Source organism: Monodelphis domestica, chromosome 3, assembly GCF_027887165.1.
Source record: "Monodelphis domestica isolate mMonDom1 chromosome 3, mMonDom1.pri, whole genome shotgun sequence".
NCBI lineage: Eukaryota > Metazoa > Chordata > Mammalia > Didelphimorphia > Didelphidae > Monodelphis > Monodelphis domestica.
In genome coordinates, this window is record NC_077229.1 from 483,659,147 (window position 1) to 483,902,939 (window position 243,793).

General features: G+C 38.6%; 1 protein-coding gene across 3 annotated transcripts; it reads left to right on the top strand.

Annotated features, from left to right (window-relative positions):
* Window positions 1-103,920: 103,920 nt before the first annotated feature.
* Window positions 103,921-232,442, top strand: MAP1B (microtubule associated protein 1B). 3 transcript variants are annotated; one of them, XM_001362922.4, is made up of 7 exons: window positions 103,921-104,501; window positions 114,243-114,344; window positions 198,556-198,638; window positions 200,527-200,667; window positions 215,308-221,836; window positions 226,509-226,747; window positions 227,888-232,442. In XM_001362922.4, exons 1-7 carry the CDS (start codon window positions 104,324-104,326, stop codon window positions 228,041-228,043), a joined length of 7,428 nt encoding a protein of 2,475 aa, XP_001362959.1. In that variant the 5' UTR covers window positions 103,921-104,323; the 3' UTR covers window positions 228,044-232,442. The 3 variants fall into 3 exon arrangements, with proteins under 3 accessions (XP_001362959.1, XP_056680712.1, XP_056680711.1); XM_056824734.1 differs by lacking the exons at window positions 103,921-104,501; window positions 114,243-114,344 and adding an exon at window positions 195,524-195,747; XM_056824733.1 differs by lacking the exons at window positions 103,921-104,501; window positions 114,243-114,344 and adding an exon at window positions 195,801-195,888.
* The last annotated feature ends 11,351 nt before the right edge of the window (window positions 232,443-243,793 follow it).

The window sequence follows — 243,793 nt, forward strand, 5'->3', positions numbered from 1 at the left end:
TGTTGTCATTTGGGGATTAAGTACAGGAGGTGATCTGTGGATTCTTTCAATCTCCACTTTTCCTTCTTGTTCTAGGATATCAGGGCAGTTTTCTTGAATAATTTCCTGTATTATGATGTCCAGGCTTTTTCTTTTGTCATAGTCTTCTGGTAGACCAATGATTCTCAAATTGTCTCTCCTTGAACGATTTTCTAAATCATCTGTTTTGTGAATGAGATGCTTCATATTTCCCTAAATTTTTTCATTCTTTTGGTTTTGTTTTATATTATCCTGCTGCCTTCTGAGGTCACTTAATTCTAGTTGTTGCATTCTGGTTCTTAAAGACTGGATTTCATCCCTGGCTTTTTGGTCATCCTTTTCATTCTGGTCTGATTTTCTTTGGAGGTCATCTTTCATCCTCTTTACCTCGTCTTTCATCTCCTTTTTCTCATCTTTCATCTTCTTCACCTCATCTTTCATCTCCTTTTTCTCATCTTTCATCTTCTTCACCTCATCTTTCATCTCCTTTGCCTCATTTTCCAGCTGGTTGATTTTGGCTTTCAAGACACTATTTTCTGTTTCTAGATGACTTATCGTGCTGTTAAAGTTGTCTTCAGCCTCTCTTAATTGTGTTCTGAATTGCATTTTGAGTTCTTCCAAAGCCTGTATCCAATTCGCTGGGATTTCTGATTTTTCCTTTGCTGATCCCTCCCCCTCTGTTTCATTTGCTTTTTGCTCGTTACCTGAACAGAAGCTGTCTATTGTAATTTATTTCTTCTTTTTCTGTTGTTTGCTCATATTTACCCCTTCTTTGCTCCCCATATTTGTCTGTGCTCTTGCTCCTCTCATTTTTTTTTTTGTTTTGGGGATTTCTGTCAGTCTCCCCTCTTGGAGCTTTGTCAGATCTCTCAGTACAGTCTCTGGGGGGAGGAATATTGGCTTCCCTGTCCTCTGGAGGCTTTTGATTGGATTAAGTTCAGCTAGGCTGGGCTGTATGTGCTCTGAGGTAAAAAACTCCTGGAAGGCTGGCGCCAAATGGAAGGTCTCAGCTGCCCAGGCTCTCTCCAGTTCTCTCCAGCTTCCTCCCTGCTGCCTGCATTCCATGCTCTAAGCCTGGCACAGCCCTGTCCACAAGGTACACCCTTTAGACCAGTGCCTTTGCCCACTCAGAGGTTCCTGTCCTTGAGGGAAGCCCTGAACTATAGGGGGGGGAGGGGCCCTGGCCTCCCTGAGCTCTGAGGACTCCTGATGGGATTAGGTTCAATGGGTTTGGTCTGGATGTGCCCTGAGGCAAAAACCTTTGGTGAGACTGGAGCCAAATGGAAGGACCCAGCCACCGGGGCTGCCAGCTCTTTGATCTCTCTCTGGCTGCTTCCCTGCTACCTGTATTGAATGTTCTGAGCCTGGCACAGCCCTGCTCACAAGGTACACCCTCAAGACCAGCACCTTTGCCCACCCAGAGGTTCCCGCTGCTGCTGGGGGTTCAGCCCTCTGGGTTTGGGGGAAGGGGCCCTGGGACCTTCCTTCTGCCTTCCCCTTAGACCCGAGTATTCTCGGATTCCAGCTTTTGGGGGGCATACCTTTTGAATTGAGTCCAGAAGGAGGGTTCCCTGGCTCTATCCTGTTGTTAAGTTTGAATTTCATTCCCTTAGGAGCATTCAGTTTGTGATCTGTAAGGAAGGGTTTTCAGAGGTCTGAACTTTTGCTGCTTCTAAGCCGCCTTCTTGACTTCACCCCCATTACATTGGATTGTACCACAGTATATCAGTCTCTGTGTACAATGTTCTCCTGGTTCTGTTCCTTTCACTCTGCATCACTTCCTGGATGTTGTTCCAGTTCCCATGGAATTCCTCCACTTTATTATTCCTCATCACCAACATATACCACAATTTGTTCATCCAATCCTCAATCAGAGGACATCTCCTCATTTTCCAATTTTTTACCACCACAAAGAGCGCAGCTATGACTATTCTTGTACAAGTCTTTTTCCTTATTATCTTTTTGGGGTACAAACCCATCTGCTTCAGTTTCTTCCACTGTAATGTGGAGATAAGTTCATAACCTTTTTCCTGTGTTATAAATTCCTTTGGCATTCTAAAGTAGCCCAAGAACCTCAGGGTGATGCTTCTAAATGCATAGAATAAAATACATAGGATTGCAAAGGGAAATAATTATATTGAAATACACTTAACAAAATATTTTTTAAAAAACAAGTTCATGTTGGAGAGCAATTTGGAATTATTCAGAAAGAGTTATAAACCATTTGACCCAGCAATACTGCTAGCCCAAGGTGATGGGGGAGGGGAGAACTTATAAGTTCTAAAATATTTATAGCAGCTCTCTTGTAGGTGGCAAGAATTGGAAAGTGAGGAGATGCCAATCAATTGGGGAATGGCTAAATTAATTGTAGTGTATGATTGTGATGGAATACTACTGTGCTATAAGAAATGATGAGCGGGTTGATTTTAGAAAACCATGGAAAGGCTTGCATAGAATAACAAAGAGTGAAACAAGCAGAACCAAAAGAATGTTGTCTATAGTAACAGCAATATTGTTCAAAGAGTAACTGTGAATGAGTAAGCTATGCTGAATTAGGTGATCATTCAAATCAAGTACAAAGGACTTATGAAAGAAAGTGCTATTCATCTCCAGAGAAAGAACTGATATACAGTTATATGTATTGTATGATTCCACATACATGTCTATATCAAATGTTGGCCTTCTCTATTATGGTGCTGAGAGAGAGGGAGAAAGACAAATCAAAACTCAAAATGTAAGTATGAAAAAAAACCCTAACTAAATAAATGAAAACAAGTTCATGGACCCCCACGTTAAGAAATCCTGGTTTAGAGTTATCCTAAGATTTCTGTTTGGGGCAAGACAATTTCTACCTCTCTTTTAGATTTTTCTGACTTCTAGCCAAGGAGCCAGAAGGCTTTGGTTTGAATCTGGTTTAAATTGCAGCACTGCCACTTCCCACCTGTGAGTTTGCATCAGTCACTCAAGCCTCTCTGAGCTTCAGATTCTTAACTGTCATACGAAGGTACTTAACTACATGGCTTCTAAATCCCTTCCACTTCTAAAACTCTGATTCTATAGCCTGTTGACCTAGCTATGCCACTCCTGGGATTATACTTCAAGGGGATCAAAGACAGAGGGAAAAGTCACTTATGTGTCCAAATAATATAGGAGCACTTTTTGTAGTAGCAAAAAACCTGTAAAGAAAGTGGGTTCTCATGGATTGGTGAACGGATGAAAAAATTATGGCACACATATCAAGGAATGATAAACATAAGGAATTCAGTTTAACTTAGGAAGGTTCTTATGAATTGATAAAAAGTGAAATAATTGGACCAAGAGAACAATATACAAATGCCAATTATAATGTAAAGAAAACCATTAAAATATGTCTAATAGACTTGGGATGAAACACGCTTTGTTAGGGGGTGGTGGATGATAGGCAGGAAAAGGGGCATACCTAGTTAGACATGGCTTATGTACCAGTATGATTTCATCAGCTGTGCTTCTTTGTTATTAGGGTTTTCTATTAGAATCACATTGGGAAATAACTTTGTTTTAAAAGCATTAATAAGACCTTTTTTAGAGCTATGGTATGCCCCATACAGTTATAAATACTAAGATTATCCCTGAAGAAGAGATAAGAAAATATACTTCTTTCCCTTCTATGTAGAGGTAAAATACTATGGCTATGGAACACATCATATATACTATCAGATGTCATGGACATGTGGCTCATCTTTGCTGAGCTTCCACACACACACACCACACACACACACACACACACACACACACACACACACACACACACACACACTTTTTCATTTACTCTTTATTATAAGGAATGATTCCTTGGGTAGGGTAGGTGGGATGGATCTATTAAAAAATTAAGACATTAAAGCAAAAATTATCAATAAAATGTTTTAAAAGACCTATTCTGATACAAGTTGGATGTTTGTAGTTAGAGTCCAGGTTGTAACTAGTCCTGTGAGCTAGAGCTGGTTGCTATAAAGTAATATTGCACATTATTTCATTTCTCCCTGCCAAGGGAATGGCAGGGAATTAGCTAGTAAAAGGCTTGAGAAATGTATCATCCCTTCTTGGGAAAAAAGAAACATGGGGTTTTATCCAGAACAGTGGAATACCACATCAGTATAACAAATTATTCTATCATTTGCTTGAATGGAAAGGTAGGGAATTCTAGGAGCAGTAGATTTGAAGAGATATACTCTTCATTTTCTCTTATAATATTTTATTTCTCTTGTTAGCTTAATAGTGGGGCTACAGTATCTGGCGAAGAAGGCTGTTCCTGCCTTTAAGTAATTGTGATTATATGCTAGGTCTGTTCCTAGAGAGTTCAAAGGTAAGGGTTTTTAATGCCAAACTGACCTGAAGTCTCAAAGCAATAAAATCATTGACATGCCATCAGAACCTTTTGGCTATAAGTTAAGAGACTCAGAGAGTAGAAATAAATATCTTAACTAAAGTACTATAAGAAATGTTGAGCAAGACCGTTTCAGAAAAAGCTAGGAAAATTTACATGAACAGATGCAAAGTGAAGTGAGTAGAACCAAGACACCAACATTGTACACAGTAACAGCAATATTGTAATGATGATCAACCATGAAAGACTTTACTATTTTCAAGAAAACCATCCAAGGCAATTCTAAAGGCTTCATGAAGAAAAATGCTATTCATCTTCAGAGGGAAAACTGATAAAGTCTGAAGGCAGATTGAAGTATAAGTTTTTCACTTTATTTTTCTTGTTTTTCAACATTGCTAATATGGAAATATATTTTGCATGATTTCATATTTTTAATTTATATCATATTGTTTGCCTTTTCGACAGGTGGGGTGTGGGAGGACTGGAGAGAGGGAAAGAATTTGGAACCCATCATTATTAAAAATAAATATTAAAAAGAAAAGAATGTGCTTGATCAGGGGGAAAAGATTAAAGTAAATAATGACTAAAAAAGAGTTTAGGACTAGTGAGAAAGGCCACCAAAAATGTACCTCAATTTCTGTTTTCTTTTTTAAAAAGTTTAGTTTATTATATATTTACAGAATTTCCTTGTATTTAGGATTTTGCTGTTTTACAGCAACAAAATGCACTTGTATTTTTGTTACATATAGCAATATACGCATATGTACATAAATATAGATAAAACATAAAAGTTGGAAACCATTCTTATTTCTCAATCATTCATTCCCATGGTAGCATGGCTGAGTGCACTACTACTGTTCACCTGGTATCTGGAAGGAAATAACTTTTTGAGGGCTAGACTTCGAAAATGATAGTAGTAAATAGTACAACGTAATTTTCATTTTGCATAGATTAAATGAGTCCAAAGTATGTCCAAGGACTGGGCCAATGAGAGTATTCTCAAGAAGAGAGACATTTTCTAGAAACAAAGTTCTATTGGAGCCAAAGTAGGGAATTCATAGCCCCTCCTCCAGGTTACCAGACAGAGCACTGGTTGTTTAGGTAATTTATTTTAAAGCCTTAGTTCCTATCTCTAGAAATTTCCTAACACAGACTTGGACTTAGTAATTAGTAATCACCAAATTTCAAAGGCACTTATTTTTTTTCCTATCAAAGAAAGAAAAACAAAATGGGAGACATGGGGGGGGGATCTTTATATTATTTCTATAGTATTTTCCTTATCCCTACCCTCCACTCAATTTCCACTTCATTTACTTCCAGCCATGTATATCAATCTGGAGGCTTTTCTACTGGAGCTGAGAAATATGAAAAGGATGCTAATGGTTGCTTGCCCACTCCTTCTGACTAGATCTTCTCAGCACAGCTAATGTCTCCTTTTTCAATTCAAGCAGAAGGAACAAAATGTCTCCTGTAGGTTGGGATACAATTGTGCCAAAAAATACTGGGCTCTTGATGACATTTCTGGGCACCATGGCAACCCAGTGCTTAGGAATTATGGAATGCTGTCTCACCTTCCTTGGCTCCCATGATCTCCCTTGGCCTCACAACATCTATCTCTCAAAGGCATATACAAGAAAGAGGATGTCAGTCAGTGGCATAAACATAAATTCTGGGCTCACAAGCAAACCCTTCCCCCTCTCCCATCCGTCAGTCCACTGCTCTTCAGAGGAATCTCTCTGGGGTGTCCTTCCATTTTCAGTGTTCGTTTCCAAGCCTGGCAGAGGGATTATTGTGGGTGTTCATTTAGTTCATGGTGATGGTATTTCCAAGGGGTTAATGAAAATAATCACAGTGTTTCCTTTATTGCACAAAGGAAAGGTAAGCAAGAAAGAAGGATGGCTAAAGATGACACTAATTATAGTGAGGTTTGTATTGAGAAAATGAGGGGGAAGATAGAGGAAAGATAGATAGTACAGTGGAAAGAGTGCTCAATTTGGAATCAAAAGGATGTGGGTTCAGTTCTTGATTCTGCCACTTATTACTCAAAAAACCTTATGCAAGTCCCTTCAGTCCTCTGGGCCTCAATTTCCTCATCCATAAAATTGATTAGAATAGATGATCTCCACAATCCCTTCTGACTGAGACACCAGATTCTGGTGGGCTGAGATGGCAGGGGCTACTAATGGTTATGCTACCTCCTGTCTCTACTTTAATTTCCTCATTCTGTAGGTCTGACCCCAGTAACCAAGTTCCATTTTGTTTTCTGTTCTCTGATGAAGACATAATCTGGATGGCCTGGACCTGAACTTCATTTTCTGACTCTATTACCTTGAGTGACAGAATGTAACTTTTATAAGCTTTAACTGAATGTTGAACTTAAAGAAAACTAGAAAGGCTGAGGTTTGCTTTTGGGTTTTGTCAATACTGAGAACTCAAAATTTCTGTTATTTATAGTGTTTCCTTTTCCAAAGTCCAACTGTGTTGCTTCAGCATAATACAAAGGTGACCTTGGAATCTTGACATCTATGCCAGTGGAGTACAAGTCCTGATAGGACTTACAAAGTTGGAAAGTCTTTCAATAAGGACGAAGATGAGGAGTATGTTATCTAAGGACCAGCTGGGCACAGAGAAGTTTCTTATTAAAAAGATGGTTCTAAGATGCTGGTACATCAGCCCCTTTTAGTCATGAAAACTGACTTCTAGACATGGAAAAGGTTGATGAATGAATAAATCAGTTCATCAGTGAAATGGCATTTAGAGCATTTACTCTAGAGATACTCTTCCAACTCCCATTCAAACTGAAGTTATATCTCCAGAATGTGACTACTATATCCCCTCGGGGCTCGAGGGGGCAACTAAGGAGGGAGGTATCTTCATAAAACTATAATTCATGAGCCCCCACTGGTAGGCTTCCCATTGTGATTATGAATTGATTATCTTCTTAAGTAGCTTTTAATAAGGAATATTTTAATGTTATTTTAATATTGCTTTTTGGTACATTCATTGAAAATTAATGAAATTATGAAATAGGATCAAGCCCAACTACTTCTTTGGATAATCATTGGGAAAGACTGCTATTGGCAGCTGGAAATGAGTGAAGAATCATACTTTAATTAAACATAGAGGGTATGGAGGCAAAAAGCTCAGAAAGGCAGACAGGGGACAAGAGGTGAAAAGTGGGACAGAGAGAGATATAGGTTCATGGGACAGGGAATGGGATGGTGAAGTTAGGTAGCATGGGAAAGAAAGAGAGGGAGAGACTATCATTCACATCACCATGAATTAGAGTTGGGACAAATAAGCAACATGAACCCTTAGGAGATGGAAGCTTTGTTGCAGGGGGGAAGAGCAGGTTTGAGGTCGTATTTTTATGGAGTTTTGTGGGGAAACAGACCAAATTCTATCTCTGCCACCTTGGGTTTATTAACAAATCTAAAATCATCTCAAAGTTATCAGCACCTTTTTGATGTTCTGCTGATCTGGAACTGTAGAGGTCTAGAATTTATATATTGTAGGACAGGAACCTTGACAAGCAGCACCTAGGGGATTTTCCCTTGGTTTGGTACATATTATCAGAATCTGAAGTTTAATTAATGTATGATACAATTTGTAAGTTATTCTCCTTTGATCTTGGGAGGGACTGAAGTCCGGGGCTCTGCTCTTTCTCCCAGTCAATTCCTTCTAGAGTTTTGCTAGAACATTCTCACCTATCAGCTTGCTTGAATCAAGTCAAACTAGTTTGATATTTCATAAATGATCTACAGGACATGACCAAATTCCTTTAGCCAATTCAAATCCATTTTCTGTGATCATTCCAGTTGATCAAGGACTTTTTAAAAAATACTTTTCTTTATGTCTTTAATTGATTCAGAAAAGAAATAGTCTCACCTAGGTAAGGTATCAATACAAGATAAATATAAGATAGTATTGGAGGAAGGCTCTGTCTCTCTGTTTCTGTCTCTCTGTCGCTCTCCTTCTTCTTTTTCTCCATCCCTGTCTCTGACAGTATCTGTTTGTCTGTCAGTCTCTCTTCTTCTTTTCTCTCTCTCTCTCTCTCTCTCTCTCTCTCTCTCTCTCTCTCTCTCTCTCTCTCTCTCTCTCTCTCTCTCTCTCTCTCTCTCTCCATATAGTCTCTTTACAATAACTTGACTCTTTTCCCTTGATACTTTTTTTTTTCTTAAACACCAGAGGCCTAGAGGAAGAAACCGCAGACTCTGGTGCTGACATCATCTGGCCTCAGGGACAGCCTCAGTGAGCAGGTGTTAGTCACACTCTCATCTCTGCAGGGGGTGGGAGGAGTCACAGTTAAACTAAGATTAAAAACAAAAGCAGGGAAAGGAGAAAGGAAAGAGAGTTTCCTTTTTTTGCTTCATTGCTCAGGAGAGTTGGAGGCTACCAGAAAGGGCGAACTCCTTGCATTAATACCCCAGGCTGGTTCATGGAGGGGAAATGTCTCATCCTCCACAGAGGTCTTTCTGAGCTGCCAGATTATCACTCTCACCAGATGTTGCATGTAGCAGAGCCCTCCTCTAACTCTAAATGAGTCTTATCAGTCCATTTACCAAACCCCACACGTTATCCTATCAGAACCCCCTCAGCTGCACCCACATTTTTGGAAGTGATCAGGTTCCCAGTGCAATTGAGCCAGAAGTTGAAAGTAACTGAGTCACATTAAGGAGATGCCCCCTCCCCCTCTAAGGTGTCTTAATCCTGTGCTCCTCCTAAGGGGCATGAGATGCTACTTAAAAGTAGCATCTCTTCTGTCTTCAGTTTCCTCAGCTAGCTTTCTTAAGCTAATACATCTTCCATACTGAAGGGCCTCCATTTCTTTGCTCGCCCCTGGATTAGTTAGCTCACGTCCTAGTTTTAAAAATACCATTCTAAAATATATATATTTTTTCTTTTTAGCAATTAGAAAAACAATTGCTCCTTTTGAAAGAGACCTTTCACTTTCATGGTTTAAAACCAAACTGAATTTCTGTAGTCCTGTGCCAAGATTGAGATCGGACTGAACCCCTCCTTCCCTTGGGTCGCGGACCTATCCAAAACAGTGGGAGGGGGGATGTTTACAAGAATGGCATTTTCGTCTTCCTAGAGCCAAAATGTTGCGGAGCTGGGCTCCAAAGGATCGAAGCTATGTTCCTTTAAAGGTCCTCAGGAGGCTAGAGCTTGTGCCTGACCCCAGAGAACCAGCAGATTGACAGTAATTAGAGCAGGATCTATGGTTTCTGGGCATGCCTGGTGGGGGATGGGTTTCCTAGTGCAGGGAGGGATTCTGGTCTGAATGAGCAGCCAGAAACCAAGCTGTATTGCACCACAGAGACTGCAGTATGTACTAGCACCAGGCAGTAGAGCCGGCTTCGGGGTGGGGTGGAGCCAGGCTCAGCAGAGCTTCTCTCCTTCTCCAAATGTTATTTGGAATCTGAAAGGGAATGAATAAAAAAAAGTCTGGATTAAAAAAAAAGCTGGAAATGGGATGGAGGAAGGAAGGAGCCATGATGCCGAGCTATGCATGTCACAGAACCTAAAGGATCAAGTGTCAGAATTGAAAGGTCTTCTCTTACAAGTCTACCTGAACCCAGAATTCCTTCCCCAGTGTCAATCATAAGTGTCATCCAGCCTTTGCCAGAATTGAGAGGAAGTCCACTAATGCCAGACCTGGCCCATTTGGCTTTGGAAGAGTTTTAATTATTTGAAAGTTTGTCCTCTCCTCTAACCTAAATGTGCCTATTTACACCCAGTGAGTAGCTAGGTGGCACAGTGGATAGAGCACCAGACTTGGAGATGAGAGGTCCTGGCTTCAAATCTGACCTCAGATACTTCCTAGCTGGGTGGCAAGTCACCTAACCAACCATTTACCTAGCCCTTGCCTTCCTGTCTTAGAATTGTTACTAGGACAGAAAGTGAGGATTTAAAATGAAACAAACTAAAACAAAATTCATTGGTTGTTCTTGGGTCTGCCCTGTGAGACTAAACAGAACAAGTTCTTTTCTTCCTTCAGATTGACTTTCAAATATATCTAGTATTTCCACTGTGAAATCTCCTATTTGAAATGAGAATACCTTATAGGGTCTTTATGATAATAGATTTGAAAGCACTTTAATGAGTTCAAAGGGCACTATGAAACTTGTAGGCACTATTTATTTTCTCTTCTCTTTCCCTGAAATAACCTGAAAATCCAGTAGCTCCCAAAAGTATTCACACAGCTACTGTACGCTTTGCTAGTGTTGGGTATTTTAAAACAAAAGTGAATTAAAATGAGTTTCTTTTTAGAAGTTTGATGCCTTCTTGAGATGAGTAGAAGCACTCTGAGGTATCTCAAAAGCAGGGCCAGGGATATTTCTAGGTAATGTGCTTGTTGTTTAGTTGTTCAGTTGTGTCTGACTCTTTGTGACCCCATATGGAGTTTCCTTGGCAAAGATACTGGAGTGATTTGAGTTTTCCTTCTTCAGTTGATTAAGGCAAACAGAGGTTAAGTCACTTGCCCAGGATCACATAGCTAGTAAGTATCTGAGGCAGCATTTGAACTCATATCTTCCTGACTCTAGGCCAGTGCTTTATCCACTGAGCCATCCAATTGCTTCCAAGATGTGTTATTATTATACTAAATATCTTTGGCAGCTTTAATTGTTAAGAAGTTTTTCTTTATACCTAGCCTAAATTTGTCTCTCTACAACTTCCATTTTCCCACTGGACCTAGTTCTGTCCTCTGGGGATAAGGAGAATAAGTCTAATCCTTCCAAAGAACAGCCCTCCTATTAGTGTATCCTTTTTAAATCTTGAGTCTTTTTTCCCAACAGTTATAAATACTATCTATAGATATATACTGGCCATACCTCATATGTGATCATACCCTAAAAAGTAGAATGTTCCTTGTCTAACTTGAAAGGTGGCTATTTTTTAAAAAACCAAACTATTGATGCTCTTTATCTTTCCATCATCATCTACCTCCTTGTCAAAATCTCCTTGTGGCCAAAAAAAATAATTAAGCAAAAGGAAGGTTTACGATATAATTTTCTAGTAGTGCCCTTCATCTCTACCATGAGGTGGGATGGGAATCTATTCTCTTGGACCTTCATCAATTTTTCAGCTTCTCAGAATTCAGCTTTCTTTTCGTGATCTTTTCATTTACAATGTTATACTCATACTACTGTATTATTCTTTTGGTAATATTTATTTCACTTGCAGCAGTTCATAGAGATCTTCCTAGGTTACTTTGATTCATGTTCATCATTCCTTACTGCCCATAATACACTGGTCCTCATTCTGTGGATCCCATTTTACTTTTACTCATTTGCTACCATGAAGAGTGTTTTGACTTCTTTGGAATAAATATCCATTAGTAGGACATGCAAGTTAAAAGGTATGGTGAGTTTAGTCAGGTTTCTTGTACAGTTTTCAAATGAAAATATAGAAAAGTTGGACCACTTCACAATTCCAGCAACAGAGCACTGGCATGCCTTTCTTCCCATAACTCCTCTAACATTGACTGTTCCCTTCTTTGGCTGTCTTTAGAATCTGTGTGAAACCAACAGGTGAGTCGTTTTCAAGCATCAGGTAAGTGGGGAAGAGATCTGATCTGCTTCCCTTAATAGGGTTATGCTGGAATATTCTTGTCCATAGGTGGGGAGGGATGGGAGAGATACACAGGAAATATCAAGAAGGCTTACTGTCTGTGACAAGAAACCTTCTTTGTCTGCTTTTAAGAGATTACTTTTCGTATAGCTTAGCTGTAAGCTTTGCCTTATCATCACTGCCTCTGCTTCCAGCTGGAAGAAATCCGAAAGCTAAAAGCCTGAAGCTCCCAGAGAAGGAGGGCATTTGGCAGCAGTGTTATTAATGCTGTGGAGACTTGCTGCCTGGCCAGTGGGCTTCTGGGTAATCAGATGGGAAATTTCTTGAGTCTAGGGTTTCCTGCTGTATCTGTCTTCAGACACCTGCAATGGTCAGATTCATATTTGTTGCTGTGGATACAGTTCTCCTTATAAGGCTGTGGAGCAATGGGAAAAGGAAAAATATCCGACCTAACAATTTGTTACTGCCATCTTCTTTAAACCAGAAGAGTCGAGCTCCCTCCATCAGTAGTGTGGTTCATAGAAATTTAGAGTAACCTAACGTTCATATTGTGAGGCATTTGTGAGTACAGGCTATTATTATATCAATACATACAGAAGAAGCTTTTGATAAAATATACCACCTATTTCTACTAAAAACACTAGAAAGCACCAAAATAAATGGACCCTTCCTTAATGTGGCAAATCATACCCATCTAACCAAAAAAAACACCATTATATGTAGTAGAGATACACTAGAACTCTTTAAAAATAAGATCAGGGATAAAACAAGGTTTTTCATTATTGTCATTACTTTTTATCCTATTACTAGAAATGTAACTATAGCAACAAGACAAGAAAATCGAAAGAATAAGCAAAAGTAAAGGGAAAATAAAATGATTGCTTTTTGCAAATGACATGATGTTTTACAGAGAGAACCCTAGGGTCAACTAAAAACTCATTAAAATAATTTCAGCAAAACAGTGGGATATTAAATAAAGCTACCCAAGTCATCACACTGTCTACATATTACTAATAAAATCCAGAAGGAAGAGATTTGGAAAGGAAATTCTATTTTAATGAACTATACATAATTTATATTTACATATACATTTATATATTGAATATATAAAATATTTAGGAGTTCAAGTTCTAAGACTTACACAGGAGCCCATTGAATACAACTATAAAATGCTTTTTGGGGGAAATTAAGACAGACTTAAATAAATGGAGATAGAGCAGTTGCTCAAAGTTATATCTCAATATAATAAAAATGACAATATTCCCTTTTTTAAAAATTTTATAATATTTTATTTGATCATTTTCAAGTATTATTCATTAAAGACAAAGATCATTTTCTTTTCCTCCCTCCCATCCCCCGTAGCCGACGCGTGATTCCACTGGGTGTCACATGTGTTCTTGATTTGAACCCATTGCTATGTTGTTAATATTTGCATTAGGGTTTCCTTTAGAGTCTCTCCTCTGTCATGTCCCCTCAACCTCTGTAGTCAGGCAGTTGCTTTTCCTTGGTGTTTCTACTCCCACAGTTTATCCTCTGCTTATGAATGGTGTTTTTTCTGCTGGATCCCTGCAGATTGTTCAGGGACATTACACCGCCACTAATGGAGACGTCCATTACGTTCGATTATACCACAGTGTATTAGTTTCTGTGTACAATGTTCTCCTGGTTCTGCTCCTCTCACTCTGCATCACTTCCTGGAAGTTGTTCCAGTCTCCATGGAATTCCTCCACTTTATTATTCCTTTGAGCACAATAGTATTCCATCACCAACATAGACCACAATTTGTTCAGCCATTCCCCAATTGATGGGCATCCCCTCGTTTTCCAGTTTTTGGCCACCACAAAGAGGGCAGCTATGAATATTTTTGTACAAGTCTTTTTCTCCATTATCTCTTTGGGGTACAGACCCAGCAGTGCTATGGCTGGATCAAAGGGTAGATATTCTTTTGTCGCCCTTTGGGCATAGTTCCAAATTGCCCTCCAGAATGGTTGGATCAGTTCACAACTCCACCAGCAATGAATTAATGTCCCTACTTTGCCACATCCCCTCCAGTATTCATTACTTTCCTTTACTGTCATGTTAGCCAATCTGCTTGGTGTGAGGTGATACCTCAGAGTTGTTTTGATTTGCATCTCTCTGATTACAAGAGATTTAGAACACTTTTTCATGTGCTTATTAATAGTTTTGATTTCTTTGGCTGAGAACTGCCTATCCATGTCCCTTGCCCATTTATCAATTGGAGAATGGCTTGATTTTTTGTACAATTGATTTAGCTCTTTATAAATTTGAGTAATTAAACGTTTGTCAGAGGTTTCTATGAAGATTTTTTCCCAGTTTGTTGTTTTCCTTCTGATTTTAGTTACATTGGTTTTGTTTGTACTAAAGCTTTTTAATTTGATGTAGTTAAAATTATTTATTTTACATTTTGTGATTCTTTCTATGTCTTGCTTGGTTTTAAAGTCTTTGCCCTCCCAAAGGTCTGACATGTATACTATTCTGTGTTTACCCAATTTACTTATGGTTTCCTTCTTTATGTTTAAGTCACTCACCCATTTTGAATTTATCTTGGTGTAGGGTGTGAGGTGTAATCTATTCCGAGTCTCTCCCACACTGTCTTCCAATTTTCCCAGCAGTTTTTGTCGAATAGTGGATTTTTGTCCCAAAAGCTGGGATCTTTGGGTTTATCGTATACTGTCTTGCTGAGGTCTCTTTCCCCCAGTCTATTCCACTGATCTTCCTTTCTGTTTCTTAGCCAGTACCAAATTGTTTTGATGACTGCTGCTTTGTAATATAGTTTAAGGTCTGGGACTGCAAGGCCCCCATCATATGTGTTTTTTTTTTATTTCCCTGGATATCCTTGATCTTTTGTTATTCCAGATGAATTTTGTTATGGTTTTTTCTAAATCAGTAAAGAAATATTTTGGGAGTTCAATGGGTATGGCACTAAATAGATAAATAAGTTTGGGTAGGATGGTCATTTTTATTATATTGGCTCGTCCTATCCACGCGCAGTTAATGTTTTTGCAATTGCTCAAGTCTAGTTTTAGTTGTGTGGAGAGTGTTTTGTAGTTGTGTTCATATAGTTCCTGTGTTTGTCTCGGGAAATAGATTCCTAGGTATTTTATTTTGTCTAAGGTGATTTTGAATGGGATTTCTCTTTCTAGTTTTTGCTGCTGAGCTGTGTTGGAGATATATAGAAAAGCTGATGACTTATGTGGCTTTATTTTGTATCCTGCATCTTTGCTAAAGTTGTTGATTATTTTATTCAATTAGCTTTTTGGTTGAATCTCTAGGATTCTTTAAGTAGACCATCATGTCATCTGCAAAGAGTGATAACTTGGTCTCCTCCTTGCCTATTTTGATGCCTTCAATTTCTTTTTCTTCTCTATTTGCTACTGCTAGTGTTTCTAGTACAATGTCAAATAGTAGAGGTGATAATGGGCATCCTTGTTTCACTCCTGATCTTATTGGGAATGCATCTAGTTTATCCCCATTGCAGATGATATTAGCTGATGGTTTTAGATATATACTGTTTATTATTTTTAGGAATGACCCTTCTATTCCTATGCTTTCTGGTGTTTTTAATAGGAATGGGTGTTGTATTTTATCAAAGGCTTTTTCTGCGTCTATTGAGATAATCATGTGGTTCTTGTTGGTTTGCTTGTTAATGTGGTCAATTATGTGGATGGTTTTCCTAATATTGAACCAGCCCTGCATCCCTGGTATAAATCCTACTTGATCATGGTGGATGACCCTTCTAATCACTTGCTGGAGTCTTTTTGCTAGTATCCTATTTAAGATTTTTGCATCTATATTCATTAGGGAGATTGGTCTATAGTTTTCTTTCTCTGTTTTTGACCTGCCTGGTTTTGGAATCAGTACCATATTTGTGTCATAAAAGGAGTTTGGTAGAACTCCCTCTTTGCTTATTATGTCAAATAGTTTGTATAGTATTGGGATTAACTGTTCTCTGAATTCACTGGTGAATCCATCAGGCCCTGGGGATTTTTTCTTAGGAAGTTCTTTGATGGCTTGTTGGATTTCATTTTCTGATATGGGATTATTTAAGAATTCTATTTCTTCTTCTGTTAGTCTAGGCAGTTTGTATTTTTGTATATATTCATCCATATCACCTAAATTGGTGTATTTATTGCCATATAATTGGGCAAAGTAATTTCTAATGATTGCCTTAATTTCATCTTCATCGGAGGTGATGTCCCACTTTTCATCTTTGATGCTGTTAATTTGCTTTTCTTCCTTCCTTTTTTTAATTAGATTGACCAGTACTTTGTCTATTTTGTTTGTTTTTTCAAAGTACCAGCTTCTTGTCTTATTTATTAAATCAATAGTTCTATCATTTTCAATTTTATTAATTTCTCCCTTAATTTTTAGGATTTCTAGTTTGGTTTTCTGCTGGGGGTTTTTAATTTGATCTTTTTTGAGTTTTTTTATTTGCATTTCCAATTGATTGATCTCTGCTCTCCCAAGTTTGTTGATATATGCACTCAGGGACATGAATTTACCTCTGATTACCGCTTTGGCTGCACCCCAAAAGGTTTGAAAGGATGTCTCACCATTGTCATTTTCCTCAAAGAAATTGTTAATTGTTTCTATGATTTCTTCTCTAACTAAACGATTTTGGAGTATCATATTGTTTAATTTCCAATTATTTTTTGATTTGGTTTTCCATGTACCATTACTGAACATTATGTTTATTGCCTTGTGATCTGAAAAGGCTCCATTTATTATTTCTGCTTTTCTGCATTTGTGTGCCATATTTCTGTGACCTAATGTATGGTCAATCTTTGTGAATGTGCCATGTGGTACTGAGAAGAAGGTGTATTCCTTTTTATCCCTATTTATTTTTCTCCATATGTCTATTAATTCTATTTTTTCTAAGATTTCATTCACTTCTTTTACCTCTTTCTTATTTATTTTTTATTTGATTTATCTAAATTTGATAGTGGTTGATTCAGATCTCCCACTAATATGTTTTTACTGTCTATTTCCTCCTTCAATTCTCCTAGTTTCTCCATTAGAAATTTGGGTGCTATATTATTTGGTGTATACATGTTGATTAGTGATATTTCCTCATTATCTAAAGTCCCTTTTAACAAAATATAATTACCTTCCCTATCCCTTTTGATCAGGTCTATTTTTGCTTTGGCTTTATCAGATATCATGATTACCACTCCTGCCTTCTTTCTGTCAGTTGAGGCCCAGAACATCTTACTCCATCCTTTAATTCTGACCTTGTGGGTGTCAACCCGCCTCATGTGTGTTTCTTGAAGACAACATATGGTAGGGTTTTGGATTCTAATCCATTCTGCTATTCATCTACATTTTATGGGTGAGTTCATCCCATTCACGTTCAAAGTTATGATTGTCATTTGTGGACTCCTGGCATTTTGATAGCCTTCCCTAATTCTAACCTTTTCTTCTTTGGCTCTACCTTTTAGTCCAGTGATTTACTTTGAATCGGTCCCCCTTGTCCCCTCCCTTGATGTTTCCCTTTTTAGTCCCTCCCTTTTTGTTCCCTCCGCCTCCCCCCTCTCTTTCCCTCCCTTTTTGTTTTCCCTCTCCCCCTCCCCCCCTTGATTTTCCCTTCTCCCTACCCTTGTTGGGAAAGATAGAATTCAAGATCCCAATGGATCTGGGTGTTTTTCCCTCTCAGAGTTGATTTCCCTGAGATTAAGGTTTAAGTAAAAATTCTCTTCCTCTCCTTCTTATAGGAGTTTTCTTCCCCTCCCCTTCCCATGTGAATCTTTGTGTGAGAAAGATTATTCTATTTGGTCTTTCTTTTCCCCCTATTTACACATTACATTTTCCCCACATGTTAGTATACATAGATTGATATAAATGTAGTCCTTATAGAAGAGAGTTTGAGTAAAAGAAGAAGATAACATTTTTCTCCTTTTCCCTTTCCTTCATATTTACCTTTTCAGGTATTCCATGTTCTTTGTTTTTTGGTGCCGAACTTTCCACAGAGCTCTGGTCTTTTCTTTGCAAAAACTTGGAAATCTTCTATTTTGTTTAATGCCCATACTTTCCCTTGGAAGTATATAGTCAGTTTTGCTGGATAGCTGATTCTTGGTTGAAGACCCAGCTCTCTTGCCTTTCTGAAGATCATGCTCCATGCCTTACGATCATTCAGAGTAGAAATTTCAAGGTCTTGTGTGACCCTGATTGGCATTCCTTTATATCTAAATTGTCTTTTTCTGGCTTCTTGTAGGATTTTTTCTTTTGTTTGAGAGCTTTGGAATTTGTCAATTACATTCCTGGGAGTTGTCTTTTGGGGGTTTAGTGTAGAGGGTGTTCTAGAATCTCTGGGCAATTTTCTTTGATTATATCTTGTATTACGATGTTGAGTTTGCTGTTTATTTCTGGCTTTTCTGGAAGTCCAATTATTCTTAAATTATCTCTTCTTCCTCTATTTTCCAAATCTGTCACCTTGTCAGTGAGATATTTTATGTTCTCTTCTAATTTCTTGGTCTTTTGGCTTTGCTTTATTAGTTCTTGCTTCAAAGCCTGGTTTTCCTTTTCAGTTTGGTCAAACTGGTTTTGTAGATGCGTGAATTTCTTTTGCATTATTTCCCATTTTTCCTCCCAGAAAGCTTCCATCTTTTTGATTTCCATTTCCTTTGGAAGGTTTCGGAGCATTTGCTTGTGTTTCCTCTTCTATCTCCTCTGTGTTTTGTATTTTTGCTCCATAAAATGTGTCCAAAGTCACCCCCTTCTTTTTGTTTTTTTTTTTTTTTTTGGAATTTTGGATTTTTTGTGATTCTGTGGAGTTTGCCATCTCTATCTGAGTGGGGAGGATTAGCTTTTCTTATCTCTGTCTGGCCTTCAGAGGTTTTAGCCCTAGGCAGATTGTCCGTTCTATGGCTTTGCCCTTGTTTTTGTGCCTCAGCCAGCCAGAAGAGCCAGCACTCTGAGGGGGGAGGGGCTGTGGCTTCCTGGAGCTCTGAGGGCTGGTGATAGGATTAACCTCAGACTGAGTATGCCCTCAGGCAAGGACCTTCAGTGAGACCCAGATGGAAGGTTCTGGTCAGGGGGCTACAGGCTCCCCCCCCCATCTCTCTCTTCCTCCCTGCTGTCTGGGTGCCCCGGTGACTGGTTCAGGTCGTTTTCAGGGGGCAGCCCTCAGAACAGCTGGCTCCCAAGCCCCCCCTGCCTGCTTTGAGGTTTCTGCTGCTGCCTCGGACTCAGCACTCTGGGTTGGGGGGATGGGTCCTTGGACCTTCCCTTTGCCTTCCCCTTAGATCTGAGTGATCTCGGGCTCCGACGCTTGGGGGGCCGTACCTTTTGATCCAGGTCTAGGAGGAATGATCCAGGTCCAGGAGGAGTGTTTCCGGGGTCTATTCTGCTGTTTGTTTTGAATTTCGATGCCCTAGGAGCATTCCGTTTGAGATCGGTAAGGAAGGGTTTCTGGAGCTCTGAACTTTAGCTTTCTCTAAGCTGCCATCTTGACCGGAAGTCCAATATTCCCTTTTTAAAAAAATTTAGAATATTTTTCCATGGTTACATGATTCATAATTGCCTATCCCTTCCTTCCCCCTGCCTGGAGCTGATAGGCAATTCCACTGGGTTATACATGTGTTATTGTTCAAAACCTATTTCCATGTTATTCATTTTTGCAGTAGAGTGATCTTTTCACATCAAAACCCTAATCATATCCCTATCAAACTACGTGATTGTATATGTTTTTCTTCTGCATTTCTGTTCCCACAGTTCTTTCTCTGGATGTAGATAGTGTTCTTTCTCCCAAGTTCCTCAGAATTGTCCTGGATCATTGCATTGCTGCTAGTAGAGAAGTCCATTACATTCAATTGTACCACAGTGTATCAGTCTCTGTGTACAATGTTCTCCTGCTTCTGCTCCTTTCACTCTGCATCAATTCCTGGAGGTCAATCCAGTTCACATAGGATTCCTCCAGTTCATTATTCCTTTTAGCACAATAGTATTCCATCACCAATAGATACCACAATTTATCCAGCCATTCCTTTATCAATGGACATCCCCTCATTTTCCAATTTTTTTGCCACCACAAAGAGTGTGGCTATAAATATTTGTGTACAAGTCTTTTTCCTTATTATCTCTTTGGGTAACAAACCCAGCAGTGGTATGGCTGGGTCAAAGAGTAGGCAGTCTTTTAAAGCCATTTTGGCATAGTTGCAAATTGCCCACCAAAATGGCTGGATCAATTCACAACTCCACTAGCAATGCATTAGTGTCTCAATTTTGCCACAACCACTTCAAGATTTGTTAATGTCCTTTGCTGCCATATTTGCCAGTCTGCTAGATATAAGGTGATACCTCATAGTTGTTTTAATTTGCATTTCCCTAATCAGGAGGGATTTAGAACACTTTTTAAATGTACTTATTGATAGTTTTGATTTCATTGTGTAAAAACTGCCTATTCACATCCTTTGACCATTTGTGGCCTGGAGAATGACTAATAAAAATGACAATATCCTTTAAAATAACTTACCTTGTTAGTACTATGCCAATAAAGCTACCAAATCAAACATATACTTTTGAAAAATGATAGCAGACAGACATATGAACTCCCTAGCAGAAAAAACAAAAACACAAAATTCATGCATTCAATGGACTTGGAATCATAGATTCAAAGCTAGAATAAACTATAGAGATCTTCTTCCTTCATTTTATGGATAAGGAAATTAAAGTCCAGAGATGTTAAATAATTGGCCCAAGGTTTATCCAGGTTGTGGACAGCAGAACTAATACTCAAATTGTAAGAGACAGTATGTCCAACCAGCAAGATCACTGACTCTGGAGTCAGAGGACCAGGTTTCAAATCCTACATCTAATGCTTAGTACCTATGAGACCCTGGATAAGTCATTTAAATTTCCTTGGTCCTCAATTTCCTAATTTTTAAAGTGTCGGAGTTGAACCTTTGAGGTCCCTTTTAGCTTTAGACCAATTATTTCAAATCAAATGCTCTTTCCACTACAACATACTTCCCTCTTTTTATAGCTATGCAGCAAAGTCTAAAAATCTCCTTTATAGTTATAAAAATCTCTTACGAAGTTAGAAAAGGGGAAATTTGACTTTGGCTCATCAGGGTTGAGGTCTCTCCAATGAGCATGTAAAGCTATTGACCTTGGGGACATTTATACTAAAAGACACCTAGTCTGTATCCCAAAGATTTTTAAGAAGGCAAATGGACTTGCTTGTACAAAAAGTATCTATAGCTGTGCTCTTTGTGGTGGTAAAAAATTGGAAAATGAGGGGATGCCCTTCATTTGGGAAATGGCTGAACATATTATGCTATATGATGGTGATGGAATACTATTGTGCTCTAAGGAATGATGAAATGGTTGATTTCTGTAAGAATTGAAAGGACCTACATGAACTGATGTGGGGTGAAATAAGTAGAACCAGGAGAACATTGTACATAGAAACTGAAGTATTGTGGGATGATCAAATGTAATAGATCTTGCTACTAACAGCTATGTAATGAGCCAGGACAATTCTGAGGGACTTATGAAAAAGAATGCTATCCACATTGAGAAAAGAACTGTGGGAGTAGAAATGCAGAAGAAAACATATGATTTATCGCTTGTTTATTTGGGTATGTGATTTGGGGCTTGGGTTTTAAAAGATTATTCAATTACATAAATAAATAAATATGGAAATAGGTTGTGAGTGAAAATGCATGTAAAACCCAGTGAAATTGCTTATCCTCTACAGGAGAGGGGAGGGAAGAGGGGAGGGAGACAACATGAATCATGTTAACTTGGGAAACCTATGTGTAGCTTTGTTACTGGAATAAAATAAAGAAAAAAAATTAAAGGCACCAGATTTCTCTAAAGGACTATGGGAAGACTGATACTTAGGGGTCAATCTCCTTGGGACAGAGATGGGATTATTGTAAGAAAACTGAGAGATTAGGACAGCAAGTAGTTAATTGTGGAAATTGAATGAATTACACTGACTCTATCTTGTGACTCAATTCTGGAGCTAGCTTAGTTCTTTTTCTATTCAATTATAGGCCTAGTCCAAATTCTGTCTTGTGAGAAAAGTTTATTCAATTGTGGAGAAAATCTTACTGCGTTTATTTGAACTTAACCCTGTGTGGCTAGGAAAGTGGACCATCTATGTGCACCTGCTGTTTAGAGGCCCTTAATCAAGGACGTAGGTGTTGCTGACCAGAAACCCAGTCAAATCTAAAGATTGATACAAGGAGTTTTCTTACAATCATGCATTTCAAGCAACCCATATCTTATCTGAAAACTGCCCACACACCAGTCATTTTTTGTTTCCATGTTCCTTTGATTATTTACAGATACTTGGGGAAGAGTAGGACACCTCTTTCTAACTTCAGTGAATTGCACCTCTTCACTCTCTTTTTCCCTAATCTTTCCTACAATTAGAAATCATATTGTCTAATGTTGTATTGTTTCCTTTCAATTAATTGGTTTTATTGGATTCATTGTTTTAAATGGATAAAAGTCTGCCTCCCCCCTGTATTTGGGGTCCAGCCTTAAGCTGAGGAAGGGGAGGGTCCTGATCCTGATGTGTTAGGCAATTGGCATGCATTATTTAATAAATCAATATGCTCAGAAGTCAAACCTTTGGTTCCTTGGCCATTTCATCTTTTGCCCATTATAGTTTCATGTTTGAGACTAGCTGTTCCAGACAAAGCAGGGATGTTGGCTGGAGCTACAGGATGGAGGATACATCTCCACCCAATCCATATTCCCTTGTGAAGTTGGTTCATATACAAGGAAACGGAATAAAATGCTATAGAGTTATGCTATACCCAAAGGATGATTGTCTCAGTCAGCATACCCTGAAGATAACAACTTGCTTAGGGCTGCCAGCCCAGGTATTGTTCATGGGGGTGGTAACATTGGACCAGAATAAATTGTGAGCCACAGAGGATGGTAATTTCATCAAAGACAACAGACTGGGTAGGGGAAGTAGGTTCTGCCAAATGTCTTGAAGTGAAAATGTCAGCCCTGCCAGGGTGCTTCATAGGATCAAATTTATTGAAGCTTAACTTTAGCATTTGACTTTGTTACTGTGGGATTGTATCTTCTACTCATCCATAATCATGTTGTTGATGATGGAGACAACAATGAATCTCTGGATCAGGATAAAAACACAGAACTAAACCAAGGCCAGATTTGGGGAGAGATGAACTCTAAATAAATTTCATGAAATAAACAGTGCAGGGACACTTTAGCATGTTTTCTTCTGTATGTCATATATTTACCAATATAACTTCAGTATTTTGCTGGAACTGTGATGTCAATAGGCATGCATCCTCTGACCATGTCACCCATTTAAACCTTCTTAGCCTGTCTGATTCTTGGATACAATTCTCCCACAAATACAGCCCAGGAATCCAATCAATATTCTGGGCTCCTTCTTCTAGACTTCTGGACATTACTGAGGTAGCAGTGGAATGTATAGATCATTGTTATCTCTTACTACTTTTAGCCATCTCCCATAAACAAATCTTCATTAGAAATATTGCCTGGTTTATTTAAGCCCATCATGCATTCCCTGTTGGTCTTTGAGTGACCTATAATTTTAAATAATTAGAGATATAGCATTACATGACTTAGCAGTCACATTCTGTTATTAGAAGAATAGGAAAGAGGGGGCAGCTGGGTGGTTTAATGGATTGAGAGTCAAGCTGAGAGATGGGAGGTCCTGGGTTTGAATCTAACCTCAGACACTTCCTAGCAGTATGATCCTGGGCAAGTCATTTAACACCCCCCCTCCCATTGCCTAGCCTTTGCCACTTCTACCTTGGAATCAATACCTAGTATTGATTCTAAAATGGAAGGTAAGGGTTTAAAAAAGAAAAATAAGAATGAGACTGGGCCTGTGATTTCATTGATATAGGGAACTTCTAATAAGGAAATTCCCCATATAAATCCCTCACAAGCACAAAGTAAAATCATATAAGAGTTACTGAAAGGTTGGACAACTAAGATAATTTTGTTAAGCAAGGGAGCTATATGCTCACCACAAGGGTTATCATAGATGTGGTCCAGTGTAGAATCAAAATGGAAAAAGTATTATCCATAGGATGCTGATGAGTTCCTCCAGATACTTTCATTTACAGATGAGATTGTCTTGGTTGCATCAAATCCCAGATCATTTTAGAACCTTCTTAGCAAGAGATAAAATCTCTCAAAAGGGCTCAACCTAATTTCACCCTGGGGAAAGCAACTGGACAAAGATGAACAACCTAATTGTATGGGCAGTACATAGAGTTGGTTCATGAGTACATAAATCTTGGACAGTTTCTAGAAATGGATACTAGAAGGGCCCAGAACTGAATAGGAGGGATAGAGTAGGCTAGATTTCAGCTGGATTGTTCAGTACTTTAGTGACACCAACCTTCTCCATTAAACAATGGTCTATCTCTTTTAATGCCAGTATTCTTTTGGTAAATTGTCTGACATTCTGACTAGGATTTACCACTCTACTGTTAGCATGGATTGAATGCCCATCTCAAAGCCAAGAATACCTGGTTTCAAGTTCTGTCTCTGAGAGAGATTGGCTGGGTATTCCTAGGTAAGTTTCTTTACCCTTCAGTGCCCCCAAGCAACCCTCTAAGATTCTAAGTTGTCCATTTGGACAGCCTCTATGACTGTGGTAAGTATATGTCACCTTTGTTTCTGCTTTGTTTAATATTTCTAACTGGGGTCATCAAACAAAATTATCTCAGTTGTTAAACCTTTGAATGAATCTTATATGATTTTATTTTGTGCTTATGGGGCATCTTGCTGTATATTTATTTACTTTTTTATAACTCCAAGAACTGTCATTTTCTTCTCCAGCTTATTTGACATATGAGACAACTGAGACAAACAGGATAAAGTGACTTGCCCAGGATCACATAGATAATAAGTGTCTAAGTCAGTATTTGAATTCAGGAAGATGAGTCTTCTTGACTGCAAGCCCATCAATCTATCCACTGTACCACCTAGCTGCACATTGTAGGTATATGGTACTTAAGTCAATGTTCTTCTTGTTGGGTCTGTTCTCTCTTGCTCTTAAGCAAAAGAGAATTGGAGGCAGAATGACCCTCTGAGATGTAAAAGGTTGGAGGACCTGAGGTTCAGTAACAGGAATGCATATAATAGTTTTCCTGTGCATAAAGACTGGACTTTCATTAGCCAGCCTCTTGTTATCTAGCAACCCTTGGGCAAGATTCTAGGATGAAAGGGATATACACTCAATGGCTTCATAACGTTTCTTATATAGTTGTCTAGTGTTGTTATGAAAATTTCCATATGTGGAAGGATGCCTTATCAAGAATTTTCTAAATCCCTTGAAGACAGAGGCTGGACATGTTACTTATTTGTATTACCCAGTCCCCAGCACAGTGCCTTGCATACAGTAAACACACTCAATAATGATTTATTGGCTGTTTCATTGATTGCAATAGTCTTAGGCATCATTCTCAGTTCTGAACTGGCAGTTCCCAAATGCCCCATCCCTGACTGAGCTGGGATTTTTCTTCAACCAGCTTTCTTCTATGCTTCCTTTCCTCTTCATTCTTTAGCCTTCAGCACAGCCTAGGCAATCAGTGTCTGTTGGCAAGAGGAAAGCAAAGAGCAGAGTGGCTTTTCTATCCAAAGGAAAGGACACCCAGCTTGTGAGGGACTGATCAGAGATTAGACTAGAGGTCATGGATGGTCCCTTGGGCCCAAGTCTGTCACTACATTGGAGGACCTTGCTGTTTATCTTTCCTGAGATCATTTTCTTCCTTAGAAAAATGAGTTGAAAAGGGTTCAAGGAAAATGTATTTCTTCACTAATCCTTATTTTAAGCCCATGAAGAAAAAATTACACTCATATTTAAAGAGAAAAAGGAAAAAGTAAGGCATTAGAAAGAAAACCTTTGGCAAACCCTTACTTTCCTGAGATATTTACCTCTAGCTCCTCTCAGAAGCAGGGGAAAGAAGACTTGTATTCATTCAAAATAAACAGGCTATAATAAATACTCCCTCAGAGAGTCCGGTCTATTAAAAATACTGTATAATATATTTATTTCATGACTATGACTCATTGCTTCTCTAAATTCTATTTTAAGGTTTTGCTTCTCCGTTGTATTTTTCTCCATATCAGATGCACAACAATCTCTCTGAGGAACAGTGATCACCTTGATGCTGAAATGTCACTTCTTATTTAGAAAGGAATAAAGCTTAATACTAGCACAATGTTATGGTAAAAACAACAGCCCTTCCATTCCCTTCCAAAATCAAAAGAAAACCCTCACAAAGTGGTTAGAATTCTCCCACTCCTCTTCTCCACCTCCTGACTTCCCCAGCTTTCTTTAAGTCTCTGCTAAAATCCTCCCTTCTACAAGAAAAGTTTCCCAGATCTCCTTAATATTAGTCTTGCTTTTGAGATGATCTCCAATTTATCTTGCAGATAACTCATTTGTACCTAATCATTTGTGCCTTCTCTACCTCATTAGATGGTAAGCTTCTTGAGAATGGGGACTGTTTTTGCCTTTTTGTGTATCCCCAGCATTTAATTAAGTGCCTGGAACATTTGTTCTTGTTGTTGAGTTATTCAGTTGTTTTTAACTCTTTATGATCCCCTCCCCCCAAAGGAGTTTTCTTAGCAGATATTGAAGTAGTTTCCATTTTCTTCTTCACTAGATTAAGGCAGACAGAAATTAAATTATTTGCCCAAGATCACAGAATTAGTGAGGGTCTGAGGCCACATTTGAACTCAGTTCTTCCTGATTTCAGGCCCAAGACAGCTGCCCAGCACACATTAGGAGCTGAATAAATGCTAATTGAATTTCTGTGATAAGCAAGACCCTTAGTCCAGGAATCCAAGAATCTCAGAAAGAATGATCGAACCAAAAGAGCCTCAATAGATTCATACATGCTTTTTCAGTGCGTACTTTGTGTGAGAAATTAGACATACAAATTTTGTCACTAGAAGAATTTATGAGAGTATGCATTGGTAGCATAATCGTATAGTTATGGTGGCTTTGTTTTGCCTACTTTGTGTTGAAACCTTCCAGCTTTGGGTACTGTGCTTTCCATACTCAATCTCTTCTCTCCTTTAAAAGGAAAACTTGAGAGGCAGAGTCAAGATGGCAGCCTAGAAGGAGCAGAAGTTCAGACCTCTGAATACCCTTCCTAACCGATCACAAACTGAATGCTCCCAGGGGACTGAAAATCAAACTTAACAACAAGACAGAGCCAAGGAACCCTCCTGCTGGACTTAATTCCTAAGGTACACCCCCCAAAAAGCTGGAATCTGAGAACACTCAGATTTAAGGGGAAAACAGAAGGAAGATCTCAGGACCCATCCCCCCCTCCCACCCACAGTGCTGAGATTCCAGTGGCAGCGGGAACTTCTGGGCGGGCAAAGGTGCTGGTCTGAAGGGCATACATTGCGAGCAGGGTTGGTCAAGTTCAGAGCGTCCAACACAGACAGTGGGGAAGGGGCTAGAGAGGGAGCATAGACCTGGCAGCCTGGCCAGAGCTGTGAAGATCCTCCATATTTGCTCCAGCTTTCCAGGAAGTTTTGGACTCAGAGCACACCCAGCCCAACTAAACTGAATTTAATCCCATCAGAAGTCTCCAGAACTCAGGGAAGCCCAGGCTCCACACCCATCCTCATTGACTGCTGGACTTTAATCCAATCAAAAGCCTCCAGAGGACAGGGAAGCTCAAACCCCAACAACCCCCCCCCCCACCAGAGACTACACCAAGAGATCTCCTGTTAAAGCTCCAAGGGGGGAGACTGACAGAAGCCCCCAAAACCAAAAAAATGAGAGGAGCAAGAGCACAGACAAATGCGGGGAGTAAAGAAGGCGAATTTGAACATACAACAGAAAAAGAAGAAACTATAATAGACAGCTTCTACTCAGCAAATGGAGCAGAGGGGGAGAGCTCAGCAAACAATAAATTAGAAATCCCAGCAAATTGGATATAGGCTGTGGAAGAATTCAAATCACAATCAAGAGAGGCTGAAGACAATTGGGAAAAGAACTTAAAAATTAAGATAAATCATCTGGAAACAGAGGCACTTGAACTAAAATGAGAAAATAGTGTCTGGAAAGCCAAAATCAACCAGCTGGAAAATGAGGCAAAGAAGATGAAATATGAGGCAAAGGAGATGAAAGAAGAGGTAAAGAGGATGAAAGACAACCTTCAAAGAAAATAATACCAGAAGGAAAAGGATGACCAAAAAGCCAGGGATGAAATCCAGTCTTTAAGAACCAGAATACAACAACTGGAATTAAGTGACCTCACAAGGCAGCAGGACACTATAAAACAAAATGAAAAGAATGAAAAAATTGAGGAAAACATGAAGCATCTCATTCACAAAACAGATGATTTAGAAAATCATTCAAGAAGAGACAATTTAAGAATCATTGGTCTATGATTCTTAAATTGGTCTATGAAGACCATGACAAAAGAAAAAGCCTGGGCATAATACTACAGGAAATTATTCAGGAAAACTGCCCCAATATCCTAGAACAAGAGGGGAAAGTGGAGATTGAAAGAATCCAAAGATCACCTCCTGTACTTAATCCCCAACTGACAACACCCAGGAATGTTATAGCCAAATTCAAAAACTATCAGACCAAAGAAAAGATATTACAAGCTGCCAAGAAGAAGCCATTCAAATACCTTGGAAACACAGTGAGGATAACACAGGATCCGGCTGCATCCATACTGAAGGACCGAAAGGCATGGAATATGATATTCTGGAAAGCAAGGGAACTAGGTCTACAATCAAAAATCAAATACCCATCAAAACGGACTATATTCTTATAGGGAAAAATATGGTCATTCAACACAATAGAAGAATTCCAAGCATTCTTAAAGAAAAGACCAGACTTGAACAGAAAATTTTGATGTCCAAGCACAGAACTCAAGAGAATCATCAAAAGGTAATTAAAAAAGAGGGGGAAAAGAAAAGAAAAACAAAACAAAACAACAACAAAAAAAATTTTTAAGAGACTCAATAAGTTAAAATGATATGTACACTATAAGAAAAGAGGTCATTGGTAACTCTTAAAAACTGTTGCTATCACCTGGGCAGCTAGAAGAATTACACTTAGAGGGAACAGTGACAAACTATATAGGATGAAAGGACAAGACATAAATAGGTATATAGATATATGCATGCAAAAATACATACACGTGTGTGTGTGTGTGTGTGTGTGTGTGTGTGTGTGTGTACAACCAGAGCAAAAAAAAAGAGGGTAATACTAAAAGAAATGGGAAAAGAAACAAATGGGGGTAAATTTATATGTCACAAAGAAGCTCATGGTGGGAGGGGGGGAGAACATCGATACACTGGAAGGGTAAAGAGGTTGGAGATAGGAAATACTCAACTCTTATGTGGTTTGAAACTGACACAAAGAGGGGGAAGAACAATCCAATCCATTGGGGCAGAGAATTGATTTGCACCCTATAGGGGAGTAGAAGGGTAAAAAACAGACTGGTGGGGAGGGAAGTAGTACAAGGGAGGGAGAGGGTGGGGGGCAATTTTAAAAAGACTACAGGGAAAAATAAGGGGGGGACAAGAAGGGAAGGGGTCAGAAAGGGAAGTAAAATAAGGGTGGGAACTAGGGGGACTGATTAAAAACAAACATTGGTGTAGAAGGAAATAGTGAAAGAAGTAAAGGCAGGACCAGGAGTAGAAATCAAAATGCTGGGAAATACATAGCTAGTAATCATAACTGAATGTGAATGGAATGAACTCACCCATCAAAGTGGGGACTCTAATTCATTGCTGGTGGAGTTGTGAATTGATCCAACCATTCTGGAGGGCAATTTGGAAGTATGCCCAAAGGGCATAATAAAAGACTGTCTGCCCTTTGATCCAGCCATAGCACTGCTGGGCTTATACCCCAAAGAGATAATAATGTTTGTTTAATATTTCTAACTGGGGTCATCAAACAAAATTATCTCAGTTGTTAAACCTTTGAATGAATCTTATATGATTTTATTTTGTGCTTATGGGGCATCTTGCTGTATATTTATTTACTTTTTTATAACTCCAAGAACTGTCATTTTCTTCTCCAGCTTATTTGACATATGAGACAACTGAGACAAACAGGATAAAGTGACTTGCCCAGGATCACATAGATAATAAGTGTCTAAGTCAGTATTTGAATTCAGGAAGATGAGTCTTCTTGACTGCAAGCCCATCAATCTATCCACTGTACCACCTAGCTGTACATTGTAGGTATATGGACATGAATAGGCAATTTTCAGTTAAAGAAATCAAAACGATTAATAAGCACATGAAAAAGTGTTCTAAATCTCTTATAATCAGAGATGCAAATCAAAACAACCCTTGAGTTATCACCTCACACCCAGCAGATTGGCTAACATGACAGAAAAGGAAAGTAATGAATGATGGAGGGGATGTGGCAAAGTTGAGACATTAGTGCATGGCTGGTGGAGTTGTGAATTGATCCAACCATTCTGGAGGGCAATTTGGAACTATTCCCAAAGGGCGATAAAAGACTGTCTGCCCTTTGATCCAGCCATAGCACTGCTGGGTCTGTACCCCAAAGAGATAATAAGGAAAAAGACTTGTACAAGAATATTCATAGCTGCGCTCTTTGTGGTGGCCAAAAATTGGAAAATGAGGGGATGCCCTTCAATTGGGGAATGGCTGAACAAATTGTGGTATATGTTGGTGATGGAATACTATTGTGCTCAAAGGAATAATAAACTGGAGGAATTCCATGGAGACTGGAACAACTTCCAGGAAGTGATGGAGTGAAAGTGAAAGGAGCAGAATCAGGAGAACATTGCACACAGAGACTGAGACACTGTGGTAAAATCGAACGTAATGGACTTCTCCATTAATGGCAATGCAATGCCCCTGAACAATCTGCAGGGATCTATGAGAAAAACCATTATCCTTAAGCAGAGGAAAACTGTGGGAGCAAAAATACCGAGGAAAGGCAACTGCTTGACTACAGGGGTTGAGGGGATATGACTAAGGAGAAACACTAAATGAGCACCCCAATGCAAATACCAACAACAAGGAAATGGGTTCGGAGCAAGGACACATGTGATACCCAGTGAAATCGTGCATCCGCTAGGGGAGGGGTGGCAGGAGGGGAGGAGGAAAAGGAAATGATCTCTGTTCCCAATGAATAATGTATGAAAATGACCAAATAAAATAATGTTTAAAAACTAAAAAGTAATAAGTAAATAAATAAACAAATAAATAAATAGATTCTCTTCCGGTCTTTTACCTTTAAAAAAAAAAGGAAAACTTCCCTTGAAATTATACACAAGCTACCCACCCAAATGCTCTCAGGTTAAGCAGATATGGCTTTTTCTCCCTAGGCCTGCTTTTAGGTTGGTATATTTAAAAAGGAATGAATCCAGTGATATCTGGGGCATATTCCATCTCAATTTTTTTGCAATGCTATGAATGCCATGCACCATTTCTCCCTCACCTTCAGAATAAAACATTTCTGAGTACATACTACGCACACACACACACACCAACACACACACACACCACAACTTTGCTCCTCTTGGGTCAGTCCCCAGTTTAGTTCTGCTGAACAATATGTCTTTTGGTTCTAAATGATAAATTCTGATTCTCCTCTTTCCTTTTTGTACCTTATATAAAATACATTAAACAGCTTGGATTTTTGTTGTTGTTGGATGACATGTTTATCACATTTGAAATGCTTGAAAATTAAATTTAACTTAGAGAAAGAAACTGAACCTTCCAGAACCCCGGCTGCCTGTCATACAATTTAGAAACCTCATGAGGATAGATGGAATGTTGAGGGAATGGACTAGGAGGAAATGAATTGATAGCACATAGGACATTCGACAGACCTGGAAAGAGGAAAAGGAAGAGGGAAAAAGTTGCAATTTCTCCTCAATTCACACTTGATCACCAGTGTAGAGTTCAGTCTATGATCCACTATCAAATCATTCACATACTCTGAATTGCCTTTAATGTTGCCATGATGGATTCTCTATTCTTTACCTATTACGAAATAGCCATTATTCTTTCTTTTTTGCTTATCTTTTTTTTATTTAAAAATTTTTTCCCATGTTTGCATATTTTATTCCCCTCCCCCCCTTCCCTCCCTGCTCCTGGATCCAATAAGCACTTCTATGAGGTTATACAAATTTTATCATTTATACCTATTTCCATATTATTCATTTTTGCAATAGACCAATCTTTCAAAACCCAAACTCTAAATCATATATCCAAATAAATGATGTCATTTGGTTGTTTTTGTTTTTTTGTTTCTACTCCCACAGTTCTTTCGATGTGGATAGCATTCTTTCTCATAAGTCCCTTATATTAAGTCTTGTATTAGCAAAGTCCATTATATTGTATTATTCTACAATGTTTCACTTTCTGTGTATAATGTTCTCTTGGTTATGCGCAAGGAAATAATCATTGTTCTTATAAATTTGTCTCATTTTAAAAGTTATATCTTAGATACTAAACTTTTATCAGAGAAATTTGTTATGAAAATTATTTTTACCAGTTAATTATTTGTTTTCTAGTTCTATCTGCAAATATTTCATTAGTACAAAAGCTTTTCGATTTTATATAATTAAAATTATCTACTTTATCTTTTGTCTAGGTAGCAATTCTCCCTCAAGCTTTAGTTGTGAAAGCTATCTTATTCCTTTATCATCTAATATTGTTAGGAAATGACCCTTTATTATAATTATAGTTCAGTTATCAGTTTGGAGTTTATTGTGGTATATGATATAAGGTAATGGTATGAAACTAATTTCTGCCAGATTTATTTGCATTTTTCCACAATTTCTCCTCACCGAAGTTCTACACACACACACACACACACACACACACACACACACACACACATGCATATGCACACACATAATTGGTGAAGATGACAAAAGGAGGAAATAGGGATTGTAGGAGAACATGCATACAAATAAACTATTGGTAGAACTGTTCATTGTACTTCAACCATCCTGGAAAATTATTTGAAATTATACCACCAAAGTGCCTATACTGTATACTTTGATGCAGGGATAATAGTATTAGATGTATATATCCCCAAGCAAGTCAAGGACAGAGGGGAAAGACCCATACATACAAAAATGCTTTTAGTAGCATTTTTTGTAGTAGCAAAGAACTGGGGGAAAAGTGCCCATCATTTGGGAAATGGCTAAATAGACTTTGACAAATGAATATAATGGAAATATTAGTAATTATTCAGAGATAAATGGGAGAATTTGTAGAAACTAGTGCTGAGTGAAATAAATAGAATAGGGAGAACAATTTATGTAATGACAACACAATAACATGAAGGAAAACATCTTTGAAAGACTTCAGAATTATGTTCAAAACAGCAAACAACAGACAAAAGACTAGCAATGAAACATACTTCACACGTCTTAAAAGAAAGCAATTAGACCAGAGATACAAAATAATATATGTATCCTTGGACATTGTCTATGTGTTGGTTTATAGCTAATAGTTGCTTTATAGTTTATATACTTGCCTCTACACTTTTTGTTATAGGGGAAAGTTTCTAATAGAAAGGGCAGTTTGTATTTGAGTACATAACAACAGACTTATCCAAAAAAAAGCTCCCAACAATAAAACATTTTTAAATGCACAGAATAAAACAAGAAAGTGAGTGACACATTATTAAAAGGGAATAAGTTTCTGGTTTTCCAAATGTAATATGTTATAAATATAGCCCTTACCTTCTAGCTTAGACTCAGTACTAAGTGTGTATCAATTCCAAGGCAGAGGAGCAGTAAAGGTTATGTAAATGGGGTTAAGTGACTTGCCCATGGTGACACAGCTAGGAAGGCTGAGGTCAGATTTGAACCTGGACTTCCTGTCTCCAAACCAGACTCTCTACCCATTGAGCCACCCGACTGTTGCTGATTTTTCTTAAAAATAAAATCACAAGAGCAAGTAGGAACCTCAGTGGAAAAAGAGCCAGGTCTAGAGATAGGAGGTCCTTGGTTCAAATCTTAACCTCCATTTCCTAACCCTGACTGCTTTTTCTGCCTTAGAACAGATACTTAGTATTGCTTCTAAGACAGAAGGTAAGGTTTTTGAGGGGTGGGGTTTGTTTTAAATTATTTCTTACAAGGAATGGCTCTGTGTAGAAAAGGATAGGAACATATTTGAAAATAAAGAAGGTGTTCAAAAGAAATGAAAAGACATCACAGTTTTTTTTTTTAAAGTCTATACGCTTTTGTAGGTGGGTAGAAGATCACTAATACTTAAAGTTAATGAGTATTACTTACAGGAGTGTGCTCACTTAGCTTATCATGTAAATATGTTGCAACTTGAAGTGCATCATAAAAGAGGATTTAAAATCTCTTTCACTGCAAGATTCCCCAAATTTTATCACATCATAGAGAAAATTTTCAGTTTCATAAGAAATGGCAATTTATTGATAATGCATTAAACTCCTTATTAATTTATAATAGCCTGTAACATATATTAACTCATTTAGAGCCAGGAAGGGGCCACATTAAAATGGCTCCCAAGATACACATGGTTCCTTCTTCAGATTTAAAGACTTTAAACAAAAAGCTATGAGTTTAGCTCTGAGCCCCCAATTAGGAAAATTCCCAATATTTAGGCAGAGGTTGATTTCTTTGCCTCATTTAATATTTATATCTATTTTTAATTAATTCCTGACCCTTTTCTTGTTTAGGCAATTTGCTTTTCTGAAAACATTTGAATAATGAAACATTATATTTTAGTGTCTGTGGACAGGCAGAAAGCAAGATGGAAATTTGAGGAATGAACCATCTTTTCTTGTGACTTTACTCAGTCTAAATCTTCTGCTAATAAATGCTAATGAGGTTAATGATTCTTTTCAATATCTCCATTTTTTTTTTGCCACAGCTCTATCATACCTTTGTTTCTTAAATATATACTGGAAAGCCACACATTCTGCTTTCTGAAATTCCTCTCCCTTCTCAAATCATTAATCATTTAAAGAGGATCTCCAGAGACACAACCAAATTTTCCAGCTTATTAGAACAGATTTCCTATCTGGAAATATTTTGCTTTCTCCACTGGCTTTCAAAGACTTTTCAAACTTAGTCTAAGAATTCTTGATTGATTGAGTAATGCTCTCACCTAGTTACAGCAGCAGTGCTAAAATTGGGTAAGGTGGATTCAACCCACTCTGAGAATATTCTTAGATATATTACCAGCTTTGTTTTGGTTAGTGAATATGTTAGCTATAGGAATATAAGTCAAGGAGTCAATCTCTAGTTTTAGATAGGTGAATATATTGTACTTTTGTTTCTATTTATATTCAAAAACCCAAGATCATTGCCTGAAAATATATTGTTTATTCATTTTTTAAAACAGTGCTCAGTATGATGCCATCCAGTGAATACATCCACACTTGAAAAAATGCTTTAGCTTCACATCCCATCCAGCCACATGCCCAGGACATCTCATTATCTGCCTGCCACCAGTCATCTTCTCTTCCCTACCTAGACAACACTTTCCACATTAGAACTGAGACTTAGATATTTATATTTAAATTATCTTGGATCTATAGTCCAGGCCCTAGGGAAATTAATTCACTCTTCTTTGGAGTTCTTGCCCCAACTCTGATCCCATTTCAGTGATGACTGAGTTCAAACTAGTAGCCCATTCATACAGCTAAATCTGCTGGTTGACTCCATGTCATGTTTCAGCTTCACAACCAATCTAGCCATCCAGTCATCCAACCAGGCCATCTGTACAACTCTCTGCTACTGTCCATTAATCCACACATCTCATTTTTTTTACCTTCACCAAACAAAATAATCTTCCCTTCTTGAGATCAGGTACTTTCTCTTTGTCAATATTTATATTTCTTGTTCCTAATACAGTATCTGAAGCAGTAGTACTTAATAAATTTCTTCTATCTTTGTATTTCTTCTATTTCCTTCCTTCCTTTCTTTTTCTTTCTTCCTCCCTCCCTTCCTTCCTTCCTTCCTTCCTTCCTTCCTTCCTTCCTTCCTTCCTTCCTTCCTTCCTTCCTTTCTTTCTTTCTTTCTTTCTTTCTTTCTTTCTTTCTTTCTTTCTTTCTTTCTTTCTTTCTTTCTTTCTTTCTTTCTTTCTTTCTTTCTTTCTTTCTTTCTTTCTTTCTTTCTTTCTTTCTTTTCCCCCTTTCCACTCTCCCCCCACCTCTTCCTTTCATCAAGGTTAAAAAAATGGCGGCAAATCATCTGTGCTTCTATAGCTCATGTGTCAAAGAAGCTTTTGTCATGCCTTGTTCTTTGATAAGTATGCTGCCTAACTAGTCCTTGGGAGAGTTATCATAGTTTGGATGCAAAGAACAAGGATTTGGAGTCAGAGGACATCAGTTCAAATGCAAAGTCTCATACTCACTTCTTGTGGTGTTTGGAACAAGTCATTACCTTTCTTGTACAGTTGGATAGTTGGTACAGTGGATAGAGTGTTAGACCTAAAGGGAGTAAGGGTGGAGTTCACCTCTATGCTCAGACACTTAATAGCTGTTTGACCCTGGATATGTCACTCTGTTTGGGGTTAATGGGGATAATAATACCTCTTGCCCAGGGCTGTGATGAGGATCAAATGAGCTAATGTTTGCAAAGTATTTGGCACCTGAAATGCACTATATAAATGGTAGCTATTATTATTTCAAGGTCTTATATTCCTTATTTTTAAGAATGATGGGGAACAAAAGAATAATGGGGTTTGACTAAATGACCTGGAAGATGCTTTCTAGCTCTAACTCTATGGTCTTATAATTAGATGATATCTAAGATCTTTCAATTTTAAATCCTCACTCCAAAAGCAAAAGCAGATTCTTAATGTAGGATGTACACAGATATCAAAGAAGGAAGAATAGGATCAGAGCAAAAGTAATATCCTTGCTTTGGTTATATCATTATCATAATAGCTAGAATTTATATAGTGCCTACTGTGTGCCAGGTGCTTTACATTTTATCTTAATTGATCTTCCTAGAAACCATATGAGGTAGGTGCTATTGTCATTCTGATTTTACAGTTGAGAAAGGTAAGATTAAGAGACTTGCCAAAGGGCATACAGCTAAGAAGTGTCTGTTGGAGCAGCTAGCAGGTTCAGTGGATAGAAAGTCAGGCTTAGAGATGAGAGGTCCTGGGTTCAGATCTAGCCTCAGACACTTCTTAGCTGTGTGACCCTGGACAAGTCAGGTAACTCTCATTGCCTAGCCCTTACCACTTTTCTGTCCTGGAACACAGGATTGATTTTAAGATGGAAGGTAAGGGTTTAAAAAAGAAAAAAAAAGTGTCTGCAGTGAGATTTGAACTCAGTTAGGCCTTCCTACCTCTGGGTCCAACACTCTATATACTGTACTACCTAGCTGCCTCATAGATACCATCCTAGATATGGGCACAAGAAAAGGGGACAGGAACAAACCCAGTATCCTAGGTTTAGTTCTGAGTATTATTTAGCAAGAGAGGGCTGTATCCACTATTGGCTTCAGAGGAAGAACGGCTTTTATTTGTGAGTCATGGAAATGCCACTGAGCATACTGAAAAGAATTGGTCCACTGGGTACCATCTAGTTTGGCCAACCTTCCCCTTGCTTATTCAGCATATTCTCCCTTGATCACTGAGAGCAGCTGTGTTTAGTGAGCTGGAACCTAAGGAGATCAATAAAATGTGAGCTAACTATGCTGTTAGAGAGGTACTGATTGTGGCAAGGGAAGCAGGATGGGGAGGTTGGGGAGGAGAATTACCATGTATGCCTTCAGTCGTCATGAGCAGAGAAGAGGTTATATAAATTCTGCCAAATATGGAGGACATGCTTGATTGTGATCAAGAGGCTCTGCTGTTTCAGTAACCAAATATCCCACCACGGCTAGGTTAAGTTCCTTGTTCAAGGCTCATAATAATATGCAATATGGCTATGTTCAAAATGTTATAAAGATAAGGCATATTTTACTTTTGAGAAAATGATTTCCCTGAAACTGGAGGTGCAAGTCAACTTTTCACAAATCAAATCTTGACTTCGACAAACTGGGGCATCTTCCTCTACAAAAGAAGTCTACTCTGAATCCCTTTGTAGAGTGAAAAAGTAAAAAATAAACCCTTTGATGATGGAATTTAATACCCTGTAATTTCTGGTTTTTAAGTCCATATTTTTGGATACTTGGTATTATTGACATGAAAACTATGAATTTGTGAATAAGATGCTATTGGCAAAGACTTACTTCTCTCTTTAATACAATGAATCTGAATTTCCTTTCCTCTTCCAGTTCTTTCAGCCACCTTTAGTTAAGACATTTAAGAGGCAGCCAGGTGCCTCAATAGATAGAGAGCCAGATCTGGAAATGGAAGATCCTGGGTTCAAATCTGGCCTCAGATACTTTAAAGCTATGTGACCCTAGGCAAATCACTTAACCCCACTTGCCTAACCTTTGCCACTCTGTGGATAATGACCACTTTTCTGCTTCGGAATTGATACTTAGTATTGATCCTAAGACAGAAGGTAAGGGTTTAAAAAAAAAAAGAGGACATTTCAGAGATGGCCTTGAGGAATAGAGAAGTCTAAGCCACATATCAATATGAAAAATCAATGAATACCTAATAAATGAATAATTTCTCAAATACTAATTTGATTTTTTATTGAATGATTTTACATAATTATTAAGGAATTTATTGTTGTTAAACACCAATTCTGAGTTCAGCTTTGAATTTGGGTCTTCCTGACTCTAGGACCAGAGCTCTATCCACTGTGCTACCTTGCTGCCTTTATAGGACCTTCAAATCAGATGGACATATCCAAGATACCATGTCCTTGAAAAGATTACAGAGTGAAATGAGCAGATGCAAGAGAAGATCATATACAATGGAATATTGTTTGAAGAATGACTTGTGTATGTCCACCTCCATAGGAAGAGCTGAAGAATAGAAAGAAATTAATAGTAGAAATTATTATATTATTATATATAATAATAGAAATTAAAATAGAAAGAAAAGAGTTTTTATATGTACATATATCTTTTTTGTCAAATGATGCCTCTCTAGAATGGGAAGGAGAGGGAGTGAACTAAGTATTTGAATGTAACAAACAAATGAAAGAATGAATTAATTTTTAAAAGAGAAGAAAAGTTTACTTCTCATTTGAGCTTCTCATCAAGCCTTGAGTGGGGTGGGGGGTAAAATGTTCTGTGCAAATCCAAAATACTATGAAACACATTTGTAATGTTGGTGTCAGAAGGTCAGGGCTAACAACTGGAATGGGCTGTTGTGCTATGTCATTTTTACAATTACAGCTACCCCAGAGTAGAATGGGCTGCTACCAGAGGGAGTGAGGTACCCTTTGCTAGAGGTATTCAAGCAGAGATTCAGTGGCTTTTTGTTAGTGATATTCTGGAGGGGATTCCTATTCAGGGATAAGTTGGACTAAAAGATCTCTTCTAGTTTTGAGATTCTGTGCTTCTATTGTATGCAGCTCTGTTTCAGAGATCTGATTAGACCTGTGATCCACCTGGATCTATTTAATAATGAGCCACATGAAAATGCCTTCTCCTATATTACTCTAAATCAAACCTTGAGAAACAATGGAAAGAGAACTTGTTCTAGAATCAGAGGACCTAGAAGTGATACTCAGCTCTTCTGCTTACTTTCTGAGTGACTCTAGGAAAGTCTCAACTTCTTTGGATCTCTTTTTCTTCCTCTATATAAGTGGGAGATTGCATTACTAAGGTGTCAAACTTGCTGCCACAGGCCACATGCAGCTCATTACATATCTAAGTTTAGCAAAACTAGATTAAAATGTAACTGGGAAATATGCAGCAAAACACATAAAAATATAATAGAGCGACTTCCGGTTAAGATGGCGGCTTAGAGAAAGCTGAAGTTCAGATCTCCGGAAAACCCTTCCCGACCAATCTCAAACTAGAAGCTCCTAAGGCGCCGAAATTCAAAACGATCAACAGCACAGACCCTGGGAACCCTCCTCCTGGACCTGGACCCGGTTCAAAAGGTACGGCTCCCCTTAAAAGCCAGAACCCGAGATCCCTCGGACCTCAGGGGTAGGAGCGCAGAGTCCAAGGCTCCCGGAAGCGGCAGCCGTGCGGGGCTCAGAGAGCAGGGTCTGAGGAACAACAACCCTCAGGGTCTTCTACCCAAGTCCCAGTCCGGGTGAAAGTTACTGCCTGGGGCTTCCGCTGCAAAGAGCCGCTGGGTCAAAGAGCCTGTCGGTCCGGGTGAAAGTTACTGCCTGGGGCCTCCGCTGAAGAGAGCTGGTCAAAACAACAGCAACCCTCAGGGCGGGCAAGACAGCCTCACGGGCTGGATCCTGCTATCCAAGTCTCAGTGAAAGTCTGTGCTCTCGGAGCTTGGGGAAGCGGCAGCCCATCCCCCCGCAGGCCGACGAAACAGCCTCACGGCCAGGGATTCTGAAGGCAACTTCCGGAAATCGAGCCAGGGGGAGAGTGTGGCCTCGTGGTCCGACCCTTCCATTCCAGTTCCAGTGAGGCATATTCAGTTTAACCCAGGGAACGCTCATAGAACCAACATCTGCCCAGGACTAAAGCCTCTGATCACCAGACAAAGACAAGAAAAGCCAATCCTCCACGTTCAGAGATGACAAATTCCACAGAAGCACAGAAGCCCCAAAATACCAAGAAAAATAAGAAGAAAGGGGCGACTCTGGACACATTCTATGGAGCCAAAATACAAAATACAGAGCAGATAGAAGAAGATATACAAGAAAATTCTCCAAAATCTTCCAAAGGAAATAGAAACTCTCCACAAACCCATGAAGAATTTGAATCAGAAAGGACCAAAAAGATGGAAGCCTTCTGGGAGGAAAAGTGGGAAATGATGCAAAAGAAATTCACGCATCTACAAAACCAGTTTGACCAAACTGTAAAAGAAAACCAGGCTTTAAAGCAAGAACTAATAAAGCAAAGCCAAAACACCAAGAAATTAGAAGAGAACATAAAATATCTCACCGACAAGGTGATAGATCTGGAAAACAGGGGGAGAAGAGAAAATTTAAGAATAATTGGACTCCCAGAAAAGCCAGAAATAAACACCAAACTGGACATGGTGATACAAGATATAATCAAAGAAAATTGCCCAGAGATTCTAGAACAAGGGGGCAATACAGCCACTGACAGAGCTCACAGAACACCTTCTACACTAAACCCCCAAAAGACAACTCCCAGGAATGTAATTGCCAAATTCCAAAGCTATCAAACAAAAGAAAAAATCCTACAGGAAGCCAGAAAAAGACAATTTAGATATAAAGGAATGCCAATCAGGGTCACACAAGACCTTGCAAGTTCTACGCTGAATGATCGTAAGGCATGGAACATGATCTTCAGAAAGGCAAGAGAGCTGGGTCTCCAACCAAGAATCAGCTACCCAGCAAAACTGACTATATACTTCCAAGGGAAAGTATGGGCATTCAACAAAATAGAAGACTTCCAACTTTTTGCAAAGAAAAGACCAGAGCTCTGTGGAAAGTTTGATACCGAAAATCAAAGAGCAAGGAATACCTGAAAAGGTAAATATTAAGGAAAGGGGAAAAATGTTATCTTCTTTTACTCAAACTCTCTTCTATAAGGACTACATTTATATCAACCTATGTATACTAATATGTGGGGAAAATGTAATGTATAAATAGGGGGTAAAGAAAGACCAAATAGAATAATGGTTCTCACACAAAGATTCACAGGGGAAGGGGAGGGGAAGAAAACTCCTATAAGAAGGAGAGGAAGAGAGGGGGGGAGGGTTTACTTAAACCTCAATCTCAGGGAAATCAACTCTGAGAGGGAAAAACATCCAGATCCATTGGGATCTTGAATTCTATCTTACCCAACAAGGGTAAGGAGAAGGGAAAACCAAGGGGGGGAGGGGGAGAGGGAGAACAAAAAGGGAGGGAAAGAGAGGGGGGAGGGGGAGGGAACAAAAAGGGAGGGACAAAAAAGGGAAACATCAAGGGAGGGGACAAGGGGGACTGATTCAAAGTAAATCACTGGACTAAAAGGTAGAGCCGAAGAAGAAAAGGTTAGAATTAGGGAAGGCAATCAAAATGCCAGGGAGTCCACAAATGACAATCATAACTTTGAACGTGAATGGTATGAACTCACCCATAAAACGTAGACGAATAGCTGAATGGATTAGAATCCAAAACCCTACCATATGTTGTCTTCAAGAAACACACATGAGGCGGGTTGACACCCACAAGGTCAGAATTAAAGGATGGAGTAAGACCTTCTGGGCCTCAACTGATAGAAAGAAGGCAGGAGTGGTAATCATGATATCTGATAAAGCCAATGCAAAAATAGACCTGATCAAAAGGGATAGGGAAGGTAATTATATTTTGTTAAAAGGGACTCTAGACAATGAGGAAATATCATTAATCAACATGTATGCACCAAATAATATAGCACCCAAATTTCTAATGGAGAAACTAGGAGAATTGAAGGAAGAAATAGACAATAAAACCATACTAGTGGGAGACTTAAACCAACCATTATCAAATTTAGATAAATCAAATCAAAAAATAAATAAGAAAGAGGTAAAAGAAGTGAATGAAATCTTAGAAAAATTAGAATTAATAGACATATGGAGAAAAATAAATAGGGATAAAAAGGAATACACCTTCTTCTCAGCACCACATGGCACATTCACAAAAATTGACCATACATTAGGTCACAGAAACATAGCACACAAATGCAAAAAAGCAGAAATAATGAATGCAGCCTTCTCAGATCACAAGGCAATAAAAATAATGATTAGTAATGGTACATGGAAAACCAAATCTAAAACCAATTGGAAATTAAACAATATGATACTCCAAAACCGTTTAGCTAAAGAAGAAATCATAGAAACAATTAATAATTTCATCAAGGAAAATGACAATGGCGAAACATCCTTTCAAACCTTTTGGGATGCAGCCAAAGCGGTAATCAGAGGCAAATTCATATCCCTGAAAGCTCATATTAACAAACAAGGGAGAGCAGAGATCAATCAATTGGAAATGCAATTGAAAAAACTCGAAAGCGATCAAATTAAAAACCCCCAGCAGAAAACCAAATTAGAAATCCTAAAAATTAAGGGAGAAATTAATAAAATCGAAAGTGATAGAACTATTGATTTAATAAATAAGACAAGAAGCTGGTACTTTGAAAAAACAAACAAAATAGACAAAGTACTGGTCAATCTAATTAAAAAAAGGAAGGAAGAAAAGCAAATTCACAGCATTAAAGATGAAAAGGGGGACAGCACCTCCAATGAGGAGGAAATTAAGGCAATCATTAGAAATTACTTTGCCCAATTATATGGCAATAAATACACCAATTTAGGAGAAATGGATGAATATATACAAAAATACAAACTGCCTAGACTAACAGAAGAGGAAATAGAATTCTTAAATAATCCCATATCAGAAATTGAAATCCATCAAGCCATCAAAGAACTTCCTAAGAAAAAATCCCCAGGGCCTGATGGATTCACCTGTGAATTCTATCAAACATTCAGAGAACAATTAACCCCAATACTATACAAACTATTTGACATAATAAGCAAAGAGGGAGTTCTACCAAACTCCTTTTACGACACAAACATGGTACTGATTCCAAAACCAGGCAGGTCAAAAACAGAGAAAGAAAACTATAGACCAATCTCCCTAATGAATATAGATGCAAAAATTTTAAATAGGATACTAGCAAAAAGACTCCAGCAAGTGATCAGAAGGATCATTCACCATGATCAAGTAGGATTCATACCAGGGATGCAGGGCTGGTTCAACATTAGGAAAACCATCCACATAATTGACCACATCAACAAGCAAACTAGCAAGAACCACATGATTATCTCAATAGATGCAGAAAAAGCCTTTGATAAAATACAACACCCATTCCTATTAAAAACACTAGAAAGCATAGGAATAGAAGGGTCATTCCTAAAAATAATAAACAGTATATATCTAAAACCAACAGCTAATATCATCTGCAATGGGGATAAACTAGATGCATTCCCAATAAGATCAGGAGTGAAACAAGGATGCCCATTATCACCTCTACTATTTGACATTGTACTAGAAACACTAGCAGTAGCAATTAGGGAAGATAAAGAAATTGAAGGCATCAGAATAGGCAAGGAGGAGACCAAGTTATCACTCTTTGCGGATGACATGATGGTCTACTTAAAGAATCCTAGAGATTCAACGAAAAAGCTAATTGAAATAATCAACAACTTTAGCAAAGTTGCAGGATACAAAATAAACCCACATAAATCATCAGCTTTTCTATATATCTCCAACACAGCTCAGCAGCAAGAACTAGAAAGAGAAATCCCATTCAAAATCACCTTAGACAAAATAAAATACCTAGGAATCTATCTCCCAAGACAAACACAGGAACTATATGAACACAACTACAAAACACTCGCCACACAACTAAAACTAGACTTGAACAATTGGAAAAACATTAACTGCTCATGGATAGGACGAGCCAATATAATAAAAATGACCATCCTACCCAAACTTATTTATCTATTTAGTGCCATACCCATTGAACTACCAAAATACTTCTTCACTGATTTAGAAAAAACCATAACAAAGTTCATTTGGAAGAACAAAAGATCAAGGATATCCAGGGAAATAATGAAAAAAAACACATATGATGGGGGCCTTGCAGTCCCAGACCTCAAACTATATTACAAAGCAGCAGTCATCAAAACAATTTGGTACTGGCTAAGAAACAGAAAGGAAGATCAGTGGAATAGACTGGGGGAAAACGACCTCAGCAAGACAGTATACGATAAACCCAAAGATCCCAGCTTTTGGGACAAAAATCCACTATTCGATAAAAACTGCTGGGAAAATTGGAAGACAGTGTGGGAGAGACTAGGAATAGATCAACACCTCACACCCTACACCAAGATAAATTCAAAATGGGTGAGTGACTTAAACATAAAGAAGGAAACCATAAGTAAATTGGGTAAACACAGAATAGTATACATGTCAGACCTTTGGGAGGGGAAAGGCTTTAAAACCAAGCAAGATATAGAAAGAATCACAAAATGTAAAATAAATAATTTTGACTACATCAAACTAAAAAGCTTTTGTACAAACAAAACCAATATAACTAAAATCAGAAGGGAAACAACAAATTGGGAAAAAATCTTCATAGAAACCTCTGACAAAGGTTTAATTACTCATATTTATAATGAGCTAAATCAATTGTACAAAAAATCAAGCCATTCTCCAATTGATAAATGGGCAAGGGAAATGGATAGGCAGTTCTCAGATAAAGAAATCAAAACTATTAACAAGCACATGAAGAAGTGTTCTACATCTCTTATAATCAGAGAGATGCAAATCAAAACAACTCTGAGGTATCACCTCACACCTAGCAGATTGGCTAACATAACAGCAAAGGAAAGTAATGAATGCTGGAGGGGATGTGGCAAAGTAGGGACATTAATTCATTGCTGGTGGAGTTGTGAACTGATCCAACCATTCTGGAGGGCAATTTGGAACTATGCCCAAAGGGCGACAAAAGAATATCTACCCTTTGACCCAGCCATAGCACTGCTGGGTCTGTATCCCAAAGAGATAATGGACACAAAGACTTGTACAAAAATATTCATAGCTGCGCTCTTTGTGGTGGCCCAAAACTGGAAAACGAGGGGATGCCCATCAATTGGGGAATGGCTGAACAAACTGTGGTATATGTTGGTGATGGAATACTATTGTGCTCAAAGGAATAATAAAGTGGAGAAGTTCCATGGAGACTGGAACAACCTCCAGGAAGTGATGCAGAGCGAGAGGAGCAGAACCAGGAGAACATTGTACACAGAGACTAATACACTGTGGTATAATCGAACGTAATGGACTTCTCCATTAGGGGCGGTGTAATGTCCCTGAACAACTTTCAGGGATCCAGGAGAAAAAAAACACCATTCATAAGCAAAGGATAAACTATGGGAGTGGAAACACCGAGAAAAAGCAACTGCCTGAATACAGAGGTTGAGGGGACATGACAGAGGATAGACTTTAAATGAACACTCTAATGCAAATACTATCAACAAAGCAATGGGTTCAAATCAAGAAAACATCTAATGCCCAGTGGACTTACGCGTCGGCTATGGGGGGTGGGGGGGAGGAAAAGAAAATGATCTATGTCTTTAACGAATAATGCTTGGAAATGATCAAATAAAATATATTTAAAAAAATTAAAAAAAAAAGAAAAAAAAGAAAAAATAACAGCTACAAAAAAAATATAATAGAGCATAGATAATGATAATATATGGCTATCTAAGTCAATCTGCTGCTTTTGAGGATCCTTAGGTACTGTTTAATGGCCCCTGGTTCCAGATTCTGGGTTCTCGGTTCTATTTCTGCTTCTAGAATTGGATTAAATGACTTTGAAGGGCCCCTCCAGCTTCAAATCTCTAATCCTATCATCATTGGTTGGTTTTGTTTTCTGTTTAGTTTTTTTTTTAATTTTTTTATGAAGGATGTGGGTGCCTACCAAACATGGTTGGGCAGGAAAATATCTGAGTCTGATAAAATGTACAGATTTCAAGTCTCAGAGGTTGAGGTTCTTCCATATTCCTGATATTCACATAAATGTTTAGGTCATAGAGCGGCATTAGGCCCATTATTGGTAAATATAGGCTAGCATAAGGCCAACAAAGCTATGTTTATATGGCACCATGCAATGAGGAGTTTTATTCATTTGATCAATGTAGGAAGTTGATCTGGGCAATTCAGGGCCAACTTGGCTAATCTTGAATAATTCCACTGAGGTAGAAAAAATTCTCAAACTGGATTTTTAAGTCTGAATTATTTATTTTGTCTGTCTTCATAATGTAAGTTAACAAGATAATTATATATATTTGTAACATCAAAGCAATGATAATATAGCCTTTACTTACTGTATCCAATTCCAGGATCTTTTATTTGGAAATAAAACTAGCTCTTAGAGAAAAAGGAAGCTATTGAAACTAAACAATGTCAGTGAACTAGGAAATGCCTAAAAATATCTGCCGATGTGGTCCACTACTTTGGTTATATGTGGACAGGAACAAGAAACCCATCCCCTTTCACATGCAGTGTCTCAAGGGAAACTGGAAGGGAAGAACCTGGTCATAAAACTTATGGCTTCCACGTCTTCCTCTGATCCGCTTCCTAAGAGACATTATGTGGCTAACTGCACACAGGTCAATGATCTCATCAGGTATTTTATCATATCATTTCAAAAGTGCTTCCTCTTTGCAGGTTTTCCTCTAGTGTATTTGCAGGGAAAGACCCAAAGAACCATTTTATCCCTCAGATGAGTGAAGGTAAAACCACCTAAACAAATAGAAGCCAGTCATAAAAGCTCTGAATTTGATACTTGCCTGGGTTTAATGTCTTTTCCTATAGCCATTTTTATCAAGATGATTTATTCATGTTATTTTCATTGAGCATAAGAGATTCTTTAGCCTATCCTCACCTTCACGTGACCTTGAGTTTTATGATAAAATAACAGCATCCATTCCAGTGACACTGGTCACAAATCAGCTCTAGAATAACTTAGGTAACAATGCAGGAGACTGCTGTGCATGGAGGAAGGACTTTCAGCCTTGGTTATTAGATGGAGAATTTCATACGTGAGTTACGGTTGGACCAGGAGACCTGGGGGATGGTGTCTTGGCTCTGCAGCTGTAAAGAGAAGGGTCTTTATGAGCAGAGCAATCGTAGCACTATGGTTTGCACTGCTTTTCCCATCAACTCGTTGAAAAATGGGCAAAAAAAAAAGAAAAAGAAAAAAACATGGGCACTACCTCTGTTCAATCCAGATCTTTCCCAAAGTACAGATGCCCTTCAGTGCTCTCCAACTCCACCTGCTTAGTGAAGACTCCTATTAGGAAAGGAGAAAGTGAGCGAGAGAGGGACAGAAAGGGACAGAGACAGAGAGAACCCTTTCACCTAGTCTTCTCTCTGAGGACCTTTTCATATTCTATAGCTCCCTTAGGCATCAATGAAAGGGAATTTATTTCTTCCTCCTCTCCCATAGCCTTTCCAGAAGAGTTCCATGTCAAATGCTTAGTTTATAGAGTTCTGAATTACCCCCGAAAAGAATGTCCCATCATTTCAGAGGAAATAGTATTGAATCTGGAGTAAAAAGACCTGGGTTCAACTCGTAGCTCTACCTTTTAATAACTATGTAACTGAGCAAACAACTTCCCTTCTTGGCACCTTGCTTTCCTCACCTGTAAAATGAGGGAGTTCCATTAAATGGCCCTCAAGGACCCTTCCATCTCTAAGCTTGTGAGTCTTAACTAGCTTAGAACTAAACCTCTCCAATTGAGTCAAACGTAGATGTCTTTGTTAAATACTTACTGAACAGGGCATATAAAGGGCATCTGACTGTTTGGGGCATTGTACAATCAAGGGGAGTTTTTTAATCTTCAAGAAAGAAATGTGACCAATGGGAATAGTAGGTGTGTGTAACCTTAAAAAAAAAAACTACCTCTAAGGAGTCGTCAGACATGAGCCAAAGCACTCATTTCCTCCCACAGGCTCAGAACATTGCAGGACTATCTGATGCTGTGGTATCTTTGTACCTATTTTTATCAGCGTCCAGTTATTGATGAACAGAAAATCTTTTTTTTTCTCTTTGCACTGACGCCTTCTCCTCTCTTTATTTTATTTTTGGTATCTAAGACACTTTGAAATCTAAAGAGGCACCACTGGGGACGCTCCTTGACTTTATCCACAAGAACAATGTCCTCTTAGCTTATGAGCAGGGATTAAATCCTGTTTTTATTTAAGTGCCAAAGCTCTCAATTTCTCCTCTTCTCTTTAATTATACCTCAACCCCACCTCATCCCCAGAAGGTAATTTTCCTAATGTATCTTCTTATCAGCAAAGATAAGCATATATCATGTATATATGCCCTCCCAATCAAATGCCATATGTATACAGAAAAATAATGTTATATTTTTATGAGTAGATACATAGATATTTATATTAGCTAGGTAGTATAGTACATCAAATACAAGCCTTGGAATCAGGAAGACCGGAGTTCAAATTAGTCCCAAGTCATTTACTATCTGTGTGACCCTGGACAAGTTACTTAATGCCTGTGCCTCAGTTTCCTCACCTGTTAAGCTGTTAAACTTCCCAGGGTTGTTAGGAAGATACAATGAGATCATGTGTAAAGCACTTAAAGTTCTATGTAAATGATATTATTATTATTATTATTCATATATGAGCAACATCTATAAGCTCTGTGGGTCCTTATCCTATCTTCCATTAACAATGGCAAACCAAATCCCAAGAGGATGGCTATTCATTATTCTAGGGGGGTAACTCTAAGGAATTATGGGCTTTTCTTTGATGCTTTCAGCTTAAGCCCCCATTCTGGTATGTTCTTCCTCAATATCAATCACCTTGTGCCAGTAAGGGTCTTTGGGTGTCAATATCACCATACCAATTAACATACATTTTACAAAGAGATTTTTACTGGGCAGAAAGAGCAAGGGCAGAAGTATAAAATCATCTCCTGGACCTGGATGTATTCTCTCCATTCTTCCATTGCTGCTGCTAGGGAGACTGGAGCCACATTTAAACTGGCTGCTATGACAGAACAGATTTATTTCTGAATATGGCATTGCCAAATGGACTGTCCTCCTTGCTTGCAGGACACAGCATCGAGGCATTGATCTGCTGCTTGGCTGAGACAAAACTCTTCTGGGTTTTGAGAGCATATTGGGTTCAGCTGTTGGCAAACTCTGGTAGGGATTCCAGGTCCTACTTCTCTGGAAGCTTGATTTTCTGATCTTTTGAAGTTCATGAGATCATAGCCATCTCCGATAATCCTTCATCTAAAACCAGGGGAGAACTGATACAAGAGTGTGGAAGACCAGACCAGCCATGTGCTTATGGTTTCCTGGTACCCAAGTCTTCTCTTTCATCTAGAAGCCCAGAGCAGTTCCTGCTCCTTCCTTAAATATAGCCAAGGAGAGAGATCATTCTGGCCATTTAGTGCTTTTTGTAGGCACACTCAGTTCTGGCTTAGGAACCTATCAAAAGGCTTTAAACAATTATAAACAATTGTAAACAATTATAGAACACTTGTATTTGCTTTTTTCTTTTTCTTAAAAAAAAAACACAAACAACCAAAATTGCACCTTCTATCTTAGAATCAACACTATTTTTTGGGCTAGGCAATGAGGGTTAAGTGACTTGCCCAGGGTCACATAGCTAGGAAGTGTCTGAGGTTAGATTTGAAGACATTCTTGGGTCCTCCCATCTCCAAGCCTCACTGCCCCTCTTATATATACTCTTTAAGCTGAGAGCCTGCCCCCAGGCAGTTCCAGAAGCAAGCTCACCCAATGTGTAGGTTTCTAGAACTGGGCCTTCATTGGTCAGTTCTATTACATAATACAGACACAAATGAATGCATATATGAATATAAATTATTGCAGTTAGGTGGCACAATAGAGAAAGTGCTTGGAGTTAGGAGGACCTGAATTCAAATTCAGCCACAGACATTTAATAGCTGTGTACTCCTAGACAAATCATTTAACCCTGTTGGTCTCAGTTTTCTTATCTGCAAAATGATAGAGAGAAGGAAATGGCAAACCACTCCAATATTTTTTGTTAAGAAATCCCCATATGGGGTCACAACTAAACAACCAAACAGCAACACATATATATTAAAAAGTATATATGTCCACACACATGTTTTCATGTATATAACACAATGTTTATGTGCATCCACATGTGCTTGCATATGTATATAGAAATCCATTTGCATTTATGTATGCATATATAGAGAGAATTTGGCCTATTTTTTTTCTCCCACAACTCCAAATGTGTCAAATAAACTTAATCCAAGAAGCCTGGTACTTTTTAAAAAATATTTTTTATTTTTTATTGTTATTAATTATTAAATAATTAAGATAATATTATTAATTGTATTAAATATTATTCTGTTTATTTATTTTATTATTTATATTTACATATTTTATTATATAAAATATATATTTTATATTTGCTCCTTGCTTTCTCCCAATGTATGGGGATTTTCTAAAACAGAAGGGCTGTTCAGCCAAAAGCAGCTGAAGACAGCTCCTAGCATCCTGGGGGCTTAGATTTAGAACTAAAAGAGACCTGAAATGTTGTCTAATCCAAGCCCTTCCTTTTACAGAAAGCTGAAGAGGCGGTCCTAAAGTCACACAGGAGGTCAGGGAGAACTGAATTTCAGTCCTTGCATGAGCACAGACCTTCTCTGCCCTGGCTGGACCTCTGCCACTCATGCCGGGAGCCTGGGGGATCAGTGCTTTCTCCATGAGGCTGATGGTCCTTCCGTGTCACTCAGCCCTAATTTGGTCCTCTGGAGCTTCCCTCCTCCCCTGTCCTAGAAAACAGAGTCAATAACCCAGGAGAAATCTCAGTCTTGAGCAAACCCCTAAAATGTCCTCTCTTGTCCATTGGCTTCCAGGATAAAAACCTGCAAGGGTTGACTTTGTAGGCAAAATCAAAGGAGGAGAGCTGGTCCAGAGGCCAGGAGGAAAGCCTCGACATTTCTTAATGGTACAGAACAGAAGGTACAGATAGAATATGTGGTCCATTAGACCTAGATAGCTACTGAGCCCAGGATTCCGGATGAAACAAAGAACAATTGAATTTTCACTAAAGGAAGAAATTCCAGCAAGGCTCAGGATTGAAGGGCTATGAAGAGAGACAGTCAAATCCCTTCAGACATGGGACTATTTTCCATGTGTCTGCCTGAAGGTGGCTGCTTGGCAGCTCACCTGGGGATAATGACAGGTTCAGGGCTTTTCAGACACTTTAGAGGAAATCAATATTTGTTGCTCAAATTCAGAATTGTTGTCTCAGAATTCAGGTACCTCTGTCTCAAAGGGCACAGGCACAGGCACTCAGAGTTTCCAGGAGCATTTTCTTTTTTGTCTCAGGAGTACGTCATAAATAAGGTTTGGTAAAGCTTGATGGAGGCTTGATAAAGGAATGACCGAGTTCAAATCTGACTCTAGACACATACTAGCTGTATGACCCTGGGCAAGTCACTTAACTCTCTTTGCCTCAGTTTCCTGATCTGTTAAATGGAGATACTAATAGCAGCTACCTTCCAGGATTATTGTAAGAATCAAATAATATTTTAAAGTGCTTAGCACAGTGCATGGTATATAGTAAGTATTATTTGTATGTATAATATTTATACTGTATAAATGTGCTATATATTAATATATACTATATAAATGTGATGTTTTCATCATATATTATATAAATGTTACATACAGTATATAATTTATAAATATGTTATATGTAATACATACTATATAAAAGTTACATATAATATGTACTATATACCTGTATTATATTAATATATTATATAAATGCTATACATAATTGTAATATTTACTGGGAAAGGAAATGGGGGATATGAAAAAATCAGGGAATAAATGAGAGATTTGTATGGGGTATGGAGGAGTTTAAGGGGAGAGTTGGAATATCGCTTGGTGAAGCAAAGGAGAGAGATGCCCCCTGCTGAGAGGGAGCAGCAGGGGTCCAATAAGGACTGTTTGTCCTGGAATGACTGAACTGAAGTTCAGCTCCCTCTATGACCAGAAAAGATAAATCAACTTATCTGACTGCGAGTTCAAATAATATAAATTTTAATAACCAGTTGGGATTGGAGTTCTTTCCTCAGCTTCAGAGTTTTGGCCAGACCCCAGAGGCTGGCGGAGGGTTTCTCCCACTCCCGTCTACTCTATATCAGTCCTGCTTTGTCTAATTCAGAATCTTAGCAGTAGACAGAAAGCAAACAAGAACAGTTCTAACTTTCAGAAGCCTGTGTCTTCCAGCTGAACCAAGAAGAGCATGCCACTCCAGACTGGGCTGAATAAGCTCCTCTCTCTTCCAACACCAGGAAACAAGAAGAACCCCCACAGGAAGGAAGTACTAGTCACAAGACCCAACTGCCACTCCCAGTTGCCCCTTCTCCCACCAACTGTTAGTCTTGTTTCCATTCCACATTAAGAATTCCTAGATAGAAAGCACGTGGTCAAGAGTGGCACTATGAAAGATAAAGAGAGACAGCAGGGAGAACTCCAAGGTTACAGGAATCAAGAGGAAGAGCAGCGCCCCTCACCCCAGCATTTATTGTGGATTGAGGGGTGATCAATGAATACGTAACATAGCATGTAGGTCTTAACATTGGTTGAATAGACAATGACACGATCAGAGTAGTAGGTGGGGATTCACCTGACATGTGCTTTTCAGAGGAATGAGGTTTGACAAGGTGAGGGCTAAGCCTTTGTGGCTTAGGCCCAAGAATTCTCTTGCCCTTAGAACTGTCTATACATTGATCATTAACTGATCTGATCAAGTATTTAATACATCAACCATACTTCCATGCCTGGTATGTTACATAATATCTCTAGACAAATATGTTATATATTATAATATATGCTATCTAAATTATATATACTGTATTACGTAAATTCATTATATTAATAATATATACTATATAAATGTTATGTATATTAATATGTCATATAAATGTGTTCTATATAATAACACACACATATAATACATTTATGTAGTACATACTATATAGATATATAGAAAGGTAACCAGGTGGCACAGAGCATAGTGCCAGGTCTGGATTCAGGAAGACTAATTTTTCCCGAGTTCAAATCTGACCTCAGATACTTATTAATTGTGTGATCCTGGACAAGTCACTTAACCCTGTTTGCCTCAGTTTCCTCTTCTGTAAAATGAATCAGAGAAGGAAATGGCAAACCACTCCAGGATCTTTGCCAAGAAAACCCCAAATGGTATCACAAAGAGTTGGATATGAGTGAAACAACTCAACAACCACATATAGACATAACTTTTATGTAGCACTACTATATACACATATAGACATATATAATATACACGTATTATATATGCTATTAATAACCTAGAAATACATGCAGGTCTTCAGTGAATGTCTAATTTTATATTGGGAAATTATGCTTCCCAAGCACTTCTCCCTAAGTAAGGGAAATGGGAGGTCCTGGGTCCAAATTTGACCTCAGACACTTCCTGGCTGTGTGACCCTGAGCAAGTCCCTTAACCCCCATTGCCTAGCCCTTACCACTCTTCTGCCTTGGAATCAATACTAAGAAGGAGGATAAGGGTTTAAAAAAAAGAAAGAAATCTCTTCCTCCCAGGGCTGGGATTTAGAAGGCCTTTCTACTGGAAAGGGACACTTCTGATTCTTCCCATTATTCTTCCCCAAACCCAGTTGTTCTTTCCAGTTGAAGGTTATCATATTACTTTCAGTAAATTCAGAGATGCCAATTTTCTGCAGATTCTTTTAATTCTAACTCCAAGCACAGTGTAAGATTTAGGATTGGATTAGCTAAATATATGAATTAAAAATAATTGAATTGTAGTCTCCAATTATAAAATATTAACCCTTAAGTCAAAATGACTGTTAACAACTTCAATTTACAATGAGGTAGAGATATTAAAGTAGAAAATGTAGGAAGAAGGTAGAGAATTATCTAGCCTACCACCCTAAGTGCTGCTCCGGTGAAGTCTAGCTCAGTACCTGGCAAAGGCTTCCTCAAGTCCCAATCTTCACGTGGAAGTCCTGGTGGAGTCTTCAGCCAGAAATCCACCAACACAAACCGCTTCCTTCAACCCAAGTCACTTACCCAGCAAGCCTCATAGAATGTTCTAGCTCAGGATGAGTCCAGGAAAAGTGACTGCCTCCAAGAGTCTCCCTTAGCCTGGCTCACCAACACAAAATGAGTGAATCAGTCCTTGGGCTTGGCCTTTTACACCCCTTTTTTCACATCACTTCCTGTCTCTCTCTCTTTGTAGGAACCAATTGTAGCCTTTCAATTTGCCTAGTGCTATGGTTTTTTTGGGGGGGAGGGCAGTGGCTTTTGGAGGTGTGAACTTTCTCTAGTGACTTGTGAACTCTCTTATTTAATGGCTAGCTAAGTAGGGGCACTTCAAGTTCTTGGTTTGATCAACTTAAAATAGACAAAGGGAGAGTTAATTTTATCTACACAACAAGAAATAAAATTATAAATTAACTAGATTGCAGATCAAAGCGTTCCATCTTTCATTTTATTTCCTTCATGAGTTTTTCAGTGTGTGTGATATATGTCTTCTATCATGACACAGGTAATATGAAAATATATTGCATGAAAACACCAGTATAATCTATATCAGAATATTTACTGCCTCAGAAAGGCAGGGGAAGGAAGTGAGGAAGAAAATCTCAATCCTAAAATGTCAGAAAACAATTGCCAAAATTTGTTTCTACATGTAACTGAAGAAATAAATTGATCATTTTTTAAAAGTACATTAACTAGTGCAGTTATTCCCGTTACATATTGATATGATTTGGGGATAATATTGATTTTGAATCAAATATTTTTCTCCTCTCCAAGATGTCTCAGTCTCTGCTGAGTCATTATATTTACCCACCCAGTTGCATATTCAGGGGAAAAGGTTTTCATTATTGAATTTAAACTCAAATGCTCACAAAGAAAATGGCTTAGTTACCTGGCTGCATAATGAGGAATCTGAAGCCCCTAACACTTAGAAATCACCTCGTATCTACTTTATGAGCCCATAGAAGCCCATGTTATCTCTTGGCTTCCTGCTATACTGTAAACTCCTGGAGGGCAGAAACTTTCACTTTTGTCTTTGTACCTACCCAATGCCCAATTCATATCTGACACATAGTGGCTGTTGATTGAATGGTTGATGGTGTCAGTGTGAATTCTGGAGGCCCTAAGTTTGTCCATTTCCCTTGGGAACTTGCCTTTCAGGGAAATCCCCAAATGACTTCCTCTTAGATTGAACAAGAGATACCCCAGCCTCTTCCCAAAGTCTGCTTATAAACTGTCAGTGTATGTTTCCCAAAAGGTATATAAGCCCCCATGTTTGATTGTTCTCTGGAGAATCATGTAGCATGGTGATTCTCTTAGAGACATTGTCCTCCGAACCCCAGAGTTCTGACTCAGGCATTTAGCGCTGGGCTCTGCTAGATGGTCACATAGTAAGGACTTGTCTCTCCTATTTAAAGATTTGGTTTTTCTGACTATTTGGGTGGTTCTGTGTTTTTCCAAGTCAAAAATGGGAAGGGTCTCAAGAAGGTCTAGTCTCCTAATCTAGAATCAGTCAGGTTGAGAGTTTGTCCAGGATCATACATGTATCAATAATAAAAAATAGCTAGCCTTTGTATGGAGCAGCTCCGTGATGCAGCAGACAGAACTCATCTTCCTGAGTTCAAATCCTGCCTTAGACACTTACTATCCATGTGATCCTGGGTAAGTCACTCAATTTTGTTTGCCTCAGTTTCCTCATCTACAAAATGAGCTGGAGCAGGAAATGGCAAGCCACTCCAGATTTTTTGCCAAGAAAATTCCAAATGGGGTCATGAAGAGTCAGACTCAACTGAACAACAACAACAAAGTACTTTATATAGCAGTTTAATATTCAAAAAGTACTTTATATATGATAAACCATTTGATCCTCCCTACGATCCAGTGAAGTTGGTGCTATCATTATTATTCCCATTTTTCTGAGGAGGAAACTGAGATGTAGAGAGGTTAAGTGACTTGCTCAGGATCACAGAGTTAGAGAACTCTTTGAGGCAGAATTTGAACCCAGATCTTCCTGACTCCAAGACTAGCATTCTATCATTCACATTATCCAGTGGCTACTAAATATTGAAGGGGAAAGAACTAAAGCCACATATTCCACTGCCTAGTGAAAGTCTCCTTCCCCCCCAAATACTACCATCTACCTCAATACATTGCCCCCATCCTCCATAAAATTGGGAGCAATAGGAGGTATAATGTACAGTCTTTCCCCCTCTCCCCTGCAAAGGAGACTTATTTTGGAGATTAAGACACTCCCCCAATAATACCTAACATTTACATAGTGCTTACTATCATTGTACTAAGTGCTTCAATATATCTAGTTTGATCTTTGCAACAACCCATGGAAGTGGATACTATTATTATGTCCATATTAAAGATGAGGAAACCAAGCAAAGAGAAATTAAATTATTTAGCCAGAGTCACACAGCTAGAAAGTGTCTAAGGTCAGACCTAAATTCAGGTCTTCTTTTACAGACCCAGCACTGTATCCATTTTGCCACTTACTTTTCCCCAGATATACAAAGAGCCTAAAACGCTATAATAATCTATCTCTGATACGCCCCAGAAAAAGAGCATCAGCAGTCGTGTGCTGGTAGATTACAATCAGCTCTCTGAAAAAAATGTATTTGCGAAACAAACTAAAATCTTTTTCTGAGTTATTAATATTTTTTGTCATTAGATTTAAGCAATCCACAAAACAATAAATCAGGCCCTGATTTGGGCATTGGTCATTTCCAAGGTGCAAACTTCACACTGAAAGTTTAAGAACTGACCCAAGAGCTGCTTTGAACTGACTTCAGCAAACCACTGAGTAGACCATGAAGATTGCAGTCTGGTAGGGCTAGCTCTGGCGCTTACCTCACTCCTGCTTTCTTTTCATTTCTTCTTCCTTGAGGCCAGAAGGACCTCTCTGCCTTGCACCTATTGGAGATTAATGGAAAGGTCAGCTTAATGGCCTTCAGCGGTACTTCATCCCATCAGCTTCTGCCAATTTCACATCAATCTGAAGGAAATGTCTCAACCATGATTATTTTTATTTCAATCAATACCAATCTGGTCATTCGACCTGTGAGTTGGGATCAGGGTGGTTAGAAAGCCATAACTGCATGGCTGAAAGCAAACAGATCATTTTACTTGCCTGTCTGTTTTTTTTTTTTTTTTGTACATAAGAGAATCCCCTTTTCCAGGTGGTTAAAAAAGAAAGAAAGAGAAGAAAAGAAACCTTGGCCCCATGCCTAGTGACTCACCTAGATGAACATTCTAGTATGAGGCAATAAAACTCCACTTGTCATGTGCTCTTGCTTAATTACTGTGATCAACTTTCAGAATTTTTGTAAACTCAACACACTGTATAATGAGGTTAATAAAACCAGTGGCCTCCTTTGCCATGTTTCCATAAAAATGTCAAACATATTATGAGCTCAGATTTAATCATCTTTTCCCACATCTTGTAAATGGTGCCTAATGAACCTATCTGCTTTCCAGTGGGGTTTTACTTAGTCAGCTTTGGCTTTTTAATTCTTCAGGATGTGATTAAAGTGCATATATTTGTTTTTCTGACATTTCTGCATTGAGTAATTTCTTCACTGGATATTTAGCTCTTACCTAACATTGTTCATAGGAATCCCCAATAGAGTCTCTACATGGTCAAGTCTTACTGCTTGTTTTCTCATATGTGGAAATGTCCTTCCAACTATTTTATAGTCTTGTCAAGGAGACTTTATCATTATTTTGTTTGGACCAGAGCTGGGATTTCATAGGTGTAGGGAATTCTAGGTGAGGAAATTCTCTACCCATACAATTGGCACATGCTCTAGTTTTTATAGTCTTGGAGAGAAGCCTGGGCCACTAAAAGGCTAATGACTTGCCCAAAGTCACCAAGCTAGATGGCACAGTAGATAGAGTGCTGGGCTTGGAGACAGAAAGAAAAGAACTCAAATGCCACCTCAGGTACTAATTAGCTGTATGTCTCTGGGAGAGTCTCTAATTTTCTCAGGTTTTATATCTGCAAAAATGAAGGAATTGACTTAATGGCTTCTAAGGTTCTTTCCAGTTCAAATTTATGTTAACTGTACTATCGTCTTTCTCATATCTTTTCATCTTTTCCACCAGAATAGTATGAGAAACTGAATCAAATGGCTTGCTAAAATCTCCATCTACAGCTCTACATTCTGTCTATAACATTCTCCTGTGGATACTTTTAATAAAGAAAAAATGAAATAAATTCAATTTGGCTTCACCTGTTCTAAATGAAAGTGAGCTCTCTGTGATCATGCTTTCCTTTTCTAGATGCCCACTGATAATTCTTAAATAATCAGTTCTAGAATATTGCCAGGAAATAGTCAAACTCCCTCACCTTTATTTTGAAGGTGCTATTGTTCTGTTCTTCCTCCCCTCGCTTGTTTCCTTAAAATTAAGATATTTGATTTTTTTCCCCAGTCTTGAGGCACCTCTTCTATTCTCTAGGATGTTCTGATATTAGTAGCATTGATTTAGCAACTACAGCAGTCAGTTCTTTCCATTATCAAGGATATGGTTCATCTGGACCATTTGACATGAATTCTTCAGAAGGAAGTCAAATGCTCTTGCTTTCTTACCTATCTTGGGTGTCAATTCCTTATTAGTTATTTTCGTTTTATCTTTTCCAGCCCATTGCTCATTTAGATTTTTAGAGAAAATAGGCAAAAGAAGAATTGGGCAACATTGTCTTCTCTTTGTTGTGCTAACATCACTCTATTTCATCCAAGAAGTAGCTCTATCCCTTCTTTGATCTTCCTCTTTTCCCCACATAGCATGCATGTGTGCACATGCACATGCATGCATGTGCCTTGTGCCTTTTTTTATCCTTAGGTCTCCTTGTCAGGCTCAAATCATTTTCAGTTTTAGTACTTCTGACACTTTCCTTATAAGACCATGCCATGTTTTTGTGTTCATTCTGCTACCTTCTATGTCTCATTTTTTGTGCATGGCTTTTAAAAATTCAAGTTGTTTGGTAAATTCTTTGTGTGTCCACATGAATCTTTTTAGAGTGCTCACATTTATTTTCTTCTTCCTAGAAATTGTTTCCTTTTATGTCCTAATAAGTTCATTGTTGGGAGTTTCTCCCATTCTCTCCTAGGTTTTCTTCCCTTATAGAATTTTAGGCTATGACTTCCTACTAAACCTTGCTCTGAACTCCCTGAAAGCTGCAAACCCATAATCTTAGGTAAATGTTAGACCATGCCTGAATTTCTCTCTCTCTCACAAACTCCAAAAATGTCATGGTTATTTTTCTGTACAACTTCCTATCTTTTCTACCCCAACAACCAATTCCTCTTTGTTAGTGAGGGAGCAGCAAAGTAGCACAATGGATAGTGTACTGGTTCTGGAATTACGAAGACCTGGATTCAAGTCTGACCTCAGAGAGCTGTGTGGCCTTGGGCAAATCACTTAACCCTTTTTGCCTCAATTTCCTATCAGTCAAATGAGCTGGAGTAGGAAATGGCAAACCACTCCAGTGTCTTTGCCAAGAAAACCTCACAAAGAGTTAGACATGACCGAGACAACCATACAATCCCAAATGTTAGTGAGAATCAGACCCAGAATGGTGTTGTCCATTATTGGTTTATTTACCTTTTGAAGAAGTTCCCTAAATAGCATAATTGTGAAAAGACATCTTTTTCTTTGACTAAACAACATTCCAAGTGCTACTCTGTGGCATAAAAAGGATGAGTTTAGTATAATTTAGAAAGGAAATTAATCAGACATGAAAAAGCTCCTGTTGCCAAGAGCTCTCATCCACTGTGATCACCATCCAGTCCTCACTGGTTATTGACTTGGATGACTACTGGCGACCCCACTAAGTTGACATAGTTGTAGGCTGCATAGTCTGACTCCACTTTTCTAAAGCTCTGAGGAAATGAAGTCAGGATAATGTGGTAAACCCGCTTACTCATCAACTGGCTCCCTGGTTGTAATAGTAAGCAACAGAATTTAGCAAAGTTCTTAATCGCAGATGGGAGCTTCAGCAATTGGTGATTCTGGAACTATCAGTCAGTATTCTTTCTTGGGCTCAGTTCCTCTCTTGGCTATCATAAATTCTGTGTCGCCTTAGTGAATGCTACTTAAAGCATCCCTGTGTCATCAAAGACCTGATATATTTTATTGTACAATATTTTGATGCATCTTTCATCTCTTTAGTTTTCATATTTCCATATTTCTGAACAAATTCTCTCCCAGATTCAGTGAGGCATCCCCTGCAATGACATTTTAAAAGAAAAAAGGTAAGTCAGCAAAATCAGCCAACCTAAAAACCATGTTGGATAATGTGTGCAGAATTCATATTCATAACCCTACCCACCTATAAAAAGAATCAATTAATTGCTGAATCAATAAGCATTAATTATGTGCCTAGTGTATGCTAGGACAATGTGAAGTGCTAGGGTTACAAATACAAAGAATGAACCAATCCCCATACTCAGCAACAACAGTTAATACTTATATACGACCTCTTGCATGTTGTGCTAAGTATTTTGCAATTATTATCTCATTTGATCTTCACAACAGCCCTGAGAAGTATGTGCTATTATTCCCTCCATTTTAGTAATTAGGGAACTGAGACAGACAATGGTTAAGGGACTCATCCAGGATCCCAGAATTATGCTCCAAGTATAGGAACTATTGAATAGGTATACTCAATTATTCTTTCAAGACAGCCTACCCTTTCCCCCTGTAGCTTCTGAAGCTGTCTATTCGCCATGTATACAAAAGTGTTGTCTTGTGTGGGACCATCAGGATTGGAGCATCTACGAGGCAAGATGCAGTAGATGGAGTGCTGGAACTGGAGTCAGGAAGACTCTTCTTTCTGAGTTCAAATCTGGCCTCAGACACCTACTAGCTGTGTGACTCCGGGCAACTTATTTAACCCCATTTGTCTCAGTTTCCTTATCTGTCAAATAAGCTAGCGAAGAACATGGAAAACCATCTTTGCCAAGAAAACCCCAAGTGGGGTCGCAAACAGTTGGACATGACTGAAATGACTGAATAATAGACCAGGTTTAGACTGGGTCCTTACTTCCATTTTATTAAAGCCTTTTGGTGATGAATAGCTATTTGGTCTTCTTTCTTTCTTTCCTTCACCTTTTGTCTTGGAATTAATAGAGTATATTGGTTCTAAGGCAGAAGAGCAGTAAGGGCAAGGCAATGGGGGTTAAGTGACTTGCCCAGGGTCACACAGCTAGGAAGTGTCTGAAGCCAGATTTGAACCCAGGACCTCCTTTCTCTGGACCTGACTCTCATTCCATTGAGCCACCCGGCTAACTCCCCATAATTCTTTCTTGATGTTGCTTTCAAGAGACTAACTTGCTCATCTTCAAAGAAAGAAAGAAAGGCCTGCTGGGAAAAAAAATACTGGATTTGGTATTTTGGGAACTGTTTTTGAATTCTGTGTCCAGCATTCATTCACTATGCGACCTTAGACAAGTCATTCTGGTGGGTCTTCATTTCCTTTTCTATGAGCTGAAAAAAACTTGAACTAGATTCCTTTGAAGGCCTTTTCCAGCCCTTAATCTATATTCCCATGAACCTACGTCCTCTTCCTAATTCCTCCCCCCAAAAAATCCCTGTTAAAACAGAAAATAAAATTCTCTCTCTTGTACAACAGGATGCAGGCTCATTAGGCGAGCAAAGAAAAGGTGGGTGGTGTCAGTCAGTTTTTCCTTTTCCTTATCTAGTTAAGACAAGGTTGTTTTTTGTTCTATTGCAGCTAAATGTCTTTTGTTGTTGTTGTTTAGGTGCCCAGGAAAGCAGGCTTAAGGCTCATATTACCAATTCAACTATAAATAAAGTCCAATTTTGGTCTGTTTGAGGTCCATCAAAATCTTCTCTTTTTCTCAAGCGCCTGCATGTTAAGTCTTCGCTTCCCTACGCAATTTCCTTTTTAGGACAAGAAGAATCCCAGCTTGACTCCCCGGTCCTATTTTCATTGTATTTATCTTCCCTTTCCCCTCACCAGGTGCTTGTGGCATGTTTCAGGGCCCTCTTGAATAGCAGCTCCTTGCCTTCTCTTTTCATTCGCTCCAAGGGAATAATAAGCCACGGGCAAAGAGAGAACCTACACCTTGTAAAGTGATTTGGGATCCTTTGAGAACCCACATGTTATACTGTGAGACGTCAGCCGGCCCTGCAGGGCATGAAAACCGTTTGAAGTGAGCATCTTCCAGTGCCGAGCCTCACAGGTTTCCTTTTTAAATAGTGATGTCGAAACCCATGCCGTGATGCTGCAGGTCACATTCTGGCACCGCCGCCGTGACGGTGACGGGTCTTCAACATTAGATTCCTGCAGCAGAGCCGCGGGGACCTTTGACCAACAACTCCAGCATGGTCCCTGGTAGGAGGGACGGGGGTTTGCCCTCTAAAGACCCTTCCAGTCCTAAATCTGGGACCCTTATGGAAGCTAACTTCCGAGCGTTCCAAGTATTCCTTTTCTAAAAAAAGTACATTTAGAGGTGAAAATGCATGACTCAGCACTTGATAACAGTGTAATTTCGTGCTTGTCAGCCTTGTTTCCTCCCCCTATCAAAGCCCTGGAGTGTAGGGATTGCGTCTTCATTTCTCTTTTACATCCCCAGGATAATTTGGGGTGCTTTCTTCCCGGGCTAGTGTAAAACGTGTCTCCTTAGGTTTTCCTAGCAAGATTGGCTCCCATTTGGAGACTATCATTTCTTTATGAAAGATAAAGTAGGGAAGTGAATAGGGTAGCTCTCCTGAGGCCCATATTTGCTGTTCAGTCATACTCAACTCTTCCTGATCCCATGGGTCCTTGGGTTTTCTTGGCAAAGATACAGGAGTGATATGCCATTGCTTTCTCCAGTGGATTAAGGCAAACAGAATTACAGTGTTTTGTCCAGGATCTCAGTTAGTAAGTATCTGAGGCTAGATTTGTACTCAGGTCTTCCTCACTTCCCTTTAGAGGTGTATTCACTAAGCCACCTAACTGCAACATGAGTTGTCTACATTTCACTCTCTGGGAGGTACGAATGGATATCTCAGACTCATTTATCTCCCTCGAAGGGAGATTTTGATTCCTGGTGGTAAGGAGTAGGAGATTAGAGAGGCAAGGTTAGCCTGCCCTGATTTTGTAAGAGAGAGGATACTAAAGTAGAAATATATCTGCCCCTTTCTAAATATTATTTGTCTAGGTAAACCATTTCCCCTTGTCATTATCACTTAATACCCAAGCTATATCTAAAGATTTAGTTTCCTTCCCATCAATCACTCATTACGCAAATAATGAAACAATCTATCCAAGACAATTAATGGTAAACAGAATTCAGTGAAGTCATATAGATTAGAATATACAGAGTGAATGAGATTTCCCACAAGAAGCAAGATACTGTTTTGTTTTTTTTTAACCCTTACCTTCCACCTTAGAATCAATACTGTGTATTGGTTCCAAGGCAGAAAAGCAGTAAGGGCTAGACAATGGGGGTTAAGTGACTTGTCCAGGGTCACACAGCTAGAAAATGTCTGAGGTCCTATTTGAACCCAGGAACTCCTGTCTCTGGACCTGGCTCTCAGTCTACTGAGCCACCAGCTGACCCCAGCAAGATGCTTCTAATTAATAGAAAAAGCAAGAGCAACTGAGACGGACAGACAGAGCTAGTGACAGAAATAGAGAGAGAGAGAGGAACAGAGACCGATCTAGAGAGCCAGAGAGAGATGCTTCTCCTTGGAGTTTTTCCCTCCTTCTCCAAATCTTTCCCTGAAGGGATTCCAGAATGACTAGTTTTCTCTTGAAGTGGGGAATTTTAAAATAAGAGACATTTTCCTTAAGCTCTCCTAAGGCTTGAAGCATCAAATAATCATTCTTTCCACCAGTGATTTGTCTTGGGCAAATTCCTAGGCTGGAACCTTGAGTTTCATGTGATTTTGACTGCAGGACTTTGGGCAAATCCACTTGCCCTCTAAGTCTCCCAAGCAATCTCTCTAAATTGTAGATTAAGTTCTGATTGGCATTGCCAGAAGGAACCTTCTCATTTGGAGTTCTTTACGCTAATTTAAAAATAGTAGTAGTCCAAAAATGTCTTCTTATTGGATCATGCATGTTCTCTCTTCTTTCTTTCCTTTTTTTTCAGACTTGTGACTTCATTGTTTTCTGGAACTCCAAGTGAGGAAACTCTCTGCCAATGCAGTAGCTACTCTACAATTCAGAATGTTGTTTAGTTGTCTATAGCACCACGAGATTGAGTGACTTGCCTAGCATCACATAACTGTATCTGTCAGAAGCAGAATTTGAACCTATATCTTTTTGTCTTTGAGGCTGCCTCTGTATCCATTATGCCACAACTGTGGGTACAAAATAATTGTTTAATAGAAATAAACTGAATTTTGTTTTCTGCTTATTCACTTACCATTTTAGTACCAATTGCTTTAGGATTTTATTACTTGCACTTAAAAAAGAAGGACTTTATAGATTAATGTACTTTTCATTGATTTGTTTATGTGGATAGGTCTTGTCTTCCTAACTAAAGTTTACCTGGGAATTGCAGGTAATATTTTTTCAGTAGGTCGAATCACCTATTATTATGCACATAGGAGGCTCTCAAAAATGATTTATAGAAAATAGACATTCAATACCTAATGAATTGATTAATGGGAAAGCAAGCAAAAATTCCAAACAATTTGTACATTTCCCGATGGTTTTAATTTTCCAAGCTTACCTTGTCTCTGAATACTAGACTTGAAAGGGAAGACATAGAGACAGTATTGCATTTTTTTACCCCAACTTGAACAGAAGGATGGTCACTTTAAGCAATGGGGGAACAGTAAGATAGTATCTTCATAAAATGTCCATTTAATATTTATGAAGCCTATATAGGTATGATCTAAAAATAAATGTTTGTCTTTATTAATCTCATCTCCTAGTCCTACAATATGATATAATTTCCCTAGGGGAAAAGTAGTTTGTTTTTTCTGTGATTCCCACTTCAATAAAACATTTTTTATAATTGCACAGATTTCAGTGGCTATTGTAGGACGTAGAACTGGAGGGAACCTTAGAGATCAATGGGTCAATATTGTCATTTGACAGATGAGGAAACTGAAGTCCAGAGAGATGACCAAGCAGGTAGTAAATAGAAAAGGAATGGTTGGGACCTGGATCTGAGGGCAAATCCAGGACTCTGACTAGCACAGCAGCAGCCTCCTATGGGGCTTTCCACAATCTTCTCCATGTGGCATCTCATTTGATCCTCATAATAACCCTATTAGGTATTAGTCTAAGGATTACAATTCCCATTTCACATGTGGCTGAACTGAGCTACAACAGATAGAATGATTTAACATAAAGACGATTTTACCTAAAGATAAGAGAGCCAAGCTTGGTTTGAATGCAGCCTTTACCACTTAGTAGTTGTGTGACAGCCATAAATTGAAGATAATAAAACTTAGAAAGCTCATTTGAGTTCATAGTTGTTGCAAAGAATAAATGAGATAATGCACAAAAGGCACTTTGCAAACATTGGAGGACTGAATAAATGTTGGTTTTGAAAAATTACTATGGGCTGCTTGTGCTTAATTAAGTGACTTGCCCAAACTAATTGCCCAGCTAGAGCTGTTGAGCCAGAACTTCAGACTCTAGAGCTGATATATCACAAAGGCTTTCCTCTCCTTTTCAAGCCTATTAATTCAGTACTCGAGGGATGGATGGAATGATGAACTACTCATTCATTCATTCATTCATCATTCATTCATTCATTCATTCAACGAGCACTTATTAAAGACCTATGATTTGTAATGTGTAATCAATGCATGCATTAGTTGCTCCCCTGTCCTAATTCTACACTTGACCTGAGAATGGTGAAAACCCTGGAGAAGTAAAATGTTCTCTGAAAACAGAGTCCAAATACCTTCATTAATGATGCAATCCATCCATGATTTCTTAATCTAGGTGAACATTGCCCATGTCCCCCCAATAGGGGATCCATCCAACATTCTAGAGATATTCTTGGAGATATCTTGATATTTTTAGATACCAATGGAGAGGACCATAACTTACTCCTGATTCTTGATATAGGACTGGCCCACCCTCTTCTTCAGTCTTTGATCTCTTTGAAATCATCATCCTTTAAGCTGATTCTTTCATATAATTATTACTTGGTAATACATTTTATCCTCTTTAGACCCACCATGGGCCTTTCCACTGCTCTTTCAGTTACCCACAGATTTAGTTCTTCAGAGGCTATTACTTGATTCATAGTCACACAACAATATTGATGGTTAAAATATGGCTTTTACCAGCTCAGTAAATATAGCTCTAGTCCTGGAGATGGGAGGTCCTGGGTTCAGATATGATCTCAGAAACTTCTTGACCCTGGGCAAGTCATTGAACCCCCCACTTGCCTACTCATTACCTATCTTCTGCCTTATAACTGATACTTATTATAGATTCTAAGACAGAAGGTGGGGATTAAAAAAAGATGGCCTTTGTTCCAGGGAAGAACTTGAAGTCATTAAAAACACTGAACATTTTTCATAATGTAACCTAGCCTTCCTCATAGCTTCCCTATGTGATTCTGGGCCTATTTACAATATATGTCCAGCATAGATATTCTGATGGATTAACTTTATTGGTTGTCCATCCATCTATATATTAACATCTGGACAATAGGTATCTTTATCCACTTGGTTTTTCTTATGTGTATAGTTAGGTTAGACTCTTTTGAATAATTATGGATCTCTTTTAGTGGGTCCTGCAATATTTTGGGTCTTCAGGAAATCAGTACATCATTTGCAAACAGGAATATGTGGAAGATTTCACCATCTATACAGGGAACACCTCTTCAATTGGAACTCCATTGGATGGCCACCATGGCATAAACTCTGATGAGCATATATCCCCATTTTTATGTTTTATGTTTTCCTTAATAATTATCAGTGGATCACTGGATAATTTACTTATTGTTATATTTTTAAAGGAATCTCATTTGATTCTGACCTATGCATGGGGGACAGCTTTTATTTTTTATTTATTTTTAAACCCTTACTTTCCATCTTGGAATCAATATTGCCTATTAGCTCCAAGGCAGAAGAGCAGTAAGGGTTAGGCAATGAGGGTTAAGTGACTTGCCCAGGGTCACACAGCTAGGAAGTGTCTGAGACCAGATTTGAACCCAGGACCTCCCATCTCTGGGTCTGACTCTCAATCCACTGAATCACCCAGCTGCCCCCAGGGGCAGCTTCTAGAGAAAACTTTAAGGTGGCTTTTTTCTTGACCAGTTAATCAGTGAATCAATCAATCGACAAGCATTTATTAACTTCTTACTAGGTTTCCAGCTCTTTGCAAAGAATCAGAAATACAAAAAAGCAAAAATAGTCCATGCCTTGAGAGAGTTTACATTTTAATGAGGCAAACAGGAACTTTAAACTCATATTACTAATATGATGGACATCTAGACATTTTCTCCAGCCCTTGAAGCTTTCCCAAATAAGAGTTTTGTGCAAGAGGTAAAGTAATTGCAGGTGTTTCCTCAGGCCAAGCCATCAAGAAGTAAAACAAGATAACAACCTGCTGAATTAACAGCAGAGAAAGTAAATCCCTACACATTAATGCACTCATTCAGCATCCCTTTCCTCACTAGCCTCCACATTTTGGTGGGGTGACACAGTTTGACCTTTGGGTTCATCCTCTGGGATCCATTGATCCCAAGCTCCTTGTTGTTGCTACAAGCACACCTTGCCCATGCTTTCATCTCACTACTCTATGGCAACAAGCTGTAGAACTTAATTCTGCCTATCCCCTCATGGAGGTGAGAGAGGGATAGGAAAGCAGAAGTGTGTTTTTCCTAAGATGGAGGCATGCTGTAGCAGTACTTAGCCAAAGGACTGAAGAAAAAAGGAACTGGGACAGTATGGGTGGGGTACTACACCAAGCCTGAAGGAAAGGGGATTGCCATCCATCTGGGACCACTTACATTTTCCAAAAGTCATTTTGGGCTGGTGAAAAGAAAATTCACCAGTGAGGGAGAAAACTGAGACAACTATGAAGTCTAGACTTTGGGGAATCACTTTCAATGTAGAAAGAGTCAGAAAATGAACAATAAGAGAATATTTGGGGGAAGCCTGAAATTAACAAAAATCTCTGAAGGAAGAAAACTCAAAAAAATCATTGAGCATAAGCAGATAAACCAAAAGAGAAGATATTAAAAGGGAAAATGGTCATCAAGTTATCTGAGTCCAAATGTCTCTGAACATTATACATCAAAGGAAATTGAACCAAAATTTGATGAGGCAGAAGACTTTGAATTATTAAGAGTATGGAACTATAGCATGATGTATCCAAAACAGGTCAAGAAAGAAATAAGAATCATTAAAGCATAATTTATGGCTGATACAACAAAGATAACTGATAGAATAGGAAAACTTTAATTATCAGTGCTATCTCTCCAAAGAAGTAAAAAAAAAAACAATTGATTAGTAATAGAAAATATACTGGAATGAAGGAGTATCTAGAAGAAAAGAAGCACAGTACAATAACATAAATTAAACATTGATCTTGAAGAGAAGGTTCATAGAAACAACTTAAGGGTCACAGTTCTCTCAGAAGAACACAATGACAACAACAACAAAAAACCGTAAACACCATAATGCAAGAAAAAATACAAGAAAACTGTCCAGAACTTTTGAATACAAAAAATAAAAATGTCTATCAAAGAATCAGTAAATTATAAAAACTCCAAAAGACATACTGGTTAAGTTTAACAATTCCATTGACAAACAACAAAGTTTACAGGAGACCAGGAGAAAGACCTTCAAATATAAAGAAGGCATCATTGGACAAAAGAAAAATGAATATATCAAAATATTTCTTGCTCATTTCTACTTATCAGTTCTTTTTCTGGAGGTGGGGTGTATGGGGTGCTCAGGGAGCGATAGTATCTCTGGTATGGAGATCTTGTCATGCCCTCCTAGGGCAGCTCTCCAGCCTCTGACCCCCACCTGACACCCAGCTCTCACTTGTGGCTCCCAGTAGCTGCTAGCATGCGGCAGCGGCCACACCCCGGGCAACGGCTTTGACAGGCCAGCCAAACCTTGTGAGGGTAGCCATCGGGTTGTCGACCCATGGTGAACCAGGGCTTTGCTCACCCAGCATGTGAAGACTACTTCGACCGAACAGACGGAAGAAACCAATAAGAAGGTTCAACGGCTGACAGGGCGACGCAGCAAAGCACTGTGGAGTGCTTAGGGCGTGTTGGAGCACAAAGGACAACACGGTCATCCAATGCAGCTGAGGAAGTCTCCAGACGTAACAATTTTTTGTACCACTGGACCCAGGCTTCCAACGCCGAGAGAGTGGGACTGTCACTGTGCATCGGCTTTTCCACTTAAATCTCTTTCACGCACAAGTATCTTTGTGCACAATCATCTAATAGTCATTCTCGATCACCGAGAGACTACCACTACCATGACTGCTTGCCATTTTTTATAGCACAGGAGATTTCATCAGAATCGTATGTCACAACATGTTTAGCCATTCCCCATTTGATGGGCATCCCCTCAATTTCCCGTTCTTTCAAGACAGAGTTTTACATATATACTTTTTTGGGTCAAATTATGCTTTCTCTAGTTCAGGGAAGGGCAAGAAGGAGAGATATATCTGGGAACTTTAATGTAACAAAAATGTGATTAAAAACAAAGATAAAAGAATAGAAATTAATATAAAATAATTAAACACCAACCGGAAATCAGAGAAGGGAATGAAATATTCTGAAGAGCAAAAGAATTCAAGATGTAACCCAAAATGGCATACCCTGCAAACCAGAGCCTGGGTAGCTCTGTGGATTGAGAGCCAGGCCTAGAGATAGGAAGTCCTGGGTTCAAATATGACCTCAGATACTTCCTAGTTGTGTGACCCTGAGCAAGCCCTTACTGCTTTTCTGCCTTAAAACCAATACACATCATTGATTCTAAGAGAGAAAGTAAGGATTTTTTAAAAATCCAAATTTGAGAAGATTATTAGATTTGCAAAATCTCAAACAATAGAATCAAAAGAAAGGGAAATAAGTACAGTTATCAAGGGAAACAAAGTATATATAGATAGTTATATGGAAGATACATACAGAATTAGATGCAAGGTAATCACAAAGGGAAAGGAAGTGGTACATGGAGAACCTGGGAAAACAATTTTTTTAATGGTTAACAAATAATAATGAGATCTTATATTTTCTCCACCTTCTAGTCAATTATGTGATCAAAATATAAAATTATTATTCCATTTTGATCTAAGTTCACAGGAGAGGGCTACAGAAGTTAGTGAAAGGGCAGAATTAGCACTTTTATGAGATTAAAGGCCCTGAGAAGATGAGAATTCAAATATAGCTATATGGCTAGCACTTTAAGGTTTGCAGAGGACTATGTAAATATCTCATTTTATCCTTAAAATAAATACCAAAGAGATAATCTTCATTCATTATCTCCATTTTACAGATGAGAAAACTGAGACATATTAAGTGACTGGACCAGGGCCACCAGCAAGTAAGAGTCTGAGGTCTAGTTTTGAACTCAGTATTTTCCTGACTCCAGGTCAGGCACTCTATCCACTGAGCTACCAAGGTACCAACAGAAGTACCTGCAGAAAACTGTGCTCTAAGATTGATAATACCGTAAGTAGAGGGATTAGAGACATTTGGCTTTCTAAATGAAGACAATCAAAGAGAGGTGAGTTTCTATCGGATCCCAACAATCATTCATGTAGAACTTCTTTTGAATTTTAGACAGTGAGAAGGAATTCAGAAATAAATGGCCACCAACTTAAGCAGGAGCTAGGGCCATATCCAGGTCTCATATGACCATTGGGAATATTGCTCAGCAATCAAATTAAGTTCATTCTTTTCTGCCTAACATGTTAGAGGACTCTGACTTCATCTTCTGAAACAATGGATAAAAAATAATTGGACACAACCTAATGACCTGGGGAAAACAGTTCTTTTTTAACTGACAGTCTTCGTGAAAGCCTTTGAGAATCTATATTTTTGTTGATTTTTTTTTATTGCTTTGTTCTGGCATCAAAGTGCACACTGAGCCCTCAAGTAATTTTCTTACCTGAAAGTTCATTGATTTGTCCCATTCTCCAAGACTCCTTGTCCCTCCAGAGGAGAAGAGAACATCAATGCATTACCAGGCAGATTCATCAGCTGCAAAAAGTCTGTATAAGAACAAAAAGAGGACCCTGGATTTTTGTCTTCCAGATCTGGTGATACTGGGATGACTAAAATTCCTTTGGCCATGGAAGTCCTTGCTGCAGCAAAAGCTGGAAGTCACTAATCAATAGACTGGGATCCCAAAAAGGAAAAAGACTTGTGCAAAAATATTTATAGCCATGCTCTTTGTGGTGGCAAAAAAAAAAAAGAAAAATGAGTAGATACTCTGCGATTGGGGAATGGCTGAACAAACTGTGGTATCTGTTGGTGATGGAATACTATTGTGCTCAAAGGAATAATGAACTGGAAGAATTCCATGTGAACTAGAGAGACCTCCAGGAATTAATGCAGAGTGAAAGGAGCAGAACCAGGAGAACAATGTACACAGAGACGGATACATTGTGGTACAATAGAATGTAATGGACTTCTCTACTAGCAGCAATGCAATGATCCAGGACAATTCTGAGGGACTTGTGAGAAAGAACACTATCCACATTCAGAGGAAGAACTGTGGGAGTAGAAACATGGAAGAAAAACAACGGCTTGATCACATGAGTCGAAAGGGATATGATTAGGTCTAAACAATCACCCTACTACAAATATTAATAATATAGAAATAGGTCTTGATCAATGACACATGTAAAACTCAGTGGAATTGTGCTTTGGCTATCAGAGAGGATTGGGAGGAGAGGAGGGAAAGAACATGAATCATGTAACCAAGGAAAATTTTTCTTAACTAATCAAGAAAAGTAAATTTTAAAAAATAGACTGGGATCCAGTAGTAGAGTTTAAGACCTCACAGGGTCTAGATCTCCAGGTTGATTAGGAATAAATAAAGGGTAGTGAACACTCATTCATTCATTCATTAGTTTATTAAGTGCTTACAATGCACTCCATGAAGCAGTGGGGGAGATTTAAAAAAGTAATTAAGGTCTCGTCTCTGCTCTCATAGTGTTTAATATTTAGAATTCAGAAAAAAAAAATTTAAATGGTACAGATCTCATATCTAGAGTCTACTAAGTAAGCTTCATGTTTAGGGAACATATTAATATCTTTCATTGAAATTTTGACTTTATGATTTTATATACGTACAACAGATACATACATATGTATATATACGTATACACACATATACAAACTCATAATAAATTGAAGTCACTTAGTCTTGATGGACCTCAGTTTCCTCATTTATAAAACTAAGGGGTTGGACTACATATTCTCTAAGACTTTTTCCAGCTTGAAATCTATAATTCTATGAACTGCATTCAAGTCTTGGTTCTGACACTTACTGGGTGACTGTGGGTAAATCACTCAATTGCTATCTGAGCTTCAGTTATTCACCTAGAAAAACAGGAAAATAATGCTTATTAATACAACTTACCTAGATTAGGATAGGTTGTTGTCCTTTGGATTCAAAGAGGACCAAAATGACATCACTGTGTTGGGGTCAATTTACATATAATATATCCAACTTTGGTTGATCAGCCCAATATGAGTTTGGAAGGCTCTGCCATAGGTCAGACATAAATAGCCCATCTGAACATTTGTGATGGAGCTGCATCTAAATTTCTGCAGTTTCTTTTGGGCTCCAGCAATTCTGCTTTGCTCATAGAGCAGAGCCCCCCTTTTTTTGCCACATCTTTCATCTCCTTTGCCTCGTTTTCAAGCTGATTAATTTTTACTTTCAAGACAATGTTTTCTGTTTCCAGATGACTTATCTTGGTTTTTAAGTTCTTTTCCCAGTTGTCTTCAGCCTCTCTTAATTGTGTTTTGAATTGTATTTTGAGTTCTTCCAAAGCCTGTGTCCAATTTGCTGGAGGTTCTGTGTTTTTGCTTGGTGTTCCTTGATCTTCCTTTGTTACATTTGTTCTTTGTTAATTGCCTGAATAGAAGCTATTGATTATAATATCTTTTTTCTTTTTCTGTTGCTTGCTCATATTTGTCCCCTTCTTTCCCCCCTGTAGTTGCCTTCACTCTTGCTCCTTTCATTGTGTGCTGAATCTGTGGGTTTGGGCTTTTCTGTCAACCTTTACCCTTAGAGCTTAGCAAGGCTCTCAGAGCAGTCTGTGGGGGAGGGGTTTTGGAGCTTGAGCTTCCCTGCCCTCTGAGGGCTTGATAAGATTAAGCCCAATGGAGTTGAACTTGCAGAGCTGAATGTGCCCTGACTTCAAAAGTCAGGGGAAGGTAAGGGGAAGAAAAGGTAAGGGGAAGAAATATGAAGTGTCTCAGCTGTGCCTCCCAGCTGCCTGTGTTCAAAGCCCTGAGCCTGGCACAGCTTTGACCACAAGGTACTCCCTCTAGACTATCGCCCTTGCCTGCTCAGAGATTCCAGCCACTGCTGAAGGCTCAGTACTGTAGGTGGGGGAGGGGTCCTGGGACCTTCCTTCTTCCTTCCCCTTAAACCTAAGTGTTCTCAAATTCAGGCTTTTTGGAGGCATACCTTTTAAATTGAGTCCAGAAGGAGGGTTCCTTAGCTCTGTCTTGTTGTTATATTTGGTTTTTAATTGATGAGGAAGTGTTTTCAGAGATCTGAACTTTAGCTGCCTCTATGCTGCCATCTTGACTCTACCTCCAGAGCCCCTTTTTTGATGAGGGCACATTATACTGGATTGTACCAGTGTCTACCATGTCTCACAACTGATACCAAAGTTCTTCGGAGAGACCATAAAAGTGTCCTTGTATTGCTTCTTCCAACCTCCTTGTGAACACCTGCCTTTTTAGGTAAATATGTGTGTATTATTAAAATATGGTCGGTTCATCAGAGTCATGCTTTCTACAGTAGAGTTTAAATGCTTGGAAGTTGAGATGGAGAGAGAATCTCAGTGTCCTATACCTTATCAGGGAATCTTCAGAATCTTTCCAAGACAATTCAGATGGAAGCTATTCAATTGCCTGGCATGACTCTGGTGTTGACCTACTATAGCTACTGTGAAGAAAGTGTTTTGTAAGCCTCAAACCACCATATAAACCTGAATCAGGGCTTATACCTCAAATATTTCTTGGAAACAAATAAGTTTCAAATCTTTAATAAAGAAAAGAGGAGATAATTAAATGCAGAAGACTAACTTCTCATTATTCCATATCAAGGGTTATTTTTTTTTTAGTGTGTTTGTGATTTTTTTTAATCTAGATGTTTTAGATAATCAGTCCTGGCCTCCCACAGCATTTGGACCTGTAAGCCTTCTCTCCCCAGAGTGTTCCTGGTTATCAGTACCATTCTCAGAGGCAATGCCTGCTCTGCCCTTCATCATTGCACACTGTCCAATTCACATCTGTGAAACTACCACCTACATGGCTCACAGGCACCCAGGTCAGAGGACCAGTGATACCAAAGAGAGAAAACATCACTGCTGCCTATTTCAAAATTGCTGCTGCCTTCCTGAGAAATAGAATCATTTCTGCAGGAAGCTAGAGAGTGCCAGATTTGGACTTGGGAAGGCCCTAAATTCAAATCCAATTCCATATTACTATATGACTCTGGGCAAAATCACTTAACTTTAGTTTTCTTGTCTATGAAATAAGGATAATAATAATAGCACCTACCTCCTAGGACAAAATATTTATAAATTGTTATGAAATAATATTCATAAACTGTACTTAAAGCTGTGAAGAGCTAATATTACTCATTTCACATCCCCTTCCCAAAATAAAAACCCTCTCGTGGGTGTCAGTGTCATCTCTAGAAGCAAACTTGACCTCATATTCCACCCTTGGGGCTGCCTACTATTGTCCTCTGTGGAATAGGTCTCTATTCTGCCTTCCATCACCAAAAATCCAAGTGAGTACAGACCACTACCACAAGAGTGAGAGAGGGTGGTGGGGAAGAAGATAACTACCACCACTCATCATTACCAGTAGGTCCAAGATACAATCTTGACACCCTACTGATTTGCAGTAGAGAAAAAGGGCATGAAAAAGCTTTGGTTATTCAGTAATTTCTTTCGTGTCTGATTCTTTGTGACCACATTTGGGGTTTTCTTGGCAAAGATACTGAAATGGTTTCTTATTTCCTTCTCTAGCTCATTTTTTAAAAGATGAAGAAGCTGAGGCAAACAGGATTATGTGACCTGCCCAAGGTCATAGAGCTAGTAAGTGTCTGAGGCCAAATTTGAACTCAGAGAGATATCTTTCTGACTCCAGGCCCAGCACCCTTTCCACTTCACCACCTAGCTGCTCTAATCAAGAGGCAGAAGACTCCAGAACTTAAGATCTCTTTTACTACACAACTCTTCTGGCCACCATTACCAAGCAACTCCTCTTGGCCCAGCCCTTCAAAAAGACAGCAAAGGAGACAAAAAGAAGATTGAAAAGAAGATTGAAATGTCTGCTTCTGGTAAGGGTTACCATTAACCCTCCCAACCCTCTGCTCAGAAAAACTGAGCAACACAAATGAACTGGTCATTTCTATCCTGTGGCTAGCAAACACCCACCTTCTACTTCCCCAATTTTTATAATTCAGAGTCTATCTATAAAGTTAAAAACAAATTCCCTATTACCTCTATCCAAACACAGGTCCTTATCTTCTCTGGTCCAGATTACTATAATAATCTCTTAATTAGTCCCCAGACTCTTCTCCTTCATCCCACCCCATCTCTTTCACAGTTGCTGAAATAGCTAAGCTGAAATTTGAATCTGACCATATCATTGTCAGAAAATTTTAGCTGCTCCTGATTGATGCTAAGATAAAATACAAACTCTGTAGCCTGGCATTTGATGGGCCCATTTTAGGCCCATCACTATCTTTGTTCCTTAATCTGACACATCCCATTGGGTGAGCCCATTTTAGGTTCATCACAATCTTGATTCCTTAGCCTGGCACCTCACATCAGAGAGGCCCATTGTAGATTGTAATTTTAAAAATTAATATTCAATACTCCAAGTATTATATTTACAAGATTTAGCCATAATAAAACTTGAAGCAAAGGAAAATAAAAGGCTAGAGAAACAGTGAGCTCTCAAGCCTCTGTGAAGATTGGATTTAGCTCTCCCCTGATTGTAACAATGAAGATACTTAGCTCTTCCTTTATTGGGAAAATTGAATTGTAATCCATAATCTATTTTTAGATTTTAATCTCCAAATGGTGGTAATTCAGTATTTGAAGTAGATCTACCCATTTTAATCTACAAAAAGTGTAAACTCAGTATTTGAAGTAGAACTACCCATTTTAATTTACAAAAATGTGTGAACTAACTACTAAAGGTATGATCTAACCAAAAAAGGTATAAGCTAACCAAAGAAGGTATGAACTAAAGAGTGGGCAGTCCTGGAGAGTAGTGTCTACTGTGATTGGTAGATGTGAAATTTAGGGGAGGTGACACAAGAGAAAAAGATCCTTAAAAAGAGGACCACAGAAGCCAAGAGGAAATATTCAAGATTCAAGATAGATGGAAGAACTCTGACTTGGAGTTGGACTGGAGGAGAGACACTTGAGGAGAAACTGGAAGACAGACACTCAGACTGCTTTCCTTTTAGATGGTCACCAATGTTGAGTGAAGGCTGACTTAGTGACTCCGCCTTTCTGGAGGTGTGAACCTCCAAGAAAGGCCCATAGTCTTGAGACTCTTTTCCCTGATTAGGAGCTTAGAATTTCCCCCTGGCTCAGAAGAAATCAGAGTGTTCTCTCTCTCTCTCTCTCTCTCTCTCTCTCTCTCTCTCTCTCTCTCAATCTCTCTCTCTCTCTCTCTCTCTCTCTCTCTCTCTTTCTCTCTCTCTCTCTCTCTCATTCCTTAATATCTTCCCTCTATTGTAAACAAAACTACCATAAATTACATTTTACTTTAGTAATTCGTTTTGGGATTCAGAAATTAAATCCCTGGCGACCACCAATTTAAATATATTCAAGTCCCAACCACAATTAAATTTAACACCTCACATGTGAAAAGGAGAGGGAGGGAGGTGTTACCCAAAAACTTATATACAAATGTAACAAACGCAACCATGAATGAAAAGAAAATGATTCTTGGGACAAGAAAAGAATTCTGGGAGATGGAGACCAAAGGATATAAAATTTCCACTTAATCAAGATCCAAAACTATCTAGATTCCTTAGTCTGGCACATCATATTAGGTGAGCATATTTTGGGTTCACCATTATCTTGGATCCCACCAAACTCCAGGGTTAATTTCATATAACTCCCTCTTGTACCATCTTCAGTCTAACTAAATTGAGCTCATAGGTGTCTCCCAAATTCAACAAATATTTTCTGTCTTCATGCAATTATATTTATCACCCCCTTATCTAGAATGCACTCTTTCTTCATCTCTTAGTTGTATATTCTCTTCTGTTCTCCAACTGTCTGGTCTCTATTGCCTATTCTGTAACCTTGTAATTATCTCTAGGTTCCTCAGAGGTAGCAAAAAGCATCCTTTATATGCAACCTGTTGGCCAGACATCAAAACTAGTTCATTACTCAAGTAAGCCAGGAAAACAGAATAGTCACAAGCTCTGCAATACTTCAAACAGAAGGTTCTCCCTTTTTATCTTTACAATAAGCCAAATTTAGAATATTGGCAAGAAAATGAACTGGAGATAGATCACAAAAGACTCCTTTAAAATCTATGTTTTAGAAATTATATTAATACAGTGTCTCATATATTATCCACAAACTGACATTTTTATTTCTTTTATTTGCCAGGCGAAATTGATACTTGTAAAGTTGCCGTTAGTTGAATTATGTCCTGTTCCAGAGTGATTCATGGAGAAGTATTTTTGCCATGCTCCATTAGAGCAACTCTAATCTCAAACAACAAATATTTAAACTAAAAGTTACAATTACTATTTCAGAATGGAAACCTGATATTCTCAAACATGCCAACAAAATTTTGATTAAAAAAATCTCAACCCAAAACAAATACAAATCCCACAAATAATTATTTCAATATCTTTTTATTATGAATTTAATTGGGTTGAACAATAATTGTTTTTAATTCATCTTGATATAAACCAACATGTTGCCCAAATAGAACTAAAATATAGATAGTTCATGACTACTAGAGTTAAAATGGAATACAGCCAATGTTGGAGGAGCTGTGGGAAGATGGTCACTCTAATTCAATTTTGGTAGAGCTATCTATAATTTCAAATAATCTGGAAAAAATTGGAATTATATGAAAAGTCACCAAATTATTTTGCTATATTTTATTTTAATATTTCATTTTCTTTATATTCTTTCTGCTAAGTCATTTGTGAGTCTGACTTTGGTTCCCTGGTGCTTGACTTCTTCCTTCCTGGCTACTTGAAGAATTTTCCCGTTAAACACAAAATTCTAGATTTTTACTGTACAGATTGGGGTATATTCAGTTTAGGGATTCTTTGAGGACTTAAATGGTAAATTCTATTTTCACTTTGGCTTGCTCTGGGAAGTTTTCTTTCTTTTTTAAACCCTTATCTTCTTTAAGTATCTAATAAGCAAGATACTAAAGTATTAATTCTATAGCAGAAGAGCTAGGCAATTGAGGTTAAGTGACTTGCCTAGATTCACACAGCTAGTAAGTATCTAAAACCAGATTGGAAGTTTTCTTTTATGATTCCCTAAAATATAAAAAAATGGGAAAGGACCTGTCTGTACAAAAATATTGATAGCTGAGCTTTTTATTATGGTAGCAAAGAATTGGAAGTTAAAGGGATGCCCCTCAATTGAGGAATGGCTGAACAAAACATGGTGATGGAATACTATTGTGCTATATGGAATGATAAACAGGATGATTTCAGAAAAAAAACTGGGAAGACCTATGTAAACTGAAGCAGAGCGAAATAAACAGAACCAAGAGAACATTGTATATAGTAACTGAAATATCATGGAACAATCAAATGTGATAGACTTTGCTACTAACAGTAATATAATGATCCAGGACAATTCTGAGGGACTTATGAAAAAGAATGCTATCCACATCTAGAGAAAGAATTGTTGGCATAAAAATTTAGATGAAAACATGATTTATCACTTATTTGGGTAGATGAGTTGGGGTTTTGGTTTATAAGGTAACTCGCTTACAAAAATGAATAATATGGAAATAGATTTTGAGTGATAATACATGTATAATCCAGTGGGCAAAAAAATGACTCCCTAAAATATGGTGTCCAGAGCTGGTTAGAGTGTTTTTTGGTCAGTTTTCATATAATCAAAAAATTCTTAAACTATCTTTCCTTGTCTTATTTTCTATTTTCTTATTTTCTTATTCTAATTTTTAAATCGTTTGACTTTTCTAAATTTTCTTGTCTCTTTAAGCTAGCACTTCACATAGTACCTGGCTCTATGGTGTTTTTAATAAAAGTGTTATTGATTGACTAACTTAATTTCATTCCAAATATTCTAATTTAATATGTAAGCCCCTTATTTCAGTTCTCGCTTCACTTCTATGTATTCTTGGAGTCCTTTTGGTCAATCTACTTCTCTTTCACCCACCCCACCCCCAAAGTTCTTTTGGGGTTATTTCAGAGTTGTTTTCTTCTTCTAGGATTTAATCTTGGGTTTCCCTTAATGTATGGTATTTCTTGGATTCACTCTACTTTCTCCCATGTTCTCCCTGTTGGGTTCATATTAAAATTTCAGTTCACATTCATGAACTTCACCATATAATGATAATACCACATTAATGGTTTTTTAAAAGGATTAAAACTTAAAAATCAAATTTAAATGTAAAAATCCAATTTTTAAAAATTGAATGCATTTTCTCTCATTATTTTCATGCTGAGGAAGCCACTTAAGGATGCAGGCCATGTTTCAGTCTGACTTTCCCTTGAAATCAGACAGACATTGCTATAGAGGCTTTCTGAAATCTCGGTGGCTTTTTTTTAAGTCATCTTTGCCAACAAACCATCCATTTCCCAACAGTCTTTCCACTCCCATCCTGTTTTATAGGTGGTTTGTTTCATTTTGTTCTGTTGCTGCCGCTGTTGTTTAAAAAGACTTGAAATTAAATGCCTCTTATTGCATTGTTTCCCATGAACAAAACTGCAAGTAAGGCAAACTGCCTTGGTGGGTTTAAACACTGGCATGTGGTCTTTTAACTAACCCATCTGAAAGCTGTTTGTATACTCCCTTCCACTGCTTACCATCAATGTGGTGAGCTGGCTTATTTCTTGATGCAACATTCTTCTTGGGTGTGGCTTTGATTTTTCTGGAGACAGCTCAGAAGAAATAGGAATAGAGCCCTCTGGTCAATCAGCTGATAGGATTAGAGATATAATCTAACAATCCTGACACCTTGAAATACAAAATTTTCTACATTTAAGCTTTTGTAAACTACAGCACTGGGTGAATTGTTAGGCACAGAGAGAATTAGCTGTTGCCCCTAAGGAAGAAAACAGACTGCTGTTGGATTTGATAAATCTTAGCAGACATTTAAGACACAGTTGATATTTGGTACAATATTGCCAAGATGTATTACTGTTAATTCATCATACCAATAGATGTCTATGGATTTTACATTCTAAGTTTGTTTTGTTGGTTGGTTTGCAGTCTTTAATCTCCGAGGAATCCAAAGGACAAAGTGCTAATGGGAAAATAGCATTAAAAAAATCCCTCACCTTCTGTCTTAGAATCAATACTGTGTATTGGTTACAAGGCAGAATGTGGTAAGGGCTAGGTAATGGGGGTTAAGTGACTTGCCCAGGGTCACACAGCTAGGAAGTGTCTGAGGCCAGATTTGAAAACTCCTGTCTCTAGGCCTGGTTCTCTTTCTACTGAGTCACCCAGTTGCCCACTAAGCACCATTTTTCAAATGCCCATTCAAAAATATTGTTGGAATGAACTTTTAAAATCTTAAATGCTACTTCCAGGTAAGCATGGCTGCAGAGTAGACGCGGCTGGCTTCCTCTCCTCAGACCCAATGACACAAACAACCTCAAAAGACCCCCCAAAAACCAAAAACAACCATCCTCAGAAGAATGGAGAGACCCCACACTAAGGCACAGCACTGAAAGTAGGAGGGACTCTGGCATTTCCACAATATAAGGGAACGAAAAGCTGACCCACCCTCCCCCCACCCACCACAATGAAGGAGCCAGAGTTTAAGTCAGCACTGGCCAGAATAAACAAGTGAGGGAGGGGAACCCCAGGACTGAAGAACAGGCAGCCTCAGAACTGGGGACCTGAGTAAGACCACCAAGGACCCCCTCCTGTGAGCAGTAAAACCCGAAACCCCGGCAGGCAGGCAAGAGGAATTCAGATCATGGGTGGCCAGAACAAGCTGACTATAATCAACGAGTGTGCGAAGGGATCCCCTGAAGTGAGCAAGGGGCACCCACAGGTCTTGGGAGTTAACTAAAAACACAAAAGACCCACACCTGAGAGCAGTAACACCTGAAACTCTGGCAGGCAGGGAAGGGAAGACCCTGGGCTTCCCCGGGAAGACAGTGCAGCTGTGGAGAATGGAGAATTTGCCTGAGGCTAAAGCCTTGAGCATTAAACCCTTACACTGAGAGCCAGCCCTCCTCACTCAGATTTCTGACTGGAAAGGGGAGAAAAAAAAAAACCCATCAAGATGGCAAACAGTGCACAAGAGCAACAGCCTCCAAACACCAAGAAAAGCGAGAAGAAGGGGGTGACTTTGGACACATTTTATGGAGCAAAAATACAAAATACAGAGGAATAGAAGAGGAAACATAAACAAATGCTCCAAAACCTTCCAAAAGAAATGGAAATTCTCCACAAGTTCTTGAAGAATTTAAATTGGAAATTAACAAAAAGATGAAAGCTTTCTAGCAGGAAAAATGGGAAATAATGCAAAAGGAATTCAGCAATCTGAGGGACCAAAATATTCAAATGCAGAAACAGCTCAAAGCCTCAAAAAACAGGTCAGATCAAACTGAAAAGGAAAACCAGTCTTTAAAGGTCAAAATCAGGCATCTAGAAGACAATGATCTTGCAAAAGAGAAAGAATTAAAAAAGCAAAGTCAAAAGACTTAGGAATTAGAAGATAACATAAAATATCTAACTGACAAGGTGACAGACCTGGAAAACAGAGGAAGGAGAGACAATCTGAGAATCATTGGCCTACCAGAAAAGCCAGAAATAAACAGTAATCTTGACATTATAATACAAGATATCATCAAAGAAAACTGCCCGGAGATTCTAGAACAAGGGAACAAAATATGCATTGAAAGAGTTCACAGAACACCCTCTACACTAAATCCCCAAAAGACAACTCCCAGGAATGTAATTGCCAAATTCCAAAGCTTCCAAGCAAAAGAAAAAATCTTACAAGAAGCCAGAAAAAGGCAATTTAGATAGAAAGGAATACCAAACAGGGTCACACAGAACCTAGCAATTTCCACTCTGAAAGACCATAAGGCCAGCAACATGATATTTAGGAAGGCAAGAGAGCTGGGTCTTCAACCAAAAATCAGCTATCCATCAAAACTGACTATATACTTCCAGAGGAAAGGATGGGCATTCAACAAAATACAAGATTTCCAAGTATTCTTAAAAAAAAGATCAGAACTCTGTGGAAAGTTTGACATCTAAACACAAAGAGCAAGAGAAACATGAAAAGGTAAATATGAAGGAAAGGAAAAAGGAGAAAAATGTTATCTTTTTCTTTTATTCAAACTCTCTTCTACAAGGACTACATTTAGATCAAATTATATATATTAATATGTGGGGGAAATGTAATGTGTAACTCTCAAAAATTGTATGCATCATTAGAGTAGTAAGAAGAATCATGCATAGGGAAAGTTTGGGGCATTAAGACAACATGGAGAAAGGGAGGAGAAAGAAAGAAAAAGGGAGGGGGGAATCATCGATGGTAATAAGATATACTCCAAGAAATAGAAAGGAAAGGAAAAAAACTAAATAGAATAATCTTTCTCAAACAAAGATACACATGGGGAGGGGAGGGGAAGAATTCTCCTCTAAGAAGGAGAGGAAGAGAGTTTTCACTTAAACCTTACTCTCAGTGAAATCAACTCTGAGAGGGAAGAGCATCTAGATCCATTAGGATCTTGAATTCTATCTTATCCAACAGGGTAAAGGAGAAGGGAAAACCAAGGGGGGTAGAGAGGGAGGGAACACAAAAAGGGAGGGAAGGAGAGGTAGGATGGGAAGGGAACAAAAAGGGAGGAGCTAGAAAGGGAAGCACATTAAGGGAGGGGACTAGGGGTACAGATTTAAAGTAAATCACTGGTTTAAAAGGTTATAGCTAAAGAAGAAAGATCAGAATTGGGGAGGATATCAAAATGTCAGGGAATCCACAAGTGGCAATCATAACCTTGAACGTGAATGGGATGAACTTGCCCATAAAATGTAAATGAAGAGCAGAATGGATTAGAATCCAAAACCCTACCATATGTTGTCTTCAAGAAACACACATGAGGCAGGTAGATACTCACAAGGTCAGAATTAAAGGATGGAGTAAGACCTCTTGGGCTTCAACTGATAGAAAGAAGGCAGGAGTTGCAATCATGATATCTGACAAAGCCAAAGCACAAATAGACCTGATTAAAAGGGATTGGGAAGGTAAATAAATTATGTTAAAAGGGACTCTATACAATGAGGAACTATCACTAATCAACATGTATGCACCAAATGGCATAGCACCCAAATTTCTAATGGAGAAACTAGGAGAATTGAAGGAGGAAATAGACAGTAAAAACATATTAGTGGGAGATCTGAATCAACCACTATCAAATTTAGATAAATCAAATTAAAAAATAAATAAGAAAGAGATAAAAGAAGTGAATGAAATCTTAGAAAAATTAGAGTTAATAGACATATGAAGAAAAATAAATAGGGACAAAAAGGAATATACCTTCTTCTCAGGACTACATGGCACATTCACAAAGATTGACCATACACTAGGTCACAGAAACATGGCATACAAATGCAGGAAAGCAGAAATAATAAATGCAGCCATTTCAGATCAAAATGCAATAAAAATAATGATCAGTAAGGGTACATGGTGAGCCAAATCAAAAATTAATTGGAAATTAAATAATATGATACTCCAAAATAGGTTAGTTAGAGAACAAATCATAGAAACAATTAATAATTTCATTAAGGAAAATGACAATGGTGAGACATCCTTTCAAACCTTATGGGATACAGCCAAAGCACTACACAGAGGAAAATTCATATCCCTGAGTGCATATATTAACAAATTAGGGAGGGAAGAGATCAATGAATTGGAAATGCAAATCAAAAAACTTGAAAACAAACAAATTAAAACCCCCCAGAAGAAAACCAAACTAGAGATCCTAAAAATAAAGGGAGAAATTAATAAAATAGAAAGTGATAGAACTATTGCACTAATAAACAAGACTAGAAGCTGGTACTTTGAAAAAACAGACAAAATAGACAAAGTACTGGTCAATCTAATTAAAAAAAGGAAAGAAGAAAGACAAATTAACAGCATCAAGGATGAAAAGGGGGACCTCGCCTCCAATGAAGAGGAAATTAAGGCAATCATTAAAAACTACTTTGCCCAATTATACGGCAATAAATATACCAATCTAGGTGATATGGATGAATATTTACAAAAATATAAATTGCCTAGACTAACAGAAGAAGAAATAGAATTCTTAAATAATCCCATATCAGAAAAAGAAATCAAACAGGCCATCAAAGAACTCCCTAAGAAAAAATCCCAAGGGCCTGAAGGATTCACAAGTGAATTCTATCAAACATTCAAAGAACAGCTAATCCCATATACAAACTATGTGACATAATAAGTAAAGAGGGAGTTCTACCAAATTCCTTTTATGACACAAACATGGTACTGATTCCAAAGCCAGGCAGGGCAAAAGTAGAGAAAGAAAATTATAGACCAATCTCCCTAATGAATATAGATGCAAAAATCTTAAATGGGATACTAGCAAAAAGACTCCAGCAAGTGATCAGGAGGGTTATTCACTATGATCAAGTCAGATTTATACCAGGAATGCAGGGCTGGTTTAATATTGGGAAAACCATCCACATAATTGACCATATCAACAAGCAAACCAACAAAAATTACATGATTATCTCAATAGACGCAGAACAAGCCTTTGATAAACTACAACACTCATTCCTATTAAAAACACTAGAAAACATAGGAATAGAAGGGTCGTTCCTCAAAATAATAAACAGTATATATCTAAAACCATCAGCTAACATCATCTGCAATGGGGATAAACTAGATGCATTCCCAATAAGATCAAGAGTGAAACAAGGATGCCCCTTATCATCTCTATTATTTGACATTGTACTAGAAACACTAGCAGTAGCAATTAGAGAAGAAAAAGAAATTGAAGGCATCAAAATAGGCAAGGAGGAGACCAAGTTATCACTCTTTGCGGATGACATGATGGTCTACTTAATGAATCCTAGAGATTCAACCAAAAAGCTAATCGAAATAATCAACAACTTTAGCAAAGTTGCAGGATACAAAATAAACCCACATAAGTCATCAGCATTTCTATATAATTCCAACACAGCTCAGCAGCAAGAACTAGAAAGAGAAATCCCATTCAAAATCACCTTAGACAAAATAAAATACTTAGGAATCTATCTGCCTAGACAAACACAGGAACTATATGAACACAACTACAAAACACTCTCCACATAACTAAAACTAGACCTGAGCAATTAGAAAAGCATCAACTGCTTATGGGTAGGATGAGCCAATATAATATATATGACCATCCTACCCAAACTTATTTATCTATTTGGTGCCATACCCATTGAACTTCCAAAATTTTTTTTTACTGATTTAGAAAAAAAACATAACAAAGTTCATTTGGAAGAATAAAGGATCAAGGATATCCAGGGAAATAATGAAAAAAAATACAAAGGAAGGTGGCCTTTGTAAAAATGGAGACTTGAACCTGGGACTCCATTTCCCAGGAGTCCTTGCTAGCTCCCAGAATGCTCTCTAATCTCACTGAGATTTCCACCTGGTTGAGGTCAAAATTTTCTATTTAAGCTGGCTGTAAAGGCTACTGGGGCTCTTTTCCTGTTTCCCTTTCGGAGCACATGTGGCTCTCCACCTAGCAGGCAAGATGTGAGTGGTCGTGAATAGGCTCTCTGGACCTAGCATGTGCCTTTCTTACTTGTATTTTCCTAAATTCCTTATCTTAAATAAACCTCTAAAAATATAATACTGCTAGAGAGAAACTAATTTCTACCTGCCTCAGTTTCCCCCAAAATTTTAACTCTTACATCTTGTAATCCCAGATCTCAAACTCTATTATAAAGCAGTGGTCATCAAAACAACTTGGTACTGGCTAAGAGACAGAAAGGAGGATCAGTGGAATAGACTTGGGGTAAGTGACCTCAGCAAGACAGTATGTGACAAACCCAAAGACCCCAGCTTCTGGGACAAAAACCCACTATTTGACAAAAACTGCTGGGGAAACTGGAAGACAGTGTGGGAGAGATTAGGTTTGGATCAACACCTCACACCCTACACCAAGATAAACTCAGAATGGGTGAATGACTTGAACATAAAGAAGGAAACTATAAGTAAATTAGGTGAACACAGAATAGTATACATGTCAGACCTGTGGGAAAGGAAAGACTTTAAAACCAAGCAAGACTTAGAAAGAGTCACAAAATGTAAAATAAACAATTTTGATTACATTAAATTAAACAGTTTTTGTACAAACAAAACCAATGTAACCAAAATGAGAAGGGAAGCAACAAATTGGGAAACAATCTTCATAACAAAAACCTCAGACAACGGCCTAATTACTCAAACTTATAAAGAGCTAAATCAATTGTACAAAAAAATCAAGCCATTCTCCAACTGATAACTGGGCAACGAACATGAACAGGCAGTTTTCAGCCAAAGAAATAAAAAATATTAATAAGCACATGAAAAGTGCTCTAAATCTCTTATAATCAGAGAGATGCAAATCAAAACAACCCTGAGGTATCACACCTCACACCTCACAGATTGGCTAACATGACAGCAAAGGAAAGTAAAAGGATGTGGCAAAGTAGGGACATTAATTCATTGCTCGTGGAGTTGTGAATTGATCCAACCATTCTGGAGGGCAATTTGGAACTATGCCCAAAGGACAATAGAAGACTGTCTGCCCTTTAATCCAGCCACAGCACTGCTGGGTTTGTACCCCAAAGAGATAATAAGGAAAAAGACTTGTACAAGAATATTCATATCTGCGCTCTTTATGGTGGCCAAAAATTGGAAAATGAGGGGATGCCCTTTAATTGGGGAATGGCTGAACAAATTGTGGTATGTTGGTGATGGAATACTATTGTGCTCAAAGGAATAATAAAGTGGAGGAATCCCATGGAGACTGGAAAAACCTCCAGGAAGTGATGCAGAGCAAAAGGAGGAGAACCAGGAGAACACTGTACACAGAGAATGAAACACTGTGGTACAATCGAACATGATGGACTTCTCCATTAGTGTCAATACAATGTCCCTGAACATTTTTCAGGGATCTAGAAGAAAAAACACTAGCCACAAGCAGAGGACAAATTGTGGGAGTAAAAACAACGAGAAAAAGCAACTGCCTGACTACAGCGGTTGAGGGGACACGACAGAGGAAAGACTCTAAATGAACACCCTAATGCAAATACCAATAACATGGAAATGGGTTTGAATCAAGGATACATGTGATATCCAGTGGAATTGTACATCAGCTATGGGAGAGGTGGGGGGGGGGAGGAAAAGAAAATTATCTTTGTTTCTAATGAATAATGTGTAAAAAATGACCAAATAAAATAATGTTTAAAAAAATCTTAAATGTTGCAGTGCAATATTTTTAGACTGGATAAAATGTCATTTCAAAAGACTAGAGATGCATTTGAACCTAAATATTGTCCTATACTCTTACCCATGAAAAATCAATTAGGAGTGATTCCTCATATCCCTATAATAATGTTACATTTTCCTGTTCCAGAGTCTGGAATGGGAAAGCATTGATGGGCAACAATTGATATTGTGGAAAATACTACATCATTGAAATCATAAATTTATTGAAGCACTAGAGTTATCTACCTTTTCATTACAAGCTCTCCTTTTAATAAAGAGGTGTGAGACTATGGACACAGAATGCTGTATGCATTGCCAGACAGTTTGGCTTCACTCTCTTTCTTTCTTGCAAGAGAAGATATAATGGATGGGGATGTATAGGGACACTACCATAATAGTAAAACAAATGTAATGATGACTCTGGATTCACTTTCCCAGAGGAACATCAAATCCTTTCTCTGACCTCATACCCAGAACAAGCTCAGCTATGTCACCCTAGAGGAACCCTTGAAGAGGGCTTAGCTTTCTCTAAGGCTTTCAACTTAACCCTGAATTCTGTGTTTCCTCGGGCTATTAACTGCCTAGTTTTATTTATTCAATGAACATCAGTTGGCTTTTTCTAAGGGATATTTCCTGACAAGATACAGAAAGACCAGAAATTATAAATATTTCTCCCTAAAATCTGCTCCTGCTTTCCCCTGTAGTACTTTGGTTCCTCGGGAGAGTGGGCTCAGACTTAATGCAGTTTCTACATGGCATTTGTCCCACCAAGTTTACTTGTATATGATGCATGACTGCTATATAGATATGAATATACATCTCTGCTACTGTTGGACTGGGCTGGACAGTTCTCCAAATGGGTTCTATTCCCAGACATTGCAATAGCTTAATCTCTTGGCCTTTCAAAGTTCACCAGGTTGTAGGCATCTCCAATCTCCTTCTCCTAAAGGCAAGAAAGAATGGAGAGAAGAGCCTGAAATAATAGCAGAGGCATGCACTCCCAGGCTCCATCATGGCAGTTTCATTGGAAAGATAAAGATCTTTTTTCCTACTGATGGCTCTAAAGCAAATCTTGACTTTTCCCATTCTAGCTACTCTGGGAAGAACTAGAGAAAAGAAAATAGCCTGTATGACTAATGCCTTTTGAGTGAACTCCAGGTTTAACTACATGGCCAATCAACAATTCATCTCTTCATCTCATGTGGTTAGCAAATGGGAACTAGATATAAAACATCTTTACCTGTTTCATTTTGAGGAGCAAGATATTTCCATTCCATATCATCAAGTCTGTCTGGAACTGCCCACCCAGCACCCTTCTTGTGGACCACAGCATCAGTACCTCCTCATACCAGTCTATGAAATTTCTGAAAATTGTCATTGGCATGACTAGCACTTATTCTTTGGATTCTTCAAGTATATGCCAGTCAATTGTTACTCCAACTTTAGGAACCATTTATCAAATGCCAGCTATGTGTGAAAGACTGTGTTCTGAGAGATATAGGAAGATAAATGAGATGTTTTGACTGCCCTAGAGGAGAATACTTCATTCTAGTAGAAAAATACAAAGGATACACAACTAATTATAATACAAAACGCCACATCACAAATGTGAACTGTGCAAACCAAGGACTTGAGCAGATCCTGAGAGAAAAGATTGTTACTGATTGGACAGATCTGTTATGGCTTCATGGAGATGCATTTGAATTGGGAATTTAAGGATGGGCAAGATTAAAATTGGTGGAGATGATAAGGGGAGGCCATTCCAGGTATATGAAGAGAGGTACAATATATACAAGAATGGGATGTATACAGAAGTCAGGCAAAAATGAATAGTTTGGCTACAGGGCAGCCAAAAGGGGAGAGGTATGGGCAGGAAGTAGCATGAGATAAGGCCAAATACTGCTCAACTAAAAATGTCTTTTGATAACCACCATTCTATCTACTTTCAAAAACTGAAATCACTTAATTTTAAACTTCTTTTTTCAACCAAAGCTAACTACAGTGGACATTTGAAAATCCTGGAGGACAAAGAGTCATGGGTGGTAGTGAGAGTGTCTTTGAATCTTCATTATCTACTGTAGTCCATAGAATTCTTTTAATAGATGGCTGAATCGAAGTAAAATACTAGGGAGTAAGCTATATCTTTCCCCCAGCTAAGCAACTTAATAAGTGTGAATTTTAAAAACTACTCTACCTTACTTAGACCATACTTTAGGGGAAGATAAAGTTGTAATCTCCTGATTGAACAATGAAGGTACTTAGTTCTCACCTTACTGTGAAGCTAGAACTTTAAGCTGTCTATTTTTAGATCTAATACAAAAAGGTGTTAAGTAACTATAAAGGTTAAATTAATCACAAAAAGGTCAAGTAACTCACAAAAGGTAAACTTAACAAAGAAGTGTTAAGTAACTCTAAAGTTATAATCAAATCAAAGAAGATGAGCACTAAAAGTATGGGCAGTCCTGGAGAAAAAGCCTTTAATGTGATTGGCAGATGTGAAAATTTAGAGGAGGAGATACAAGGATGAAAGGTCTATATATTTGAGATTTTTTGTCCCTCAAGGGGACTTTCTCTCTCTCTCTTTCCCTGATTGGCAGTGGAGAGTTAGCTGAGAGCTGTGTGCTGAGCCTTTCTTGGCATCTTAGCATGGCCACAAGTTATTGTCCGGTTCGGTGGTAAGTTTCTGGCTGAATTTTCCTCCTTACTTTCCAACTTTTTTCCTCTCAGAAGCCTCTAATCTTCTTCAGAGACCTAGAGGTGGGGAGTTTAAAACTCCCCCTGGCATAGGCCAGGTAGGAGAAATCCTATATCTTCTTTCCTCCTCCTTAAATTCCTTCCCTCTATATTAATTAAATTACCATAAATTTCCAGACTGGCTTGGGTATTTTATTTGGCAACCATTTAAATCTAGATTTAAAGTCTCAACCCTAAAATTACCTGACATAAGGAATATTTAAATTTAAATTTTATTTCATTTAAAAATTGGCCTCAAATGGCAGGTTAATAAGTTCATATATTAGCAGTTAATAATAATAACCAGCATCTATATAACTCTTTACAAATATCTTTACAAAACACTTTACAAATATCTCATTTGATCCTCACAACATCTTTGAGAAGTGGTGCTACTACTATTAACCTCATTTTAAGACTGGAAACAAAGTCAAGTAGAAGTTACATGACTTGCCCAGGGTCACTTGACTAGTAAATGTGTGAGCTGAATTTGAACTCAACTGAATTCCTGACTCCAGGTCCAGCACTCTAAAAATAATACTCTAATAAGAACAGTCACTGAAGGTTGGTTTTAAAATAGAAATGATACAGGCAACTGGTTGATACAATGGATACAGTATTAGATCTGGAGTCAGGAAGACTCCTCTTCCTAAGTTCAAATTTGACTTCAATTTAACCAAATTTGACTAGCTGTGTGACCCTGGGCAAGACACTTATGTCTGTTTGCATCAGTTACTTATCTGTAAAATGAACTGGAGAAGGAGATAGCAAATCACTCCTGTATCTTTACCAAAAAAGTCCCAGATGGGGTCACAAAAAAATCAGGCATGACTGAAACAACTGAACAACCACCACCACAACAAGTGATATGACAGTTTGGTGTAGTATAGATGTATTGTGCCCAATATACAGACGAACTCACATTAAAGTTAAGGGGGTCAGCCCACGTCATAGCAAAGCCACTAACAAAAATTAAAAACCAAAATGAATTCATTTTTCCTCACTCCATTTTCCTTTATAACCTAGAGGCTTTATTGTCTTCAGATATTCCTTGTTTCTCTTCCCCTCTTTTCTATATCTGTGCATTCTTTTTCTTTGCTCCTGGAAAATTATTCCTATCTGACCATCTGTCACTGATTTTCCTCTTTACTTGCTTTAAAGCATCAATAGTTGTAGGCTATCACAGATGCGAGTGTTCCTTCCATCAGAGCATCTCACAACCCATCCATACCTTCACCATCTGTTTGGACACTTCTCTCTAAGTCTTTCTGTAATTTTTCCTTAGAGAACCTGCCAAACTCATTGGAGATCACATTTTTTCCATATATTTCCTTTAATATTTTTCCATATATTTCCTTTAATATTTTGAGATAACCCTAACATAAAATCCAGTGGCTCTCTCTAGGATCAAATAAAAACTCTTCTGTTTGACATTTTTAAAATTTTTTTAAATCTGTATCTTCCATACTGAAACCAATTGGCTCTAAAGCAGAGGAGAGGTAAGGGCTAGGCAATAGGGGTTAAGTGATTTTCCTAGTGTCACATAGCTAAGAAGTATCTGAGGCCACATTTGGACCAAGGACCTCTCTTCTCCAGACTTGCTCTCTATCCACTGAGTTACCTAGCTGTCCTCTCTGCTTGACATTTAAAACCCTTTCATATTTGGATCCTTGCTCCTTTTCCAAACATTATATTATTTCCCTTCACAACTCTATGGACCAGACAGACTTGCCTATTTGCTGTCCCCCCATCTCCCATCTCTATGCCTTTGCCCAAGATGTCCCTCGGGCTTAGAATGCACTCCCTCCTCTCTTCTGCCTTTTAGAATTCTCAGCCTTTTTCAAAGCCCAAGTCAAGTTCTACCGCCTATATTGGGTTTTTCCTGATTTCCAAAGCTGCTATTATCCACATTAATTTGCCTTGTATTTGTCTTATATTTGTTTTTCTGTGTACATATTGCTTTGTCTAATAAGATAGAAGCTTCTTGAAGACAGACACTCTTTCATTTTCACCTTCCCAGCCCCAGCATCTAGCTGAGTGCTTTAAACTATTAGATTAATAAATTCTCATTGATTGATTAATTGACCATATGTTCTAAGTGATGTCTTTTATGCCTCTTCTTATGTATAATCCTCTCTTAAAATTCATATTCATGCATTTTTCTTCATTTCTTTATCGTCTATAAAAGTCTACATAAACTCCCTCTGACTAATGGAATAACTCGAACACAATCTAGAGGGAAGTCAAGATCCTGACCATGTTGCCTAGCAGAAATTGTTCATGTTCTTCCTGAGGTCTGGGATGATGAGATTATGGGATTTTTGAGTTGGATGAGGGTATAGTAATCATTGAGTCCATCCTTTCTTTTTACAGATGAAGAAGGTGAGAACAAGAGAGATGATAAGTAAACCATTGGAGGATAATTAGGTCTTCCAGTGAGAGAATATAAAGAAAAAGAAGAGTAGGACCCAGGACAGAGCCTTAGAGGTATACTCAAATGGATGTGACATGGATGACAATCTGGCAAAGGAGTCTGAGAAGATAAAATCATTAGCTATGAAAAGAAAAAAGAAACTCAGAGAGAAAAAAGGGTATTTAGGAAGAAAGGGATAGTCAGCAGTGTCAGATCCTTTGACAGATATGAAGAAAGATGAGATTCTAAAGTTGCTCATTAAGACATCAATGGTAATTTTGAAGAAAACAGAAATGAAAAGTCAGCCCTCACAGATCTTACAATTGATATGGAGGAATAAATGTGCATATGCAATATTATTTACAAAATGAATTTTTTTTTCATTGAAAGGAGGAATAAGCTAGGGAGAATGGGGTAGAACCAGGAAAGAACTTGTAGGAAATGGTTCTTGACCAGAGCTTTGAGAATCCACGAATGCTAAGAATCAGAAGTGATAATGAAGAGAATTGGCTGTGAGAATTGATTTTTAGTGCAGAGATTCCTAACCTGGGTCCACAGACCTCCCTGACTCACTGTGGATAGTTCAGGTGATTGAGAAACTTTGATGAGAGAAAAAAAAACATATTTATTTTCATAAATATCCCACTGAAATTTAGCATTTCCTTCAATTATTTTAAAAAAAACAAACCAACATCCTGAGACAGGGTCCACTATTTACTAACTTAAATAGTAACAGAAAAGTTCAGAAGAGAAGATTTGGAAAGAGAAGGGATCCATGACACAAAAAAAAATGAGCTTCTGGTATAGGGCCAGATTCTCCTTCTGCTCCAATGATTCTCTAGCTTTAAGTCATCTAACTCTGAAAGGCTCATTAACTTTGCTAGGTTGTTAAATTTTGTTTTAGGACTCTCTTCATAAAGCTCTTTCAAAGAAAAGCATATTAAATTGCCATATGATATTAGATAGTATTTATCAAAAGTCATTTAAAGCTAATAAGCTTAATCATAAGACTTTGGGGACACCCTTTATATAATATATTATATAATATATACATATAATATATAATATATATGGAAGCAGCGATAGCATTTAAATAGCATCTTTAGGTTTACAAAGTCCATTACGATTATCTTCTTTACTCCTTGCAACAAGCTCTAGGAGATAGATGCTATTACTACACCCATTTTACAGATAAGGAAACTGGGACAGATAAGCTGTGTGACATCCATGATTACATAGCTAATAATTCTTTAGTGTCAGATTTGAAATTAGGTTTTCCTGTCCAATCTCTCTGCATCTGCTATACTCCTATGATATAATAATATACAATAATATATTTAATTGCAATAATATATACATTAAATATTTCTATTTTAATATATTTCCATATATTACTTATATACTACTACATGCATTACCATCTCATTAAAATAATATAACATTGTTATAATGTTAATAATACTCTTGCCATATTAATGTTTCACTTGAATAATACGTTAGCATTGTTATTATAGTGATATTACTATTATAACTGTAACAAGACTCCATATAGTGATGAAAATAGTATGGTAACATGTCAAAATGTTCTAGATCATAAGAGACTATGGCTATGTGCTTATAAGAACACCAATCATATAGGATTCTGGCGAGCATGTACAGTGGCACGAGTACCTTGAGGTATGATGAAATATATCTATCAAAGCTCTGAAATATAACTTACAATGTTTTTGTTGTTGAGTCATTGTCATGTCCAAGTCTTCATGACTCCACGTTCCATACCATCATTGGCATTTTCTTGACAGAGATACTAGAATAGTTTGCCATTTCCTTTCCAGTGGATTAAGGCAAACAGAGATTAAGTGGCTTTTGCCAGGGTTACACAGATAATAAGTATTTGAGACTGGGTTTGAAATAATAATTTTTAAATGTGTAATTATATTATTCTCATGTTATTACTAAAGCCCTTCCTAGTTCTGAATCTTGTAAGTACTGGGAATATTATTATTCCTCTATTATCACAATAGTACTATTTCATCTAAAGTTTCTGCTTCTATCTGGAACATGCCTGTCAGTTTCATAAAGACTCCCAGAGCAAGTGTTTCTATGTTCAGTTCTAATGTTTAATTGCAAAGAGGAAGAAAAGAAAACATATCATAAAAAACTAGAATCTTAATGTAGGAGGGACTTCAAGGAGTCTTCTGTACCATCAGATATGGCCATCAGATAAGGAAGGCAGCATTAATTTCATCTTCAGGGTGAGGCAACTGAGGTCCACTGGTTGCTCAAGGATGCTTGGCAAATCAGTGATGGAGGGAGGACCAGAATCCTTTCTTGGCATAGCCTAATAAAATAAGGAGTGATCTGAGAACAAATACAAATCTATAAACAATGATAGGCGCTGTGTCCATAAAAAAAAATGGAAGCTTCACATGTACACACTGCAAGAGACTGCTGGTTAAGTATTGTTTGTGTGGGAATGACTAAAAAGGCCAGATGGTTATTATTATTAATAACTCCTTTGAACAAAGAGAACAGCAATGTATTTTCAGGTAGTATTACAGAGTTTTAATTTTCTAAAAAACATGAATACGTCCTACCATGACAATCCATTTGCTTTATTGAGATGAAAAACAATTGTTCTTTATGACAATTATTCAAATCCAAATTCTCTTTTAAAAACTTATTACTGTTTCTGCTTTGCAGATGGGTCAACTGGGATGAAGTGAGGGTGTCACCCAGCAAGTCAATGGGGGAGGAGGGACTGCTTTCTAAATTGACTGCACAACTGCTTGCCCAGTACTGGAGCAGTATAGGGGAAACTGATTTGCTTAATGAACAAGTCATTTAAAACATTCACTAAAAATTACCCTTCGGTTTCTTCTCTAAGCCAAATAATCCAAACTCGACAAGACTTTTATTTTGGGGTGATTTTACATTTTATAATAAATGCTATTTTGTTGTAATTTTACATGCCTTTAAAATGTTTTTATTCTTATCTCTTTATATCCTCTAATTTCTCCAAACATATCTCAAAATCTGAAGGAAAATGAAAATAAATGATCAGTGATAAGTCTAGACGCATTATTTCCACCTGTAAATAATACAATCCTCACAATTACCTTCTAAAATTACCTTAGTTTGGGAAAAAAGTGCCACATTGACTTGTTCAAACTCAGTTTATGAGCTTCAGCTATTTGGACGGTGGAGGGGGGAGGGTTATTTTTTTAACTCAATTGGTATCTAACTAGGCATTTCTATGCTGAGTTGTTCACTTTTTATACTTGTATATATATTTGGGGTTTTGTACATGTACACATGTATACACATACCTACCATCACATATGTATGTATATTTTTTGTTTTAGCATTGTCACTGTATTTGGCATCAAAAGATCTAGGTTCAAATCCTAGCTCTAAAATTGACTACCTGTGTGATGTTTCTGTCACTGTCTCTCTGTCTCTGTCTCTCTGCTCTCTCTCTCTTTCTCATCCATTCCAAGACAGAAGAGCGATAAGGGAGAGATAATAGGGTTAAGTGACTTGTCCAAGATCACACAGCTAAGAATTACTGGAGCCACATTTGAATCCAAATCCTCTATCCATTGAGCCATCTAGCTGCCCCTACTTGTGTGATCTTTCACAAGTTACTCAACCTTTCTATGTTTTTCTTTTTTTCAGAGAAGTAGGGGATTGGCTGGAGGTTCTGCCTCCTACCCAGCAACTTGGCAAATATGATCAAGAATAGTGTTATGAAGGGACATGAACAGGCAGTTCTCAGCCAAAGAAATCAAAACTATTAATAAGCACATGAAAAAGTGTTCTACATCTCTTATAATCAGAGAGATGCAAATCAAAACAACTCTGAGGTATCACCTCACACCTAGCAGATTGTTCAACATGACAGCAAAGGAAAGTAATGAATGCTGGAGGGGGTGTGGCAAAGTTAGGACATTAATGCATTGCTGGTGGAGTTGTGAATTGATCCAACCATTCTGGAGGACAATTTGGAACTATGCCCAAAGGGCGATAAAAGACTCTCTGCCCTTTGATCCAGCTATAGCACTGCTGGGTTTGTACCCCAAAGAGATAATAAGGAAAAAGACTTGTACAAGAATATTCATAGCTGCGCTCTTTGTGGTGACCAAAAATTGGAAAATGAGGGGATGCCCTTCAATTGGGGAATGGCTGAGCAAATTGTGGTATATGTTGGTTCATGGAATACTATTGTGCTCAAAGGAATAATAAAGTGGAGGAATTCCATGGAGACTGGAACAACCTCCAGGAAGTGATGCAGAGTGAGAAGAGCAGAACCAGGAGAACATTGTACACAGAGACAAACACACTGTGGTATAATCGAACGTAATGGACTTCTCCATTAGTGGCAATGCAATGCAGTGATCCTGAACAATCTGCAGGAATCTAAAAAACACTATCCACAAGCAGAGGATAAACTGTGGGAGTAAAAACACTGATGAAAAGCAACTGCTTGACTACAGGGGTGGAGGGGATATGACTGAGAAGAGACTCTAAATGAACACTCTAATGCAAATACCAACAACATGGAAATGGGTTCAAATCAAGAACATATGTGATACCCAGTGGACTCACACCTCGATGATGGGAGAGGTGGGGGGGGAGGGAAGAAAAGAAAATTATCTTTGTTTCCAATGAATAATGTTTGGAAATGACCAAATAAAATAATGTTGTTTTTTTTTAAAGAATAGTGTTATGAGGGCTGAGGAAAGATAGGCACATGATGAACTGCTGGTGGAGCTGTGAATTGGTCTAACCATTATGGAAAGTGATTAGGAATTCTGCTAAGAAAGTGACTAAAATGGCCATACATTTTGATTCAAAGGCCTCATTACTGGTTTTAGACCCCAAAGACATCAAAGAGAGATTTATAATTGCACTTTTTGTAATAGCAAAGGACTGAAAGTAAAGTACATGTCCATTGATTGGGAAATGGTTTAAGCAGCTTATGGTACCTGAATGTAATCAAATATTTAAATTTAAGACCTTCACTAAAATACAATATGAATTATATATAATAAGGGAACATGGAAATAAAAGGAAAAACTAATTGGAGACTAAATAACTTAATCTTAAAGAATATTTTCTTTATTAAATATAAAATATGAAATACAAATATGAAATATGAAAGAATAAATAAATAATTTCATTAAGGGGAATGAAAACAATGAGATAACATACCAAAACCTATTGGATAAAGAATCCTTCTCAACAAGATCAGGGGTGAAACAAAGATGCCCTTGATCATCAATATTATTTAATATAGTATTAGAAATTCTAGTAAGAGCAGCAAGAGAAGAAAAAGAAATTGAAGGAATCAGAATAGGCAGAAAATGTAATAAAACTTGATGTGGAAAATCCTAGAGATTCAACTAAAAAGTTAGCTTTAACTATCAATTTTTATCAAAGTAGCAGAATAAAAAATAAACCCACATAAATCAGCAGCATTGTAATATATTACTAAAAAAAAGTCCTGCAAGAAGAGATAGAAAGGGATACTCCATTTAAAATAAGCACAGGTAGAATAAAATACCTGGAAGTATAGCTGCCAAAATAAACCCAGGAACTACATGAACATAATTATAAAACACTTTTTACACAAATATAATCAGATTGAAATAATAGAAGAAATATTAATTGTTCAAGGATAGAGTCGATATAATTAAAATGACAATCCCACCTAAACTAATCTACTTATTCAATGCCATCCCAATTAAATCACAAAATAATTTATTGAGCTAGGAAAAACAAAAAAATTCATTGAAAGAACAAAAGATCAAGAATCAAAAGAACTAAAGAAAAATAGAAATGAGAGGTCTAGCAGTACCAGATTTTTTATTGTATTATAAAGCAGTAATTATCAAAACTAGCTGGTACTTAGAAGTAGAAAGGTAAATCAATGCAACAGTCAGACATAGAAAAACAGGAGTAAAAAGATTATGGTAACTTTGTATTTGACAAAAGCATAAATCCAGGTTTGGGGGAATAAGATCACTATTTGATAAAAATTAATGGGACAACTGGAAAGTAGTTTGGGAAAACTAGGTATAGATCAATAATCTTATACCATTCACTAAGATAAGGTCAAAATGGACAAATGAACTAGACATAAAAGGAGATATCATAAGCAAATTAGAAAACAAGGAACATATTACCTATCAAATTTATGGACAGAAGAGGAATTATAAGTCAACAAGAGATGGAGAGCATTTTGAGATGTAATATAAATAATTTGATTATAAAATTGAACATTAACATGACATTAAATTGAAATGGTTTTGGACAAATAAAACAAATGCCAAGATCAGAAGGAAAGTAAAAAATGGAAAAGAATTTTATATACAGCTGCTCAGATAAAGGTCTTGTACCTAAAATATACATAGAACTCTGTCAAATTTATAAGAATAAGAGTTATCCCCCAGGTGATAAATGGACAAAATATATGAATAGACAATTTTTGGATGAACAAATGAAATCCATATATGGATATATGAAAAATTGCTCTAAAATCTAAAATCATTATGATGAGAGAAACACAAACCAAGACAATTTTGATATATCATCTCATATTCATCAGATTGGCTAAATTTACAAAGGAGCAAAATGACCAATATTGGAGGGGATATAGAAAAATGGGGACACTAATACACTTTTGGTGAAGCTGTGAACTGATCCAACCATTTTGGAGAACAATTTGGAGATATCCTCAGAGACTTATAAAAGTGTGTATACCCTTAGATCAGGGGAAAAGGAAAAGGACCCATATGCTCCAAAATATTTATAGCAGGTCTTTATGGTGACAAAGACTGGGGAATCAAAAGAATGCCATCAATTGGTTAATGGCTAAATAAATTGTGGTATATGGTTGTGATGGAATACTACTGTGCCATAAGAAACAATGAGCAGACTAATTTTTTAAAAAACTTGGAAAGAATTACATGGGCTAATGAACAACAAAATGAGTGGAACCAAGAGAATATTACTCATGGCTACACATTTAATAATTCAATAATAAATTGTGAATGCTACCTCCAGATGGTGAACTGAAAAATGGAAATATGAAAGATATAATTTATATATGCTTATATGTTTATATGTGTGTGTGTGCACATGTATCTGTCTTCTGAACATGCTTTCTTTGATGTGGGGAGGGGAGGGAGGAGCTGAGCCATAAGTTCTATTAATAAAAAAAGAAATAATATTTTAAAATGTACTGTGCTTATGGAACATTTAATATACTATTAGCCTGTTTGGATGTTACCTAGTTTTGTTTAAGTGTTTTTTTCTCTCATTTTAGGTTACAAAGGAGAATTATCTGAAGAAAAATGTACATGTAAATAAAGGTGGTATAAAACATTTTTAAAGGAGAAGGTTGAACTAGATGTACTCTAAGATCTCTTTCAATTCTAAACTATTTAACCTCTTTGAAAGGCAGGGTCTATCTTTTGCCTCTTTTTATCCTCTCCCCCCCCAATGTGTTTAGGCACAATAAGTACATGGCACTTTGTTTTTTTCAGTTTTATCTGACTCCTCATAACCCATTTGGAGTTTTCTTGGCAGAGTTATTGGAGTGGTTTGCCATTTCCTTCTTCAGTTTATTTAACAGATGAGGAAACTGAGGTTAACAGGGTTAAATGAATTTCCCAGGGTCACACAGCTAGTAAGTGCCTGAGGCCAGATTTGAACTCAGAAAGATGAGTCTTCCTAACTTTAGGCCCCAGTATTCTGTCCACTTGAACATCTAGCTGCTCCACTTGGCACATGGTAGGTAACTAATAAATATATATTGATTGATTTTTCATCATTCATGCCAATTTTGTTATCATTGGCAGATCTGGTAGGTAAACTCAATTCTATCATAAAATCTCTCCTGGAAGGGGACTAAGAGATTATTTAATCTGACATGGTAGATAGGGGAGAAGAGTGAAAAGCTAAATGAATCTGGAATCATATAGTGTTCAAATCTTCTTTCCATTCACACTCTAGGTCACTGGATACTAGTGTGACCTTTAGGCAAGGAACTTAGTCTCCCAGTGCCTGAGTTTCCTCATCTGTCAAATGGAGGATCTTGAGGAGATGATCTCTAAGGTCTTTTAAAATATCTAAATTAGATTCTGCTCATGTTGCAAATGAAGAACCCAAGAGAGGTCAAGTGACTTGTTTGAGGTCATGCAGGTAAGAAATAATAGAGTCGGGATTCAATCTGAATGTTTATCACTCCAGATTCAAAGGGTTTGTCCTTGTATCCCACTACCTCTAGCCTAAAACCCTGAGGAAAAACAAACTAACCTCTAAACTCATCCATAGTGACTGTAACCTCTATGGAACATTAGTGATATTGGCCTCTGCCTCAGAAATCTTTAAAAAACATTTTTATGTAAAGCACATGTTAGATTTAACATGATATTATTGACACTGTCCTGCTTGTCTGTATACCTTGCCAACCTTTCTTCTGCTCTCTTCTGTATTTTAAAAAATATTGATTTTTCCTTTCTTCTTTTTTTTGAATCATTATCAATATTCACACACTATTCTCCTACAACTTTCCCTAACCCCAAATAAAAACTTTCACATATTAGAGTATATAAAAATAAAATAAATGAAAATAGTAGCTATCCCTGAAAATGTGTCTTATTCTGTACCAGTAGCCCATTACCTCTCTGCCAAGAGCTGGGGAGCATGACTCAGCATCACTCTTCTGGAGTTGTGATAGATCAACCTTGGTCAGCACGATTCTTTTTAAAACTAGATTTGTATTGGTATCTTTTGTTTTTCATATCATCTAGATTTCCCCTGTATCCCCCAAGGAAGCATTTCTTTTAATAAAGAAGAAAACAAACAAAATTCAGAAATACAATTGATCAGAGTTCTTCAGTTTTTCAAAGTTTTCCTTTACATTATTTTTAGTAATTGTACAAATCGTACTCCTAATTCTGTTCACTTCACTCTGAATCAGCACATAGAATTCTTCCCAAATTTCTCTGAATTTTTCTCCTTTGTTGTAAAAAATATCCTATTACATTCATATACCATATTTTCCTTACTAATTCCCCAATTGATGGGTTGCCCACTTAGTTTCCAGTTCTTTGCTAATACAAAAAAAGTGCTGCTAGGAATATTTTCTGTATATTTGAGCTCTTTCTGTTTTTTTTTTTTTAATCTTTTGGTGTTATATGCCTAGTAGCAGCAATGCTAGGTCAAAGTGTAGACCCAGTTAAATAACTTTTTAGGTATAATTTCAAATTCTAGAAAGTTCCAATTCTAAAACAGTCCCAATTCACAGCTTCTCCAAAAGTGAATGATTATAATTTCCATCCAATTTCCTCCTCCTACCACATATACAACCTCCTAAAAATATATTTGTTATTGTACCATTTATTCTTCTAACATTTTCCTCCAGAATGATGGGTCAATAGTCCATTAGTCTGTTCATCCCCCCACAGCCCCTCTAATTATCATTTTCTAATCTGACATTTATGAAGTGGATCCTATTATTAATTTGAAGCATTTTATATGGTTGTTAATAGCTTGTATTTCTTCTTTTGAAAGCTGGCAAATCATATTTTTATTATTTATCTACTGGGAAATTATATATATATATATACACACATATATATATATGTTCATATATATTCCATAAGGATTTGATCTTGTATACCAGATGTTTTTTTCTAAAAATTTATGGCACAGATTTCGGTAGCTAATTGTTTCCTTATAATTGTTTATTATTGATTATTATTTTTTCAATGAACAGAAACTTTTTTTTTCTTCTTCCCAACTATTTCCACTGTGGGAAAAAAGAAAAAAAAAATCTTGTTACCAATATGCGAGGATGTCAAAAAAAATGTCATTCTGCACTCTGAATTCATCATCTCTCTATCAGGAAGCAGGTAGAAAAGCATGATTTGTTATCATTGTTGATCACTGCATGGCTCAGAGTTCTTAAGGCTTTCAAAGTTGTTTTTTATAGTGTGGTTATTATTGTATAAAATGTTCTCATGGTTCTGTTCATTTTACTCTGTATCAGTTCACATGGGTCTTCCCATGTTTGGTTGAAACCTTTTCTTTCCTAATTTCTAAATGAACAATAACATTGTTATATTCACATACCACAATTTTTTTTTAATCTAGTCCAAAACTGAATGGTTTTTTTCTTAGTTTATAGTTCAGCTCTCCCGTTCCACATAATTGTAAGGGACCTTTGGGGCCCAGGCTGGGGAGAGAGGGGTCTCCCAACCCTTTGCCCTCAGGCCTCACTCTGGGCATTGTCCGCACACCTCATCCCTTCTGCTTCCGGCCCGCGGGCATGATGATTTGCTGCAGATGACATCAGCTCAGAGCTGCTGGAAGAGAGGCAGCCAGCTGCAACAACTTAAGGATGTGCCGGGTCCCTTCCTCCTCCTCTTCCTCCTCCTCCTCCTCCCAGGCTCCCAGCGCTGCCCAGTCTCCATATAAAAGCGCCGGCGTCTCCCCGCCCTCTCTCACTCCCCTGTTACCAGGCTCCACTCCGCAGCTCTCTGCTTAGGAAGAAGGGGGTGGAGGCAAGAAGCTGAAGACGGGGGGAGGAAGCACCTTTGGAAGTAATCCTTTCTCCCTGCCGCAGAAGAGAGGAGCGGACAGAAGAGAGGCGGCAGCAGCAGCGGGAAGAGTGGAGCTTACAGGATGGCGACCGTGGTGGTGGAAGCGGAGTCGGAGCCGTCCTGTAGCATCCCTAACCCGACATCTACCTCTCCCAGTCTTTCGCACCGCTTTCTGGACAGCAAATTTTACCTGTTAGTGGTCATCGGAGAGATAGTGACCGAGGAACACCTGCGACGAGCCATAGGCAACATCGAGCAAGGTAAGCAGGAATGGGCTACCAGGCGTTCAGCCCAATGGCCAGTCCTATAGCCCAGGCACTCCCTGTCTGGCCTGCGGGATCCCAAAGCGCCAGATGAGGGTGGGCGGAGGCAAGATGCGGAGAACAAAACCCCACTGGGTAAAGGATCCTTCCCCTCCCCGCACACATCCGCACCCTCCACTACTACCTTATCCTATGTGTGGACATCCTTTTGTGCTAATTTTGATGGAGGTGATTTATAGAAATCAGGAGAAGAAAGAGAGCAATCAATTTCATAACCTTGAAAGATGTCAGCTGTGGACTTGGCCACAGCCTTCTTTTAATTAAAACGCAGGTGGGGGAGGAGCGCGGGCCACAATAAGCCGGCAAACAACCCGAGGCAAAAAAGGGCAAAATCGTTTGCTGCCACTCCCTTTTACGCACCCCCCCCCATCTCCTGAGGAAGGGAATATGAACCCCCAAGTGGGACTCTACTTGGCTCGGAGACCATGTGCTGCGCAGCCTGCAGGATTGCATAGAAATCCTCGGCTAACGGCTATTCCCAGAAAACATCTTTTCTGTTTAAAACCTCCAGGTCTGTCGACTCCTATTGGTGTGACTGGTGTGAGGACCGTCCCCACCCTTTCTTTATACCATCCCTCTCCCTAATTTTTCTGATGCTTCTATAGGGGGTTGTGGGAAAGGGTGGGGACCTGGAGATCGGAGAGAGAGTCTGCTTTTTTTATTCGGAGATGGAGAGCATCACCCGCTCCCTGCCTCTGGTGCCAAGTCCTTTAGCTGCACTTAATTCCAACAGGGAGAATGGGCTAGACAAGTTGTGGGGCGGGGTTTATTAATTTGTTCTTTTAAAATCAGGTCTTAAGGAAGTTTAAAGAAAAAAGAGGGGGGGGGATGGGCGGGGGGAGGGCATTTGTGTGAATCGACAGTGTCAAATACCCGTTGGGTCCTCTGACGAAGAGAGCAAACAACCTTTTTTCCCTGTGTTTAATTCTTAGTGAAAGAGCTGAATCGGTTCCTTAGTTGTATGTCCTCTGGGGCTCTAAAGGCGGGGCCGGCATTTGCCAAGTAGGTGCAGTATCTGGAGACAGGGACCAACATTCAGCCCAAGCAGTCTCTGCAGGAGGGAGGTGGTGCTGCCCCCCCGCTGGGCGGTGCATTATATACTCTCTCCTGCACAAAGATTTCCGCCGCCCCCCCAGCTCCTATTCCATAGGGAGTCAGGGCGTTCTCTGCGCCCACACCTTGGGGAGGCGAGGAAGGGCACGCGGGCACCCGGCGCAGCGCGCGCTACTGGTGGTACTGGGTGTAGCATGGCTCCACCTCCCACTCCCCTGCACCCATTTCTTCCCTACCTTTTTCGACCACTCGCCATTGTGGCTCTTCTGAGCCTTTGGGTGTGGGAAATGCATCCCCGCCCTTCACCCCTATCAACTGTGTGCCCCCCATTCCTGACCCAAGCAGAGGTCATCCCGTTCTTCCGCAGCCCTCCCCAGCCCCCATCTCCTTAGCATCCTCTGTTCTCTCCTAAGTGATGCTGGAGAAGTGTCTGCTCAGATACCGGCTTGTGGGCGTGGTGCAGTCCGCACTGCGGTCCCTACGGCAGCCCATAGCGGACAAAGGGCGTTCACACAGCTGGTTCCTCTGGAATAATAGAGGCACAATGAAGATCTTTTTCTCTCTTTTTAAAAAATCTTTTTTCTTAATTTCCTTGCTATTCATCTACATTTAGAAAGCCTTCCAAGCGCACAGAACAAAAGGCTGCAGTGGGGAGGGGAGGGGAGGAGAGCTGCAGAGCTGCATTACTACCAAACACATCTGAGCTGGTCTTTTGTTTCTTTAACTTGGAAGCATTGGTTTTCTTTTTCAGCTTCTATAGGCTATTTTGTACTTGGTGAATTCAAGAATAAGGGAGATTGGTTCTCGAAATGCCGATGCTTGAGCGTTTTAACTCACCTTTCATGGTCAAACTATGGTTTTTAACATCTGACCTCTAAAAAAAATCATCTAAATAATCTAAAAAAATAATGTAATGATTAATCTTACTATCAGACTCTGGATTTGGGGGGGGGGGGGAGACAAAATCCTTAATTTCAGTACCAGAACGAAAAATAGTGAGCAAGCCCACCCTGCAGTATCTTATTTGATCCCCTTAATGACCCAGGGAGATAGACGAGGAAGGTGTTTTTATGCTTTTTGCATGAGGCTCAGAAAGGTTGCAACTTATCCAAGGTCATACCAATTACTCAGTAGGAGAGCCAGGACTAAAATGGCAAATCTTGACTCATAGTCTAATGTGATTTCCACTACACTATGCTGCCTTTTCACTGCACAAAGTAGATTATAATTCTTACTTAGCACTATTACATTCTGTCACTATGCTGCATCCCTTAAATCTCTTGGGTCATTTGGTAGTTTAGGAATAGAATATCCAAGAGATTGAAATGACATAAATGAAAAGGCAGTCATTTCAGAGCCTCTCTTTCCTCATTCATAGCCTGTGGGTAATTTTGTTCTGTAGGTGTGGTTCAGCAATCAGCTCTGGACCTTAATAGTCTTTTTTTCCATTGTTACTTGACTGATCATTTCTTTTGGCATGGTGATGGTAGACTTAATCATACTTCTTCTGGTAAAAGATTAGTCCAAGTCAGATATAACTATCCAGTCTTCCTACCTCCTTAAAAAAAAATTTTTTTAACTTTAGTTTGAAAGCTTCAGGTTTGTCTTTTCTTTTCTTATTAATACTCCTAACTGGAGATTTTATGAAGCCCAAAAATGATTTGACTGCAGTATTGAACCCAGGAACAATCAGTCAAGTGAACAGGCGTAGTCTCCTCCCCATGCTCAAGCTAACAGATGCCACCCTTCATCTGCAGATCAGTCTCTTTGGTCCTTGAATCTTCCATGCAGGATTTTTCTGTACAGGCTTTATTTCTAACAAGTGAAGGCACTGTTCATGGCTTTAAAAAAAAAACATTTTAGATGACTTAGCAAGAAAATCTAGCCTTCATTTTGCATTAGAGGGTATATCAAAACAGAATTTCACTGTACTGTTCTCTGAATGTTGATAATCATAGGATGTTTCAGAGCTCTGGGTGGGTCAACTGTCAAGCATTCATATAAAGCAAATGGCTGAGACATATTTGTGTTTCTGTTATCTTTGAAAAATGTCTTCCAATTTTGCTCAACAATTCTTTTTTTCTTTTTAAACCTTTACCTTCCATTTTAGTTTATTACTAGTTGCAAAGCAGAATAACCGGAAGGACTAGGCAACTGAGATTAAGTGACTTGCCCAAGGTCACATAGCTAGGAAGTATCCAGTCTCTAGACCTGGCTCTTGATCCACTGAGCAACCATTCTTAACAGAATTCACTAGGTTTGGTTTAGAGTTCTTTATAACTTGGTTTCTTGTGGTGCTCCCTTTAAGGACTGGAGAATCATCTCAAATTCTGTAGAAAAGTGCTTTATGGTCTCTGTAAATGTTTGAAAAGATAATTTTCCAAATGGTCTGATTTTAGTGGCTTTGATTAAGCATGTGATGTCCAGCCAGTTCTTCTCAGGGTTTACTAGGCTGTTCTTGAGGGATTCATTTAGCCCCAAACATTAACCCAGCAGCCAATTTCATTTCAAGCAAAATCCTCAGTTCTTTGCTTTAATATTAGTAGGATGATTTCATAGGGTCATAGGATTTAATACTGTTGCAGAGGATTCTAACACAATAAGAACAATATTTTAATTGTAGCCACTTATTAGTTATCTTATAGTTGTTTAAATGATCCAAAATACATAATAAAGAACAATTAGTGGCAGTCTGATGAGGCAAACTAGCTCTGATGGGGAAATAGATTTCCTTAGAAATTAGAAAGTAAGGGGGATCCACCACCCTCAGGTATCCCAAGGTTGGTTTTAGAATAGAGTACATTAAAGAAATGACAGAGGGCAATAAATTTACTTACCTCTATAGATAATTAGACACTTTTAGATTTAAATTTAAGTTGATCTAACCATCATTTCCTAATATTATGCTTTTACTTTTGACCTTTGAGGTGTCAAATGTCAAGACTTAAGTCAAAGGAAAACGTATTTTGGGGGACAGGGTGTAGAGTGATGGCAGTGGTTCAGAAATTAAACCCATTCCAAGGAGAATTAAATTGAGATTTTTGGGAAAATTACATTATAATCATTATATGTAATGATTATGATGCATAGTGCAACCTTTCTGAGCTTATCTGTCTTCTCTCCCTTGATGCTCTGCCTCATTTCAAAACTAGAATCATCCTCGGAATGTAGGGACACTCTGAGTCTACCCTTAACTTTAATTCATTTTTTAAGGATTCCTTTTTTTCCAGTAAACCTATAGCATTTTCACTAAGAAATAAATCATCATAAATATCTTTCTGTGTTTAGCTTCTGATGTGAGATTTTACTCCAGATCTGAATTATTGTGAAGGTTTTGAAACTATAGTGTCTTCTGAATATCACCCCACATTCCCTGTAAGAACTCTGGGCATCCAGAGAAAAGACGATTAGAATAAGATACATTCCAACTGAATCTAGACACCAGTATATAAGGCAGATGAGAAAGTTGGACAAAGGAAGAAAAAAAGAAATGGGACCCTAGAACTTTCTTAGTTTGTATATGTTTGGGCCTGCTATTTAATGATACTAAAGTGGTTTTGTACCACTTTTTTTAGAAGAATATGAAGGGAAATTTCATATTCTTTTCTAAAAATTATATATATATATATATATACATATATATATATATGTATTATATGGGGGGAGGGGGGGAAACCACTAAAATGTTAAGAAGAGCCACAAATAGAAATCTCATTGACCATAAACCCTTCATTATTTAGGTACTCAGATACAAATAGGAAATGGTTGTATTTATGCTCATAAAAGCTAGAGACAATTGAGGCTCCTAGAAGACAAATAACTCAGCTTACCACCTAAGTAAGTCTTTTGGAGCTAGTGCTAGAGTCCATGATTAATTTCCACATTTGATCTATAGCCATTTGATTCTGCTGTCTTCTTTCTTGGTTCCCTTATTAATCTAAAGTTTTTAGTTATTAAAGTAGGAAGGGTTTTTGTTATTACTGTTGTTTATTTTTTAGCTCTGGTGAAAGATATAATTTTTAAATCCAGATGGGTACAAAAAGTGCAGGAGATTGACATTGAGAAGTCAATAAGTCAACAAGCATTTATTAAGTACATACTATGTACCAAGTGGGGTCAGCTATATACCTCAGTGGTTAGAGTGCTAGAATACCTGAGTTCAAATCTGGTCTCAGACTTTTACTAACTATGTGACCTTAGGCAAGTCACTTAAACTCTGCCTCAGTTTCCTCATTTGTAAGATGAGTTGGAGAAGGAAATGGAAAATCACTCTAGTATCTTTGCCAAGAGAACCCCAGGGACAGTATGGTCCAGAAGGTCATGAAGAGTCTTCAGATATGACTAAACAAACAACATGTATCAGACTCTAGACTAAGGGCCAGGAATATAACAAAGGCAAAAATAGTTCCTGCCATCAAGAAGCTTGTATTTTAATGGGGAGACATTCTGGGTTCTTTTCTGACTAGGATATTATGACATTGACTCTCAACCATTTTTTTTCATCTGTGAAGGCTGAGGTATTGAGAGTAGCTTCCTCCTAACTCAGGGTTATGATCTAGGTAATGATCACATACAAAGGAGACTCAGTAAATTCCCCCAAATGCAGACCACGTTACCGAGGGACAGCCAATACCTGCTATTCTCCTTCTCTCTTCCCAAGTCCAGAAATGCAAATGCTTCAGGCTGTTCTGTATTCTCTAAGTGAAATGCCCTGTTGCTTTCTGCAGTCATTCAACTTCCCCCTTGCCAACACAGACATGTTATATACCCATAGTACCTTTGGGGAAATTCTACCTTTAGAAAGGAAGGAGATGGTTCTGGCGTGTGCCGGGGGTAAGGAGGTTCCCAGTTTCCCTCTCTGGCTTCTCTGCTTGAGATGTTTTATTGATGTGCTTTTAAAGGAATTTAGTAAACTTTCTTTGCAAGAGATAATCCTCTCCCTTAGTCCCAAAAGAGACAACCCTGGAAAGTGACTAAAAGAAGTGTTTCTCCAAGCTCTGAAGGGTATAGGTTTAGTTTCCCCCTAAGTACAAAGAATAGAAGCAGGACCAGTAATACAATGTCTTTGGTATAGAATATTTTACTCTGGAATGCCACCACGAATGACTAACAATAGCCAATAGCAAGTGTAGAGTAAATGTGAAGTAGTTTTGCCTTAATTGATGTAAGAGGTGACCTGCATCCAAATATCTCCCTTCTCTGAATTTCTGCAAATTCACTGTGAGTTTTATTTTATAGGTGGTAGCAGTAATTATGTATTAAGAAACAATTTGCTTGAAAACAATTTCTTTTTTTTAAAGTACCCTCAATTTTGAGTCATAGAATTAGAAACAAATTGTATTGTCTTTGTCAGCTATTGTGTTCTTGCAATTTAAAAATGACTAAACAGTGTTTCTGTTGCAGCAAACCTTTCAGTGATAAATGATGAACTCATGCAAACATGCCTTTTAAAAATGGAAGCCAAACTTTAATTGCACTTATCAGAAAAGGTCCATTGAAATCAAAGAAGAAATGAGTGCACATTCTATGGCTGGCCATTCTTTAAGGCCAATGGAAGTCTCCCAAAGAACATAGTAACTTTAGAATTATTTAGAAGGAAGAGTAAAACATCCACATATATTGTAATTAAATCTTTTGTCTGGTTCGTGATTAGCTTTTTGACCTATGATGATAAGCCTGAAGATAAAGTGGAAGCTCAGGTCTGGGTTGTGAAGAATTCAGTAGACAATAGCAATTAGGTAGCTCAGGCAGGAATTCAGTGATCTTTCAGACTAGACAAGTATATAGTGTATACATTAAAATAAAATATTCTAATGAATTCAGACCTCTCAACCTGTCAAGCGCTCCTGTGAGTGGAAAAGAACTCATTTATCAATTCTGCACTAAAAAGATTGTCCAATCTCAACATGCATTTCTCGTTAAAATTTAAGGAGTCCATTAGCACAAATGCAAACTGAGGCTATTAATGTTTCTAAGGAGACTAATAAAATCATATGTAATAATTTAGGCTCTCTTTAATAGAGTTAACTCTTCCACACCCGAATTCTCCCCATCCATCACATGGAAATGACAGTGCTCTATCTCAGAAGCCCTCCGGAAAGGAGCAAGTCTATTTAGCAACTATGCATCTTTCTGAAAGTGTTCTGTGTTCTGCCTCACTAAGGCTTTTGGTCAGAATATTTCTTTGTTTTAAAAATTCTGAGACCAGCAGAGAGTTTATAGTGCAACATATTGGAAATGGTGACTCTGATGCTTTAAAAGAAGATACCAGGCTGTGCAGAACAGCAATGAAGCAAATGATTTAGAGATGTGATTAAATTTATATAGTGGCATTTATGCTCCAAATCCCTTACCTTTGTGCCACTAATGACTAATAAAAACACGAACTCACCAGGTTGCCTATTAGAATAATGGCAGTTCATGTTTATAGGGAGCTTAAGTGCTTTACATATATTATCTCATTTGATCTGTACAACAACCCTGTCAGGTAGGCAGGTTGGGTATTATTATCCTGACTTTTTAAATGAGGAACCTGAATCTCAGAGAGCTTGAGTAACACGTCCTCAAGTTATGCAGTCACGGAAAAGAGACCTGAATCCAATTGTTCTTTCTTCTATCTGAATGAGTTCACTTGCTGGATCATTGCTGGATACGCCTCAATCATCCTATGGGTAGTGGAGAATGCTTTGTAAATGTCTGCTAACTGTTCTGGGTTAGGGTGATAAACTTAAAAGAGAGTGGGATGTGTAACTGACAGACCTGGGTACGAGTTTCAACTCTGCTGCCAACTAGCTATGTTGTAGTTGAATCATTTCGGACGTTTAAGTCATATTCAGTTATTTGTGACCACATTTGGGATTTTTTTGGCAGAAATGCTGGGGTGGTTTGCCATTTTCTTCTCCAGCTCATTTTACAGATGTGGAAACTGAGGAAAACAAGTAACTTGCCCAGGATCACACAGCTAGTAAGTGTTTGAAACCAGATGAGCCTTCCTGACTCCTGGTCTAGCAAAGATATTGAAATGGTTTGCTATTTCCTTCTCCAGTTCGATCTACAGATAAGGATGTGGAGGCCAACAAGGTTAAGTGACTCCTCCAGGGTTGCATAAGCTAATAATATGATGAGTCTTCCGGACTCCAGACCCTTGGGTAAATCACTTCACTTTTGTGAGCCTCACTGTCCTTGTCTATAAAATGAATGGATTGGATTAGACCAGAGATTACAGATTTTTGTGTATCAGTCCCCTTTGGCAGTCTGGCAAAGCTTATGGACCCTTAATAGAATATGATAGAATAATCAGAATAATGTTTTTAAAGGCACAAAAGAAAATATTAAAAAAAAGATTACAAAGGGAAAAGAATTATATCAAAATACAGTTATCAAAACAAAGTATTTTTGATAAGAAATCCACAGACCTAGGTTAACAACCCTTGGAATAGCTCTTGTCTAACCGCCCCCCACCCCTTTCCCTCCAGTTTGAATAATCTGTGAATCCTTAAGGAGATCTTTCTTGGCCTATTTTTGTGTTGAATGACCCTTGAAAAAGCCCCCTTCTCAGACAGTGCTTCCCTGCTCTGCCCAGTGTGGTATCGGAGAGACATGAAATCTCCTTTCTACCTCCTCGCCTACAGATGCACACAGAGGCTAGTCCCCCTTCCTGGATGGCAAAATAGGCAAAAGAAGGAGGCAGGATGGGATCACAGAGGTTGTCAGTGCAGGAAATCTACTTTCATCCTGCTTCCCACCCTCATCTCTCAGCTGACTGTGACTTCCTTTCTGTACAAAGGAAATGGAACTTTTTTCCCCCTAGAGTAGACAAACCATCAACTTCAATTTTAGAGAGGCGTTATGTTTTTTTTTTTTTTAACATTACTTTCTTTTTTGCCCCAGGATGTGAAAACTTAATAAAAATAACATTGAATTAAGGGCTGCCTGCCAGCTTGCTCAGGTAATATGCCTGGAGGGAGGATAGTCCAAGTCCTGAAAAGCCAGCCTTTTTAAGCTCAAGATAACACAGAACCTTCCTTGACTTGGCACTGCAGATTTGGAGAAACAGTATTCAAATCTGGGCTCATGAAGAGTAGAGGACAACACCCATAGTAAAAAAGAATAACAACCAAAGCCTTGAAAACGACCCCTCTGTTTTTCATTACCCTCTTCCCCAACCCCAACCTAACTTTTCCTTTAGCTAAGACCACACCCAAACCCATGAGTAGCCCACTTGGATAGCAAGGGAACATTCCAATGGCCAACTCTACCTCCTAGGGCTTCTCTCCATGTTCTTCCAGTTCCCATCCTGGAGTGGAGCCTGTCATTTCCCTAATGAGTGTTTTCTTTCACTTGTCCAGAAAAGTAGCATTTAAATTTTATGAGGAGTCAAGAGTTCACCCTATTCTTGTGTTTCTCTTTTCCCTTCCCTACTCTATCCTAGCTAAGATGAAGTTTGCTTAGGATTCTAAGAGAAGAGTATCTAATTTTGTGGTGCCCACAGCCCTTCATAAAGCTCCCTAGGGCAGGAGTTTCCACATCCTTCCTTAGAATTCTGGAAATGTTTGATGTTTTCCAAACCAATTTTAGATGGTTAACTGAATTCATGGCATCTCTCTTTCTTTTCCTTCTCTTCAGGGATCCGATCATGGGACACAAACCTGATTGAATGCAACTTAGATCAAGAACTGAAACTTTTTGTATCCCGACACTCTGCACGATTTTCTCCTGATGTTCGAGGTGATTTACTTTCCATATTCTTCAATACAGAGCTGAAAAATGCAGACATATTTGTTGGTGAAGGGAACCCTCTTTACATGAGACACCCTTCAATGCTTCAAAAATTTGGAAAGATTTCTGTGTGTTATTTGATAACACAAATATATTTAGACAGTAACAGCATTTAAAACACAAATTATCCATGTGTGGGTTATCTTAAGAAGTGTGGATTTGTAAGAGGAAATAATCTTAGGCTCATTTCCTTCTGCTCTGCAGTGTAGTTCTGAGCCACCTCCTTTTGTAATAACTAGTTGGCGTAGTCTCAGGAAAAGCAAAATAATTTTATTGTTCATGTTAGCCAGATACTGTTAGAGAGAGAAACAAAAATCACTTTGGCATTTTAAACCAAATGCAAACTATCAGGGATAATGGAGAGCTGACAAATCTATCCTACTAACATGAGAGCTTTCATGAAATGAAAACAAATCTTGCAAAAGATTGGTGGTAAAAATATGGAAATGATGCTGTAGATAATGCTAATGGCCTCTTCTCAGTGGGCATATAATCTGAATGACTATTCAAGGAGTAGGCTTATTTGTGTGCATGTGGCCATACTTCCCCCCATTCTCCTTGTGATGGCAATTTTCAATACAACTTGAGTGTATTCTATGGAATGAGGCAGAACAAACTCCCCTCTCCAGCCTGTGGAGAAGGAGGAATGTGGTGAGGGGGAAGGGCGTATAGCCGCATGCTATTGAGTTAACTGGCCATAAGACAATGGCATTCCTTACTCTTTTTTGGATGTTGCTTAAATTATAGGTAATACACAATTTAGGCATTTTTTCCTGTATGCATTCAGTCTTCCTGCTAGTCTATTAGCATCAGATCCAGGGGAAACTGGGCTCAGTATTTCTTTGCCTGAGATCAACTTCTTGTCTTGTATATCCCTCTGGGAAGTGTCCCACAGCATCATACAGACTGAGAATCCAACTCAGTCAGTATCTTCATGACTCATACTCATTAGCAGTCCTGCTAGAAGTCTCTTCTGGGCCTTCTGTGGCTGTCAGTTTGGATCGAATGCCCTAGGATGATGGCGGAATGTATAGCTTTCATTTAGCCACATGGATAGCAACTGGAACTGAATGAGGTATGGAAGTGAGTGATGAACTGGTTTAGTGACAGTGTCTATGTTTGGGGGAGGAACTATTGGATTTTACTGGAAATCAGAATGGGAAAATTTTTGTGGGCTCATGATGTCACACTCTGCAAGGTAATTTACTAATTACTAATAAAAGTATGGGTAATCCTTTTAGGGCACTGAAATCATGGCTTTCTTTCATCCCATTGTGAAACTTCTGGCAAGAATTATCTGGTTCAAATGCTTGACTATTTTCATCTAATGGAAGTTATTGTCCAAAATTCCCTAAAGATAGTTTATTACATTTTTCTTATTCTTATTAAAACCAACATGGGATTCCCAATATGGCCAATGAGGTCTACAGTCTACTTCATTGAAGTACAACAATGCCTTGTTTGGGGGGTAAGTCATTATTATTGTGAGCAGCCAGATGGGCCAGTGGATGGAGTGCTAAGCCTGGAAACAGGAAGACTCATCTTCCTAAGTTCAAATGTGGCCTCAGACACTTGCTACCTGTGTGACCTTGGCCAAGACCTAACTCTGTTTGCCTCAGTTTCCTCATCTGTAAAAGGAGCTAGAGAAGGAAATGGCCAACCACTTCAGTATCTGAAAATCCTAAATGGGGTCATGAAAAGTTAGACATGACTGAACATTATTATTGAAAATGAAGAATTCTTTGGGGCATTTAATCACATTTGGATCTTGGAGGGATAAAAACTAGTTATATAGATGGTGATTCTGGCTAGGGAAGGCCCTGCACTTTCTTGCCCCCTGATTATATTTGTCATAGAAGAGAACTTATCCCCAAGGCAGTCATAGTAGCATAAACATGGATTTGGAAGGACTTTCATTAATATAATATTCTATATGATATTATTACTAATAATTTGCCAATATAATAACTAATAATAGATTACACTTATATAATACTATAAAGTTTATAAATCCATTTACACATATAGATATTGAATTGAATCAAGATTCAATTAAAATTTTGAATCAATTCAAATTGAATTTATTTTATTTGTGTGTGTATATATACATATTATAAATATGTATTTATGTATTTGTAATCTCATTTGATTCCCACAGTTACTCAGTGAGGAAGGTGCTATTATTATCCCCATCTTACAGATAAGAAAATAAACTGAAACAGGTTAGTTATTTTCCTCAGATTCACATATCTAAGTGTGTGGGGTAAGATTTGAATTCAGGTCTTCCTAACTCCTACTTTAGCATGCTACTTACTGTGCCATCCAGAGGGCATCTAGTCCATCTTTCTTATCTTACAGATGAGGAAACTGTGGCCCAGAGAAGTAAAATTAATTGTTCAAGGTCACACAACTAGTAAATGGCAGAGCCAGAATTCAAACCCAGATATCTTGACTTCAAATCCAGTTGACTTTTGTACTAAATCACACAGCTTTCTTCTTTGCTTTCTCTTTTTCTTGGGGGTAGAAATCATCATCTTTGTCACTGTCAAATAGTAGAAGGTGCTATGCCCAGCACTATACACAGAGTATTCTTCAGAGCTAGTCCATCCCTCTGGGAGCTCACTATTTAAGATCCCTAGGCGGATGCTGATATACTATATAGAAATTGCATAGAGAGGAATGAAATTGCCTAATCAACACAGCATAAAGGGTAAGTCAGACATCAGGTTCCATTGCAGATCAGGGCAAATACACATCATTTGGTGGAGAAAAGAGTTCACTGGACTCCACAGAAAGAAGACAATAGCAATTTTCTGATTTCACTAGAAGATTTCCAAATCCAGTCAGTGTCTCTCCACTCACTGTGATTCTGTAAAGGCTAAGGCAGACTCTAGAGTTCATCCACAGGTGTATGTAAACACAGGAGACCCTATTTTGGATCTACAATACACAGAAACCATCTTGAAAAGGTGAGTGGACAAATGGCCCTGACCTCTCATTTTTTTCAACCCCCCCCCATCTTTTATTTGTCTCTTACTCAATCATTCATTTTTTTAAATCATGCATTCCCACCCTTTTCCCAGTTCTCTCAAAACCTCTCTCATTTGTTGGGGGGCAGCTAGGTGACTTAGTAGATTGAGAGTCAGGCCTACAGACAGAAGGTCCTGGGTTCAAATCTGGCCTCAGATGCTTCCTAGCTTCGAGATCCTAGGGAAGTCACTTAATCCTCATTGCCTACTTCTTACCATTCTTCTGCCTTGGAACCAATAGTTAATATTGCATCTAAGATGGAAGGGAAGTTTTTTTAAAACAAACAATCAAAAACAAAACCATTTTCTTGTTGCATTCTTGTTTACTTTTTTCTTTGTAGCTCATAATGCCTCACCCACCCAGATTTTGTCTCCGTGATAATTCAGGAAAGGCATAATTCAGGAAATGAGTAATTATATGCCCGTGCCCACAGTTACTGCTTTTCCTAATGGCTTTGTTCTTATGAAGTCTTAGGCAGGAGCCTAGAAGTTTTCATTCAAAGAGATTACCCAGGAGGCTGATTCCAAATTATTCCTGTACAGAAACTTCAAAATAGTGCTCAGGCTTTTAAGCCAGCCAGGAGGAAGATTATCTTTTTTTTCTTACTTGGGTTCCTGTTTCATAAATTCCGTTTAAGATGGGTTTATACAGTTTTATTATTACCATTAAGGCGTGGTTTTAGAGCAATCATCCTGAAGGTTGGAATCTTCTTTGCACAAAGTGGAGGCAGCATAAATAGTAACAATATTCAGTTCATGGTACCCATTTTTAAATGCTTCAACCCTAAGTTGTCTTTGGAACTTGGCTTCATGGTTTGCCTAAGATTGCCATTCATTTCCTAGACAGCTGTTCAGTAGACTCTCGAGCTATTGATTCATGCCAAGGATGTCATCAGGTAGAAGCCCAGTTGGTAATCCCATGGTCACTCTGGGCATAGGCACAGTTCAGGCCAGCTACCTTGAGAGGAAAAGTTAGATACATATTTATGCTTCATATTCACCCAGGCTAACTTGAATTGAATATTTTAGTAATGTTCAATTTAATTTAATAATATTCAATTGACAATTGAATATTTTAATAGTAGAGTGATAGCCTGAATTTTTCTTAGTTTTATGTAATCATATTAATAGAATATTCATTTTCTGAGGCTGTGTGGTGCTGTAGAAAAGGGTACTCAGTGCTTTTGAAATCAAAAGACTTGAGTTTAAATCCTAGTTCTACCATCTACAGCCTCAGGCAAATCACTTCCCACCTCTTGGTTTCTGTTTCCTCATCTGTAAAACAATGTTAGAGGTGAGCTCTGAAGTGCCTTCTAGCTCTTGTCTATAACCAACTTCGATTCACTTTATTATTTCCTACCACAGAGGTGTTGCAAACTCATTTTTTAGATCAATTACTTTTTTTCCCCTGACTCACTTTCCCTGATTCTTCTACCGAGCCAATCACATCCAAGAGCAATAGAGGAAAACATTTTGGGGACAGGAATCATGATGGGAATTTGATCCAAGGTTCACATGTAATGAACACAAAATTGAGGGAAAGTTTTCAAAATATTTTTGTTTTAAAGAAGTAAAATGAGATTTAAAGGTGCCCTCTTGTTCCTTTTCCCTCTGATGCTTTTCTCCTGCCTCTGCACTTGAAACAACATGACAAAGTGGTTTGTAGTACAACCAAATTCGGAAACCCTTACTTCTTTGCTTTACCTGGTGAGAACAGATGGGATTTGACAAGTTTGATAATTAACTTTGCCTATTTAATACCTTAGATGTCTGTGACTTCAATGTAAACTTTAAAAAGAAATCACAGTGAAGGCTGTTTATAGAGGAATGTTTGTGTTTTATATGGCCAAAGACCCCTGGAATCGTTAGGGGACCCTGGGAATTACAGAGTGCTAAGTCCCTTTAGCAGGGAGCTATGTAGGGCACTGGATAGAGTGCTGGGCCTGGAGTCAAGAAGATTCGAGTTCAAATTTTACAAGCACTTAGTAGCTGTGTGACCCTGAGCAAGTCACTTAACCCTTTTGGCCTCAGTTTCCTCATCTGTGAAATGAGCTGAAGAAGGTCTCTTTGCCAAGAAAACCCCAAATGGGGTCACAAAGAGTGGGGTGTGACAGAAATGACAGAAAACAAAAGCCCCTACCATGAAGTGGGGTAGGAAAGGGCTTATTTTATTGACTCGCCAGATTCTGGGATTAGCTCAGAGCTGATGACTGAGACAGGACTTCAAATGTAGTAATGGCTGTGCACAAGATGATTCTTTTAACTTCTTCAGACAGTTTCAACAGTTCCCCCAACCTGGAGCCCCGCTGACATAAACAAAGAACTAGGGACTTTACAACTGAGATGTTTTTTACTCCTCTGCCATAAAATAAAGCATAGACACTTGGTATTTATGTATTTTGTCAGTGGTTTGAACAAGTTGGTGACCCCATTCACATCATCTCCAATACGATGACTTTTCCGAAAAGAAAATCTCAGCAAAGTGAGGTTTTTCTTGAAATTTCTCATTCCTAGCACTAGGTTTTGGATAGTGAATCAAAATCTAGCCTTTGGAAATTAAGTCATGCAAATCCTTCACTTCCATTGACATTAATGAGGCAAAATTTTGCAGCTCCCATTTTTCCATAGCAAGATAAAATCCTCTTGGAAAATGTCTAAGGATGTATTTGAAAGCACCTTTTTTCTCTGTCTAGACATGTATGTTTAGTCTGTCATGCTGTAGAATTATAGCTTAATTGTATGTGACTAGAATGCATCGGCCTCCCTCCCTATGATGAGAATAATGAATGTGGAGCCCTGCTCTCAGCCTTTAAATAATAAGGCCCCCAAATCTGCATTCCCGCAGCATTAAAGAGTGACTTAACCCTGAAAGCGCCAGGGAATCCAGGATGGAGGCTAATACTTTATCCTGAGGTACTCCCAAGTGCTTTGATGTTAAACACACTCACATCCACAAGGGTGCCTCGTCATGCATCATGCAAAGGCTTGCAGGCTATCTGGGTATTAAAAAACATGACAAAGGCAGCCCTTGATTTTTGTCGAGGTACCCAGTGCTGCATTTAATATCCATTCAGGCCAACTCGGTCTATTTAGGGAGTAGACCCCCTATTTTCATGCAAATCATTCACCATTCTCCCATTTCTTTCCTCCCCAAAGCACCCCCAACCCAGTTCTTGTGAATGGTCTCCCATTCAAATGTTGGCAGATAGGAACAGCCACTGCGGTTGGGACTGTGCCATGCCTAGCTCGGGCCCCCTTCCCTCCAGCCCCTCCCCTTTCTTTTGAATCAACAAAAGAGACTAAATCCTTCTGATGATAAGACTCAGAGTTATGTATTGTACCAGATACAATGTATAACTCTTTGGAGATTTAAACAGAACTTCAGTTCCAGGCTCAACTTTGAAATTATTGGGTCCTTTGGTGCCCCATCCTCATGTGCCCCCAGTGAGTTTGTTTTGTTTTGGTGTTTTTGTTTTTAAAACTTGTGTGGCATTAGTTTAAAAAAAAAAAAAGGTGGCTACTTGAAGCCTGTGCCATGGTTTTCAGGCACGCCTTATGGCTCATGGGAAGCAAATGATGGCTCGGACCAGTAAATGAACCTCCTGAGAAGTATCTATTCATCTTCTTTTGAGGATTAAAAAGGGATGGTTTCCCCTGGAGATAGAAATGGCTCTCAAGGGATTTCTAGAGTGCACTGTGGAGCCACTCCAAATGGATATACACAGTTAGGAAGGTAGGGAAATTGTCTGTTTGAGTTCAGTAGCCATTTTGAGAGACAGCTTTAGATCTTCCATTTGCCCCACTATGTCTATTCCAGAGCCACTGCTAGCTTCTCAACATTCATGGTGAATAGCAATGCTTCCTCCCAGTTGGCAGAGCTCAGAAAGCATGTGAAGCCAGGTTGGTTTTCATGCTACCCTTTGGGGTTCCTACAAATAATCAACAAAAAGAGCCCAGAAACTTTCTTTCCTATCTGCACACGTACTTGACTCCTCCATTTAAGGAGTTTTCTTGGAGACTAAGGGAAGACAGACTCCTGAAATATCTTTAGCCTATGGAAGAAGAAGAAGAAGAGTGCAATGGAAATGTAATGGAACAGACACATTTTCCCAGGCAACTTGTGCATTTTTTTTAACATTCTTTTATTTGGTCATTTTCAAACATTATTCATTGGAGACAAAGATCATTTTATTTCCTCCCCCCACCCCCTCCTATAGCTGATGCACAATTCCACTGGATATCACAAATGTCCTTGAATCGAACCCATTTCCATAGCGTTGGTATTTGCATTAGAGTGTTCATTTAAAGTCTCTCCTCAATTATATTCCCCTCAACCCCTGTAGTCAAGCAGTTGCTTTTCCTCGGTGTTTTTACTCCCACAGTTTGTCCTCTGGTTGTGGATAGTGTTTTTTCTCCTAGATCCCTGCAGATTGTTCAGGGACGTTGTATTGACACTAATGGAGAAGTCCATTACATTCGATTGTACCACAGTGTGTCAGTCTCTCTGTACAATGTTTTCCTGGTTCTGCTCCACTCACTCTGCATCAATTCCTGGAGGTTGTTCCAGTCCCTATGGAATTCCTCCACTTTATTATTCCTTTGAGCATAATAGTATTCCATTACCAACATATACCACAATTTGTTCAACCATTCTCCAATTGAAAGTCATCCCCTCATTTTCCAATTTTTTGCCACCACAAAGAGCGCAGCTATGAATATTCTTGTACAAGTCTTTTTCCTTATTTCTTTGGGGTACAAACCCAGCAGTGCTATGGCTGGATCAAAGGGCAAACAGTCTTTTATTGCCCTTTGGGCATAGTTCCAAATTGTCCTCCAGAATGGCTGGATCAATTCACAACCCCACCAACAATGAATTAGTGTCCCCATTTTGCCACATCCCCTCCAGCATTCATTACTTTCCTTTGCTGTCATGTTAGCCAATCTGCTAGGTGTGAGGTGATACCTCATTGTTTTGATTTGCATCTCTCTGATTTAGCTCTTTGTAAATTTGAGTAATCAAACCTTTGTCGGAGGTTTTTATGAAGATTGTTTCCCAATTTGTTGCTTCCCTTCTGATTTTAGTAAGATTGGTTTTGTTTGTACAAAAGCTTTTTAATTTGATGTAGTCAAAATTATTTATTTTACATTTTGTGACTCTTTCTAAGTCTTGCTTAGTTTTAAAATCTTTCCCTTCCCAAAGGTCTGACATGTATACTATTCTGTGTTTGCCTAATTTACTTATAGTTTCCTTCTTTATGTTCAAGTCATGCACCCGTTCTGAATTTATCTTGGTGTAGGGTGTGAGGTGTTGATCCAAACCTAATCTCTCCCACACTGTCTTCCAATTTTCCCAGTAGTTTTTGTCAAATAGTGGATTGTTGTCCCAAAAGCTGGGGTCTTTGGGTTTGTCATAGACTGTCTTACTGAGGTCATTTATACCAAGTCTATTCCACTGATCCTCCTTTCTGTCTCTTAATCAGTACCAAATTTTTTTGATGACCACTGCTTTATAGTATAGTTTGAGATCTGGGACTGCAAGTCCTCCTTCCTTTGCATTTTTTTTTCATGATTTCCCTGTATATCCTTGATCTTTTGTTCTTCCAAATGAACTTAGTTATGGTATTTTCTAATTCAGTAAAGAAGTTTTTTGGTAGTTCAATGGGTATGGCACTAAATAAGTAATTTATGGCACTAAATAAGTAAATTAATTTGGGTAGGATTGTCATTTTTATTAGGTTAGCTTGTCCCACCCATGAGCAATCAATGTTTTTCCAATTGTTTAGATCTAGTCTTAACTGTGTAGAGAGTGTTTTGTAGTTGTGTTCATATAGTTCCTGTGTTTGTCTTGGCAGATAGATTCCTAAGTATTTTATTTTGTTTAGGGTGATTTTAAATGGTATTTCTCCTTCTAATTCTTGCTGCTGAAGTGGGATAGAGATATATAGAAATGCTGATGACTTATGCAGGTTTATTTTGTATCCTGCAACTTTGCTAAAGTTGTTGATTATTTCGAGTAACTTTTTGGTTGATTTTCTAGGATAAACCATCATATCATGCTCAAAGAGTGATAGCTTGGTCTCCTCATTGCCAATTTTAATACCCTCAATTTCTTTTTCTTCTCTAATTGCTACTGCTAGTGTTTCTAGCACAATGTTAAATAATAGAGGTGATAATGGGCATCCTTGTTTTACTCCTGATCTTATTGGGAAGGCTTCTAGTTTATCCCCATTGCAGATGATGTTTGCTGATGGTTTTAGATATATACTGTTTATTATTTTTAGGAAAGGCCCTTCTATTCCTGTACCTTCTAGTGTTTTCAATAGGAATGGGTGTTGTATTTTATCAAAGGCTTTTTCTGCATCTATTGAGATAATCATGTGATTTTTGTCAGTTTGCTTGTTAATATGGTCAATTATGTGGATGGTTTTCCTAATATTGAACCATCCTTGCATTCCTGGTATGAATGCTGCCTGGTCATAGTGGATGACCCTTGTGATGACTTGCTGGAGTCTTTTTGATAGTATCCTATTTAAGATTTTTGCATCTATATTCATTAGGGAGATTGGCCTATAGTCTTCTTTCTCTGTTTTTGACCTGCCTGGCTTTGGGATCAGTACCATGTTTGTGTCATAAAATAATTTTGGTAGAACTCCTTCTTGGTTATTCTGACATAAAGTTTGTTTAATATTGGGATTAGTTGTTCTTTGAATGTTTGATAGAATTCATTTGTGAATCCGTCTGGACCTGGGGATTTTTTCTTAGGGAGCTCTTTGATGGTTTGTTCAATTTCTTTTTCTGATATGGGATTGTTTAGGTAGTTTATTTCTTCCTCTTTTAGTCTAGGCAATTCATATTTTTGTAAGTATTCATCCATATCACCTAAATTGCCATATTTGTTGCCATATAATTGGGCAAAGTAGTTTTTAATGATTGCCTTAATTTCGTCTTCATTAGAGGTCGAGTCTCCCTTTTCATCTTGGATACTGTCAATTTGGTTTTTTTCTTTCCTTTTTTTAATTAGACTGACTAGTACTTTGTCTGTTTTGTTTGTTTTTTCAAAGTACCAGCTTCTAGTCTTATTTATTAAATCAATAGTTCTTTGACTTTCAATTTTATTAATTTCTCCTTTGAGTTTTAGGATCTCTAATTTAGTCTTCATCTGAGGATTTTTAATTTGTTTGCTTTATAATTTTTTAATTTGCATGCCCAATTCATTGACCTCTGCCCTTCTTAATTTGTTAATATATGAACTCAAGGATATAAATTTCCCCCTGAGTACTGCTTTGGCTGCATCCCATAGGTTTTGAAACAATGTCTCATCATTGTCATTTTCTTCAATGAAGTTATTAATTGTTTCTACAATTTGTTCTTTAACCAGTTTTGGAGAATTTTATTGTTTAATTTCCAATTAATTTTCAATTTGCCTCTCCATGTTCCCTTACTAATTATTATTTTCATTGCATTGTGATCTGAGAAAGTTGCATTTATTTTTTCTGCTCTTTTGCGCTTGTTTGCAATGTTTTTATGCCCTAATACATGGTCAATTTTTGTGAATGTACCATGTGCTGCTGAAAAGAAGGTATATTCCTTTTTGTCCCTATTTATTTTTCTCCACATGTCTACTAACTCTAATTTTTCTAAGATTTCATTCACTTCTCTTACCTCTTATTTATTTTTTGGTTTGATTTATCTAGTTCTGATAGAGGAAGGTTCAGGTCTCCCACTAGTATAGTTTTTCTATCTATTTCATCCTTGAGCTCCTCTAGTTTCTCCTTTAGAAATTTGGATGCTATGCCATTTATTTGGTGCATATATGTTGAGTACAGATATTTCCTCATTGTATATACTGCCTTTTATCAGGATGTAATTACCTTCCCTATCTCTTTTAACTAGATTTATTTTTACTTTGGCTTTGTCGAATATCATGATTGTGACTCCTGCCTTCCTTTTATCAGTTGATACCCAATAGATTTGGCTCCGCCCTCTTGCTTTCACCCTATGCGTATCTACCTTCCTCGTGTGTGTTTCTTGTAGAAAGCATATGGTAAGGTTTTGGATTCTAATCCACTCTGCTATTCGCTTGCGCTTTATGGGTGAGTTCATTCCATTCACATTCAGAGTTATGATTACTAGCTGTGTATTACCCAGCATTTTGATTTCTACTCCTGTTCCTGCCTTTTCTTCTTTCACTATTTCCTTCTACACCAATGTTTGTTTTTAATCAGTCCCACTGATTCCCACCCTTATTTTACTTCCCTTTCTACCCCCTGCCTTCTTATTCCTCCACTTTATTTTCTCTGTAGTATTTCTAAAATTAACCCCCCCAGCCTCTCCCTCCCTTGTACTGCTTCCCTCCCCACCAGTCCATTTGTTACCCTTCTGCTCCTCTATAGGGCGCAAATCTATTCTCTGCCCCCAATGGATTGGATTGTTTTTCCCTCTTTGAGTCAATTTCAAAGCACGTAAAAGTTGAGTATTTCCTTCTCCAACCTCTTTACTCTTCCAGTGTATTGATGTCCTCCCCCCTCCCACCATGAACTTCCTTGTGACATATAAATTTATCCCCATTTGTTTCTTTTCCCATTTCTTTTAATATTGACCTATTTTAAGCTCTAGTTCAGGTTTGGTCTTTTCTTTACGAAAATACAGCCTGTATTTAATCCTCTGGAGCTGCCCAGGCTCTCTCCAGTTCTCTCCAGCTGCTTCTCTGCTGTCCGCAAGGTACCCCAGTGCCTTTGCCCATCCTGAGGTTCCTGGCCTCCCTGAGCTCTGAGGAGTCTAATGGGATTAGGTTCAACTGGGTTGGTCTGGATGTGCCCCAAGGCAAAAACCTCTGAGACTGGAGTCAGATGGACCAATTCAGCTGCAGGGCTGCAGGCTCCCCGACTCCACACTGCCCATGCTGGATGCTCCCAGCCCGGTGCCCCACTGCTCACAAGGTAGACCCTCCAAACCAGCACCTTTGCCTGCCCAGGGGTTCCTGCTGCTACTGGGGGCTCAGCACTCTCGGTTTAGGGGGACGGGTCCTCAGACTTTCCTTCTGCTTTCTTTTTAGACCCTGAGTTTTCTTGGATTCCAGCTTTTGGAGAGCATACCTTTTGATTTGATTCCAGAAGGAGGGTTCCCCACCTCTGTCCTGTTGTTAAGTTGAATTTCATTCCCCTAGGAGCATTCAGTTTGTGATTGGTAAGGAAGGGTTTTCAGAGGTCTGAACTTTTGCTGCTTCTAAGCCGCCATCTTGACTCTGCCTGGATTTTTAAAAATGTTTTACTGATGCTAGTTTTTAACATCAGGATCATTTCCCAGTGATTCCCCTCCCCCCCAGCAGTTAAGTATAGGTAAGCAAGACAAGTCCATACATTGGCCATTTCTGACACCACGCATCATGCAGTTCCCAGAGCCTGCTACCCCTGTAGCAAGAAGTCACTTTGATCAGAAATCTGAAATCCTTTCGTTGTTGTTTTCCTTTATATTGTTGTGGTCACTACCACATAAAGTTTGTCTTGAGCATCTACTATGAACAGTGGAGACAAGCTTGGGGGATATAGAGAAATATAGATGTGGTCCCTGCCCTCAGGGAGTTCACAGTTTTAATTGGGAAGATGAGACATATACACAACTTTTTTTTAAAGCCTTACCTTCCATTTTAGAATCAATATTGTACATGGTTCTGAGGCAGAGGAGCAGGAAGGGTTAGGCAATAGGCGTTAAGTGACTTGCCCAGGGTCTCACACAGCTGGGAAGTGGCTGAGGCCATATTTGAACCTAGGACCTTCCATCGTTAGGTCTGGCTCTCAATCCACAATTAGCTACCCCCTACACACACACACACAGACACACAGACAAAGACAGAGACACAGACACAAACATACACAGAGAGAGAGCGCTAGAGCACGCAGAATGTTTTTATGGTCTGTCTATAAATCCCTGAGGATAAAGGCTAGACTTGATCCTTGCCCCTTTAGCTGTGTAGCTCTTGATTCCTTTGTAATGACAAAAGTCTACCCAGAGATTGCCTCTAAGAGCCAGGCAAAAATAGGATACTAGAATTAATTAAAAAGTTACCAGGGCAACAACCATATAGCACCTGCATACTCAGGTTATCTCTTATTTTCTTTGACCTAGCCTGATGGCAAAATCTATTCCATTTTAAGCTATCTTTATAAAGAGAAATGCTAGAGACATGATGGGTGGGGAGAAATGATTCAGGAACTCCATACAGTCCCACAGGAAATATTTTAGAATTAGCATGGTTTCCCAAAAAAAGTAAGTAAATGATCCAACTTTGATGAAAAACTGCCTTGTAGAAATGACTGAAAAGATAGTATGTTGTATATAACCAGGTATGATATAAAAATAATCTCTTTTAATGAATTTATACACTAGTGATAATTTTGAAAAAATATCTCCTAAGGACTAATATTGCTTCAAGGCCAGACGAAAGTTAGGGTATGGTTGGGTGTAATTCTTCTTAGTAATTGCTACAAATGGCTCTGTTACTACTTGCTTTTGAGACCTTGGGCAATTTATTTAATTTCTTTGGCCCTTAGTTATCTCCTCTGTAAATGAGAGCTGTGGAGTAGGGATCTATGTGGTCCTTCCATTCTTAAATCTTATGATCTCATTATCAAAATTCAGGTTTAAACTTCTTCCTAAAAATTGCCTGGTAGGTCCCCAAAGGTATGAAAATAAAATGATGTCAAGTCAATCCTTGAGGACATTGTTGGGCAACCTATCATTGTTTCTACTTAGATCCTTTTCCTCTAATGTTATATGTTCATAACCCAGGTTGTGCATGAGCACATTGGACCAAATTCCTGGAGCTCCTTCTTCCTCCCATGTAGTTCATCTGATTAAGAAGAGCAATTTTCCTAGCAATTAAATACAAATACATGTAGCACTTTTCTCCAGGGAGCTCACAGCATTTGACAGATGTGGCCTCATCAATCCCTGACATATAAGTCAGTGAAAATATCATATGGAAACCAAATAGAACAAAATGGAATAAATCCCTAAACAAATCCAAACTCCTGGTACCTGAGGTGTAATTTAACCATTTTTGAGCAGTTGTCTTCTGCCATTTTAAAGATCTTCTCCCAGAAGAACTTATTTTGACTCGTAGGATTAGACATGACAGAATGTGAATCTACTTTATGAAAGTCAACTACCCTTGATTTAACATGATGTATATTCAAAAGGTACCACAAACACCCTGTTAGGATATCCTAGCAATCACCAAATTTAAATTAAGATTTGCTTTCATCCTCAGGACGCAGAGAGATCCTAAAGAACCTTTAAAAATTATTATAGTTTTTGTCTAAAGTATATTTTGTGGGGTATAGTAGCTCTGTTAAATCAAGACATCTGGTTAAGCAGTAGACTCAGATACCTTCAGGTTCTGGAGAAACAGAATTTTGTTGTAAACAGATTTGATATTTTTGTCATAGAGATGAGGCAGTGCAATAAAGTGGAATGAGCATTGGAATAATAGTCTCAGGTTTTGGGCTCAAGTCCCCAACTCTGCCACCACATAACTTTAAAACAGCTTTTGGCCAATCCCACTCTTCTTATCTGGGCCTCAGATTCCTTGTCTATTATGTAAAACATTGGATGAAGCCATCTTCATTTAAATTCCTTTCCAACTTTAAAATCCTATGCTTGGTCTGATGCTGAAATAATTATTGTTCTTTCCACAGTTACCAATATCTAAATGCAATGGCCTTCTCTCCATACTTATTTTTCTTGGTTTTCTATAGCTTTTGACACTGAAAACCTTCCCTTTTCTTATTTCTCTCTTCCCTTGGTTTCATTGACACTGCTCTTTCTTGATATTCTTCCTACCTGGTGATGGTTCCTTCTTAGCTTCTTTAGATGGATTACCCTTCTACTCCCATGCTCTGTCTGATGTGTGTGTGTCCTCTCAGCTTTTTGTCCTGAGCCTTCTTCTCTGAACCCTTCTTGGAAATCTAAATTTCCAGGGGTTTGATAATCTTATCTATAAAAATGTATATATTTAGCTTAAATATTTTTTCCCTGAACCACAGTCCCACATTACCAAACTACCTGCTAGACTTTTTGACCTCCTGGTATTTTAAAATCAATTTGTCCCAGACAGGATTCATTATCTTTTACCCCAAAAACTTGTTCCTCTTCCAAACTTCCATCTATGGAGGATATCATCATCCTTTAAGTTACACCCTCCAAGTCATCCTTGTTTCTTCCTTCTCTCTCACCTGCCCCATATTTAATTAGTTGTGAAGGCTTTTCCATTCTTCACTTGAAGCAATTCTACCTTTATCTCTAGTTTTTGTCCTTTTTTTCCTCCAATGACACATCCACTGCCTTAGTTCAGGAACTCATCCACCTCAGGCCAGAACTATTGCCTCTGTCTCCTAATTCTCTGATTCTACTGACCCTTTTCTCCAATCCATCTTGCCTAAAGCTGTCAAATTGATTTTCCTTTAACAAAGATCGATCTATTATAATCGTACTCAAAAATCTCTGGTGGTTCCCGAGGACAAACTACAAACTCCTCAACCTGTAGCTAAAGCTCTCTACAATTTAGCTCCCACCTCCCCACTTAGCGTTATTCCCTATTACTCTCTATTGTATATTCATATAATCTCCATTCCAATTGAACTAGTCTATTTCCTTATAACCGTCTCCCACCTCCATATGTGGAATACACTCTTCCTCTTAGAATTCTTATCTTCAAAGCACAGCTTAGGTCCTACCACTTCCCTGATCTGGCTTTTGTATATCTTCTCTAGTCATTGGTGATTTTTCCCTTTGGGAATTATATTACTTGGTATATATTTAGTATTTCATGATTTGTGTACTATTCTGTGCTCCCTCTCCCTCTTCCTCTTCCCAGTAGACTGTATACTTCATGAGGGTAGTGACTGTTTTGTTTCTGTCTTCATATTCTCAGGGCACACAGATAGATGGAGCTTAACAATCCCTCAGAGCAACTGATCTATAATTGTTAAATCATCATTCATGTACAGTATTCTATATCTACAATAGCAAGGCACACAAGTAGGTCTTTTGGACATCCAAAGAGGCTATTGAAATCACTCTTTCCAACAAGAGCTCACAATCTTTTTAGGGAAGTACTATGTACACATATAAAAAGCTAACTGAAATATGAGGCATTGTATGATAAATACCAAGTGAATGAGATAGAGAGTGCTGTAGGAGCTTAGAGGAGGGGTAGAACTAGTTCTGTTGGTGGTCTGCCTATCTGCTTTTCATTTGAACTATTTAAAAGAAAAGGAGACACAGAAATAAAAAAGCAGATGCTGATCAACTGAGACTGAGAAATGTTGAATCTGAAGAAGGTGAAGCAGGCACACTGGTATTAGGTCTACATTTTGAGTTAGGTCTACATTTTGAGTTAATCTCTTTAATTGGGTTTCAGAAAATATCCACTTGGTCAGGATCTTCAGTCTCTGAAACGAATCCCTGAGAGTAGAACTACTGGACTGAATAAACCAGTTGATCCTCAGGATTTTCCTGGCTCCTGACTTCCAGAAAACAGGAATTCTAGCATTTATTAATATTTATAAATAATTCATAGAATCAATTTACAATTAAAAATAGATAATTGTTCATTAGTATTTATTAAAAAATTTTATGGACCCCAAGGACCAATTGTGAAAAAATGTGAAGTTCTAGCCCAACTCTCCCACAGTTGAGGGAGCAGATGCTATGAGAGGTCACTTGACTTGCCCCAAATCTCATAGATCATAAGTAGCAGAGCCAGAATTTGAACTGAGCCCTAAGATACTAGAGCCCATGGATATACCAATACACCCAACTGTCATTCATGAACTTCTTGCCCTAGAATTTGGATGGCTCTCTAAGAAGTCATACTTCAGTCATTCTTATGTAAGATTAAGACCTTGTGGGACTGGATCCCCAAACTTTCTTATACTGGTAGCCTTCCTTGAAAAGATCCTTGATTCTCATCTTAATGTAGAAGTGATGATTCAGGAAATCCTTTTGGAATAGGCACAATAATTGAAAAGTTACATTAAAATGACCTCTTGGGGCTTCACTTTCTTCCTCAGTAAATAAAGTGGGGTTTGAATAGATGATGCTTAAGGTTCACCTCATTTTGTGATTTTATTATATTGATTTTTTTCAATGGAATCCTATGGAGAAAAAAAAGAATCCTATGGAGAATCCTTTAGAAGAAGATTCCAAATCTGTCTACTCTCCCCTCCTACTTTGGTAAAACTAAGTTTTCACACATACATATATACATGTATGTATATAAATCACATAATACATATTCAGGCCGTATTTACTATATCATATTTCATACCACTATTAAAAAGAAAAGTAGCAAAGCCTAGTTTTATTTTTTTAAAGAAAATGCTGCTTGGTTTTCATTGCCTTTAGTTATCCATAGTCTGATGGCCTGATGGATATGTGATTTCTTTTGTGAAGGTCCTCCTGGAAGATATAAAGATCATGATATGACCACTTGTGGACAGCCACAATATGAATTTAGAAACCTGGTATTCTAGTTTGGGAATTATCCTAACACTCTTTTCAGCTCCTTAGAGTAGATACAGTTTGAAGAGGAAAAAACGTTAAAAGGATTCAGGTTTGGAGAGGTCAGTATTTTAGACTCAGTTTGGTGTAATGGAAAGAGCCCTGGATCAGGAGTTGGAAGCCCCAGATTTGAATCCTCCTATTCTCTTTATTCCTTGGGGAGACTTTGACAAATTTTTTTTGTTTTTAAACCTCTCTGGGTCTGTTTCCTCTTCTGTAAATTGAAGGGTTAGAGCTCCTAACACCCCCTTCAAGCTCCATGACTTGTTAGACACAATGCCAAACATGGATAAAACATTTCAGGAAACAAAATTTAAATTCTTAATGGTTTGTATAATGTGAAATATTTTGAAAACATCTAGATTTTTCATTGAAATTTCAAAAATGAATTCAGTGATTTTTTTTTTACTGAATCTCCATTCAGAGGTTGACTCAGTTTAACTTGCCCTTGTAAAGGGACTGAAGGTTGAAACTGATGAGTTTGGACTATTATCTTTATGCTGAATTACTCACAGTGTGGATGTTTGAGTATGGGTTACATTTAAATTCAAACCATTAGCAATGCATATCTTTCAACATGAACAATTAATTAATAGTACATAATTTAACAAGTCAGTACATGTAAATACAAAGACACTTGGGAAGCAGTGTTTAAATCAAATCAGTACTGACAACCCACAACTTGTACAGAGGCAATAATTATTAGAGAGAACCACAATAATATTATTCAGGAAAAAAATGATGTTTAAAAAACTATATCTTTTGATGTTTCCTTGTTGACTGCCAGAATCATTAGAATAACTAAAAGTTTATACCGTCTCTAATTTGTTACACATTTGCTATCTCCAAGACCTAGAACAGAGAGAGCTATATTAGCTACATATAGATACTAGCATAGCGGGAAAGTGTATTCTAGTCAATAAGATACTCTAGTTAGTAGAGTGTTATCTTACCACAGGGGAGGGACCATTTTTCTTTTTCTTTTTTCATTTTTAAATTGAATTTTATTTTTTTCAATTACATGCAGAAGCAATTTTTGACAACTCTTTTCTGACATTTTGTGATTTTTCTCTCTCTCTCTTCCTCCCTCCCCAAGGCAGTAGTCTGATGTAACCGATATATAGATCGGGAGAGAGTCTGATATAATATAACTTAGTTATATCCTTGCTTTCATCCAATACATTTTTCCATATTGCTCATCCTATGACAAAAGACATATCACATTAAAAAATTCCTGAAGGAAATCAAGTGAAGGATGGAAATCAGATTCTAAGAGTTCCTTCCTTGGCTGTGGCACCATGATCCCTTAAGGTTATCTTGAAACCTTGCTTTGCTGATGAGTCCTTTACAGTTGATCATCTTACAATATTTCCATTACTGTATACAATATTCTCCTGGTTCTTCTCTCTTCACGTTGCATCAGTTCATATAAGTCTTTCTAGATTTTTCTGGTCTCGTTGTGTTCATCATTTCTTATGGTGCAATAGTTTTCCATTACAACCATATACCACAACTCATTCAGCCAGTCTCCAATTGATGCACATCCCCTCAGTTTCCAATTCTTTGAAATTACCAAAAGAGCTGTTAAAAGTATTTTTGTACAAGTTGATCCTTTTCCCATATTGCTTATCTCTTTGGGGTACAGATCCAGTAGTAATGCTGGGTCAAAGGGAATGTATAGTTTTATGGCCCTTCAGGCATGATTCCATATTGCTCTTGAGAATGGTTGTATTAGTTCAGAGTCCACCAACAGTGCATTGGTGTCCCAATTTTCCCATATCTTGAGGGACCGTTTTTCAAAAGAGTCTGAATATTGACAAAACAAAAACTGGAATGGATTTGATTTAATTTTTTTTTCCCTAAACCCTTACCTTCTGTCCTAGAGTCAATGACTCTAAGGCAGAAGAGTAGTAATGGCTAGGCAATGGGGTTAAGTGACTTGCCCAGGGTCCCACAGCTGGGAAGTTTCTGAGGCCAGATTTGAACCTAGGACATCCTGTCTCTAGATCTGACTCTCAATCAATCCAGTGAAGTACATTCAGATCTTGTAGCAGTGCAGAATCATTGTTGAGTATCAATTATTGGCGGAATTGCTGGTTAAGAGAGTTTACAGTTCTAAACACTGGTAAAGAGAGAGAAGGGAAGGAAATAAGTGTTTATATGGTGCCTTTTATGTACCAGGCATTGTACTAAGCACTTTTGACAAATGTCTCATTTGATCCTCACAACAGTTTTGTAGTTCCTATTACAATCCCCATTTTGTATTTGAGGAAATTGAGGCAAACTGCAGTTAAGTGACTTGCCCACAGTTTTACAGCTAGTATGTCTCTAGGGTCATATTTGAACTCCAATCTTCCCTGGATCTAGGACCAGTGCTTTATCCACTGTAGCTACCAGCTACCTCTAAGGAGTTCACATTGTTATGGACTGAAGGACTTAAAAATATACAAACTGCAACAAAATAACACCAGATATTATAGTAAAGTTAAAACTAAGAGGGATAGACAGGAGAGAAGATAACAGTTGCAAAGGTAGAGAAGGTAGAAATGCAAAAGAGAAATATTGAGTTTGTTGTTATTTTTGGCTTGCAAAAATGTTCTCTGCCACCCATGTTTGGAGTCAGATGCCGTGAGTTCAAATCTGTGACCTTGGATGAGTTACTTAACCACCATGGGCTTCAACTTCCTGATTTGTAAAATGAAGTCCTTGGGCCAAATTAATTTTAAGGGCCCTTCCAGATCCAATCTCATATTCACTAAAGTTTTCATTGTTTCCATCTACATTAGCTAGTTCTACCCATTCCCCTCCAAATCATATCCATTTAACTTCTTGTTTGCTTCTTCCCAAATCAACGATTCCAGAAATATAGATTATGTGCCAGATATGTGCAAGGCACCATACTAGGCTATAACCCAGAATAAGAGAACACAGATGTCTCCCTGCAGAAAGTGCAGTTTAATCCTTTTTCTCTTTCCCCACCCCCACATCAACCTCCAGTTTAATGAGGACTTAACTAAAAGATAATAAGAAAGAGAGCCAAACTATTTATTGTGTACCGATTTTTAAAAATCTCTTTATAACCAACATGAATTTCTTTAAGTCCTAGGAACATGTCAATTTTAACTTGCATGACTGATATTTTATAAGTATACACACATATGATACTGTGTGTATAAATAAAATGTTGCTTTTGTGTTATTTTCAAAACATTTGAAAATACATTCTTATTTCTCTTAAAAAAGAAATCTGGGAATATCAAACTAGAGGCAGATGGCCACAAATGTGGCCTTTTTCTTTTGCCTATTCCCAGTGTCCCTCATTTCTTTCCCAAGTGATTTCCACTGTATGCCTCTCCCCCACGTGCTTTCCTGAACTCTTTCAGTCTATTTTTTCCTTCTTCCCCCTCTCCATTCCCCCTTTTGACATATGATTGTGATTGTAGTTATTTAAAAACACATCATAAAATGAATGTCTTTTTTTAAAAAAGCATTAGGCTGTTCAATTTTATCTTTGTTGTGTTATGTGGTACATAGCCTAGAGAATATTTTGGAATAACTTTCTGTAATATAAATATATAAATGAAGTAATTTGGCAACTTCATGTACTCCAAGGGGTAGTTTATAAATATGACTCCATCACTGGATAGAAATTTTTATGCCTGGACTCCTTTAGCCATCAGATGGCAAACAGACTCACAAAAAATCTGATAATTAACTCTCTGCTTGCCCTCAGTTTCCTCATCTGAAAAAGGAAGGCATTGAACTGGATGGCTTCTCTGGTCCTTGCCAGCTCTGGGGGTAAGGAGGGAGAATACAAAGTGCTTAGCAAAGAGACTGGCACATAATGGGTATTATATATGTTTTTATTCCCTTCCTCTTCTTTAAAATGACTATCCTGAACTCAAGGTCTGTTTTATATGGCTGATCTTTGAACTTCCAAAGTGGGGTTTTTACCAGAAACTTTTCCACATTTTCTTTACTGTCACCAGGGAGGAAAATGAGAGAATTCAGATGTCTGTCTGTTAATCATAGTGAGTGTACTCCCGCAGAATAGGAGTCATAGATTTGAATAGCTATAATTAGCTCTTGAAGAGACGTGTGGGCTTTTAATGATAATCTGAAATGAGAAAATCAGAAGTTAGGTAGTGATTATTTACATCCTAAAAGGATTCTGTTTTACCCCCAGGAATTCTTTAAGTGAGGAGTTCTCTGCTCCTTTTCAGTGGTCAGAGACGAGTAATTATCAGTGGATGGGCTGGTAGCCAAGAGAATTCAGAGGGAGAAACCCTTGTCCATGGAACCAACTGGGGTATAGGTGAAAGAATTCTGGGGCCCGAGTTCTATCTAGTACCAGTTCTGCTACTAACCAGAGCTGTAGGACCCAATTCAATCAATGTAATCTCTCTAGGCCTGAGTTTTCTCATCAGTAAAGTCAAGGTGTTAGGCCAGCTCATCTCCTCCATTCAGAAATGAGATAAACTCATCATAGCTAAAAATGTAATTCAAGATTTTAAAAAAGACATTTTAAAAAGCAAAACATTTTGTATTTTACAGCTCAATCACATAAGCCTTATTTGCACAACTCATTTGAATTTCCTAAGATCAGTGATTATAATAAAGTACTTTTTGAACCTGGTGAATTTAGAAGTGTTTCCCGAAAGACATTAAAAAATTCCAGGTGTGTTAATGTTTATAAATAAATAGCTTTGGGTCTAGAATCGAGTATCCTGGTGCTTCACTGAGGAAGAACTTGTATCTCTCAAAACTATGGGCAATTGTCTACAAAAGTTCTTTAATGTTCCAATACTAAATAGAGAAATGAATCATCAAGATTCCCTAGAGAATAGCCTGTGCAAAATTTACATTGCAATAAAATCATCTTATAGCTGAGGTTTTTGCATTATCCATATCACATGTAATATTTGCACTGGGCTTAACAATCTTCTTCGTGAAGCCTTCATAGTCATGGATCAGAGGATTCTTATCCTGCATTTGCCCCAGACTCTGTTGGTTCAGTTGTCTCAAATTGGTGGTTTATTTTTCTTGGATTTTTGCCTCTTTCCAGAAACCTTCATTTTACAGTATGGTCTGGCGATCCTTGCCATTTATTACTTTCTATCTGCATGACATGCCTTGGACTTCTCCTGGTTATTTTTGCTTGACTGGACTATCTGGTATTTTAGCACCATATTTTTGTCATTCAGTCATGTCCAACTTTGTGATCCCATCAACTCTTGCACACCAGGCCCTTCTATCCTCCATTATCTCATTGTATCAGAGGATTTGCCTCCTAAGAGTCCATTATTTCTAGTCCATCCAAAGTCCATGAGACAATCAATCCATCTCATCCTCTGCTGTCCCCTTCTCCATTAGCCTTCAGTCTTTCCCAATGAGTCCTATTTTTTCCTTATGTGACCAAAGTAACTATATAGACCTATTTCAAAGATGATACAGACTTAAAACACAAATTTGCTTATAAAGAAATCTTTTCTGTAGCTTTTACATAGGCCTAAATTTTAAACAAAACCACTTTTTATGAATTCTAAAAATGTGAGGCCAGAAGATTGATTCAATGATAATCGTATCCATTTACGGAATTCTACAATAATTCTTTCTGGCTCTGCCACTCATTACTTCACTGCCCATAACAAAGTCACTTCAACTTCTCTTAGTTTAACTCGTCTGCAAAACAGAGATTTTAAGAGCAACTTCAATTTATGCATTGTTTTCAGATTTACAAAACACTTTCCTCAGTTTTCTAGGACAGCATTTTGCTTTGATTTCATTCTCACAGGGATCTCCTAGTGAAGAGATTCCTTCCACCAATGCAGATCTGCAACTGATTTGCAAATTATAGTTTTGTTTGACAGACCAGGAAGTTAAATGGTTTGCCCAGAGACACTCAGCCAATAAACACACATCAGACTTGGACCTACATCTCCCTGAGCTTAAGACTCAATCAGGTCACACTGCCTTTCACTTCAAGCATTATTATTATTATTACCATTTTTTTAGATGAAGAACTGAGGCTTAGGGAGTTAAAGTGACTTGCCCATCATCGCTAATGTGAATTATTATTTCGATGATGATGATGATGATAGTGGTGATAAGGCATAATGTCACTTTTGATACCTAATGTACTCTCCATTAGACTGTGAGCACCTTGAAAGGAGGTACTATTTTGTTTATCTTTGTATCTAAAGTGCTTAGCACTGCACCTGGTATGTAGTAGGTGCTTAATAAATGTTTGTTGACCTGTTGTTTATCAACTGCATTTCTTGTTTATTAAATCATTTTTCTCTACTTTAGGGCTTACTAGTTGCTTGGTGTTAACATGCATACATTTTCCACCATAGGCTTGTAAGTTAAATATATCATATTTTCCATACATTTCAGACAGAAGTACTTTTGAAAAAAAAAATCAAAATGATCTTAAATCATTTCCATCTTGCCATCCAAAGAAATGAATAAGAAGTTCTAGCATAGTAAGAACAATTGATTTACTTTTACTAAATGTGCAAATAAACTATAATATTTGTCATGCTTTAAAATTTATAGGAGCATTCACAGTACTTTATCTGGTCCTTTCATTTTATTATTATCATTCTTATCACCAGTTATTACCTGCTGATCTCTAATACTCAAAACTCACTCTGGGCTAATGGCTTCAATTCTTTAATCAGGTTTGAATTTTTTTTTTAACTTTACATAAGTCTGTTTCCTTTTTGTTTATTTTAAAATGAAGAGCTTTCTAAAAACTTCCTTTTGGGGAAGCCAGGTGACTCAGTGAATAGAGAGATGAGAAGTCCTGGGTTCAAGCCTACCTAGAGGACCCTGGACAAGTCACTTAACTCCAACTGCTTAGCTCTTGCTGCTCTTAGTATCTTAGTACTTAGTATAAATTCCAAAAAAACAAAAATCTTGCTTTTGCTCCCATTTTCCTCAAATAAAACTTTATAACTCTTTAGCAAAATATTGGCTTACAAAAAGAGATCTGAAAGCTTATGTGCATGAATGTTTTACAATATGTGTACGTGATATTATGTTAATTCACTAGGTCGAATCTGAAAACAAAATGAAATTTATTTTAATGCATGCCTACAAAAAAGAAATTCTACAAATTCTATAAATTATTTCCTTAAAAACCAGCCATCATAGTTCAGTGTTTTCTGCCTTTGAAAGGGTTGTGAATCCTGGTAGGATTCTACCCTTACACAAGTAGGTTGATGGCTATGCTAGTGATTTGTATTCCTGAAGAGTCTACAGTGAGAAGTTTCTCTGCACCCACATCCACCTCTTCTGCTCTGCTTATTAAACCCTGTAATTACAATAGGCATTATGGATTAGTCCCTAGCTATAGCAGGATAATGTCATTGCATGTCAAACAGGGGATTAGCATGAGAAGAGAGGTGCTACTGATGTTTTCACTTTCTGTGAAAAAGAATTTGATTGGGTTACATTTGTCTTGCTTCATGGAGAATATTACTTTTTTTTAAAGATTCAACTGAAAACCAAGGCAGACAATCCTTGGCTCAATGAATAGGGATGTGGTCTACAGACTTTCCCTCATCAATTAATAGACATATCTAAATCTCAAAACAAGAGAAACCTATCATTTTTCTTAAAGATAAGAAAAGTAGCATCCCCAAAACCTACTGGGAGTACTGGATTTTGTGGCAAAAGACACTCCTCTCTAGAGCAGCCAGGGCTGATTACTTCTTCTGGAAAATGTGGAGGAAAAAGCAGATGTCTATCTAGTGTATTTAGTACCACAAAGGCATTTGTGCAGATTTTTGTGAAATTCATATGGTTGGCTTGATTAGGAAGAACCAAACAGATTTGCCCTTCTTGGGAGAATGCCATTGATTCATTTTCCCTTAAATTAAACAAATCTTGTAGTCAAAACATAAGAACTAAGTGACTTACAGATAGAACAGTGCAAAGAACCCTGGAGCCACTTGGTTGTTTCATTTGCTCCCTCATTTTCAAATTCTCCAACAAAAGCAGCTTAATGATAGAAAGAATTTCAAGTTTGGGGAAAATGGGAAATAATTTTCTTTATTACTCTACCACATCCTATAAGTCAGCTCCCTGACTTCTTTCAAGGTACAGAGTAGGAGACCTTCCTATGCTTTGTTTAGTTTTTCTCTATTTCCCCAGATAATACTTAAATAAATGATATAGATGAGTTTAGTTTTGGAGTCAAACTGAATAAGTATGCTTCCTTTCCCTAAAACTTTTCTCTATTAAAAAAAATGTTTATCATTGCCCCTTTTTTATCTTTCATTGTTTCTCCCTAGTCACTCGTACCCTTTTCCACTGATAGAATTACATCTTGTGACCAGCATTATATTTAGAAATGCATTGCCTCACTCTGTACCTATGAAGTATCTATTGCCTCTCTGAGAGGCAGGTACAGTGCTTCATTATCATGACTATTGGTCACTGCTTTGATTATAATTCCTGAATTTTCAGTCTCGTTTTCCTTTATATCATGAGGTCACTGTGCAATTTTTTCTCTAGATCTTCTACTTCTATCTGTATGAAGTCTTTCAAGTCTTCCCAAGTTTCTCTGAATTCTTCATATTTGTCATTTCTTAATGTACATTCATATTATGTTCTTATGCCACAGTTAGTTCAGACGTCAACATTTTTAAAAACTATAAATGAGGGGCATACTTTCTGATATATGTATATATGTATAGATAACACACATGTGTGTGTTTATATATATGTACATATATATATATATATATATGTTTGGCAATGAAACTTTTCCCTCTGCCTATGACTTTCTTTGAACACTTTATGAACACTTTATATGAACACTTTTATCTTTTATACCAAAGGACATAAAGTGATTTAAAAAAAAAGTTTTCTTCCATCTTAGAATCAATACTGTGTATTAGTTCCAAGGGAGAAGAGTGGTAAGGGTTAGGCAATGGGGGACAAGTGATTTGCTCGGAGTCATACAGATTAGAAGTGTCTGAGGCCAGATTTTAACCCAGAACCTCCCATTTCTAGACCTGGTTCTCAATCCACTGAGTCACCCAGCTACCCCATAAAGTGACTTTTCAAAAGTATATAATTCCACATAGTTATTGGACTAGTTCACAGCTCCACTAACATATCATTGGTATGCCTATTGTTCTAATACTGTAAAAATGGAAATTTTGAACCCTAGACTTCAATCCCCAGAAGTCCTTGGTGTTTCCCAGAATTCCCTATAATCTCACCTGAATCTCCATGTTGGAGAGATCACAATTGAGATTTAACTGGCAGTAACACCTCCCACACCCTCTTCTCTTCCATTGCAATGATGTAGTAGGTTAGCTAAGTGCAGGGATCCTGAATGGGCTAATCAGCCATGGGCACATGATTTTAATTTTGTATCCTTGATTTCTAATAATCCTTCATAAACTTCATAAAATATAATATTTTTATTATAGAGACTAAATTTAATTTTTACAATACTCCTCAAATATTTACCATTTACCATTTTTGCTCTTTTTTCAATATTTGCTAATCTTACCAGCTGTGAGGTATAACTAGAATTGTTTTAATTTGAATTTCTCTTATTACTAATTTGGAACATTCTTGCATATGATGTTGATAGTTTTTATTTCTTGTTTTGAAACCTACCTATTCATATCCTTTGACCACTTATCTTTTGAGAAATACTCCTTGTACTTATGTTTTTGTATCAGTTCCTCATATGTCCTAGATAGCAGACTTTTATCTCTAAAGATCTTTTCCCAATTAACTTCTTTTTTTTTCTAGTTGCATTAACATTGTGCAAAAGCTTTCCGAATTTATATAATTCTTACTCAAAACCTATCTTCTTATTATCCATTTTGTAACAGCATAGTCTTTTAAAACCAAAACTCCAAATCATACAACCACATAAACAAATGATAAATCATATGTTTTCTTCTGTGTTTCCGCTCCCACAGTTCTTTCTCTGGATGTGGATAGTGTTCTTTCTCACAAGTCCCTCAGAATTGTCCTGGATCATTGCATTGCTGCTAGTAGCACAGGCTATTACATTTTATCATCCCACAGTGTTAAAGTCAGTATTATGTTCTTCTGGTTCTGCTCACTTCACTCTGTATCAATTCATGAAGGTCTTTCCAGTTCTTATAGAAATCTATCAATTCATCATTCCTTATTGCACAATAGTATTCCATCCCCATCACATACCACAATTTGTTCAGCCATTCCCCAATCGAGGGACACAGGATGTTTCTTCTTCAGACAGAATAAACTGAATTTCTTAAACTGATTATCACGATACTGTCTCCAAACCTGTTACCTTCTGAGTCACCCCTTCAGGATTTTCTCCAGCAGGTCAGTGCCTTTCATTCTGCTTTAAACGGTGTTATAAAGTACACTATATCAAGTGTCCTAACACAGCTCAATATTTGAAGGATTCATTTTACAATGAAAAGAATCTCTATGTAAGGTGCAATATGAACTCCCCTTCCTTTGTCCCCTCCCAGCCCCACAACACACAGCACACACTATTTGCCTTTTTTTACAAATTTAGATTTTTATTTATTAGGATTTCTTAGAGGAAAGCACATCTGTGACAAAATTAGAACCAGAAATATCAATGTTAAATAAAAGATGATAAAAGCTGTGGACTTTTCTTTTTCCCTGTAAAAGACTAAGAAGCACCAAAGTATCCTTGATCCTTTTAATATATTCATAACCTTTTCCAGGAAAATGAGAATGGAGAGTATTAGTCATCAAGAACTATGTGTATAAATCACTTTAGAATCTTCAATCCACTATTATTCTTTTCCCTCAGGAACTTTGAAATAACCGGTTATGATGGAAAAAACTTACTAACTATTCTTCCATCTTGGAACAATACCATATGGATTGACTTTATGAAGGATTTTATTCCATTCTGGCTCCTCACCAGCAGGGGGCATTGGTAATTGCTATGCTGGCAAACCAGTAAACCCCAATGTTACCCAGCTGTTTTGTCACTTTTTCAAGCCGGCTCATTAAAAACTGATGTCAGTGTATGATAGGTGAGTCACCATAGCATCTGCAGTCTGTTGCTAATAAAGATTATTAGGGTACCAGTCTGAGTAAAATTCAGCTTCTATCAGTCAGAGATTTCAAAAGATCCTTAAAACTAACTGCCTCCCAAGGCTTCTGGATCATATTTTGGAGAATAATGATATGGCACAAAGTTTGTTTATTTAATCTAAGCAAGACTAGAGTAGACACTGAAAGTCATAAGGATAGGTTCTAGTGTCTAGGAATATTGGGTATATTTCTCTTAATGTCTTGGAATACCCAGTAAATCCAATTAAAATCTTTCTTAGAGCATGGCAGGATGCAGTGGGGTCATGTTCTAGCTTTTTTTGGTTCCTTTAGGTACCTCAGTTTCCTTGCCTAGCTCTTAATCTCCCACGATTCCCTGATATTGGTAATTGATTCTTGTTGTTTTGGAAAGAAATTCTATTTTGTGCTCTGTGATTTCTGGTGATGGAAAAGCAGAGTTTGAATCTCTCATATTTAAAATAATTTACATATTGATTCTTAATCTTGGACTCATTAATTTGTTTTTTAAATATTTTTGATGACTACAGGGTGTTTCAAAAGTGTTACTGTCGTTTTCAACTATTGAAACTTTAATAAGCTTCCAACTGAACTAAGACTTTTGGGATACCATATGCTATATTTAAAAAATAATTTTGTTACCTTGTGTATTTTATTTTATGCATTTAGAACCATAATTCTGAGAAGAGGTCCACAGAATTCTCCAGACTGTCAAAGGGGCCCATGTCACAAAAAAGATCTGATTAAGTTAAACCAAAGATCTGATTAAATTAAATCCCCTAATTTAGGGATTGGCTTCTTTCTGATTCATGTCCACAGGTCAGGGGAGTCTAAAGTGAGGCTGGATAAAAATTCATTCCAATATCAAATTCCTCTTGTAGGTGTTTAGACCTAGAAGAGACCAAGGACATCATCTAGCCCAGGGAGCACATTTTATAGATGGGAAAACCAAGGCACAATCAGGTACTTGCACAAGGTCATATTCCACCCCTCTGCTACATACTTGTCTTTTCTCTCTCCTGCCCATGATCTCCATTTCTTATTTTTTACCTTCCCTTTTTTCTTTCCTACCCATCCCTTCTTTATATCTTGGACCTGCCAGTGGCTTTGATAGACATCACATAACCCCAAATGTGGGGTTCTTAGCTAGAACATTACTGGCTCCTATTGCAGTTCATGTGATTGAAGGGAGGGCTCTGGTGAAGGTTCTGGAAAAACCCAAAGTCCTTCATTTACTGAACATCATTTCAGCCATCCATTTTCTCCATTACCCCCTGAGAAATCATTTGCACTTTAAGATCATGATTAATTGGGGGGGGGGAACAAGATAAACAAGTCAAAGTCAGGCCAACTTAGATCTGTTTTTTATCTGCAAAATAGATGAAGACACCTCACATAGTATTCATCTCACAGGGTTGTGGAAAGGATTAACTGAGATGATAAATGCAAAAACCTAAAAAATTATTTTTGTTGTTGTTCTTTGGAGGCATAGTGGTGTAGTGAGTAGACAGAAGGTCAACCTTGGAACCCAGAAGATCTAGGTGGATCCAAAGATTCCATCTAGAGAAGAAAGGTCCAACAAATCCAGAGGGTTTTACTCATTAAGGCCAGAGGGTCATAATGGAAAGACTGCTACCTTTAGAATCAAGAGAGTCAGCTTCAAATCCTGATCCCAATACTGACTAAACATGATATTACACTTATTAGTATTATACACTAGCCAGTTAAGCTAACCTCTTTCTGCTTCAGTTTTCATATCTGTGAAATGTGGGTAAATATGGATAAAATACGTTATTGTTCAATTATGTCTGTCTGATGCTTCATGATCCCATTTGGGGTTTTCTTAGCAGAGATACTAGTGTTTTTTGTCTTTCCTTTTCCATCTCATTTTAAAAATCAGAAAACTGAGGAAAACAGGGTTAAGTGACTTGCCCAGGGTCACACAGCTAGCAAGAATGTAAGGCTGGATTTGAACTCATTTGAACAGATGAGTTGTCCTGACTCCAAGAGCAACAGTCTATCTATTACACCATCTAGCTGCCACAATAATAATATTTACATTCTATTATTAGGCTATTTTAACATTATTTTATTATTTTTACATATAATATATCCATATTTTATGTATAAAATATAAAAGTATAATTAATATAGCAAAACAATATATTATAATAAATATTATGCATTATATTCATTAGTTTTATATATTTTATGCATACAAATTTATGCATTTATAATTTTATAGCATTAAATAATGTATATAAAGTGCCATCGAAATGTCAACTTAATACTAACAATTAGCCTCTCTACAAAGATCCTCAGCCAGAGGCCCCAGCAGAATGCACACTGACTTGGAAGTACTTGTCAACTTGAAACTATTTAGCTCATTTCACTTGGGGTTGGTGGTTGGACCATTCCCATGCACTGTTGGCCAGATTTGGCTCTGAGCCTGCCCCCTACAAAGGGAAGGGTCTTTGGGGCATGATCCCTCCTCAGTCACTATATATCTCATGATTCAAAGAAGTTAAAACTTAACCTAAGATGACTCTGTGCTGTGCTACACACACACACACACACACACACACACACACACACACACACACACAGAGCCGTCTGTCTGATCTTGTCTTTAAACTCCATATATGGGGAGCCTGGTGGCCGGTCTTGAGACTCTGCTCTGCATTTGGTTTGTAAAAAGGAAATGTGAAAAACCTGGGGCTGGGATATCATTTGATCCAGATGCTTGGTTGAATGGAAAACATACATAGACTACCTCAAATCGTTTCCACCTTAATTCTGGGTTGTAGCAGGAAGAGGAGCAAACCAGCTATTTCCCCAGATCGGGACCTTGTGCTACAAGTGGAAAAAATATTTGGAGGGAAAAGCATCCCTAGCTGCAGATATCCTGCCTGGGTCTCCCGGGCTGTGCTTCAGATGGCAAAGAGATATGATACAATAAAGTCCTTCCATGCATTCAGGCAGATGAGTGTGTTTTATATTATTTCGGGAATGCGCCTTCCAACCCTAAATCCCCAAATACTGACCGTCTAAGGAGCCGAAGAGACTTGGAGAGATCAGATAAATGGCTTTTTTATTACCCTTCTGACTCTCTCCATGCCTCATTTGACCGTAAGATACTGAGGGAAGAGGGATGGCACTGGCTGCTTCAGCTGTGCCCACCAACCAATCCTCACTCTCACTCCCTGGAGGCTCCAGCCTGCCTACCTCCATGGTGGCACAGGGTTAATTAGAACACCAGGGAAGCCAAAGGGGGAGGGAAGTGCTTTAAATTCCCGCCATTCCTTTGATGAGCTGCTGTTTATTAGGATGCAGTCTCAGTGCCAACACATAGTTTAAGTGAGAGTCACAGAAAGGGTCCTGCCACTCCAGCATGTTGCTAGACCTCCTGGGCTTGGATTTCATACTCATATTTGCATAGTTTTATTAAGCAAGGAGAGATGATTGTCTCTTTTCTGTACTTCAACCAATGTTAGATTGATAAGTATAGAGGTCCTGGGAAACAGGTGACGACTCTTAGAGATGTACTCAACTCACTGCATTGAATCGAAACTGTATCCAGATACAGTTCAGGTCCCTCCCCCCCCCCCCCATAAGGTGAACATTTATTGAATACTCGGGCATAAAGGATACTATTTAGCACCAAATGAAAGGTAAAACTTAACTAAGGAAAATGAACAGGGGCTCAATCTATGTTTTCATGGGTATAGGGAACTTGGACGAAACACCTTCGCCCTAAGTGATGCTATTAGAGGGGTGCCTAGGTCATTGAGGTTAAGTAAATGATTTGCCCAGCCAGTCACAGTGTCAGTGTATGTCAGAAGCTGCACCAGAACCCAGGTCTCCCCCAGCTCTGAGACCATTCTCTAGCCATAAACTACTTTCAAAGGAAAACACTATCTACCAAATATTTTTAAGACAGTGTTCCTGGGCATAGCTAAAAGATTCCTTTCCCTATCGAAAGCCCTCAATAAATTTACACGAAGATAGTGGGGCTATTCCATTGGGCTAGGATTATAAACCTTTGCATTAGACTGTAATAGGCATGTCCTTGGGTTTCCTCCTACCTCTCTAGCTGTTCCTTCCCATTTTCCTTTGTAATTTAATATCTACATCTTGCCCAATAATCGTAGGTATCCCTCAAGACTCTTAAGTCCTCTTCTCTCTCTATTCTTTCTCTCTTGAGAAAGAATCCTCAGGGGTCCAATTATCATCTCTATGCAGATGACTCCCATGTTTCTTTGCCATAAACTCTCCTGTTTTGCTGTACTCTGTTGAGCCAGATAACCAAACTGGTTTAGAATTCTGTTTAAATAGAGAGTAAATCATTGAGGTCCTTAAGGGGTTATGAAAATGCACTGTTGAATACAGTGCATGAGAATTCAGAACTAATTTTTAAATTATTTTAAAAATAAATGCACAAATAATGAAAAATAAAATAATTTTGGGAATGTGCCTTCCTCAAAAATTTTAAAAACTGAATGTTAAAAATAGAGTTTAGACCTCAAATTTTTAAAAAATAAATGTTAAAAATAAATTATAAAATCAGAGAATTCAGAACTCAAAATTAAAAAAAACTAATGTTAAAAGTAAACAAATAAATAACAAAAATAGAGGATTTGTACCATGAAATTTAAAAATCAATGTTAAAAATAAATAATAAAAAATAAATTAGAGCATTTGGATCTCAAATTTTTTTTAAATTAATGCTAAAAATAAATAAATACTCTGAATAAAGCTTTTAGCCTTTCTTCTTCTCCTTCTTTTGCTTGTTCTCAGATTCTTGGCTATGTCCTAGAACTCTAAAGTTGCCAAATAAGTCACCTCTAGATCCATGAGTGTTAATTTAGTTTGACTTGCATAGTCAGAATCTTAAAATGTTTTTCAAGAAAAAGAAAAAAAAAACAAAATATTTTTGAAATGCATCCTAGACTAGAACTGGAAATGTGATCACGATTTCGAGAAGAACAAAATAACATGACACCTTACTCCTCCTTTTTACAGAGGAGGAAATGGAGTCCCAGAGAGGGTGTAATGATATGTCTAAGATGGAGTAGATGGAAAGGTTAGGAGTAGATCCCACTTCCACTGCCTCTAAATTCAGTGGTTTTCCATTATACAGTAATGTGAAAGCACAGCCTTGGTGCAGGGGTAAGCTAGAATAAACCCCTTTATTAAGAGCAGTATATGATTTTCCCCAAGTGTTGCTGAAATGTAGAGACTTGAACATAAATACCCCTTTTCTGCTGGCCATCTGGAGTTTCAGGAGAATATTATTGCCATTTTAGAAGGGTGACCCATATCACTGCCTGTCTCCAGTGCTGCAGATGAATTATACTCTGTTTTGGTGAAGGGCGAATTCTGTACAGCTGTTGTGGTTTACTGTCTCAGACAAACCTCCTCAATTCAGCTTGCTAACATTTTGGGAGAATTGACCTTGTGAGGTTGGACTGCCATGAGGCAGGGCATTTAGCCTTTAAACAAAAAAGAAAAAAGAAAGTACTTGGGGCTTTTGTTTAGTGGAAAAACCTAGTAGAGAGAAGCACTTATACCATATCAGAATATAGAGAAGTACCACTGAAAATCTGCTCCATCCCCCCCCCATTTCTTTCCTAAAAGAAAGTACTGCACCCCATAGGAGCACAAAGGAAAGGAATGATATTAAACACAGGATGATTTTAATCATTGGCAATGACACCCATACAAAAAAAATATCCCTTCAATTTGCTGTACACCTGTCATTACGTTGAATGAATTCCTTTTTTCCTCTGATGGATGGCGGTCTTAAAAGCTTGATATTTTTCATTAAAGATGTGAAATGGAGTGCCAATGCTCCCATTTTGTCATTCCGGTGAAGTGTAAGAACGAGAATCTATAATTATTCAATGTTTGCATAATCTGTGGGATTTAGGATGAGATTGTGGTACAGTGAAGAAGGGCATCTAATCTTACCTGATAGTTCTCTCATTATATGTTGAGAGCCTCCTCCAAGGAGCAGCAGAAGTCATGACATCAGAAAATTGAGTTGTATTAAATCTGTAGCTAATTATATTAATGACCCATGGAGATGGCCTTCCTCTAAATGGCTAATATTCTTCATTTTTTTAGAAACTTATTCATTGTGTAGGAAATATGACACATCTGCCACAGGGGCCTAATAATGACTAATTTCTAAATTTGGCCCAGGAGGAAAGGAATTCATTGGATGTCACAACTGGAAGGAAATTCTGATAAAAAAAAAGCTGCAGCCAGTCAAAGTAAATTTGTGGTTCTACTGCCCAAATAAAAACTTATTGGAAACATCTAGGGAAAGGTTCTTTATGTGAAATTAAGTTCTCTCCCTCATCCTTGGGCTGGGGGATGATTCCCGCTTGGATAAAACAGAATCTATTCAGTTGAGTTGGTTTAGATTCACCTGTGGTCTCCACAGTTTTGTCAAAATGAAGATGCCCATTTCCCCCATTATATCCTTTAAATCAATTGATTTTAACCCAGCATGACACCCAGCATCATAAATCTGAATAAAGCCCCAGGGCTAGAACTCAGATTCATTCAACTCATCTCATTTGGAGTAGATTACTTTTTCTATTAAAGTCTAAAAATAATTTCATGCAGAGCACCTTTCTAGGGACTACTAAGGCCTAATCAGATTCTTGTGAAAGGGTTTGTCATTTACAGAGCTGCCCTGTTTTTAAGGCAGTTTGGGTGTATTTTCCTTTTTCCTTGAAGGAAAGGCATAACCTGATTTTGGTTGAGGATGTCTTACAGAAGATTATATAGCAAAAAGCTAACACATTATTTCCTCAGTAAAGGCTTTTAGAATTGGAAGGGACCTCAGAGACCATCTAGTCTAATCTACTTACTCTTACAGATGAAGAAACTGAGACCCAACAAAGTAGGCATAAATGTCAAAGGTGGGATTTGAGGCCAGCTCTTCTTACTCAGATTCAGAGCTCTCCTCATGTACTACACACTGCCTCTAATTCTCTCCTTTAAGTCTTCTGAATTCCAAGATTGTACATGTAGTTTTGAAAATGAACCAGCATGGTTGATTATTGTCAAATTTATGCCTATAGGCATTCCTCATTCCCCATATGGCCAATGACCTGTCTTACCTAAATTCCTAAAATCTTTATCCCAGACCATATGGTAAAGCTACCTGAGAATTTTATTGCTGACTTCACTGAAAAATTAAGCAGACTCTCCCAGTTCCCGCCCCAACTTTGTCCTCCTTTCTTTTTTTTTAATATATTGGGAAGAAATATTTCTGAAAAATCTCTTGTGCTCTAAATATGAAATTACAATTAATGAAATTAATAGATGACTTCTTTGTAAAAACAAAGTCAAAAAAAAGGAAGAAGGAGCCAAGAGCCCAAGAGCAGTTACCAGCCACAATGAGTATTTGAACAGAGACTTGATGGGAACTGGGCAATGAAAATATCTACTGGGTGATTAATAGATCTATAATTCATGTGTGTGTCCTCCAAAAGACTGCCCATTCCCTCCTCTCCCTTCAGAGAGAAGATTAGTGGTGTGGCCCTGATAGCTGTGCAGAGGGCAGGTCTTGGGCAAAATGTCAAGAAGGGAAATTGGTAGCTATAAGATGGACTGAGGTCAAAGCATGGCGATGGTTGTCTGGGAAACCCAACTGACTTAAAAATGAAGTGAAAGAAGATCTAACTTACTTTCTCCATGGATTGATTTACAGAGTGTGAAAAGTCCTTCTTACCTGAGCAAAATAACATTTTAATTAGAATTAATAAGAGCATATATTAATATAATAAGAACATAGATTAGGCTGAGTGTTCTAAATATTTTTAAGAGTAAGAATAATAGCTAGCATTTATATAGCATTTTAAGGTTTATAAGACACTTTACAACAGATTATATGATTTTCTCCTTATAACAACCCTATGAGGTAAGTGGTGTTCATTATTCCCATTTTACAAAGGAAGGAAACTGAGGGAGGCAGATTAAGTGACTTGCCCAGGATCCCATAGCTATTAGGTGTCTGAAGCAGGATTTGAACTCATCTTGCTGATTCCACGCCCTAAACTTTAAACTTTTTGAACTTACAGAAACTTTATATACTTTTATGCATATGTATATATATATATATATATGTAGTCATATCTCTGTATATACATATATGTGCATATGTATTTGTATGGATGGATATATATAGATGGAAGGTTAGGTTAGAAAGACAGATAGATAAACAGACTGATGGATAGACGGACGGACGGACAGACAGACGGATGGGTGGAAGGACAGACAGATGGACAGACAGTTGGATAGATAGAAAATTGATTGGGTAGATTAGTAGACAGGTAGATATACAGAAAAGTTTATGACTTCTTTGCCCATCTGTTCTTTCTTAAATAGTGTAAGGCCTCTTCAGTTTGGAGTCTTTAAAATTTTTTGTTGGTCTTTCATTCCAGGCTGATCTTTCTCTACCCTTCCTTTTTACCTTTATCTCATACTGTTCTTCTCCGTCCACCTACTCTCAGATTGCCAACTAAATTGTAAGATTTTGAGCAAAAAGGACCTCAGAGATCATCTAAATTAAACTCTACTTCTGCCCCTCCCACTCTCCCATTTTATATATGCATTCATTAACATTTATTTAGCACCTACTCTATTCTAGGTGTTGTGTTAAATGCTTGGGATACAAAGAGAGGCAAAAGGCTGTCCTTCCCTCAAGGAGTTAACACTCTTAACTATATAACAGGATAAAGCATAAGTGATTAATAGAGGGAAAGCACTAGAATTAAGAGGGGTTGGGGAAGACCCAGAAAGGTGAAATAACTTGTGCAAAATCACACAGAAGTCTGAAATTCAAATTTAGGTCCAAATTCTGTTTTCTTTTTACTGCGCCATATATGTTGAGTCATTTTTTCAGCTGTATCTGTCTCTTCTTGAACCTATTTGGGGCATTCTTGACCAAGATAACAAAATGGTTTGCCATTTCCTTCTTCAGTTCCTACTATAGAAAAGGAAAATGAGGCAAAAGGGTTAAATGACTTGCCCAGGGTCACACAGCTAGCAGGAGTCTGAAGCCAGATTTGAACTGAGCAAGTGGAATCTTCCTCACTCCTGACCCCACACTCAATCCCACTGTCTCCTAGCTGCTCTACTATACCATAGACAGATTCACTAATTTGTTTCTATGTTCATACATTCACAGGTCTTCCATATCCCCATGTCCCAATTACATAATTTGGGTAAAGAAAGTGGGGGAATCCATTCTAAAACACAACATCAACCTCTTGAAAATGGGTAAAAATATGACTGTGCAGATGCTATCAGCAAATATTAGAAAATATTAGAAAAATGTCTCCTTTCCAGGGTGGCCATTATAGACGACAGAATCTAAGAGTCAGGAGAGACCTCAGGAGATCAATTGGTCCAGTCCATTCACAAAAGGAATTCTTGCTATAACAAACTGAAAAAAGTGATCACCTCCTGGGAGAGGGAACTCACCTTCTCTTGAGTCAGCTCTGTTCCACTTTTAGACCTCTCTAACGGTTAAGAAAATTTCCCTGTTATCAATCCCCTTTGCAGCTTCTACCCACTCACTGATGCTTGTTCTGCCCTCTAGAGCCAAAAAGAACAAGGAAACATTGTGACAGAATTCGGAAAATGGACTTAGGAAAACTTGATTTCAAATCCTCCTCAGACACTTACTTGCTGTGACCCTGGGCAAGTCACTTTATTCTCTGGTCCTCAGTTTCCTCATCTCTAAATAAATTTCTAGCTCCAAATCTGTGAGTCTCTGCTAAATGTAATCCCTTCTTTACACGACAGCCAATTTTTTAATTCTATGAGGATTTCTCCTGTTTGATTAGGGCCTCAGCTCTGGAACTTACACATGTCTGTTTTACATCTCCAAGACAGTGGCATTGTGCCCAGTTGGTTTAAATAGCAAATCCAGGGAAGGGCCCAGGAGGAAGAATTTTCTCTCCTCCCTATCATTCCAGAGGGCTTACTGCGCCCCTCTCCAGTGCCAGAAGGAGGGAACTAGGCTAATATCTTTCAAGCAAAAGTCTTAAAGTCCATTTCTTTTAGAGCAGGCTCTTGGTGTGTTTGGTTATTCCTTCTGAATATTGATGTAACTGCCCAGATCTGGTACCTCTTCTAACTGAGCACCGCACAGGAAGATAATGAGGAAAATCTTGATAGGATTAAGTTATTTTTAGGATTTGTTTTATATAGCTCATGACGTGACAGCCTGACTAAAGAGGCCAGCATGGGGGACACTATCCTGACTTCCAGAGCAGGAGCTAAGAGTGCCTGTAAAAACAAAAGTTATCCCTTTGCCTGGCTAACTGCTGACTTTGCACCCATGGCCATCTGTCCCCTATCACATGTTTTGCATACTCAACTTATGTGCCTGTGTTTTGAAATTGGGCTCATGTAGCTATGAAAATTAAATGAAATATTCATTCTCATTAACTATTTACTTAGAGGGTGTCTGTCTAAGGGCACTGCTGAACCATGATATGAGGCAGCTAGGTGTGTGGTACAGTGGATACAAGGCAGGATTTAGAATCAGGAAGATGTGAGTTCAAATCTGGATTCAGACACTATCTGTATGACCTTGAGCAAGTCATTTAACCTTCACCAGCCTTAGTTCTCTCATCTGTAAAATGGGGATAATAATAGCACCTACTTCCCAGGCTTGTTGTGAGAATAAAATGAAGTAATATTTGTAAAGTGCCTTGCAAATCTAAAGGGAATGTGTGTTATTTATTGTTCAGTCTTTTCAACAGTGAGTCTTTCCTGATTTCAGACCTAGCACTCCATCCATTTTGCCACCTAACTTTCTTTTAATACCTAAGTGCTTTCTAAACTATTGAGAAAACCAGGATAATTCTCCTAGAACCTATAAATAACAAGAATATCTCCTCTATGATATAATTCTAGTGAGACACATGGAGATTTATTTCTTTTGGTCTAGACCTCTGATTTCAATGATCTAAAGACATTTAGGTGAGGAGATTCTCTCCTACCAAAGCAGTTCTGGTACCTTTCTGCAGTTTATGTAAAATCCTCTTAAAAGATGCTCCAGGAACAGCTAGGTAACTCAGTGACTTGAGAGTCAGGCCCAGAGGTGGGAAGTCCTGGGTTCAAATCTATTCTTGGACAATTCCTCTTTGTGTGACCCTGGGCAAGTCACTTAACCCTAATTGCCTAGCCCTTGCTGCTCTTCTTCCTTGGAACAGATGCTCAGTATTGATTCAGAGACAGAAGATAAGGGTTGTTTGTTTTTTTTTAAGATGCTCCAATAATGTCTGGAGGGGTTATTTTGTCTTTTTGTGAGCTAGATTTCTTAAACATCTTTTATTTACCTGGAAGGTACTCTTTGAGGGGCTGGGGAGACAAAGACAACTATGAAACAGTTCCTGCCCTCAAGAAACTTAAATTCTAGGATGTAGACAACAGGCACATAAGTGAATATATACAACAAAAATACAAAGTATATTTGAGGAGAGGAAGATGGTAGCAGTTGGGAGAGGAGGGTTTAAGAAGGAAGGGAGTCTGTATTTATTAAACATCTTCTATGTACCTGGCACTGTGCCGAGTACTTTACAAATATTTTTTCATTTGATCCTCACAACAGCCCTGAGAAATAGATGCTGTCATTATCCCCATTTTACAGTTGAGGAAAGTGAGGCAGACAGAAGGTCAGTGACTTGCCCAGAGTCACATAGCTAGTGTCTGAGGACATATTTGAAACTAGGTTTCACTGACTCCAAGCCCTATGTGCACCCTGGTGCTACCTATAATGCCTCCTCATCTAAGAATGACTTCCTATAGAAGACATCTCTTGAGAGGGATTGTGAAAGAAACATGGATGCTAAGAAGAGAGAGAATATATTATCGCCATGGGGGATAGCCAGTGAAAAGGCACTGAGATGAGAAATGAAGGTTTGGGTGTGAGGAATAGTGATGAGATCCCAGACCCTATAAATCGGGTCCACTTTCGATGACATTTTTTATTAGAAAACTTGTTATCCATCCCTAACCTTAATTATGCCCCCTGCCATCTTTTTTATTATATAAAAAGGCTGGTCTATGAAGAAGAAATAAAGTTACTGAGGTTCTAAGAAAAAAGGGAGGATTTTGAAAATCCCCTGACTTTCTTAGAAATGATATAGGTTTTACAAAAGAAAACATTGGCAACAAATCAGGGTGAGGAAATCTATAGGTTGGCTGTTTGTTTGGCAAAGTGATCATTTTGCTGTTGAGCTAGTATAGCCCTAGGGGGGAGAGGGAAAGAGGGAGACAGAGAGGGAGACAGAGAGGGAGAGAGGGAAGGAAACACTGAAGCTGCAATCATTGATCCTAAAGTCTTGACGGGTGGGCAAGACTATAGTGAGGTTCTCTAAGGTGGCAGCCTGGTGGATTTGACAGAGAGACCACCAAGAAAGCAGTTTTCTCTGAATGACAGCCCTGGGGAGAAGCTTATCTCAGATCCCATGAGCGAATTTGAGAAAACAAAATTTAGCCAGAATATTGCATTGTGCCTGGTGTCTGGTTTTATAAATTCTGATCAGACTGATAAGTGCTTAGATAGACATAAAAGCTGATTCTTGCAGTGGAGAGGGATAGAATAAAGGAGAGAAGAGATAAATATAGCAAAAAAAAAAAACCAACAAAAAAACAAAAAACCAACCCAACTCCAACCAAACATAGGTGGGTGCTCAGCACAATTTTCTACCTTTCTCATGTGGCTCCATCCATCTTGTAATCCTGTCCCAGGCTCTTGTAAAAAGAAGCAGTTGCTTTCTTTATATGATGAAGTACATACAAATCCATCTCCTCACTGCTAGTGAACAAGTAGCCCTCCAGGAGTCTGCCATCTTGATACAGGTTTGAAAGGATCTCAAAGGACAAAAGCATGAATGCCTTATATTTTCATCTATGGTACTCAGGGATGCCAGAACACTTTGCATATGTTATAGAGCCTGTACCCCTAATTAATAACAGTAGCTTACCTTTATCTGGCACCTGTGATTGCAAAGTCTTTTACATGATCTCCTTGGATCCTTGCCATAGTCCTATGAAGTAGTCAGTCCCAATATTATTATCCAAATATTATTAAACAAGCATAAAGTCATGGTTTTGCACATGGTAGGTGCTTAATGTTTATTGAATTGGATCTGACTTTTACAGGTAAGGAAACTGAGGATCAGAAATGGTTAGCAATTTGCTCAGGGTCACACAGCTGTTAAACTAGATCTCAATCCCTATGCAATGATTGTATAATGTAGAGTTAGAAAGGACTAGTCAGACCCTTTTATTTAAAAAGTTATGAAAAAAAAGAAAATGAAAAAAATTATTGATGTCATTTCTTCACAGGCATTTCTGGAGTAAAAAAGTCCCTGATGCTTCAGTTATCTTCCCCTTTCCACATCGTACCAAAGAAAATGCTTCATTTTTACAGATAAGAGAAAGCTAAGGCTTTGATAGGTTAGTCGACTTGGCTAATGTCACGTAGGAGGTAAAAATGATTAAATGCTGCGTGATCAAATGAGTATGTGCTGAAGTATTTCCCAAAGACTTTTATGTGGGGAAAATATCTATTTTGTAAAAGTTACGATACTGGAACTTGGCCGTGTTGGGTATTTATTTGATCACATTTGAATCCATGAGGGGAAAACTGTTTCTTTGGTATTTGGTAAATGTATTTCCTGGGAAAAGAAATGACCAGAGGCTTTAGACTTGAATGCTAAAACTTCCACAAACTGCTGGATTTGGGGGTGGAGAAGGGTGAGGGGGATGAAGAATCAGATGAAAAGCGTTTAGGATGCACACCCTCAAACGTGTTCAATTGAAATCTGTGTTCCCGTTTTTCCTTCTTCAGTGAATTCTTTTCCTTCTGTTCTCAGGCAAGGAGGCCAGAGAAAGGGAACTGCTCTGCCTTTGTCTAAAGATTGCTATTCTGCTCTGAATAGCCGATGAGGAGGGAAATGAGGAGCCTGAAAGTGTCTGTAGGCCCCAGCTGTGGAAGCCTGCAGTGAGCATGCTGGACAAAGGCTCCCTCATAATGGGGCCATTTCTTTCTTTGTGGCAGCTCCATGATTAAGTCTCTTTTCCATAAGGTGACAACAGGGCCTTAACATCACAACTTCTGACTAAACCTGGAACTGGAAACTATAATTGAGAAGCAGTTTGCCAAGGAAATCCCTCAGAAACTTGTTTGTACATAGAGGAAAGATGAGGCAAGACAACAGGGTCTCTTAGCAAACTGGATAGAGTGTGAATTTTTATTGGCCAAATTCCACAACTTTATAGCCTCCTCAGATACAGATTTTTAAATATATATATATATTGACATTTTTCATCCTTCCCCTCAGGAAGTGCATTTTTTCTTCCTTCATGTTTCTAAAGCAGAGGGTCCTGACTTTGTTTCCCTGGAATTCTTTGGAAATGAACTGATGCGCTCTGTATGTATGACCAGAGAGAAGGAAATATGGTTGACCCAGTAGTCCTAATTTTTCCCACAAATGGTGGGTTGAGAGTTTCTAAATGCATACTGGCTTTCTGGCTCTTCAGTGCTGAGGGAATGAATTCTCTGCAGATGACCAAAGTGTATTAATCCTCCTGTCCACTAGCAACAAAAAGAGACAGCTAGAAAAAGAAACAAAGCCAAATGGAATGTCTCTGCAAAGAATAATGTAGGTTTAGTGGCTAATTTAAGCTAACATTTATATAGCATTTACCATCTACTAGGCACTGTACTAAGTGCTCTATAGTTATTCTCTCATTTGATCCTCACAATAGCTTTGGGAAGTAGGTTTTATTATTGTTATCCCATTTTACCAATGAAGAAACTGAGGCAAACAGAGATTTAGTGACATGCCCAGGTTACACAGCTAGTGAGTGTCTGAGACTGGGTCTTCCTAACTCTAGACCCAATGCTCTGTCCACCACTGATTCAGGTAGAAAATTGCCACTTTGTATGGTATAGACTTAGAGTTTCTCCCTCCACGTTCCTAGTGGATTGCGTGCTCCTCAAAGTCAAGGATTGTTTTGGTTCTGTCTTTAAACATCTAATGCCTTGCCTACTACCTGACATGCATTGGCACTTAAGTGTTTGTTCAAGTTGGAGGAATCACTGCTAACTGTCAGTAAACTCAAGAGCTGTATCTTTTCTGTACTCCACTGCCTTGTGCTTCTGGGACTTCTAGATTTTAGCAGACCAGTCATTTGAGGGATAAACAGGTGTTTCATACCAACTAGTGCTATATTTATGCCAAACTTTTCATCACAAGCCAGGCATTTCTTTAGGTCCCTGTGACTGATCAAGGGAAGTTTGGAAGCAATCCAGAGTGTTTGCAAAGCCTGCCTTAGAAGAAATGCTCCCATTCTCTGGCATCTTCATCCCTTTTGACTGGTGAGCTGAACCAAGAAGCTTGGGATGCACCAAGTGATACTGATTCTTCCTCCTTCCACTCCCTTGCCCCACCCAGTGAGCATCATAAAAAGACACTCCGAATGAACTTCACTCTTAATCTCTGAACATTTGAACCATCATTCATTAGTAATATTGTTTTGGTAACTGGTATCTTGGTGAACTTTTGTCCTTGTAAATCCAGACCTATCAGTTATTAGGTACAGGAAGATGCTGATGTTTCAGGACATTTGTGAGACGGGTCTTTGGAGGGGGCATGGACAAGTAAGATGAATTTTAACATCTCTACAAACTACTTCAGACACGTGAACACAAATTTTGCCTCATTTTCCATCACAGAAACTATATTACATATTCAAACTAGTGATGAAGGTGTGCGATAACGTATTCATTTTAGACAAATAATATTGATGGAGTCTATATAGATTCACTGAAAGCATCTTCAAGTTGGTTCATTATCATTATTTTTTAAAATGATTGTTTCATTAAACACTTTGTTAGACCCTCTGGGAGGATACAGAAGAAACTTAAAATAGGGTAGCTGCTCACACAGAGCTTATAGTTGAGGCTGGTGTTCATCAAACCTTAGTGGACAACATTGACCTCTTCTAAAAGTGTGTCTTGCTACTAAGACCTGAGCTATATCTGACTGTCAATCACAAGGGATGGACTAAAGTGCCTATTATGTGGCGGAAGAGTATGTTCTACTGAAGGGAAACCAGTACAAAGGGTGAGCACTTAGTATGCCCACTGGGGTGAGCACTTGGGCTGAGATCCCACACAGAGCACACATACTGAGTGTCTTCAAAACTACCTGATCCACATGTTTTAGTATCCATTGCAGACTATCTTGTATTATTTTCTAATCATTCCTATCTTATTTCTCCAACTAGATTATTAAATTCTCTATGGTGGGATTCGTGATGCATTATTCTGTGATCCAGTGACATGGGTTTCCTTGCTATGGATGGCATTCTGTCTCTTGGCTCTGGGCATTCTGTCTGGCTGTCTCCCATCCCCAGACCAGATTTTGAACCTCTAATCATATTGAGACAGTTGCTTACACATGTAATTTTTCAGGCACCTTCTTCAAATAAACATTAGAATCAGAAGCAAGGGGGACTTTGTATGAAATTAAATAGAAAAATGAGAGAGCTGAGTGAGCAAATGAAGTCCATGCTTGTGATCCAGGAATTAGATATAGAAATGAAGACCTCAGGCAGGTGAAAGATAAGGCAGGTAAAAGCCTAAATCTCATTTTCTTTTTTAAAAGAAATCATCTGGTCATCAAATAGCAAAGCCACATAAGCCTACTGAACGTATATTACTTTAGAATGGAAAACAGGAAATCTGGTAGAGTTATTTTAGGATTGTAAAGAGAGGAAATATTTTTTCTCGTTGTAAAAATGATTGTTGCATTTCAGTAGCATCGATTGAGTGTGAAGTCAGCATTTTTTCACCAGCATTTCAGTTGTTTGTAATTGTAGATGTGTGTGCTGTAGGAGACATGAACTGGAGCAAATTGGAAAGTAGAAAAATTTGGAGGAAATCAGCTGGAATGGAGTTTATGGATCATAGAATGTGGGTATGATTAGTGATTGTTGCAAAAGCTCGTTCTGACTTAATTTGATAGGAAAATAGCTTTTATCAAATGTGGTGGCAGCGTTGATTCACAGTGAGCTCAGTGGTACACTGAAAACAGCATTTTATCAGCAGACATTTTCCAAACTACAATTTAAAAAGATTAATATAGACTGAATACCTGACAATCAAATTATACTTCTTTCTAGGCTGAGTTCCCCAATTAACTAGAATTTTTATTCAGCTTTTTCTAAATGAAGGCGCTGGCCTTAGAATCTTTGAAAGAATAAAGAGCTGTTCACATGGTACATATTCATTGTGATAATAGTGGGAGAAGGGACCCTCAGCCTTGAGGAAACATACATCTTTTGTCATTGTGATTCAAGGGGATGAGAAAACTGAACGGGAAGGCAATCTCCATCTTCATTTTAGCTGCAATAATTAAAAAAAAAAGGAAGAAAGAAAAGAAAATACTTTCTAAAGACTTAATGTTTTGACCGAGTTGGGCTATAGATCAGTGCCCTGGAAATCAGCTTTGAGGTGGGCCCACTCAGAATTGACCATTAATGTCAGTAAAATATCGGAGATCTTTTCCCCCCAACCACAAAACTTCCTCCCCTCACATCCCACACTCTTATACAAAGAGTTATTAGCTGTATTTTGAATTGCTTTTTTTTCTGGGTATTTAAGGTTAATCAAAGACCTTTGTTGTTGTTGTTGAAAAGATAAATCTTAATTTATTATTTAGTTCATCACTTTTATTAACTTCTTTGAAATGCAAATGACAGCAAAGCACAGGTCACCAGCTGCAGCTGTGCCTGGAAAGCTGTGGAAGCCCAGGCAACAAGATGGAAATGGGATTCCCAAGGAATAATCAGCCAGCTGTGGGGGCTTTTAGACATTCACAGGGGACACTTAAGAGAGTGGTTCTTTGATTAGGGGCGATGGGGAAGAGTGTTGGGAGATAGTGTTCAGCACAAACTAAAAGGAAATATCGATCTTGGAGGCTGGAAGCTGGGAGAAATGACCTACAGATGCCTAATCAGATTCATGACTCTCCACTAATGGACCCTTACAATAAAAAAAGACATCCCTGATCCTCCAGTAATCACTATTTGGTCATGTGAAATCACAGCATAATACTTGCAAGCTAGAGCAGGCTGAAAGAAAAGAGTCCTCTCTGCCTTGATCCGAAATTTCTGAGATCTGTGGTAAAGCGTTAATGATTACAGGGTGATTGATTCCAGGTGATATCGATTTCTTTTACACAGAAGTACAATATTTATTGAAACAGAGTTCAGTAGGGATAGCCATGGTATCTCAGGGCATCCAAAGAAAAGGAAAGATGGTAATAAATCAAATTCACTCACACTTACTCGTTTTCTGTTTACTTTAACTCACTTGATAAGATGGAATGGAAATCCGTGGAGGTGACCACATGTCAGATATACCAAGAATATTCAGGCAAATCTTCTTTTAAAACAATTTATTTTATTAATACCTTTTATTTTCATATCATCTTCCTTTCTAAATCTACCATCCCCACCCCATCCAGGAAGATTTGTAAAGAATCAGATAAAACTCAGTTCTGCAAAATTAATCAATCCATTAACCACATTTTCTAGTCTATTCAATGTATCACACCCATAATACAGTGAAGGTGGGTGCATTTTCTCAACTCTTCTCCAGGGCCAGGCCAGCTCATGAGGATTATTCGAGGCAACCCTTATACTTGTAGTACCATTCACATAAGGGATTGTCATCAGTCAGAATGACTAAAATAAAATCTCCCCCAAATAGAACCAAACCCCTTATTTCCAGTTTATCATCAACCTATAACTGTTTTATGCTGATGCCTCCCATCTTTGTGATCTTGTGCCAGTATACAAAAGCAAGAAGGACCCAGGATTATCCTAGTTTATGGCTTTTATGATTTTTTTAAACCACATTCCTCTATGTCCAAAGATTTGGGAGGCATTATAGAATAGAAAGTGTACTAACTTGGGAGTCGGAGGACCTGGGTTCAAATTCTACCTCTGAATCTTACTACTTGTATAACTAGGCATTGTTGCTTAAAACCCTACTCCCCAGTTCTCAGTTTCCTACTCTGTAAAATGATGGATGACATTCAACTCTTGGTCTATGGTACAATGAATATATTCTCTCTGAGCCCTGGGAAATTTGTTCTATCTACTGCATGTCCCCCTTCCCAGATTCCAGGGTTATATCCCTTTGTTGCCATTACTCACAAACTAGAAAAGCTAACAATAAAGGCATCATTTTGATTTGGCCATGCCCCGTGCTCCCATTCTCTGCATCCTCTTAAACTCTTCTTTATAAGGTTTCCATGTTTTTCCTCATTTTGTCCCTGAAAGCCCACACTGTTTGATCTTCATTGGGCATCATAGATAACCTTTGAAGAAACGGTGTGATCATGACCAAAAAGGAGCACAAAGAGAAACATGTTCAAAGACTTCCAATCAATCAGAAAGCATTTATTAAGCACCTATTTGTGTCAAGTACTCATTGGACAATGGAGAGAGAGAAACAATCTCTACTCACAAGGAGTGTATATTCTAAGGGGGATAATGTTTGTCTGTCTATCTTTCTATCTCTTTTCTTTTTTCCCCTATCTTTCTGTCTTCTTTCTATCAGCCTATCTATCTGTCTTTCTCTACCTGTCTATCTTTCTCTGTCTACCTATGTTGGCCCTGGAGGCAAAAAGACCTGAGTTCAAATTTGACCTCAAACCCTTATTAGCTTTTAATTCTCCAAATGAAATGGAGGACAGAAAGACCAATGGGGGCAGTCTCAACAGACTTTCTTTATTTGTGTGGCTGGAATATCTTTTGTGACCGAATGGGGAATATTGGAGAGCTTCTTGAAGATTTAGATGCTAATTGGGAAAGTTTTAGATTTAGAGCAATTTCTTGGATTATGTGTTTTTATGGTGGCATATTGGGAAGAACACCAATATAATTAACAGCAAAGGGACAACAGCTTGACATTTTGATAATTAAAGAAATCCAGAACTTGTTCTAAAGAACGATTGGCATCATTTAAAAAATATATTCCTAATGATAGCTAACTAACCATATGTTATCTCATTTGTTCCCCCAAACAACCATACAAGGCTTCTTCAAATTTTTATAGAGGAGGAAGCTGGGCAAAGGGAGGGCTTGCTCGCTGTGAGAAAGAATTCAAATTCAGGTCTTCCTGACTCGAAGTATGGCACACTACTACACTCTATAGCTGCCTTAATAAAATAAAATAAACACAATTTTTAAAACAAACATCCCTTTCTGTTATATAGGATGACTTTCTGGGAAAGGAAGGAGGAAGGATTTTGGAAGAAACTGTAGTGATTTTATACATATGAGTGTGTGTATATACATACACACACACACACACACACATATATATATATATATATATAGAGAGAGAGAGAGAGAGAGAGAGAGAGAGACAGAGAGAGACAGAGAGAGAGAGAGAGAGAGTTGATTTTAAAATGAAATAAACACTAGTAAGCATTTCACATTTTAAGATTTTTTTAAGATATACTCATTAGAATTTCCACGTACAAAGGAACCTAAGGTCTCCAGATCTTTGGAAATTTTCTGTGTAATGACAAACATTTTGTGTGACACTTTGAAGTTTGCTGTGATGTACAGGAATTATTTACCCCCATTTTAGAGATGAGGAAAAAAAAAGACCTAGAGAATTGAAAAGATTTGTCCAAGATAACAATTGGGCTCTGAGTGAAGATTTTTAAGGTTCTCCAGGTCCAACTTCATCTGCTAGACCTTCAGACTGTTTCCCATTTAGGAGTTTGCATATCAGAAAGCATTCCCCAAAGGCTAGAACATATTAGAAGGAGAGGGTCCTCCTTATTGTCACTTCCTCTGGGTGACAGAGTGTTAGAAATGAGGATGCAGAGGATTCATGTTTAGTGCCCTTCTAATTGGGTTGTTTATGTAAGGCGCTGGGAGCTGTGTTAAGATGACAGTGTTGTCTTATTCAGAGACCAACAGTATTGTTAGCTATGATTTGGCTTATGTATGCCCTGAGGGAGGAAGTGCCTTCTGGTCTCCTCTTAATGCCTATTAAAAGGTGGCATTGATGGATTTTGGAAGCAGTCACACAAGGCTCTTTGAGTGGGAGAAATCGAGCAAAGAACATTGGCGGAGGGGACAGCCCCAGGTTTCAGGGACCCTCCAGGGACCCAGCAGTTTTACATCAAATTCCCATCCATACCCTAGGAGAATTCTCAGCAAAAAAAATAAAAAGGACTTGGAAGAAGAGAGATGGCGGGAGGGCCTGGAGTGTGAGAACCAGGGCTGCGCTGTTTATTGTCATAACCTAACAGAACCTGAAGTATATTTACATTAAGTAACTTCTGTCAACAGAAAGATAATTATATTCGTGTGGTTTGTTGTTGGGGGAATTTAAGCAGTCAGACATGACACCATCCAGATAAATGTCTACACTGGAATCAGGAGGCCATGGGGGAGGACTTTGAAAAAACAAACAATTCTGAAGCCAGTCAACATGCGATTACTTAACAAAGAGGAGGCTTAAATCTGTTTCTTTCCCTCCCTCTTCTTTCTTTCTATTTAGTTTCATTTTGGCGTATCAATGAGAAATGGGTAGCAGGAGGAGGGAAGATGCCTTGTCATTGTGTGGGTTAAGGATTGAACAAAGGATTATTTTCAATCTGGTGGAAATAGCTGTTGCAGCAACAGGGCTGACTTCAAGAATGAGTTTAAAAGGGAATGTCATTGATGAAAAGGTACATGTCTATAAGGAGGAGTACTAACTAACATTTAGCTTTTGGGGGGCCCCCAAACTCTATTTTCCAGTCTGTGTTCTTTTGAAACAAAACTATAAATATTTTAACAAATTTATAATAACATACTAAATGTATTTAAGCCATTGTGGTTATTTTCTTGAAATTGGATACAGAATGGGAATAGGTGGAAAGATTGAGCTATTGAGGTTGAAATATACCTGGGGATACATGTCTGCGGGACCTTGTGTTTATGGCAAGTTCTAGGGTCAGATTAGGAAACCCAGGAGAGAAGTTGCAATCATCTCCTTCTAAAATACCGGTAATTACAAATGCTTCTGACCTGGGACAAAATTGTAAGCACCTAAGAAAACAGTGGCATTCAAATGAGTCACAAGAAACCTCTTCCTCATCCAGAATTTAATTGAAATAATGTAAGGTGGGAAAAGCCACTTAGACAGTGGGACACCTTCCTTGAGTGAGCAGTGATTGAAAGGACCTGGAAGGACCTATCCAACAGAAATAAGGAGCTATCCACTGGCCTTGAGTGCCTTGAACCTGGGTGGATGAACAGAATCTGATAGGACTGAGGTGATGGCCATGAAGCTACTGAATGGGTTCCATGAGTGAGACACTACACTTGGAATATGAGGAACCATACAAAGCCTTGAGTCAGCGCCATGAAGTATTCTGGGACATGGCCAAATGGTTTTTAACCCAGTTCTGGGTCATCCAGAGGGCTGGGTTCATGCTCTCTCCTTTGTAATTCTAGGTTTTTTATTTTATACATTTGAAGGCAAGATTCTTAGGTGTCTAAAGGCTTCTTCAGACCACCAAAGGAAGCCATGACACACAAGCGTATACCAAATTGCTTGTTGTCTCAGGAAGGGATAGAAGGAACTCCAAATTTTATTCTATTTTGGAATGATATTTTGGTTTTTTCCAATTACATGTGAAGACAGTTTTTGGCATTCATTTTTTAAAATTTGGAGGGAACTTGGGGTTTTGGAGAACAAATGTTGAAGGTTGTTTTTACATGTAGTTGGGAAGAGAATAAAATGCAATTTAAAACAGACAAAAGAGTGTAATGGGGATATGTTTAACAAAATAGATAAAACTAAATGAGACTTTTTTTTAAGGGTAAGAAACAGGGGCAGCTGGGTGGCTCAGTGGATTGAGAGCCAGACCTAGAGACAGGAGGTCCTGGATTCAAATCTGGATTCAGACACTTCCCAGCTGTGTGACCCTGGGCAAGTCACTTAACCCTCATTGCCTAGTCCTTACCGAGCTCTTCTGCCTTGGAGCCAATATACAGTATTGGCTCCAAGATAGAAGGTAAGGATTAAAAAAAAAATAAAATAAAAGGGTAAGAATCCTTCCAGAGGTGGACTGTTGAAGGATCCATCCCCATGTCCTTACAACATCACACCATTCATAGTTGCCATTCATGGTATATACTCTAGTGCTTACAAGGCATGTCAGGCAGGGCAGCTAGTGGCTCAGTAGAGACAGCTCCAGACCTAGAGATGGGAGATCCTGGGTTCAAGTATGGCCTCAGACACTTCCCAGCTATGTGACCTTGGACAAGTCACTTACCCTCCATTGCCTAGCCTTTTGCTCTTCTGCCTTGGAACCAATACACAGTAATGATTAGAAGAAGGAAGGGAAGCTTTAAAAAACTCCAACATGTCATGCACATTTTCTCATCTGGTCCTCACAATATCTCTCTCAGATAAGTACCAACATTTGATGGGTAAGAAGAAAAAGTCAAGGAACTCAAGTCACTTGCCCAAAGGCACACAGCAAGAATCAAAGACTGTAAAAGAGGTCTTAAAAATATGCAACCCAAAGCCTTCATTTTATATTGGAAAGAAAGGAAGTCCAGAGAAAGGAAGTGATTTATTCAGGGTTGTACAGCTCATAAAGGGGAGAGCTGGGAGGTGGATTCTCATTTTTTGGTCCTATGTGGGTACTGATTGCATCTTCCCAATAATATCTAGACCTTCAGCTTAAAGGTCAGTTTAGTCCTCTTGGTAGGAGGCTAAAGAATAGCTCAGAACTGAATCTAAAGGGAGCCCTTTTGCATGCAACTCTTAGCATAAAAACAAGGATTATTCCCACCTTCCGCAGGCATAAGAGCCAAGGCTACTCCCATGTCTGTAAATGTACTTAATTCATCTTTGCTTTTGACATTACTGCTTTTTTCCTGCTCTTTCCTGCCCTTCTCTTTCCTCCAGGGGCTACTGGTTCCAATGAGGTTCAGTAACTGAAGACATAAAAATATCTTATGTCTAAATATTTATAATGTACAAAGCCCTCACACAGACATTATCTCATCTAATGCTCACAGTAGCCTCATGGTTTTATAGATGAGGGAACAAGTTGAGAAACTTGCTTAAACACAGCTAGGGAGTGGTAGGACCAAGATTCGAATCTGGTTCCTCTGCCTGGAATCTGGAATGATCTTTGTAATAATATCACTCTGCCACTTGCTCCAGGAGCATCTGCCAAGCTTCCCAGGCCCCCTCTAAAATTCAGGAAGAAAGGAAGCCCCCAGGGGAGGATTGATTGGGGTTCTTTTCTCTAGATAACTGATTCATTTTTTATGTCCCAGTTTGTAGCATTGGAAAGATGCTGTTGTGAAGCTAATCACATTTATTCACCTGTATGTGTTAAAAAAATAAAACGTTAGTTCTCTGGACCTCAGGTGCAGATCAGTGTATAGAGTTCCTGGCTTGGAATCAGGAAGACTTGTCTTTCTTTAGTTCAAATCTGAACCCTATATGCCTCAATTTCTCGTTTGTCAAAGGAGCTGGAGAAGGAAATGACAAATCATTTAAGCACAGAGTGGATCACGACTCTGATCCTCACCATCTCCAAATCCTGGAGACAATCACTAATTCACTTAAAACAGGTTTCTTAAGTACCTACTTAAGTACCTATTAGATGTATAGACAATACCTTTTATTTGTGAAATTTAACGATAATAACAATAATTAATAATAAAAGCCAGCCTTTCCAAAGGGCTTCCTTAAAGGGCAGAGTGCAGAGCAGGAAGAGAAATAGACCAAGAGTCAGGAAACCTTAGGGCAAAATCTTGACCCTTATTAGGTGTGCCTGACCATGACCAGAAGTCACCTAACTTCCCTGAGGCTCAGTTTCCTTATCTGTAAAAACAAGATAATAAATTCACTCCCTGCCTGAGGAGTTGGAGGCTTGTGATGAAAATACTTTGAAAACTGGAAGGTGTTTATAAAAGTGTGGCTATTTATCCACTTCTCTAATGTGGGGTTCTTTATGTGTTCAATAAATATTTGTTGATTTTGATTTCTAAAACCCATATTTGTCTTTGAAATGTGCTAATTTATTAGAGACTAGCTAAAACCATATGGCTGTTTTTTCTAAAACCACATGTTCGTGTCATTCTTGAAATGTACGTGGATTCATAATCCATGTGGGAACAATTTAGATGGCTGGTTTTGAAAATCTGCCAAGATTGGGGAGTCGTGGTCTCCCTTTCCTGCTCCTGTCCCTTGCCACCTGCCTGCTTCTTTCTGTCTCTTCTCTTTTTCTAGTCTGATCCTTTCAGAGACTTTTTTTTGGCTACTTAAAGATTAGAATTGAATTATCTCAGTTAATAACCATCAGATACAAAGAACTCTCCCTTAGGAACAAGAGATATATCTTGAAACTCAATAGTTAATGCTACAGCCTCATCCCCTCTGCGACATATCTATCCAGGATGGCATGTACTAAGAAAGGTTGATAGCTCTGACTTTATATTATAATATATTTTTATTTATTTTGTTAAATATTTCACAATTACATTTTAAACTAATTGGGACAATTTGGAATTTTTAGATTGAATTTGGTAGTTCTAACACTTACCTATTTTTTCTGTATTTTTAAAAAATTCTTACCCTCTGACATAGAATTGATACCTAAGCATTGGTTCCAAAGCAGATGAGTGATAGGGACTTGTTAAATGACTTGTCTGGGTCTCACACAGCTAGGAAAAAACTTAAGGTTAGATTTGAACACAGGACCTGCTATCTTCAGGCCAAGCTTTCTGTCCATTAAGCCACCCAGCTGTTTCTCTTTTATGTATTTTTAAAAATGTAATGTTTCATTGACTCTTTGTTCTTTTCCCTCCCCTCCTTTTTCTTTTTGCATCACTATCCTCTATCTAATACCCCATCTTCACAATAAAGCCCTCTTTTAATTTTTATTTATTTTTATTTTAATAACAAATTTCCACAGTTTTCCAGTCATATGACCCATATTGTCTCCCTCCCTTCTTCCCTTTCTGAGCCAATAAGGAATTCTGTCTGGGTTTTACATGTATTGTCATGCAAAACCCAATTCCATATTCAATTTTGTAAGCAAATAATCATATAGAACCCAAACCCTCAAACATATTCCCCAAATAAGCAAGTGTAAAGCATATGCATCCATCTGCATTTCTATTCCAACAGTTCTTTCTCTGGAGGTTGATAACATAATTGTCCTGGTTTGTTTTTATGGGGTTTTTTTTTTTTTAACTTTTAAGAAAAAACAAATGAGTTGAGTCAAGCAAGACAACTCCACTTTGGCCACTTTTTCTGAAAATATACATCCCATTCCGTAGCTTTAGGTAACCGTTCTAATTTTAAAAATCAGACTTTTAATATTTTGAGTAAGCCTAAAGAAATTCCTTCTAGGAAAAAGGGAGAAATGCTATATTTAATTGGAAATATAAAAAATGTAGGTTATTCCATATGGAACAAAATTTGTTCTGAGACTTCTCTCAAATAGCTATTGTGTCCCTCATGCCCTGTTTCCACTCCCAACATCAGGGCAAAACAAGCTTGAACCTGTGTGGGTTGCCTTTCTTTTAGGCAGCTTTTTTGGGGGGCCGGGTGTAGGGGTGGGATGGAGAATCAGGTGGTAGGTTACATCAAACAGGAACATACTTTTAAGCCATCAGTGCCTACACCGTATAATGAGATTAGCTCTCTGTGGTTGCTACCCCATCCTGGAGGGTTTTTAGAAATCAGCTATGACTGCTCACCAAATCTTGAACAATGTGCCTTCTGATTTTCTGTGTGTACATGTATGCCCATCAGCACAGAGGAGCTTTACAGTCACACATCGAGGACAGAAAGACCTTTGAGTCACCATTTTCTAAGCAGTTTTACAAAGAATTAGAACCCAATTGAATTATAGGATTATTGTGCCTACAGGCTATATGAAACATTTCCTGAGAACAATTTTGAAGCAGATTAAATACTTACATGGGTTTCCCATTACAGAATCATTGGCTGTAATATTTTTGAGAGAGAATGATGCATGTTGAAAGAGCCCTGGAGATGGAGTTAAGACTCTGGCTTCCAATCTCACTCTGCCGCCATAGAATTGAAAAAAGAATACTAGCTCTGAAGTAGGAGGACCTGAATTCAAATTCTGCTTCTGGTACTTACCACCATAGGCTTTGGTTTATGTGAAAATGATCTTTGAGATCTCTTCTAGCTCAAAGGTCATAAGATCATTGAGTTCAGCCTCCCTGGGCATCAGCTTCTTCATCTATAAAAGAAGGCATTGGATCAAATCAAGGGTTCTTAGTCTTTTTGGAATTACAAGCCCCCCATGGCAGTCTAATTAAACCTGCTTACCCCTTCTCAGAATAATGCTTTTAAATGCATAAAATAAAATATAGAAGATTACAAAGGAAACTAATTATAATGAAATATAGTTATAAAAACATATGTATTATTAAAAACCAAATCCAAAGACCTGGGGACCCTTGGGCTAGATGATATTCACTGTTTCTTCTTGCTCTAAATCCTTATGACCCCCGAGATTACCTAGTTCCCACAAATTCTCATTGGCTAGGTTGATTTTTAGTTCTTGGTAAAACGTTGTTGTTCTATGTTTCCGACTCTTAAAGACTTAAGACTTCCTGATGACTTGCATTTCTATCGTCCTCTCCAAGTTGTGGAGAATTTGGAGCCAGAGGACTTGGGTTCAAATCTCTCTTCCACAAACCAAAACCATTAATTCCTTGAGAGAGGTGTACCCCAAGTGTGTAAGGACTTTCCTCAGCAAAGTTGGTGAATGAGAACAATTTGTTCCAACAACTAGGAAGGCAGCTGAAGCATATGCTTGTGGAGTGCTTAGAAATCTGGCCAGGCATTGAATGAAGATGCCACGGTCATCCACTGCATCCTGAGCCATCCCCATCTTGACTTTTGTCTTGCCACTGGACTTTGATGACTCTGGAAGAGAGAGAGTGAGGCATACAAGTCTGCCTCACCTAAATCCAATTCACTCATAAGTCAAGACATCACCCTGTGATGCCATTGGGTGTACAACAAACAACAAAAACTACTTGTGTGATTTGGGGCTAGTCATTTGATCTGTCTCAGCCTCCGTTTCCTCTTCTGTGAAATGAGAGAGATGAACTAGGACTACAGGATCCTCTTCTGTCTGAGAGCCTTCCAATCTACCTTCTTCATTTTACAGATTTAAAAAACAAACAAACAAACAAAAAAGTCACAGAGAGGCAAAGTAACTTCCAAAAGATAACAAAAGGAATAAGCAACAGAACTGGAACTGAAACTTGGGTCCTCTGATTTCACAATCAGTGCTCTTTTCTCCTGTATCAAACTGCCTTCCTTATCTAAATCTGATTCTATGAACTCTAAAATGGAGCTAGCTCATGGCTCACAGAAATAGCTGTTGCCTGGAATTTAGCCCAATTCCCTTCAGCTTTGGGGTTAGAATTTTGCTGTGGTTTCAGACTTCTTTCACTGTGAGTCACTAGACTTGGCAGGTCAGTTGTATCTCCTGTTATGGTCCCCAAAGGAGTCGATCCTCAGTTGAGGGAAAAATACTTTCTGGGCAATGCTGTCATGGAACCTCTCAGTTAAAGGCCAGTGTTCTTGGCATAAATCAATCCAAGTCCTGACAAGCTAATCAATGAGCAAATGCAACAGTTAAGCATAGGGTAACCAAGAAGTAAGACCAACTTTCTTTGGGAATAAATACAAGCTTGTTATTCAAGGGAGAGGGAGAGGGAGAGACATCTCAAATTCCTGATATTGTGGCCACAGAAAACTTTCTTTTATTTAGTAACACTTAGTGTGGGGAAAACCCTCCATCTGTTCATTGGACATTACTTGTTCTTGGTCTTTTCTCTTGCAAGAACTCTTTGTGATGTTTGGAGTAATTTTAACTTCCCATGGTTGAGAAGCTCTTACTTTCGATGTAATCTTTGGATGCAAATTAGTATTTTCCCTGGACTGGTTCCCTTTCTCATTCCTTTTTTGGTTGGGTTCATCTGCTAGAAAACAGAACGTGTACACATCGTATAACATACTATATATTGGCCAGTTGTTTGCATTTAGAAAATCAAAGGAGCATTGAAGGTTAAAACCAGAGAATATTATCTATCCATTTATATTCATAGCCTTTGGAGGCAACTGAATTTTGTCATCTTATTCCTATCTGCAGCTATTAATATGGCCTTGTTCAGGTTTGCTTTCCCCTTCCTTCCTGTCCTGTCCTGTCCTTTCCGAGTCTAAAAGAAATAAGATAGGGGTGATTTGGGCAAATGCTATTTTTCAATTACTTTGGCATGAGAGTATATCTTCAGGCTCACTGTTATCAGAGAAGGCAAAGTGGTAAAATGAAAAAAGAATAAGACTGGACAAGGTTCAACAGAAAGAGTACTTGGACTACTATTAGGACAACTGGGCTCTAGTCCCTGCTTTCCCACTAACTATCTCATTGACCTGGGACAAGGAATTTCATCTCTCTGGGTGTCTGTGTCCTCATCTGTAAAGCTATTGGTTGGACTAGATGTGTCCACTGATTCATCAGCTTGAAAGAATGAAGGAGAGAAGGAAGAAAAGAGGGAGAAAGGAAAGAAGGAAGGAAGGAAAAAGAAGGGAAGTGAAGGAAGGAAAGAAGGAACAAAACAAGTATTTCTTAAATGTTTTCTGTGCTAAGCACTGTGCAAAGTCCAATAAATAGGACAACAAAAAAGAAGATAGTCCCCTGACCTTAGGCTTCTAATGGAGAAGGACAGCACACAAAAGGGACATGAAAAAGGAGGTGAGAGTGTGGTGGGGAGGAATGAAAGTTCCCAGCAAGAAGCATGGTTTCGAAGTCCAGAGGAGGACAGACAAATAGGACTGGTAAGATAGTGAAGGCAAACCAGGCTTGGCCCCACAAAATGGAGGCTCTAGAAGTAGGGTACACTATGCAGAGGAATATTTTCATAGTGAGTAGATGACAGAGGTTGTGGGGAGGGAGATGTTGGAGGCTGCTCCGGGTTAAGAGCCCCCTGGCACTGAGGGAAGCGGCAAAATAAGCCAGCGGTAGAGAGGGTATGGGTTTGAAGTCCAAAGGAAAGTCAGGAACAGGGCCAGGAGGATATTGGACTGGAGATCTCTTGAGAAATAACAGCTTCTAGGACACATTACTTGATATGGAGAGCAGCTGTGTCCCAGCTCAAAAAATGTTTCCAATTCTGGTCAAAACAAAATTACATTCATAATTAGTCTTCTCTTTATTTTGACTTTTACCCTAAGAACAAAGGAACCATAGAAATAGGCAGGAAACTGAAGAAGAAGGTGCTGCTGGGTAATAATAATAAATAATGATAATAGCTAATATTTACATAGCAATTACTATGTGCCAAGAACTGTGTTAAGGACTTTGCAATTATTATCTTATTGATCTTCATGACCTCTATGTACAAAAATCTTTAGAGCAGCTCCTTTTGAGGTGGCAAAGAACTAGAAATTGAGGGGATACTCATCAATTGGAGAATGGTTGAACAAGTTGTGGTATATGATTGTAATGGGATACTGTTCTATAAGAAATGATGAGCAGGATGGTTTCAGAAAAATCTGGGAAGTCTTATATGAACTGATGCAAAGCAAAGTAAGCATAACTAGAAGAACATAGTACATAGTAACAACTATATTGTAATGATCTATGAAAGCCTTAGCTATTCTGATCAATATAGTGATGAAAAACAATTCTGAAGGACTTAGATTATCTACCTCCAGAGAGAGAATTGATGAAGTCTGAGTGCAGATTGAAGCATAGTTTTTTCACTTCCTACATTTTTCTTGCTTTTTTTTTCTTGCAACATGACTCATAAGGAAATATATTTTTCATTATTTCACCTGTATAGTTGATATCACATTGCTTGCTTTCTAAGTGGGTGGGAGAGGGACTGGGAGGAGGGAGAGAAATTTGGAACTCAAAAAAGTTTTTTAATGTGTCAAAAATAAATCATAAACTTATCTTAACATGTAAAAACAAAAGTTAAAACAAATCATTCAATTTTCATAACCACCCTGCAAGATAGGGGCTATTATTATCCCCATTTTACAAATGAAGAAACTGAGAAAAGGAGGGTAAGTGACTAGCCTGGGGTCACAGGGCTAGGAAGTATCAGAGGTCATATTTGAATCTAAATCTTCCTGACTCCAGACCTAGTACCTTCTTCTCAGGACCAGTCTGTAAGGCATCTCCCTACCTAGCTTGGACAGCTCCCAGCCCACAGGCACTTGACTCTGAAATCAGTCAAGCTTTGATTGTAATGGGTGACAGTGAATTCTACTGGTGAAGAGAGCTGATTAGTGATGCCCTGTGTGCAGTATTCTTGGGTTTCTTTCTGGGACTATGAAGGGAAAGACAAGCCTCAGGCAGCAGTGGCTTCCAAATGAGTCTGGCTGGGTGCCAGAGCCAACCTTGAAGCCAAAGCTCATTAAAGACTTAAAGGCAGGATAACTTGTCTGGTTTGCAGCCTGGCTAGAGAAGCTGAGGGTGCCTACATATGGTGAAGAAGAGAGAGGTCAGAAGCAGAGCACAGCACGTGGGCCAGCCAGACAAAGCTGACCAGTCCATTTAAAAGATCAATATGTGTTTGTGGGTTGTCACACTAATATAGGTAAATACATCCATGAATTACCATGGTTTTTTTCTGCTCTAGTAAAACATTATTGAAAAGGTCTGAGATGAGCACAAAACGAGCTAAATTCCTTCCCCACAAAAAGGAAGTGGGGAGTGGGGGTAGAGATAAGGTTACCTACCTAGAAAATCCACTTTTGCAAAATGGATTAAAATTGTGCAAAATTAGCCCTTCAAAGTCCAAGGTGGAGTTTATGGAAAACAAAGAAGGTGAAAGTCCTGGTTTTTTTGTGTGCAGAGCAACATATGCCAGTAGTTTCTATAGTTATTCCATAGGAAGTTTAATTAATTTAATCAACTAATTATTTTTTTTAATCCTAGAGTTAGGGACTGGACCTGTGATTTCATTAGTCTAAGTGGCCTCCAAGGTGAGAAAACTCCTTCAACCAATGGATTGAGTAGACTCTAGGCCTTAGAACAAGGGTATCAAACTACTGTTGGCTAAAGGACCTAATCTAGCCACTTCCAGTTTTGGAATAGCCAAGTTCATAAGACTTGTTTTTATATTTTAAATATAAAAATCGATATTAGAGAGCCAGACAAAATAGGTTGTAGGCTAGCATGGTTGTGACCCCTGTCCAAGGGCACTGAGAGAAGAAATGATTTGCCCAGGGATGAGAGCGAGATCAAAAAACTAGTAGGTGCCAGAGTTAGGACTTCTTGCAGAAGCCCCATCTATTTAGGCAGTTTCCTAGATGGTAAGACACACTACATTCGGTTTTCAAACTACTGGGGAAAAATGCATTCATGGACTAAAAATCTAGGAAGTTATGACTGAGAGAGCCAAGACTAACTGGTCACCATTGCTTCTTAGGAATACCACTAGGCATTTTGTTGGTTTTCTTACTTCACCTCTAGATGAAGAAGCATTTCTGTCAATTGGATGCTTTAGATATAAACTAAGGGAATATTCTGAACAAAGCACAATGTAGTCCACTTAAAATAATCAGCCACTAAATGAAAAGACTCATTAAAAATAATTCCTCCTCCATGTGCCAAACCATAGAAATGCTTATGTTCCATTTAATGCACCCCAGGGCAATAGGCATTCTAACTATAAATATAAATTAGCATGTTAAAAGGAATAACTTTCCTAATGGACCTAATTGTGGTGCATTGAGCATTTAAAATGCAATAGAAAATTATCCAGTGAAAAGAATTACATTTTCTGCAAGGGAGCAAATGTATGGATTGACAGTAGCTTTTCAAATGAACCTTAAAGGAATCCATTGAAACCCAGCTTTGCAGGAAGGCACATGCATATCTAAAAAATATTTTTGTTTTTAAGATCTCAAGTACTAAATAACAGTATGGATTTCTGACATATTATTTAATTTTGACCTTGTGTTTGCTATATCTGTGAAAGTGTATTGTGTGAATTCCTATCTCACCTTCCCAGCATCTTCAGAACTTCCTTTCTGTAGGGCATTCTTTCCTCTAGAATAACTGGGAAGGCGTTCAAGTTTGCTTTTTTTAGAGTACAGTCAGATCATCCCAATTTTGATCATTTGTTTCCAGAAAATTAGGCAATAGAATAATGGGTAATTTGTCTGTTGGGTTTACCTGGATATCTTTTTAGATTTATAATATCCATGGCAACACTAAACCGAGATAAATATGCAGAGAGAGACCCTAGTTTATAGAGATCTAGAAAATAGATTTTTATGGTATTTCAATCATGAAGAATAGGAAGTCATCCTAGGCAAAGAATTGAACTTCCTTATCATGATAAAATCTCTTGAATTATTTTTCTAAACTAGGTTCTTATACTGCCTGCATTTACTGTCCTTCATTCCTGTATAGTTTCTGAGTTTCTTTTCTTTGGAAAACAAAGTAACTAGACACATCACATTACATTTTATGATTATTATATCATTATCATAGGATCCCAGAATTGGAAGGAATCTTAAAGATCATCTAGACAAATACTCTCATTTTATAGGTAAGGAGTCTGAGACCAATGTGGTCAAGTTGTTATTTGCCCAAGGTGACATTGGCAGTAAGTAGCAGAGCTGGATTTGAACCCAGGTCACCTGACTCCAAGTCTGGTGCTTCTGGAATCTATATCATTAGCAGCAAGCAAAGCCTTTATGCTTTTATTTTTTTAACCAAATAAGGAATCTGGTTTATAACCTGTACATTGACTGGCACAGTCCTAACACATGGAACATTCTTAGACATTTGTCCATCACCAGCCCTCTATAATATTTATTTTGAGCACTAACATATGGGAAAAAGTTGTATTGGATACCAAGCAAGACAAATTGAATAGACATGGTCTTAAAACATTAGGCTTGTACAAATCCAAATTTGTTTTGGATATGGCAGCTGAGGGATCACTGTATTTATGTTGGCTTCTTTATGTCATGTTATATAAATGGTGTCACCCTCAATTTTTCAGTTGATTGCCAAAAATAACAGCCAAGAGGGACTTTTTTCACTGAGGACTGACACAAGTACTTGGCTTGCTCTACTGAAGTTCAGTACATATCCAAGAACCAAAATGCAAATAATGACAGCTCTTCTAAAAATGTGGTGGAGAGTGGAAGGTGCAATTTTTGCTGTTTGAAATTTACCCCAAGCATATAAAGAGCAGATACTTAAGATATCCATTTAGTCATGTTTCTTTAGATGCTTTCAGGTTTGAAATTGTAATCAGAGCATCTTTTGAACTGGAGGAGACCATGGAGATGATCTAATAATTTATTTTATAGATTTAGGACCTGAAAATAATATATGGGTACCCTAATTAATCTCCACTTATATTTATGATTAGCTCACAGGGAAAGACTTGAGTTTTCATCTTCAGGATAGACTAGGGTGTTCACAGAATTGGAAAGCAGATCAAAGGCATTTAGACACTTTAGACATTTTTTTTGGCTCCCATATCCCACTCTGTCTCATTGTATCTGCCATTTATTCACTGAGTCCCAGATCTTCTTTAAAAAAAACAAACAACTGTGTAGCTATCATTACCTCATCTCATAAAGTTTATTTTTCAAAACAGCATATAAATCTTGACATTTATCCCTATTAAGAAGCTTAATAAGATCTCTTAAAATGTAAATCCTGGTTAGTCAGTATCTTTTTCACATGTATACATATATATATGAATTTATTTATTTCTTAGTATAAATTAATGTTAGCATCCTGTTTTATAAGTGCTTAATATATGTGCATATGACATGTTAATAAATATTTGTTCATATATTTATATGCATATTATACAGGCTTGTATAGGGAGAGATAAAGAACACTGGATTGGAGATTAGAATATCTGGGTTTGGAAGCCCAGCCCTGCAGTTTACCATCAATGTTACCCTAAATCTCTCTGTGCCTCAGTTTCCTCACCTATAAAATAAAAGAAATGGACTCGATTTCTAAGGTCTCTTCTAGTTCTAAATCTCTGATCCTATCAGTTTCTTTCTCTTGGGCATCAGTTTCCTTATTTGTTCTAAAGTTGTCACAGTAATGAAAAAGAGACAGGCAGGCAGACAGACAGATAGACCGACCTAGATGCTTTGTGTTCCGAGAACTTAGGAAGCCTCTCAGGGTAAAAATAAATTGGGAGACTTAAATGGAGAGTACAGTTACTAGAGAGGAGGGATTTAAGACTCAACTAGGATATACTATCAGAATCTGGGAACATGATCTTTAAAAAATGTTGCTAATAACAAATGAATGATTCTTTGTATGTCATTTCCAATTCTAAAGCAAGTGACCAACCCTGGTAAAGAGAAAACATTAACTATTGATTGATAGATCAAGGTAATGAAAGCATTAAGATAACATCTGATAAGTGGGGATATGATTATATTTGCTATTAATAGATTATGTTTAATTATAATTATACAAATAAAGTTGACAATTTCTCATAAGTGGGAATGCAATTAATAAGATATACCTGAGGTGCAATTAGATGGAACAGTGGAAAGAATGCCAAGTATAGAAATGGGAGTTTCTGGGTTCAAATTTAGCACAGATGCTTCCTAGCTGTGTGATCCTGGACAAGTCATCTAACCCTGTTTGCCTAGTTCTTGCCCTCCTATCTTAGATTTATTAATAAGACACCAAGTAAAGGTCCTTAAAATAAAATAAAACATACCTGAGAGAGTACCTGATAAAAATGAGGTCCACATGAGAGTCTAGAAAAAGACTATTTCAGGAGTTAGAATTTACTAGCATTTATCAATCCCCTTCAGAAAGGAGAGGATACCTTGTCAGGCAGGCACACAATTCATATTGGCTTGTCAAGTGTATCTGTCAGCTAGAGAAGAGGATCTTGGGCTGTCAGAATTTGATGAAAACTATCCCTTGAGGTCTGCCTGATTTCTTTTGATCTGACTGTATTCATCCACAAGCCTTCTGATACTGATTTGGCTGCTCAAAGAGACCTTGCTGTTGGGAAAAAAATATGCTGACAGAAATAATCCAGTTGGTTTTATAGTTATGTTTCTCAGCATCCGTTGATAAATTGGTACCCTTCTAAAAAATCAAATATTTGCCTATTTGTACATAAATATGTGTATGCATATTACACACACATATTTTTCAAAAACAGTCAACCAACAAATATTGAACACCTACTGTGTATAAGGTACTAGGCTCTGTGAGGGGATACAGAAAAAAACTTATCACCTAACACATTTGGTTGGGATGAATCTGTTCATTAGGTCTTAAGCAGCGGGGGTGAGCTAACAAAACTGAGACCCTGTTCCCAGTGCGGGTCTGTAGAGGGAGATATATTTCCAGAGCCAGAGGGCATAGATTCCCAAGGTGGCCCTTCTGTTCTTGCCTGACTGTTATTGAGAAAGTCACTGACCTTACTCCAGTTTCCTGAGGATATTAGACTAAGGTGCCCTTCAGCCTTGAATCCAAGATTCAGTGACCCACTCAGGTGCATTCACTTGGCAAATCCCTGCCTGAACAACAACTGTCTGTCTCAACTGCAAAGGTACAAGATAGATGGTTTTTAAAGTACCCCTTTAGATATATTTTATATATGTATGTATCAAAAGAATCTCCCTGTCCTAAAGGAGCTCACAGGTTAATTAGGAGCAAAGCTAGCAAAGGAGTCAGAGAAAGACTAGTCAGACTGGTAGGAGGGGGGAAACCAAGAGAGAACAGCAATGTCCTAAAAACCCAGAGAGGAGAAAGTACCCAGGAAGAGAGAGTGGTTAAGGGGGACAAATGATGCGGGGGGTGGGGGGGAGAAGGATGTGAACTGCTGAAAGGCCATTGAACCTGGTAGTTGAGAGAACCTTAGTACCTTTGGAGAGCTCCATACCCAATGAATGATGATGTTGGAAGCTTAATTGCAAGTGGTTGAGAAGTTGGTAAGAGGAGAAATGAAATGAATATAAGGAGTTTTGTTTTGTTTTTTTCCTAAGAGTCTGGCCATGAAAGGAAGAGCAATATAAGCTAATAGCTGGTGGACATGATAGGGTCAAGTAAATTGCTTTAAGTTTAGGGAAGACCACTTATTGTTTGTCCTTCATTTTCAAAGAGGACCAATGACATCAGGCGTGATGTCTTGACTTGATGGGGAATTTATTTGAAACAGAGCTGTATGAAGTCATCAGCCCCATTCCCTCTTTCAGAGGCATTGAAATCCAGGGGCAAAATAAAAATCAAGATGGTGGGAAGACTTGAACCTGATTTTAGGAAACAGGGGAGAAGCCAGTTGTTAGGAAGTATTAAAAATTATAGAGATGGAAAATGATTGCATGGGCAAGTCAGAGGGGAAGGAGTTGAATCAGAGGCACCGCTAGAGGTATTGCCTTGACAAGAAGGCCATCTCTTCCTCTGAGATTAGAAGAGAAGAGGAATTAGAGAATGGGGGAATGATGTCAGAAGGTTTTTAAGATATAGAATTATTCAAGCAGATTTCCCCTGGCTACTCTCCTGTGCTGGTAAACCTAGACCACTCTAACCAAGAGATAAATTTCCCCTTTGACTGAGGCTCTAAAGACTCAGTAATTACCCACTGTTAACACCTCGGTGAACCCTTCCTTTTCTTTAAGTAGGCCTTCAGGGTTTCCTCCTTTTGCTGACAACCAAAGCACCCCACTGCTTTGGAAAATCATGAGGAAGGAAAAAAATGGAATGTTTCTTTATAAAATTTAGAGTGGAAGATAGGGAGTCCATCACTGGGGGGAAATTGCTGAGTAAATATAGTGTGTTTCTGGCAACCATTTGCCTATAGAAGCATCAATTGGATTGTGTAGGTAAGGATTGGCTGTGAGATTTGGCCACCAAGTAAAATGGGTTTAAAAACTGAAAGGGCGGTCCCCAAATTTACTTGTGCCAAGGAAGAACAATTGGACAAAGAGCATCAGAGAGCCCTGGTTTTAAAGGAAATGCTTGAAAATAAGAAGCACAGGTTAAAACAGCAAAGGCTAATCGTTTGCCCTAATAGAAAATCTTTATACCAAATGATCTGTGGACATAATCTAATTTATTTTTGGAAGACCAATGGGTTATATGTTCTGTGTAAGGCAATTATTTCCACATTCATTTTAGAGATGGGGAAATGAAGACACATAGACTGAAACCTAGTCTGTAGAACTCTGGTTAAAAAACAACAAAAAAAAATTACCCCCCAAAACCTCATCTTCTACATTCTATCCACAGTGGCTTCCATTTTGCACTTGGGACTTCTTCTAATCCCATGGCTCTATGCTTCAGACCAGGGTTCTCATTCAGCAAATCTGGAAGCTCCAAACTGAGTGTCACCACCCTCCCTTCTACATTTGCCAGGAATCTCCATTGAAAGGGAAAAAGCCAGAGTTAGCAAGATACTCGGGGAGCTTAGTGGTCAGTCAGCATGACCCGCTATCCTCATTCTATCTCATTCCTTTCTTCTACCTTTGGGGAAATAAAAAGTCTTTCTTTCCCACAAAAATATTGGGAAACCATACTTGAGATGATTTTAGAACTGACTCTGGTCATAGAATCATAGATTTAGAGTCAGAAGGAATATTAGAGACCAGTTTCTCTCATTTTATAGCTGAGGGTACTTAGGCTGAAAGAGATTAAGTTGGGGTCAGCTGGTGACTCGGTGGTTTGAGAACCAGGCCTAGAGATGGGAGGTCCTCGGTTCAAATCTGACCTCTGACACTTTCTAGCTATATGACCCTGGGCAAGTCACTTAACCCCCATTTCCTCGTCCTTGCTGTTCTTCTGCCTTGCAACCAAATCACAATATTGATTCTAAGTTGTATCTGATTCTTTGTGACCCCATTTGGGATTTTCTTGGCAAAGATACTGGAGTGATTTGCCATTTCCTTCTGAACCTCATTTTACAGATGAGGAAACTGAGGCAAGCAGGGCTACGTGACTTGCCCAGGATCACGCAGTTAGTAAGTATCTGAGGTCAGATTTGAACTCAGGAAGATGAGTCTTCCCGACTCCAAGCCCAGCACTCTATATCCATGAGCTGTCTAGCTGCCTCTTATCCCTAAGAAGGATTCTCCAAATCCCAGTAAGATAGGATTTAAACCTGGGTCTTCCTCATGCCAAGTCAAGAGCTCTAATCTCTCTAACACCTAGTGGCTTGGAGAGAGCTGTGGAGAAGAAATTGGTGGAGTTAAGAGCTTTATTTTGGGCGAGGGCATGCCATCTGTCTAGCATAGACTCAAATGTCCTCCTCTCTGTCAACCCCTAGAACTATTTAAAATGTCTTATCATGGTAGAGTGCTGGAAAATGCAGCCTCACTGGAGCCACCGTTTCAGCCAAACCGGATATCTTTTTATATCTACATTTGAAGTAAATGGTTCAGTTGAAAATGGTCTTATGGGTGGCAGTTTGTAACATGGACCAGGAAGCCACACAGTCAAAGAGCTCGTTTGCCCACAAATCTCCTGACCCAGTTCTGACTCTTCCCCACTTCTCTAACACATCTATGCTGTATTCTCTCATTTGGCACCTCAGAAAGTAGAGGATGAACTACTGCTGACAAGTCAGAACTGCAAACATTCAAGGCAGGCAAATTAACAAATGATCTCTTTGAGGGGCTGCTAGGTGATGAAGTGCCTAGAGCGATGGTCCAGGAAGACTCATCTTCCTGAGTTCAAAACTAGCCCCAGACACTTAATATCTGTTTGACCCTGGGCAAGTCATTTAGCCCTGTTTGTTCCAATTTTTTTTAAAAGGATCCATTTGAGATGTCTTTTTCTGTACTCTTTCTTTTATTTTTTTTAAACCCTGCTACCTTCCATCTTAGAATAAGTACTGTGTGGGGATGTAGACTCTGAAGCGATCACCTTAATGCAAATAGTAATAGTATGGAAATAGGACTTGATCAATGGCACATGGAAAACTCAGGGGATTTGCTCATTGGCTACGGGAGCAGGGTGGGAAGGAAAGAACATGGATCATAGAACCATAGAAAAATTCTAAATTAATTAATTAAATAAAAAATTTCAATTCAGAAAAATAAAAGAATCAATACTATGTACTGGTTCCAAGGCAGAAGAACAGTAAGAGATAGGTAATGGAGGTTAAGTGACTTGCCCAGGGTCATGCAGCTAGGAAGTGTCTGACGTCAGATTTGAACCCTGGACTTGCCATCTCTAGGCTTGGCTCTCAATCCACTGATCCCTCCTGCATATGCTTGAAAATCATTACTTCCAAAAGTTTTCTGTGGTCCTCACTTACAGAATGGAGTCCCCTGGGAATAGAACAGAGGGTCTTGTTCACAGTAGATATTCAATAAAGATCTTTCAAGGGAGAGCATGAATGAATTAAATCCAAGGATGAAGTCTGGAATGGATCAGATTTGTATCCATTTTTTAAAAGTGTTAGGATGCCGAGGTGCTATGAAATGGCTCAACTTAGGGGACAGGGTCTGTGGCTCCAGTAATAATGAGTTACTGTTTCCTCTGTGAAGTGCTAGTTATTTATGTGTTTTCCTTTGTTAGCCCCATTCTAAAAATCCATTCATAAACTACATGTGATTATTTTTTTTCCTTAAAAAAGGCAGCTGGTGTTGAAGGTAAGTATTGTGGCACTTGGTGCAGTGGTGGTAACAGATGGGGGTGAGAGGTCAGCAGTTTGCTTTGATTTGACAAATGGCAGGCATTTGACAGCAAATTAAATGTCAAATAAACGTGGCAAATGATTCTGGAAATCAATACGGAATGAGAAAAGTTTTGAAAGCTTTGCATTAGGCTATCTGGTCACCTTGGCACCCATGGGAAATAAGTCTGGCATGATTTTCAGATATTAAGGAGGGTAGTAGACAGGCTCTTTGAAAACAACTCTCATCCCATGATTTCAAGTCAACAGGCTACCCTGCTGTGTGTTAATTGTGTTAGATGCATGGATCTATCATTTTGTGAAGTATCCACAGTCTTCTCCCCAGTCCAGATGGCTCCTGGGCTGCTGATCATTTAGCTGAGCTGGGAGGGACATGCTAGGATGACTCCAATGTAAAATCTCCAATGTGCAAATGTGTTTTTTTTTATTGTATCATATGCATCAGATGTAAATAATTGGTTTTTTAAAGTCTCAGCCTTCCTCCATTGAGTAAATTAGATATTAAAGTTGCATGTAGAGTTGATCTTGCCATAAGGAAGTCCAGGCAGTGACCAGGGGCATTGGTCGCCACATAGGTAGCTGGCCAGGAAGAAGGGAGAATAGGGGAAGGAGGAGTTAGTTTACAGCTAGAGCTCAGAAAGACCCAAATTACAGGAATATGTATATATAATCATGATTCGGATAATCATTTTAGGAGCCATGGTACATAGTACAGGTAATCATTTTAGAAAGCCCCACAGATAGGAGATGGGTGATTAGAACTAGTCACTTCTTTCCCCCTTATAATCCCATCTCTCAAATCAGGACCATAATGCCTTGTTGGTCTTTTTTTTCCTTTTAATTAAAAAAAAATTATGTTTATTTTACCCTGATTTGTATCCAGACCTGAATGTAGGAGAGTTGAGGTTTGGTCAACTGCCCATTTCCATTGACTCTTCAGGGCTCTTTCTCTCTTAATGCATTTACTCTGTCAAAATGGCGCCCAAGTATAACCAGTTGAGAACTCAACCTATAGGTTACATTGAGCAGATTTACATCCCTTTTTAGCGGTCAGATTTTTTCAAAATGTTCATTTTGCTCTCTGATGAGGAGAGGGACAGGGTGCCAGGTGCATTTTTAATGGGAGAGAGCAGTATTTCATCTGATCCTTAGGCCAGAACACTTTTTATTAATACCTAGTAGTTCCCATGTAAATGCAGTGATTGAAGGAATTTTGAAAGTTTCCGCAAACCTTAATCTACCTCCTTTTACTGCCCCTTCAGTATGACAAGAAGGACTGTGTCATTAATACTTGTCCTTACTGATATAATCATTATAATATTATAATATAGATTATATCATCTTTGGAAGAACACATTTACACAACCTTTAGGATTACTGAATGCATTCATAGCAATGAATGAATAAATGATTGAGAAAAAAATTTTAAGGGCTTACACTGTGTTCAGGGCTAAGGCTGAGGATACAAAAAGAAAAACAAGACAATGCCTTAGGTCAAGGAGCTCACGTGCTAATGGGAGAGTGCAGTCACCTCATTTGTTCCTCATAGCAACCCAAGAAGAAGTGGGTAGTGCAAATATTATTCCCATTTTACAGATGCTGGTGGTTCTGCCTACCTTGCGTCTCTCCTCACTCCAATCCACTCTTCCTTTAAGCTACTAAAGTGATTTTTCTAAAGCAGAGTCCACTCATGTCACTCCCCTACTCAATAAACTCCAATAAACTGTTGCCTCCTGGAACAAATACAAAATTCTCTGTTTGGCATTCAAAGTTCTTTATAACCTACCCCCCTCCTACCTTTCCAGCCTTCTTAAACCTTGCTCCCCAATGTGTACCCTTCAATCCAGGGCACCACCATGATGACACTCCAAATCTCTGCTCTAGGCATTATAATATATGTAACAGCCTCATGAATAAAGCCATCTCATGGTAAGGCACCACAGGTGCCTGAAAAATAGCTTCTGGCTAGATGAGGCTGGATGGGCAGGTGTGGGAGCTCCTGCCAGAAGACTAGGTCAAAGCCCAGAGAAAACTGTTAAATCCAAATTGACAGCTAATGTGGAGGGCCAGGGGGGAATAAACAAACTGTGTATTGCATTATTCAGGATGCCTGTTTAGACTTGGGATAAGATCATTTAAATTTTATGGAGCCTCAAATCCATTTGAAATGTGTTTTGGTGTGGCTTAAATACTTCCTGGGGACTTAAAGACCTACTAGAAAGAAGGAGGTAAGAGAAAAGTTTGTGAGAGGAAAAGGGATCTAAGTTTGGGGCCAAAGGGAGCCTATTAAATAGTCAGTTTGTGTGACTGATGTAGACATCAATTTGGAGAGAACAGACTCAAAGGTGTATAGTGCAACCTCCATTAATACTTTGACCTGTCCTTTAGATCAAGCTACTTTCCCTTTCTATGACTCAGTTTTTCCATCAAAAAAATGGATGATTTGAAGAGATGATCTTTAAGGTCCTCTCCAGCTCAAAAATCCTGTGACATTTTTCTTTTGTGAAGAAAATCCTGTGAGATTACATGAGAAATACTGTACCTTTTCCCACAGTATGCAAGGAGGGATAATTTTCTTAAAGGCTACCCTGCTAAGATAGGTCTCTCTGGGCATTTCTTGGCTCTAAGATAAATGGGGAAATAGATTGAGATCTAGAAGGGATCCCAGAGACTTTCTATTCTGATCCCTTTATTTTACAGATGAAGGCAGTCAAATTTAGAGAGTGGGGTGGTTTGTCCCAAGGTCACTGATAGGAAGTAGCAGAACCAGAATTCAAACCCAAGGCTTCTCACTATAAATCCAGCATTTGACTGCCTGTTAGGTTTTTCTTTTTCTGTGGCTGAGTTGGTTCAACGGCTGAGAGGGCGACGCAGCAAAGCACTGTGGAGTGCTTAGGGCGTGTTGGAACACAGAAGACAACAGAGCCATCCAATGCAGCTGAGGAAGTCTCCAGGTGTAATGACTTATCGTGCCACTGGACCCAGGCTTCCAACACTGAGAGAGTGAGAGTGTCTCTGTGCATCGACTTTTCCACTTAAATCTTCTTCACTCACAAGTGTTTTTGTACACACTCATCTACATCACAGATGAAAGCGCACAAAGACAGTCGTCATCCTCGGTTACCGAGACTACTACTACTACTACTACTATGGCAGAGTTATTCAACACATTGGAGATTTACTCCCAGACACTGGTCCTTCCTTGTCTGTCTCAGAAATGGCTAGCCCCATAGATTGACACTTTGATCTCTTCTCAAATTGGTACCCTCAGGAAGTTAGCACCCTTTCTTTATCTGAGCTATCTGCAAATCATTGAACATCTTTAAATATGCAGATATGACCTTTCCCTCCATCTTAGCCTGCTACTACCAAAAGGAATGTTGCTGCCCTATTCTAAAGTGTCTGTGTTTTTCAACCTAGTGGGGAATCAGAACTCTGTATTTTTCCCCTTAGAGTTAGGGCATAAGACAGAGGAATAGAAAATAGAGGTGGAATGGGTTCCTTTCCTTTAGGAACCAATCTTTTCTGCTCCTTTGCCTTGCAGGCATTAAAGGAGAGAGAATAGGGAAGAAGGAAGAAGGATCAAAGGGATGATGATGGAAGGAAGAAGGATGAGGGGGGATCTGAAGATGCTGAGGAAAATGAGAGATGATCCTAGTGGTTAGTGTTGGACCTGAAATGAAAGCAGCCAAAGATTTACAGATGTCTATTGGTAGCCACACAGCTGTAGCTTATTAAGAAAAGGATAGAAGACTGGGTTTTCTAGAAGATTCTTGTGGTGGATATATATGATGCCATATTGAAAGATATAAAACAAGCAGTATTTTACAAAACAAATATCTATCAGTCTTAGTCTCTGAGAATCAAGGCAAATTCTAAAATTATATCAATAATTTTCAATCTGTCAAAATATTCCATAACTATTAGCTTCAAACTTCTCAATAATGAGCTTCAGAGGAATTTCATAATAATTTCACTCACTTTTCATTCATTTCCATTCAACAAACACTTAGATCTCCTATAATGGGCCTCAGTTTGCTCATTTATAAAATGATGAGATTGTATGGGATGACCTAGAAGCTCCCTCTCCTCGCTCCAGATCTCTGATCCTATAAATCAGGAAGAGTTTTGTCTTAATATTATGTCACATACTTAGTGGCTGTGTGACCCTGGAGAATCATTTTACCTCTTTGCGCCTCAATTTGCTCATCTATAAAATAGGGACAATAGAAAAACTATCCCATAGACTTGTTGTGAGGCTCAAACAAAATAATGTATAGAAAACATTTTACAAACCTTAAAATGCTACATAAATGTGAATCATTTAGCACTATGGCTCCAGGTCATAGGTTAAGAACCCCTGGCTTACTAAGATGAGGAGATGCCTTGTCAAAAGTGCAGGATCAGGGCAGCTGGGTGGCTCAGTGGATTGAGAGCCAGGGATGGGAGGTCCTGGGTTCAAATCTAGCCTCAGACCCTTCCTAGCTGTGTGACCCTGGGCAAGTCACTTAACCCCCATTGCCTAGCCCTTACCACTCTTCTGCCTTAGTAGCAATACATAGTATTAATCCTAAGATGGAAGGGAAGGATTTTTTTTTTAATGCAGGATCACAGGATATCAGAGCTAAAAAGAAACTCCAAAATCACTAATCAATGAATATCTGAACAGGAAGAACCCTCTAAAACATCTCCAAACAAGTGATCATGAATCAAACACTTGGAAATCTGTAGTGGTGAGGACCCACAATCTCCCATGATAGCCCATTTCTAGTGAACTGCTCTGGTTGTTAGGAAGCTTTCCCTTATGACAAATTGAAATCTGCCTCTTAGCAACCACCACATATTGTTCCTAGTTCAGACCTCTGGGACCAACAGACGCAAATCTAATCCCTCTTCTACATCAGAGGTGTCCAACCCAGGCAGCATTGTGGCCCATAATACTCCCAAGTGCACCTGGGAATCTGATGAAAATGTAATTGGAAAATATTTACAAAATAAATAAAAATACAATAGAACACAGAATATACAAATACAATAGATCATGCTTTTCTAAGTCAATACTATTGATCCTTATATATAGTTTAGGCCACCCCATACTCCACACCTGTTTCTGTTTGAATTTGACACTGTTAAATGTGACTACCTTCCAGATGCTTGAAAACAGAAGGTCTAAATGGATACTGGACCTAGAAATAAAGGGTAATACTATAAAACAAATTAGGGGATTATGGGAAAGTTTCCCTGTCAAATTTATGGATAAGGGAAGAATGTATGGCCAAACAACATAGAGAACATTACAAAAAAAAAAGAAATGGATAATTTTGATTAAAATTAAATTTAAAAGTTTCTGGACAAACAAAACCAATGTAAACAAGGTTAGATGGGAAACAACAAATTGGGGGGGGGGATCTTTATAGCAAATGTTTCAGACAAAAGCCTCATTTCTCAATATATAGAGAAATGGGCCAAACTTATAAGAATACAAAACATTTCCCAATTGATAAATGGTCAAAGGATATGAACAGGCAATCCTCAGATTATGAAATTAAAACTATAGTCGTAGCTCCAAATCACTACTAATTAGAGAAATGCAAATTAAAACAATTATCACCTTACACCTAGTAGAGTGGTTAATATGACTGAAAAGGAAAATGATAGATTTTGGAGGGGATGTGGGAAAATTGGAACACTAATACATTGTTGGTGGAACTGTGAACTGATACAGCCATTCTGGAAAGCAATATGGAACTATGTCCAAAGGGCCATAAAGCTTTAGTGTACCCTTTGACCCAATAATATCACTATTGTATCCCAAAGAGATCAGAAAAAGACCTACTTATACCAAAATATTTTTAGCGACTCTTTTTTGTAGTGGCAAAGAATTGGAAACTGCTGGGGTTTCCATCCATTGGGAAATGGTTGAACCAGCTGTGATCTTGTAGCAGTCTACCCTAGCTATGGGCAAGGGAAACAGTATGTACAGAGTGGCTTAGAAGAGAGCATGCTCAGTCTTGCGAATGGCTGGGAAAGCCTCTGACCCTTGACCCCAGTTTCCCCCAGGTTAGGCGGGAAAACAGGTTTCTTTGTGCTCACCTGGCTAAGAGAAACCACACATATACCTTGTCATTAACCAATGATAATCATTCCTATGTATTGTGTCATATCAAAGAGATTAAATACCGAGCCACAGCAAGCTCCGCCTCTCTTCTTTCTCTTCCTCACTTGGATCTCAGCTCTCACTGATGCCTGTCCTTGCTGGAGCTTGGCCTCTGGCCTCCATCTTTAATTCCTTTCCTTCTCTACCTCTCCCACCTGGGACCTGGCCTTCAGCCAGGCACTTTCTTTTCTCTATCATGTCTCCGACCTGTGTAGTATTAAATTTGGATCTTTGGACGGGTATAAGCCTTCTGAGTAGTCCACTGATCGGAGTTTTTGCTATGGCTCCTTGATAATTAATAAGGCCTGGATTTCTGACTCATTCCTGCCACCTCATATCTCTAACTTGACTCCGCCACCCCCCTCGCGGCATACAGAACTTCTATCCTTCCTCTATCTTCCTATCTTGAGGCTTCTCGCTGGTTCGGGGAAGCTTCAGATCTCCTGTGTTAATCAATGGGCAGTGAATAAATATGTAGCATGCAGTACAAAATGGAAGCTTTTGTTCATCCTTAGTGGCCCCAAATCTCATTCTGAATTACCTCACCCCCTGTTCCAAATGTGGACAACATGGAAACAAAAATGCTGGAATGTGACGTGTTGCTATTGCCTGCTTCTCAGATGGGACTTGAGAACAGTTTTGCAATCTTTGTCTTCTACAGAGTTTCTTCTTTTTATTTTAAAGAAAATTGTTAAAGGGAAAAAGCAATAAGCATTTCTATTTCTCTTCTATAGGCCAGGTACTAAGCACTTTACAAGTATTTTTTTCATTTGAGATTTTAAGATGAGATGTGGCCAAAAAGAAGGATGAAACCATTGTGTGCTTTGTCACTGATACCCTGTGAGAAGGGGCCCAGGAAGAATACCCCCAGATAGACCCAGGGCTGGAGCATCCTTTAGTGCCTCAAAGTTAATTAACAAGGAGAGAGAGGATTTTTGTGGGGGCCTCTTTGGATGCTAACAGTTCACTTTCTGTTCTCCACAAGAACAGAAGATTCATTAGAGAGCTCTGCTGACTCAGCCATCTCTTTTTCCCTCCTTCTCCTTCCCTCCCCTAAGCCACCAACTCCCTCTCTCCCCAGACAAACAACATCATGCTTGAAGAGGCAGCTGCAATGTAATAGAAATAGAAATTACTACAAGGAGTCGAGGAAACCTAGGTTACAGCCCTGCTGACTTTGCCACTAACTAGCTGTGTGACCTTAGGCAAGTGGTTTAATCTCTCTGGGGCTAAGCTTTCTCCTCTACAAAATTAGAAGATCATGTGAGGCGATCTCTTAGGCCCTTGCTAGTTCTGTATTTCTGTGACTTTCAATGTTTTGTTTTTGAAAAAGATAGCTGTTTTATTTATTTTTTAAACCTTTTATCTCCCGTCGTTGAATCAATTCTCAGTATCAGTTCCAAGGCAGAAGAAGGGGATAGAAATAGGCAGTGAGGGAGAAGTGACTTGTCCAGGTCCACATAGCTAGGATGTGTCCAAGGCCAGATTTAAACCCAGGACCATCTGTCTCTAGCACTGGCTCTCAATCAACTGGCCCTTGTGAATTTGCTTTTTAAAAAGTTTTGATACTTTTCAATAGAATTCTTTTCTTTGTAATCCTTGGTGTTTTATTTTATGCATTTAAAAACATTATTCTGAGTCTAAAGATTTCACCAGACAGTCCCAAAGCCAAGAACCCTTGGAGTAAATATTAGCCAGATTGTTTTTCTAGCACTTTAAGGTTTGCAAAGCATTTTACCATTATTATCTCATTTTATCCTGATGCTAATTTCTCTTTTATAGATGAGGATATTGAGGCAAAGATTAAGTGAGTTACCTGGGATCATAGTAGCTTTCTGAATCTAGATTTGAATTCAGTCTACTGCTACACAGCTACCTGAGGTGATCTATTGTCTGAACGCATCTAAATCTATAATCTTGGGTAGAAGGTATTAAAAGTCAAAGGAAGCCATGCATGGTTTCCTGCCCTCACTGAGATTTCATTCTAGCAAGTGATCCCTAAGTCACACACTCAGGAAAACTACAAAGTTTTTTCAGACCTGCAGAGCTTAAAGCTCAGATTAGGTTTGGTATGAAAGAACAAAGTTAATTAAGGCATTTCTGGAGCCAAGTTAGTTTTGAAAAAAAAAAAATCCAGGGGTAAACCTGGATATTGACACAGAAGGAAGAGGAAGATTTCCCTACTGAATCCTTGAATAAGTAAAAGTCTGGCTCCCCACAGTGACTTTCCTTCCTTGGTCTTAAAATGGTATATACTTTAATTTATGTGTGTGTGTAATATATAAAACACTCTTCCATATCATTTGTATAGTTATCACATATATATACATATATATATATATATATATACATATATATATATATGTGTGTGTGTGTGTGTGTGTAATACCCCTCTATTAGACTATAAGCTTCCTAAGGGTAAGTACCATGTTTTATATCAACTTTGTAGACTTCTCTACCTGTATGAAACAATTAATTTAATTAATTTCTTTTTAATGTAAATGAGGGGAAAATGAGCAATTCTCTTTAAAAATTTGTTGAATTTTGAATTTATTAGTTTTTAAATATTTTTACATGGCTACAGGATTCATTTTCTCTTCCCCCTTCCCTCCCCAATCCCAGAGCTGACAAGCAATTCCACAGTTTATACATGTGTTATTCCTTCATACCTATTTCTATAGTATTCATTTTTGTAACAGAGCAATCTTTTAAAACCCAAATCCCACATCCTATTCCCATACAAACAAGTGATAAATCAAATGTTTTCCTTCTGCATTTCTGCTCCCACGGTTCTTTCTCTGGATGAGGATAGCATTCTTTTTCATATGTCCCTTGGGATTGTCCTGGATCATCGCATTGCTACTAGTAACAAATTTGATTACATTTGATCGCTCCACAATGTTTCAGTTTCTGTGTACAATCTTCTCCTGGTTCTGCTAGGAATGAGCAATTCTTGAGCAAGGGACAACAGACACATTTTCTTAGGACCAGGGAGCACAATATCAAGAAACTGAGCTGGCAAAATGAGGAAGAGTCAATTTTTGGTAGAGAAGACTTGAAGGACAGGTGAGGGCATTTGAGTTGGCAAGTGAAGAAACATTGAGCAAAGACATGGTATGATTTTGTTTTTAAATTTTCCTCCCCGCCCCACATTTTGCTTTTCCCCAATTTTATGTAAAGAAAAATTTTAATATTAGTTTTCTAAAAATTTAAGCCCCAAATTCTCTCCCTCTCTCTCTGCCATCCAAAATCCTTGAGATGGTAAGCAATTTAATATAGGTGACAGATGTGATTTCATGCAAAACATTTCCATATTGGTCATGTTGTGGAGGAAGACCATATTGAAAAAGCCTCCACAAAGAAAATAAAGTGAAAAATAGTATACTTCAATCTGTACTTGGAATCTCTCTGTTCTTTTTCTGGAGGTAGATAGCATTTTTCAAGTATGATTTCCTTTTGAAAAGATAGTTTGTAGGAGGGAGGGAGAGTAGACACAGGAAAACCATTTGCATCCCAGAGCTGAAAGAAACCTTGGAAGCTGTCTAAATCCACTATCTTGCTTCCTGACCACATTCATGTGTCCATCTCATTCTGGGCATATAAGTATAGCATAGAATCACATTGAATCTTACAATTGGAAGGACCCTTAGAAATCTCCCTTCCAACCCATTTGAGGAATCTCTTCTCTAATAGTTATTTTTTTAAAACCATCACCTTCCATTTTAGAATTAATACTAGGTTCTGATTCCAAGGCAGAAGAGTGATAAGGGCTAGGCAACTGGGGTTCAGTGACTTGCCTAGGGTCACTCAGCTAGGAAGTATCTGATGCCAGATTTGAACCCAGATCCTCTTGATTCCAGGTCTGTCTACTGAGCCACCTAGCTTCCCCTCTGCTTCTGGTTTTAAAGAAACATAGTTTTGTGTATGGACATTCTTCCAAGAATTTGGAGCTGCATGGGGGAAATACATGGTAAATATTCAAGGAATTTTTTAATCAACTTTGAAATATTTCAAAAATAACCTGCAACCAACTTCTCCCTTCCTCCCCATCCCTCTTCCCCTTTAGAAGATATAGAGATCTAAATTTTTAAGGTTTTTTTTTTAAGAGGAAGGGATATATGAAAAAGAATGCTATCCACCTCTAAAGAAAGAACTGTTGGAGTATAAATGCAGATGAAAACATGATTTATCATTTGTCTGCCTGGGTTATATGATTTGGGGTCTTGGTTTTACAAGATTATTCACTTACGACAATTAATCATATGGAAATATGTGTTGCGTGATAATATACTTATAACCCAGATTGAATTGCTTGTCAACTCCAGGAGGGAGGAGGGGAGAAGAGAGGGGGACAACATAAAACATATACTTTGGAAAACTTATGTTTAAATTTGTTAATAAAATAAAAATAAAGGGGGGTAACTGGGTGACACAGTGGGTTGAGAGCCAGGCCTAGAGATGAAAAGTTTTGGCTTCAAATCTGACCACAGACACTTCCTAGCTGTGTGACCCTGGACAAGTCACTTACCCTCACCCCCCCCCATTGCCCAGCCCTTACTGATCTTCTGCCTTAGAACCAATATACAGCATTGATTCTAAGACAGAAGGTAAGGATTTAAAAATAATAATAAAATAAAGATAAAACAAAAAAAAAAGAGGAGAGGACACTTATTTTAAGGCTACTTTAAAAAACACATGCTTTAGAAGCAACTTGGCCTAATGAATGAGGTAGGAAGGAAGAAGACCTGAGTTAAAATCCACCTTCTGACATTTACTAGCTATGTGACCATTATGCAATCACTTAACTTCCCTGCACCTTAGGCAACCCTTAAAACTTATCTACTAAACTGTCAATAGGTTGGTGTTCAATGGGAGTTTTGACCACTGCTGTGCCATCAGGAGAAATAGTAGAGTTGCTTTTAGGTATCTTTCTTCCCTCCCCGTCCCCAAATCCCATCTTCTGTTTATAATGAAGTGGCTCCGATTTCTCCTCCTCAAGGCATTAACATTGTTGTATGTACTGCCCAGGAAGAGTCTTGACAATCAAGGGCTCCTCTGTCTTGAAGCCATACATGAGAAAACCAGAGACTCTCCAGCCCCTCTGGCTAGCATGGGGGAAAGCAAGCCATTCACAGGGGCTGCATAACAGTTTTCTTGTGAGGTGCAGAATAGTTTGCACAATGGTCCAAAAGGACTGATGGAAACGTTTCTTTCTTGGGAACTTCTGTTCTGAAACAACTGAATGAGACCTTTACAAATGCAGTGGCAGCCTCCTCCCTCAGCAAACCTGGCCACGTTCCCAGTTTAAAGACTGGGAACACCAAATATTCTGCTTTCTGGAAGCCCCAACAGCCTGCCCCGAAGACCGTCTGCAGCTAGCAGAGCTGGCGTCACTGGGTGGGTGTTGGGGGAAAGAGGGAGGGGGGTTCTTGGGGCCACTCTACCAGCTCCAGAGTTTGCCAGATGCCTCAGGGACCCAGCCCTTGGTTACTTCGTCCTGTGGAGGAATTTTGGCCAGCAGACAGTCTGGCTGTAAGCAGGGCTCAACTGCAGCCTTTCTTCTGTTCCTCCTTTAATCCCTCATCTTCATTCAAATCCAACTTTAGGGAAACAAAACAAAACAAACTTTTGTTGGAAGAGGAACCCTGGCAGCATAGGTGAAGAAAAGGCTTGTTGTGACGCCGAGGGTTTCTGACCAGCAGGTTGGGATGCAAAGGGTGAGTTGAATTCCAGTGGGGTTAGCTCTGAAGCCAACCCCTGATGGAGTGGCCAGAAGTAAACAGCAGTGGTCAAGTGACTCTGGTTTTGTTTCCTCTCTGAAAGTCAAAGACAGAGGAGGGTCTGGATCCTGTGGATTGGTAAGCATCAACCCAAGTTCACGGATCAAGTTTTAGAGCTAGTTCTCTGGGGATGGGGAAACTGCTGGGGAAACAACCAGAGGCAGAAGCTGTGGCTAGAGGGTGTGCGAGGTTGTTGATGCTGAGAGAGGATGCTTGTGGTTTAGAGTGCACCTGTAGGAATTTCGGGAGAATCCCTGTGAGGTCACTTAAGAGAGGGTAAGTGACTCAGACTGGTGTTTCGATGTCATCTGGAGGAAGTCTGCCTTTGCAAGTTTGTGTATCAGGGACTTAGGACTGTGTTGGTGGCTTGGGCATTGGGCTGTTATGTATTGAAAACTATCGTGCTGGAGATGTCTTTTTTTTCCTACTGAAACTGCAGATCAGGTGCAGTAGAATATGTCTTGGCAGATACTTCAGGGAAGCCCCAACTTCCCTTTGTTTCTAGGGGAGCTCTGCCAGGAGGAATTTGGACAGCAGGCTTTATTATTTATTTCAGTTTTGATTCCTTTTATATCATTGTGATTAGTGAATTCAATTTAATTTTCTCTTAAATGCACAAAGTGGTCATGGGAAAGTTTGCCAGATCTAGGAATCAGTTGCAGATTATAACATTGGCAACCAAAAAACCCTTCCTTACAATGAATTCATTTTAAGAGAATTTTTGGAGCTCTTTCCTCATCCCAAGTCTATTTTTTGTCTAGTTTATACAATGCAACATTATTCTACTTTGGAGTTTCTTCCTTTCCAGGCTCTTAGAACTAAAAACCTACCTCTAACCATCTCCTAAGTATAACCAACATGATTTTTATTGTCTGGTATTCACTATCTTTTTGTTTTTCTCTCGAGAGAATTCTTACTTATGTCTTATATCTTCTTTAAGAAGATGCTGAGGTTTTCTCGATTCTTCTTTGTCTCCATCAGGACTTTTCTTTGCCCTTTCCCTCCTATCATTTTGCTGTGCCCCATCTGTTTTCTATGCCTGACCCAGTGAATATTGCTGAGAGGAGATAGGGAGGAAAATGAAGGTGATTACCAGGCTCTCATCAGGAACAATCTCAACATTTGCCACTTCTGCTGCCCTTCTGGTCCTTAATGGTTATGGAAGGCAAAGATTCCAATGAAAGCTGGACCCTCAGAGTTTTGTAATTCTGCTGACCCAGCTTTAACTTTATAGGAACAATTTCCCCATATTACCATCCTTCAATTTTACTTAGCCCTTAGTTGGCTTAGGTTTCTTCTTGGAACTACAAAGTTCTCTGTGTCTTGGATCAATTGATTAGTGAGCTAACAAGGATTTACTAAGTTTCCACTTTGTGCCAGGGACTTTGTGAGATGTTGGAGATACAGAGACATAAAGGAAATAGCTCTTGCCCTCAAGGAACTTAAAATCTCTGAACAGCTTATATTCTTTCTGTAGCAGAAATGTCTGTGTGACTCAGGGAACATGGCTATGCTCTCCTGCTTTTTGGTTGGGCAGTCCTTCTCTCCATCAAAAGGACAGCATGACCAGTCACCCCCATTGCCCCTCAGACATTCTGAAAGGACTTTGTAGCAAAGCCTATTTGGAAGCCATATATTGTTGCTGCTGGAGGATAAAGGAGGGGTCCAGAAACCAGGAGATTTCTGACCAAGAGTTTCATTAGAGTTATGAGGTAGCTTCTCTAAGTGGGAAAGCCATGGTCATAGGGGAAGGGAGTGGACCTTGCTGGGGACACAGTGGATAAAGTTCTAGGCCTAGAATCTGAAGGACCTGGGTTCAAATCTGACCTCAGACTTTTCTAGCTGTGTGACCCTAAGCAAATCATATAACCCAATTTGCGTAGCCTTTATAGCTCTTCCTTCTGTCTTATAATTGATGCTAGGACAGAAAGTAAGGGTTATTGAAATTTTTTAAAATGTGCTCTTCTTTCTGTCTTACAATTGATGCTAGAACAGAAGGTAAGGGTTGTTTTAATTTTAAAAGAATTCATACCTTCCTGACTTTTCATCTTTATCTTTGAAAGACTTTCTAGCAATGACCCCCATTTTGCCTTTTTCTTTGTCCATCCTGTTTGTTTTACATCTGGAACCTCCTGAGGGCAATATGGCTGCCTTGCCCAGTGGAAAGATTTGCTCTGTGTTTCCCAAGACTTTTCTCTCAGCAAAATTAATTAATTAATAACCCAGCCGTCTGTAAGCTTGCCTCAGACAGCCATTCTCGTTGGACTAATTGCTAGTCCAGGTTTTTCTGGGTGACAGTCATTCTACAATGAGGCTCCTAATTAATCTCTGCACAGTTCTCACCAAGAAGAAAGGCTGATAAGAAGAAACATCCCCAATTATCATGAGAAAGGAAATGTCAAGATCCCTGTCAAGTTTTCCTGGAACTCTCTCCTCGCACCGATGAAAATTACCACTAGCCCAGAGAGGCAGACTCACTATTAACTCTGAAAGTGAAGGAAATGTGAAGGCTGACGTTCCTAAGACCACACAGACTGAATTCTGTGTCCATACTGTGTATATTGTGTATCTGGGTCTTCTTGTTTAACATATGTGATGATTATGGTTTCACTTCTGAGTTGGAGCATTAAATACTGGGAGAAAGAAGTCAGAGAAAGAAAATTTTCTGCTGCTTCGACACTGACAGTTCTGTTGGTTTTAATGTGGAAAGGCTAAAGCTTTCTTTTTCTGTGTTTATGCTTACAGGACAGAAAATTCTTCACCACCGAAGTGACGTTTTAGAGACTGTCGTCCTGATCAACCCTTCGGATGAAGCAGTCAGCACTGAGGTAAGCCAGGCCAGTCAGCAAAATGATTCTGGGGCCAGCGCTCCTCCTATTCTCCCCACCCCACACAGAGGACCAGGGCAGTCGCCCAAGCTAGAGGAGGGAACTATTAAGCAACATATCTCCTCCTCACCTAGTTCCTTCTTATTAATCACTGAAGAACTCATCTTCATATATCCCTGCCAGCAAAGGCTCCATTCCTTCCTCTTCGTAGCCAAAGGCATGTCTCCAAACTCTACCTCCAAAGTTCCCGGCTTTTATGCCCGTGTCCCATCCTGAATCAGTTTCTCTGAATTTAACCCCATCTCACCTCTTAGCAAAGCAGATTCTGAAGAAGCAGGGGCCAGACTGCTCTTTTTTACATTGAGTTGCATCACTTGGTGGAAGGGGGTGATGTGTGTGCCAGTATGAGTGGGGTGGGGGGAGAGAGAAATGGGAAGAAATCATCTGGAAAACAGAACCTCTTCTTCAGAATGGAGACTTGAGTGCACAAGCAGTGTAAAGGAAAGTTTAAGTGGTGGTTCAAGAGAAAATAGTATAGGGGAAGTAGACATGGATCCCATCTAGAAGATAGGTATCAAGTGTACCTCCTCTATCCCTACTCTGCTAAGTCTCCTTTTGGAGAAAGTCAATGGAAGCTCCATGCTCTGAAATTCAAAGCGTTCAAAGCATTCTCTGAAATAGGAACTCAACTAATGCTAAGAATCTCGTCACCAAGGCCAGGGGAATCACTGGCTCACATTCCCATTTCCTTTCTTACATCGAACACTCTTTGGCAAAGAAAATGGTACTCAGGGATCAAAGCAGCCATAGCCCCCAGCCTCCATTGCCGGCTCTCCGTATATCCAGTAGGTTGGCTTAGTGTGCTCAGATGCACTGAGATTGATTCCCACTTCCGCCCCTGACCTACTCCTTCAAACTGGCAGAACCCCTTTGACTAGCCATTAAGAAACAGGGTTGATGAGGAGAATGATGTTGACAGCCGTATATCAGTGACTTACAAGTCAGGAAGCAATTTTGTGGCTGAAAAAAGCCAGAGCTTTTTATACATGAGTTGGCAGACTGCCTGGAGAAGCCAATAGTCATGGTGGAAGGAAAGATAAGGTCAGACATTTATTTATTTTCAAGACTCTAGAAATGCCTTTGGAGCAGATAAATTGAGAGCTGCACACCAGAGGGCAAAGGGTACTCAGCAGTGCTTCTTCCCAAAAGGAGAGTAAATTGATTTGACCCATCAAGGAGAGGATCGAATCTTAATGAGCCGACAGCTTGACAGACTTTCTCCCTCCCTTAGGGACTTCTGTGAAGGTATATGGATATTTCTCCAGCACTGTTCGACTGGACACCCAGCTGAAGGGTTCTTCTAGTCTGTACTTAGCATGAAGATACTTCCTGATGATGCTAAAATGTCAGAGTTTGGAGGCATCCCTTTGGCTACCATTAGGAAGGAATGGAACATTTGCTGGTGGGGACTGACCAGAGATGTGCACAGGGGATTTAACCCACTACTGGCCAGTCTGTCAGCTTGGGGGTTGAGATTAATTATGATGATCAAGAGAATAACTGATTGTATCATTCGGGGCTTCATTAAATCAGCCCTTGACTCAGAAGCCACAAGCTATTAACAGATACTCCAAAGTAGCCATGCAACATATGAATTGCCAGTTGTGGGGAGGATTGCTGGGAAATGGAGGCAATTGGAAGGAAGACCAAAATTATTATTACTTTCTTGGTCTTTCTGCTGACCTTAGTCATTGGCTTTTAGCTGGAGTTGGGAATCAGCATGGGAGAGTAAAGCCCAAAGCCACAGAATTCTTGGGGTATCTGCTAATTCTCCAAAGCTCTGAGGTCATCCCAATCCACAATCTTATCCATCTGCCTTTGCTTCCAGGTGCGCTTGATGATTACAGACGCTGCCAGACACAAGCTACTTGTGTTGACCGGACAATGCTTTGAAAACACGGGAGAACTGATCCTCCAGTCTGGTTCTTTCTCCTTCCAGAATTTCATAGAGATTTTTACTGATCAAGAGGTGGGTTCTTGATTGAAAAAGTCATGCTGTTGTGTTTAAACATAAAGTATATCATATTGGTTCTGCTTGACAATATCAAGAAAATTTTGGTAGCTGGGAGATGGTGATGGAAAGACAGAATATGTTCTTATATTGTAATTGAATATAGATGTGATTGACATTTGATCTTGTTTTTTTATATGGGATCTTTCTCCAATAGATTCTCAAAGCACTTATTTATTCTCTTAATTAATTCCCAGTATCTTTGGATACCCTAAACTGGAGTCCAGAGAAGCCTGAGCCATAGAGTAAATCAATATCATAGCTGGCAAGAAGGTGTCTTGCTTTTAATTCCAGTGTACTAGACTTCTCTTGGACCTAAATGATAACCCTTTAACAGGCAATCTCAATCTTTGTGTCCCTTACTCCTCAGCTGCTTGCTTTTTTATATTTTATTTTTCCAATTACAAATAATAATTTTCAATATGAATTGTCTGAAATTATGAGATCCAAATTGTCTCCCTCTCTACCTTCCCTTCCCCCTCTCAGGAACGGGAAGCAATTTAATCTGGATTATACATGTATTAATATGCAAAACATACTTCAATATTGGTCATTGTCATAGGAAAATACTCATATAGAACCAAATTCCCAAAATAAAAACAGAAGCTAAAGTGAAAAACCGTATGCTTTCATGTGCATTCCCACTCCAATAGTTCTTTCTCTGGAGGCAAATAACATTCTTTGTCACAAGTACTTCAGAATTTTCCTAGATCATTGTATTGCCAACAATAGTTGTCTTTCACAGCTGATCATTACACAATATTGCTGTTACTGTGTGCAATGTTTTCCTGGTTCTGCTTATTTCACTCTGCCTCAGTTCATGAAGGTCTTCCCAGCTCTTTCTGAAATCATCCTATTCATCTTTCCTTAGAGCATAATAGTATTCTATCACCATTGTACACCACAATTTGTTCGGCCATTTCCCAGGTGAGGGACATCCTCTCAATTTCCAATTCTTTGCCACCACAGAAAGAACAGCTATAAATATTTTGTACAAGTAGGTCCTTCCTCCCCCACCCCCTGCCTTTTTTGCGTCTTTGGAATACAGTCCTAGTATTACTGGATTGTGTGCTACTTTTAATGCCTAATCCCTTTCATGTGTCTTGGAGAAGATGATAAGACTGTGTAGAAAGGGGAAGATGTATCTACTAACCAGCAGGGTCCTCTGAACATAGGAGACACATCCTAAGGATAAGTAAGCAGACGTTTCTGACTTTATCAGACCCTCAATGCTTCTGATCCATTCCCCCCTTGAATGTTGTGTCATGTATGATATGCATTTTATGAAACCACATCCATTTACAGTATTACTCAAATCAGATAAAGGATTTTAATTTGTTCCAGATTGGAAAAACACCAGAATAGAGAGCCTTGGCTAAACTCACAGTATTTACAGAATACATACTTCTCCTTTTTAAAATGATTGGCTCCTTCATGTCTGTTCTAATGCATCAGTTCGAATTAAACCCAATGTCATTGTCACAACAAACTTTAGCTTGCCAACGGCTGATAGATAATGGGATACTAAGCAGAGTAGCCGATAAATGAACTGCTTCATATTTTATACCGTGTTCTAAAAATGGCAGGCTATTGAGCTTCTGGGAATTATGAAAGACTCAAATCTCCACGACTTAACTCTATGCTCTTGCAGTGTCTCCTTAAGAGTTCTGGGTGTGCTTTTCCCTCACTGGTGAGACCTGTAAACAAACTGTCAGGTCTCATTTGGTTCACCTGAGTGCTTTTGGAACCACACCAAGCAGCTGACATACTTCTTGGCTTCTCTCTCGGTTCATGAAGGGGTGGGAGGAGAACATTGACAAGGAACATTTTATTTGTAGCTTGAAACCCCAGATTTTACAAAGTATGGGGCCACAAGCTTGTGTAGACAGAGGGCACAGTCTATAGAAGTGAGAAATGAGCCAAGAACCAACCTGTCTTATCCCTCCCCATAAGGTTTACAGTAATTCTTAGAGAACAGCCAAGAGCAAAGGACACTAGATTGGAAGTCAAAAGATCTGAATTTGAATCCAAATCCTTACCTTCTATCTTAGAATCAATACTGTGTATTGATTCTAAGGCAGAAGAGCGGTATGGGATAAGCAATGAGGATTAAGTGACTTCCCAGGGTCATATAGCTAGGAAGTATCTGAGGTCAGATTTGAACCCAGGACCTCCTATCTCTAGGCCTGGCTCTCAGTCCACTGAGTCACCTAGCTGTCCCCTTACCTATGTATTCTTCAGCAGATTACTTCCTCTCTTGAGCCCTCAGTCATATCATCCATAAAATGAAGGGGTATGGATTAAATAATCTCTAAAGTCCTTTAGAACTCTAAATGCCATGATAATAATATAATAATATATTATATATATAATAATAAAATAATAATAATAATAAGTCACATTTCTATAGTATTTATCTCACAATAGGGATGGCTAGATAGTGCAGTGACTAGAGTGTCAGGCCAGGAGTCAAGGAAGACTCCTCTTCTGAAGTTCAAATCTAGCCTCAGACGTTTACTAGTTTAGTGAACCCCTGGGCAAGCTATGTAACCCTGTTTGCCTCAATTTCCTCATCTTTAAAATGAGATGCAGAAGGAAATGGCAAACCACTCAAATATCTTTGCCAAGAAAACCCCAAATGGAGTCACAAAGAGTTGGACACAACTGAAAATGACACAACAAATTTCTCATAATAATCTTAAAAGGCAAGTTGAACAAGAATTGTTATTCCTATTTTACAGATTAAGAAATGGCCATTAAGTGACTTTCACCCACATTCTCTCAGATAAGTATCAAAGGAGGAATCTGAACCCAAATCACTTGACCACAAGCCCCATGCTCTATCCCACAAAACCATGCTACTTCTGTGGCAAGGGAAAGATGAAATGATTGAGGAAACAAAGGTTTGAGCTTTTGAATGTAATTGAAAAAATTTTTAAAAACCTTACCTTCCATCTTGGAATCAATACTGTGTATTGGCTCCAAAGCAAAAGAGTGGTAAGGACTAGGCAATGGGGGTCAAGTGACTTGCCCAGGGTCACACATGAGAAGTGTCTGAGACCAGATTTGAACCTAGGACCACCCATCTCTAGGCCTGGCTCTCAATCCACTGAGCTACCCAGCTGCCTCCTATAATTGAATTATTAAGCAATGCATGCCAACTGCCTAACAAATCAGGACCATGCCCCCTCAACTTTGGCACTAGACCTCGAATATAAGGAGAGAAGGATTTTTATGCATTAAAACAATCAGATAAGATCAATTAATTAAAAACACAATTACAGGATACAAAATTAGGTAATCTGATTTCTAATCAGAGAAAAGAATAGCGACTTTCCAAGTTGGGCGGGTTTCCAAGTTGGGCGGGATAGAGGTAATAGGTGCAATTCCATGATTCCAGAAGAAGAGGTGTCCCACTCTTCTCCAAAGATCTGTATTCAGTCAAAGGAAAATGGAAATAATAATTTATTGACCATTATGGACCAGTTTTCCAATAAGGTATATGGGTTGTTTGTGATGTGTACTTGTGAGAAAATTCCTTGCATCCATTTCGGATCTGATTGGCTTTCTGGTCAACATAACCTAGGTCCTTAGTTAAAGGTCTCTAAGCAACAGTTAGAAGTGGTCCAGCTTCCCAGTCCAAATAGGGCTGGGCTCAAGCAATCCAACAAAGACCTCTTACAGTTCCAATTGAATAAATCCAATTACAATTGAATAAAGTTTTCTCACAAGACATAAATTGAGCTAGACTCATAATTGAAAAGAAAGAGATTGAAGCTAGCTCCAGAACTGAGTCACAAGATGGAGATAGGATGAATTACTCAATTCCTACTACCACTTGCTGTTCTAATCCCCTCAGCTCATGAGTGTTCAAAACACTGAATTTGGACATCAAAATCCTGAATTCAAGTCCCACATCTACTGGTTTTGGCAGGTCCTTTGCCCTCTCTGAGCCTTGGTTTTCTGTAAAATAGTGATGCTTGTACAGTCCATTTTACCGAGTTGTTGTGAGGGTAAATGAGAGGATAAAAATGCTTTGTAACCATGATGCTCAATTTGCATAAACATTTTTGAAAATCCAGATCTGTGATTTGTACAGATTTTCTGGTACTTGAGCTCTGCTGGACCTGAATGATTTGCCTGACTTGGCCATAGTCAGCCACCCAGTACATGGCAGACATGGGTCTTTTTAGTCTTTCTATAGCAACCATATTGTGTTGCCATATGTAAACATAAGCCAACAATATGTTATTGTTACCATTCCATAGTTGAGTCCCTGCATTTCTTTCAGCTCTGGCACTTTACCTGAGAGCTATTGATTATGTCCTTTTTAAATTAAGGGCTTCCAATCTCACTGCAAATGCCCCTAAAACCCTTGTGTAAATGTTTTTGATACCTTGAGAGCAAGCTATACTTAAATATTTTATACAAAGGACCACACATTGAAAATTAGTTGTTCCAAGTCTGTCTGAATATCTGGGAGATATTAAGCACTTTTCACACTTTTTGATGGGGAAAGGAAAAAGCAGCAGTGGTCTAGAAAATCTGCTTTAGGGTTCAACATCATGAGAACTTGCCTGGTCTGCTCAGTGGCCATGGCCCAAGTCCAAATCTTCCCTCTCATTTACATGAACAGCTTCTCAAATCCTTGGACAGTCTTTGAGGGAACTGGGTCTCATGCCATATCATTAGAATTTGCTTTGTTCAGAGTGAAATTACAAACAGAAAATACCTTAGGAAAAGAAAGAGGTTGTCTTGTCTGAGAATGTCATGTCTAGCCACTGTGGGGCTAGAAAAAAATACTTTTAAATTTAAGAAATTATAAAATTGGGGCAGCAAGCTTGGATAGTTGTAGTGGATAGAGCACCATGCCCAGAGCCAGGAGGATGTGGATTCAAATCTGACCTCAGACACTTCCTAGCTTATGTGACCCTTGACAAGTTGCTTGGCCCCAATTGCCTAGCCATTGCCACTCTTCTGTCTTAGAAGTGCTACTAAAATAGAAGGTAAGAATTTTAAAAAATGTTTTTAAGTAATATATAAAATCGTGGTTTGCTTAGGTTGGAACTACCCATATGATCTTGGACAAGCCATGTCCTTCTTGAGTTTACATTTCCTCAAATGGAAATGAATAGATTGGGCTTAGTTGATAGCTAAGTTTCCTCCAAACTTTAAATTTTAGAGTTTTCTATTTAATATTTATTTTATTTATAACTTTATAAATTTTAAATTTATATTTATTAATGCATGAAGGTAGACTTTTAGGAGAGTACAACAAATGGGAATAGTATCAAGGGAAAGCAAAAAGAGGAAGCCAGACCCCAAATAAAAGGATATGAGTTAGCAATAATGAAGAAATATCTTCAATGGTTTTCTTTGGAATAGATTGAGAAGAGAGCTTATCATGGTCTTTGAAGGTTTTCACAAGATTAGGTGTTGGTTATCAGGGACCAGGTCAGTAGGGAGTAGAGCAATGATTCAATAGCTATCAACTTCCTGGAATTATGGCATCCCATCATTGTTTGCTTAATTTTGCTTTGCTACTTTCTTCCCTCTCTACATCTTTGTTTTTAAATTGAAGCCAATTATAATTTTCTGTCTTATCACAATGAAAGATATGGTAGAGGCATCCTGGACTATTGCAGAACTATTCCTGTTAGTCATTGGAATGGACTCCCATTGGAAGCGGAAATAGATGACTGAAAAATCTGTCAAGAACCCTCCCCAGCCCCATGATTTGGTGATTTTGTCAAAGGGTCCTCACATATTGAACAGAAAGGAAGTGACCAATTCTGAATGTGAAAACTTTTTCTAGCAAGAAGCAAGCTCTCATCAAAACTGCATTACCAGGGCAACTAGGAGGCATTGTGGGTAAAGTGCCAAGCCTGGAGTTAGGAGGTCCTGGGTTCAAATCTGACCTCAGACACTTCCTAGCTATGTGACTCTGGGCAAGTCATTTAACTCTGCCTATCCCTTGCCCTTTTTGTCTTAGAGTTATTACTAAAATGGAAAATAAAGGTTTTAAAAAACCCTTTATTCTTACTACTGTCCTCATGCTTAGAACTCCCTCCCTTCTCCATCTCCATCTCTTGCTCTCTTTGGCTTCCTTCAAGCCAGAAATAAAGTCCTATCTTCTACAGGAAGCCTTTCCTGATCTTCCTTAATATGAGTGCCTTCCCTCTGTTGATAGGATTTATCTTACAAACATCTTATTTGAACATAATTGTGAGCATTTTGTCTTCCCCATTAAATTGTAAGCTTCTTGAGAGTACAGACTGGTTTTTGCTTTTCTTCATATATTCAGGGCTTAGCACAGTGCCTGGCACATGGTAAGCCCTTAATAAATGCATATGGGCTAACTAAAGTGATATATTAAGGTCAAAGAGGATGAGGCCTGGGAAGAAGCCATTGGATTTTGTGGTGAATAATAAGAGAGCAATTATTGCAGAGATGTGGGGACAGAAAACAGATTTTGAGAGAACTGGTGGGGTAAGCATTAAGGAATTGGAGATATTTGTCTTAGAGGCATTTTTCATGAAGTTTGGCAAAAGAGGAGAAGAGATGGTAAAACAGCTCAAAAAGGGTGCAAGGGTTTAGGGAATGCTCTCTTTCAGATAGAGAAAATGTACCCATTTATAAATGGAAGAGATATATAGAGGAAATGTTGTTGAGAGGGAGGAGAGAGAGAGAGAGAGAGAGAGAGAGAGAGAGAGAGAGAGAGAGAGAGAGAGAATAATTTATCGATTAAGATCCCAAAGCCATCAGGAAAGTATGTGATCAAGGGCACAGGTAGAAGTATTAGCTTTGGCAAGGTTTAGGAATGCTTTTTTTCTGACTTGGGAGGAAAGTGAAGGACTTTTTGAAGAACCAAGTTTTTAAATTATGAAGAAATGGAATTGAGGAGCCCCTGTCAGATAGCTTTTATACTCTTAGTAAAAGATGTGATCCTCTGCTGTGAAATTATATATGGGGTGGGATTGGTACCTTGAGAACAAAAGAAAAAGTTCTGAATAATCATTTACTGAAGGAGATAAGGAATCAGTGAGAGGTAAATGACTCATTTAACTGTTATTGATTCCCTATTTCAGTAAATGATTGCCAAGCAGCATTAAGGTCTCAGCTGAGGTTAGATGGCATTCATTTATAAGGGATGAAATCAGCACAATTTATGACTCCACAGCAAAATGCACCAGGCTGGAAGCAGGTTGGAGTTTTTCATGCTTGAGGATTAGCAGGACAAGGGGACAGAAGGTGTAGGAAGCTGGAAATCCTAAGGCATTGGCTATTGAACCTTAAAAGTGGCTGATCATGTTTGATCAATGGATCAACAAGCATTTCTTAATATGCTAGGTACTGAGAATACAAATAAAACAATGAAACCATTCCTAGTCTCAAAGAGATTTCTTTTTTCTTTTTATATTCATTTCTGAATTCTCTCCCTTCCATCCCCATTCCTCTATCCAATGAGATAGCAAGCAATATAATACCCATAGGTGAAGTCATACAAAATATATTTCCACATTAGTCATAGTGTGGGGGAAAAAAAGCAAGAAAAAGAAAGTGAAAAAATCCACTTTCATCTGCATTCAGATTTTTTCAGTTCTCTTTCTTGAGGTAGAGAGCATTTTTTATCCTGGGGCTTTTGGAACTATTTTGAATTATTATATTCATCTGAGTAGGAGGATCTTTTGCAGTTAATTTTTTACAATATTAGTGTTATTATGTAAAATATTCTGATTCATTTTTCATCAGCTCTTATAAGTCTTCCAAGATTTTTCTGAAACCATTTGCTTCATCATTTCTTACTAGCATTCCATCACAATCATATGCCACAAGTTGTTCAGGCATTTCCCAATTGACAGACATCACCTTAGTTTCTAATCCTTTGCCATCTCTTTGCCTGCCCAACACACACATATTACCTGCTATAAATATTTTTGTAATATGGGTTCTCTTCTTTCTTCTTTGAAAGGAGTTAACTTTCTATTGTGAGGAGGTCATCATTCATGTATAGAGTAAACATACAGAGAATAAATACAAATAAACACAAGGTGGTTAGGTGGGAAAAGAAGGGAACTCACTAGCATGGGAATAGGAAGCAGAGACTAGGAAAGTCTTCATGGAGAAATTAAAACTTGAACTTTGTCTTAAAGGAAGAGAAGTTCTGGATTAGAATGAGTTTGAGGAGGGGGTGAATTCCAGAAATGGGAGATGACAAATACAGAGGGATGGAAGTCATGGAATGTGAAGAACAGAGAAAAGGCTTAGTTTGGCTTGATTCATAAGTATAGAGAAGAAGGGGAGAGAAGGGGCAATGAACAGTGAGTCTGGAAAGATAAGTTGAAGCCAAATTCTGAAAGGCTAAACATCAAGATTTATATTAGATGGGGCAGCGAGGTGGCACACTGGATAGAGGGCCAGACCTGGAGTCAGGAGGAGTTGGGTTTAATTTGGCATCATATATTTCCTAGTTGTGTGACCACGGGCAAGTCACTTAACCCCATTTGCCTAGCCTTTGCCCTTCTGTCTTAGAGTTGGAAAGTATAGGTTTAAAAAAAAAAAGGATTTATATTAGATCATAGAAGCACCAGCAGAGCAATGGCGTATATAAAGTCAGAGAATGGCATGGTCCACTCTGCACTTCCCTTTGGCAGCTGTATAGAGGATGGCCCAGAGGAGGGAGAGACTTTAGGCAGTGAGACCAATTAAAATGTTATTTCAGTAGTCCAGATAATTATGAACTGATCCAACTGTTTTAGAAAGCAGTCTTTAACACCCCCAAAGTTATAAAACTGTGTATACCCTTTGATCCAGCAAGAGCACTGTTGGATCTGTTTCCCAACGTGATCTGGGAAAAAGGAAAAGAATATGTTCTAAAATATTCATAGCATCTCTCTTGGTGATAGCAAAGAACTGGAATCTGAAGAAGGCGTCCTCAGTTGGGGAATGGCTGAACAAAGTGTGGCATATTATTGTGAGGGACTACTACCATGCCATAAGAAATGATGAGCAGATGAATTTTTTAAAAATATAAAAAGACCTACATGAAATTATGAAAAGTGAAACAAGGAGCATCAAGAGAACTTTGTAGACAGTAATAGAAATACTGTTTGAAAAATCATTTGTATATGTCTAGCTCCAGAGAAAGAATTGATAAATAGAAACAAGCAAGAAATAGTTTTCTATACATCCCCCTCCTCCCCACAAGTGATGCCTTCTCTAGTGTGAGGAGGGAAAGAGATACCTGGAAATTTTAATATAATAAACAAATCATATATATCTCTCCCCCTCTCCCCCTCTCTGCCTTCTCCCTTCTCCCTTCCTTCTCTCTTCCTTCTCCCTTCTCCCTCCCCTCTCCCTCTCTTCTCCATCCATCCATGTGTGTGTGTGTGTGTGTGTGTGTGTGTGTGTGTGTGTATATATATATGAATATATATATATAAAATCTTGGTAAGAAGTGATAAAAGTCTAAACTAAATGCTTTATGAGCAAGAGAAAGGTTCAGTTCCGAGATGTATTATGGAAGTAATCAAAGCAAGATTTGGTTAGTTGAAGATTCTAAGAGACCTAAGAGACTCAAGATAGTGGCTTTGAGAGGAGGCAAAATTTTAAAAAGTTGATTTGGTGGGAATGATTAATCGTTTACAGTGGTACATGTTAAATCAGAGTTGTTGCTGAGATATCCAGTTTTGAAATGTCCAATAGGAAACTAACAATTAGCTAAAGCTCAAGAGAGACTGGAGCTACATTTATAGATATGAGTCATCTGCATAATTAATTATAAATTATAACAAAAATATAACAATTAATTATACATTATAAATATAATGTAATTAAACAGGAACTGATGAAGTTATAAGGGAGAGAATAGAGAGTGAAGGGAAGGGGACCCAAGACAAATTTGGGGGGAACACCCATAATTGGGGGTATGATTTATATGGATGATGAGGCAGCCATAATAATCTTCTTTAAGAAGATTAATTTGGCAGCAGAATAGATGATTTGAGAGGGGAGAAACTTGAGGCAAGGAGACCAAGGTTTCAAGAGGTCTCAGGTCACAGGGAGAGAAAGGAATAGATTGAATATGAATGACCAAGTGGAAGAAAGGAGTGACTAAGAGGATGTAGACCAATGAAAAGGAGTTTGTCATTATCCTATTCATTATTGTTGGTTTTAAACTTCATGATATAAGAGGTAGTATAGTGGGCAGCTATGGTGTAATTGATAGTGTCAGGTCTGTAATAAGGAAGACTCATCTTCCTGAGTTCAAATCTGGCCTCAAACTCTTAGTACCTATGGGACCCTGGGCAAGTCACTTTACCCTGTTTTTCTCCATTATCATATATGTAAAATGAGCTGGAGAAGGAAAAGGCAAACCGCTCTAACATCTTTGCCAAGAATACCCCAAATGGGGTCAGGAAAGGTCAGACTGGAGTGAAATGCCTTAACAACAATATAGTTGTGAGGGATGGTGAGGGCCGGAGTTAAGCCATTCTATTGTGTCTATAGTAAGTAGAGAAGGAGATTGTCAGGGTGTTAAAGCAGTCATCAATCTTGCCCATAGCAGGGGCTGAAAAAAATTGTTTAATTTAAACATAAATATTAAAGTATTAAATATGGTGGGAGGAGATTGGAAGAAGGTAGGTGCTTTGAGAAAATGAGAGTAGGACCTCTTGGTATAGAAAGAAGTAGAACAATTTTGAAGGAAGGAAGAATTTGAAGAAAAAGCAGCAGTGGAATTTTCTGGAAATGACAGTGGGAATTGAGCTAATGGTATATCTTCCTCTTTCTAATCCTGAGTCAAGGGAAGAGAAAGAAGGCAAGTCATGGTGTCCTTTGGAGAGGATTTTGAAGAGTATGGAATAAGTGATGTAGTCATAACACAAACCTAACTTTTCAAATTCCAAATTCAGTTTACTTTCTAGTACAGCATAATCCACCATGAAGTTAGTTGTCTTGTATTTCCAACCACATGCTGCCTTCTAATTCTGAGATTCTGTGACTCTGGGTTTTGGTTACTTTGTGGATACGGAAAGATCCAAGAAAACATTTGAAAATATGGAGACATTTTTTCTTAGAAGAGACTTGGGAGCCAGGCATGGTAATGAGCCCCTGTAATGTTGGTACTGTGGTGAAACTGAGGGTGATGGGTCTTCAGACCCATCTGGAGCTCCAGAGTTCTGAGCTATAGTAGGGTTAAACCTGATGACAGATCTGTAAAATATCTGGCACCAATAAAATGAGCCCTTGGGAGCAGAGATGGGAGAACCACCAGAATGGACTCCTTGACCCAACTTAGCAACAGAGGAGGTTAAAGGTTCCTTGCTGATCAGTAGTGGGTTCAGACCCTTGAATAGCCACCTCATTTCCAATTTGGGTGACTTAGCAAAACTTAGTGTCAGAGACAGAAAGATAGACAAACAGAGAAAGAGACAGACAGAGAGACAGAGTGAAATAGACTGAGTTGGATAGGGCTACCCTAAGGTCATATTTGAAAGTGCAGTAGGAGGAAGTAGGGGTAGGGGTTATGTAACTTTGTTCTAAGATGGTAGTGCTGATACAATGATTCAGGACAATTCTGAGGGACTTATGACAAAGACTGTCATCCACCTCTAAGAGAAAGAACTGTTGGAGTATAAATGCAGATCAAAGCATACGATTTTTACTTTAGTTTATTTGGATTTTTATTTTCAGGTATTGGTTTTATACGATTATTCTCTTGAAAATATGAACAATATGGAAATATGTTTTGCATGATAATACATGTATAACCCAGATTTAATTGTTTGCCAGCTCCAGGAGGAGGGAGGGAAGGGAGAGAAGTTCAGTCATATAATTTTGGAAAACTTATGTTAGAATTTGTTATTACACGTAACTGGTAAAATAAAATATTTTTATAAAAAAACTAAGATGGAAGTGCTACTAACAGAAATGGAAGAATGCAGATTAGTGTGGCTCTTTGATGGTAGGGGAAGAAGGAATTGCTATGCAGATAGAAAATATCTGAAGAGTTAACCAGAATCTTTGTTGGATGAAATGTTGGCAAAGTAGCATCCTCAACAATCTAATTCTGGGTGGTCTTAGGCTGTCTTTTGTCAAAGCCACAGAGATACTGAGGCTAAAGCATTATAGCCATGTAAAGCATTCATACTTTGTGGCTGTCTAAAGAAAATTGTATAGGCTCCAGATCAAGAAGTTTACAATATTAAGGGAGCTATTTCTTTGGAACCAAATGAAGGAAAAAATTAGATATTGTCTTCCCCTAGCTCATATTTGGAAAGAAGCTAAATGAAACTACAGCTTCTTTCCAAATATGATCATTTAATAAAACAAACCCTAAGAAAATAATATTTAGCAGTAGTAGGAGCCAGGGAAAACCCAGCTGCATTAAAAAAAAAGATATGGGTTCAGACTAGGTTTGTTTTGGGAAGCCAAGAAGCCAAAGGAAATGTTATTCTTTTCTACTTCATCATTTATTTTTTATTTTTTTAAAAACCCCACACATACCTTTACCTTGCATCTTAGAATCAATGCTGTGTATTGGTTCCAAGGCAGAAGAACTATAAGGGTGAGGCAATGGGAGTTAAGTGACTTGCCCAGAGTCACACAGCTAGGAGGTATCTGAGGCCAGTTTTGCAGGACCTCCCATCTCTAGACCTGGCTCTTAATCCACTGAACCACCTATCTGCCCCACTTTATCATTTATTACTCTATACCCAGAATGCCTTTTTAGTCTGAAATGGTAACTGAGTTGGTTTCTGAGTTCTGCTGAATCCTGGGCTTATGATGAGCCCTGAACCAGTAACTTACTAAAGAAAGTCATCAAGCCTGTCTATTCTTTAGCTTTTGGATGAAAAGAAGTGGTGTGTGTGTGTGTGTGTGTGTGTGTGTGTGTGTGTGTGTGTGTGTGTGTGTGTGTAACCATAATCTTATTTTGTGAAATGAGTTTATATATTTTTATATAAAGCCATAATCTTATTTTGTGGACTCTGCTTCTCTGCCTACTGTGGAGCTATTGGGTAGGAAAAGCTAGCCGATGCATGTGAGCTACTGGAGTCTAATTTCATCTTCATTCACTCACTCAGCTTCTCTGAAAACAATGGAAGAGAATGCTATTGGAGCATAGTTCTCATATTTTAAAACGAGCAGATTAAGGAAGAAATCATTTGGACATTTAATTATATAATTAGGTAACCACTTCAATAATTTCTGCCTCAACATTTGTAAATTGTAGGGGTGGACATCAAACTCCAGCCTTGGACTGCAGGGCAGATGACATATCAAAAAAACAATTTAATAGGAGTGGTAGCAATGGGGAAGAAGTATGGGAAGAAAAGAAAACAAATGCCGATAACCTAAAGAAAATAATTTTTAAAAATTTATTTATTTATTTAGAATATTTTTCCATAGTTACATGATTTTCCCCACCTCTCTTCTCTCCCTGCCTCCCCTTACCCCCCCCCCAGAGCTGACAAGCAATTCCACCGGGTTATACATGTATTATTGTTCAAAACCTGTTTCCATATTATTCATATTTGCAATAAAGTGATCTTTTAAAGCCAAAACCCCTGTCGTATCCCCATCGAACCATGTGATCAATCATATGTTTTTCTTCTGTGTTTCTACTCCTACAGTTCTTTGTCTCGATGTAGATAACTGGATAAAATCATTTAAACAAAATAAAAAATCTTACAGCATCATAGATAGAAAACTAGAAGAGACCTTGGAGAACATTTAGTCCAAGGTCTTCATTTTATAGATGAAACCAGACCCCCCAAAAAATCATTTGCCTAAGGTCAACTTTTTTTAGCATCACAGCCAGAATTCAAACTTGGGTTCTGTGAATCCAAGTTCTGTAGTGTTTTCAGTATGCCACATTCATTCTAAAGTGTAATCATTTTGGAGCAATGATCATCTCCTTATCACCTGACTGTGGAATTTAATAGTGTCTCATCTACTGAATTCTGAAAAGTACCCTGCTTTCTCTGTGAAAAAAGTGTTAACAAGTGAACATAAGTAGATCTATTCTTTTATTGTTTTTGTAGTTCAATCATTTCAGTTGTGTCCAACTCTTCATGACCCCATTTGGAGTTTTCTTGGTAAAGATACTAGAGTGGTTTGCCATTTCCTTCTCCAGCTTATTTTACCAATGAGGAAATTGAGGCAAACACTTTGCCCGGGTCATAGAACTAGTAAATGTCTGAGGTCAGATTTGAACTTAGGTCTTCCTGACTCCTGTCCTACTGCTTTATTCACTGTACTATCTGGTTGTCCTCTTTTATTATATTATTATGTTATATAAGTATGTTGTAGCATATAATTATTATGTTATATTTTTATTATATTATTATAATATAGGTCTGGTCTATATTACAAAGTCCAGTGGAACCAAAGGGAAAGTTTTATGTTGGTGACAAAATGACTCATCACAGCCATTTCCTTTAATATTTATAAAAGAAAATAATAAATTACTTCATCACATGCCATTCACCCTGTTGGTCTCAGAGTCAACATCTCATTAATTGAAGGTGATTGACGATTCATTGATGACATTTTCCTAAATCTCTTTTCTATTCTTTTTTTTTCTCCCTGTCCCAGATTGGGGAATTACTAAGTACCACCCATCCTGCCAACAAAGCCAGTCTAACTCTGTTCTGTCCTGAAGAAGGGGACTGGAAGAATTCAAACCTTGACAGACATAACCTTCAGGATTTCATCAATATCAAACTCAACTCAGCATCAATATTGCCAGAAATGGAAGGACTTTCAGAATTCACAGAATATTTGTCAGAATCAGTGGAAGTCCCATCTCCCTTTGACATACTGGAGCCTCCCACATCAGGAGGATTTCTGAAGCTCTCCAAACCTTGTTGTTACATTTTCCCAGGGGGGAGAGGTGATTCAGCACTGTTTGCTGTAAATGGATTCAATATGCTTATCAATGGAGGTTCAGAAAGAAAATCCTGCTTCTGGAAACTTATTCGACACTTGGACCGGGTGGATTCCATTTTACTCACCCACATTGGAGATGACAATTTGCCAGGGATCAATAGCATGTTACAGAGGAAGATAGCTGAATTGGAAGAGGAGCAGTCCCAGGGCTCCACCACCAACAGTGATTGGATGAAAAACCTGATCTCCCCTGACTTGGGAGTTGTCTTTCTCAATGTTCCTGAAAACCTGAAAAACCCTGATCCGAATATCAAGATGAAGAGGAGCATTGAAGAGGCTTGCTTCACCCTCCAGTACTTAAACAAATTGTCTATGAAACCAGAACCTCTTTCTAGAAATGTAGGGAATACCATTGACCCAGTCATTCTTTTTCAGAAGATGGGAGTAGGGAAACTTGAGATGTACGTGCTCAACCCAGTCAAGAGTAGCAAGGAGATGCAATACTTTATGAACCAATGGACTGGCACCAACAAAGACAAGGCTGAACTAATCCTGCCAAATGGCCAAGAAGTAGATATTCCCATTTCCTATTTGACCTCCGTTTCCTCTTTGATTGTGTGGCATCCAGCAAACCCTGCAGAGAAAATCATCCGAGTCCTGTTTCCTGGAAATAGCACCCAATACAACATTCTGGAAGGACTGGAAAAACTCAAACATTTAGACTTCCTGAAACAGCCCCTGGTCACCCAGATAGATCTCTCTGGCCAAGTGGCTAGTCCAGCAGTGAAACAAGTAAAACTGAAACAGAGAACCGATAGCCGGGAAAGTCTCAAACCTGCTGCAAAGACTCTCTCCAGTAAACCAATCAGAAAGGAGTCGAAAGAAGAAATACCTGAAGCAACTAAAATCAATCATGTGGAAAATGCACCCAAAATTGAAAGCAAAGAAAAAGTGATAGTGAAAAAAGACAAACCAATAAAAACAGAAACCAAACCTTCAGTGCCCAAAAAGGAGGTTTCCAACAAAGAAGATCATTCTGTGGTGAAGGCTGAGGTTCCTGAGAAGCAAGCCACAGTTGTCAAACCCAAGGTCACCAAGGACAAATTTGTGAAAAAGGAAGTGAAAGCAAAATCTGATGATAAGAAGGAAGAGAAGGAAAAGCCAAAGAAAGAGGTGTCTAAAAAGGATGAAAAGACTCTTCTCAAGAAGGAGGAGAAACCTAAAAAGGAAGATGTCAAGAAAGAAGTCAAAAAAGAAGAGAAAAAAGAACTCAAGAAGGAGATAAAGAAAGAAATACCATTGAAGGAAATAAAAAAGGAGGTGAAAAAGGAAGATAAAAAGGAAATTAAGAAAGATGAAAAGGAAGTCAAAAAAGACATTAAAAAGGTACCTAAAGACTCAAAGAAATTGTCTACTTCTCTTTCTGACGCCAAAAAGCCCATACTGAAACCTAAAGTACAGAAGAAGGAAGAACCCATCAAAAAAGAGACCACTGCCCTTGGAAAGCCAAAGGAGAAAGGGAAAATCAAAGTGGTTAAGAAAGAGAGCAAGCTGTCAGAAACCCCAGCAGCAGCAGCCATTGGCACGGCTGCAACAGCTGCTGCTGTAGTAGCAGCTGCTGGGATAGCCACAACAGGTCCTGCAAAGGAACTTGAAGCCGAGAGATCCCTCATGTCCTCTCCTGAAGACTTGACCAAGGACTTTGAAGAACTAAAGGCTGAAGAGGTCGATGTTCTCAAGGAGACCAAGCCTCAGCTAGAGCTAATAGAAGATGAAGAAAAACTGGCAGAAACTGAACAAGTTGAAGCTTACGTCATCCAGAAAGAAACTGAAGTCATTAAAGGTTCTGCTGAATCTCCTGATGAAGGCATCACCACAACAGAAGTGGAGGGTGAGTGTGAACAGACCCCCGAGGAGCTAGAGCCAACAGAGAAGCACAGGGAAGATGACAATGAAAAGTTTGAAGATGAAGGAACAGGTTTTGAAGAATCATCAGAAGCTGGGGATTATGAAGAAAAGGCAGAGACAGAGGAAGCTGAGGAGCCTGACTATGAAGGCGAAGAGAATGTGTCTCAGATCAGTGCCAAGCATGGCACAGAGGTCGTGAGAGCACTTGATGAGGAGGAGGAAGCTGAGGAAGATAGAAAGGTTGAGGCAGATGGACATAGTAAGGAAAAAAGGGAATCTCTTGCAGGTGGTGATGAGCGGGCTGAAGAAGACATGAATGAGATCATTGAGAAAGCAGAAGCTGAGGAGACAGAGGAGGAACTAGATGAGGAGGAAAAAACAGAGGATGCCAGAGATGATGAATATGATATGGAAAAACATCTAGCTGAGGAAGATTATGTGATGGCTGTGGTAGACAAGGCAGCAGAGGCTGGTGATGCTGAGGACAAATATGGCTTACTTCTTACCCCGAACAAGCAGTCAGGAGCCCAGTCTCCAGCCAGAGAACCTGCTTCTTCCATTCATGATGAGACTCTGCCTGGTGGCTCAGAAAGTGAGGCGACTGTTTCTGATGAAGAGAACCGAGAGGATCAACCTGAAGAATTCACTGCCACATCAGGCTACACACAGTCTACTATTGAGATTTCCAGTGAGCCCACTCCCATGGATGAAATGTCTACTCCTCGAGATGTGATGAGTGATGAAACTAACAATGAGGAAAGTGAATCTCCTTCTCAGGAATTTGTAAACATCACCAAATATGAGTCTTCTCTGTATTCTCAAGAATACACCAAGCCCAAGCTCCCTGACGCGTTCAATGGATTATCTGATGGGTCAAAAACAGATGCCACTGATGGCAAAGATTATAATGCTTCGGCTTCTACCATCTCACCACCTTCATCAATGGAGGAAGACAAATTTAGCAGATCTGTTCTACAAGATGCTTACCATTCCGGTGATAGAGACATGAAAACCACTACTATGCTAGAAATCAAAGACGGTCCATCAGCAGTTGCAGATGAAAAAATTAGTCCAGCTAAAAGTCCATCCCTGAGCCCAGCTCCTCTGTCTCCAGTAGCAAAAACACCCCTTGGGGAACGCAGTGTAAACTTTTCTCTGACCCCCAATGAGATTAAAGTCTCTGATGAAGCTGGAGTCATCACCAAATCTCCTGAGGTACCTCAGGAAGTCCTTGAAGAACACTGTGCAAGCCCAGAGGATAAAACACTGGAAGTTGTGTCTCCATCTCAATCTGTTGCTGGCAGTGCTGGCCACACTCCTTACTACCAATCTCCCACTGATGAGAAATCCAGCCATATTCCATCAGATGTTACTGAAAAAGCACCACCTGTTCCTGTAAGTTTCGAATTTGATGATGCCAAAGATGAGAATGGGAAAACTTCAATAAGCCCTATGGATGAACCAGTGCCTGATTCTGAGTCTCCAATTGAGAAAGTCTTGTCTCCTTTGCGAAGTCCTCCACTGATTGGATCAGAATCTGCATATGACACTTTCCTGAGTACTGATATAAAGACCTCTGTCAGACACATTGAGAGTCCTTTGGAAGAAAAGATTGGAAAACAAGATTCTCCATCTCAGAGAAGTCCTGTTTCTGAGACGACTTCCACTGATATTTTCCCGGAGAAACAAGATGAGAAATGCACTGAATTTATACCAATAAAGGAAGAATTGGGTCAGGAAAAGAAAATGGAGGATTTTGAAGCTGTAGGTTCTCAGTCAGGCCTGACTTTGGATGAAAGGAAGTTAGCAGGAGATGTCTCTCCTACACAAATAGATATCAGTCAATTTGGATCCTTTAAAGAAGACACTAAAATGTCCATTTCTGAAGGAACTGTCTCTGATAAATCAGCAACCCCTGTTGATGAGGGTGTAGCAGAAGACACATACTCTCATATGGAAGGTGTAGCTTCAGTTTCCACAGCTTCAGTTGCTACTAGTTCATTTCCAGAACCAACCACTGATGATGTGTCTCCTTCTTTGCATGCTGAGGTTGGCTCACCACACTCCACAGAGGTGGATGATTCCCTTTCAGTATCTGTAGTACAAACACCTACTACTTTCCAGGAAACTGAAATGTCTCCATCTAAGGAAGAATGCCCAAGACCAATGTCCATTTCTCCGCCAGATTTTTCCCCTAAAACCGACAAATCTAGAACACCATTGCAAGAACATAAATCTGAACAGTCATCAATGTCTATTGAATTTGGTCAGGAATCTCCTGAACATTCTCTGGCAATGGACTTTAGTAGACAATCTCCAGACCATCCTACAGCAGGCATGAGTGTGCTCCATATTTCTGAAAATGGACCAACTGAAGTGGATTACAGCCCTGACATGCAGGACTCCAGTTTTTCACACAAGATACCTCCAGCAGAGGAGCCATCATATGCCCAAGATAATGATCTTTCTGAGCTCATCTCAGTATCTCAGGTGGAGGCTTCCCCATCAACTTCTTCAGCACATACCCCTTCACAGATAGCTTCTCCCCTCCAAGAGGATGCTCTTTCAGATGTCATTCCTCCCAGAGATATATCATTGTATTCTTCACTTGCCTCTGAGAAAGTACAAAGTCTAGAAGGAGAAAAGCTTTCACCAAAGTCTGATATCTCTCCACTGACTCCAAGAGAGTCATCTCCTTTATACTCACCAAGTTTTTCAGAATCCACTTCAGCATTTAAAGAAAACACTTCCACTTGTCGCAGTCCTTCCCCATCTGCAGCAATGAGCACTTCATCTGCTGAGCCCTATGGCTTCCGCTCCTCAATGTTATTTGATTCAATGCAACATCATCTGTCCTTGAACAGTCATTTGCCTTCATCTGGCACAGAGAAAGAACCAGAGAAGATGTCGGATGATTTCAGCTACACTTATCAGAAAAGTGAGCAAACCACCAAGTCTCCTGATGAAGAAGACTATACATATGAGACATGTGAGAAAAAGACCCGATCACCTGAATTAGGCAGCTATTCCTATGAGAAGACAGAAAGAGCTACTAGGTCTCCACATGATAGTGGCTATGCCTTTGAGACATTTGAGAAGACCTTCAAGGCTCCTGAGGATGATGATTTTGCCTGCAAAACTACAGAGAAGACCAGAAGGTCTCCTGAAGAAGGTGGATACTCCTTTGAGATGAGTGAGAAGACAACCAGGACCACTGAGGTGGGAGGGTACACCTATGAAAAGATGGAGAGGACTACAAGACTCTTAGATGACATCAGCAATGGCTATGACGAATCTGAGGATGGTAGCCAGACACCAGGAGATTCTACTTACTCTTATGAGACTATGGAAAAAATCACCAGTTTCCCTGATTCTGAAAGTTATGCCTATGAAACATCTAAGAGAACAAGCCAGACCCCTGAATCTTCCACCTACTGTTATGAGACACCTGAGAAAATTACTCGAACTCCCCAAGCTTCCACCTATTCTTATGAGACATCAGACCAATGTTTCACTGCAGAAAAGAAATCCCCCACACAAGCCCGTCAGGATGTTGATTTGTGTCTGGTATCTTCCTGTGAATATAAGCATCCCAAGACAGAACTCTCACCTTCTTTCATCAATCCCAACCCTCTAGAATGGTTTGCCAGTGAAGAACAAACCCAGGAATATGAGAAACCCCTCACTCAATCTGGAGGAGGACCACCACCCCCAGGAGGAAAGCAGCAAGGGCGTCAGTGTGATGAAACGCCTCCCACCTCAGTCAGTGAATCAGCTCCATCTCAGACAGACTCAGACGTTCCCCCAGAGACAGAAGAGTGTCCTTCCATCACAGCTGATGCCAACATCGACTCTGAGGATGAATCTGAAACCATCCCTACAGACAAAACTGTCACCTACAAACACATCGACCCACCCCCTGTTCCAATGCAGGACCGAAGTCCTTCCCCGCGTCACCCTGATGTCTCCATGGTAGATCCAGAGGCTCTCGCTCTTGAGCAGAATCTAGGCAAAGCCCTAAAGAAGGACCTCAAGGAAAAGACAAAAACAAAGAAACCAGGCACGAAGAGCAAGTCCTTATCTCCTGTTAAAAAGGCCGATGGGAAGTCTAAGCAGTCTGCTGCCTCACTCAAACCTGCTGGCTTGAAGGAGTCTTTAGAGAAGGTCTCCAGAACTACTTCTCCGAAGAAGAAGGAATCTGCAGAAAAAACAACCAAGACGAGCACCACACCAGAAGTCAAAGCTTCTCGTTTAGAGGAGAAGGATAAGGAGACCAAGAATGCTACCAATACCTCAACATCAAAGTCAGCAAAGGCTGCAACTGCAGGTGAGGCTCCTTCTCAGGAAGCTCAGTTTGGGGAAGATGATTACATTTTCAACAGAAATGGATGTCCTCTAACTTGGACCCTAAAAAGAGACCCCAGTTATTTTTGTTCCTCTTCCCCTAAACACCTTCACCTGTACCTTTAACTTGCCCCATTCACCCATGACAAGCCCCAGCCCAATGTCCCTTCAGGAAGGGAGGAAAGGAAAAAGCATTTATAAAGCATTTAACTGTGTGCCAAGCACAGGGCAAATATCTCATTTGGACATGGTCCCAGTGGACTGGTTCAATATAGAGATGGCTATCGGCTAGTCACTGAATTCTGTGTCCATGACATTCTGATGCACTCTGCTTACATTTCCTTGTCCAGGATGTCCAAGAGTTCTTTATTTCTGCAGAAACAGGCCTTGAGCTTTGGAGGTAGGACTAGACATTTATGTTTCCTAGGGAAGGTTGGAAAAAAAATTTCCTCCTGTATCACTGTCCATTAATAGCTCTGAACCATCATTTTGATAATTATGACTTGTGCTATAATATAGATATTTATACTAATGCACATATAACTGTGGACCATAGAAAACAAAAATCTTATTCCCCAATTAGAATCTGAATTCCTTGAGAGGAAGAGAGATTGTTTTACTTTTCTGTTTGTATTCCTCATATTTAGCATAATGTTTGTCATAAAATAAATGTTTTTTATTCATTCATGGAAAATATATAGCAAAAATCACATTAAGCAGCTTTTCTCGTTATGCCCTTTCATGTTACCTCAAGCTTACCTGGTCAAGTCCTAGTTTCAGTTCTTCTTGAGTTTATGGCTCACAGGCTCAAAGGCCTACCAGAAGCCAATGGTTTCATACCAAAGGAAGGAGTGAGCCTTTTGGGTCCAAGAGATTTTTGTTTTAATGCTAAAACTTTAGAGAATGAATCAACATACTAAAGTTACAACTCATTAACTCATCTTGTCATTGACAGTGTTCTATAGCAACTAAGTCACAGCTAATATTCACTAATTGAGGAAAATTATTGTTCAACAACCTCTTTGATCCAAATCCCTTTATGTAGCTTTATTTCTCCAATTAGAGAAATGGTTTGATTGATTGAAGAAGCTTTATGCATCCTTTTATAAGTGGAAACATAGGAGGCTATTTATGTTTAAAAATGCACGTGGTTAGAATTTGTAGATATCTCTTGCTTCTTGGGATAGATCATATTTTGGTCTCTTTTCCCAGTATCGTGTCCCCAGGACTGACCTTGACTTACTGGAAAGGCAAATCTTGTCCCAACTACCTCTAGTGGCTCTAAATGTTAAATTTTAATAAAATGCATTAATGTTTCCTTGTATCTTCACATATTTTGTCAAGATTTTTAAGTCCTAGTAAGAGCAAATGAACAAAAATGTGTATGCAGAATACTTTATAACATTTCCTATATTCATTGGAAAAAATCTGGCAAACTGGAGATTCTAAAGGTTAGGTCCTTTTTAAATAAAAGGAATTTCCATGCTCTGAATATTTTTTTTAAAACATGAAGAATCAGTTTTAAGACTCAGTTCAAAACAAGCTGGTCCTTGGTCCCAATAATACATAGAAACGTTCATGTAGAGGTAAATTGAAGCCCTCCATATTTAAACATTGCTCAGTCCCCTAAAAGACAACCCAGAGTTAATGAAATTTACCAAATTACCCCCTCATCCTGAGAAACAGTGACAAGTAAATTGGATAAAGAGGTAAAAACAAAATTGCTACCAGTAACCCTCATGCTGCTAGTTTGATAATATCCTTTCAGTCATTAAAAAGGACAATTTAGAGGTCAAGTTCTAAATAGAAACTCTTGATTTGACTGAGCCTATCCTGTAGGAAGGTTCTTTTCTACTCTTTGAATGACTTATTTCTAAAGAATTTTCTTCTATTGAATTAAAAAACTGCCCTAAATCTTGTCCATTTTATCCACTGTCATTGAATAGCTCAACAGTATCCATCTAGTCAGGGCTGTGAGGGCTTACTAATCACACAACAAGGTAATTCCTTACAAACATTTCTACCTATGGGAAGATAAAGTCATGCTATAGCCAGCTGAAAGGATGAAAGGACCTGCAAAGAAAATTCTTTGGCTGTGGCTATTCAGGACTAAAAGACTATTCATAGCTTGATTAGCCACCATTTAGTTTTAAAGAGAATCAATTGGTTTAATGAATTCTTTAGTGTTTTTGTTTTAACAGTTTTGAAGATATATAAGTCCCAAGGAGAACACAGGAATCCTTTGGAGAAAAGTGTCCAATTTTCATGAACTTGAGAAATAGAAAATATAGTGTTATAAAGTGTCTTTGGGGTAGTCCTATTAAGGTTTCAGTCACTTAAAACATTTCTTTTAGAGACTTACCAAATATGTTCATGTCTACACACACACACACATATATATATATATATATATATATATATATATATATATGTGATTTGCCCTTACGTTGGCATTTTGCCCATTTTATTTTAACTGGTCTGATTTGAATGTTAAATACCCAAATCGACCTCAAGCTTTTGTTAACTCTCCTTTTTAGCCATGAGCAGGTTTCCAAAGATTCCCCAATTGGTTTACAGATACCCCTTGTAGATGACCTACCTAACTGAGCTGGGGTATGACTCTCTGTCCGTATGTGTGCACCTGGTTTCTTGGGATAGATCATATTTCATTCTCTCTCTCTCTCTCTCTCTCTCTCTCTCTCTCTCTCTCTCTCTCTCTCTCTCTCTCTCTCTCTCTCTCTCTCTCTCTCTCTCTCTCTCTCTCTCTCTCTCTCTCTCTCTCTCTCTCTCTCTCTCTCTCTCTCTCTCCCCTCTCCCCCTCTCCCCCTCTCCCCCTCTCCCCCTCTCCCCCTCTCTCCCTCTCTCCCTCTCCCTCCCTCTCTCCTTCTCTCCCTCCCTCCCCCTTGACTAGGGAACAGGCAGTGAAAGTCTGCTGGAGCTTTGGGCTTTGTCAGTTAACAAGCAATATTAAATTATTAATATGCACCAGGCACTGTGTTAAACACCAGTGATAAAAAGGAAGGCAAAAATAAGAGTCCCCTTCCTCCAGGAACTCAGGTTCTAATAGTGGAGCCAACATATACATTACTAGTCATCAGTATACACAGAGTATATGAAGGGTAGAAGTAGATAGGATAGGGAGACTCCTGCAGAAGATAGAATTTGAGATAGTCTTGAGGCTAAGGGAAGCTATCATGCAGGGATTTCTCGGAAAGTTCTTGGTTACTCTCAATAGTTTTTATCTGGCAAAAGTTCTTAATTCCTCAGGGAAGGAGACAACCAGACTTCTACAAGAGTCTACATGGTCCCAGTGTCCCAAGCTAGTGAGAGTAGCCAGCGCCCCAAGCTAGGTAGTGCTGTGGCTGCTTCCAAAAGTCACCCCTTTGATTAGTCTGGATTTGGACTTTGTTTGGGGCTTCTGATTGAGGCTGTGAGGTTTGGTTAAAAGATGTTCCTCCCCTCTCTCAGTTGGGTATGTCCCAGTTGGCCAGAGAAAACCTTCTCTCCTGGAATCTGAAAACCTCCCTGCCAATGTCATTTCATTCCCCCCCCCCATTTGTTTGGCTTCCCAGTGCTGTCTGGAGAGACCATTGTACTGGGGAGTTGGGGTCATCATTTATTGTGAATGTTGGCATATGATGTTGAATAAGCCATGGAGGTGGGAGGGTAGCCAGGCATCTCACCTCTATCACCTAAGTTCATCTCTAACAGTGAGATGGAGAGGAAAGCTACTCTCATGGAAGAGCTGAAGGAGAAAACCTAAACTCCTCCAGTTGCATCTGAATACAAGACTTAAAGCTATCCTCTTGCCATTTAAGGGGATGTATATAATTGAAAATCTGTAACCCTAAAAAAAAAAACTACATTTCCCAGGAGCCCACTGACTTCCTGTCATTACATACTTCCTGTAGACAGGGAATAAATATCCAGTTGCTCTCTCTCTCTCTTTTTGGCATGCAGCCATTGGTATTGGTGGTGAGTGGGGATTTTGAAAATGGCTAACCAGTCATGGGCACATGGTCTTTATTTTGTATCCTCTTTATTCCTTGATTTCTAATGATCATTTAATAAACTTCCTAAATTATAATATTTTTATTATTAAGATTTAGTATTAAATTTTATAGATGTATGTCTATGAAGAAGTCATCCTACTTTCTTATTTCTCAGATTGAAATGATATGCAAACTATATTTGTTTTTTCTTTCTTTAAAAAAGTATTTGCTTTTTCTGTACCTTTTGGGAGCATTCATTCTGTGAGGGAAGGAGGAGAAGGTTGTTAGTGTTGGGAGAGAGGATGTGGACCTGTGATTTCATTTCTATAGAGAACATTGGGGATGAAAACTCTGTTTGTAAATATAGATCAGGAACTCTTCTGCCATTTGTAGTTTTCTGGAGCAACTAAGCGGCTAAGGGCTAAGGCCCCAGAGTCACATATCCAGTATATGGCAGAGGCACTTGATGGGTCTTTGCAACTCCATGGTAGGCCCCCTTAACTACGATATATCTCCTTCTGGATCCATTAAGAGTGAAGGAAAAAGGAAAGAAGAATGATGTGCCCATTGTGTGTCCTCGTAATGGGTGGAGGTTAGTAGGATCATGCTATGCCTTATTTCAACCTGGTGTGACTTATACCATTCTGTGTTTACTTACTAAAGGACCTGGACCTACCAAGACAGCCAAGGCCTCAGCTGTTCCTCCAGGGCCTCCTGTGTATCTTGATCTTGTCTACATTCCCAACCACAGCAATAGCAAAAATGTTGATGTAGAATTTTTCAAGAGAGTGAGGTCATCTTACTATGTGGTGAGTGGAAATGACCCTGCAGCTGAAGAGCCTAGTAGAGCTGTCCTGGACTCCTTGCTGGAAGGGAAGTCTCAATGGGGAAGCAACATGCAGGTAATTATACAAACACATCCTAGTAAACTGAATTCCCCATAGGAGAAAATGGGATGAGAATTAGAGACTCATAAGAGATAATGTAGCCATAAAAACCATACCTCAATGTAATGAGAGCAAAGTGGTGGATGCAGAGTTTGGTACAATGAAGTTAGATTGTTAATTCGTTTGGTACAAAGAAATTAGGAAGGAACTTTTCCCACAGTTCCATTTCTATTCACACTATATTAACACCCACAAACCTTTATAAAACTGGTCCGTCTCCAATTCATGGATAGTATTGTGTGAATCAAAATCATGTTTCTACATGCTTCAGGAGAGCTTCTAAGAAGTAGACTTTCTAGAATTAGACCAAGTCAAAGATCAGTTATTCAATAGGCATTTATTAAGTAATTGCCATGCTGGTGAATACAAAGAAAAACATTCCCTGGCCACAAGGGGCTTATTTTCACTAGATCTGTCACAAGTGGAAAAACCAGCAAAGAAACAGGAATTATAGATTTATCAGAATCAGAAGAAAAACAGAGGAAGCCTTTGGTCTGAGGCTGATGCCTTAACCAAATTCAGCAAATGGGTGCAAAATAAGATGGTTGCTAAAACTACAAAAAAAAATGTTTTTTTAAGAATTTTAAATAGGGAAGGATTGAAATTTTACCCTGTCTTATAGCAACTCTGTTCTCCACAATGGAGGCTTATAATGTGAGAAGTATTGCACTTTGAAAAATGGGATGTTTGGTTTTTGGTTTGTTTTTCCTTCTCTTCCTCAACTCTACATGAATGAATCATGAGTTTTATGAGTAGAAGGATGGCTACCTCTACCTGTTTGGAAAGTGGGACCTTAAAAACCCCTTCACTTTTTTGAGTCCACTTGTAAACTAAGCTCTTGCTTTATTCTCTCTCATTCCTTCTTTTTTTAAAAAACCTTTACCTTCTATCTTAGAATCCATACTAATTATTGGTTCCAAAGCATTAGAGTGGTAAGGGCTAGGCAATGGGTGTTAAGTGAATTGCCCAGTTACACAGCTAGAGAGTATCTGAGTGCAGAGTTGAACCCAAGAGCTTCTGTCTCCAGGCCTAGTTCTCTATCATCCACTGATCTACCTAGCAACTCCACTCTCATATCTTCTTTCAACATTTCAGGTGACTCTGATCCCAACCCATGACTCTGAAGTGATGAGGGAATGGTACCAAGAGACCCATGAGAAACAACAGGATCTCAACATCATGGTTCTAGCAAGCAGCAGCACTGTTGTCATGCAAGATGAATCCTTCCCTGCATGCAAGATTGAATTATAAAAAACAAACAAAAGAACACAACAAAACCTTTAAACTTTGTTTCCAGAAATTCTTCAATTTGAATTCACCTTTTCTAAAAAAGTTAACCCATTCAATTCAACTGCTGAACTATTTACCTGCCAAATGCTATACTGTGTCATGGTGATGCAAGTCACTAATATTTTTCAGTTTTTGCTGATTGCTAAAGGGAAGTAACAGTATTCCCACAATAGGGTTCAATTACTGCAAAATTACAAATCCTGGCTCATCTCCACTGAACATTTGGAAACCATGCATTAGCAAACCCAACTTGACTTCTGCCAAGTAGAGGCATTTGTCTGAGAGAGAGAGAGATTGAGAGAGATTGAGAGATTGAGAGAGAGAGAGAGAGAGAGAGAGAGAGAGAGAGAGAGAGAGAGAGAGTGAGAGAGAGTGAGTGTTGATGAGATAGAAAGAAAAGGAGAGAGGGGTAGGGTAAAGAGGAGAAAGTAACAATTAGGTCTGCACTTGTCTTGGGCAATAGGTGTATTTCTTCTGCAGTTTACTTAGACTATCACATGCAAAGCAAGTTTTCAATTTATGAGTCCGAGTTATCAAAAAAGAGTCTTCATTTACTAAAATAAGTTGGCTGGAAAACAACCAAACAGACCACACCAACAACACAAGAAGGGAAGTGACTCTGAAGGAACATGCGATCTTCCCAACTTGCCTATTCTAGTTTTGAAGTCTGCATACTGACATAGCATCATGATTCTAGGCTGGATTCACAAGTAGTTGGAACCCCATTCAGAACTCTCAGAACTTTTCTTTAACTTGCAAATAGGTTGGTCTAAGGCATGCTCCCAGTGTCCACCCATTTAATCCACTCTGAATCATTCAACCTGCATGTGTGAACACCCAAGTCAACAGCCAATTAACTGAAGCAAAATACCAAAGCAGTTGGGAGTACATACCTACGGTAGACAATTTGCCTTAGAAAGTGACTTGAATGTACAAAGATACTTGATGCACTTATTTTTTAACGTGAGACAGCAAGTTTATAAACCATCTGTGTAGGATTATAGATACACCAGTCAAAGGAGTGTGAGTGTGCATGTGTGGTATTAGGAGCCAATCTGATTGGTCCAACAGCTTGGTGCTATGAGTTACGTATGTCAATGGAACACCACCAGCTCCATATAAGTGCACTGTGGCCCCTCAACCCAACAAGGCAAGTCTTTTTGAAAGCTTCTTTTAGATCGCAGCGAGATCAAGCTGAAAGTGACCAGAAGTGGGAAATGTAGTGAACCAGTCTTACAAAATATTGACAGAGGTTCTTGGCAAGTGTACAGTATTTACCTTCTTTTGTCTTTCATTGGCTTTTTCTTTTCAATTAATTTCAGAGCAATTATGGGAACAAGTGTACAGAAGAATTTTTTTTAGCTATGTGTGAACTTTTCATAGATGAACTTTTTAACACAAGTTTTTGTTTACAGGAAAATGCAAAGAAAAAAATTTCAGGTGAAGGTAATTTTATTTTTTTTAAAAAAAGTCTTTTGTAAGACAAACAAAATACCCATCAATAATGTTGTTTGAAGTTGTGATGAGAACAAAGTCTGGTTTTGCGGTAACTTGGTGATGAAAGCCTCTGAACTGCCAGGAATAATGGTTCTTCTTTCCTTACCATTCGGTGACACCCCCACCCCAACAACATGTAAATTTGAGTGTTAGTGATATTTGAGAGTGGGGACCCAACAAGGACAGGTACAGCACTTATGAGTATCTGACATTTTTCTTCTCTCAAGACCTTCAGCAATGGGATGAATGAGCCAAAATATATTTCAAGAACCCAAGCAGATCTTTGCTTTGGCATTTTATTCTTGGAAAAAGAAAATATCATTTGAATTTGAGAACAGTTAAGTCCCCAATTCCTTCAGAATTGTAACACAGAACACGGAGATTGTTTCTCCCATCACAACCATTTGATACACATTTGGGAAGCTCGATGAGGTTCAAGCTAAGGTTTAGGCGAGAGATCGAGGTTCCCGAATCTCCAAAGGACAATTCTTAAAGAAATTGTGCTGTTCTGCACAACTCCCATTTCCTGCCTACTCTAAGTAAGGTCCACTAAGTAGCTGAACAATGACCTCATTTTATTTTCCGTTTGTTATTTATTTCAGAATTAACATTGTTAGTTTATTTTTGTTTGTTTGATAAAGTGTATGTTTGCACTGCTAATTTTTTTGAGGGTTTTAAAATGTGCTTCAGAGCCCTTTCATTCAGGGTTCGTGCAGTCCACTTAATGCTGTGAATTAAGTTTTTCAAATGTTTAATTTAAAAGAAATTAATATTCTATTTTTTGTTAGATGTCTCTAGCAACACAGTCTTTATTTATTACTCTGTCTCTTCAAAATTCTTAAAACAAATAATGGAATTATTATGGAACAAAAAAAAAACAAAACCACATACACACAAAGGAAATGAATTGTGAAGAAAATCAAATTTGCCAAGTTCATAATCATTTTCTTAGACTTTATTGTATAGGACAGCTTATGAATGAAAGAAAAATAGTTTATTGCTTAATTGATTGATCTGAATTCTGCCACAGTCTTTTGCAGATAAGATTCCAAAGTGTTTTAGTGGAGGAAGAGCAAATTTGCTACTTGCTTGAGCAACTGGAAACTCTTGATAGTTTTTATTTGGCAGGAGGTCTAGTGATAGTGGGACTCGTCCCATTATATTGGCTTTGGCTCATATATTAGCTTTGCTTTTAAACACACAGATATTTTGGCCAAATTGCAGTCCATTTTCCACTTCTAGTATATTTTCTTTTTTCTTTTTCTTTTTTTTTTGGCTGCTACAGAAAGAAAGAGAAAGAAAGGATGGATGAGCATGAACTGTCACTGGTCATCTGGCTTTCCTATAATTGTAATTGTCCATCCACCTCCATTCGAAATGATGGCAACAGCCTGAGTGTTACAGAGCAAACCAAGGTTTGCAATGGCATAGCTCCTCTTGCCCCCTAGCCTTTCCTGCCTGTGTGAATAAATCTTCTAGTTACAAACCTACCCACTTCTTTTAGCACAGCCATCACAATGTGCCATGTACATTCATGGTGAGCTCTCTAGATCAGCACCGATTTCTAGGAGCATGGTTTGATACAGATTCCTCCACTTGCATCGATTCAATATTCAAGTGCAGAGCACACTCGGTTTAAATGACGGTATTCCCCATGACAACACCCATGATCATGACCTCGGTGGTAGTACTCCAGACAAAATTTGATGGAGAATGAACATTAGAGACAACACTCCCATTTCCATTGTGAACCAGTTCTCTTCCCTTCCACCCTCTTCCCCATGCATGCTTTCGCAGTCTTGTGGTGGGACTGGATACATTGACTGCCTCCAACACCATCTCCATGGCATATGATTTTTTTTTTTACTTACCATAGATCCCACAGTGTATAGGAATGTTCTTAAGTGTCTCCGATAGTTTACACAATTTAGGAGCTTTCCGAGGCTCGTTCCCTAAGACTTAATCATTTGCTTAATGGTGTTTTACAGCCCCTTACCCACCCCATATGCTTCCCTCCCCCAAACCCACAGCACCCCAAGCTGCTGTGCTACTTTAGACCTGCTGTCTTGCCTCTATTTCAGGCACCTGTCCCTGGGAGGTTCTTGCTCAGTGATGATATTGTGAGAGTTTGGGTATTTTTTTTAAATTTCGTAGATCAGAAAGCGGTTCTGTTTACATTTGAAAGGAACTGTTAGGCTTTGATCTTTTAACTTAACTGAACAAACAACACACCGAAAGCGACCTAGGGATGAGCATTTCTTTAAATGCAATTATGTTATTCACCTGGTATCAATTTAAGAAAAAAAAAAACCCTTACAGACAAAAACCAACCTGTTTGTTGTAACTGCTACTAAAGTGAATTAAAGAGGCAGCACCCACGAAAAGTAACAGAAAATACAACACAACAAACCAAACCAACAAGAAAAGCTTCTCTGTACTAAAGTAGTTTGGCTCTCCAGATGACAAGAGGTACTGAGGATATGATTCAAGACTGGGCTGCCTGGACAGCGGCAACCACACCACTGAGGGGGAGGCTGTGGCCAGATGTCTGTCTGTACGCTGCCGCCTCACATGCTGACCTCAGGAAGAAAGTCTTGAGCTGGGCTGAGAAGCACCTCACACACTCCTCTCTCTTGTTCTGAATGGTGTTTGTGTCAGTCTGCAGCTGTGTATGGTATTATGTCTTATAATCCTGCATCACTTCTATTCTATCCAGTCATATCTAATGTAGAAAATTAGTTTCCAGTGAAAGTAATATGTAGTGCTTTTATGATATTTGTGTGCAATATCCCCTCTTCCATGAGGATATTTGATGTAAAGAAAATAAACTCAGTTCCACAATAAAAGACAAAAGTGTTAAAAAGATGCTCTGTGTGTGTGTGTGCATATATATACCTTTTGTCATTTTCATGTCATCAACTGGCTGGTTAGACAGAGCTCTGCATTAGGACAAGACGTGGTTTCAAGTCCCAGCCCCACTTCTGGGATCTTGGACAATCCTCTTCCCCTCTGAGCTTCCACATCTTCAGATGAGGCTTTGGATGGAATAATCCTTGAAGTCTCCTGGGGCTTGAAATATCCTATGAAGAGATTCCATTTTACCAAGCTTAAGGTTTATCATCAGTTTTCCAGGATGATATTCCTGGTCCTTTCCAGAATATACTTAAGGACTTGGACAGTGGCTAAAACAGGATCCAGTTTCTACTTTGGCACAACTCTGCTAAAGATAAGCATGGTAGTATCTGTAATGTCCAGATCTGCCATAAATAATCTAGTAAGACTGAGTGTCTGACAGAAAATGAATGGAATTTTAAAAAAAGACAATTCCCCACTATTTCTCACCACCACCCCCATATCCAATCTATTTACCAAAGCCTATCAATTCTCCCTTTGAAATATCTCTTGAATATCCCCTTTCTCTCTTCTGATACTGTCCCCAGTCTAGTACAGGCCCTTAGCATCCCTCATCCAGATTTTTGAAATAGCCTACTGAAGGGTTTGCCTGCCTCAGGTCTCTTCCCTGCTCCGGTCCATCCTCCATTTGGCCAACAGTGATTTTCCTAAAATACAAGTCAGATTATGTCATTCCTCTCCCCCAATAAACTCCAGTGGCTTCCTCTTGCCTCCAGAAACAAAATTCAAAATGTTGTTTGGCATTCAAAGCCCTTTATAAAATAACCTGCCCACCTTTGCAGTCTTCTAAAACCTCGATCCCAGACATATACTCTTCAAACCAATGACAGATAGTGTCCTCCTGACTGTTCCATGAACTAAATAATATATCTCTCAACGCTGAGAATTTCCCCTGGTTTCCCACTTGCCTGAAATGCTCTCCCTCTTCTGCTCTGATTGCTGAGCTCTTTGGCTCCCTTTAAGTCTCAACTTATATCCCACCTTCTATAGGAAACCTTCTCTAACCCTCTTAATTCCAGTGGTTTCCTATTTATGGTTATTTCCTCATTATCCTACCTAGCTTGCTTTGGATATATTTGTACTTTGTTTCCCCATGAGATGGTGAGCTCCCTAGTGCTGAGCAAAGTGCCAGGCATATAGTAGGCACATAATAAATGTTAATTGGTTGATTGATTGATGGAATTGGAAAAACCTTGAGGCTAAATATATCATATGATTGAGATGCCTATGTGCATTGTCAGTGGAGATACATCACCAGAGGTTGTTCATTAAGTACTGAATTCTTCGGCCATAGTAGTTCATACAATCATCTGCTAAAGTATGGAGAGAGTTTTGATCTTAGTAGATGGAGTAAATACATCCTAGAAATCATGGATCATTGAAGGAGGGAAGTAAGTTGATTCTTCTTTGGCAGGTAATTGGAGTACAACTGTTGATGAAGAGTCCAGTGGAATGTTTCAAAGGACAGCTTGGAGATGAAGCCCAAGACAATCGATCAATCAACAAACATTTATTTAGTGATTACTGTATACCAGATAATGTGCTAGTTGCTGGTGAGATAAAGATAAAATAAATTATAGCCACTGCCTTCAAGGAGGTCATATTCTTATAAATATATTCATAGACAGGTAAATATTACATACCAAATAAATATGCAATGTTGATGGCAGGGCAGTCAATAATAACTGAGAGTCAGAAAAGGCTTCTCAAAGGAAGTGGCACTTGAGCTGAGCCTTAAAGAATGTCAAGCCTTCTCAGACATGACCAATGTGTTGATTTGTTTTGTTGCTGGGATACCCATATTTAGTACAATGGAAAATTTCTATTAAGAATGGGGGTGGATGACGTGATCATCAGGTGATAGGTAAGATAATAATAACAATAATAATGATGATAGATGAGAAAAAGGCATCAGTAAAATGTTTCTTTTTAAATATACAGAAAATATACAGAAGAAAAGTGCAAAGGGGGACAAATAAATACAGCAGTTTTGTCACTGCTTTGTTAAATTTAATACACACATGTACATATAATTTTTTAATTATATAAAAATCACAGCTTCTTATGCAAATGTTTGTCCTGTTCCTTTTATGCTGGAATATTAACATTTGCCGATGATTAAATTCACAATAAAAATATAAAAAACAAGTGCTTTGCAAACCTTAAAAAGAAAGTTAGAAGTTCCAAGTTAGGGGGTCCTCTGTGTCCATGCAAAGTCACAGATATGAAAAGGATCATTGAATGCATGGGGTAGTATATGAAGAGCGAGCCTGGAAAGGTAGACTGGAGTCATTGAGAAGGATCTTTAATGCCAAACGGAGGTATTTGCATTTTACACTAATTTAGTCACAGAGAGTTTCTCAAGTAAGGGCCATGATTTCTGACATGGTCAGATTTCTGACCATCCCTATTAATTTTAGGAATATGAATTTGGTTATTGTTTGAAGAAAGAGAACCTCGAGTGAGTAGACTATATTGATAGTCCAGGCTAGTGGTGGCAAATTGGCAAATTTAGCAAAAGGATTTAGATTTAAGGAAAAACATGAGTTTTGTTTTAGAGTTGATGAGTTTGAGATGACTCTGGGACATCCAAAAGACTGGATGAAAACAAACTGTTGGAGATGTAGGACTGGATCTTGGCAGAGAGGTGATGTATTAGATGTATAGGTCTAGAATCATGAATGTATAAATACAGATATGATAACTGAGCCCCTGGGAAACGGTGAGATCACCCAGTGAGAGAACAGAGAAATTAAGAGATCCACATTAAGGGACAGAAAATGAATGATGATTTAGCAAAGGAGTCTGAGGAATGACCAGATAAGTTGGAAGACAACCAGAGGAAGCATGCTCATGAAAACCTAAAGAAGAGAGAGTGCCCAGGAAGAAGGGGGAGGCAAAAGAATAAGTTCTGAATAAAAAATAAAATGCTAAATAAAAATTTAAATAATTTAAAATTCTACTGAAAGATTAAGAAAGAAAACTGGGAAAAGCCATTGGATTTAGAAATGAAGAAATCATTGGTGACCTTGGTGAGAATGATTTCAATTGAATGATCAGGATGAAAATCTTATTTCAAGGGATTAAGAAGTCAATGGGAGGTGAAAAATGAAGGGAACTAGTATAGACATTTTCCCAGGAGTTTCACTGTGAAAAGCAAAAGGGATGGTGGGGTCAACTGAAGGTTTTCCCACCTAGGACTATGTTGGCAAACCTGTGGCATGGATACAGGAAGGGGTGCTCCCTTCCCACTCTCCATGGGCATCTGAGGACATTCTCCCATTACTCAATCCTCTGCTCCTCAGCCCAATGGGAGCGATTCTTCCCTCCCCTGTAAGGCAGGAGACTCATGCAGCATGAGGTTTGCATTTTGGGCACTTGGTCTCTAAAAGGTTTGCCATAACTGCCTTAGGATATGGGAGATCTGGATATGTTTATACACAACAGGGAAGGAGTCAGTGGGTAAGGAGAGAATAAAAATTAGGAAAAGAGGGGAATAAGAGAATCCAGAGGACAGGTAGAGCCATGGCTGTTGGCAAGAAGACCACCCACCTCATCTTCCAAGACCAGAGTAGAGGAAAAAAGGGCAATGATGTAGAGGCGACCTAATTGTGGAACTGAGAAACAAAGAGACTTTGAGATATGTGACCTCCATTCTTTCAGTATTATATAAAATCCTCTACCAAGTGGGGAAGAAGAGGTATTGATGTGACTGTCTTTGAGAAGAAAAGGTTTAAAACAGTTGTCATAAGGAATGAGGGCTCTAGGTGGCACAGTGGATAGAATGCTGAGCTTGAAGTCAGAATGCTCATCTTCCTGAGTTCAAATCTGGTCTCAGACATTTGCTAGCTGGGTGTCCTGGGGCAAGTCACATAACCTTTTGCCTCAGTAAAATGAACTGGAGAAGAAAATGGCAAACCACTCCAGTATCTTTGCCAAGAAAACCCCCAATGGAGTCACAAAGAATGGAACATGACTGAAACAAGTGAACATAAGGAATACAATTGTTATTGATTATGGAAGAGTAAATGGATAGGTCCAATTGAGAAGGGATCATAAGTTTTTAGTGGACCTAATAGACAAGTTCTAGGACTTCCTCCAGGGGGCATCCAGTAGCACATGAGTAGGTCCAGAGAAGGCCACTGATGGGAATCATGTACCATTGAGGTTAGAAAGGGGTAAACAATGACCACAATGGGACAAAGAAGTCAAAGGCTGAAGACAGAATAAAGTTGAACTGATTAATGAAAGATCCACAATTCCAAAAAGAGAAAAAGGAGGCTAAATCAAGTGTGACAGCTTGGGAAATCAGGGCAAAGTAGAATAACTAGAGGCTATGATGAAGATAGAGAAAGGATTTGGAAGGGATATGAAAAGAGCTCTCATAGAGAGTTAGATGTAGAAAGAGGAAGTCTGGATTATGGAAGTGGAAAGAATGCTTATGGGTAATGACAAGATGAAGAATATGTATGTGGGATTGAGGTAGAGGGAAAATTCAGATCTTCAGAGTTGAGGATGTTGATATCAACACATCAGTTGAAGTCCCCCAGTAAACAGGCAGAGTATTATCCTCTGGGGTTGGGGCAGGCATTGAAATGTCTAGAGAGTAAGACTTGGAGACTGGAGGGCCTGGGTCCAAATTGGCCTCAGATTTTATGTGACCTGGGGAAAACACTTAATCCCAATTGCCTGGCCCTTACTACTCTTTTGCCTTGGAACCAATATTTAGTATTGATTCTAAGACAGAAGGTAAGGGTTTTTTTTAATCTCTCCAGAAAAAAAACAAAAATATTCATAGCACCTTTTAAGTTTAATCTATATTGTTAACATTTTCTCCATCACTTTCTTAAATCTGGACAATCAACAAAACAAGTCAAACTCTGGTACCAGTTGGATTGCATCTGTATCCTTAGTGACAAGTACAGTGTCTAGCTCTTATTAAATTATCTTATTAATTAATTAATTAAAATTAATCTTATTAAATGCTTTGTCTATTGACTGATTATCTACTTCTTTGGTAGTTCTGTTGACCAAATATGGCTGCAACTTTAAATAGCGCCAGCATCATGGTTTGGCTCTTCATGTGGTCAGTCCTCCATCTTTTTGAGGAATTTCTTAGGTTCTCCTTTACTTTCAGCTATCTGCCCCTCCCAGAGTGGAGGTGTCACTTTCCTGGAGTGAGGAATACTCATCTTCTTGAGTTCAGATCCCATTTCAGAAACTTCCAAGCTGTGTGACCCTGGGCAAGTCACTTAACCCTCTTTGCCTCAGTTTCCTCATTAATAAAATGAGCTGGGAAAGGAAATGGCAAGCCACTCCAGGGTCTTTGCCAAGAAAACCCCAAATGGGGTAACAAATAGTTGGACATAATTGACAAAAATGACTGAACAAATAACATCTGTTTCTTTCAATCCAGGATGTTTTGAAGGCAGGGTTAAGAGATGTGGGAACTTGTTCAGCCATTCCCCTATTGATGAGCATCCTTTCAATTGCCAGTTCTTTGCCACCACAAAGAGAGGTGCTTAGGCAAGGGACATGAATAGGCAATTTTCGGTTAAAGAAATCAAAACTATTAATAAGCACATGAAAAAGTGTTCTAAATCTCTTATAATCAGAGAGATGCAAATCAAAATAACTCTAAGGTATCACCTCACACCTAGCAGATTGGCTAACATGATAGCAAAGGAAAGTAAAGAATGCTGGAGGGGATGTGGCAAAGTTGGGACATTAATGCTTTGCTGGTGGAGTTGTGAATTGATCCAACCATTCTGGAGGGCAATTTGGAAGTATGCCCAAAGGGCGATAAAAGACTGTCTGCCCTTTGATCCAGCCATAGCACTGCTGGGTTTGTACCCCAAAGAGATAAAAAGGAAAAAGACCTGTACAAGAATATTCATAGCTGCACTCTTTGTGGTGGCCAAAAATTGGAAAATGAGGGGATGCCCTTCAATTGGGGAATGGCTGAACAAATTGTGGTATATGTTGGTGATGGAATACTATTGTGCTCAAAGAAATAATGAACTGGGGGAATTCCATGGAGACTGGAACAACCTCCACGAAGTGATGCAGAGTGAGAGGAGAACATTGTACAGAGACTGATACACTGTGGTACAATCGAACATAATGGACTTCTCCTTTAGTGACAATGCAGTGACCCTGAACACCTCGGAGGGATCTACAAGAAAAACCACTATCCACATTCAGGGAAACACTGTGGGAGGAGAAACACCGAAGAAAAACAACTGCTTGAATATATGGGTCGAGGGGAAATGATTGGGGATGTAGACTCTAAATGAATATACTAGTGCAAATATTAATAATATGGAAATAGATCTTGGTCAATGACACATGTAATACCCAGAGGAATTACATGTTGGCTATGGGAGGGGGTTTGGGGAAGGGGAAGGAAAGAACATGAATCTTATAACCATGTTATTCTAAATTATTTTTATAATTTATAATATATAATTTATATTATAAAAATAAAAATGATATTCTAAATTAATTAATTAAATAAAAATTTCTAAAACTTAAAAAAAGAGTGGTGCTATAAACATTTTAGAACATATAGATTCTTTTCCTTTCCCCCTAATCTAAATAAACCTATTTCATAAAGCACTTACAGAGACAAATCGGAACAAACTCTCTTGGCTTAGGATGCATCAAAGAAGACCTTTGCCCTGTTCTTTGCACTTAACTTCCAAGGTTGTTTTGAGGATAAAATATTTGTAAAATACATGATCTTAACTATTATCGTTATTTTTCAATTTTTTATCTGAGGTCACATAGTAGTAAGTGCCAGAATCAGAATTGAACCCAGGTTCACTATTATTTGACTTGATCACTCACCTTATTCATCACACTTGGCTCCAAATGGCTTTTGGCCATTGCAAAGAATCAAACTCATCCTTAAAGGACAGAGACATGTCAGAGTTGTGATGAATAATAACTCACGTGTCTAAAGAACAATGAGATTACAAAACTCTTCTTTACAGCTCCATGAGGTGAATAGTGTAATTTGTAGAAGGAGAAACTGAGACTCAGAGAGGTAAAGTAATTACATGTCTAGGAAATGCATAATGATATAGAATTGGAAGCAACACAAGAGGCTAACTAGTCTAACTCTCTCATTTTACAGATGAGGAAACTGAGATTTAGGCATGCATTTTTTTAACTTGCCCAAGATCATATAGGAAGGCAGCTGAGGGATTTGAATTCAGGCCCCAGGATTCTAAGTTCATCACTCCCAAGTTCAGTGCACTTTCCATAGCATCATAGCAAAGACACAGACTTAGGTCCTTTGACCAAGTCCATCACTTTTCCCACTACTACAAGCTGCATGTCCTGAAGGCAGTGAAATACCCCTATAGCTTGGGACAGCTAAGAGGTACAGGAATCAGGAAGATCTCAGTTCAAATGTGGCTTCAGACACTTACTAGCTGGGCAACTCTGGGTGAGTCATATAAACCCTATTTGCCTCAGTTCCTCATCTATAAAATGTGGACACTTTGGAGAGAGGAATGGCAAACCACTCCAATATCTTTGCCAAGAAAACTCCAAGTGGAGTCAGGAAGAGTCAGACACGACTGAAGCAACTGAACAACCACAAAACCAGTAAATTTAGCTTTAAATCCTTTTTTTCCCCAATTGGATCCATTTGAATTGGATTCTAAGGGAACATCCTTAGATTATGATCTGGGAGCCACAGGTTTACTGAGAGATGCTTTCCTGTTTACACTGTTATATTGAACTCCTGTTGCTTAAAATTCATGGGAGTGGGGCAAGGGGCAGAAGGAAGGCAGGGAAAGCTGGAGAAACAATTAATAGACGACATCAGTGGATGAATATGTAACTTTCCACTTGGGAATCACCCGTATCATTGTAAAAAAAATATTCATAGCTGGGGAAAAGGGAAAACTACAACATAGTTAAATTAATGGATATCTGGTGTCTGTCATCAATATATGAATCACATTTCAATTACACTGATTTTCCTTTAACCCCTAAACAAGCTTGCAAGGGGCAGCCTGATAATAGACGCATCTTAGCTCTGTAGCATCTATGACTGAAGCTATGCTCTGAGGGGATATTTCCACCTCAACTCCCTGATGTGATCTGAGGCCAAAGCACACAAAGTTAGAGAGGACTTAGGGTAAAAACTAAATTAAAACCAGATGCAAGACACTCCAGGGAGTAACTCAATTCAGATTTGAAGTAAAACTTTAAGTTACAATTACTGAGAATAATCTAAATCCTTCCCACTCATTTCTTACTGTAAAGAACTTTCTTCTTTTTCTTTCTTTCTTTCTTTCTTTCTTTCTTTCTTTCTTTCTTTCTTTCTTTCTTTCTTTCTTTCTTTCTTTCTTTCTTTCTTTCTTTCTTTCTTTCTTTCTTTCTTTCTTTCTTTCTTTCTTTCTTTCTTTCTTTCTTTCTTTCTTTCTTTCTTTCTTTCTTTCTTTCTTTCTTTCTTTCTTCCTTTCTTTCTTTCTTTCTTTCTTTCTTCCTTTCTTTCTTCCTTTCTTTCTTCCTTTCTTCCTTCCTTCCTTCCTTCCTTCCTTCCTTCCTTCCTTCCTTCCTTCCTTCCTTCCTTCCTTCCTTCCTTCCTTCCTTCCTTCCTTCCTTCCTTCTTTTCATCTAGTTAGCTGAATAGATACATACATGTATACATATACACATAAGTTACAAGGAAAACTGAAGAAAAATAGATGAGCAGAGGTGAGCAGGTTAAGTTAATGTACATTTTTTGGATGATATTTTTTTAGTTCACTAATATTTTATTTTTTCAATTACATGTAAAAATAATTTTCAACATTCACTTTCTTACATTTTGAGTTCCAAATTTTCTCCCTCCTCTCTCCTGGAAATAGTAGGCAATTATCATGTAAAACATATTTCCATATTTGTCATGTTGTATAAGACATACCACACACACATACAAATCATGAAGAAAATGAAGTGAAAAATGATATGTATCAATCTGATTTAAGACTCCATCTCTTACATCAAATTAAAAAGTTTTTGTACAAACAAAACCAATGTAACTAAAATCAGAAGGGTAGCAACAAATTGGGAAACAATATTCATAAAAACCTCTGACAAAGGTTTAATTACTCAAATTTACAAAGAGCTAAATCAATTGTACAAAAAATCAAGTCATTCTCCAATTGATAAATGGGCAAGGGACATGAACAGGCAGTTCTCAGCCAAAGAAATAAAAACTATTAATAAGCACATGAAAAAGTGTTCTACATCTCTTATAATCAGAGAGATGCAAATCAAAATAACTCTGAGGTATCACCTCACACCTAGCAGATTGGCTAACATGACAGCTATGGAAAGTAATGAATGCTGGAGGGGATGTGGCAAAGTAGGGACACTAATTCATTACTGGTGGAGTTGTGAATTGATCCAACCATTCTGGAGGGCAATTTGGAACTATGCCCAAAGGGCAATAAAACACTGTCTGCCCTTTGATCCAGCCATAGCACTGCTGGGTTTGTACCCCAAAGAGATAATGGACAAAAAGACTTGTACAAAAATATTTATAGCTGCGCTCTTTGTGGTGGCCAAAAATTGGAAAATGAGGGGATGCCCTTCAATTGGGGAATGGCTGAACAAATTGTGGTATATGTTGGTGATGGAATACTATTGTGCTAAAAGGAATAATAAAGTAGAGGAATTCCATGGAGACTGGAACAACCTCCAGGAATTGATGCAGAGCGAAAGGAGCAGAACCAGGAAAACATTGTACACAGAGACCACATTGTGGTACAATCGAAGGTAATGGACTTCTCCATTAGTGGCAATTCAATGTCCCTGAACAATCTGCAGGGATCTAAAAAACACTATCCACAAGCAGAAGATAAACTCTGGGAGTAAAAACACCAATGAAAAGCCACTGCTTGACTACAGGGGTGGAGGGAATATGACTGAGGAGAGACTCTAAATGAACACTCTAATGCAAATACCAACAACATGGAAATGGGTTTGAATCAAGAACACATGTGATACCCAATGGAATTGCGCGTGGGCTATGGCAGAGGTGGTGGGAGGGGGGGAGGGAAGAAAAGAAAATGATCTTTGTTTCCAATGAATAATGTTTGGAAATAACCAAATAAAAATTAAAAAAAAAAAAGACTCCATCTCTTCTTTTTCTGAGGCGGGATAGCATTTTTCATTATAAATCCTTTAAAGTTGCCTTGTATTGCTAAGTGATTCCTGATTGATCACCTTTATAATATTGCTGTTACTTTGTACATTGTTTTCCTGGTTCTGCTCAAATCACTTTGTATCAATTCATATAAGTCTTTCCAGGTTTTTCTGAGAGCATCCTGCTTGTTATTTTTATAGCACAATAGTATTCCATCTCAACCATATAACACAACTTATTTAGCCATTCTCCAGTTGATGGGCATCCCCTCAGTTTCCAATTCTTTGCCACCACAAAAAGTTGCTAGAAATATTATTGTAAAAATATTCTATCCCCTTTTTAAAAAAATCTCAACAAGTAATTCTTATGCATTGATTACTATCTTAAGCATTCAGTATAATACAAGTAAAAAAGAAATAATGCCCTTGTTCTTTCCCCTAATGGGAGAAAACAACATATAATAGAAAGCTGAAAAGTGAGAAGGGAGAGAGCAGGTATGATGGAATCTGGAAAGTCAGGATCACTGCTGGGAGAGGAGTGAAGGAGTAAACATGTCCAATTGAGGAACTTACCAATAAAAGAAGGTGACCAAAATGGCAGAGTGAGAAGACCTTAAGAGATATCTTCCAGGGTGAAAAAGTTGTTGGGGGCACAGTAAAGAGGTCCTGAGGGTCAGGAACAGAGTAGGATGCAGAAAAGGATTCATGGAGGAATTTCCACACAAGCTGAGTTTTGAAGGCAAATAAGGATTCTCAGAGGTAGAGAAGAGGAAGAAGAAATGCCTGCCATGGGGGTGGTTTGGGGGAATGCATGGAGGTGAGAGATGGAATATTACCCAATATTTAGTGGAAGAGGGAGTGGCATTACTCCAGTCTGCCTACAACACTGAGCTCCAAATTAGGTGGGAAAGGTAGATGGGAACCAGATTATGAAGGGTTTAAATGGCTCAGTTGAGGAACTTTCATCTCATCCTATGGACAACGGAGACCCACTACAGATTTTTTTAGCCTGGCTGTAGGGTTATAGGGGCAGCTAGGTGGGGCAGCAGATAGAACTCTGAACCTGGAGTTGACCTCAGACACTTACTAGCTGAGTGACCCTGGGCAAGTCACTTAACTCTGTAAAATGAAATGGAAAAGGAAATGGCAAAC

Excerpts from the sequence above, each read along its gene's own strand:
- MAP1B (XM_001362922.4), top strand. The coding sequence starts at position 104,324 with ATGGCGACCGTGGTGGTGGAAGCGGAGTCGGAGCCGTCCTGTAGCATC. Across the intron at positions 104,502-114,242 it reads CATAGGCAACATCGAGCAAG|GGATCCGATCATGGGACACA; the intron begins GTAAGCAGGAAT and ends CCTTCTCTTCAG. Across the intron at positions 198,639-200,526 it reads ATGAAGCAGTCAGCACTGAG|GTGCGCTTGATGATTACAGA; the intron begins GTAAGCCAGGCC and ends CTTTGCTTCCAG.